The sequence below is a fragment of the Trachinotus anak genome, unplaced genomic scaffold, assembly GCF_046630095.1.
Source record: "Trachinotus anak isolate AG129_WGS33_773 ecotype Australia unplaced genomic scaffold, CSIRO_AGI_Tana_v1 ptg000010l, whole genome shotgun sequence".
NCBI classification, from domain to species: Eukaryota; Metazoa; Chordata; class Actinopteri; order Carangiformes; family Carangidae; genus Trachinotus; species Trachinotus anak.
The window spans coordinates 13,585,899-13,795,739 of NW_027273861.1; the positions used below are offsets into that span (position 1 = coordinate 13,585,899).

The 209,841-nt window shown below is 40.6% G+C and overlaps 12 protein-coding genes and 2 long non-coding RNA genes across 20 annotated transcripts; 7 read left to right on the top strand and 7 right to left on the bottom strand.

Annotated features, from left to right (window-relative positions):
- The first annotated feature begins 12,972 nt into the window (after window positions 1-12,972).
- LOC139626491 (uncharacterized) lies at window positions 12,973-18,285 on the top strand. The gene is made up of 3 exons (XR_011692315.1): window positions 12,973-13,208; window positions 17,115-17,298; window positions 17,584-18,285. It is a non-coding gene; the product is annotated as an uncharacterized lncRNA (long non-coding RNA).
- On the bottom strand, window positions 17,424-46,094 carry LOC139626493 (uncharacterized). Its single transcript, XR_011692316.1, has 3 exons — window positions 46,016-46,094; window positions 44,248-44,361; window positions 17,424-17,696 (listed from the first exon to the last, which is right to left on the bottom strand). It is a non-coding gene; the product is annotated as an uncharacterized lncRNA (long non-coding RNA).
- A 6,801-nt stretch (window positions 46,095-52,895) lies between these two features.
- LOC139627077 (C2 calcium-dependent domain-containing protein 4C) lies at window positions 52,896-56,725 on the bottom strand. The gene is made up of 2 exons (XM_071487728.1): window positions 56,595-56,725; window positions 52,896-55,595 (listed from the first exon to the last, which is right to left on the bottom strand). The coding sequence occupies exon 2, from the start codon at window positions 55,537-55,539 to the stop codon at window positions 54,280-54,282; it is 1,260 nt and encodes a 419-aa protein (XP_071343829.1). The 5' UTR covers window positions 55,540-55,595; window positions 56,595-56,725; the 3' UTR covers window positions 52,896-54,279.
- Window positions 56,726-63,206: 6,481 nt separating this feature from the next.
- Window positions 63,207-77,607, bottom strand: cdc34a (cell division cycle 34 homolog (S. cerevisiae) a). The gene is made up of 5 exons (XM_071487729.1): window positions 77,177-77,607; window positions 68,640-68,726; window positions 68,246-68,343; window positions 66,573-66,707; window positions 63,207-66,412 (listed from the first exon to the last, which is right to left on the bottom strand). Exons 1-5 carry the CDS (start codon window positions 77,357-77,359, stop codon window positions 66,190-66,192), a joined length of 726 nt encoding a protein of 241 aa, XP_071343830.1. The 5' UTR covers window positions 77,360-77,607; the 3' UTR covers window positions 63,207-66,189.
- Window positions 77,608-78,536: 929 nt separating this feature from the next.
- Window positions 78,537-103,503, bottom strand: ap3d1 (adaptor related protein complex 3 subunit delta 1). Of its 5 annotated transcripts, XM_071487722.1 has the most exons (35): window positions 103,174-103,503; window positions 100,369-100,464; window positions 99,429-99,509; window positions 98,982-99,062; window positions 98,785-98,892; window positions 98,524-98,653; window positions 97,813-97,952; window positions 97,349-97,422; window positions 97,176-97,225; window positions 96,718-96,767; window positions 96,263-96,311; window positions 94,218-94,363; window positions 93,646-93,794; window positions 93,290-93,520; window positions 92,363-92,594; window positions 92,101-92,246; window positions 91,787-91,928; window positions 91,280-91,351; window positions 91,004-91,079; window positions 90,513-90,712; window positions 90,034-90,107; window positions 89,619-89,642; window positions 87,771-87,939; window positions 87,379-87,522; window positions 86,945-86,998; window positions 85,320-85,430; window positions 84,888-85,043; window positions 84,318-84,365; window positions 83,716-83,736; window positions 83,121-83,310; window positions 82,834-82,922; window positions 82,311-82,396; window positions 81,956-82,077; window positions 81,640-81,719; window positions 78,537-81,477 (listed from the first exon to the last, which is right to left on the bottom strand). In XM_071487722.1, exons 1-35 carry the CDS (start codon window positions 103,267-103,269, stop codon window positions 81,382-81,384), a joined length of 3,813 nt encoding a protein of 1,270 aa, XP_071343823.1. In that variant the 5' UTR covers window positions 103,270-103,503; the 3' UTR covers window positions 78,537-81,381. The 5 variants fall into 5 exon arrangements, with proteins under 5 accessions (XP_071343823.1, XP_071343824.1, XP_071343825.1 ...); XM_071487723.1 differs by lacking the exon at window positions 83,716-83,736; XM_071487724.1 differs by lacking the exon at window positions 89,619-89,642 and having other exon boundaries at window positions 103,174-103,501.
- A 226-nt stretch (window positions 103,504-103,729) lies between these two features.
- On the bottom strand, window positions 103,730-110,508 carry hdgfl2 (HDGF like 2). Its single transcript, XM_071487727.1, has 16 exons — window positions 110,285-110,508; window positions 109,703-109,779; window positions 108,988-109,129; window positions 108,344-108,523; window positions 107,915-108,037; window positions 107,715-107,783; window positions 107,427-107,607; window positions 107,196-107,280; window positions 106,779-107,076; window positions 106,528-106,661; window positions 106,360-106,427; window positions 106,094-106,164; window positions 105,891-105,992; window positions 105,412-105,568; window positions 105,174-105,291; window positions 103,730-104,863 (listed from the first exon to the last, which is right to left on the bottom strand). Exons 1-16 carry the CDS (start codon window positions 110,354-110,356, stop codon window positions 104,764-104,766), a joined length of 1,977 nt encoding a protein of 658 aa, XP_071343828.1. The 5' UTR covers window positions 110,357-110,508; the 3' UTR covers window positions 103,730-104,763.
- Window positions 110,509-111,504: 996 nt separating this feature from the next.
- Window positions 111,505-113,743, top strand: fh (fumarate hydratase). Its single transcript, XM_071487735.1, has one exon. It carries the CDS (start codon window positions 111,547-111,549, stop codon window positions 113,044-113,046), a length of 1,500 nt encoding a protein of 499 aa, XP_071343836.1. The 5' UTR covers window positions 111,505-111,546; the 3' UTR covers window positions 113,047-113,743.
- Window positions 113,744-113,890: 147 nt separating this feature from the next.
- Window positions 113,891-116,983, bottom strand: fam32a (family with sequence similarity 32 member A). Its single transcript, XM_071487737.1, has 4 exons — window positions 116,828-116,983; window positions 115,346-115,490; window positions 114,377-114,430; window positions 113,891-114,129 (listed from the first exon to the last, which is right to left on the bottom strand). Exons 1-4 carry the CDS (start codon window positions 116,899-116,901, stop codon window positions 114,061-114,063), a joined length of 342 nt encoding a protein of 113 aa, XP_071343838.1. The 5' UTR covers window positions 116,902-116,983; the 3' UTR covers window positions 113,891-114,060.
- An 85-nt stretch (window positions 116,984-117,068) lies between these two features.
- mrpl54 (mitochondrial ribosomal protein L54) lies at window positions 117,069-118,485 on the top strand. Its single transcript, XM_071487736.1, has 3 exons — window positions 117,069-117,302; window positions 117,648-117,804; window positions 118,215-118,485. The coding sequence occupies exons 1-3, from the start codon at window positions 117,176-117,178 to the stop codon at window positions 118,345-118,347; spliced, it is 417 nt and encodes a 138-aa protein (XP_071343837.1). The 5' UTR covers window positions 117,069-117,175; the 3' UTR covers window positions 118,348-118,485.
- A 1,686-nt stretch (window positions 118,486-120,171) lies between these two features.
- Window positions 120,172-127,462, top strand: malt2 (MALT paracaspase 2). 3 transcript variants are annotated; one of them, XM_071487732.1, is made up of 17 exons: window positions 120,172-120,351; window positions 120,816-120,986; window positions 121,171-121,337; window positions 122,031-122,161; window positions 122,398-122,554; window positions 122,652-122,830; window positions 123,141-123,237; window positions 123,438-123,488; window positions 123,841-123,927; window positions 124,066-124,269; window positions 124,703-124,880; window positions 124,979-125,053; window positions 125,216-125,343; window positions 125,809-125,958; window positions 126,102-126,259; window positions 126,469-126,606; window positions 126,813-127,462. In XM_071487732.1, the coding sequence occupies exons 2-17, from the start codon at window positions 120,850-120,852 to the stop codon at window positions 127,206-127,208; spliced, it is 2,433 nt and encodes an 810-aa protein (XP_071343833.1). In that variant the 5' UTR covers window positions 120,172-120,351; window positions 120,816-120,849; the 3' UTR covers window positions 127,209-127,462. The 3 variants fall into 3 exon arrangements, with proteins under 3 accessions (XP_071343833.1, XP_071343834.1, XP_071343835.1); XM_071487733.1 differs by having other exon boundaries at window positions 120,211-120,351; window positions 120,813-120,986; window positions 126,813-127,341; XM_071487734.1 differs by having other exon boundaries at window positions 120,335-120,351; window positions 120,798-120,986; window positions 126,813-127,341.
- A 236-nt stretch (window positions 127,463-127,698) lies between these two features.
- safb (scaffold attachment factor B) lies at window positions 127,699-136,380 on the top strand. The gene is made up of 21 exons (XM_071487731.1): window positions 127,699-127,982; window positions 128,266-128,362; window positions 129,150-129,214; window positions 129,377-129,583; window positions 129,672-129,731; window positions 129,840-129,879; window positions 130,658-131,066; window positions 131,433-131,476; window positions 131,563-131,672; window positions 131,769-131,918; window positions 132,326-132,414; window positions 132,710-132,759; window positions 132,886-132,965; window positions 133,123-133,265; window positions 133,594-133,705; window positions 133,969-134,165; window positions 134,375-134,552; window positions 134,734-134,816; window positions 134,915-134,973; window positions 135,222-135,276; window positions 135,377-136,380. The coding sequence occupies exons 1-21, from the start codon at window positions 127,830-127,832 to the stop codon at window positions 135,492-135,494; spliced, it is 2,499 nt and encodes an 832-aa protein (XP_071343832.1). The 5' UTR covers window positions 127,699-127,829; the 3' UTR covers window positions 135,495-136,380.
- Window positions 136,381-146,454: 10,074 nt separating this feature from the next.
- lpla (lipoprotein lipase a) lies at window positions 146,455-153,643 on the top strand. Its single transcript, XM_071487738.1, has 10 exons — window positions 146,455-146,724; window positions 147,693-147,898; window positions 148,477-148,656; window positions 149,217-149,328; window positions 150,243-150,485; window positions 151,210-151,452; window positions 152,301-152,421; window positions 152,666-152,848; window positions 152,965-153,072; window positions 153,194-153,643. Exons 1-10 carry the CDS (start codon window positions 146,625-146,627, stop codon window positions 153,243-153,245), a joined length of 1,548 nt encoding a protein of 515 aa, XP_071343839.1. The 5' UTR covers window positions 146,455-146,624; the 3' UTR covers window positions 153,246-153,643.
- A 5,979-nt stretch (window positions 153,644-159,622) lies between these two features.
- On the top strand, window positions 159,623-165,266 carry LOC139627088 (lipoprotein lipase). The gene is made up of 10 exons (XM_071487740.1): window positions 159,623-159,877; window positions 160,789-160,985; window positions 161,327-161,506; window positions 161,686-161,797; window positions 161,935-162,168; window positions 162,841-163,083; window positions 163,199-163,319; window positions 163,558-163,776; window positions 163,882-163,989; window positions 164,079-165,266. The coding sequence occupies exons 1-10, from the start codon at window positions 159,778-159,780 to the stop codon at window positions 164,098-164,100; spliced, it is 1,536 nt and encodes a 511-aa protein (XP_071343841.1). The 5' UTR covers window positions 159,623-159,777; the 3' UTR covers window positions 164,101-165,266.
- An 858-nt stretch (window positions 165,267-166,124) lies between these two features.
- Window positions 166,125-197,225, bottom strand: LOC139627087 (disintegrin and metalloproteinase domain-containing protein 10). The gene is made up of 15 exons (XM_071487739.1): window positions 196,946-197,225; window positions 195,615-195,762; window positions 195,269-195,387; window positions 194,693-194,848; window positions 188,470-188,555; window positions 187,445-187,567; window positions 183,714-183,806; window positions 183,155-183,323; window positions 176,680-176,843; window positions 171,708-171,879; window positions 171,336-171,480; window positions 170,818-171,001; window positions 169,270-169,369; window positions 168,610-168,830; window positions 166,125-166,858 (listed from the first exon to the last, which is right to left on the bottom strand). Exons 1-15 carry the CDS (start codon window positions 197,004-197,006, stop codon window positions 166,754-166,756), a joined length of 2,046 nt encoding a protein of 681 aa, XP_071343840.1. The 5' UTR covers window positions 197,007-197,225; the 3' UTR covers window positions 166,125-166,753.
- Between the last annotated feature and the right edge of the window lie 12,616 nt (window positions 197,226-209,841).

Consider the following 209,841-nt stretch of genomic DNA (forward strand, 5'->3'; position numbering starts at 1 on the left):
TGAGGAATTAAATGTGCTAACCAAATGTTAGCATAAAGGCTCAGCCCCCTCACTCTGGATATCAACAAAAGTGGCTTCTGTTTAATATTAAAATATACCAGACATTAGATACAGTATGTGACATGTTAACGCTAAAGCATGACTGCAGTGTATAGCAGTGAAAGGATAAGCAGTATCGCTAATGGATGAGAGGGTTTTTCACCCAAAGCCACCAGTCTACCAGCTGTATCAGCTGTCACAAACTCACACACTGAAAGCCTACACGCAGATCAAACTACCAAAGTACTGATCACAGAGCCTGATGAACTTGTATACTATTAATGAAACAGCCATAAGGACACAATAACCGTGGGAGCTGTAATAACAGACAGTCTCTGTGAAATCCAGCGCCTTATTAAAATCATCTGAAGAGATCAGTCGATGCTCATAGCTAATTATGCTTTCCGAGCTAAACTAGCTTAAGATATTGAATATTTTCAATGCGCTTTGTGATTCATGCAGTTCATGGGATAATCACAACTCCACTGAGACACTCAGTTTTCTCTGATTGAGAGGAACTGTGCAGCAGTTGTGAAGCAGGCACATGAAAGATGAAATCAAGGTTTGTTTTTGGTCTCTTTCGTCGTGCACAATTTCTTATCTTTTGTTCACTTTACTTAGTTTTGTTTCTACCTGGGGGAAACCACTGTGACTCACGGAACGAGCTCCAGTTTGGGACAGACCCAATTTTGCACGGCTGACATTTAAAATGATCGATCCCTCTGAGACTGTGTGTGCGAGTCTCCCAAAAATTGGCTGTGCCAAAGAAGATGAGGGGATATGACAACAGGTGGGAAGCTGGGCCTTGGTACCCTTTGCTGATAATGAGGGACTTGTTTATGTAAATTTCAAATGACATACCCACTTTCGTCTACTCCGTCAGATACCACAGCTGCTGTACTGATCAACCTCCCTGCCCATTGCAGAGCGCATGTGCTCGGCTCACTTGGACGCAGAGCGACGGGTGAAGAGTCCAGCAGCGATCTCCAGAGCAGAGGCAGGTTAGCCGGTGGGCTTTTTAAACCCCATCTTTCTGCCTGCTTTGTTGCTATGGACTGTTGCTGATAAGAGCTGGTCACCAATGTCCCTCATAGCAGATACACACCTGCAGTGCACTTATCAAACATGCGCTCCATATGTACAGATACACACACAGATTTTCGTGCAGCTGCAATCACAGAAATAACCTGGCGGGATTAGTGTGTAAAAATAGAACACAATGAACCTCAACACAAAGCCGTACAGCAAAGCGAAGTTTATAATATACAGAAAGGTGCAGATTTAACTCTGTGGTGATTGTTGAAGCTGTAGTTTGTGATGTTAAATTGGATTACATCACTGCATATTGTAAGATGTTGCCGTTATTTTGCACCCACCCTGTACCCTTTGACTGCGGTGAGGGAGACATGTTTTCAACAAGTCTTTTCAAAGCCACTGCAGCATATGGGCAAAAGGAAAAAAAGGTGGTTATCAGCACAAGAAATGAATCAATTTGCCAGCGTGAATCACCACTCAGTTTCCCAAAACAGCTCCTGCATTTGTAGCGGCAGATGGCCCTTTGTAGCCTGCCTCTCCCTCGCTGTGTGCTGTTTCACACACATGGCTCAACTCAGAGGAGGCAAGAGTCTGTCTGAACACTGTGCACCGAAAAATCCCACAAGATCTTGACGTGGTCTGACAAGGAGTCTCTGAGTGATGGTCAGACCTTAAAACGCCACTAATAATAAAATAGGAATAAAATCACAAGTAGTGCAGCTGCTCGCCTCTGTTCATGTTCTACCATTATTTTGTTACAAGTTAATATTGTTTGATATCTCTTTTGTTGTTGGAGATATCATCACTTCTAATAATGCATCTGTGGAAAACGACATGAGGATAAGAAAAATTAGGGCAATGATGATAATGATGATGAAAAGACTATTACAAATAGATGATAAAGAGAAAGATGAAAACATGGTGTGTCCCCTGCTCAGCAACACCTGGCTTGGACTCTGTCTTGCGCATTAATGAGTTTTTGAGAAACTGCTGTAGGCCTTTGGTTTATTAATGTGGAAGAGCGAGCAACACAAAATGTTCCCAATTAAAACGAAGATGAATTGCAGCAGCGAGTTCCCTATTGTGGCTCTACTTTTGCATGCGTCTCTAAATCTCTGCCATACAGACAGGTCATTAAGGACTAAAGGCTGCTTTGGTCCCGCGGCAGCACAGCCTGAACACATCACATCCCTCGCTGAGAGCTCTGTGTGCCGTACACCCCAGCCACAAAGCTGCACAGGGAGGAGGCTCAGATAGACTGAACTCATCAGGAAGATTTGATGCTCTTTTCTGGAACTGCCTTCTTTTCATTTTGTTTTTCATAAGACCAAATGAGAAGGATTTTTTTTAAACTTACTATTAAATTAGACTGAAATTGAAGTTGAAATTGAAGAACATCAAATCCCCAAAGATCAGGTTTCTGAAGTTTGTAGTGCTGCATAATTTCCTAATAACTTCTAAGAAGTCTGGTGGAATACCCTGTCTAATTTTTGTATTCATTACAAGGAAAATAGAGAGAGTTCTCAGATGTTACACAACTTGATTATGTCCAATTAACTACTAATGTAATTTATAGAGAATCTTTTGACCATTGCCAGCACGTCATCTGAGCATACATAAATATAAAAATGTGTCTACAAGCAAGCGTGCAATTCAACATATATATATATGTTGATTAAAATCATCAATAATATATGAATACTGAACAATTTTCTCCATATTTACTATCAAAATTACGCACAATTATTCTTTGCAGAAATAGAGATGGAGGATTTAAGAGGTGTGAGATCATCTGAGTGGAGGAAAATAACTCATAAATGTATGTTGAAGGGAGACCCTGGAGTGCTTTATAAGTAAGACTTTGAAATCTATTTAATCTCTAAACCAACCCCAAATAATCCAGAGTCTAATTGGTGTTAAATCTTGGTCTAACTGCTTGTGACCCATGTCACTCATTGTCACCAGCTGCAAATGTCTATTAGTTTTGACCAAAAGAGTGTTTTTATTTTCAGCTTTTTAAAGAACTGACAAGGTAAAATTATTGAATTATTCCCAAGGATTAAAGTATAACTTTGCTGGTGCTTCAGTGATTTGTTTGTTGTCGCTAAGTTTCCTAACAGCTCAAACATGTCCCAGATATTTTCATGTAGTGGACAATAATTTTCCTCTCTACTGCAGTGATGTCTTTGTGCATCACAAGAGCCTTTTGTGTCTTCTTCTTTGTCTGTTCTTTGTCACTCTGTACGGTGCCACTCTGATTACTTCATCTAATGGAACACAAATCAAAAGGACCAGATCATCCACTCTCATCTCCCTCGGGGCTTAGTGTCGCTCTCTCTCTCTCTCTCTCACACACACACACACACACACACAGAAAGACACACAATAAGATTAATTCTGTATACACATAAATCCGAAGTCTCCCTCACCTCTTCCTTCTCCTCCCACGCAAATACATAACAGCAAAGTTTCCAAAAAGTTCTTTCTTTCCAGTCGGCCAGACACTCAGAGAACTATACGTTGTTTACCTCATTATCGTCCCTGACCATTGACACCAAATCAAATGAAAAAGTACACACACACACACACACGCACGCACATATATATATTTGTAGCCGGGGGAGACACTGGTAAGATATGAGATCAACATAAGGTCAGCAGCTTGGTGTTTTTCCAAACTGGAGAGGTTTCGTCTCTGTGGTCCACTCCTCTCCCTGAGGGAATACATTGTCTGGTCTGGTCTGGTCCTGAGCAGCAGTTCAGTCCGTAAAATGCTGTAAAAGCTCCTAGTTATAGTAATCTGAGGGGAGTAACCTGGTTTGTCTGGAGTGGTGGTGGAGGACACTGTGTGTACTTGTTTTTGTTTTTTAATTCAAAGGGTACAGAAACTTAATCATTTTGTTCTGAGTGTTTAATCTGTAAATTTACTATAATTTCTAGATGATATATATATATATATATAAAAAAGAAAGCTTCCTAGCTCAAATATCTCACCATGTTTGATTTTCATGGACTCAAAGATCTCCCTTGATCAAACAATCAAACAATTAACCATGCCTCAAGCCTTCCACTGTCTCGCACTGCACATGCAGTTTACAGTGATAACGTGGCAGATTAACCATCGAAATTCTAAGATATTTTTGAAACAACAGGTCCCTGATTTCACATAGAGATAGACAGAAGCTGCCACTTCATTTCTAGCCAGTGACCAAATGAGAACTGTCACAGATTTTATCAGCCATAGCCTGTTAGCAAATAAAGCTAACATTAGCTGACTTGGCCTCCAGCTGACTTTTTACTATGGATGCGTGAGTGAGATCGGCCAATCCACGGTCGATGCCGATCATTTTTTGTGTTTTGTTATAGCAGCTGGTTTAGCAGTTGGTCAGTCTGCTCAGCTTTGAAGTGTACAGGTGGCAGCGTAACTCGATAAAAGGACCACAAAAAGTCATCCTTATTCAGTTAACAACGCTTTTACAGCAATGCTTTTACTTTGTTCAACGGAGCAGTACAAAAAACTCCCAAGGAGCAATGCAACAAGTATCCTCCAGTAAGGACAAATAAATTACACAATAAATAATTCATTCTATGTGTTCATTTATGTGAATTAATAGATCAAACGATTTACTGGTCAATTGAGAAAACAACCTGCAGATTAGTCCATCATTCAAATAATCATTAGTTGCAGCCCTAGAGGTCAGTCTTGGTCATTGTAGGCAGTAAGCTAGGTCGCTGGACATGCTCATGTTCAAGTGCAGAAAAACAGTATTTGTTCTGTTCTTTGTACACAGCATCAACATGTGGAGAAATCCAAAGCTTGACCCGACATGCACAGCTGTGGTGTCTGCGCTGTAATCGGACAACTGCTGTTTGAGGAGAGTTTAGCGAACAGTCAAATGTAATAACTTGCTTATGTAATCTTTGCCTGTGTTCCTCTACAGCGAGCTCAGATTTCAGATGCTGAAGGATACTTGGATCACCAGCTTCAAGCAGCTTCTGCTAATTAACTATCACACCATACTGCCGTGAAGTGAAACCAGCGGCCGCCTGGCACGCTTTGAAACACGAGCAGCAGTGGTGTTGAGTCTCCTCCTGTGTGAGGGAGCTGACAAGAAAGTAACAATAAGACAGGTCGGGATAAACAGTCGCGGCAGTGGACTGACTTGACACTTGCAGAGTAAAAATGAGCCTTCATGCCATCCTGTACAGTACACGTGCACTTATGTTAATGAATTCACGTAATTGCCCATGTGAGGTACGTATGTGATTGAAAGGCAAAGCTGTCAAGGAGAAGTGAAACCTCTTCATGTGTGAGCTCTGCAGAGGCTCCTGTAATGTGATAGAAGTAATTATGGCATTCAGCTGTGCATGTAGAGAATGCAGATAACCCCCGGCTCTCTGAAAGAACTCTTCAACAACGGCTTTGCCTGTCTGTCCTGGACAATTACAGGCTGAGGAGACTGTGACACTTCTTGAGTGAACCACTTTAATGTAAATAACTACTTCTGACACATATTGTACCTTAGCGCTCATACTTCAGTTAGTAAAAAAGAACAGATAATTATTTTAATGAGAAACATGCACACATGGAGTCTTGTGCAATCAGTGAATCCACTTTCTTACTTCCACTGTTATGTTTTACTTTCCATGTTTTCATTACCTAATTACTTCTAAAACCTCAGTCTGTAATTACTTAAAATTCTGCACTCAGACAGTTTGTGTCCTCTTTGTAGACACATGGCATCATACACAATTGTTGTAATAAAAACAATTAAGCCCCTGCCATTAGGCTTTTAGCTGATGTTCGTTTCCTTGATTCCTTGATAGCTGATTATGTTTTTTATGCTTTGTGAGTTTGGCCCAGTGCTCACACAATTCCTGATTAGAAGAATAAAGCCGGTCTTCGCGTCTGCAGTAGATAGCTGTGTCTGATCTTATTATTCTGCGTGTAGTATAATAAATCTGGATTGAATGGTTTTTACTATCACTTGTCCATTCACAACTTCTTAGAACTTAATCTGAGCAATTTTCTTTTTGTATAAGGGAAGTGTTGTAACCACAGGAGGCTTCTTTTCAACAAGGGGAGGAGGTTTGTCCATCTAATGGTGGGTGGACTGGTTATATACTCTTGTATCCTCTGAACACCAACAACAACATCAACAACGACAACAACAACACATTTCTTCTTCTACATACCCACTGGCTACAGTTCCCATGTTACAACAGATCCCTCTGGTGGACTTACATTTACAACACTCGATTCCACATAACCACGGGAAGCATATCACAAATGTACAAAATCTTGCATGTTCAGCAAACCCTCCTCTCACTTCCTCTCTAAAATCTCGTTACATTCAAACTCACAAAGAGATCCTCTATGACAGTAGCCGTACTGTTTATGGTGTTACCAGAGCGAAACTAACAGGTGGAAAGGCTCACATAATATCTCTTTTTACAAGGAGTTATTGTGGGCAGTGACTTCCTGGAGTCTGTGCCTAGCCAAGAAATAGCCAGGCCACTCATACGGTACATGCCGTCATATTTGGTGGAACGAAATCAGAGCGGCTTTGATCATGTCATTCAGCTCTTAACAATAAAGCAAATGAGTGTATTTTCAAAAATGTTGAACTATTTCTTGAAGTATGTATACAGTCCAGGGTGATTTTTGTCTTTGTCTAACAGCTTTTAAACTGTTCTTATCTCACATGCATGGTATTCTTTTTTCTCAGCTGTAAGTCTGACTGGCTATAAGGATCCCAAAATACATTTAAAAATGACACAGGTACCTCAATTTCTCATATTATTATAGGAGAAAATTATATAAATACATCTACAACTGTGTATTTACAACTGTTTTGTGCCTTTTTTCATGTTAGTCACAATGTTAGTCAGTGAATGCTGCGTTTTGACATCAGCACGATTTTCATTTCCAACCAAAATTTAACGTCAGTCCAAAGTTAGAGTGGTTATGAGACCCTTGGTAGTTATGAGCTGGTAATGGCAGGGTATGTCTTTCCCCTCAACTTTTGAAGGGATTGGCTTTTGTAACACTGTTTTATAGCCCATGTCATCTTTCCCTTTTGTCTGTAACTAAAAGAACTAAAGCACATGGACACTGAAGAGTAGAGCTGCTAAGGCTGGACAGCATGTCTAACTCAATACATCTGACTAGTTCATGTACTGTTAATATATGTTGACCTGCCTTTTCAACTATCCAGTCGTCGATGTTACTAATTCGTTGATTTTATGAAGTGTCTATTTTTAAATGGCAACATTTGATGTCATCAGATTTTGACACACTGGGTCAACTTGTATGGTACACTTTGTAGATGTCTATACCCAGACGTATGTTGTTCAAATGTGGATCTGTCCATAATGCCATTTGTAGATTTCCTCAAGGAGTTTTATCCTTTTGTTAACTGCGATATTGTAATGCACCTGATTTGGTAAAACATCAAGTTTACTGAACCTGGTGTTTTTTATTGATACATTTAAAACTTTTATTTTTATCACAACATGGCTGTATGACTCATGAATTAAAAAAAAATTGGTCTTTCTGTCATTATATTGACATCTGGTACCAGGAGGGATGGCCTCCAGACATAAATAAGCTACTGTGTGAAAGCCCCACAGCAGCATGTTCAACTGGTTTTTTCACCTTGTTTCTACACAATAATAAACTTACGTTACGATAAATAAAACATGTTCAGTGTATTCACAGATGGATTCCACAGGCTTATCGCCAGCTTCAGCCAGTCATCTGTAAGACCTGCAGGAATGAGTTTGATACAGATCCTCAGGTATCTGGCAACATGACCAATAGGCCAAACTGTCAAAATGTCAATGCAGACCCTTATAAGAGGACAAAGAGTTGAAACAAGGCAAAGACAAACCAAGAACAATCTCAGTGTATTATTGAGTAAGTCACTTACTCATCCACCGTTGTTTCCGTGAGCCATGTCCCAGTGCGTGACTGGTTATTTAGCCTCCAAACTGCAGGGAGGTTACAGGAGTTCTGCGTTGCCTTGCAGAGGGGAGTAATGAGAATTACAGAGACAGATGGTGTGTATGCAGTGGCCGATGTCTCTAACAGTGTATTCTACCACATGGGAGCCAGAAAGAGCCTGAGTGCCACAAACTTTGGTTCCCTGGGTAACAATCTTCCTGAGCATCACATAATTGCACTGTGCCGAGGTGCAATACTGGTCTCCTCGTGCAGCAGAAATGAAAGAAGAGGATTCAACTCTTCTAAATGTGCAATGTAAGGATAATGAATGCAGAGCTAAAACTTTTGGGGGTTTTAATATTTAATAACTATGAGTTGGCCAAAGTGACTAACATCTTGAGCTACTTTTGATTTTGGCTCCTTTCTGCTTTCATTGCCTCTTCCACTTTAGTGGAAGAGGCAATGAAAGCTATAGTTGTTCCAACGATAAAAAAAATACAGCTGAAATAGTAATTCTCTTTTCACTGTTAATTTAACTGATATTATCAACCATGTTCTTGTTCTTGTCAGGATTGTAGGAAAATTACCATGGTCTGGTGGAGGTGCCGAATCATATATGTCACTTCTTAGGGGGAAAAAACCACTCTCACTTTAATATCTCAAAATATAGTACTGAGATGGCACAACTGAATTCCATATTACAAAGGGGCAAATCATAAAGAATTTAAGATATTGATCAGAGAGTAATTTTCAATAATCACTAATGCATTCATAAGTTAATTAAAAATTTACTAATTTACTGCAAAAGCATAACAGAATTATGAATACTCAACAGACTCTATTTTAGAATAAAGAGATACCAAATAAAAGGCAAAACTTTATATGAAACATTTAACATTTAACAATTTTTGTTATGATGGAGACTGAAGTGAATGAGGTAATTGACAGAGTTATTATCAATGAAGATCCACATATATTTATGTTTGTCATAAATGACATATTAGTCCTGTTAGCTACTCCTACTATGATGAGAAAAATTTAATCCTGAAACAGAGGCAGAATTGTTGCCCTTTGTGAATGGCAAACTGCACTGTAATTTGTGAATATTCTATCCTCTTTTTTAAATTAATCTCACAAGTGAAGAGTATGATATAAATTTGGGGTGGGTAAAAATTCAAAAAGCCAGACTACCCTCCATTGAGCAAAAACAAAAAAGTACACTCTGAACGCTAAATAGTTAGAAAGCGTAAAGCATCAGACTGGATTCCTGGCCTGAACCTGTCTGTTTACAAGTCGACTGCTTCACTCTCTTATATTTCACAGACATTTAAGTCAGGTAAACATCCACAGTGGTGTCTATAGATAGCTACAATGGGCTGTACAAGTGCACAGTCAGAATCCTTCCATAACAACAAAACAGTAGGCTGGTTTTGGCACATGGATGTACAAGGATCAGTTGCTCACATCTTACAAATTAAATGACTGTATTAAACAGGAGGGCAAAGTCGTTTTAGCCATAAATATGTCCCTCCATTCACTATGGTTCAGGAAAGCAGAAGTGAAATTATAAGCACAGTGTCAGGTGGTCTTTCCAGGCCTGAGGGCGGACTCCTAATCTTAGGTGCACGTTGGCCTTCGGAATAATAAATTGCACCCACACACAGCTTTTGTTCTTGTCCTTGTCTGGGTCCACAGCCACAGGAGGAAGTGGGAAAGGCGTTACAGAATAATGAAGCTCTGGACTGGTGTGACTTCACCAGTCAGTGTAGCGCACTAAAGAGTACAGCGCACTAAATGATGCGTCATTATAGCAATTCAGTAATGGTGTTGTAATTGGGCCCAGACAGCGCGGCAGCAGCATTTCATGTCAATCATATCTCTTTCTGGCGTGCTCTTTTTCTCTGGCTCTCCTTCTTGCCCTCCCTCCCGTGGTTTTCCTTTTGCTCTTTCAGCACCTGTTTATCTCCCTCCGAGTTTTCATTCTGTCATCTTTTGGTCTGTCTTCATCTCTGTTTCTGCCTCCATCTTTCTCTCTGTGTCTTTCATTTCATCGGCCTCCTCCACTTTTCTCAGCCTTTCTGCTTTCATGAATGAGGAACAGATAGATGAGAGAGACACAACGAAGAACAAAGTGTTTCTCTGATGAACAGTTGTGCTTGGAACGACAGTATCTGCCCCAGTCGTCCCCTGGCAAAGTAGGGAAAGGGTTAAGAAGGAGGCTGGAATATGTACACAATGACAATTACAAAGCCTTATTCATACTGGCCACCTACACAGTGTGAAGCATACAGGTGAGTCAAAGGCTAGCAAGCAGCGGTGGCTCACACAAATTTGTCAGAGAAGAAAAGAGCATCTCTGGTGTGACTTTTTTTTTAACACAAAATCACATCACAACAACTTGGGCGGGGGTGAGAAATGTTACATGGGAAAAAAAAGTAAAAAGTTAAAAAAAAAAAAAGGGGAAAAATTTCAACAAAAAAAGTTTTAAAAATAACTAAATAAAATGAGCAAGTGAAGTCAAAATAAAAAAAACTGTATACTTCTTTTCACACTTCCCTTTTATTTTATAACAGGAAAGGAAAACAAATTCATGAACCTTGTTCCACGGGGTAACTGAAAACATTTGATTCCCTGATTCAGTGGCTCTCTGCTCAGCGGTACGGTGCAGGGTGTCTGCTAAGGGTATAATTTCAGACACAGATGAATGTAAAGGTCTAATAATTACCTTTAGATGAAGTTCACTGCAATTGAGCCCCACAAAAGTGTGTGTATATGTGGACAAATTAAGGGATTGTGAGAGAGGGGCCACAACCTGTGTGCCTCAGTGTAGGTGCAGAGCTGGGTGGCCTATTTACACATTGTTCACTAATGGATGTTTGATTAGAAGAGGTGGATGAGCCTGACCTTTCCTTTTTGTATGAGAGCTGTGATGAGGCTGCCGCCAAACTGTGGAGAGGATGTGACACACAAATACTTTTAGACATATACACACATTTACATCAGAGTGGCACAAGTACATATTAGCATAAAAGAGAGATGGAAGAGAAGAGCTGAGGGGGGCTGTGGGCCCGCTCAGACCTTGCTTGACACCAGGGGAACATCTTCTGCAGCTGGTGGAGCTAGCAGCTCAGACTCAGTGATGTCATTGCTGCTGGAGCTACTGGCCTCAGAGAGCTGTGAGGCCGGTATTTTGGGTTTAAGTTTCTTTCCTATCTTTAACCAAGAGCGTGGTCTTTCATTTTGAGACCATTATTTCATCATTTAAAGTTAAATACTTAATTGAGGCCCTTGACTTGGGCGATCCATGCCGTGGAGCCCTCTGCTGAACCTGGTTTAACAGTAAACTGGCCAACAGGAAGGGATACTGTAAGAAGTAAAGCACCCGGGATGAGGCAGTGACCATTTCATTGGTCAATCTCATACCTGGCCTTCTATTTGTTGGGAAATTTTGAGAGGGATTTCTTTTGATTCTTGATTTCACAACAATCCAAGAGCAGAAATCTAAGAGTCTGAAATCTGTTTTCAAGCACACAGGAGCAGCGTCAAGTGCAAGGAGAAGGACTCAAACTGAAGCACATGAGATTTGTGCAGCAAGTCAAACTGAGTTCAGACAAACAGCTCTGAGCTGGAGCAGAGCAAATTTATGCTTGAGCAGGGACTATTTAAGAGAGGGCAGAGATTTGAACTTGAATAAAGATAGGAAAGAAACTCAATATGGTGTTTCATTACCAGCCACAACAGCACAGCGGGTATTGTTTGTATATGTGTGTGTGTGTGTGTGTGTGTGTGTGTGTGTGTGTGTGTGTGTGTGTGTGTGTGTGTGTGTGTGTGTGTATCTACTGTCTATCTGTGGACAGATATTGTAACTGCAATAGCGTCACAACTTGCAAGATGCAGTCATGAAACTTTACACGTCTGTAGATCAAAATAAAGGCTGATAAATAAATCTCTTGTCAACAACTCTCAACAAACAGTCCTCAAATAACAGCATATGTCTCAGAACCATTTTTGAATGCTGTGTGAAGAGGCTGAATCGGATAATAAGCTTAAAATATCTTATGGGAGAAAACTTAAAGGATGGTGCTCAATTACTCTATAACACTTAACAATATTTTTGTTGTGCTGCCATTTTTCTTTAGGGTACATGAAACTTAAACTGGGAGGGGCACAAAATACAACTGAGCTGCAACCCACTGTTGTTTGTCACGAAGCAGGAGCACATAACTCCATGTAAAACCATGACTTTTAATGTTTATGTTTCTGTTTGTGTGAAACAACAGACAAAATGTGAAACTAATGTCTGTTAGGATTAGGCCCCCTTGGGTTCTTGTTTTCCTCATGTGCTCCTGTGTTTCCCTCTCCTCTTGTGTTTGTCCCCAGTCTGTCTTTGGGTCTGTTTGTGTGTTGGCCTCCCGGTTTGCTGTTCCTGCCAGTTCTGCCCCCCCACCTGTCTCCAATCTTCCTCATCAGCTTCACCCTCTGCAGTATTTAGGACCGGCTCAGACCTCCACTCTTTGGTAGATTGTACAGTTACCTATATCGGTTTGGTGCTTCTGCTATCCTGCCTGCCTGCCTGCGCAACCAGCTACACGAGTTCATCTGCGTTCTGGAGAATCTAAGGATTCAGATTAGCTACGACCCTCAAATCCCATTTCCGCTTGTCAGCCTGTTCCCCCCTGGAATCCATCTGTAGTCTCCTGATCACCTGGCCTGTTCCTGCACCTGTCCCCCTAGACTTATCCCCCACCTGCCCTGAACTGCTCTTAGTCTGACTAACTTTACAAACTGTGTCGTAAACGTCATACTTCTGTTCTGCTTGTGGGTCCTAAAAGAAAAAAACTTCTAAGCCTTACAATGTCAATGTGAAATAAAGACATGAATAGAAAAAAAAAATGTGTGCAAGAACTGAGGCAGCAACATGTTTACCCAAGTTTAAGAGGGTTTCAAAAACTCAGTCAGTGCGTACTAGCTAACTACAGCCAACTACCGCTAACGAATGTAACATGTGACAGTGGCTGTCATGAGGCGAGGCAAAACCTCACTCAGTATTTTGCTAACTTTGAACAGAGTCACACCAGCTGTTTCTCCCTCCTTCCAGTCTTTAGGCTAAACTAAGCCTCCTCGCTCTATTCTGAATGTACAGGCATGACAGTGGCGCTGATCCTCTCATCTGACTCACAGCAAGAAGGTAAACAAGCAATGTTTCCCAAAATGTCAAACTATACCTTGAAGAAGTAAAACTCAGTTAAAGCAAGTGCTTCTCTACTTGATGGACATGTAAATTCCAGCTAAAACCAGCCAGAGAGAGGCATTAAGAGACACGCTGATAAAGAGAGACAAAGATGGAAAAAGAGGGACTGATGCAGGGAGCAGCACTGTGAGCTTTCAGATTCAGAGTGTGGAGCAGAGGGGAGTTAGTGTGTGTGTGTGTTGGGGGGGGGGGTATTTAAATGCACACTCATCCTTTAAAATCGAGACATTATGGAGCACTCACCCATGCCAAACAACATTGTAATAACATTTTCCAGGCAGCTCTGGGTGTCCTGCAGGGATGTGCCCATTGCCTTGTTGTGCATTTATGTGAGTGAATTTGAGTATAAGGTGTCAGGAACATTCATGCATTTTACAGTATGTCTGTTTCAGTGCATAGTGTTTTAGTGCCATAAAACAAATTATAAATAGCGGCACACAGTCAGCAGAGGCAAAGCAGCAAAATGTTTTGGGCCCCTCAAAAAAAAAAAAATTTGGAAAAAGGGCTCCCGGTTGGATATTTTACAATGACAACTATAAAAGCCCTTAAAGCTTCCATAAAGGCACAGGACAAAGTGCACTGCCACAAAAACTCCCAAAGTGGGGCCCCCTCTAGCTAACGTATAACAGCTACCTGTAGCTGTCATACTTACAACGTTCGGTATAACTATCTGTAAGCTTTCTGGTCATCAAACGAAAGACAATTACAAGAAGAGGAGGAAGAAACAACACCAGGACAGCTGTTAATGTTGCATAGTATTTATCGATTTTATTTGTGCTATGAGTGTTGTAAATACTGAAGAGGGCCCAAACTTCTGATTTCACAGAATCCGGTATCTCTGTGATTTCTTTTCTGTCTGCTATATTCCCACTGTGAGTTTCTTCTTTTTCACTGCAAGTCTACCATCATTCAGTTGATAAGCAGAACCACAATGAGCCATAAAGCAGTGACACCAGGAAGGCCATGTTCAGACCTGGTATTAAAATGCAGCCTGAGAGATCTCAACTATAAGTTTGTCTGTTCACACCAGGCATTAAAATGTGTCTCCACATGCGTCTCCAGTGACCATTTGTGATCCAATATCGCTTCCCCGCTTCATATGCAAATTAACATGTATGTGGTGTTGTTTTTAGCCAATCAAACAGACGGGTCCATTGTCAATACGCCTCTGTATATGTGTGTGTGTGTGAGAGAGAGAGAGAAAGCGAGCGAGAGAGGGCGGTAATGAAAGGTTGAGTGGATCAATGCGTTGCGCACAGCTCTACAGTGAAATAAGGGTCATTAGAAATAGTAAAATAATTTCGGTTCATTATGAAACTGTGACAGGACTAATTAGACTGTGGCAGAGGAGGCGGTCCCTCATCGTGGCCGGGACACATTACGTTCATACTGCTAAAAGAATGTGGACACATGTGGCCCAGACCACCTCCGAATGTGGTCTGAGTGACCTGAACTAGGGTGTCATCCCTTAAGAAAGTTTGCAGTCCACACACACAGTCATAATAATAATCCAAATGTTTTCAGTCCACATGTAAAACAGAGAAACTTAAAACAGCAAGATAAAAGTAATCCAACAACCAGTAGAACATTAGTAGAACATTAGTTCACTGTACAGTGGGGTCCCAATGGGAAAGTGGTCTCAGACATTTGGACCCTGTTGTAAGTACAACATGCAATTATCTCTGTATCTGAAATGTATCTTCTCATTGATGTAAACACATTTTTATTGTTCATCTCATTTTTATGCTCATAAAGCAACTCACAACTGTCTAATCTATCTTGCCATACTTTCTTGGTAACCCATGTCCTTGATTGATAAATTATGACACAGTGGATCCTCTTTAGTCTTGTTTTCGCTTTTGTCATCTCACCTACAGTGCTGAATCCCTCTGCAGCAGAGAGAACCCTAACCCTAACCCAGTCTAATGCACTTTGCAAATGAACAAAGGTATATGGAGCCAGACAGGGGGGAAAAAAAAACAAGTCTGAAAGCTCAAGTGCAGAGACACTTCAGGGTGAAATGTAGTCATTCAAATTAATAAGCCACCATAGAGGTACTTCTGTGTCTCCTACAGAGGCTGCATTAGACTTTCTCATTGTCTGTAATTTTGAGATCTTAATCTATTTTTACTCGAACGCCAGTCCTTCTATAAATAGGGCGTCTTGCTTCATAATATTTGACTATGTGATGATTAATTTTTCATTTTTCATTTTCTTTTTCTGTTTTATTTTGCTTCAGTCACTGTATATGCTGTTTTAGTGGTACTTACTATTGTTTTTGAGCTGTATCATAGGTTTTATGAACTGTTGGGTACTTGTTATTGTTATTATTGATAGTATTTTTACTGTTTGTTGTTTATTGTCATTTTCTTGTTACCTTTGTTATGTATATTGTTTTGAATTATAATGTAATGTTTAATTACATGGACCCCAGGAAGAGTAGTTGCTACTTTGGTGGTGGCTAATAGGGATCCAAATAAATAAATATTTTTACTAGTCATTTTGATTTGAATTTTTAATGAGATATATCCCCTTTAATAGCATTTCATTTTACTTATGCATTTATGAGAGCATGGAAAGAAAATATGGACAGAGACACCAACTGTGCAGTGTCTTTTTTATTTCAACACCACACAAAGCAGGAGTACACATTTCTTTTTCTGCAGTGACAGTGGAGGGATAAAAACACCGTGGTCATATTCATATTTGCCTAAACAGGCAAATATGAACAATACAATTTTAAAGAATTAAAATAATTACAATTAAAACATGAACAAACAAATGACAACAAATTGTATTGACCTCAGTTGATCTGCTGTTGCCCAGCCTTAACTCAAACCTTCCTCCATGGACTTAAAGTGGGTGCACACACAGAGGGAGATTGCTGCAGAGGCGGCTGTCATTAGGGTTTGTGTTTTTGCCTGAGGTATTTGACTTTTCATGGCTGTAAGTTTGCTCTGAAGGCTGAACCCGGAGACTGGAATTATCAGCACCACTTCAGTCACTGTTTCATAAGTCAACAAGACTCTCTGAATGTAGGATTTCCTGATCCTGCAGGCACTTGCTTCACATGGAGCAAATCCCACAGCATGCATTCCTTCTGCACCCCTCTGCGCAGTGGTCACAGACACGCGCCAAGGCCTTTTCTCCCTAATGTGCTGTCAGCACCTGGATACATTGCTCTGGGGAGAGTTTAGTTACCTCCACAATGTAGTCTGTGCACAAAATGGACAAAGGGCTGTGCGTCTGCCTGTGATGCCATATATCCTGTGGTGTATCTGTCCTTATCTGTCGAAATGACGGATGGCCTTCAGATTTTTCCATAATTGTTAAAAAATTTTGGTCAATCACAGAAAATATTCGGTTAACGCAACCCCTGGGCCCGGATATCATCCTAACTTTGCCGTAGGCAGAGGACTTACTGAGTTTACCTGGCAGCAGAGCATCAGATAGGCTCCTCTGTTTCCTGCCCTGCTTCATATCAGCACTGTAACAAACCTCTGTGGGCCAATTAAGGCAGCTATCATGGCTGTGATTGGATCACTGAGCTCTGATGTGACAAGAATAAGCACATCAGGATACACGCTTGGATAAAACACATTTTTCAATATTATATTACTATGACACCAAATCTGTATTGTAACTCTTTATCATAAATGATAAACTCTTATTAATTTAAAAGTATTCATATAGTGTTAGCATTATTAATAATTATTAGTACTGTTATATATAGAGTTAGAGTATACAGCTGTCTGTTTGCAACTGTTTGAATGCTTAAATGTTTTTGTTTTTTTATGATGTGTTGCTCTCTTTTGAAAATCTATTACCTCTCCTCTGCCTCAGGGGCTGAGTTTCTCAGGAAGCCGCTCTCTGTTGATGATACTGGGGAGTTGGCAATTTCAGCAGAACAGCTGAATCCATCACTTGATGAGCCGTACCGTAGTAAAACCGCTGCAATCAGTGCATCTGCTGGGGTCTGAGATGTTGTGGATCAATGAAATCAACAGAGAGAAATTCCCAGACACAAGTAAGCTTTCACTATTTATCTGAGGTCATTATTGTGCTGCATGAATATCATTTGAATTAAGAGTCATTTCTCAGTCCCTACACAAAGGAGACTTTTGGTTTTTTAATTAGAAGGCAAGATGGGAAATTGTTTTGTTAAATCATGGCCTGTTTCATCCTGAAAATATTTTTTATGTGACTTTTATTTTGAAATAACATGCATCAAGTGTTTAGTGTTTAGGCCTGCACGGTTACTGTAAATTCATTTGCATGTTGTCATGAGCTTGGTGACGTACTTGTCATTCAGTGACCACCATTTGCTTCTGCTGCCGGGGTCCTCTGGCCACGATTGGGCAAAAGGCTGGGCCTCAGGATGCAGTGGTCTTCAATAGAGGAAGTGGCAATACCACCAAGTACCTGCTGCATCACGGGAGGAATGGGGTTATTTAGTTTAGATCATTTTGTGTTTTTCCTTAGACTTAAGTTTGGTATTTGGATACTTTTTGCAGAATTAATAGAATCATTATTTCAATTTATAGACTAAATGTCCTGTTTTGTTTCTTTGTTTTTAGTTAAGGTGTATGTTACAGTGTTTATGTACAAAAAGTCTGACCAGCCAGTATATATGTTTCATTCTGTGTCGGTCAGTTAAGTTTTGTTAGGTCAGTTGGTTTGTTAAGTTACTTTCTTATCATAGCCTTAGTTAAGTTGTGTTTATTTGACCTCTTCTGTGGGCCCAGCACTTTATAGCTTTTTTTTGTAAATTTATTTTTCTCATTTTGAGTAAATAAAACCCTTTTTTCAAAATTCACCTGTAACTTCTCATGGCTTCCAGCTAATGAGCATTCATGTGCATAACGGAGACGTGTAAATCATCAGCATGTGATGATTTGAATGAATCTTAACCCATTTTCATTTCACCAAATGATTTGTCAAACATTTTTTTAACACCTCTCTGTTAGGCACTTAATTACATGTATACCATTAAAATAACTTACATTGCACAGTCTTCTTTGAACGAACAGGGTGTTTGCTACGGACATGCACACAATTGCAGCAGAAAAGAAAGATGTGTATGCACTGCGAGCAGTGTTCATATTTATCAGGTATTTTTTACAGTATCTGTCTATTTTTTACAGTATTGGCAGTATCTATAGGTAATTTGGATCATAAAATGGAAAATTGAAAATATGTGGCCTCTCAGCAGGTAACATTAAATATTTTGCACTCAACTATTTGAAAAAGCCCTTTATTGTTATGGTTCAGTTTGCTGTTCTGTCATTATTCTTTTTTAAAAATAATATCACTGTGAACTGACACTTTCCTGGTCTAATCCTCACAGTCCGCTGCTGCAGCTCCAAACCAGAATGACATTACGCTTTTAGCGATAACAAGGTTTCCCCTGCTCTCCTTCATCATCTGAGGTGTAATTAGACAGGTAATGGAGAGAAGAGCAGCTCTGGGCTCATCCCTCTCAATCAAAAGAGTCATAACAATGCAAATACTGACCCATTGTTGACTCAGATGCCTAAAAGACTGATATCATTTTAACTTTTAAAGCAGGAGAGAGACACCAGAGCCCACACAGCCAGTGAATGCAGACGATGACACACTTTTTAATTCACAGTAGGAGGAAAGTTATGAGTCGCCCTGGATGAATAAAATGGATAATAAAATTTGGAATGAGGGAGTGATGAAGCTTTTGGTCCCCTCCTCCTCCCACCCACTGCTGCCCACCTCCCTCAAAGCCCGTCCACCTACTCCTTTCTTCTCTCTCATGAAATGGCACCGTCTGTCTGCCTCGCTCTGTCTAGTCCGGTGTCTCAACTTCTTTCTGCCTTCCTCTCTTTTCACCCTCTCTCTCCCTCTACACTACCTCCCCCCACCTGTCTCTGTCAGTCTCACTCTTTCTCCCTCTTATCAGACAGGCAGTGAAGCATGGGGAAGCTGTCTGCAGTGAAGGCAACAGCAGAGGAGTGCAGGGCCGTGAAATCCAGGGAGCCGAGACTTAAGAGACTACAGAGCTGAGGCTGAGTGACTGAATGAAGGGCTTTAGACTGTAATGAAAGAGAATATTTATACTTAAAGGTCTATGAATGGACATTACAAGCTGAGTATGAGCTGACAGTGCTATTGGAGAGACAGTAAAGCTCCCTGTTTCCATTTCGAGGTTTCAAAAGCTGGTGATGAAAGTAAAACAAGCTACTGTGAAGCCAGTATCAATGAATAAATAAATTCATGTTCCATTGGAAGAAATTCATATCATCATGATGGCGGTATTGAATTAAAACTGGCCTTAATTGGACTAGTAAAAGAACATGATCACCACTGCTGGTGGGTGAAAATAGTCGAGACATGGAGCACTTGCAATTGCATAATTAAACAACAAAGTGTTTGTGTGCAAGAACACATCTAAAAGACATTAATTAAACCTTTACAATCAGTGCAAATGAGCAATCAACACAGTTCATAAACTGTGGCAATCTGGGGCTATCCATTTGGATGAGAGACTATGTGCCACACACCCAGAAGACACCTCTCCACTCTTAAAAATGATCTCATACAAAGGTTCAATAATGATCCCCAGGGCTCTTCCCCCAAATCAAACAAAATACAAAATTAGTTTTACAAAACAGTTCAAAAAACACATCATTTTAAGTTTAAGGTGTTCTTTGACTTAAAAGAATCAGAGTTTTTACAAGTGGTCATGGCAAACTTGCACCATTTATTTCATGGCTAGTACTTTTGTTGTTACACTATTGTTATGTACTGTTTTTACAACTATCACCAATAAAATACAAGTAACTTAGATCCCATTTTTTTCATTTCCTTTCCAAGCTGTGACTGAACTATACAAAGAAGCTATGTTTGCATACACAGAAAGTGCGTGTAAGTATCAGTTTTTCCTCATCTATAGTAAGTATATGGTTTGCAATTAATAAGTCTATGGCAGACTTTGTTTGTCATTAACAGACCACTTTGGTTTCTTGAGTAATTAAAACAATATTTTTTGGAGAACCTGAAGCATAACATGAGACACGACTCTTATTTGAAGTATCCAGTTGCAGGCCATAATGCGTTTCTCTATTAAAATGTAGAGGGAAATTACATCAAATTATCAACATTAATCAGAGGTTTAGACTCTCTCTCATTTATGACATACACACAGTCATCTTTAAATGTGACTAATAAAAATAAGTCACTGAAACTACTCCGAACAAGCTCTGAACTAATCTGTACAAGTATGTTGATCAATCAATCAAACTTAATTTGTACCGCATCTTTCATATGTATTAGTGCAATTCAAAGTGTGAACCACATAAATGCTCATGACAATCTCACCTAATTTTATTTTAGGTGTCTAAGTTTTTGAAAAAAAGGCCTATCTATCTTCTGAATGTACTAAGTGAAGAGAAAAGCAGCTGGAGCACTTGAACTAACACTTCATGGGGCATGAAACTCTCCTGGTTGAAGTCCAAAAGATGAGAATTAAAAATTGCAACTACAGCTCGTAATTTGAAATGAAACGTCCAACCTCAAAGCTTAAAATTCTGATGTGTGTCTAATGGTGAAAGAAAGCTAAAGCTATGCTTTCTGTAAAAAAACAAACAAACGAACAAAAAAACCTATAGGACCGATAATTATCCAGGGAATCTTTTGGATAATGTGTTTTTGGATCAATGCACATTGGGAATGTCATTAAAAGAAAACTGTCAAATGAGAAGTTAGAAAATATTCCTACTTTTCAACTCCATTTACCCATAAATTAGTAAAGCAGAAAAAGGATGGCTGACATTGTTCTAAATTGATGTTACAAAGTAGCAGTTCGATCATGTTTATGTCTATTTAAAGTCCAAAGTACACTAATGCAGCAACTCATAATGAGAGCTGAGTTGTTTCAACATGAGCAGCTGGCGGCCGCAGAGCACTTTGTCTATCCCTGGTAAATTGTGTTGTTGTTATGTTTAGCTATAAGCTTAAATAGAAATCACCATGGCAACAGTCAACAGTGAGCCAATGAGGGGATGACGTCATTTGAACACAATACAGATACCCATGACCCAGTGAGTAGATAGGAGATATCTGTGTGTGTGTGTGTGTGTGTGTGTGTGTGTGTGTGTCAATAGACAGGAGGTGAGATTAAAGAGGGAATTGGGAGGAGATGGAAGGATATAGAGCAAAAAAAAGGAGGGATAAGGTTGAGAAAGCAGAGAGATAATGCTCCCTGTGGGGGAGGAGGTGTGGAGAGGATGACTGAGGCGACCTGGGGAGAGAAGAGTTTTAGATCCTAATGAAAAATCTGCAGGCATGTCATTTCACAAGCAACTGAGGAACACTGATGTATTCGGGGCATTTGTTTCTAACACATAAGCCACCTGTTACTGTTTTAAAGCATTTTGGGCCCCGGTGTGAGGAGAACACAATCTGAGCTGGATCAAGCAGGGCCCCTCTGGCAGTCTTGAAAACTTGGCCTAAGTCTAATGAAGTATTCACATTATATCGGAATACAAAGCATACAGGAACCTTGGAGGGAAGGGGGGGTACCTTAATGTCAAATATTAATTTGTATTGGCCTTATCTAATACTGTGCTAATTGGAGCCTATTTATGTCTATTTAGTTTTAGTCTTTTGATGAAATTGTACATTAGTTTTAGTCAAATTTTACTAATTTTATTTTTTTTTCTTCCTTTGAATATTAATTGGTCAAATGATTGTGGTTCATTCTTAAAAACACTCAAAGTTGTTATAATGTCTTTACATTAGAGATACTCTATTATCTACAAACAAATCTACAAATCCTGTACATGTTTTACCTAAAAACTCATGTTTTATTGTTTTTGTTCATCATGTAGGTAGTGAAAAACATCTGATTTACACACAGTCAGAAAGTAAAAGTTGGCATCTTCAGTTATGAAATCCTACCATGCCGTAGAGTGTCTTCTGCCGGGCAGCTGCCAGCGCTGCCAGCCAGACACCGGAGCTGAAAGTATCACAGCAGTATGAATGCGGGTCACTGAATAAGACTTTGCATTAAAACAGTTATTAGTTAATTTGTCCATTTGTCAGCCGATCACATCAGCGTTGAGCTTTTGTTTGTTGTGACACAGTTTGTCAGAGATCTTGTTTACGTTTGATTTGGTTTTAGTCTTGTTTTTGTTATGAAAACTATGTCGTGAACAAATGTTTCTTGTTGTAATTTTCACTGATAAAATAAACACTGGTGCGATGATGATTTGTAATTGTAGTTATATTCAGTTAACCTCCATCTTTAATCACACAAATAGTAGCCATCAATCATTTGTTTCTTTCACAAAGGTCACTACAGCTCGGGTCAAAGTTTAAATGTTGATTTTTGCTAGAGTGCCAATCCAGGTGACATAAATCAGTACAGGACTGTTGTAAAGGACCAAGTACAATATCATGGAGGAGGCATGCCAAAAACTGTTGTACCACAATGATGATTATTTTTGAGAATCATGATATATAGCAGGGCTACCAAGTTTTAATGAGTATCAGGCAATATCCCACAAGCAAATTCAAATGTTGTTGACCAATAATAAACCACAAGTAGAATGAAAAACAAGACGAGGTCAAAACCAAAGCTGGACTGTGTACGGTCAGTGTACGAAACTGATGACATAAATTAAAACTGTAGTGGAACTGATGTAAACAACTGACATCATAGTGTCAGCCAGTTTCATCCCCTTATCTATTTGCTTCTCTCCTACTCTCTGTTCTCATGTATACAGTGTTTTAATACAGCCCAATTCCCAATAAATCTTTTCTCATTTACATGGTTTTCTGTTCATGTTTTCAGACAACAGAACAAGTTTGAAATAGTGACTTAAATGCAGCCCATTAAGACTACGTGTTAATTCCAAGCTATTTCCTAGCTGCGGCTCAGACCTGTTAAAATCCTGATTTTTATATCGTCTGACATCGTCTGACAAAAACACCAAACACGTAAGTAAAAGACAAACACTGTGCTGTGATTTCAGCTATATTTACTTGTAAAATGGTCACTCAGAGAGAAAGTTAGAAGAAACAGAATATCTTTCTTATTTTGACTCTCACACAGTGGATGTGTCTAGGATCCACAGTAGCTTACAATTACTGTATTTGCTGCAGAAGGAAAAGGCCTTTATTTGAAAGAGGCTTGTATTAGAGGTAGGTCTTTATTTAAAATCCCTTTGTTTGATATGAGGAATTGGTCATAGTGGTATTTAAGTACGGACCCTTGTTTTCATTCCCTCCCATTTGTTACTGCATTACATGTTAATGCAAACTCAACACTTCCTGTAACCATTTTAAATTAAAAGCCTGCTAGCATTCAATGGATACAAACTCTTAATTTCTTAACAGGGCTTTTATTGCTTTGCTACAGTAGGCATATTGTCTCATTATCGGTTGCTGGCATTTCAGTTGCTTACATGCTATTCAGATCTGCTAGTTTCTTCAGCAGTTACCAATGACTTTTCTCTCTCCTGCTCTCTCTGCTCGATGTCTTTAAGTTTAGTTATTCCTCTGCCTCCTTTACTAAAAATGATATATGTAATGAAAGTAGTTGCCGTAATGGAGGCAAAGCTCAGTGAACTGCTCTGCAGCTTCAGAGCAGCCAGGAAACCAGGGTGGCTGGGTGACTGTCTGTAACAAGAGGTGTAGCTCTAAACCCATGGATGGCTCCTATACATGGTCCAGCCCTAAACTAGATTTATACATAGTCTTGTTTGAAAAAAGGTCAAATGAGCTACTTGGCAACACTGCAGGGTGCAACTCCCCCCTAATAGAACCTGTTTGTGCCAAATCATTTTGAAACAGCCGATAGGTAAATTCCAACTCAGGAACATGGCATTTGGAAATATGATGGAATGTGATGTGAAAATATGATCAGTCAGTCAGTCAGTAAGAGACATTCGTGACAATAGGGCCAGCCCACTGCTGCAGTCCAGCCAAAAGATCTCAATGACCTGCTGATGGAGCTGTTTGAGAGTTTAGACATTCAACAGCTGTGAGCAGAGACCGGGTTTTTCCATTCAGTGCACATGTTTGTGTTGTGTGAAGAAGGTTGAAAAGCGCACTTGCCATCATTGTTGTGATGACCAAACCAAATTACTTTTCTCTCGTCCTCAAAATGGTTTTGTTGGGGTCAGTTTGGGTTGTTTAACACCTCCTGACTATAGAGTTGGATTCTATTGTTACAAACCAGCGGCAGCACCAATTCCCATTGGATCCTCAATTCGCAGCTCCATCACTGAGATCATGCTTTGGTTCACTCCCATTTTTTGTCTAAATGACCTGTCATCAAATCCAGTGACAAGAGGGCATGATCTGGATTTCACCCTGAGGCCACATGGGATAAAACAACTGATATACTCAATTCCCGCCCACAAACCCAAAATGCCCTAAAATGAAGAAACAAATGACAGAATAAGATCCTGACACTAGGGAGGAGACCATGAGCTCAGACCAGACAAACATCCTCCAGGCAGCCTGTTCAAAAAGTAACATAGCCCACAGTTATGTTCGGGGAAAAAAAGCAGGATCCAGATGTAAGTGGTGAAGGTGAAATATTGGGAGGAAGAATGACTGATGTACATCTTAGTATTGAGGAATATTCACTCAGTGAGGTTGATCTGTGGAGATTAGAGAGAGACCTACAATGGATTAAGGAAGGTTGATACATCTGTGACTTGGAAGTAAAAGTAATTAAAACTCCTGTCCTCTCGGACAAGACCCTTACTGATGAGTCTTGCTGATATTTTATGTTAAATATATGAGTTCTCAGATCTCTACAATGTCCCATATTTTACTATCATTTACTGTTAGCAGGATGAAAATGATAAATTAATTAATAAAATTACTATGAGAATTATGTTGATAAAATTAAAAATCCTTTATGTACAAAAAGTATAGATTTAGTTAATGTATTGTGAAAAATCTGGTAGGTGTTGCATGGACACAAAAGCAGGGTCCAGAGGCAGAACAGATAAAAGAGGCACTTTTTGGGGGGCTTCAGGTCAAAAAATGAGAAAAAAAATCTCCATTCCTAACCACTTTTTCTTGACCTCAATGGAAAACGTCATGAGGTCATGAATTCATAAGGACTTAAAAAGACACCGCAGTGCAGAGAGAATCTGACTTACACCAGGTTCTTTTTTTATTATTTAACCAATGGATGATAAATACTCCTGAAATAAGTTAACACAAGTAAAATGTTGAAATAAGATAACACAAGTACAGTATACAAGTAGAAAGAGTTGAGCCATTAAAATAAATTACATTTATGTATATGGTATATTGTAATGATGATGAGATTGTTAGCTATAAATTCAGTATGCTTGCTCTTCAAGATGACTTCTCAAAGGATTTGAAAGAGAAGAAATCTATGTTTATGGATTTTGAACTCAGGCAATCATGTAATGATTTCCTAATGTTTTAGACTGTGTCTCAAGTATAAAATAGATGCTCTGTTGTTTCTACATTTATGTGGGTCTGCAATGGCAAAACTACAATTGTGCGTCATTTCAAATGTTGCTACAAGACGGAATTGTATAAAGGAAAGGATTTTTCTCTTTGTCTTTAATAAAGGAAGGTTCAGTGTATCCTATGCTAAAGGAGATGAGATAGGAAGCATTGAAGCTCCTTTCCTTATCATGGTACAGTAAATTTGGCTGATTGGATGAATGAGGAACAGGCATGAAGGCAGGTGAAGTCTTCAGTGATTGGTTGGTGTCTGTGTCAGTGTATGTTAAAACATTTTTTTTTTTAATTGATTAAAATTTAAAACATTAAATCAAATTAGATTAAAGTAAAACTTGAAATTTAATTAAATCACAAATTTAACTGAAAAGGTGGAAAATGAAAATTAATGTTTTAAATTAAATCAAACCATAAACTGAATTAAAATTAAAATTCATAATTAAATTAAAGTATAAATAAAATTAAATATAACTATGAAATTACATTAAATTAAATTTAAAATTGGATTAATTTCAAATAGAAAATGATGATAAACAATTCTTTATCTGATGAAAGCATCTGAAATGTCAAACAACTTAAAAGAGATAAGTTCTGACTTTGTTGCCTGAATACAGATCAATAGTAAAGTAACCTGAGGAAATGCACAAGCTTTATCTTGATATATAGGCACATGTAAGTAATGCTTTGAGCTTAGATATCATCACAATATTAGATTTTTCCTCTGGCATTTCACAAAAAATAAGAGAACAATGGGTGAATACCATGATTTGAAAAAAATCGATCCAAGTTTCATAAAATTTAAGACAGCAGTATAAAGTGCAGACTTGTTGATCCATCTGAAATGCTAAGACACAATTTGGTTTTATACTCTTCATCAATTTTTTAAGACATTAATTAAGCTGTGGAAGGTTGCCACAAAGTGTGACCTTTGAAGAATGGTTATTGCACACCACGAAGCATTCGAAGAGCTGCTTCCAAAAAGGGAAATTAAAAATGAAAAACCAAAATGAAATGCTGCTCATTATCTGCATTATTCAGCTGCTGCAGTCTTGTTGGCTCATCGTTTTAAAGGACGCCAGTAAATTTTGAAAGGCACTGCACATTATTAGCTCGTACATTGTGCATCGCCTTTAAACATTTTAAACAACTCCTACAGTGTGGGATGTATAGTGTGGGTGTGAAAGCAGCGTTAAAGTGACAAAACTGATTTATGAAGCTTGGTTGCAAAGGAAATCTACGCTCCCTTGTCTGTCTGCTTTTTAGGAGCACATGGCCCTCAGCTCTGCAGAGAAAAAGCAAACCAAATCTAAGGCTAATCCTCTCATCGCTCTCCTAAATCTGCAGCCATGTGACCATGTGACCAGACAAGGCTGGAGGGGAGAGGGGGAGCAGAGGAGGACAAAGAAAAGAAGAAAAAAGGAGGAGGTGATTGACTAAGAAGCGGAAAAAGCAGAGATGCAACAGGTGAAGCTATAAAATCACAATGGAAATAATCTTCTGTAAAATTATAAATTTCAAACTGTAAGTTTTAAAGAAATAGTTTGACATTTTGTGAAATACGCTTATTCATTTCCCAATTGAGCTTTGGATGAGAAGATTAACACTGAATCACTGCTCACCTGCTTGCCAGCAGGTATAAGCTTAGCTTAGCATGAAGACTGGAAATCAGGGCAACACTTAGCCCGGCTCTGTCCAAAGGTATCAAAATCCACCAACCAGCACCAAAAGCGAAAGGGTAAAAACTTCATTTTGACATTTTATGGTGGTACATGCCAAATTTCTTTTCTTTATCCAGATTTCAAAACACTCCTGTTTGTCGGGTCAAAAACTAGCTAAATATTCTTCCTACATGTACATGAAAGACAACACGTCATAGAACTTTCCAAAAGTTTGTTCTGTACCAACCAGTGCTCGTTTTCTTTTTGCTTGCTTGTTTTACAGGCACTTGTCGTTTGATGATTGAGGATACCAGCCAAACTCTGAAGTCCTCCTCTCTCATCGGTCACTCCTGCAAAAGACTTGTTTCCAAGCTAAATTGTGATACAGTTCTGTTAAAAAAAAAAGGGGGATTCATAGGAAATAAATGCAAAAGTAACATGGTGGCATACATTGTAAAGCTACAGTAAAGATCAGTTGTCGTACTGTCATATACTGTAATCCAATACACAGTAATATACTGTTAAAATACATTACAGTAAAAGCACCGTTAAATAACAGTAAAATACTGGCATCTCTGCTGTTATTTTACGGTGAAATTTTTTACCATGTATTTCTCTCGTCTCTGAGCTTCCTTTTCTCCTTCAAATTAATTTCATGCTGCCTGGTGTGATGAGGTTTCACGACTCACTAGCTGTAACAGATTACCCAACCATCTCAGAATAAACACTGAAGCCTGGTATGTATGCAAAAGATACATTGATTAAATCGTGCATGAATTAACTGAAACACATTGAACAGACAGTGAGTCCATCACAGAAACAGAAGCAGTGTATAAAAACACCATGAACTGCAGTGTTGGTCTGTTGTAATCAAAAAAGAGAAATTAGACACAGAGACCACTGAGACCATCATCATCATCATCATCAACACCATTACATTCGATCCCCAAATGCAGCTGGAGCTCTGATTCCTTTCTGCCTCAGTTCTGTGATCAATCAATACGTTTAAGTCCCTCTGCCCTCAGCCCGGTGTGAACGAATGAATATACTCAGAGCAAGACACTGCTCATTTTCCTCCTGAAAGTCATGAAATTGGCCCAGCTGGTGGTAGGCAGGTTGGATTTATACAACTCTCTCTGTGTGTCTGCATATGACCACCCAGTACCACAGAGTCTCAGAGCTGGTGTTGAAACTATTAGTCAAGTAAGTGATTTACTTAATCAACAGAGTACACTGTACTGTAGAATAGCTTAGATGCTACTCTAGGGCAGTGGAACAACGGCGTATTATAGCCTCTCATCTTGTAAACACAATGATGGCCTAAGCTCTTGGCAAGACTGGTAAGTAAAACAGCTGTTAATGCTAACGTTGGCTATGTAGCAATAGCAAATCTTACAAATAGCTCCTTTAAAGCTTAGCTTTAACGCAATCCATAAAAGATTTCCACATTACTCAAAGTTATCAGAGAAGCCATGACTTATGAATCTCAATTTTTCAAGTTTCAGTGGCTGCATCACATGAGAGGTCTTCCAGTGAAGAGGGATCAATCTCCACAAATGGACAAATTTCATTATTTCGAGTTTAGTTCCAGAAAGATCATTATTGTTCTCCCCTGCTAAGCCAAAAGCTATTATGGGATCCAGCTGAATTACCATTTTGAAATGTCTGCACAGAAGCAAGACATATCACAAGCCATCGGCAGCAGTAAAAAGGAAAAAAAAAAAGGAGAACGGATTATCCATGTTTGGTTGGGATGTCTTAGCCTGGTAGAAATTCTGTGCCGCTTGTGGGGAGTTCAAAGTGTGCCAAACGCCGTTTAGGTTGAAGGCTAATGCCGCAGGATCGTAGAGGCTTTAGTTGATCTTGGTTTACCGGAGCTCCTCCTTTAGCACGTTGCCTCTCTCTGCCTGCATGTCAAGAGTAGATGAACTGGTGTGCCTTAAAAGGTGAGTGAGCCCTTGCCTTTAGTGAGGCCCACAATTCTCCTTTTTGTGCAAAATAATGTAACCCAATCATAATGGGACTTGGCCAGGCATCTTTCCTGGTTTTGGCACTAGTGATTGATGAACATGGTCAATCACGACCAGAGAGGGAAAATTCTAAGCACCCAGCATATCTGAAGTAAGCTTGGTCATGAATTTAGAGGGAGTGGAGCCCTCTGCTCCCGTCAGGATGCATATGAAAATAATTCAGCTATGATCATAGAAGTGTGTAAAATAAGTGAACAGAAATGGGAGCTATCAGGACGTGCTTTAGAAGCTGGTTTAGCGGTTAGTCAGTCTGCTTAGCTTTGTAGTGTACTGGGACCTCCAACAGGCGGCAGCGCAACCTGATAAAGGACCACAAAGAGTCATCCTTATTCACTCAGCAACATGCTTTTACTTTGTTCAATAGGGTGCTACAAAAAACTCCCAAGGAGCAAACCCATCGTCTGACAGGTGAACCTAATTATTACACCACTGCACGCTTCAAAAAAGACACACATTTTAAATTGCACACCTGCCATCAAAAGCCTGACCTTTCTCACTTTCCTTCATGCAAAATCATCTAACACTGACACTGCGTTATTTGATAGATTCCCCCACTCCCCTGCTTCAGTGGGGAGACCTGTGATCTGACAACCCCCCTCCACATCTCCCACTGTCTCTGAGGGTGAGAGAGGAGATTGTCTCAGCAACAGAAGCCTGCACAAACTAGAAAGGAAGCCTGCTCCGACCAGCACGGCGATATGATGTCATTAAGGCGATGTGCATTGGTGGCCTGTCACTCGCAGGCACAGTGAACAAGGTGGGAGGCAGGACTACACCACACAGCACACAGTGCTTCTCTCACTCGCAGACACCAGAGTATTAACCACAGATCATCGGTTTTAAGGTGATCAGTGACTAGAAGCATTCATTCCAATCTACCGATAACTTATTTTTAATGAAAATTAACTGATAACGATCGACGGCTGATCAATCAGGGCAGCCCTAGTTTCTTTCTATCTATCTATCTATCTATCTATCTTCCATGTTTACTTTCGCTCTGTCGCTCGACTAAAATAAGAGCAACAGCCAGCGGAAACAGTGAGTGTGACTGTCGTCTGTAACTTTGAAAGCAAAGATCAATAAAGTGCAGTCAAACCTAATCTCTCTTCACTCTGATTATTATCAGTTGTAAGAGGGTCAACGAATTGAAGAAAGAAAAAAACATCCTCCAGTCACCATGAAATGCACACTTTAAGAAGACCCACACTGAAGTGGTGATCATAAATGACTCTCGCTGACTGAAACTACAATGAATATGGGGGAGATTTTTTTCCCATCATCTTGACAGGTACCCATTGTGCAACTCCAAAGGAGCTCAGGCTTGAAAACGGCCCTTCACATTCATGTTTTTCTGCAGTCCATAATGTCAGGAGAGAGAGAGGCGCCACAGTGTATAGCTCGTAAACAGGTAGCTCCAGACCACCACATGCAGATACTTTTACCACAGGTGGGTGGTGCAAGAAGGGGGCTTATCCTACTGAGTCTGCCCAATTAGGATATTTAAAAAAAAAAAAAGTGCTCCATTTTTGTATGTTTGTAAAATATTGCTTAACAGGCTTGTTTGGTGAGTACTAACTATCTATGAAGTTACCATGTCACCTACCGCCTCACTGTTGTATGCCTCTGCCACTCAAACTAGTTTCAGATTGCATCCCTGTTTATCCAGGGCCATATAAAATATTAACCATTTGTGTGAAATATTGTCATAACTGCTGTGTGAATTCTGTGAGTAATGGCTAAAAAGTTACATAGCTTACTCTACATGTCACAGATGCATCTTTTCATCTCTCTCTCTCAAAATGGATTCACCCATGTTCTCAGTGTTCAGTTTTCCCAGCCCCTATCCTTGTGTGAACTCTGCAAACATCACTAATCTGCATTGCCACACCCAACCACACACATCAGTGAGAACACACATACTGAGTCAACAGTGTGTTTCCCAGAAATGTATGTGGACTGTGGAGACAACAGTGGAATGAGACAACAGGTTGTGTTTGGCTTCAACCTAAAAATGAAAGTCTTTGTACAACTAACAACAGTGAGGCTGCACTTGCACTGTGGAGCTGGCAGCAAGCGAGATGTGCACTGCCTTCAGAGGGAGATTTGATGAAATTTTTCCTTGGCAGACAGTGCTGTTACTTGCACTTGCAGATTCAACTTGGCAATAAAATTCGACTTTGGGAAAAAGCATTGTTGCTGTCTGGCAGTGAGGACAAATCAGATGCTGAAGAGTCTCGCCTGAGTCTAGCACAGCAGATGCAATGTGTTCGTTGATTTTAACAAAAAGGTTAAGATTAAGGTCTTTTATTTTGACTGCTCTCCTTGAATCATTATTAAACTAAGGTTTAAATGTATAATAATAATAATTAAGTCCACTACCATTTGTATCTAGAGGTACATTCAGATAAACTTTAAGTATAAAACTAAATATATGATTACATTGAATATTTTATATATTTGTTTCCCTCTCATGCATTTTGGATTTCTTGCCGCATCCTCACTGTGATGAAGCTCCACACAAATATAAAAGCATTTGCAAACACTATACAAAGAAACTTTTCAGTTGTGTGAAATGTCAATCTCACACAATGTTCTGTTGAACTCAAAGCCACAGGAATGTGAGATTTCTAGAAAAGCACTTAAGCTTTTAAAAATTCCACATTTGCATACATTTAAAACCCCACCCCTCCATTTTTCCACCATCTAACATTAAAAGATAATGTATTAGAGTAACTCGCGCACAAAATATGGAAAGGGTTTTAAAGAGAAAAAAGTTGCCGTGCATCTTCAGGCACTTTGCTTTGTGTGGAACATAAACATTGTCTGGAGTTGCCCTTTCACACTTGCAGCACACAACAGGCAGATTGTCCGCGTCAGACAGGAAATACTCAGGTGGTTTAGGTCAGGGGTTGCGCCTGGAAAGAGCGAGCGAACGGCTCACTTGCTGTGAATTTTCTGGACAGTGATCGACTCTATTGGTGAAGTTAAGTCCGTTTAATGTCTGGTTCAACTGATTCAGACACAGCTTCTCTGGGTAATGTTTAGATAAGTTCAGGGTTGCAGCGCATGTGTTAAAGTACTATTAATTAGCACCCTCCAGCGTTTCCATGAAACCATCTCTGCAGGAGTTTTCATGTCAATTTAAAAACCCTCCTTCACTTGTTCATTAAAAGAGGTGTCAGGCAGGATAAGGGGCACCAGTCTGACATTTCCTGCAACTCAAGACAAGTAGTTATCAAGGTGATGATGGAAAAATATAAGACAGTTTCACATTCTCATCGACATTAATTTGTTTTAAAGCTCTTCTCTGTTTACAGACAGTAAAAGAAATCTGAATAATAGAGTTTAAGATCATAACTACATCGCAAACATCCACTCATGTGTTGTCACTGTGGACCTCAGGATGACTAACACTCAAACAGAGGATATTAGGTCATATTCTGGCACATTTAACTCGGGGCCAGATCATGAAGGTCTCTAAATGCTAACAATAATAATGATGAATAATTTATCAGGGGAAGATGACACAATAGGCACCTTTGTGTTGTGTGCTGTTTCTGAATCATACTGCATGCACAGGTGACAGTCACAACACACTCTCCAAGCAATCGAGAGCTTTTAAAAGAGTGTTAAAAGAGAGAAATTTGTAAAGCCCCGGGGTCAATGTGAAGAAAATGAATAAATCAGTGATCCCATGACATGAGTTGTAAGAGACAAGAAGAAAAAAAAAAAAAAACTATGAAAGACATTCCACAAAATGACACTGAGCAATCATGTATTAGCAGGGATGAAACTCTGTTTCATCTGAATGAGATGGATATGATTGAGACATTTTCAGGGTTTTAACAGTCATGCCGTTATCTTTCAGCCTGGGTTTCTCAAGGCAAGGAAATGAGGCATTACTAAAGTGCATCATCTTAATCTGAAATCAGCCAAGACTGGGTTCAGGTGGGATATAGAGACAACAAAGAGGACAAACATCATTTTAATAAGGTAGTTATATTTCAGGAGCTGATCTCAAGCAGCAAACTCCAGTGTTTACCTTTCAAACTTCAGTGTCTCAACAAAGACCAATCAAAATCTGTTAGGCTGAGCTGGCCTGTGCAACAATAACAGCAGCATTTACTCGTTCATTCAAGAAAGTAAGAACATAACAAAAGTTAAGAATATAATATTCATCTAATTATGGCTTATTGCTGTTACACCAAACTGTATCATTACACTTTTCTTGCCTAACATCAGGTGGCACATGATAATAACTACTGGAACTGGTGTTTTCTCTTCTTCTACATATGTACAGTATCTTGACCTGTATCAGCTAACTCCTGTGTGAAGGTGAGGCAGACTTGTTTGTTGAATAAATACTCTATCGGGAACAAAATGCAGCTCCAGGGCCTCAATAAATGTTTTATATAGACCATCATGTAGTGAGTAAAGATTTATGAGGGAGAAAAAAAAGGAAAAATACTAAATTATTTGGAAATTTAACACCCTTTTCCTTCAAATTATTGTGGGACTAGTGGCTCAGTATTTATAAAATCCAGTAACAGTCCTTAAGTCTGAATGAATGAATATTGACTGAATATTTGGGGGTCAAGATGGGTGAGCTGTAAGTTGGGGGTGGAGGGGGGGCTGTAATTGATGACACCTTCACTTTTTGTAAAGCTTTTGTAGAGCTGGTGAGTCAACAACAAATTAAAATTTCTTCACAAGTACCTGTGAGAACACAGACATGCTAATGCATTTTCACCAGAAACATGAATAAAGCAGATGTGGGTTAACCCGAAATGAACAGACATTAAAAAAAATAATAAAATCCTGCTTGGGAAGCTGCCAGAACCCTCCATTTTGCAGGCTCTTCATCCTCTCAGTGTGCATAAAATATCCCGACAACCAGATTACATTTAAACTACCCAGAGTTTGTGTAATGTAAAAACCCTTTGCACCCATTCTCTCCATCCCTCTCCTCATCTCCCTTTGGCAGCGTCTCTATCTGACACCTGTTCATTTGAAATCTAATTCTCTTTGATTTTATGGAAGCAGCGTGTTACTAAAGGGTCGGAATAACGCACTGAATCATGTGGCCATCCTGCTCTGTCGCTGCGTCTCAAATTAAGATCCTTTGGATGCAGCACTAATGTTAATTTACAGGTGTCTGCTGCCTGCCAGTCACCATAGCAACCTCAAGGTATGCCATCTCATCTGTAGCACACACATACACACATTGTTACTCCTCCTCTTATCAAGACTGATCAATCTGGACAACAAACTATGCGCGCTGTGGCTTAGGCAACCTGCCGCTGATTTCTCCTGAACAGGAAATTGAGGCTGTCTGGTAAAAGTCAGATCTTAAGTGCATTTTGGACAGTAAACACATCTTGAAGACTTGTTGATGAAAGCGCACTAAAGCCCCTTAGCTGCCTAACTTCCCTGGACGTTTACTCAGGCCGTGAAGCACGGATCACTGTAAATGTGAGCGTTAATGCCCAGTCTCAGGAAAGGCAGCTACAGATTGCCAAAAAAAAAAAAAAAAAAAAAAAAAAAAAAAAAATCGATGAGCTTGCGATCATGGGAATTCAGGGTTGAGTCATTGCATATTTACATCTCAACGCACCATCCCTCATTTCCATCACTCAGAAGTCTTTATTAACCTTTTTACTTCCAGCTCTCTCTGTTCCTGAATCATCTGTAACATCGTTAAGATCTTCAGTCGCACAGTTAAAAACTGGTATTCTAGCTATTGACATTTGCACATTAAAATATTCAGAAGGAAAACGAAAGTGTGTCCCTCTCTTTGTACTGAACATGCTGTAATGATTTGAGAGAGATTTGGTATGAAAGAGCAAGACAAACTATAAATATTCTGCTGTGTACATGATCAAAAAGTGGCACAGCTGTGTCTAAAGAGACAATGTGACATTTCGGGAAACACACTTATTCAAGTTTTGGCAGAGAGTTAAATGACAGCTGGGATGTCTGTCTCTTCAAAGGAATCAAAATCATTCGCTCACTAGTTAGCACCTTATATCTCGTTTGTACAAAAACCAAAGAGTAAAAATGACATGCTGTGAGTTAACGAGATGCTGTGTCCCAGACTATTTCCTTGAGTTTTGTCAGTATGTGAGGTTGCCAAACAAACAGTGGAGGCTCCAGGATATAATCCAGTACGTAACAATGTGTTGTTTTTACCATGAATGTATCAAGAGAGCAAGATAAAGCGCCACCACTCAGTCTTCCTGCTAATTTGTCTCACTGGCCACTTGTGATACTGCAATGAAAAAATCCTCAGTTGCCAAAAAAGACTTTTCATCATAGACCACCGTTACAAAAGGAGTGACTATAAGACTTTTGACAGGACAGCTAGAACTGCAAACCAAGTCGGTTAGTACTCTTTCTTTTGTACATTTTTAATTCATGAAGGTTTTAGATCTGTAACCGTTTCCTATAGCGTACAAAAGCTGTTTTTCTTCCTGTGACACCATCTTAGTGCAAAGTCTATGGGCCGAGTTGGATTGTGAGGGCAGGGCCAGTGGAAGAAAGACTGATGTACATGTGTGGTGCACCTGGAAGCTTGATAACTTTTGTTTTATGGGCCAAACAAGTTATTTTCATGTGTCATCTTTGACTCCAGTTCTAGTAATATGTCCATCGTTATTATCCTTCAGCTTTTTGACTGATCGAACAAAGAACATGTAACGTGTTAATCAGTGAACTTTAGAGGTGCTGGTGGACCTATATTGATGACTTTGGACAGAGGCAGGCTAACTGTTTCTCACTGTTTCCAGTCTTATTGCTAAGCTAACTGTCTCCTGACTATAGCCTCATATTTACCATGTACCAATCTACTCATCAAACTCTCAAAAAAGAAAATGAGCATATTTCCCAAAAGGTCAAAGTACTCTTTTAAGTTAGCTCCCTTTGCCTCAAATGCTTTCAAAAGAAGGCAAAATGGATTATCTAATTAGTATTTATTTGGGTTCTCCAGTATTATTCTGTTTTTTGTTGTGGACATGGAGGCCTGAAAATCTGACAATGAAAATTGCTCAAATTAGTTTTCTTTATTTTTATTTTCTTTTGTAGTTTTGTATTTTTTAAAAAGCAGCACTCTGAATCTGGTTTGATTTCTGACATAGTGCAGTGGTGTCTAAGTATAGTTGTATGAATGACACAATAATAAAATTGTCCTTCATTCATTTAATGAAGTCTATTTAGGACACTGACAATGTCTTGAGGACTCGCTCCCAAAGAGCTGACGTCAGTCGTCTCCGGTTGACTCTGTTAGACAAATTTGAAAAATTACCCTTCATGTTGATTGCACAATTTGGTCTACACAGCACCTTTTGTCTTTGATTGCACAAAATGTCCAATCATATACACAAAAAGAGCCTCTTTCATCTCAGCTCATGGGGAAATGCACACAGCTCGTGGTCAAAGTGTCAACCCCAAAGACTTATGAGATGTTCTTTCTACCTGTGAGGTCGTGACGAGGAGAGAGGCAGGTTTAAAAAGAGGCAGTAAGAGTGTGAGGGCGAGAACAGGAGTTTTACAGTTGAAACAGCACAAGTACATTTGTTGATACAGACGTCATGTCAGGATGTTGTCACTCTGGTGGAAGAGATGACTAATTTGCCTCTGTGAGGGAACAAACAGTACAGCGCTTCCCTTAATATTGTCCTAATATGACAAGAGATTGAGGAAGAAAATAGCCCTCGCCCTGTCTACAGGGTGTTGATGACTAGTTAATGAAACTGCTTTCATTTCCTTTCATCCAGCTTATTGTCTCTGTTGTTATTGTTTTTTCAGTGGAAAAGGGAAGTCGTGGCAAATGTATTTCCATAATAAAAATCAATATGGATGTCACAGAGGTGGGTTTTTTTCCTGTCCTTTATTTCCAGTGATAAATTCATATAATTTTCCACTGCTGCACCTCCTCCATCCATGTAGTGATGTTTGGTAAATAAAAAAGGCTCACTCAGTATTGATTGTTCTGTTTCAGAAAGCAATAGCTTAATACTTAATATTTATCACCCAATATTTCCAGGATGCAACACATGATGCAGTTTTATGAGAAACATCTCAACATGAATAATAACATAATTTTGTCACTTAAACTTCATTTATTCCATCAGTTATTGAGACAGTGGATGCAAACAATTTCTGCAGCTAGTCGATTAATCAATTAGTTGATTGATTAGTTGAACTAACTTTTTAGTTCAATTTTTAATGTAATTAAATATAAAATTCTATCTAATCACTACATTTCAGTGATATTATTCACTCAGCACTCTTACATAGCCTACATGATTCTTGTGAAGGCATACAACCATAGTAACTCACTCATACACCTGCCTGCATGCTCACAACGTGAGAGGAGCATCATGGAAATAAATGACAATAACAGATTTGTGGCTATTTCTCACTTTGCTCTGATGGTCTGAAGAACTCGCTGCTGCTCTGTCGGTCTTATCACACAGTGACCTCAAACTTACCACGGAGCAAAATGATTTTACAGAGTGTTAAATGGTGCCGTTCACGCCATTAGAGACTGTATAAGCTGCTCATATATTATTAGATTTTCTGGGAGATTATAAAAGATGCAAGTTTGATATAATGATATGATATTCAAGGAGACGGAGGTCAACTACTACAGGCTCCGGCCCAATTGAACCCCTGTGAGTCACTGATGGAGTGAGGCAGATACACGAGATGTTCAACTAACGTCAAGGTTAAGAAATGGTACAGTCTACTTTAGGGGTGTCTGAAATCATATTACAAGATTATTCCAGGTATGAATATGGGAAATATACTGTAATATTTACAATTAGAAGGATATATAAATGTTTTATACCCCCGACCTGTTGTTTTGACCTCTTTTGGGGGGGGGGTCCAGGCATTAATCAGGGGGGTCGGACCCCCCCATTCCCCCTCATAACTTGAACACTGTTATCAGAAGAAAATGATAGAAATTCATTGGTTTCAACCTCTCAAATGTGACTTCTTTCTGGTGTTCATGCTCTTCTACGACAGTAAACTGATTATCTTTGGGTTTTGGACAGTTAGGCTGACAAAAAAAAAAAAAAAAGAGTTGTGACCAGCAAGCAACAAGAACTTGTGACAGACATTTTTTACAGTTTGCTAACATTTTACAGATGAAATTAATTTTGGAAACAAAAAATCATTAGTAAGTTCATGAAAATGAAAAGTCAATAACTGAAGCTCTCATCCATTTAGATTTACATTTATAGATATGATACCACGTTGATGAGTTCCTTTTTTCAGCCTTGTTGAGAAACCTGTTTTTAAATGAGCCGACCTCTGCAGCTAATTACACACACTCCCTCCCCGCTTCACCTGACTCCAAATGCTTAGAAAATGTCTTTTCTGCAACACTGACCACCTGATGTTTGTCAGGGTAGGGAAAAAAGAACCCCTCCCCCCCAACTTCTCCAGAGTACCTTAATTTCCCCCTCACCTGTGGCAAATGTCCCCTGGGTTGCTATGGTAACACTAACACCCTAGGTTTGGTTTGACAGCGCGGTTGGCTCCAGTTTTCACAGCTGAAGAGTCTCCTGTGATCACAGCACTGGTGGCTGAGGGTCAGCCATCTCACCGGTTAGGGCCACCGGGAGCGGACGCTGACAGGGTCACTGGAGGCCAGGCCAACAAAGACGCAGCAAGCTCATCATTAATGGTGCCGGCTGCCAGGCGATAAATACAGCACGAATGCTGTTCATAGATACCCTGCCTTTGTCAGGACTCCACACACATGTTTATCCCACAGACTGCATTTATCACCAGAGTCACTCGCACATGTCTGACTGAGCTTGATTTCAAACATTCGACAAAAGCAGGCTTCTGATATTTTCAATCATGCAGTAAGTATCATGAGCAGCACAGTGAATTAAGTCATTAATTAGTAAAGAACAAAAGGCGGAAATCATCCTTTCATCATACACTCTTCTGACTGTTTCTTTATTTGTGATACATTAAACAGAAATATTAAATCCAGCTTGTTAAACTTGGACAGCTTGTGCTTCTGGAAATGAAAGCTAGCTTTGCTACATTTTCATAACCTGCTAATTACAACCTACTACATCCACGGTATCATCTGATACTACTGCGCTGGATGTTGGTCTGACTGCTGCGTCATATTCTCAACATGATGAAACTGTTCATGAAGTCAGTCCAACAGTTGATCATATGCTTATAGTTGACTGATCTATGTAAACTTGCCACTGTTAGAACAGGGGTTACATAACCTTTAAAACGGGCCACAATCGTGCGTTCATAGGTGTACTCTGGTACTTAAACAAATAGCACCACGCCTCCTGCATGTGGGAACAGGACAGAGGCAAAGCCATATGCAAGATGTGCAAGAAGAAGCCATGTGTACCTGTTCGTAAAAAACTGTAGCCAGTACACTGGGGTACATAAGCAATGCACATTACGTACCTGCCTATTATCTTTTAAATATTATTTCTAATATCTTTAATAATGAACCAAGTTAGAGGTACAATTTACAGCATTACTTCTCTGCGATTTCCATTCATATCCAAGCCAAACTGGTATTGTAGTTTAGATGGGGAATCACAAAAAAAATTAGGACATTGTGGATCGGACCTGAATCAATTCAGGAAATCAGTGGGAATACCCTGCCCTGGCCGTTAAGCTATAACAGGTCAAACAATGTTTAGCAAAGGATCATTAAAGAGGACAGACTGACAGACGGACCAGATAACACTGGACATAAAGACACATACACTCACAGTTATATTTATCATACGGAGTTTATACAGGGACAATGACAGAGGTGTGACAGGACCAATGCAAAGGCCATTAACAACTGACAACTTGTCAACCCCTGCTCAGATAAAGGCCAGTCAGGGTGAACTTTCATGGTAAGCACTGCATCAGTCAAAAACGCTATATAGCTGTTTTATTTACACGATTTTTTCCCTTCAAAACTCTAGTTTTGTGTCCCAGTACTGTACCCCATAGGTACCCAGTTTTTACAAATATTTTGAAAATGTAAACTTAGAAAACCCTATTATTATTATTATTAGTAGTAGTAGTATTGTTTATGATCCTGATCCTCTGAGATGCCGATTTGTTACTCCCTTGTTCCATCTGACCTTGTTTTCTTTCACTATACCTACTGTACTTTTAAGTACTAGTAAGAAACGCTAAGTATTCTATTGTGAAATATTGTATTTTATATATAGTTTATATACTTTTTAAACATCTCTAGGCCTACACAGTACCTCTGACCGTGAGCTAAAACACAAAAAAAAAATCTAATTTGTGACTGGACACACACATTGCAAACAATGTGAGGACCACTAATTAAAGATCTCACCAATTTTCATCTTTTGTTTGAGGGTTAACGCTGAAAGGAAAAACACAGTGTGCTACAATTACACAGGATGGCAATTTAAACAGCAATACTCAACCCCCCCACCAGACCCAGACACACACACACACACACACACACACACACACACACACACCTCATTCCTTCAGTCAGAGAGCACTCAGCTCTGTGGTTGCCATAGTGATCCCAAAGCCAATAACAGCCCTAAACCTTCCCTCCCTGAAGTCAAGGAAGCTGGGGATGAAAATTGCCCCAATCAAATTTGCCCTCCAGAATATAGGTATTCATTGCAGCCGCCACGTCATGCCCATCCCCGTCCCTGCACCCATTCCCAGACCCCCAGCCTCCACTGTGTTTCGCACATCCTCCACCCTCTCAGGAGAAGACAGCATTATAAATCAATTTACAAGCTGGGAGAGACATCCAGCGCAAGATGGAAATGAACAATGGCAGATGAAGGATATTGGAAAAGATTTTCTTGCCTGCTACAATGAACAGGGTGTAGGCAGTGGCAACATCTCATGTGCAGCTGGCACAGGAAACCTAATAGTACTTTTGCATGTGCGCGCGCACGTGTGTGTGTGTGTGTGTGTGTGTGTGTGTGTGTGTGTGTGTGGGTGATGAATTAGGGACGGCAGGGATGAGCAGAGAGGAAGAGGATCAGTGTGTGTCTGTTGTTTTTGTGGGATCCTGAATAATAAATAGTGGAAATGTCCAGTCATAGCGGGCGAAATTGTTTGAGGTAACTCAATTGCTGAATGAGGTGGTGGAGTAATGGACAAAAAAGTGCTCCCATTTCTGACACACCATCATTCAGGTCTACCTCAGCTGTCATGAGTGAGTAGGTGGCTGTTACACTGTGGCTCCTGTGGATCTATTGCCCTGACTGACTTGGAGATGATCAACCTCAATTGACTGCATAAAATTCAAAAGCTGAATGCATTCACCAGTGAAGTCTAGGGTTTCAAGCATGTTTCTGTTTCACAGGATCAGACCAGTGAGCTGCCCACGTTCCAACCTGTATATGAGCGTCAGCTGTATTGCCACTGTAAAAGTCCTTTTAATGCTGCACACAGGCAATGTCTGCAGAATGGGAAAACACTGTTGTTCTGACTTGGAAGTGCTCTGGCATTATTCCAAGGTGTTAGCCTTAGTGCTAACCTTATAGTCACATCAGATAAACAGCCTAAATTAGCCACTTTTGTTGTGTTACATAGTTGTGGCAGTTTTTGTAACCAGTTAAAGACAAACAGCGATAGCTCCAAAAAAAAATGACCTGAACTGACTGTATTAGTGTCAATATTGGATTTTATTTTGATGCGACTGCCAGCAGTGCTGCTGCCAATGAGCTCAATGTGGGGAAATGTGACATTGATCAGAATTATGAAGTGGAGCTGCAATAAATAACAATAATCAGTCCAGAACGTCTGTAATGCACAAAAACTAAATTTAAGAGGGAATGAGCAAACAAAAAAGATCAGATATGTGAAGTAACTCTAAGTAAGTTACACAAAACAGAGAGGGTGGGAAGATTATTATAAAAACTGCAGAGGTGAAGATAAAGATTAAGATGAAGTTGAGATTAGCGGAACAATGTAGAGACAGATTGGGACACCTATAACACCAGTAACAAATAAAAATCTGGCATCCTGATGCTCAGGAGACCAAACACGTTTATCTCTAATGGTTCTGGAAATATTAATATACAAGTTTAACAAACACACAATTTGCAGAGTTAACTATAAATGATGACAAATGTCAAACAGGAGTGAGAACACAAATGCACACAGTTAAACAGTAAGAACAACAATGACTTCGTAACATTTCAGGATTGCATGTGAAAGAGGGTGGGGGTCAGATATCTGGAGGAAAGTGTCATAGGGTGGCTGTAAGTGCACGTGTACTAAGGCGCACACAACACTTCTTTTCTTGATTATGTCTCTCAAACAGTGATATGGGACTGGTTTGTTGATTTAATCCCATTTTAGAAAATATTCCATTCTTCTGTCCAGAGGTTAAATAACGGTCAAGGTATGGTAGCAACCCTGCTGCCAAAGGGGCCTGTGGAATCTCCACTGTAGCACTCCAGAGACATTATTTCTTAATTTTGTCTGATATGGTCTATTTTCAAACGTAAACACTGGTCCAAGTTTGGTTTTCTCCTCAGTGCAGCAAATATCTTCACAACGTATTTACTTGGGGGACTAAGCCGAAGTCCTAAAGCTTGAATGAAAATGTGTTGGTTGCCTAGAATGTATCACACCTCAGATGTAACTATCTGGTGTTCTGCTTAGAGATTCCCTGCAATGTTCAGATACTAGAGTCACAAATTCAGAAAGCTGTGAAAACACAAACTTTACCATTTATGTGGTGTATTCCCAGATAACAAAATTATTCTGCCACTTACTTCAGGACTAACATACCCCTGAGTCCTCAGCCCAAGTCTGGCCTATTCTTGGTATCATTGTCAGATGCTAAGGTACTTCCACATCTTGGCCGATTATTGCAGTTATTCACCAGTGTTGGCTGACAGTTTGCAAGAATATCTGTGTGCTGCTCCAGACATGGAAGTGGCCAATCACTCTGTAGGCCAGACTCAGGCCGAAGACTCAGGCATACATTGAGCCCCAAGAAACACAAATATGTGACCCAAATAATTTTGGCTTCTATAGAGCACTGACAAGTCATCTGAAATTATCTGGTCAACACCTCTACTGTCACAGAGCCTGACAGGTCAGAAATCGACACACAGAAATGACTGCTATCAAGATCTGTGACCTCTCTGATCAAAATACTATCATAGTACCATGTTGGGTAACAGCTCAAAATAAAGCATCCAATAAAATAGCTCGGGCCTTTTAGACCAGACCCAACTGAATCTCCCTGATGGAAGGCTTTTATTCTTTTTTAAAGACAAAGTTACATTGATGCTTTGGAAAGGCTTTTTCACATATGAAAATAACTAAAGGACAGTAGACCAGCACGTGAAGTGGCACAGCGGCCAACCAGCACAAGATAAGACTTAGGTTTAGATTCTGCAGTTTAGAGGAAAGTTAAGGGAAACTTCATCTCAACACATAGCTTAAAATATTCTCCGTTTTATTTTTATTACTGTTGTGAAACCGTAGTCAAGCCTCAACACTATTTGAAACCCAGTTTCAAGTCTGTGAAAACAGAATTCTTTTCATGAAAGCAAGAAAGGGAAATCACAGGGTTTTAAAACCTTCCTTCTATTTGTGAAAAATAAAATATGACAAAACACAGAACCAGACATTCAGTGATGTCAGTTGTGTCTCTTAAGTTTAACCTTACCCGGCGATCGAAAGCTATGAATCTGAAGCTACCTTCAGCGTCCAGTTTAGTGGCCATACACACATTGATACCAGCATACAACACCACAGCGCCTGAAAATAATAACTTATCTGCCTTACCAGTTAGTAGATCAACTTGAACTTTTCTCAGCATAGACCATAGTGGTAAACTCAGTCTGTCCCAGCTGAACTTGTGCCAATAGATCCAGAACAGGAGGATCCCGATGCTCGAAGCTGTGGAGGAGGGCTGGAGGTTTTCATCTGTTGTCAACAAGGTAAAAAGATTTGCACAAATATCCTCCCTTGAATCGATGAGGATTTTAGCATTTTCCATACTTGCAAGTTTCTACCTCACTTCGTCCATTACTGACCACTAGCTCACCAGGCTAATGCAACACATCTACAACCGTGTTTTGTGGTTAACACAAGCTCAAGACATTTTCATATTATACTACATAAAATATGTCAGTAAATACCCCAGTCGTGACTTCTTTAAGCTTTTATGTCTCTTTAAAAAGGTCGGTTTTTAACAGGGGGCGAAATGAAACTATTTGGGTTGTCAGGAATGTTAAAGGTCATCACAGTGAACACGGAAACCAGTTTTCTGAACAGTCCTCTGCAGCTTTGTTGTGTTTATATTCACACTTTTGCAAACTATTACTAACTTTGTAGGAGTAAAGGGTTTTGTAGAAGAGGTAAGCATGATTAATCAGACTACAAGTTGAGAATTTAGCAGTGGTGAAGCTGAAGTCATTGACATTGGTGTAGTTCATTTGGGCAATAGCCTAACATTGGCTTTTTACTTCTGGCGATTGTGTTTTGGCTCCAGGAATCATAGAAATGGTGTAAATTCATTATCCTGCTGAACAAAATGCGTATCATGAACTTTTTTCTGTTACAGAGCTTATTTTCTGCAATAAACAAAAGCCAGTGTAAAAATCCCATTGACTACTATTCAGTAGAACAGTAATGTCTAATTGACAGCAGTTATTATAGGTGTTACCCTGGTGTACCAGCTCTTGTCCTCCCACACACTTCCTTTAAAACTAGTGGCTCTAAGGATGACTCCTCCCAGAGGCTGACGGTGTTGGTGCAGTATTACTCTGCCAATTAAAGCCAGCATGTCAGAGTCGAGACGTTTAATGTTGCTGTTTATGTGTGTATGCTGTGAATGTTAATTCAGGGGAGATGAGGGGACAGGAGGCCTAAAATCTCTATTAGACATGGGATTTTACATGGGAGGACATCATTAAGACTAGGGGTTAGTCCAAGGGAGCATGAGTGTCACATTTCCGTGGTGAGTAAAATAATTATAAAGACAGAAAGGATGGAGGCAGAGCAGCCAGAGATGAGGGAAGGCAAGAGAAAGTGATGGTAGTGATGCTCTCCCAACTGAAAATGTTGAGAATGTATTTAAAGTCACAGGCGAGCCTTGGAGGCCATATGAATGTTTTCATCCTTTCAGTCACAAGCACCCATTTGTTTCTTTATGATTGTTCAGATAAAATGTCTGTATGGCTGTTTGTTAAAACAACCTGTAAACAACTATTCAGGCTGTTCTTGAATTAAAGCTTTTACATTGAAAAAGTGTTTTTTTTTTTTTGTGCAAGTTACAAGCACCAGAACAATATTTGGTAAGAACTTGAGTTTCAACATATAAAACAGTTGCAAACTTTAAAAACTTAATAATCAGAAACTAAGAAGACTGAATGTTGCTGTAACCTTAAAGAAGAGGCAAGAGAAGGCAAAATAAAATTACCAGTGGTAACTACAACCTCTTAAATAAGGTATTAAATCAATGGATCAAATTGATTTAAATATTATTTTTTAATAGGTTGTGAGATGGACCACAATTATGGTTGGACGATACAGCAAAAAAATGACTCACAGGCAGGTTTGGCAGGTGTAACAGATGAGGCCTTTAGTCATCCCTCTTCAGGAGCAAGCATCACCCAGCATCAGACCAGCAACACACAAGTTGTTAAAATGGCGCCTTTTTATACTGGGTATTGGCTAATTACCTCGGGAGACTCCACTCACAGGGATCCAGTGCCTGCTCACATATTAACACCCTTTCTTTTCTTACAACCACACACACACGCATACATATCCGCACACCCCCAGACACACATTCACCTCCTCGCTACCAAACAAAACAAAACCCCACATTACATCTACTACAATAAAATACACATCTCTGAACCACCCCACACCAATTTACACTTGGTTTACCCCGGAACTATAAAACATGGGGTCCGTTGTCTGGGGAAGCCTTTTGCCCGAACACCCTACAGACAAAGAGACCGGTGAGTAGTTAACACACTTATGCTCCCTCATTGCACCTTCATACACTTATTGCACATACTACACATTACATCAACCATTACTTTCTTTTGGCTCAACTCTAAGCTCATTGTTTTATTCCTTAAAACATGGCTGCACATTTACTCCCATGTCCCTCTTTTCCAGGTGGAGCTGCGTGGCCTACACAGCACCTGCCATCCAATCCCAATTAAAAAGGACAATAACTATGGAGACAAATATTCCAATCATCAATCGTGCAAAGTCTAGCCATACCAATGTGCAAAATGCAATGTTATCAAATGTACTGTGCAAATCTTCAATAAAGTGCTGTTGCTCCTATTAAAGTGCTTGTGCAATTATTGAGGTGCATATGTTTCCATATCCCTAACAGTCCAAAGTGCATGGTGCCATATTTACAACGTCAGGTGATGAAGCGCTCTTCGTCACATAGGTGTAATAAAATCAATTCATTTGCTCCCCATTCATCAATTTGCACCCCTTGTTGTGATCAGCAACATGGTCCATGTTTTATTGTCTAATTACATTCCTTTTAATTTGGTTTTACTGATCACTATCACTGTTTTTATTGGTAGTGTATATTACTATCAGTGTTTTTCCTGTTTTGATGTGTTGGTTTTTGTTATGCTGAATGCAAGATTTCCCATTTGGTATAATAAAAGACAAAACAGAACAGTCTCTTGTTGAGAAACAAAACAAAAATGAACCTCAAAAGGAGACTAGACAGAGGTAGTATCATACCTCTCTTTTTATATTATTTCTGTGGAAGTGCCCCTTTAAAGATAGTTTGTGGCATTTATACATTGTTATACAGTTTTAAGTGAAAAAGCAGAAAATGTGAGGAAATGAGCTGTACCAAGTAAGTTCCAGAGGATTTGGACTAGAAGTATCGAGGCTATGTGCAAAGTATGGGACCACAATGATAAACAAATAAAGCTGCTATTTTTGACTAATACTGCCTTTTATAATATATTAACCAGTACAGCAGATATGATATGTACAAAGAAACGCCACAGTAGTAAACTGCAGCAATAAAACACTTCTTTTAACCTCCATTTGATCTGAAGTTTTCTTAATTTTAGTGTATATTGTTTTTGCATTGTTATTAGGTGGGATTGCCGCAAACACAATCATGTCAGACAAGAACACAAGGAAACTGGATAAACTAGTTAAAAAGGCTGGGTCTGTGCTTGGCAGGAATCTGGACTCACTGAGGACTTCTTTTGTGGAGAGACACATGCACATCTATCCTTCAGTGTGTTCTTCTCAGGTTCTAAAATTCTTTAGTTTTTTTATTCATATCACACACTTCAACATAGAAACTCCATTCAGTCTTTAAAATGTTCAGCTCAATTAGGACGTTATCAGATGTACTTAGTTTCTTGATATATTTCATACTTTCCAAAATATTCAACACTTTTCTGACATTATTTCCCATTAAGGCAAAATTGTGTTCTTTCACACAGTTTGACTTATAAAGCACTATTACTTACAGAATTTGAATAATGAGCGTCTGAGCGACAGGAGTACCATCCAGCTTCCTCATTGGCTCCAATGTTAACTGATACCAGAAAATACGGAGGAAAACAAGGAGAGGGCCTTTTTAAAATCGCTGCACCTCCCACAAACAAATATTTTACATCACTGCACTCAGCAGAGTCTCCTCTGTCAGAAAATATAAAGGTTTAGGTGATAGGAGTTAATGTTGTTTGACTGACAAGCCAGAGTTTAGAGGTGTGTCTCACCATAATCCCTCTTTTAACCAGGTGTAACTAAGGAGTTACCATCACTATGGCAACACTCACAAGCACACAAACACACAGATACACAGAGATACACAAAGCACACACTCACACAAACGTACAAGCTACCTGGTACCAGCATACCAACAGCCCAGAGCACCAGTCATCCATTAATCATAGTTTAGCTCCAGCTGCTCCTGTAATAGTGCAGTTTGGCTGCCATGGAAGTGACTAAGAGAAAAACTTTCCAACCCATTCTTATTAAAAATTTCATTCAAACTTTAAAGTGGTTACAAACGTATGAATTTCCACACGGTAATTCAGCCTTTTCATAATCTTCATTTATTGTCTTTGATCTCAGGTCAATTGCACTGTAAACGAAAATCAATTTTAAAGTCCATTCAATTCTTCTAGACTGTTAAAATGACATAAAAAGTTAATACTCACTTGACACAAACACCCATCCCTTGTGATCTTGACATATTTGATGTTAATGATTATGATTATGATTTTTGAGTTTAATTTACTTAAATTTATAAAGTTGATATAGCCTAATTAGTGCTGGGCCGATAATAATGAAAAGATTCTTGTTTATTTATTTGTGACAATGCAAAAAGCCAAAAGGATTTTTTTAATGGTTTGTATAGTATATGAAATAGGAGAATTGTCTCAGTCTGTAAAATAACATTTAATCCTTTGGTAGATCTGAAAAAATATAAAGATTTGGGGATTTTCTTTCTAGTGGACAGCAATGTTATTAAAAAAAAAAAAAAATCAAACAAAAACCAATATGGACCAATATATCAGATTTTATATTGGCTGCATAATAACTGTATCAGTTTAGCTCTATTTGTAATCAGCCCAGACCTTCAGGTCTGACCCCCTCAGCCTGTGTACACCATCAGTGGACATGCAGTATTAATGTCTGGTGATTCAAGTTATGTGGCACAAATACCACCAGAGACCCAAAAATAGATGCACTGATTAATTGCAAATCAATAATGACACAAGCTGCGATGCTGTGGAACTTCTCCTTTAATTAAAATATTTCACACACATTAACACAATAAGTAACCACAGAACAGCTGTCAGTGGTTGTAGCATCACAGTATAAAAGTATTACCTGCACAGGCCAGAAACACAAGAACAACAATAGCACATGGAAATCAACCTCCATTATTTATCTAAGTCTGGAGAGAAATGAAAGATTTCATCGTCAAGTAACGGACCGGCACTTTTCAGTTTTGTTTTTCAGAGAGAACCTGTCAAGACAGGAAGACTTGAGAGACACTTCAGTATATATACAGTATATTTAAAAAGCAATACAATATCCAACTGAGCAGCACTCTCTCACACACACAAAGACATTGATGCTTTCTTCAATACTCCTTTTAATGTCATCAATCAAGCCTTGCTGCCCTGTGCGTAATTAAACAGCTATTGAGCGCACGGATATGAGGACTGATTTTCACCACAAGAACAGGCTGGATAATGGAAAAGTTAATTCTACTAATTCCTCTGTGAATCAAATAAAGGTTAGCATCCAAAAGACCAGTGATAAGTGGCATTACTCAGGGATTCAACACTTTGCTCCAGAATGAAATATCTTGACAACTATTAAATGAGCTTTCGTCACATTGGGTACATATATTCATGGTCCTCAGAGGACGAATCCTGATGAATCTGCCAGACATTTTATCAAGCACCACTTCTTTGACACTTTGTTAGTTGCAACGTCAGAACACCTTAAAAAGAACCGTTTAGGTTTTTGGAAATACATTTAGCCCCGACGCTGCTTGCTAATTGTTACACCACACAAAACCACAACTTATTTTTTCCTTTTAGTTAGTGCACAGATTAAATAAACACTATGCAATGTATGAATAAGTCAGCTTTAGAAGTGGCATTAGGTGTATATTTGAAGAGCTAGCTGTTTCCCCCGCTTTTAGCCTTTGTGCTGAGCTACAACTGTACCTCAATATTTAGCATACACACATGGCAGAGGTCTCAATCTTCTCATGTAACTCTTAGCAAGAAAACAATAAAGTGTATTTCCCAAAATAGCAAGCTATTTCTTCCTGTCTAAACATAACATGCTAATGAAAGCAGGAGACAGAACGAAACTGTCCCATCAAAAAAAATTAACAAATAGGTCACTAGCTGGTTGCAACCCAGTTGTGTTTTATTGTCAGGTGACCTCTAGTGGCCGTAGTAATTATTACAGGTGCAAAGGTAGAAGTTAACAGTTAATGGATTAATAGGATGTTGTTTTTTCAGATAGTAAAAAACAATCAGAAAAGGGAAAAACAGGACTTTTTTTAAGTGGGCTAATTAGATCTTATCACATCTAAACATTGTCCAGAATATTTCTGTCGGAGATCAGCTTCCAGCTCAGCTCAAAGTCAACCAGAGCAATAAAAGGCGCACAAATCAATAAAGTCAATAAATCCCCAGCAAAAGGCGATGCAGCTTTGTGCCAATATATATATATATATATATGTCCTCAGTTTCTCCCATTCTCCCAGTGAGAGCACAGAAGTGGAACTTCGTAACAGATATTTTTGTGAGTTTTCAAGCTGAGAGAGAAAAAAAAACAGCATGTTTGTGGCAAAAAAAATTCAAAAGTGAATCTATGGTTTCTTTTATCTCTTCAAGTTGAGAGTAAAAATACAATAAGTGGCATTTTATTTTGACGATTTCTTTCAGCTATGATAGATATTTCTTCAGACATGTTGTTCTGTATAGATGTGTCAGCTCAGCCTGCCCAGGCAGAGGTGTTCAGAAAACTGTTTATTGTTCTCTGCCCTGGATTTCAGTTCTATTAAATGATAACCTACATGAAAACAGTCAAAGCAATTAGCTATAAAAATAGGACTCAGTCAGACACTTTGCAGAACACGTCACCCCTATTTAAGGTGTATTATTATTAACATTAGTGTCAGCAGCATATCCTCATCTAGAATCAGAGCACAAGGCGACCCACCACTGCACAATACGAATCCACTGAAATTTAGCACTGACACTACTGAAGTCATGCTAGAAGAAACCTCAGAAAAGGTTTGATAACAACAGGACTGAGTACGATTTAGGAAGCTTGAGTAGAAAATACAATAACTCTATGAGCAGGCACTGTATGATTGAACACAAGTATGCAACAGGGATTACAACAGATCACCGACTCTCACACAAAGCCAACCAGCAGTGACACTGTATAGAAAGTATATAGAGCATATCAACAGCAGTGCTACAAGTCAGCTACAAACACCAGGTAAAAGTAATCCTCCCAGAATTAAACTGAAGCTTTGGGGCAGTGTGTAAGAAACCTCAGTAATTTGCATCACTCTGATGTCTCTGACTTTGCTCTCCTCCGCCGAGCACTCGAGGCTGCAATCACATGCAATTTCTTCTAATTCCTCAGAAGGACAGCAGAGTACGTGGAGAGAGGAGAAGGCTGCCGTTCATGTCAAAGAACATCATATTGTTTTCTTTGTTGCCTTTTTTTTCTTATTTCATTCTTGACATCTCTGCTAGGTCCCCTGGGCTTCATTAGAGTTGAAACAGACATAATTAAAATGCCTCTTATCAGCATCTCTTACTCGCTGGTGTATAATTGGCACTTCACTGACAATAGTAGAAACTAGTACATATGTAGTTATATAGAGTACAAATCCAACACGTTTACAGTCATTTCAGCCATTCAAAAGCATTTTACAAAATACTACATAGAAAATCAACAACTACTCATGCTACTCAAAACACAATCTCCCTTTTTATCTCTCTCTCTCTCTCTCTCTCTCTCTCTCTCACACACACACACACACACACACACACACACACACACACACACACACACACACACACACACACACATAGTAAGGCTTTGGGGTTTCATTAAGCTTTGAGCACGTCATGCAAACACCAGTGTGTTATTGACATATTCATGCCATGCAACTGGTGACTTTGACTACGGCGCTCTGTTCTTCTCATATGAGACATTTAATACATTTACATGCACACAAGTACTGTATTTGTCCACTGCCAATACTGTGACTAAGGCAACAGCCTGGTTGCATACACTGAGTGCCAAAGACTGTTTACATGACTGATGTATTCAATCTTATTACACGGTAGAAAGTTTGGTAAGTTTTAATAACCTTATTCAACCTCTATCAATCAAAAAGCAGTGAAAACGCTTTGTCATAGCCACAGTCTTATTTCTATTAAAATTATATATATAAATATAAATGTTGGAGACAGGAATTTGACATGTTCAGTTGAAGCATAGTGACTGGACAATTTTAGGTTTATTTTAAGAATTGAGGGAGCAAGTTATCCTGAGGGACCTCAGTGAACCAGAGTGGAAAGAAATTTTAAATATCCCATATCTTTCATGTGGCTGTGTGACCGACTGCAAAATTGAATTCCCCTCTGCTCCTGTATTCCTGGTGAGAGTCAGTGCAGCAACACTGAGGTGATGCCAACTGGCCTGAATGCAGAGTGAAAATGTTGGCGCACCTATCTGCCGAGAACCCGTTGCCTAGTTGCACAAGATTTAATCAAAGTGCCCACACTGGATGAGGCAAGCGTGACAGGCTGCAGCTGGAAAGTCCACACTGGTCCTTCATAAGGCTGAAGAGATTTCTTCAACCAAGTAAATATATATGTAAAATATATGAAGGAACTTTGCTATACACTCTGCAAACATTTTCTCCTCCTTTCTTCACATTTATTAACTCAGTGAGCTGGGTTTCATGCAGTTACAGACATAAGTGGTAGCTATTATAGACATTAAAATCCATGTACCCCACACTGCATAAAACCTCATCTTGTTAAGTCATTTGTGTCTCTTTTTGTAAGCAAAGAACTGTGCAAGTAATGAGTATTTGAATGTTGGACTAGAAATTAAACTTGATTTTTTGCCTTTTGACGTTTTCTGCTTTACTGAAAATACATGGATTTTGGATTTATTTTGGAAACAGGCTCAAGTATTCCTTCTACATCTATAGATATTCAAAATTTGTCTTTATGAAAAAAAATTTTTTTAAAGGTACCCCATGGAGTTTTTGACCACTAGTAGTGCTACGGAGCAATGTTTTTGTTGTATCATGAGGAAGCAAATGATTTCAAGACATTTGTGAGACCTCAAGCATATACACACTGTGTTTTGGTGAAAACATAACTTTTGTTTGTTTAGAAAACTCAACAGAGCACCTTTAATTTAGAGACAAAACCTACTTGAAGTGCGTGCATGTTGATCGACTTCACTTTCTTTCAACAAGAGCATAAGTACAATAACAGAATCAGATTATGGCAATTGTAGGCTTTAGTCTGACTTGCAATTATCAATCACATTATAATTGTATTTTTGATGTGTATGTAAATGTGATTATCGTGACTGCTCTGTTTGTCCTTGCCCTCCCCCCGTAGGAGGTGGGCCATGGCAACTGGGATCAAAGGGTCATTTGCACATCAGGATGTAGTGCCACTTCAAAGCGCGCGCTGATTCACAAAGGCATCTTTGTGTTGAACGCACGGTGTAGCTCATGTAGAATCCCATCCTGTGCTGCTGTGGATTTATGTCACATTGCAAAACCAAGCCAATCATGAAGAACACAGTGCAGGCAAGGACTCCGAGGCAGACTGATGCACAAATGTTGTCCAACCTTTGAACCACACCTGGCTGAGGAAGTTGGCTGGGAGACATGTCCAGAAAAAAAAAACAACAACTTTCATCTATGAAATTCATCTGTTGCTGTTGAGTCCAGCTTGATTTAATGAGCATTCAATATTGGAACCAAGCAAACCTCAACCAACATAAATCCATCATCCAGCCATGCAGATCAAGAGACTCATCTTCTTAAGCTTGGTGTTTTTCAGATTTCAGAATAAAGCCTCTCTTCCCTCTAGGAATCTGTTTCTTCCTAGAAATGCTTAATTTTTCCCCTCCCTTTATGTTTATGTTCAGCAATTTAATCTATCAGAATAAAAACAGCAGGTTGTAGCCTATAGAAACCAGTGCAAACATCTAATTTAAGTTTCAATCAGTATCCTTGGTTTTCGCCTCCTTTAACCTCCAGGTCGTGCGGCTTTAAAGCCCTGAGAGCAGCTTTGCTAGCTGCACCTCTCGCTCTCCCAGCAGAGTGTCCCTCTTAAGGCTGGTGCCTTTGTTCACCACCTTGAACTTCACCGACAGGTTCTTCACTTGAACCGAGCTTATTGAGTCAAAGAAAAAGTCCTCATTGAAGACCGGATTGCGGCTGTTCTTGATGATGTTGCTCCTTTGCTTCTGCAGCTTGCCTGGGTTCAGGTAGACGGACACACAGCAGTTGATGCTCTTGATGTCAAAGTGCTTGTCGTAAAGACTCTCTGCCACCAGGACGCGGATCAGCAGGCGGGAGGTGCTGGAGTCGTAGTTGGCGCTGATCCTCACCGTACCGCCTTTGTGCAGGTTGATGGTGTGCTCTCGATTGAGGCCGTGGTCAGACGCTCCAGCACCACCATGCAAGGAGGGGACGTGGAGCCGTCGCTGGATGTTGGGGCTGGGCTCTGCCGAGCTGCACTCATCGGTGGAGAGGGAGCTGTGGCGAGCGAACGTCCGCTTGGCTTTCACGACTTTGGCCTGTGTCTCATGGGTGAAGATCTTGAGCAGAGATGCAGAGCGGGAGAGCAGAGGAGAGCTGAAGGGAGAGGACTCAGCTGAGGAGCAGGTGTCACTTTCACCACCACTGAAGTATCGATAAGGATTCATGTGAGAGGTGCTGAAGTCAGCTGGATTCAGATGGTTTCCTGCTTCGCTGCTTTTCCCCGGGGTCTTCCTCTGGGTGTTTGGGGAGGTGATGGGACTAGTAAGTTCGCAGTGGAACAGTGACTCTTTTCTGCGAGTGTGGGGGCTTTCCTTTAAGGTCGCAAAACCATAAGATGTTTGAGTCTTGGGAACATAAGGCAGGGACATAGCTGTCTGTGACTGAGGGTCTGCATTTGTGTCTCCAGCCACAACATCATCAGCACTCTCTATCTGTATGATGTGGCGGTTTGCTGCTCTCAGCAAGTTCTTAGTGTCTCCTGCAATCTTTGCCACCAGACGTGGACTTCTTGGGCTGCTGATCTTCTTCCCACTGCTGATAGTTTGCTCTGACGTAGATGGCTGCAGCCCCTCTTTGGGCTTCACGGTGGGAATCTCAGGCTCTGGGGGGCAACTGACCAGCTTTGGAGGAATGAAAAAGTCTGGGATCTTGTCAGGGGTGAGGACATTGCTGTAGGCTGGAGCAACGCCTTTTTTGTCTCCATTCTCTCCCTGTCGCAGCACACCGGTCTCCACCGACCCACGGATCTTATCCAGAACCCACATGGTCCCACCAGACAGTGGGATGTGTGGGAGTGTGGACTAAGCGCAGTCAGGTGTATCTGCGATTAATGACACAAAGGGGTGGAGAGGTAAATGATCAAAGGAGGGAACAGAGATAAAAATAACACATAGGCCTAGCTGGTGTAGCTCTGAACAAACAGTCTATGATTAAACGCCAAGTATTTAAAGACTAAACACTGAATAAACAAGAAATATTACAGTTAGAGCCTAATTTATGGAGCTACTGACAACATGCCATGGAGTAAAAGCTCTCACAAAGATACATACTGCAGCTTTTAAAAGGCTTTCCTTAAAGAACTGCTGTTAATTTACTAGGCTGATAACATCTTAGGAGAGGTTTCAGTAGGCAGCAACTTGAATTCCTTCAACTAACAAACGATACAAAATCTACCAGAATTCACAAGATTCACAACAAATGAAACGGAGTCATAGTAGTTTTAGACTACAAAGAGGCTTCACAGATTGATAATGTAAACGTAGAGTCAAGGTATAGGAAAAGATTAAGAACAACAAAGGGGCTTCTTCACTGTTTTCTTATGATTGTTGATATTTTAAAGTCACAATTTTTTGTTTTAGGCCACTGTTAATCGACATTGTATTAACTTAAAGATGTATGATATATCCTCTCTTGATAGCTATAACTCAGAACTGTTAATGTGCATTTTATTCTTTAAACTACGGTTTCATTCTTGCTTTCAGTTTCTCAAAACACATGGTGTTAAATACAGGGTCACAAAAAAAAAAAAAAAAAAATCATTCGACGGTTGATTTTCTTGTCATCTTAGATAATAGGTTATTCATCTACCATCAGATTATTTTTCTGTTTCTATGCGCTTGGGCCATCGGTTTTCAGCCAAACTATCGAGGGGAAATATTCCGTAAAAGTTACAAACTAAAATTCACTTCAGCAGGTGCGAGAAGGCTTCCCCCCTTTGCGCACCAGTCCGTTTTCCAGACCCACTAAAATGTAATAACGCCTCGAAACCTGGGACAACGCACTGCTCCAATCGACGTAAATTCAGTCTTAACATACTTACATGACTGTGGGAAGCGGCGCACTTCTCTGTCTCCGCTCGCTCCGTCAGTAACAGGTGTTTTCTCCGCGGATAAGCTTGCGCGCTCCGCGACTCTCCTCCGCGCCTTCAGACGGTCTCGGCTCCGGAGCTCCTGTCGTGCGTTTTATAGGCTGCACACGGCTGCGGCTGACCAATAAGATCAAACTGTGCGCTCCTGTGCTTCCCAGCAGAACCAGCTAGAAACACACGGGTTACTTATCAGAGGCAGAGGAATCCTACAGGTGGCTTCATCCCGCGCAGCCACTGCCATCATTTATCTCTACCGAAGAAGTCTGGCGTTTTATATTTGTGTTACATTTGTATTTGTGCTGTTTTTCATCGCAGCTGCAAAGTATTGTGTTGTCATGTTACCTCGGGTGTGAGAATAAATACATCACAGTCACGCTAACTCGTTGTGTCCTCTGTCTTCAAACGCAAATCAAACTTTCAATCAAGGATATGAACATCATTAAAAAAAAAAACAAAAAACGGAGAGATATCTGGTAATTATTGTTCCTCTCCTCGGGCCCTATTCAGACGGCCCGATGTGTTTGTTTTTTTCCTCCAACACACACGGCGCAGAGCTTGTGTATCAGTAAACCATGACATCTAATAAGACTGTGCCTATTTGACCAGGAAAAGCACATGCGTCTGAGCAGACAATGCAGTGTGGAGAACATGCACCTGTGTGCTCTGTGGTCTAATTTAATTTACAACAGCTTTTTTTTTTTTTTTTTTTTAACCCTTCTTCTCTTTTTGTCTGCCTGTTTTTGGGTTTAAAGCGACCCTGGAAACCTTGCTATGGCAACAAATACATTTGTCTTTTTCAAATTAGAGGGGCCCCATGCTCTGACTTCATTGGTCCGCAGGACTGAAACCATTTTTGCTCAGATTGCTTGGTTTTGAGTCAAGTGCCATGTATCTCATGGAGTGAGAGGGGTGCGGCCACTGCCTTATCAGAGATCAGATGCAGAGAGCAGCTGCATTGACTTGACAGGGAGGAATCTTGCAAGATTTGAGCAACTGTGAGAGTCAGTACCTGGCTTTGCAAACAACAGATTAACAGATATTTAGTGCGAACAGACCTGGAAAAGGTGTCAGCTCTGCCTCTCTCTGCTTCATTCAGATGGAAAATGAGATGAGCCTGATTGTTCTAGATTGATTTGCCCTTCTTGTAACAGCTAATTGGGAGCTCGCAGAGCAAAACAACCACAGCTTTATGGTAAATGAGCTGTTGGATCAAACCTCCATTTTAATTTCAGCCACTCCTAAAAAAAATTATTGTATCAAATCTAAAGTATTTCTTGATATGATTAAATAAATGAGCAACGATCAAAGATAATGTTTCGGGGAAAAAAAACCCATTAAGAGTCATGTTCCCAAAGAATCTCCAAAATGAGAACAGAGAATGTCTGTACAAAATTTCCATCAAATAGTTGTTGACATTTTTCAGTCTGGACCAAAGTGGTGGATCCACCAATGTTGATATCTCTGGAGCTATGATGCTACTGTGGCAAAAAATCCTTGTAGGAGCTGAACACCCAGATACTCAGTTCTAAACTCTCACCTGCTTCCTCAGGACTGTGGATGTCATTTGATGAGAAGTGATTGACACTGACCTATTATTCAAACATCCCCACAACCATTATTAGATTTGGATTAAAATATTATTAAATCCTGACTGGTGCACAGAGGTATGTGACATTTGCCTTTCCCACTTCAAACCAGTGCAAAAACCAAGGATAAAAACACAAATACAGAAATCTCTCATGCAAGAAATTTAGTAAAAATATTATTGCGAAAATATATTTTCAGGGCCTCTCAGTCACAAAAAGATCAACCTACATCCAAATGTATAGGATACACTCACACACATAAATCATATGTAACAGTTGGGGTCTATATTTCTATAACCGTAATCCTGACATTCAACAGAGGCTCATAAATATATTCCATTCATAATTCCACATGCAAGCCAGATCCACAGAGGAGGATAAACTTGCTACACAACATTCTTCGGCAGGTGGTGAAAGTGTACCTGGACGTTATGGTTCGACGTAAAGCGACAAGGAGACTCATGAGGACAGCCTCGGCATGGTATGAAAACCATGTGAGCTATTTGAGCTGTGAGTGGAGATAATTACACATTTTGCTTGCTGAGGTCCTCCCAGAGGTCACTGTCTGATGAAAAGAATCACTTACCATATATACTGCAGAGGTGCATTTGAACCCTCACCCACTGCCGTCAGTGCTTCCTTAGCACCCTAGAGACACTCAACCTGTAACACTTGTCCAACAAAACACATTTTAGGTTTAGATTAGTTGACTAGGTGTTGTCCATTTTCTTTGACAAATTGATTAGTTTCTTATCCATAAATTGTCATAAAATAGTGATAAATGCTTATTACAATTTCCCAGAGCCTAATGTGACATCTTCACAATATTGATTTCATGTCCCTTTGCCCCCACCAAACTACATAGAAAAATTAACTAAAAAAAGCAGTCACAAAGAAATTGAAACAAGTGAGAAACAACTTAAATGATTTTCAAAACGGTTGATTACTGTTCTTTTCTTTACCTATTCAATTCATCAACTAATAAATTCAAAACTACAGTTCATAGCTTTTAGTTTTAGTGCAGGAAAAACAATGGAAAGACTGGCTTATACATCCAACAACATGGTTTAAGCTTATTAAAATAAAGGGGAAACAATATCTCCTGGGGAACATTTGAATGTCATTTCAGTCTGTGAACAACTCCAGGTTCACACTGTTAACAGCTTCCTTTACAAAATAATGAGATCGATACACAAGCGTCTGAGAATCTTCAGTGTTGAGACGAGGACAGGCTACAGCCTGAGAAAAGGTTAATGTGTCTGTTCTGCTCTCATTAAGGGGCCGGACCCTACATCTCTGTCTGTCCAAAAAGGTGCAAGGAACACTGGAGCTGTTACAAACTCAAAAGTATAGAAGTGAACTTCGTCAATGAACAACACAAATCTGATTCACTGCGGCTGTGCTTGTTTGTTCTCTCCTGTCATCCAGATAGACAGATGTACCTATAATCAGGCAATTACATAATAAAAAAAAGCAACTGAAGGAGTCAATCCAGAGAGTGTTTCTTTCACCGCTGTGGTGCGACATCTTCCCAGCTGATGTCTGATTGGCTTCCTGGAAGGACAAGAGGGAGGAGTTGGGGCTGGTACACAGAAACGAGGCTGTCAGACTGAACAGGAGCTGCACAAAAGCTCTGCAGGATGTCTAGTGTACTTCCAGGTTTGCTCACTGTTCCTTTTTCAGTGTGTCTGCATTGACTCTTAGCACATATGGTCACTCATTATGGTCAAGCAAGAAAAACAAGGAAGAGTGCACACGTCATAGGGTCCATTTTTACCCCACGGCCTCTTATTGTTGCCATCCATCTTTCTTTCTTCCTGCCAACCCGCTCCCACCTTCCACACATCTTGTTGCCTTGGAGACATCTCATATCCTGACATATGGATCAATCCCCCCACCCTCCCTCACTAACCAACTCTCTACTCTCTCGCATTTCTTCACCTCTCCGGTCTGTTACAGTTCATCCGGTTCGTTCATTCCTCGGGCGGTGCAGCTATCCACAGGTCACCTACAGCTCTGACTCAGTCGGCCTCTACTCACTGGGGGTCTGGAGGAGATCAGTGCCAAACTACTAGCTGACTTAGAGGGACGTAGAAACACTCAGGGTCACAGTGTGAAACCACTGAGAGTGGGTCATAGGTTGTAACACCTGGCTCTAATCCAGCAGTCAGGTTTATAACCTGCAGTTTAAGCAGAGTGTTATCCATTCTGGACAAAAACACAGTGCGAAGTATGAAAGAAACCACCGAGGGAGAGAAGCAATTCTGCAAATGCCAGGACCATTTGAGTGTCTTGATTTTTCTGGTCTGCTGAACTGGCATTTGGATTGGACACACGCAGGGCAAAAGGTCAGACCTGTTGCCACAGGAGACAAATTTGATGGACTCAGCAGCAAAGATGGTATATCTGTGTGTGTGTGTGTGTGGTGGTTGGGGGGGGGGGAGTGACCTAGGAGCTGAGTAGAGTGTGGGTAAAAGGATGCAAGAAAGGAAAATTGATTGGAGAAAGGAGAGATTACACTCACAGCTGGCCTAAACCACCTGCACACAGTATACTGATCTACGTTTTTGTCAGATGAATCTTCCTTTATGCTGTCTGACAGATAACAGGCAGCCATGGGTGGCTCAACTTTAACATTAAGAAATAGGAAGATGGAGATAATAAACCATATAAGTCATGTCTAGGAGCAGCATGTAAGTGTACAGTGTCCACTTACAGTGGGTCACAGTGGGTGATGAGAAAGTGGAAATGACCAGAAGATGCCATAGCACTCTGATATGAGAAGGTGAAATATATATATTTAGTCCATATTACTCTTATTTTTGTATTTATGCGAGGGGATGGCAGCGTGCTCTGATTGGAGCGTGAAATCAGAGAAACATTGCAGAGACAAGCTGTTGCTGCCCCCTAGAGGCATGAAGCAGCCACAGTATGCATTCTCAGAGAAATGTGGTTTGCTGTTCATTTGAAGAGAGCAATTCTCCACCAACCTGATTATAAAGGTGACTGCAGGGTACAGTTAACATCACACATAGTTTGATCACACCAAAACTGTGCAGAAAACCAATTCAGGCTTGTGGAAAATTGTGTTCATCAAAGCTGACACTGAATGTTTGCACAAACCGATAAGTGTTTGAGATAATTACACACCAAAAAGACTAGTGTAGCATCAGTTATCCTACAAAATAAAGCATTTTTATCTATTTGAAGAAAGGGAGAAACACAAAAGCAGACACCTGAAAGCAGTTGGTCTCCACTAAGAAAAGCTTATTGTGCTCTGGTGTTTCTGCATTTATTCAAGCGAGAACAAACATTGTGTCACCTTGTTTTTTCGAGCAGGATCGCATGTTAAACCATCCATAGGAAAATCTGCAGTGCTGTTAGGCTTGTTTCAGATTCATTTCTTTAAAGAAAAGAAGCAGCAGCAAAACTTCACATGCAAGAAGTGAACTGAACGTGAAGACAGGCAGATAGAGGGAGTTACTTCAGGAAAGGTGTAAGAAGTGTTTGAGACTCTCCACAGTATCAGGCACTAAGTGTTATACATTTTCTCACCAGTATGATTTGATTTACTGGCGTGCTGTCAATTCCTATTTTATTATTTTCCCTTTTTATTATTATTTGTCTGTTTTTATTATCTAATAATTATTCTTTAATTTATCTCTTGACTGCTCAAGGCTCACCAAAGCTGCTTTCAGGTTATAGCTAAAACGTAATTTGTAATATAACCTGATTGTTATTGTGACCAATCAATAACATAATTATTGGACTTGTTCAACTCAGAACAACTCATTTTTAAATATTTGACATATCATCATAGTTATGCTTTGTTTTCCAGCAACACATCCTCATTCAGTGTTGTCACTGCAAAGGATTCTGCATTTACAAAGCAGTGGTTTGTGTTTACCATGAGCCTAATGCCACACTTCACATCATGAAGCTCAGGAGTGTCTTTTATTAAACCCTTCCCACCCACTTTCTATACTTAATTAACTACTCCAGTGATTTTTCAGATTCTCCAAAACAATTTTCACAGACTGAGTAACACTCCTGGTGATAAGTACAATCAGTGGAGTGTGCCTTTAGTCTATGCATCTACAGTACGTGAACTATCACTCCACAGAAAGGCAGTGAGAAGAGCTGCGACTACAGATTGATTTAATTACTGATTCATCTCATGATGATTTTTGCAGCTCATCTATTAATTGTCTGGTTACTGGTCTATTAAGATAAATAATTCGATATGCCCATCACAAGTTCCCAGAGCCCAAGGTGATGTTTTTCAGCTGTCAGTCCAAAAATCAAATCTACTTTAAGGTGATAGAAAAATACTGAAGATTGACAAATTGATTAGTTGTTTCAGCATTAGTTGGAAGCTTTGCAAATGTTTATATTTTAGCTCCTTCACTAGCAATTTGATTTGCTTAATCCAAAGCCATGCACAGTAATGCATAAATCAAAAAGGAAATGGCATTTATTTCATGCAAAGCAGGGCTAAATTAACGACAGACCTCACAAAACTCAGAGAAATGTCTTACCTTAGGTTCATCCCGAGACTTCAGATCAGCAACAGTCAAGAAGGGAACAGGAGACAAAGAAATAGAAACCAAGGCCATTTAGAGAGGGCATTTCTTATATTCCTACATTTAGCAGATAAAAAAATAGAAAGCATCAGGAAATCCTTTAAAGTCTCCACCACCCTCTGAGTTTAGCAGGGTGACTACTGGGTACACATCTCATCATGCGCTTTCCTCTCACTTCAGCTCCACTACAAGGTTTACAAAAAACATCAAGTGAAAGAGAAAAGAAAGGACACAGAGGTCTTACCTCTCAGAGCTAGCCCTGAGTTTCATTCACTTACACCATTTCAGTGTCTACAAGAGAACACAGACAAAGGAGAAACCAGTGAGACCATTAAATCTCTAAAACAGAGCCAGTTACCCCCACCTCCTCCCCTTTCAATAAAAATCAGTCAAACTCTAATAAAGATCTTTATTTCAGATTTTAAATAGATTTACAAACCATAAGAAAAAAAGAAAATATAAACAAGAGAAAAAAAAAACATCAAGTGATCGTCAAAATATCCACATGTGCATATCAAGGGATTGTAAACAGTCCTTTGAAGCCATAAAGTGAGACTCCCCGGGGTCAGGTTCACTCAGCTGGATAAGGATTTGTTTTTTTGTTGATTGTTTCTTTTTTTCCTGAGGTTGTTTTCTGTATTTAACTGCTGGGTTTTTTCCCTCAGTGATGCTGCCACCAATCAGAGCTCAGAGGACTTGTGGGGTGGGAGGTAAAAATAACAGTGGTTTGACAAAAAACAAACACAAAAAAAAAAAAAAAAAAATGAAATCCCATTCACCCTAAAACATTGAAACTGAGGGGGGAGAATCATTCATAGGCTGTGTATAGGACATCAGTCAATTATTGAGTATTGATAACTCATTTCTGAGCATTCAGGGCTGAGAAAGGCTGGAAAGAATTAACGTATGGTGCGCTGTGTTGGTTTGGTTTGGTATTACGTATCTGTTGTTTGATTTTCATGTAATCACTTGGTACATTTAGTTACTATTCCATGAACAATCTTGGGTTTCTAACAATCAGGTCAATATTCTTAGCACTTAATACATATCAGAACAGAAAACATTGCAGCTCACACCACAATTTGGAAATAAAAAGATTACATCAAAAACAGTCAAAGAAGCCCCAAATAAACGGACAACCCTCAGCCCATTCCCAATGCAACAGTTTCAGATAAAATTGAGAACCTTTGTCCCTGGACACAATCCCGACCTTTATAGCAGATCTAAAACCACAAACACATCATTAACAGCATGCTAGTGAAGAACCACATTCTCCTGTCCATGCTCAAAGATCAACTCTATCCCCATGCTTTCCCATTTCTGCGCTTCTTCTCCACAACTTCTCGGCACGACTTATGAGCGATCGGTGAATATTCTCTCTCTCTCTCACTCACACACACACACACACACACACACACACACACACACACAACGGAAACATGGTTACAGCGATGTTGAGAATTTCATCGGAAATACTGCTGGATGATGGTAATGTTGTCTTTGAGTGTGCAACAGAGCACTCCTGGCAGTTGAAAAGAGGGTCTCTGACAGTGCAGACTGACAACAAAACCCCATCAGGCCATCATTCTTCTGAATCACTCGCTCTGCAGCCTGATGTGCTCTCAGGTAGCAGGGGTCATTGATTCAGGCGAGTCAAGATGGCTGTGGCCCAGTCGAACATTTCAGAGCAGGAAAAGAAAAAAAAAAACAAAAAAACAAACACACTGCTTGTACACACAGCCACCACTAGGGGGATGTGCTCTGTGAAGGCTAGTGTACAATCTCACTCTTGTTTCTTCTGCTCTGGAGACTTGTGCTACTCTGGTTTAGCTTGACAAACCACTGAGAAACATAAAAACGGACACAACCACACATATCCATCTCTAACCAAGGACACCATCAGTCCAAAGTTCTAACAGGTACGGAGCTGGCTTGTAAAACTCAAGCTTGAGTTCAGGTCAGACTGTTGAGAGGCTCAGCTTCACTGCCACGTTTAAAGCACTGCATAATAAGTGAGTTCAAGCACTGACTGCATAGGTTTTTTTTAAATACAGTACATTGGATTTCATGAGCAGCAGCAGGCTCAGCTAGCTGTTTGTTAATGCATCCAGGCCACTAGTAGCACGTGCTTATGTGATGAAGGCTGCGTGGCAGTTGGTAGAGGACGTCTGTGGGATCCTGATTTACAGTCCACTCTTCAGCTCAGCTGCTGGATCTTACCTTTCTCACTCACAACCCAGAAAAAATATGACAGGTGCTGCTATTAATAACTTGTTCCATCAGGAGGTCGCTGTTTGCACAGTTATCCACCACCAGAGAACTTGTGAGCCTGAATATCTCCCCTGCCACCTTTTGTTTGTCTGGCTGCTTGGGGTTTTTGCTTTGAGCGGTCCGTCCCATGAGTCATTCAGATGTGCGGTATCAAGGAGCGAGGGAAGGCACAAGGGAGTGTGAACAGCTTCCCTGTTTGGAGCAGCACAAGCCCTGCGGCTCTAAAAATGTCAGAGGTGAAGTGTGGCAGGGCTTCAAACAGCCTGGTAACTGGAGGTCACACACATGGCTCAGAGGCAGACGTGACTCAGCTTTTCAACACGCGCACGCGTGCACACACACACTCACACATACATACATACACACACTGTATAATTTTCCTAAATTAGCTTCCTTTGCAAATGCTCTCTACATGTTTTACTCTGATCTGATCTGACCTGTGACATGACATTCCTCCCTGCAGCTGATGATGTTAAGAAAAGGCGTGACCATTCCTCGGCCAAAGTTACAAAAAAAAAAAGAAAAAAATTCCAAAAAACACATCTTGGCTTTGTTCCTATTAAAGCCAGAGGAAGAAATAGGTGCTGGAACTAAAAACACTTTTGTGGAAATTTGAACCAGTTACCAGTGCAGACAAGCAGAAGCAGATAAGGAAGTACTGTTACTATAACTTTTCCTACTGTGTGTGTGCGTATCATGTGTGTAAACCTCTATTCTGACAAAAAAAAAACAAAAAACAAAAAGAACAAAAAAAAACAAAGAAAGAATAAAAGAAAATATGTAAGAAACCAACAAAAACAACTCTGTAGCTTTCTTGTCTTCGATGCATCAGGTTTTAGTGTGCATACAGTGACTGCACAAGAGACAGAAGGTGGACAGGGAGGCCTGTGCTAAGTGAGGATGAAAAGGGGTTGAGGGGAAGAAGAAAGGGGAGGGGGGCGGGAGGGGGCAGGTAATTAAAGTTCAGTCCATGACAGAGGAGGGAGGTGTGTGTGTATGTGTAGGGCCGGGGGCCAGGGGCGAGGCTGGGACCGGTGAGGGGTGAGGAGGAAGGGGGTGGGGTGGGGAGGTGGGGGGGGGGGGGGGCAACATCTCGGGGTGGCAAGGTCAGGAGTCCTCAGTTCCTGAGTCGTCATCGTCATAGCAACAGTCCTCGTTGTCGTCCTCGTCGTCGTCATCCAGCTCCTCGTCGTCGTAGTAGTCGTCGTATAAGAGGTTGGAGCCGTCGTCTGTGGGTGGGACCTGGGTGCGGACACAGTACTCGTCCAGTGTGACGGGAACCTTGACGCCGTCCCGCTCTGCGTCAGCTTTGGTAGCCAGCACCTGCTTCCTGTGAGACAGAAAGATAGAAGAGGGGGAAAAAAACAGTCAGATGAGGCCACAAAGACCTTTATTGCCGATACTCTTTGTACCTGCTACACTGACAAACTCCCTGTGGGAGTGGAAAGTGGGAAGTGGGAAGAGAAGAGTGTCGTGTGTCCTTTATGCACCTGATAATCTCGATGTATTCTCTGTCCTTGCCCTTGCTGTCCCTCCACTTGCGGTACATGACGGACGCGTCCACATTGGCTGGGGAGAAGGTGTTGGGCTCATTCAGCAGAGAGATCACGCTGAGCAGAATGGTCCTGAGAGGAGAGGTCAACAGGAGAGGGAAAAGTGAAGAGAGAGATTAAAATAGAGGAAAGCAATACAGGGGGAGGAAAAGGGCAACAGGAAAGGCGGGGGGGGGGGGTAAGACAAGAAAAGAGAGATTGAGAATGCAGGACGAAGATGTGCACAGAGATGGAAAGACAAAGGGACATATGGACAAAAAGGGGGGGGGGGTGAGACGAGACATGAGACATGAAGGTTAGGGTCAGACAAACAGCCTGTTAAACATCTATTTGGCTCTGCTGTCATCTGTTGATTTGAGCTCTTGCCTCCAAGGGAGACACTAACAGACAATACTACCATACATGATTTATATTTGGGTGAATCAACTAGTTGACCTGGTTGACCCGACTGATCATCATTCATATTGGTGATCTATCTCCCACGGACTCAGTCAACTCATTTTCTCTCTCTTTGGGATGAAATGTGGGATTTTTTTTTTTTGTTTTTGTTGTTTTGATCATCAGCTCGGGGTCTATAAAGGACCCATTATTGTGGTACACAGCTGTGAGAGTTTGTGCAGAAACATAATGCATAGAGAGAGAGAGAGAGAGAGAGAGAGAGAGAGAGAGAGAGAGCTGCAGGGGTTGAAACAATGTCTGTCTAGTAGAAATAAAGGGATATGAATTATACATAATGTTTCTAAGTTTGCTGCATTTACACTGCAGCAAGACGGTTGACGCTTGAGGGAAGATCTTGAATAACAATCTACCTTTGTACGTCCATGAACAGGGGGAGTCCAAACTTGCAGATTATGACCTTATTAGCACTGTAGCTCCTAGATCCTGTGTGGTCTAAGATTGTTATAAATCTGAGTTGGAAATTTTGTGTGAAACTGACAAATTAGTCAGTCCAAAACAATCACAGTAGTAGTCGTAGCAACCATTTAAGTTTACTGGTGAAATCTGTCATCAATCAGCCACTGTACACAGCCACAGGAAAGACATTTTAGAGCAGCTGGTGCTATCAGCTATATTAGCACACAATAATATACTTGACAGCCCAAAAGAAAAGAGTCTTTGGCAGTCTTTGACTATTATATCACAACAAGATGATTCCAGGCATCTCAGGGTTGCCTTGAAGGCAGGAAAAATGCATCAATCAAAATCCTGCTAGGAATGTAGGAAATAAGTCTAAAAAGGGTATGAAAAAAGCTTGGAGGTCCAGTCCAGACTTTATGAAAAGGGTTTTATCTCCCACACACAGTTCTTTCTATATTGATGTAAACCTAGTCTTGGCATTAATGTATTTCAATGTATTTCAAACTGAATGTAGAGAAGCTCAGAGCCTGAACAAATAAAATGTGTAACTGTCCGAATACTTGTGGTCCAGACTGGAAGTCAGGTGATGCTTTCTTCCAGCAATTTGTAAGAATTTACAGATCATTCAAATAAAGACATTTCAGGGGGCAGCTGTGGGACACTTGAGAAAGAGAAATTCTGCTGCTCTTGTTTTGTGTGCTGCTCTGTAATGAAAGAAACGAGGATGGGATAAAGAGAATTATATTGTGTACCTGACGTTCTGTGTGGGGTTCCACCTCTCTGACGGCAGCTCACCGCTCTGTGGGTCGTCCACTGGTGGGTGCAGGATAGAAATACACACATCCCCGTTCTAGGGACGCATGAGAACCAACACCAACACATTGAGGTAATAGTTTAATTATTACTGCTTAGATTAAAAGATTAGGGTTGGAAACTCTTCCACAGTTTGTCTTAAATGCCTTTACATTTAAGAGTCCTTACATGAAAAAAAACAAATAATCAACAAAAGGATCAAAGGTGCTATTTTTAATCTAATACTCTTATAGAGCCTGCTTACTGTATAGAAGCAGTAGTGCACTAGTCTATTATCAAAGGGATGTGGAGCTTCTGTGAGTTTTAACCAGCATTTACACTGGTCCGAGTTACCTCATAAATGTTGGGGTGCCACATTTTGGTGAGGAAGCGGAAAGCAGGTGGAGAGTATGGGTAGTCGACAGGGAACTTGATCCGAGCCTGAGGGTGAAAGAAGACACACAATAGCAATGTGAGAGGCAGCAGTTTATCTACACTTCTCCCTTGCCAACAGACAAGTCATGACTACTTCCCTCGAAACTGTTCTCCACCGATTAGGACAGCAGAGACTTTCTCAAAATATACTAGGAAAGTAAATGGTGATTCCTTTAACCACAGTTAGGCTGCTGCATATAATTTTAGTGCACTTGTGGTGTTGTTTGCTTCAAGAAACCCTGCAGTGTGTATTGGAGCCACACATGAGCACGGTGGACATGGTCTCCCAGGGTTAACTGAATTCAAGTCTGTACAATGCTGCAGAAGCAAAACAAACAAACACAAACACACACACAAACACACACACACACACACACACACACACACACACACACACACACAAAGAAGCTGCTGTGGACGGAGAGAAAACTTAATTCTCAGGGCTTTTCTTTAGAGGCCTATGTTTTACAGCTCTGGTATCAACAAGCAGCGGCTAAATGAACATATCGACAATCACAGATCATGCTGATCAGCTTCAATAGTGACTGAAACCCATATAGTAGCTGTAGAGTCATGGCAAACCCTACTGAGGTGGCTGAGCATGGAGCAACTAATGACAGTGTAATGTAATATGGTGTAGAGAGAGGGAGGGAGGCTCGCAGTGCCTTCAGCTGCTGAGTGAGTGGAGCTTAGAGAAACACCAGTGGGTGGGGTGGGGTTGCTGATTTAAAGACATTGTGGGGGTTTGTCCTCTCCAGCTGTCATTGCAACCCAAGACAATCCACTACTCATACCCGTGTTCTGCTATTATATGCCCTCACACTGAAACCACACCCACACACTGTATCAATCCTACTATGTGTAGAGGACCCCAACTACACAGATTACACACACGCATGTCACTCACAGCATGAAACCTTCTGCTGACCCCCCCCCCCCCCAACACACACACACTTGCTGATTCGGCATGGTCAGCTGGTCCTCGCTACAGTTAACCACTGAGTGGGGGGTGGGATAGGGGTGAGGGGGGTTGCCGGCTGCATGGGAGCAGGGAGGTGGTGGAGTGGCAGCGCAAGGAGGAGGGGGGGGGTCCTCTTGGAATAAAAGGGGTTGTGCTCTATATAATGCTATAAGCTTTTAGCCCTCTTTGACTGCATTATAGTATTTAAACCAGGCTGAGTGCAGCAGAAATGTGATGTATGTATATTAATGCTCAGACCATAAAACTGAAAAAAAAAGTGCGATCTGTTGATATCCACTGTGTCTGTTAGAGCTGTATTTAAGGCTATGTTGTCTTTAAAGTATGTGTCAGTGTGTCCTGATCTACAATGCAAGACAAACATTTGTTGTACTGGATGTGTTCCTCGATACTGATTTGCAACCAAGAAAATAAACCTGTTCTCACCATATCAAATCAGAGTGGAGAGGAAACACTGACTCAGCCCTGAGAGAATGCTGCTTGTAGGGGGGAAAAAAAAAAAAACAACAACACAAAATCCCAGGGTATGACTGACCCTGCCAAAAAACTGGCAGCCCTTCAGAGTGCAAGGTTCAAGCCAACATTGTACACATTACAGGCTGGCAGCAGTGCAACACATAGCAGCCAGCCAGGGGGAGGGGGTCGGGGAGAAGGTCCAGGCTGCAACAGTGAGAGCTTGGTTTTGTCATCCCAAACAATATAAACATCAAGATCATATCTGTCCACTGGCTGAGAACTGGGCAGAAAAAAATTCTTGTATATTTGGGAAAAACTCCCTCTCTTTCACATCATGTCCAGCTTACAATGCAAAGCCTGTTTCCTGTTGACCCCAACAAGATGAGCTGACAGCTACAGCATCTGCCAGTGGTCTTTTAAATAAGCCACAGTAGTTCCCATCGCTAGCCATTCAATTTTACTTTGAGAAACCATTTGGTCCAATTCAAAAGGGGATGGAAATGGTGCAAGAAAAAAAAGAAGAAAGAACTAGAGGGAATTCAGCAGGGCACAAACTTCAACAGTGGCTTACGTTTGTTTGTCTTCCAGGTATGATTTTCCAAACAAACTGTGCATGGATGAAAATCTCTCCAGCGGGTTTGAATCTGAAAGTCTCAAATCTCATTCGTCCACAAGGATTAAAAAAAAAGTGAAAAGGCAAAAAACACCACCAAAATCTAAATCACTCATCGTTTGGCAGAGACTTGTCTGTCTACGCACTTTCTTCCAAAACTGTCTGAGCTATCTTGGAAACAAAAAGATGATCAGACATGGAGAAAAACCTATACTCCATCCAACAGTGGAAAGTAAACCAGAGCCACCCATCTCTGTGATGGTACACACAGAAAAGGTACCACTTCTAATACGTCCAGCCTTTTATTATATAGGAACATCTTATGAAAGTGTATATTTGAATAATAATTAACAAAAAAAGATCCCATTCCTCACTTTGTAGCCTGTTGGTGGGAGATCTGTGCATCAACACTTCCCATAAATAGCTTCATTCATCATGATCCTGCAAGTCTGAATGCAAGTAAAGCACCAAAGTGGGGATTGCATTAACAAAAGCATAAGCATTGATCCCTGTAAGAGGGTAATGCAGCTTACCGGGAGGCTTTAGTACAATTTTCCTAGTGACACAATACCACAAACTGTACAATCAAATTATAACTGACCCTGAGGAGGGCTAGTGAAGAAGGGAAAGAGGCAGGTTACCTGTGCTTTAAACTACAGATCAATTACAACAAACAGAAATAGGTGTAAAGCAATTTGTCGCAAGGTTTGTCAAGGCCATGGGTGTGTTATAAACCTTATTTGAGACCATAAAACGCTAATAATGTGGTGTAAAATTTCACTGAACCGAAGATCGGAGTGCTGTAACTCTTGACCTGCCCACCCAGCGAGCTGACAATAAACCCATGGGGATCGAAGGAGGGAGGAGAGGATGGATAGATGGTTTTAGAGAAGAGTGACAGGGCCGGCCTAAACACAGACAGGCTGCTTGGTTGGCTCATTTGCTCTGCAGCAGTGAGCAGCTTGTCTCCTCTCTCATCAGCACCGAGCAGACAGTAGCGAGGAAACATGAGGAGGAGGAGGAGGAGGAATGAAGGAGAAAGGGGATAATGCAGCGTGGTCTTAGGAGGCCAAAATCAGCTCTCTCTTTTCACTTCCCAGAGATCACACTCTCTCTATGAGTTCTTGTTCTGATATGTACACTTACATCCTAGCGTATTTTGCGCAACACTCACTTTCTCCCCACTCCCACAACCCTTTTGGATCAAGCAGTAATAGGTATCAAAAATTAAGTATTGCTTCACATAGAGCAGCTCAACAAAGATCTCTGCCCGTCACAAAGTGCTAGCCTCGGTACATTTGTTGCAAAATGCCACCACTGCCTTGTCTGTCATGCCTCATAATTGGATTGTGCACAGAGTTAACAGCATCCATGGTCAAAAGGTGATTCGCTCTGAAGAGCTCATTTGAGCAGCAGACATGAAGTGCAGTCAATTTCCTGCCATGCATGCAACAAAAAAGAAAGACACACGGGCTTGTTACCATGAATGTAGAATACAAGATCAGCTTGCTCTTTCTATGAAACTCTTTCTTGGATTGTGACCTAAAAAAAAAGCTGCGTTGAAAAGATAATGGGAATAAGAGTGAATACGCCCACCCTGTGGAAAATGACAGCAGGGCGAAGTAAATCAGGTCAATGCAAAGACCCTGAACAGAAAAAGAAAAAAACCTTTCTGTTCTCCCTGCGCACCTCTTCCACCTTCTCTACAGACGTTCTCCTCTCTCTCTCACTCTCTCACACACACAGAGACACACACACACACACACACACAGCAAATTCTGTAGCACACATATAAAGGTCCCACAGATCATCATGTTTGTACCCAACAGCCCCCAGCCTCATTATCTCAACTCAGAAGGAGCACGTAGAGGAGAAGAACAGGCTCAAAAGATGGTGTTACTTAGACTGTAACACATGGAAAATTAAAACAACTATTTGTAGCTATGTTTGTAAGGTGTGATTACCACACTGGAGGCCAATGTGAGAAGAGAAATAGAACACATGGTCAGGGCTTGAGGGGATGGTTATAACCGTCTGGGGCCTCACACTCACCTCTGCTCAGCAGGCTCTTCTTTCAAAGGGGCAAGGAAGGGCTCTGCCTGCTCTTTATCTGCCTGTTTCTGTATTCCCTCTTTTTTTCCCCTCTACCCTGCTCTTGTTTCTCTGTGACACAGCCAGAGGGGGAAACATGACTCCAACAGCTCAGGCAGGCCCGGCCCAGCCAAGCCCTCTGCAGCCCGGTTGGGTCCTCTTCCCTGTACCCTCCCCTCCTCCGCTACTGCAAGGCTAACATAGAGCCTGTACAAATTATGTAGCATGCACCCGAGGAAGAAGGAAAGCAGGCACAAAACACAGAGTCAGCTGCTCAACGCAACTCTGGTCTGTCAGAGGCTAAAAAAGACAGAGAGGCCCAGGCCAAAACTGAAGGGCAACACCTCCCTCTGTCATGTTTGCTATGAAGTGGTCTGTCAGTCGAGTGAACCACTTGACTGAGATATAAAAGGTTGTGTTTCACAGTACGAGTTGCAGAGGGCCAATTTAGATCGTAGTTACATGCAACAAAAATCATAATTAAAGCCACCAGGTGCTGACACAGCAACACTTCAAACACAGTCACCCGTCCAATTTCACTGGCACCTCCACAGCAGTGCAGTTCAGACCTGTGTCACCCCACACACAGCAGGGTTTCTCCTGAATGTCAGCATGAAAAACTTCTCTGTGGAAATACAAGCAGATGAACTAATGATTGTGGACGTAGAGCATAATTTATCTGCTACTGTGGTGCATGGCACAAAAGGAAGCAAGAGGCGGTGAAATCTGCCATACGTGAACTGACAGTCTGCGGGGTCACAGAAAAAGCAATGCCATAGTTCTCAAGTGGAGTTCATGGACCAGCACTAGAGAGTATGGTTGTAATTATTTTTTATTGACCCAATAAGTTGATCAAAGTGGAGAGCGCAGAACCATAGTGGATTTGGTGGGTTTTGCGCTTATGTTAATAAACCATACAGGTGGTAATGGCAATATAACAAATTCATAAAGAACTACTAAAATACAGAGAAATTGAGATTTCCATCTAATGAGTTCCACCAAAAGTAAAATTTGTATTTTTTTGTCTGTGTGTAGCTGGTGTTTTTACCTTGTATAGATATGAAACTAATACTTGACACAGTAAAGAGCAAAACTGAATCAGAGCTTCAAACCTTGTAATGGAAGTATGTTCCTGTACTTTATGCCATGTAAGGTAAAACCTATTGGTGGAGACTGTTGTTGCAGGACACTGCCTGGGCTCCTTGGAAAGTACAGCGATTACTTTTGGCTTGTTGAGGAGTGACTTGATTTGAACTGGGGTCATACCAGCAGTTCTGGATTACATTATTATGAGCATTAAAACTGCTGTGATTCACTACTTTTCTTCCACTTTGATTCCGCTAATTTAATATGGACATTGGACCAAACTGCAAGCACCCACAAATTGTGACACTGCAGATCCAAAACACAAACAAGGAGCTCAACAGCAAACAACCAAAAAACAATCATCGTAGCAAGGGACCATGCTTTGCATCGTTTTTTTTTCCACATTAAGTATTGAATACATGTTAGTAAGCTGTGTGGGGTTGTGATTTTAACAGGAGTGTGACTGTGTTATTCAATAAATCCTCACATCTTGAGAAATGTTTCTGGGGTCAAGAAAATGTGCAAAGGGGAGACAGGAGTTCAAGAGAAGGAAAAAGGTTCAGAGAGAGAGAATCAACAGTCACGGACCAGAGATCTATTAGAAAAAATGATGAGCAAGACCGAAAATGACTAGCACAGTTTTTATGTTTCAGTCATGCTTATATGACATGGTTGGCATACAGTGGAAGCAGACCATAAAAGTAGACAACCTCCCATTAATTTTAATTGTAGAGTTGCATAAAAAAAAATTGTCATGGCGTCCCCATTTCAGGGTTTTTGTTCTAAGGCTCAGATTAACACTGCATTAGACTAAATAAAGTATACAGCTTAAACCTCATAGGCACTGTATCATTTATACGTTCAAAATTAACGTGTACAGTAACAACACAGTGAGTCACTGTCCTAACACCCCTGCAAGTCTGAACTCTGGGGGTAGGCATCCCAGCTACTCTGCTTCATACATGACCCAGGACCGTGGCTGGCTATGGGACTGAGCGGCCCTGAAACCCTGCAGGCTTACCTCACATGACAAAGCAGAAAGTATAAACACAAAGGATCTTAAGCCTGGAAATGTCTCATAACCAACGCATAAGTGTCAGCATCTGGGCCAACTGTGAGACCTTAAGGTCAATGGTCCATATATCACGATAAGCTAGTGTTTACTTATGTATTGTGTATCCAGGTCAGTTATCTAATGCCGTTTCAATGACATTTCGGTATGTCTCAGTCCACGGTGTGCCTGCAGTTGTGATATATTCATCTTGGGGTGACTCTTTGAGAGCAACACCCTTGTGAAATAAATACCTGACTCAGCCAGGTTTCATGTGACGTCATTACCCACCCTGTTTCTACTGAACAGGCAGCTGCAGCTTGTCATAACTGCTTGTTTGTTTGGTTAACCTGGTCACAGCATTGTGCTTTTTCGTTTTGTTTTTTTTTTTTCTGTTAGAATATGGCAAACTGGTTGGATGGAAACCCAGCACAGAACAATGAGTCACAACCATGCGGTGGATTTCACAGCCAGGCTGTGCATTCCTGGCCCGACAAAGGAATCCTGTACACAGCACCCACACAGATACACTGAACACCGTCTACGGTAGCCTTGCCGGGGCCCTCTGCCTGTGTTCCCAGGCTTGAAAAAGACCAGAGGTGAAATGAAGAGGCTTCTCAAGAACTGGACTCACAAAGCACTGTATAGCTTAAGTGATACAATATGCTGAATAGTCTGAACACAGTGGGAGCCATTACTGATACCTTACAGTTTAGTTGTTGTATGGAAACAACTGTGACTAATGTGGGACTTAGCATAATGAGCCCATGACAAAAAGCCTTTTTTTTTTTTTTTTTTTTTTTTTAAAGCAAAAAAAACTAACAAAAAAAAAAAAACAGTGTACAATTTGAGCATGTTGTTATTTCTGTGGGTGTCTTTTGCAAAAAAAAAAAGAAATCTTTTCCCAAGATTATTATACCACCTTAATAAGAGCCCATTATCAATTACTTGGTGTACAATAAAATAACTATCTAGGGCAAGACTGAAGCAGAATTACCAGGTGTTTTGTTGACTTTGCCAGACAAAGTAATAAATCAAAGTGGATTATTGGATGAATACCCACATTGGTATATGACTTGAAAATTTGGTGAACAACAATCCCCACGGTGTTTTGCAACATGTGATTTTCACACACTCATTTGAGACAAATCAACAGCAGGCTCTCTGCTGTGCCAACAAATGCAAGGCTATTCGATATTTACAATGTAGGTGTGTAGCTTACAGTGGGACTTGAAGCGAATCTGTTTCTGTGGCTCCAACCTTTGAGGCAAAAACAGTATAAACATCTAGTAGTTAAAAAGGTCAAGGGTCACTGCCATGGCTGACATGAAAATAAATGTAGAGCTGATGTTCCTGTCACGCAAAAAAGATATCACAATTATACGTGAAGTACTACAGAAGATCAAAAAATGTAGCCAAGACAATTCAGTAGTTAATAACTTAGTAGAGACTTTGTTAACTGCCAGTCCTCTTGGCCAGTTGCACAAATGCTCTCAAACGGGAACAAGATATCTGTGAAACCAACACATCCTTCACTCTCAAGGGAGGAAGTGAGCCAGAAAACAAATTAAATGACAAATGAGTTTGCCTAAGTTAGATACGCTGAATGTCAACGCGTAATCCACGCTTGGGTTTATTTGATATACAAATAAAAAGCTTGTTCAACCTAGGGCCTCTGATTCGTGCTGTTAAAACACAAAGGAAATGACTGAATTAGTTAGATGATGAGCTTTTCTAATGAGAGCTACGTTGAAGCTAGAGGCGGTTGTGCTAACAAACCTTTTGTTTCATGTTAACACAAAAGTGACTGTCAAACGTGATCATGCGCTGACTGTCACTACATGGGACCCCAGTCGACTTGTATTTTATATAAAAACGAGCCCCAGCCCAAAGTTTTACTGTATACTAGCCCGCACCACTAAAATGTAATCATCCTGATTGAGTAGAGTTGATTTAAAGTTGAACAAAGAGGGGGAGGCTGTTTTATCACAGTAAACAGGAAATAACTGCCAATTAGCCAAGTTAACGTTACTAACTGTTACCTGCCGTTGATGGAGACGGTTACCGAAAGCCTGAGGTTAACCGTCGATCTCTCCTCTGCGAGTAAATAACTTCAATGTGGGCTAAATCAACCAGCTAAAGAACAATAGATCGACTGCTAGCTAACATTAGCTACTCACCTTAAAATAACCACCCTCGTAGTGAGTGTTTGGGGGTCCGAATATCGCTACCTCCCAGTTGTACATGTCCGACTCGTCCACCAAAGTTATTTTGAACCCTTCGACCGGCTCATCTTGGAGACTTTTCATCTCCAGCATTAGTGCTTTTTGGGAACTGGCTACATGATGTCCATGCTGAGCCATATTCCACAACGATTTGTGTAAATATACCAGCAACACCACCAGAGCTGCGACTGCGAAGAAGGACAAAGCTAGCTCGCTATAAACAATAGCCCTCAGTAGAACAACGAAGCCCCGTCGCACAAGAACGCGTTAACGTTGGTTTCCGTTCGTATATTTCCGAGACAGGATCTAAAAATCGCGACTGAGCTTTATTTGGTCAGAGCTGGTGCGCCTTCCTCTGTTGTTGTGAACAATCCCTCGCACCTCCTCTTAATAACAACCATCTAAACCCACTGTTATCAAGGCAGACACTGACACATCTACTCGATTTCCGGCCACAGCTTTCGAAATGTAACCACTGTCTCTCTGTTTGGGGATATACCTTCGTTTCAGAGATATCACCTCACAGCTTAACAGTCTATTTATTTTTGTTTTTGTTGTTATATACACCCAACATTGTTGAAGTATATTTTTCTTTTTGTCAGTTTTGTTTCGAATGAATTGGTACTGTGGTACGTGACTTTCCCGTCAGTTTCCAGTGTATTTACTGTTAGCTAGCTCCAAATGCAACCTTAGGCAAAGATAAACTCAACCATTAACCTGTTTTCAAAATATACGATAAAGCTATATGTTTGCTTTTTAATTTTGGTCGCTCAGCTGGCATACGTTACGGCCTTGTACCCATTTCGCATAACCTTTCTACGTTTAACGCGTTGAGTGGGGATTTTATTTTGAAAGTATACACAGGAAACCCACATTTATCCCGGTTAGCTTGGTGGTGATGCTAACGAAAGCTAGCCCGTCTCCTCTATTGGGTGCGTTGCTATCTTAAGTAAAAATAAATCGGCTGAGCGATCTTTGCTTTCAAACAAAGTAGTTATACATGAAACAACAAAACCAAAACCAGTGGCTCTGTCGGTTCAACTTCATTAAACTCAGCTGCTCGCTGTCAGTCAGTAAGAAGGTCTCGATTTCGTCCGCTGTCAGGCAAGGCTTTCTGGGAACTGAAGTTCAAAGCAATTGATAGGCATCCATGTACCAATTATATTTTCGCTATGTAATGACACTTATATTAGTACTGATAATAATTAGTAAAAACACACCTACACACATTGTTTTTTTTGTTGTTGTCTCCTTACATGTTGGCATATGTGGGTGTTTATTGCTTCACTGCAAGACACGCAAAAAAAGACTACAGCAGCTTCTTACAGCCTTTATTTTTAATCTGGGTGGACTTTGTTTAAAGGGAATGTAGATAATTTATGTTGCCCCCTTTAAAACATATATTACATTATACAGTTGGAGAACTGAGTATGGAGAAATAAAAAGGCCGGACCTTCAAAAACAAGTCATATAGGAGTATATTTCAATGTCACAAGCCAAACTTGGTAAAATCACTACAACTGAACCAATAGAGAATTAAGACAGAGTGGGTTGCCTCTCAGTACACTGCTTAATGTGACCTGTTCTATTCAACATATTATTCGGAGCCCTAAGCCCTGTGTGTCATGACAGCAAATAGAACCCCCTTCCTTCCCCTGTGTTTAATAATTTAAAACATTCAACAACATCACTTTTTTAAATTGTCTGATCTTAGAATAGATAAAAACACAATACCATCAAAAACAGAGAATGGCCAAGTAAACTTTATAAAAAAAAAAAAAAATAAAGACAATAAAGAAAAAGGACAAGATGGAATGACAAGTTTTTGTTTGTGTAAGCATGTCCATGGAACAGAAAAAAAAGGAAAATAAGTGTACATTCCTAATCATGCAATATACAAATTTTAATCAAATATTATGCACAGGAAAAATGATCAGAATCAATCAGGACAATGTATGATTGGGGAAGTTGTTTTTTTCAGTTTCACTGATATCAGTCATTTTCAGGAACAGGAAATACATACATACTCATTTTCTATTGACATTCCTGATAAACAGCTGATCACCTCTGTATTCAGACTACTACTGGACAGAAGATCTCATGGAATGGCTGACCTGATCTTCAGGTCACAGACATCATTTTCATAGTTGTTATCTACAATAGCAGAAAGATGTGAAGGGGTCTTATCAGTATATATGAACAGAGACACTACCAAGTCAGTTTTTATCTTGCTACTACTAGGTTAAGTTGTGCTGGACCAGGAAGTGACATGAATGATGCAAACTAAAACTTCACGTACCTCAGAAACCTAAGAGGAGGCCGTTTCTTTTTATTTTATTTTTTAAAGAAATGGCCTTTCATGTCCATCATAACATATCAATGCACAAAAAAGTGGAAAGGCAGTTTCTGAAGGAAAAATAAACATTAGGGATTTACCTGGATGCACACCAGCTGGGTGTCAGACAGCCTGGATGCAGCTACTCTGATACAAACTTTAAAAGAGGTGCAGAATTTGTTTAACATGATTTCACATGAAAACTGACAAAACTCCATTCTACTGTTGACAGAACATGGAAGCTACGTTGCCAAATACTGATTGAGAGGGAACCTAAAAATCACTGACCACTTCACAGTCTCTGCTCACAGAGAGAACAACTTCAGCAACCTGATATGCAGAACAGCTGGTTTTAAAAACAGAGAAAGGCTGATAGTGTAAATATGTCGTCCTTTAGCTGATCATAGTTTGACGTCTTCAGAGAAAGGAGTCAGGACAATGATGTAACATGAGCAGCTCTCTTCATGCCAGATTATTTTGTCACTAATTTGACCATGTGGTGACACAAATGAGGGCCGTCAGCACCATAGCGGCTTCTTAAGAATGACAGTATGTTTCTGTATAATTACAACAATATAACATCTTCTTTACAACTAACAACTCCAGCCATGAGTTGACAAAGAGGCTGACAAAAGTGACATTGGCCTGACAGCAAAATGTCCTGTTCTCAAACAGAAATCTTACATTACACTTCTACTTTGGTGTAAGACTTTCTTTCAATTACTGTCCCATCTTCAAATTCATCTATGATTGGTGAACGGTATGATATGCTGGAAGTTCTTGTTGGGGGGTGGGGGGTGGGTCAAACAGCAGCTTAGCATAGTTGGATCATGGAGCAAATATACTGGGGAGGGAGGTGGAGCTCTATGAGATGCATGAAGCGTTGGAGTAGGTTAGACTGCATGGCTAAAGGCACAGAGCAAAACCACTGATCTACTGTTTAAATCATCCGTAGTGCACCACAAGGATTCTGTTAAACTAACACCGGCAGATCTGCTCTGAACCTTGCCAAAAGGCAAGTAGGGCAGCAGCTCTACTGCTACTGCTCTACTCTAAGACCCATGCCTTAATATGTAGCTTTGGTTTCATCTCTGCACTATCCTCACTACTGAGTCTCCATTTTTCCAGCTAGGACCAGGCTGAGAAAGAGTCAGTCACATGGTTTTTCCAGGCCTACACAGATGAGCAGCACGCACACAGATGTTAAGTGAGCAGAAAGAAAGGGGCGAGAAAAAGGCGCAGACGGACTTTAGACAAAAAAACTTAGACACATACAAACAAAAACAAACCAAAGACAGGAAAAAGACAAAACTTTAAAACAGTAAAAACACAATTCAACCATCAACAGCAAAAGTCCAGTTGTCAACATTACATAACATTACATGACTGTCATAGACTGAATTGCAGACAGAGTGGAGGGCGGAAAGCTACACGGGAAAGAGCAGAGGATGTTGGGCATCCAGAAACAGAAGCACAGTACAGATTAAGAGTTGGAGTGGAAAAAGGTGGCTGTTAGGGGTCAAAAACCAGGAAGTAAAAATGAAAGTGCACTGCAGAGAAGATGGAGCATGTACACAGTGAGTCTGTAAAACAACATCAAGTGTTTGGAAGTGACCACAGAGCTCAGAGTGCAGAGGAACAACAGAGTGTGGGACACTGAAGTAGAAGGTAAGGGGAAAGAAATCTTGCGAACCTCAGGACTAATAAATAGGGCAATAATTGAAGTGCCAGCCGCAGTGTTTCGTAACATGATTATGTTGTGTTACAGCGAGGGAGGGGTGGTGATGTGGCCTGGTTGGGGGCACCCTGGGGCTGTCAGACACAATCAGCACTGAGAGAAGGTCTGCTTGATCTCATCCAGCACATTCCCAAGCAGCGTCGGCTCGTCACATTTAGCGTCAATGGACACTGTCTGTCCAGACTGAGAGAAAGACAGCGGGAGAAAGAAAGGGTTAAAGTCACTATCAGAAAATTCACAGTTTTTTAAATTTATTTATAAATGATGCAACAACAAAAATTTGGTTACGAATATATCAAGCTATTGTTGACAGAGAATGAAAGGGAACTTCACTGGTTCACTTACAGTTTTGACCAGCACACAGACATGGTGACCCTGGATAGACCTGCTGTACATGGAGGCACAGGAGTCGATCCTCTCCACAACTGATCAAACAAGACACAAAAAACTAAAATGTCAGTAATGCTCAGAAAAATTGCATGTGATTTTAGTCTCAGTTTTTGTTGTCAGCTAGGTTATTCTAGATCAACACAAACACACAGTTCAAGTTAAGGTCACCTCTAAAAACTTTCCTGTGATGATTGTAACCTCCTGACAACACTACTGTTTTATTTTGTATGTGGGACATGCTACCCATCTGGTATGGTATGTGTATTTGTACCAGAGAAGTGGTGATGGAAGCAGATCCTGGCCAGTAGGTGGTGGAAGGGCATGTTAACTCCCTCCAGTCTGACAGAGCTGCCCTTCAGGTCTCCTGATTCCAGCAGCTTTGCAAACGCGTCACTAACCAAACAAAAACAACAGAAACAAATCAGTTTTCATTTTCTTCCTGAAAAGGACCAAGGACCAAGACAACTCAAAAACTAATAGCCAAATTTTAATTAGATTTAATGTTAATATTCAAGGTCCTCAGGGGATAAATCATATGGTTTTTCTGTGTTTATGGTTTTTATGGATCCAGCGACTTTTCCTCTACTGCAAAAAGAAAAACAAAACAAAACACAGTAATCGCCAACCTGTAGCAAGGAGTAGTGATTAGGTAGGAGGTGCAGGTAAAGTGCAGTTTGAAGTCCAGTTTCTCATGAGTGGAGGAGTCCTCGTTCTGTTGGAACACACCATCACAACAAATTAAGACAACCAGTAACAAAGTAACAATGCATGACATGGTGAAGGGTTCGTGACCAAAATTAAACTGGAGCAGGTAAGGATTCTTTGTCTCGCTGAAGCGCACAGCTGCAGCCGCATCCACCCTGCTTCTCCCCAACAAAATGGAACCATTTACATTTACACATCTAAGTCTATAAAGATCAACCATTCTGATTTATGTTTGACACATTGGGATGGGTAGCAGCAAAGTAGATATAAAAAAGTGGATATATGAGAGCAATTAAAAAGACATTATGGAAACTATGACTGGTTTTAAAGATTATACAAAAATACCCCAAAAGAAATGGCCAATAGTATTTGTTTTGGCTGTGGATTCCCCCCCCCCCCCGATCTTTTGAAACCACTCTTCCCGTGTGTATGCATGTGACTAACCTTGACTATGAAGGTGAGTGTTCCCTTCAGTTTCTGTGGCATCACAATGCTCTGCACGGTGAAGACAAATCGCGCCTCATTGGACACCCCTGACCACAAAAGAAAAGCTTACGATTACTTAATCAGACTCAGCAACACTTACCAAACTGAGGTTTGAAATACAAACATTATTACAAATTATTGTCAACACACTGACACTATACAAAGTGCAAAAATCTGTAACTTGTAATTTGGTATTTTTTTTGGAAACCATCTCTTGCATTAATGACGTGCATTCATTCACCAACCTGGTGGAAGTTGGAAAGGGACGGTGAGGCCATCATGTGGACCTGAGCCCTCTGGCCTCTGTAGCTTGGAGTTGAGGGAGTCCAGGACGTTGAACTCCATGGATTTGAGGAAGCTGTCACACTTGTTTTCAAATATAACAGACACCACGACCTGACTGCCATCCTGCAGGTTCCCCTGGATGTCATACACCTTATTTTTTTTTTGGGGGGGGGGGGGGGGGGGGGGATTATTTTTATTAAATAAATTATTTGCAGGTGGAATTACTGTTCAAACTCAGGCTGTGTATTCCTTCCTCTTTGTATTTTTAAAACTGACAATAATTATTTAGAGGACATGCAGAAAACACAGCAAATCCAATTCATTAACCCAACACCAAAGCACACATCACAGTTTCCAAGAAACCAGTCTGGGCACAAGGAGAAAATCAAAGGGACAGATTCATCCTCAGAAACTGATGCAACACTGCTGTGCTGTGGACACATTAACCTTGTCTGCCCCAGAGACCAGTCAGTGAAGAGCAACAATAAAACAGAGAAACACATCTACAGAAGAGTTTTAATAATATTCTGTCACTGACAGAACTTTAACCAATACCTGATCAGCATCTTCCATCATCTTTGAAAAGAGGGAGAGAAATTAGAGATCTGCTACCGTTGCCTTAGATAACGCATATTTGTCTAAGCAGAGTAACAATGTAAAGGTTAGAATTTATTTAAGAAGTATTGTGTGAAAATTCTGATTTTTCAACAACCTGAATCTTATTATGAGTTATAACATTTAACTTATTCATTTTCTTGCAGAAATGGGTGCGGCAACATAGCAATGAAACAAAGCAACAACTGAGGTTAAACATCACATGTGGTCAATCAAATGTTTCTCCTTTTTAGTGACCAGACAAAAATGTGTGTTCTCATGTCGCAAGCAAACCCATTTCTAGTTCAAACCTCTTCATCATCCCTCTATTTTATAAAGTGAATGAAAGGATATACACATCTGTCAGATAAGCAATGTATAGCGAGCTGTTATTAACATGAATTATATTGTTTCTATCTTTAATAATAATAACAATTAAATGTTATGACCAAACTTAGGCAAAATAGTGGCAAAACGGTGAAAATATTCAGTAAAAAAACCCTAAAGTTTCCAAGCCCAGTGGTAAAAGTCTCCTCAGCAACATCCCAATTGCCATCACTCACCATCTTGATGTAGGAGTTCTCAGCCAGCAGGCAGTAATTGGACATGGGCTGAAAGAAGAGACGAGCTCAGGTCAGAGCAGGCATTCTCTGTCAGGCAAATGCTAACTAGGCAATAGGAGCTGCTTCTACCTGGCTGATGCATAACATGAAAGGCAGAGTAAGGGTGTCTGCAGTGGTAAGTACGTTTTAACAGTGGGGGCTAGGAAAATAATGCAGTCTACATGTAGCATTAAGTAAATTGCAGCTTTGAGGTCAGTGACTTGTTTTTTCCCCCATGCAACAATATTAAATAAAGATAAAAAAGAACAGTAGACACAAGTATGCTAGGTGAATAATTTAGAAGTCATTATTTCCTGCAATGATGAACACACTTAAATGTGTCAGACATCAACATGAGGTGGATAGTTAATCTCACTCATCTGATTTGAACAACACTACATTGGGCCAATCATAAACATGTTTCTTTACTTTATTCTCAAAATAAAAACACTCAATTAACACACAATTATACTCAGATTTCAGTCACACTGATGGATGTCAGGCTGTTAAACTCTGATGAAAAACACTGACCGGGAGAGGCTCTTCCTCCTCCACAGTGCCATTCTGCACTGACTCCTCTCCACCTCCATCACTGTGGTGATGATGGTGATGATGCTTCTTCTTCTTTTTCTTCTCCTTCTCCTCCTTCTCCTTTTTCTGCTTCTTCTTCTTGTGTTTGGAGGATTTCTTATCATTGAAAACCCACAAGGAAGACAGAGACAGTTTTGTTTTTTTTAGAAATTCTAGACAATATAAACTGAATCTATAATGAAACCTGGCTACTTGTAGAAATATTGCTCTAGAGACCACATTCAAACTGGCAGCTCTGGTGCATCATTTACACAGACTTGTGAGAAGAACAGGAGCTGCCAATGTGCTGCATCCTGTCAGGTCACTGTGAACTGGGATCACCACAGCCAAGCTTTCTACTTTGTAATTATTGCGTCATCAGTGGTGACTCACAGTTTCCTCTGTTTCGGTGTCTTTAGGTTCATCAGGCTCTGAGTTTGGCGCTGTGCCTGAGGCCAACTTGGGCACTGGGGCTGCTTCTGCTGCTGCTACTGTAGTTGCTTTCTGTTCATACACACACAGACACACACACAGACACATAAAGGCATTAGCAAGAGCAAACACAGCATGTACCACCTACAGCAGTGTGTGCCACTTCTGTGTTGACAGAGGTAAGTTAGTGAGTTCTCCCATTCATAAAAAAAGTAATTCATAATCATCTGCAACCTATTGAGCTCTGTGATACCACACAAACACAAACCTGATTTGCTTAACCCTAAATGTTGCGTGCAGCAATACTAACCAGCCAAATGAGCTAAACCACAAATGAGCCTGCCTGACAAAACCAACAAGTATGTTATGTCCATGATTGACAGAGCTAACCAACCATACAAGCTGCTGCTCACAAATTAAAGAGCCTGAGGATCCTAGTGATAGCCTGAGTACTTTAAGCTCTCTGTATGTAATTCTAATGTTATTCTAGTGTGACAGCCAATACAAAAACAAGTCTTCCACATGTTGAGGCATGTCTTTGAGAGGTTCTGTTTCTAGGTTAGCTGTTACTTTGGGGCCAATAGCTCAAATGATTAAAAAAAGAATTCCTCAAAACCTGAGTTAAAATACCTGACAGACCGGTTTCTCTTTAACTCACCCTATACCTAAAGATGAGACATATGGATGGTGCAAGGCCTGCGCTAACGTCTGTGTTTAATGTCAAAAACAATGCAGTTTGGTTTCCATCCTCCATCCTCAGTAAACATTTGCAAAACCAATTCTTTGATTATTGTCAGTCCTGAATTGTTTACATTGATCTCTACTGACTAGTGGTCTTCTTCCTCACTGTATTTGTTGACGCATTGGTATGTTTCCTGCTGCCTTACTGCAGCCAAATGTTGCGCGTAAGCATTCATCTGCACTCAAATAACATGCAAACTCGCTCATAAAAATACTGCTCCATAGAGCCCTTATCCTTAGGGTACCTTAACTAGACCCTACTTAAAACAATGCAATTAAATTTCTGTATTACATTTCTGTTTTTTGTTTCTATGTGTACAGTTGTGACACAAAAAATGTCAAAGAGCAAAGTTGAGCATGACCCCACTATGGAGGAAGCAGTCAGGGCACACAAGTGGTGACACAGTGGTGACAGTAACAAAAGGAACTGACTCCAGGCCAGATTCCAGGGAACCTCAGATGATCCGCACTTACTTATCACCACCACCAACAAAACAACCACCACTTTGACTTCAAGACCAACACGACATCCAGTGAGCAAACAAAAGCTAAGGAAGAGAAACACTGGCATTGTGAAACAAACACACACATGCTAGAACAAGGGAGGCTGGAGAATGGGAGAGTAAAGTGTTATGTGACCTGTGAAAGAGAGGAAGTTGTATCAAAATGTTGAGGTGTGGAAGATGAGAAAAAAAAAACGTGATCCATACTGAGAGGCGAGGGAGAATGCATGGCCAAAATCAATGTATGAGGCACATCAATAAAACATGGAGTTATGAACGAGGAATGTGGTAACTGAGGAGATGAGGGGAAAAAAAGAGAGAGAGGAGGGGGGGTGACTCAACCTGGGTGTTAGAGGGCACTGGAGCGTTTGAGAGCCAGAAATCCAGATCCGAAACCTAGAGGAGGAAGGGAGGGAAAGGAATGCGAGGAGGTGAGAGGGGTGAGGGCCAAACAGGTTCTGTATCTTACTACTATTCATGAAAATGGATACAGAGATTACACTGTTCTGTTTCATGAATAAATCAAGTATTTGGCAAAAGACTGCACAGTCGACTACAAGGAAACTGATACTTGATCTCTAAAGCTGACTGAAAGAGAGGTTGGGAAGAAGCAATGGAAGTGCTGAGTCAATGAAAATGATCAAAGGTATTTTAAATTATGAATTCTAGATCTGATTATCTAATTTAATCATGTTTTGGCATTAAATAAAATATTAGATACACACTCTGTTGCTAGGTAGAAAACAGCTCTGCTCCACCCTTTTTTAAGTATATACCTCAGCACTGGTGGAAGTGGGTGGCACTGCAACTTCACTTGTTTCTTCTGATTGGACTACAGGCTCGTCTCCCTGGCCCCCAAGAAGATCCTCCTCCTTTTCTTCATGTTTGTGTTTTTTCTTCTTCTTCTCCTCTTTGCTCTTCTGCAAAAACAGGAGATTAAATTCAGCTCTGTGTCACAGTAAGGTTGAGAAACCCAACCGCTGACTCATCATGTCAAATTGGTTGACAGCTCCTTGTTGTTCAACCCTTGCCCAAAGCACTTCATAAATCTGCTTTACTGGTTTTAAGCAGTTTCGTCAGCTAGACAGAATGAGGCGCGTTTGGTTCTCAGCAAGAAAGGAGGATAATCCCTGAGATAAAAAACAAACAAAAAACATTTTAACCTTACCTTCCTATCACTGTCTTTATCCTTCTTCTTCTCCCTCTTTTCTTTGCCGCTCTTCTTCTTGGGTGCCTGTGTGGCAGCACTTTCTGCATCTCCATCTTCTGCCGGGCTTTTTGGAGCCTCTGCTGCACGGTGTGCCCTGACTGGTAGTTTCTCACTGTCTGCAAGAGGCCTGGACAAACAAGAGAGTACAGATACACATTTGAACTTTGCTTGGATGAGGATTTATGAGATGATTATGAAGTTAGTGCTATCATATGAAAAATGTGTTAGTTCTTTTAGTGAGTATTAACTTTTTAGAAAAGATGAGAAATGCTTGTAGGGTACAGCAACCCACTGTATTCAGGCACATATTCTGCAGTGTGCAACAGCCATGTTTCATTCAAAGCGTTGAGTTAAGCCATTCATGTGGCAAACCTGGAAGTCATGGACATTCCCAGACAGCTAGACACTAAACTAATAAATTCCTCCATATTGAACTGATATGAGCTGTCAAGTTAGTTTCCCTAAAGCCTGGCCCTTGAAAGCAGTAACCACATTCACTGCAGCCCCCTGCTGGCTCCTCTCTACAAAGACAAACTACTGCTCTGTCATTAGCCCTGACTGTATACCATGGCAGTACTTAGAATAGTCTTTTTCCCCAGTGTAGCTTTAATGCTCAGAAAATTAAGTTCAAAATGTGTTTTCTTAGAGAGATTGTTGATGTATTATTTATTATACTTGCCCTGCACACATACTGTACTCACACCCAACAGAAAGCAGAACAGGAATTTTCTTAGTTTGTGTGTTTGTCTACATAATAATAATAACAACTCATACAGTCAGCAGTTTCTAGGATTGTTCTCAAAGTAAAGAGACATTCATTCCAGAGAGTGACAGCACAAGTCTACAGTAATACTGACAGGTAAAAGCTTGTGGTCATATAACTGACAAAAAGCCTAAAAAAGATGACAGAGTCATTACTATTGATGCCAATTTTCTGTGAAATAAAGTTATAGATATGGATAAAAATGTACAGCATAAACAAATCTCCTCCAGATGTTTCCAATTACTCCTGCACAGTTGCTACTCTTCTTCTTTGCATAGCCTCCAACTTGGGTTTAATTCAGTACTATTAAAACCATTTTTGATCCTTTACATTACAGCACTGGTCTAAGGGCACATGTGCTTGTCATTTCCGCCAAGGGCAGACAAGGAGGATGTTTGTTTGAGAAAACAGCTGGTGAGAATTTGGAGGCATCACTAGTCTAACAAACCCAACTGAGGAGGATCTGGGAACTTTGAGCAAAGGAATGATAAGACCTAACCCCTGGGATAGGTTTTCTAAAAGCATGTTGATGCAAGTGACCCTTGCCAAGAAAAACAAGTGCCAAAATGCTTTAAGGGGGCCTATTCCAGGAGGACAGGTGGTGAACGATTAAGTCCTGAGAATATCAGCAGCAGCCACTTAAAATTTGTCTTTTTCTATGAAACTGTGTCACTTTTATCAAAGAGATATCTTTTTTGAAGAGAACCCTTTATTTTATGGGCAGAGAAAATATAAAACAGTTTGTTTAGAAACAGCTGCTGATATTGTCAAGCTTATACAAGTTAAAAATAATTGGAAGCAAGGTAAGAGAGAAAGGACACTAAATAGTATACCAGGTCAAAAGCTCAAAAGAAATAATATATATTGAAAATACAAGGAAAAAGAGCAAGAAGAAGCAGGTACTGCAAACTCCAAATGAGTAAAGAAAGGACAGCTATGTTAGCAAGAAGAGCAAGACAGATCTGTAGAGAGAAAGAGAAAAGACAGAGAGGCAGTCCATGTACATGTTGGAGCCCAGGTCCCGTGGCTGGAGTGCTACTCACCTACGCCCAGCCGTTTCCACCAAGCTGCCCACACAGAGAGGCAGTAATGGGTGTGTGTAGGCATAGAAAAGAGGAAGCAGAAAGCAGAACGCCATGAGAAAGAGTCAGAGGAGGGAAAGGGCCAAGTCACACTGGCTGTGACGCTGTGGCCAGGAAGCTGAAGATATAATCAGGAATCAATGCTGAATTACTAAAGATGAGAAAACATCCAATTCATACAAGCTTCAGTGTTATTCAGCTTTTTCAGCTTTGGGCTGAAAATCAAGATTTCAGCGACTGGTTGATTGGATTAGTTAGACATATAAATGATGATAATGTGTTTCTGCAACTTAAACATTATTGACTAAACTTAATTTGAAATCTACACAAAGGTCTGTGCATATGTGGAATTAGTATCTACATAGTGTTGACTCACTTGTCCAAGTCGATGTCCAGGGCTTTGTGAGGGTCATTGGGGTCCTTGTCATCATCATCACTGGGTAAGGCATTCTGAATGAGAGGGTGGAATCAATAAGAGACTTAACATCTTTCTAAAATCATCTATTACCACAACACACACATGCAGATTGTGAGGACATCTGTTGAGATACTGACTTCTAGTCTCAGACCTGAGAAACTAAATGAAGCAATGATTGTATTAATTCTGAGTGAGATACATTTCCACAGTCACAGTTTATCCCAGCTGGCATTATTGTGCTTGAAATGATGATAAGGTCAGAGTGATGTGCAAACAGCATCATAAATTAGAGAGGATTATCAATCCATGTAGGAAAACTGATATGTTGCTCAACGCTTGGATCCATTTTAATGACATGAAACTGTTAAGAACTGTTTGCTGTAACACTTCCACATTTTATCACCTATGTTTCAGGCGATTACACAGCCCCAGCGTACCTCTGGCATCTCCTCGGTAACTATGTCAACCATGTGCGCAGGTGTGATGTCCTCCTCGCTCTCCGGGCCAGAATCATGTTTCTTCCCTCGTCCACTGCGCTTTTCTTTCCTCTTCTTCTTCTCCTTCTTTTTCTTCTCTGCCCTCTCTTTCTGCCGGCGCTCCTCTTCCAGCTTGACGTACTGGTCAGACATAGGCAGACCTGTGGGACACGGGAAAACCACAGGCGTATTTTAAAGAACAGATACTAAAAACATGTAATCTATAATTCATTCTAAGAATTATCCAAGTTTAAAAAGAAACCACAGCAGAGATGCTATGAACAGATAATGACAAAGATTAATAAAAAATATTAATTAACTAACCCTAAAACATAACAGTATTTGCACTTTATTATAGCAAGATTTCTACTACGATGGGAGAAAAGCAAACCATTTCAAAATAACTTTAAGAGTAATAAGTGCGATATTAGTGTTTTGTAGTTGTGTCTCACCTGGGACTTTGAGAGGCACACTGAGGTCAATCTGCACCACTGGAATGTGCTCCACTCCTGGGGTATCCTGGTAAACCTGCACAGAAAAAAAACATTCACTTAAAACATACTGAACACACTGTTTGTTCACACAAAAGTTCAACTACATTTATTCGATATACTGTATATATTTTCATTTATACAAGTGAGGTTTTTAACAGACTGGATGAAACAGAGACATGCACGCTGTACTTAAAAAATAAAAAATAAAAAAATAGTGATGACTGGTAAGCACACCTTCTGGGACGATGGGGAGGCCTTGATGTAGAATGGGTTGTTGGCTTGCTCCTGCTTTCTGGCTTCTCTCCTCTGGGATTAGGACAAAAACAGCAACATGAATTAAATCAATAAAGAAAAGGCTGCCTCAGTTATAGCATGAGAGGGGAACCACACGGTTAACCAGATTTACTGACAATAGAACTCTGAGAAGGTCAATATTGCTCGTATTGTTTGTTTTGGAGATAGAATATGCATGATTACAGCTACATTGATAATCGCATATATCTAATATTTGTATTTTATATGAATGTCAAGATTATTTCCATGTATAAGTGGCATTTGAGTGACATAATAATATTTGCAAATAACATCCAAAAAGCCATTAAGATCAAATATTTCAGTTCAAAAAGAAATAAAAATTTTGAAATTGGCTTTATTTAAGCATACAGTATTCTAACTCTGAACTACTCATGAAACAATAATCCTTGTTGAATTCTGCTAAGCTACAATCATTGACGAGTTTACCCTTGCCAGCTCCTTCTCGTCCACCTCTGTGTGACGGGGGCGGGAGTGTTTGGGCTCCTCCTTGGCAAAAATAGCCTTGGGCTGCTCATCCTCAGACTCGCTCTCAGATGGAGGCTCGTTGATCCAGGCATCCAGGTCCAGACTGGAGAAAAACAGGAATTTATTAATGTTTCAGCAATTTTTGCTGGTACACCACAATGGCAAAAACAAATGCCTTGAATTTTACTGAACAAGCTTTAAAATACAGTCATGTCTAACTGTAATATTAAACTTTTATTATATGTTTGTGCTCCTCATGTACAGAGCTAACGTACCCTTCAGGAACAGGCACTTTCTTCTGTGCCTTGGGGGCTACAGGGTTGAGTTCTCCGGCAAACAGAGCACTGACTTCCTCTGCTACTTCTACATCCTTCTGCTGCAATTTCTGGATGTACTTGACGAGCTGCAGGATGCAAGATGCCTGCAGACATTGACAGTATGTCAGACGTGTAATTTAGCACAGGTATTTATCAGATTTGTATGCATGGGACAAGACGTGACTCAAGTTTCTCCAACATGAGGCCCTTCCTCTCTTACCCTCTCCTGCACCTCCAGGTTGGCGCTCTGGACAAACAGTGGTAACCTGTCTATCATCAGCTGGCTGGTTTCCTGTGCGGCTGTGCTGTCTGTGTTCCCCTCCTGGCTCTTCAGCACGGTGGCAAATAGCTTGGCTGCATTCTGCACATAAACTGCCTGTATGTGGCCTGGTAGGGTGGCCACCTTTGGCCGTAGCATGGCCTCCAGTGTCTGCATTGGGTTCTCCAGGTGCCTGAAAAAAGGAGGAGCATTTCCGTTATTCTTGGTTTATTACTCCCTACACTCAAAATTTACAACCATATACAGTATTAGTTTTAGTAGGACTATACATTTGGGCTTGCTGTAGACCAAAGCTTAACAGTGCAAAACTCATCTAATGCAAGTGCATGAAAAATGTTGGAAAATGGCTCCATCTAAAAATACCATGATATTACAGATTTATATTGATATTTTTTCAACAACTGGAATCCTACTTCCATTTAAAATTTGAGATTTAACTTGTTTGTTTCTTTTAACAGTTAAAAATAGACACAGGTGTCACTGCATCCAATTTAGAGTGAAGGATTAGCTCAGCTGTATGTGTGAAGAAAACTGTCAGTTGGGTTAAGGTGCCAGGGCTGGGTTAGCTTGTACTAGAATGACAACAGAGTAAGGAAACACAAGGTTGGGAAGCACAGTGTCTGAACAAAACTGTCAGTCATTTCCCTATAGATTCATTGTGACAGACAACTGAGGTAATGGGATATCTTATTACTGTCATTTTACACTCATGAAATCTTTATGCAGGTCTGCTGCTTCACTAAGGTGTACTACAGGACAAATTACTATGTGTTAGAAAGTAGTAGTTTTACAGCATTTTTATGCTTACTTATGTCTTGTTATACCAGTGTTAATATAACTGCAACCCAATGAGAGAAATCATCATACTCAGAGAACTCGCCGCAGATCCAGGCTGCAGCGTACAACACTTCACAGATGCCGTTTCGTTGCATGTTGCCAGTCAGCAGGTGGGCGTTGTCCAGCAGAGTGGCCATCTGGGCAACAGCAAAGGCTCGGATGGCTTTAACCCGAATAGCAACATCCAGCATCTGAGAGGCAATGAGATGGCCGTGCCGCGTGCCCTCTAATCGGGTGAGCTCCACCAGGATACTAATGTACCTATTAAGCAGATACGGAGAGGTGCAGTTCAGGGATATGTACTGGAGTGGAAAATAGTATCGGACAAAAATCTGATGTGAAACATAAGACAAAGCTGGTGTGAAGTTACTGGCTCAGAGACTGACCATTCAAAGTTGGTGATGTACTGGTAGTTGCTCTGACTGCAGATGTCGATGATCTTGGTGAGAAGTTCATCTCTGTAGGTGGTTCCTTCCGCTTTGTCCACGTGCAGCATCAGCTTCTTTACAATTTCCATCAAGTTCTTTTTGGACACCTGGGGAGAGGAGACACCAGTTCGACAATAATCAAAGTTAAATGCATAAATGAAAATCTAAATGATTAATGATACATCAAAAAAGCAGACATTTCTAAAAAAAAAAAAACCTTAGAATTAGGAAAGACCAACTGTAATATCTTAAAGCACTGTTTAGTTTCTGTAAATAATAATCACTTTAAATTGTCCATTGGCAGAATTCTCTAACAGCAGCTGGTTGGTTCGTCACTTTGGCTGGCTACTGTGATACTGCCTAGTAAAGCTATTGTATAAATCATGTCCGCTTGTGAAATACAACAAGTAGCAGCAAATGAATCAACAAGATGAATCAAAGATAATCTGGCACCAAATATATTTAACAATACAACTGATTAACTAAAAAATAACTGTAGTGATGTAAATGTCCAAACTTCGGTTCTATACCATGCCATAGAGCAGGTCCAGAGCTCTAAGGCGGATGGACTCATCCTTGTCGTCCAGACACTGGAGGATGAGGTCTTTATGAGACTGCACGGACTTGGGGTGGGTCTTCAGGATCTTTGACATGGCCAGCAGGCCCAGGTACTTCACTACAAGAATATGTACACATACACAGCCTTATCGTATTTAAAAACAGACATATTTGCACCCTTAGTTCTCCACACCCTATCAAGAAAAGGTCTGTTTACTTCTAACTTCAATCACCTGACATTATTCTCTACATTAACAAAAAAGCCTGTTGTCATGATATTTCCTTATTCAAGATTCTATCATTTATAAACTTGACTATCCTTACTTGATTGTAACTGCAGTAATAAAACAAATACAATATCTGGTTGTAAGAAAAATTGTTTTCTTTGAATGTCCATGGTTTCCAGAGGACAAAGAACTCTTTTAGACTGGACTTGTTCAAAGTGTTTCACTTTATACTACATTCCCTACATCTAGTCTCACAATAAGGCCTAGCTGGCTGTATAAAGAGAATAATTACATGTAAATACAACATGAAGTTAACGTTGTGTTATCCTCAATTACAGTAATCTAAAAAAAGAAAAAAAAAATCATATGGAAATGACACAAACTAAATACCAAAAGGAAAGGAACACAGCACACACAGAACAATGGAAAGGACATACAAACACATACACATAGGACAACACACACACTGGACACAGTAGTTCTGTTTTGCTTTATCCTCTCTCATGTCTCTGAGCTTTTCCTACTTACTGAAAAGATGTTTAACATTCAAAAATCTGCTGAATCACAGTACTCTGTTGATCATCTAATGTAGCAGAGACAAATGCCTCTGGGGTTCTTGGATCAATAAATGCATGTATGGTACTGACCTTGGGGTGAAGTGAGGATGGTCACTGCAGTGAATACATTGCAGAAATGACCAAGGACATGGATTCAGTGTATTTGCAGGAGACGATGAATCTATCTCTGCTATGGAAAAGTGACTGGAACAGTTCAGAAAAATGTTCTGGAAGAACTGTGAGCAACTTTGTTTCAGTGACAAAGGCACAATTGCTCAGTGAAAAGTGAGAAGACGCGAGCAAATATTTCAAAATTTTTGAAAATGTTTACTATGTTGCCACTTTCAATTGATTCCTTCCCAGGGTTTTTGCATCTGGTGCTTGGAGGAGCACATACAGCATCCAAAACACGGATGCACATGCCCAATAACGGTAACTGCTTTTCCTGTTTTAGTAGACAATAATACATCTAATGCATTAAGTATGATACTTCAAATATGTCAGCTGACATTCCTTCAGCTGTGTAAATTAAACTTAAATGTATTATATATGCATTTTGCTTGCATAAAATATATTTGAACAATGGTGAACTTTCAACATGGCCTCTTCCTTTTACACAGGGCTTTTTATTGGACACTGACAGCCTTAAGTTTGTTATTTTACCTTGCGGATCAATTCAAGTATCTTCAAAATGCAGGAGGGAAGATCTGCTTTCTCACCCGTTTAACTCCTCAATGTATTGCAAATTGTTTAAGTGGATAAAGAAAACCTTAAACCACAGGTTCACAGTCTGTTCTATTAACACTAGACGTCTATAGTCTACTCCACACACGTTACTATTTATGTATGGGGGATCCAGATAACTCGAATGAATGGATGCAGCAACCCCAGCATGCCAACTAGGAGTGGGCAACGGAATGCATTTAGAAAACCTTATGTTTGATAATAGCAAACTGGCAACTTTTACCACTTTCAGATTGTTATAACAAACTGAGAAAAACAAGCTCCAAGTTGTTCATTTCTCTGCCATACATAGGTTTTGTATAGATGTGATTTAAGTGAAATGGTATTCCAAGCAGGCCATCTAATTGAGAGTGGGAAGGTAAAAAGGTTCGAGTTATCCAGAGTCAGGGAGTCTACATTATTGTCGTCTGAAAGGGTGGACTGTTCCATAGTCAGAAACACGCAGACAATGAGAAAATGACACACTGCAGGCATTGACAGAGGGCTCACAGTTCTGGTCCGAGTCTTCTATCAGGATTCGCAGTTTCTGTACACAGAGCTGAGGGAGAGAGAGAGAGAGCGAGAGAGAGAGAGAGCAGGAGAAAAACACAGGGGGAGAGGTGGAGAGCCATTAACATCACTGTGAACCTTTCCACACCAGTTTCAGTCTCATCATAGGGGCACAATTCAAAGAACATAACTGAGACAAACAAAAGTGGGTGAAATGGTGCCTATATTCTATGGTGCAAAATGGCTTTTATGCATTTCTGAAAATGAAAACAGCTTTGCTTGCCTGTCTGACACTTGCTTTGTACTTAAAACTATGTACAGGCAAACGTGTGAACAGAAAGAAACTGGTGAAAGCATGCATTGTGATTCAACTGGAGTGGAAAGGGTTAAAAAAAATCAACATATAACCACATTAAAGTGCAGATGTAGGTGTGGACCTCAGGCTTCAGGCTTACCTGGATACTAGCACTGTGGTTAGGCATCCCAGAGGACAAGGAAATCAACACTGTAATGCAGTGAAAAGATTAAATTAGATCTGAATGTGAATTAAACATTTTGTGAGAAGAAAAAAATAAGTTTCACAATGGGGATTTGCATATAAACTTCTTAGTAATAAAAGTATCCCACATAATCTGCAGCATAGTTAAAGCTTAATTTTAAGTTAATTGGTAAATTCACATCAGGCAGTGTTTACAAAATGATGTTTTTTGCATTTAGTTGGACTGAAATAGTAAATACATATACTTTTATAAATAAGAGACTGTTGCTATAGAATACTGCATTTTTGTAAATGAGTGAATTTATCCCTGAATAAATAATAAAATACATTTGAAAGAGTAATGTTCATTACTATACTGAACACACACTAAACTGAGTGAGATCACTACAATTCTGACAGAATAACAGCACTGACCTGCAATCACAGTGTTGACACATTCATACAGCAGAGACATGGCAGAGGTACTGTGAGATAGGAGGACCAGGCAAGAAACAGAGAGAGAGTGCAGATTGTTATTGTTGGATTCATCACATCACACAATTTTTACAATCTGTGGAAATGTTTAGAATTGAGGTATTTCATCTCACCTGTGGATTAGGTTTGTCAGTGGTTCAATCAGCTTCTTCCCCAATCGTGGCTCGAGTGGTGTGAGGGCACCAAACTGTAAAAAAAACAAAACAAACAAAAAAAAAAAAAAAACCACAAGAAGTGCTATGACACATTGAAACTAGGTAAACAGAGAAAAAAATAGTTTTCTATGATGAATCTACTGTACATTACAGATGACCTTCATTGCATTAAATGAGTAATTTTGTGAAGGGGCATGAACTTGTTACTTTCAAACAAGGTGGTTCTTTTAACATAAACAAAGATTTCTGTTCGATGCAACCTGTCATACAACTACACAAAAATTAGGTCTGCTGAGGCCAGCACTGATAGAGGAACTAAAGCAATTCCTCTTTTCTGATGGATTTATCCCTGTACAACTGGTGCAATACTGTAAGTGTCCAACACAACTGAGCAACACTTAACCAGTGTCCTGTTGACTAACCAGCTTGATGATCTTAATGAGAACCCAGTTATTAGTAGAAGAGGTCATGAGTTTGAAGAATAGCGGGGCCAGAGACAGGTAGTTCTTGGGATTTCTCCGGGCAAGCTCACAGATAACATTTACTGCTGCTGACTGGACGCCTGAAGAAGAGAAAACACATCACACAAGAACAAGCAACATTAAACACTGATCGATCTGTGTGTTTATTGGGTTATGGTGAATTAAGTATGGCCAAAAAACAATGATGTGCAATACAATGGGAGTAAAACAAAGGTAAAGAAAAAAAAATGTATAAAATATATGCAGATTGATAAATGTAAACAAATCTTTCAAGTAGATCCACGTTTTTCATTACTGTGTGTAGCCATTTTAAAACCAGATAAATGTCCTGTGAGATGTTTTTGTCTGTACAACAAAAATAGTTCTGTGAACCTCTGTATATTCCCAGACAGTGCTGACAGAATCACAAATGAGCCTTCCTTAATCTTATATTCTTGGCTGCTGAATAATTCACAGGGTTCAGGTGACAGAACGCCCGTAACCAGCAGTGCCAGCAGTGTCTAGACTTTAGCTACCTGGAAGGATAAAAGGTTTATTTGGCCCACAACAAGAGGCACACACAAAAACTAACAAATAAATATATTTTTCTTCAGAGCAAACTGTGGGGCAAAAGCTTTAGGACTATGGAGAATATGATGTGTTTCCTGATACCTGGGTCTGGATCCTCCAATTTCTCCTTAAGTCTGGGAAAAGCAGGGCGCAGGGACTCTGGGTACTTGAGAAACACCTTGTACATGATCAATACTGCTTTCTTTCTGATGTAAGGTTTAGTGTGGGACATCTAAGGAGAGAGAACAGCAAAGATAGTGGTAGACATTTTCTTTTCTTTTTTTTTTTTTTTTTTTTTTTTTTTTGGCGGGGGGTGGGTTGAGCCACAGTTAGAATCCTCTTCACTTACTCTCCATGACTTACCAGTGTCATGATGTCATTGGCCAGGTCCCGTGCCAGGTCAGGAGTAACAAAACAGGAGAGGCCGGTGAGGGCAACGCCTGTGTCATACTGGTTGGGACTGCTGAGATCCTGGAAGTCCATAAGACAGAAAAGGTTGGCTGAGGGATGAATAACAGTCAAGATATTCAAAGAGCACATAGACCAAGAGTATAACTGACCTTTCGGATCTGATTGGTTGTCAACATGATGACATCAGTGCTCTCGTGAAAGCACTGTGAAGCCGCCAGGTAGCCTATCCTCTGTAGGACAGACAGCAACCAGAGAGAATTATATACTGTTATGCGTACAGTTAACTGTGTAACTGCATATTATATATTAAAGTGCAATGCAATTATTATAAATATTCATCAACCTGCAGCTGTTCTACAGAGATTTACACAGTAATAAGAATTTGCTGTGACTATTCCTTCTACTTTTTTTGGGAGATTATATATAAAGAGCGCTAACTTGGTTTTATAATCTGTAATTTTCTTTTGCATCTGTGGTTGTCGTTGGCCTTGAATTTCTTCACCAAACATCCCAAGTATCCTGACAAGAGGTTTCGGACACATCTACACTTCAGTGTGTTCTGAGCAAATCCAAGATTCATTATACTGTAGTCGTACCTTGTATGTAAACTTAGAGGAGCTCATGACTTCAACGATGTTGAAAGCGGCCCAGCTGACATCATAGCCCAGCATCTGAAGCTGTAACACAGGAAAGAGAGGAGAGAGTGAGCGATGTGGGTGTAAAAAAGGAGGAGAGGAGCTCTAAGCTGTCCCCTAAATGATTTGAGCTGAAAGCTCTCAAAGAGAGCACTGATGCCAATCGCAAAAAGCCATCTAAACCTAAATGCAGGCCAAGGCTATAAATAGAAAGAGTACTTTCATTTAAACAGAAGTGTACACTATTCACAGAGCTTCTGGCTCTGTAATGACTAATCTTCAGGTATAACAAAAATATTAACTCTGCACAGAATTTCTGAGGTGGTTTCTAACCAGCCACTGCTTTTGCCCCTTCTGAAGGCCTGAGCCAAAATGGGCTTTGATTCAGCACAATGCTGTTTGAATAAAAAAGGAATACCCTCAAAGACTGAAGTCTGCATGTGGTTCCCTCCAACAGTCATCACATTTGACAACATTTTCCATTGTGTGTGTGTCAACACACGATCCCTCACCTGCAGAGTATGGCAATGTTTGAACATATTGTAAGGCATGAAATTCTATGCCTGTTCAACAAAACCATCCCCACCTAACTTAAATGTTTTGAATTGATTGTATTCAAGATAGAAACCACATAATCATTAACGGCATATGAATCAAATGTTTGTTTAGTTTCTTTTGTTGTTAATCTTGGCTGCTGAATATTGAACCTATTACACTGCTAGTGCTATAGGAATTAAGAGACTCTGGCATCATTTAATAACTACTACCTCGAAGAACACAGATGGGGTTACACTGAGAGCCACACACAGACAGTAACTATCTGTCTGAGTTTATCAGTGCCTGTGTGTGAAGCAGAAGTGTGACACAGAAAGAAACAGTCAATCAGTGGAGGGTATCTTACGTAGGTGAGCTTGCACACAGCATTAGCTTTGACAGCGATGTTGTCCTGCTTGAGCTCCTGTTTGATCTCATCGATGCATGTGGAGATGTACTTGGCCTGAGGGTGGACAAAGGAAAGGACAAACAACAGACATCAAATTAGATTAGGTGGAATAATATCAACAGTTGGAGGCTGGTACCAAGCACCAGGGACCAGCTGGAAATTCCTGGTCTGCCTGTTTTTGCTATCTAAGTCACTAGCCAGCAGAGGTGGATCTGAAGTTAAAGTCTTAGTGTAGATTTCATCTCGTAATAAGTTTCTACCATAAGCCGGAATTGTTCATCTCAGGGGTTAAGGAAAACAGCAATTCTTTATGTCATACATCAAACTCAAAAGTCATCAAATACATGACTTGTGCTAAAATACATAATTTTGAAGCCCTGATCCAAGTTGCAGTTGAAATCTGGCATGTGGCTTTGGCTTGTAGACCACAAACACTTCCTCCTCTCATTGCCATTACTGACAAAACAGTAGCACTTATGTATGTGATTGTCATCACACAAGGCCTGATGGCTGGAACATACTTTCAGGAGCCTCACGCCTGAATGAATGAGTGAAAAAAAGCTGCCCTTTTAAACCAGTACTGTAGATTTCCTGAAATACTGAAAGAAGGCACATTTCATCGAAACAGCAGAGGACAAACTAAGATAAGGCAATCAGTCAACCATTGTTGAGGGGAGCACCCATGCAAGACAAACACACACACACACACACACACACACACACACATAGCTGTGAAGACTGTGAAGACTGTGAGAGTGTGCTGGTCATGTGTGTGCAGTCATGAGACAGCACAGTGACAAGAGGGGGGGCTGAGTCCTGTTGCTGCTGCTGCTTGTCCTGGAGGAACTATGGCTAAAAAAGATGGAGGGCAGACAGGGAGGGTTACAACACACTATCACCAGATGCACACAATATTACTTCTCCATCTCATGCTTCTTCAATGACCAATTCGGAACCCATTTAAATAACTGAAATAGTTGTCACACGGCCGACACAGGAACCTTTCCGCCAGTAATGCAAACTGAGCTGAAGATGTACTGGAAGGCCTGTTCTTTCTGACTAAAGACTAAGTAGGCTCAGTGTTAGCTGATGCTAACAATTACAATTACAAGGAGGCCTAAAATTCTAACTGGTAATCTCCTTGAACTACACTTAGGACAAGCCCACACTTTTCTTCAATATGCCCGTTGTTCCAAGGGTGTGGGAGAGACTAAATGAATGAACTGTGCAAAGACTCAGCACATGCATGAAAAACAAATAGAGTATGAGAAACTGTGGGCTGGCCAGGAAAAAGTCAACACACACTCAGGTGTAGACACACACACAGAGCATATGAATATTTCAGCAAACTGTCCACTGTTGACTGGGCAACCACCACCTTATCTAGGCTGCCCAGGTTGAGTTTCCACTGGTGAACTGCTTAGACCATACATGGAATCAAGAGATCAAGCGCTGATGGCCTGGTACAGAATAGCTAATCTAAGTGCTTTTTTTTTTTTTTTTAAACCAAAATCATGAAGACACATCACAGATGACATTTTACCATAGGACAATCCGTATATAACCGATTTGTCCTGCTGGTTTAGCCTTTGCATATGAATTGGTTTCCTGGTGAGATGGGAAGCAGGGCAAATCAGTCACAAGAAAGAAATCACATCCAAATGCTACCCTCAGGTTAGGCACGCCACTTCTACATTTCACCCTTGACCAACAGCTTGAGACAGGTGTGCACAGCTCTGTGCAACAACAGCCCAGGGATCCTGCTTTATGCCCACCTCATGTTACTAGCTGACATGGCATTTTTACAGCAGGAACAGGGTAAGACACAGCCAACTCAGAGCCGTTATGGGGAGGAGGCTGATGTGAGAGATGGAAACGTGGCTGCCCCAAACAGTGCCCTCTAATGGCCCATCTCACCCCACTCCCACTCAGGTCTGGTGCTGTGATGTAGTCAGGAGCCAGTCCTCAGCCACAGGCAGAGCTGTGACAGGGATGACATCACCTTCAATCATTGATGGGGTCTTCAAAACGAGATGCTCGCCGACTCATTTCACGATTTCCGAGTTTATATACGATGCATTTTTACATAAACATCCATAATGGTCATATCTGCATTTTGAAAATGAAAGATCTACAAGTTGAAGGCCTCTTTCACCCACTGTCATCAGAGTATCACCTCAGCCATTCAACGCTCAAGTGACTCTGGTGTCCTCAACTCAAATAAGTGACAAATGTCACTGTCAAAGCAAAGACCATATCCCCAACATGAAACAGTCAATGAAAGCTTAGTAGCAATACCCTCAGGTGTGATGCAGGAGAGTAATCTGGTAAATAGTGACAAACTAGCGAGCTGCTTCCTCTAACTGGCTCTCAGTTAGCTAGGTTAGCTAGCTGTTAGTAACAACCCCAGTTTACATGTTTAAAACAAGACATGCAACATAGCTATAAAGTTAGTAACCGTATGCATGTCCTAACTTGTTATTTGGCAAACGTTAAATTAGCTTCCAGTCGGCAGCACTGGCCGCAGAAAACGACTGTTTTGAGTAGCTGTTAGCTAGCGGGTGAAATGACTGAGCGGACGCTAACGTTAGCTGACCAGTCAGCCCACCTAACGTTAATATACCTACCGAGCGTTAGCCATTAACGTTAGCTAGCTGGTCAACGATAACGGTAACGGCAATGTGCGCTGTGACTTAAAAGACATTTATGAATGTGAAGTTAAACATTTTCCCGGTGACAGCGATAGGTGCTCGGTTATTTTACCTCATCTTCCTTGTGATTCCTAATGCCACGTACTAAATCCTGAAGATTTTTATCGAACATCCGATCGATGCTCCCTTTGACAATCTTCAAAGCCATGTCTGTCTGTGACTTGTACCGCTCCCGTGTATCCTGCGGGGCAAAGCGCCTTGCAGAGGTCTAGTGGGTGCCGACCGACCCGCTAGACTGTCTCTCATCCACCCGGGTACCGTCTGTGCAGGGTCCGCTGCTGTTTACCAAGCCCGGCCGATGAAGCTGAGGCCAGACGGGGAGTCCCGTGCAGTGCAGAGACGCTGGCAATGGATCAGTGTAGGAAATGGCTGACAAAATGGCGTCCAAAGTCAGCTGACTTCAGTATTATCATGCGAGATTCTCATATGGGAATCAGCGGAATTAAAGGTCTAGTCCCTCCTGCTCAAACCGGTAAACTGTTGTATCTCACTGTTAATTTTAGAGGGGTAACATAATAGAAAACCTTGCTTGCAGTCTGGTACGCAACTACATTGAATGAGACCCAAAAGCACTTTTTACACACACCAAGAAATGAGATAAAAACAAATCCATGCTGAGATTTTTATTCAAGTCTCAACTAAGTGATAGAAATGCTTTACCAATTTACAGAGCACTAAAAACACCTGTTGTATGCATATGACGGGAAAATGTCAAAATAGGCTGCAGCTACATGAGATCTCAATTGCTTGTGAGGGCAGTTTTAGATCTGTACATTTATTCCATTTATTATGCAATACTGAATGCAGACACTACAGGGAGACGAGAGTGCAGGGTGTGTAACTCCACAGCAATTATTATTTTAGACAAAACCGTAGATGCAAATATCTGAAAACGAGGCTATAAAAAAGTAGGTGGACCTCAGTTGGAAAACAGTTTTAAGTGACTCAACTCATTGTTTTACATGTCAGACTGTATTAAGTGGATCAAAACCAGATAATTAAAAAAATACTAAACATAAAAGACTCACAAATAGTACTTCACCACTCTCACAATGCCATACACACAGACAAGAGGCCTTTGTGATGTTTTGTAGTTTATAAAAAAAAAAATGAAGCCAACAGATGTAAGGGCTGCACAAAATCTTCAAAGCAAACAGCATGGCTCCATTTCCACCCAATTTCCCCAAAAGAATCATTAAAGTTTGATCTCATACTACCCCAGCCTAAACTCCAGTTAGAAGTGCTAAAAATGTAATCATTCAATATACATATGGTGTGACAGACCAAAGTAAGAGTTCATAGGTAGAAAGAACAAGTTGCCAGGAGCAGAGGTTTGGGTTGAGCATCCAGGACGGGCCGAGTGTCGTATAAAAGGAAAAGTACATTTCAGAAACAAAAGGGTTTGCGCAGCGCCACAAACTATCACACTGATAAGCTTTCCTTTTTGCTGGGATAAATAATGGACCAAAGGGTGTGAGCAATGGGGCCTTCTGGCTTGATATCATTTTGTACAAAATGTCCAAAACATCAACAGATACTGTAGGAAATGCCAGGTGTGTCGCAACGTTGTTGGGCAAGGAGTCAAACAAAGAGGCCTCCATCTTTTAGTACTTGGTCCACTGCATTGGTGGTTAAGGGTCTTTCAGCTTTCAACAGCAGGTGGTTCCACTTCCGCAGAGATGGAGTTGTCTGCTTCTTCATAGGTGTGTGTCTGTTCTTCAGCAGGGCTGTCTGGGCTCCGTCTAAAGAGAAAGTGCACAGTCAGTCACAAGTACTTCTGTGCTTAAATCACAATTACAAGTATATTAAACAGGGAAGATGTTCACCTAAGCTTTATCATTGTTAACAAATAAGTCGCATTCCAACATACTGAATATACTAAGTGAAGTTTACAATGGTTCAACTTAAGCCTAAGTAGGACACTTCTCCAAGGAGATTCCTGTCTTTTTATTGGCCATAAGATACCTGCTAGAATATCCTTTCAGCTGCATATGCCATGACAACTGAAAGCAGAGCAAAAATAATGTATATAGCTTCAAATGGGATCTTCACCTGCTTGGACTTGAAGGGGTATCGTCATTATTCTCCTCCTGGGCAGGTGATTTTGGTTTTTCCTCTGTCTCCATATCATCTTTTTTCTGCTCTGATTCCCCGTTCACTGGAGTGGAGTCTAGAAAAGCAGAATTTACATTAACATAGGCATACAAGGCAAACCAAACCAAGCCTGATGAAAAAAATCCACATAATGTAGAATCCAGATCACCACTACATCCAAAATGAGGCTTTTTACCTGTGCCTTGTGTCTCTTTTTCATTATCTTCTGGTTCCTTGTTCTCTGTATGAGGTTTAGCTGCCACCTCTGGCTTGCCCACAAAGCGAAGTTTTAACTTGTTGTAAACGTCACTTGCTTTTTCCATGACTGCATTGCTGGCCTTATACCGCCGAATCTAAATTGTAACAAAAAACGCATAGAGGTTACAATGGAGAAGACAATTCAAATAGGAAGCATGCTGCTTTTTTTTTTTTTTTCAATATTTGCAATTCATTTGTGTATTTGGTTGTGATGTGTGTATCTGCAGTGCATATGTGGTCAAAGTGATGAAGATGTTTTCTAAATTTGTTCTCTCTATTTGCATGTGTTTTCTTAAGTCCACTGTAATTAGCACTCTGGGAAGCAACTGGTAACATATTGTGGCCACTACAGGGCATGGATTACCCTGTCTTAATGCTAGACGAGTTTGCAAACATACAAGTAATGTCCAAATGCACCTTCTTTAATGTGGCAATAACTTCAGCATTCTTATGGAGGATCTGACTGGTGACGGGCACAGCCTCAAGCTCTGCCAGGGCCTGTAGACACCGCTCTATGTCCTAGAAAACACACAAATACATCAAAATTTAGTTTTTAAAGCTGACATAAAAAACAGAAAGAAGAAAAACTGTATGAAACCAAAACCATAGATGTCACTTACGGGGTTGTCCACTTTGAGTGCAAACTTTATATCTGTGTGGAGTTTCTGTAGCCGTTCTTCTGGTGATGGCTCTGCATGCAAACACACAAAGTAATTGTCAATGCACTGTACTATTTTACTGCCTCCCTCTCAATGAAACAATAAACATAACTTAGCATTTAGGGAAGTGTTGCACGGTTTCAATCTATGCAAAAAGGTTTTCCAGGCACTAACTGCTAGTCAGCTGTAGAAAACAAGAGCAGTGCATGTGAAACTGAGTAACTTACCCTTTTTCTTTTCCACTTTCTTCTCTGGCGGCCTCTCTGGTTTGCGTTTGGGTTTTTCAGGCTTAGACCTAAGAAAGACGGGTATTCTGTGATCTGCGTACATTAAGGTTAATGGTGTTATCCTAATGAGGTTTGCATACTGTAGCCTGTTCCTCATTGTGCACTGACCTTGCTCTGGACTTTTCCTCTAACCGCCTGGCTTTCTTCTCTTTTAGCTCTTTCTCCTTTCTTTCTTTTCTCTCCTTTTCTTTTTTTATTCTTGCCTTTTTCTGGTTGTCTGGCTTTTTGGATGGTTTCTTCACCTTTAGATAAGAAAAGCACAAGAAGCTACATATGTTAATAGCACCAAAAAGCAAAATATAAACATCATTTAGATAATTAACGTGTTTGCTTTTTTAATTTCCAGCAAGCCACTTTACCTCAGCTGGTGGTGGAGAATCAGAGTCAGAGGGTGCAGGGATCGGAGGTGGGGGGGGTTTCTTGGACTTCTTCAGTGGGTGATCATCTACGCCTTCGTCTGAGCTACTGCTGCTGTCACTATCGCTCCCTTTTTTACCCTTATCTTTCTCTTTTTTCTTTTTCTCCTCTTCCTCTTTCTCTCTCTCACGTAGCCGGCGGAGCTCCTCTGCCTCCTCCTTTTTCCGGCGCTCCTCCAGCTCTCGCCTTCGTTCCTCATCTCGTTTCTTCCATTCACTGATGCGGTCAGGTTCACTGTCACTGTGACAAAACAGGGCAACGTTTATGGTACCTTTTACACCAAGCTAAAATTCACATTACAGTTCATATTAGTAACAATCTGTGGTGCATGAACGGATAAAAAGAAGGCTTAGCCTGACCTGTCGCTGTCGGAGGATGATGAAGGTGCTCGTTTTGCTGGGGTGGGTTTGGGTTTCCGTGCACGAGGCTTTGGTGCAGGCTTTTCTGTGGAAAAGAAAAAACAAGCATTGGGCATATTTACATGAGCAAAAAGAAAGGCATGAAACCATCCCTCCAATACCACAAAACATACATGTCTACGATTCTGCATGAAGCTCTAATTAATTCATAAACCAAACTGCAGGCTGCACCTTTCTTGCGTGCTTGTGGGCCCTTCCGAGGTGGCGGCTCTGAGTCTGATTCAGACTTTGAGCCAGACTGGGATTCTGAGCCAGACAGAGCGGGTCGAGGTTTCTCATCCTCTGAGTCGCTGTCCACTACTTTCTTCTCTGACCCTGATCCTGACTCTGAATCTGAGTCAGATGAAGCCTTCTACAACATAACAGAGAAAAGGGGATATAGGAGCAAATGGGGCAAAAAAACAGCCATCACATAAGATATTCAAAATACTTTTATTGTATAAGGGGATAATGGTTCACCTTCTTCTTCCCCCTGCCTCCTGTTTTCTTTCCGCCTCTTCCACCAGTTTTCTTCTCTGGAGTAAAGTCCTAATGGAAGAATAAATGTGTAATTTTTAAAGATTGTTTAGTTTCAGAGCAAATCATACTCTGTTTTGTGCATGTGTGTGCATGTGTGTGTGCGCGTGTGTGTGTGTGTGTGTGTGTGTGTGTGTAATTACCTGATCACTGTTCTTTCCAGAGTCAGATTCTGAAGGTGTGGGTTCTGATTCAGAAGGGGATCCACTTTCCTCTTCATCTCGGTCACTAGACGAGCCTCGAGCCTTTTTTGGAGGAGGAGGCCGCTAAAATAGAAAACAAATAAAAAAATATTTTAAATCATTTTTAATTATTTGTGATTGCAGTCAGTTAAGCCAAACAATCTGACCTGTCACTTACTCACATGGTTTGAGTGCAACTTACATTCAAACCATGCAGACAAGTTCCAACTACTCATGGCTCATTACGCTTTTGTCATTGCTAATTAGCAGATAATTATTGGTCGTTTTCTGTTCTATCATTTGTTTTCATTCTTACTTAAGCTGGTAACAAGTATCCAAGTATTGTGATCACAGGAATTAATCATAAATAAAACTGAATGTCTGAATTACTTTGGGAGCTGGTGGCTTTCGCTTCACTCCACCTCCCCTTCCACGGTCTTCACTCCCAGAATCTGAGTCAACCTCACTTCCCGAGTCGGCTTTCCGAGGAACTGCAACCTCTTCGTCATCCTCATCCTCATCACTTCCACCTCCAGCATTGTTGCCTTCACTGTCAGATGAACTTGCTGGCTGCAGATGAACCATGATAAGATTAACACAAATGGAAAATTTGTGAAATGAAATGCAGTCTACAAAGCCAGTCAAAAAAATCCAGTCTCTTTGTTGCAACTTCAGCATTTTAAAGAATATTTTTGACATGTTGCCTTTCCATGACAATTTGCATTAGAACTGGGTGAAGTTACGGTTACACAACATCTTAAACAGTTGTGCACCAGTATACACATAACTTTAATTGAAAGAAACTCATAAGTTACTGATGAGCAGATGTGACACCAAATTCTAAAACAATGGACATAATGGTTTCTAAAATTCATTCATAATCAGGATCACAAACTACAAATGAATCTGAGTCAAAACTAAAACAAGTAGGTGACACAGTATGACACCTGAAGTTAAGTCAACATCTGTACCATCTTTTTGCACATTTGATAATGGCGTATGGGATAAGTGCCTCAGGGTACAGGGTGACTTACTACAGGTGGGGCACTGTAGGAGGCATGTGGATTGTTCTGGATCTCCCATAAACCTTCATTGAATCCTTTTCTTTTGTTGGGCTTTCCATAGCGTTCTCTGTATTTTTCATAGGCAAAAAGGTCCTTTGCTGCAAGGAATGCTCTGTAAAACAGAAAGATAAAGAAAATGTGAACAATTTACCTTCTTAAACTTATCTACTTCACTACAACCAAGTTTCATTCTGACTTGAGACTTTAGAACAGTAGAATGTGCCACCTAGTGACAGATTGATATACCGCAGGTGCCATCTTGTCAAACAGATTCATGCAGGATCAAACATGTCAACACATCTGTCCAAAACACACTGCCCACTCAATCTGACAAAAGTCAAAGGTCCTTTGGACTGTTAACTCCTGAAAGGAGAGTAATATGCAATGGTGTGAGACAAAAGTAATGATTTTTGTTTATGTCACACACCATTGCTCTCACAAAGGGAATATCAGATTAAAAATAGACGAGTCAGGGCCTAAATTTAAAATTGGTACCACCAATTCAACCATGCATGATAAAAAAAAAGAGAATATAATAATATATAATTGGATTTCAGCCAATAATGTGATTCAATTCCCTCCCTTTCAAACTGATAAAAATCAATTTTAGTTACCTAACTTTTAACAGTTGTGAAAATGCAATTAACTTTAACCTCTAAGTGACTGTTGATAGTGTTCTACTCACGTTTCATGTGTCCCAAAGAAAAATATTGGGATTTTATTAGGAGGTGGCTTCACTGCCCCATCAGCCACATCTTCAATCTGTAAACAACAAAAAAATAAACAAGTGTCAAATAGAAAATATCACACACGATTTCTGTAGACCTGGGACTCAACCATGATGGTAGCACGCACTGATGTTGATTACCTCCATAAAACAAAATATCATTGATTAATTTTAACTTATTTAAATTGTTTGACAATGCAACTCACAATAAGCGAGTTTTTACATGGAGAAGATGCCTACTTTCCTAGAAAAAATACGCGCTTATCTCAAACGTCATTTCCAAAATATTAACGTTAGCTTTGCTGCTGTACGTTTCCATATAGATGAGGCCGACAGCATCTCATGCAAATTATGCTGCTGCTGCACTGGCTGTGGGGCCTCTAACGCAGCCTCTCAGCCGACTAAAGATTAAGTTATGTATCGGTGTGATAGGTATCCATGTCAGACAGAGCCGAAGATACAGAGAACCTTCTCCAGCGTCCCATGCAGAGCAGCCCACCCCCTCCACCCCTCCGGCTGCTGTTAACGTTACTTGCTTACCCTGGCTGGCCAGTGGGGGTATCCCTTCATTTTAGCGAAGACCAGGTCTCCGGGCTGAAAGTTGTGTGGCATTGTCCTGCTCCTTAGTGCAGCTTGGGTTTAAAGAATATTAAGCTGCGTAGCCTTTCTGTGTCTCTCTTCGTTTGCTGTTTTCAGGTCGACACGAAACCTGGAAACGATGGGGTTAGCTAGCAAGCTAACAGTGTACCAACGTTACCGCGAGAAGAGACAGCGGAGGGAAGATAGCAACAACGCACTACGCACTTCCGGCGAAGGCTTGTTCTCATGCTTCAAAATAAAGGTCCGTCTACGTTGACCCGTAATATTTAAATGAAAAAATGAAAATGATCCATCTATATATATATATATCGTGGGTGCATTTGGCGTAAACAACAAAAATACATTTTGTTTTAATTGCCAGATAGATAATAAAATTGGTAAACTTTTCTTAGATGGGTCCATGTTTGGTACAGGTGTAACATGAAATTATATTTATTGAGTTGCCAGTCTCATCGCTGTCAAAGCGTCAGCCTCCATATATTTTAGTGTCACTATACAGCTGCGGATTTATTATTATTGTTTATGTATATTCAATATAATAATAATATCACGTTTATTTGGTTCGTACAAAATTCTGTAAAAATATGAAGAATTAATATGAAAAATATAAATAAACAAGAGCACACATATAAAAACTAAAAAAAGAAACCAAATTTTGTTTTGTTTTTAAATGCTCTGCTTAAGGTGTATGTTGGGTTTCTTTGTGACCCTTTACATTTATGAATATAAAAACTTGGCACTGAAACAAACATTTTCAGTAAATTAATCTTAGTCCCACACATACACATTGATTAATACATTGATTGATTGGTGGTACACTGATGTTTCTGTGCCATGTCAGAAAATCAACGTATTAGAAATGTCATATCTATGTTTATTTAAAAGGTTGTTTGTTGGATAAATCAAAAGTATGCATTAAAAACAAATACTAAATTATGTAACGTTTCCGACTTTTATCCTACAAAGCAAATTGAGCTTGTTTGTCACAGCGGATATAATGTCGTGCAATATTATAAGAGGCTTCACTGATCCGGATGTAGCAGCCTGATCGTTTCCACTCGATACGACAACCCGAGCGGAAATCCCACCTTTCGTACTTCGCTATTGGCTGACTTACGATCAGTTTCCTATTCATCCAATGACATATTACAATGTGGAAGGATGCACTGACCTCCCCCCGGATTCACCTCTAATGAGAAGCCATGTTTCGGTCTCTGAGACGCGTCCAGCAGTTTAACTGCAACCTCCTGACTTTGCAAAGACACACCGTCAACTCTAAACTCCTCATTTGCACGTCCAGAATGGCCAGTTCAGAGTACAGGCTTGAGCGGGACACGTTTGGTGAGCTCAAGGTCCCAGCTGACAAGTACTACGGTGCCCAGACCGTCAGATCCACCATGAACTTCAAGATAGGGGGACCGAGTGAGAGAATGCCAATCCAAGTGATCAAGGCCTTTGGTATCCTGAAGAGAGCGGCTGCTGAGGTGAACAAGGAGTACGGCCTAAACCCAAAGATAGCAGATGCAATCATCCAGGCTGCAGATGAGGTTTCAGCTGGTAAACTGGACGATCATTTCCCTCTGGTGGTGTGGCAGACTGGATCTGGAACTCAGTCCAACATGAACGTCAATGAGGTGATCAGCAACAGAGCTATTGAGATCCTGGGAGGGAAACTAGGCTCCAAAGATCCTGTCCACCCTAATGACCATGTCAACAAGAGTCAGAGCTCCAATGACACCTTCCCCACCGCCATGCACATTGCTGCGGCCACAGAGGTCCATCAGGTCCTGCTGCCAGGCCTGCAGACTCTGCATGATGCTCTGGCTGCTAAAGCGGAAGAGTTCAAAGACATCATCAAGATTGGGCGCACGCACACTCAGGATGCTGTGCCGCTCTCCCTGGGACAGGAGTTCAGTGGTTACGTCCAGCAGGTGAAGTACAGCATTGAGAGAGTGAAGTCTGCCATGCCCAGGGTGTATGAACTGGCAGCAGGAGGCACAGCAGTAGGAACAGGACTCAACACCCGCATTGGCTTTGCTGAGAAAGTAGCTTCCACCGTCTCCTCTCTCACGGGCCTGCCATTTGTGACAGCTGCCAACAAGTTCGAAGCTCTAGCAGCCCACGATGCCCTGGTGGAGCTGAGCGGAGCACTGAACACAGTGGCTGTCAGCATGATGAAGATTGCCAACGACATTCGCTTCTTGGGATCAGGACCCCGCTCTGGCCTGGGGGAGCTCATCTTACCAGAGAATGAGCCAGGAAGCAGCATCATGCCAGGCAAGGTGAACCCCACCCAGTGTGAGGCCATGACCATGGTCGCAGCCCAGGTGATGGGAAACCACGTGGCAGTCACCATCGGAGGCAGCAACGGACACTTTGAACTCAACGTCTTCAAACCTATGATGATCAAGAACGTCCTGAACTCTGCTCAGCTACTGGGCGATGCGTCCGTCTCCTTCACCAACAACTGTGTGGTGGGCATCCAGGCCAACACAGAGAGAATCAACAAGCTCATGAATGAGTCTCTCATGTTGGTCACTGCACTCAACCCACACATCGGTTATGACAAGGCAGCCACCATCGCCAAGACCGCTCATAAGAAAGGCTCTACGCTGAAGGCCGTGGCTGTGGAGCTGGGCTACCTGACCGAGGAGCAGTTTGACCAGTGGGTGAAACCAAGTGAAATGCTGGGGCCTAAGTGAACTCTGACAACACAACACTTAAAAGAAAATACATTCTCTACTGTGAGAAATGAGTATTTCCGTTCAACCAAATAAGAACTGTATGAACAAAACTTGCTCTGAATCCTGAACATCTCTTACCTCTTAATAAAAAGTTTGAGAATCATTTGCTGTTGTTTGATGCAGCCTCTTACTGGTGTTATTCAACTTAATCCAGTTGAATATGGTGGAAAAAAGTTTTCTCATGTTAGACCTGGGCCAAATGATATTTAAATTTTATCATTTTATTCAGCTGACTAAACATTTGTAACACATGATGGAAAGATTGTGAAAATGTTGAAAATCAATACAACAGTAAATCCCACATATTTGTGAATGTTACTTAACCCAGGTTAGTCACACATACACCTTCATGTCTTAAATATGTATTATCAGGCAATGTAGTGTTTTTAGTAGATACACCTGTTGCTTAACATCAATAGGAAGTTTCACCATCTATACTTTTTCTGTGTGAATTTGTATACACAACTGTTGGTTTTGGTAGTCAAAGTCTTATGAAATACTTTGTTGTTCAGGTGGTTCACATGTTCACCCTGTGCCATCCCAAATAATTCAACATGGACTACTGTTCCTTGCGTGTTCTGGTTTACAGCATGTGTGCCATTTGTGCAGCCTTCCAGTTCAATGAAATATATATTAATTAAAAAGCAAATATATATTCTGGTTTCCTGACGTATTGTTTACACACACATACTTTTTAAGTCTTATTTTTATATTTATGAAACATCAACCAACATGATCAGTTGTCAAATTACATCAAAGAGATACAGCATATAAGATGAAGAAAACAAAGACAAATCATACGTTCACTCAAATTCTTTATTGTATACACCAGGAATTACAACAAAAGAATAAATGAATGCCAGCTGAACCAAATTTAATTGTGTATATCTATATATATATAAAAACATTTCAAAAAAACATAATGTGCGAGATTTTTGTCGAAGCGGTAAACAAAACAAGAAACATTTTCTTCTATTTGGTCCAGCTGACCTTCGGAATATCATAATGCTCTGTCAGTGTGTCCAGGTGGCGATTGAAATCCTGCAAAACAATAGAAGATACATTCATTTTTGCTAATATATTTTTCTGTTCATAAATATGAGAGCATTTCTGGTGCAACTTAGAACATATAAAAGACACAAACAAATGTGTATAAATGTATAAAAACAAACATTTAGATTTATGTCAATTGTCCAATTCAATTTACTTAATTGACTGTGCTGTTTTATAAGTTTGAATTAACAAGCTAAATTGAAAGGTGCTCTGCAAGGTCTGATACACAACTTACCTCGACTCTGTGTTTGTGTGTCTTTGAAGCTTTGTTCAATATCCTCTCCATTTGCTGTATGAAAAAAGAGACAGGGGCAAAATGAATGTCTTGAAAAATGCACATTATCACTGTCAGTTTAGGCACAATATAAACACCTTCACAAACACATCACTACCAGTATACTACTGAACAACACCAACAAGAAAACATGGGTACTGAACTTGACACTATCACCTGTTTGCAATAAGTCACATGTAGGCTATGTATGCCTAGGCTTCACAACACATCATGCTGCAACACTTACACTCGAGCAATGAACTTCGATCCTTCAATAGAAAAAGGGCTGACAAACGTTATCATGATGCTCAGACTAATAAAGTGAGGCTGTGAAACATCATTCACTATGCTGCTGAGCTAATAGTTATTTTTAAGCCGTTTCAGTTTGGGATCACTCTGCTGAGGTAAGATTTTGATTTAACACAGTTGACTTCGGTATTTTCAATATAACTGGCACTTCACTAGCAACAGGAAAGTTCAAAACAGCACGTAAGTTAATAATCTACTGCCCCCATATGGATAATTTGGTTGTTGGTTGTGAAGCTAAGTGTGCAATTCGCATTTACCATATAATTGGAAAGTATCATATCCAAAGGGTAATTGAATTTTGGGATTCCTGTTTGTGTACTATTTTACACTAGTGTTTGTTCTTACATAAACTCTTCTGTGTACCTCTGTCAATCAGTGCAAAATGGTGTGCTTATTGTTGGATTGTGTCAAAGTATGGCCCATCTTACCCTTCATATTAATATGGCATTGATAAATCAAACAAAACAGCCATAGCTTTTTGCCTTCTTTACCCAAAATTTCACATCTGCTAAAATTACATCCACTCATTTGGCAGAGTAAAATGATTTTATAAACAATGCCTCTGACCAAATCCTTGATCAGTCATTGGGCACTCTTTAATGTTGAAAAACGATAACTTACCCTCTTCTCTTGCATCTTGTCAAAGGCTATTTGGGCTGGTGTCCTTTTGTCAAGATATACTTTCTTGGTTTTCACCTCCTCCTCTTTTTGACTTGACACGACCTGCTCCAAGCGATGCTTACTCTCTTTATCCTTCTTCTTCTTCCTAAAAAAAAAAGGTAAAAACAGTTGGTTGATAAGTGGCTAGTTAGAGGCCTGTACTATGAAGCAGGATTTGGAGTTAGGTAACATCAAGTTTAATCCTGGGTTCACTTTTTACTGGGGTAAATTACCAGGGTAACTCCTAACCTGCTCCAGAGCAGGTCAACTTCATAGGATCACATCTAAACCTGTCAACAACCCAATTACTGACCAATCAGATTACTTGAAAAACAGAGTCATATCATTCCAACACAATCCCGACAGGAACAAAAGAGTTTACAATAAAGTGACAAATAATGACAAGCAGTAGCCGTTTTTATAGAACAGTTCGAAGTTTTTGCTGTTTAAGGCTTTCCATGTGCTCACTTTCATTTTAAAACAGAACTTCTAACAAGCAGGGAGAGTTATCACACTAAATAACTACATAATAACAATTATTGCTTCATTTGAACTGAACAGAGACTTTTTTTTAATTCCTGACAGTGTTAATGCTTTTTACTCTCTTCTTCCATCACTAGAATAACATGAGGAGACGATGGCAATAACTGAAAATAAAAACTAATCCCTCTGATGACTTTTAATTAGGGCTGAATGATATACAATTGTGATTATGTCGGCAGACATTGTAAGTGAGATATGAGTTTGGATTTCAGTCAGAATGGTCATTTTTGCGTTACATTTTCACTGAAAAGAATAGAGCCAGTCAATAATCAGCTTCATGGTGCGTGTTATACGGGACAGCCAGTGTTAGGTTCAGTTAAGACAGGCAACGAAAAGATATCCTGGGTATGTTGGACTTGCTTCGAAGCACAGGCCTCAGGTTATACACAAACAAACACGTCCACACACGACGATGGGAACAGTCTTTGTCCTAATGAGTATATCCTGTGTATATCCTATGTTTTTTTTTTAAAAAAGACTTATTTGTCAATGTTCATATTATATATCAATGGTAGTTTGACACGATGAGGTAGAGTTAATCTCATCAGTCCTCTGTGGTTTGTTGTTGTTTTGTTTTTTTTGATGAAGCTAATGCTAAATAGCTCATATTTTCAAAGCACTTCATAATGTTATGGCAAGCAGTGCTGAGATTACAAAGAGGACCGGTGATTTCCGATTGTAAAGCGGTATTTTCACAGTGAATTTTCCTCCAAAAAAATCTTAATCGTATTCAGAGAATCCTAGTAAACGTTACTGTGGCACTGGCACTGTTTTTCTATTAGCAAACAGGCTAACATTAGCCTCGCCTGAATACCAGGGGTTTATATCAGTCGCGACTGGGTATTTAAGTAAATTTTTTCTTACTTATTATAATGTGTTGCCAAATGTCACAATACTTACTTTTTCCCAGCCGAAACGTTTCCCACACCCTTTAATTTCAGGGCACTCTTCTGGGCTGTAGCGTACTCCGACATTTTCGAGAAGCTCGTTCTTTTTCTTCTTCTACTGTTTTATTTGTACAGCACCAGGCGATGGTTCACCGGCTGCCACCTGTCGGACAAAAAGGGAAATGACCCAAGTCGGCCACCTTATATCCGCCGTCCTGTAGTGTGTCTTCCCGTCCAGACAGTAGCAGTAGTTTATTCTAACAGAAAGGCGAAAGACAAAGCGGAAAGCGGAAGTCAAAGGGAGCCATGAATGTCACACCATAGTATGGTGGACAGCGATTTTAAGTAACCTTAAATAAAAATGTGGGCGCAGAGTTTATTCAGGATAACACCTTTAACGAAATGCATCACAGCCATCAGCACGACTGCGCTCTGCAGGACGAACATGTTAAACAAAATACAGATATGTGGATATGCGAAGAAAGTTGGTGAGTAAAGATGACATGTTTGCTCAGCATCTTACAACAAAACTTAATGTTCTTCAGTGCCAGTTTTAAATTGGCTCTGGTGATGAAATGCGTCAAATTTAGTTGACACATGTAGTCTATTTACACTACTGCGTGTGCCATTAAAGATCAAAAAAGACTTGGCAGCACAAGTGTACCCGTGTCTGGTAGTATAATAATACATATTCAATTTTGTTAATATATTCCTTCCCAGTTATATTTAACAAAGCACTCATAGGTTTGCTTGCAGTCAATCCAGAGCCAATCTCAATGAACACATATTGATGTCAACATGATGTTAAATTGATTCTTTCCCCTGACCTCCAGCCACCAAAGGAAAAGGTAAAGGCATGGTGAAGGAAGAGCTGAAGGGTCCAGAAGTGTGTAAAGACCCCGTCAGACTTACTTCTTATGCAGTAGGGGTCAACATCTTCAAGCAAGGAGAAGACCCCAAACTGAAGCCTCATGAGGAATATCCAGAGTGGTGAGAGCACGTTCCTGTTTGACTGATTTCATTTCCTCGTTTTTAGAGAACTTTGTTGAGGAAACTGTTTTTAGCTGGTTGAAAATAAACAATGAAATCATTATGAATGTTTCCTTCTGTGTTGATGAGATATAGGCTACATGTATTTTCCCCATTTTACACATAATATGCCCCATTTATTTACTTATATCCACAAATTTTCAAACATCATATGTTCCCTCTTACAATTAACGTTACTCTCGCCACCTACACATAGTATATATCATTCAAGCTTGTTGTTTCAGCAAATGATATCCATTCCTTGAAATCACACATACAGGAAATTACAAACAGAAACAGTCTGAGGAGGGAGGTGGCAGAAAAGCAGCTCTACTCGAGTGATGATGATGATTCCTTTATCATTTGCTCAGGTTGTTCCAGTTGAACCTGGGAATGCCTAAAAAGCTTCATGAGCTGAAGCCAGACAGCTGGGAATACTGGGAGCGTCTGAGGAAGGAAAACATATGGCGCTCCAACAGACTACATAAAGGGAAGAAGTTTTAAGCCATCACTGGACTGACAGTGGGCAGCCCCAGTCCTGTGCAGCGATGTTCTTCAGACTCTGAACTGAATTACGATGACATTGACATGTTCAGATCCCACGTCAAGTTCCTGAATGAAATGTCATTAGACCAACTCTTTACCACTTGTCATTCATGTTGTAGTTTATCTGAAATCATGCAGCATATTCAGTGGTTTCTCTGCATAGGCCCCCGGTAACAGTATTTGAAAGCTGAAAGAAATATTGTAACTGTTACTGATGTAGGCTTTTGAGTACAGTGTATGACTTCAGGAAGTTCATCACCGGTAATGTTGAATACATGGAGGAAAAAAAATAAGACCTGAGACGAACAATGCCGTGGAATCCAGTACATCAACACGGTCAACTCAACAAAACATGAACATTATTAGCAGAAAGGAAGAGATTGAAAGTGCATTCTGACCTTCTCAGCAAAGCTCGTGTGATATAGCTGAAAGCTCTTAGATCAGCTACTAAATGGACCTCGTGTTGAGAGTTCAAAAGTGTAGTGTTTACTGTATTTGATGCAGGGCTATTGTACTGGCATTTGTACAGTGGTAATGACTTGATGATATTTCCTCAAATCACTTTCACCCTTTGTTTGCAGACTTATAAATAAATATGAATAAATACCCAACAAATGATGCCTTCTATTCTTGCAGAACAACCTATAGTTTTAATCCATGTTACTGGAATTAAACTGGAATTAATGCCTCTGTTAATGGTTAGTACATCATTTGTTAGTGTTTAGTTTAGAGACCAGTTCTCAATTCCAGAACAACGTTTGGGTTACTGGGTGTGGAGATGGAGGACCTTGGTCACATGACTTAAGTCAGAAGTTTGGCGACTTGACACTTGCTTGACCAACACTAATAAAAGACTTGACTTGACTAGGTATTCATGACCTGAGACGAGACTAAGACTTGAGAGAGATGACTCGAAAAGACTCTATTTTTCTATTTGGGTTTTTTGACAAGTTACATTTTGCTTGTGAAACATGATTGGATGATCTCTAGTGTGATGCCTGCCAACCAGCTATTTGGACTGCAAGAGGAACATCGCACAATGCAAGTTCCACATAGCCATGTATTGTAATAGAGATAGAATGGCAAACAGTAGAGAGCATACCTTTGCCAAGGCTAAACAATCGATCAACAACTGAGGGGAGAGATTAAAAAAAATCCTCCTTTAACTAGGATCCAGAGCAAAATTTAATGGATTCTCCGCCGGCCCATGCTGAATTCCTCCAGCAAGTTCGGGGCAAATCAGGATCAAACTATCAAATCAAAGTAGTTTTTGCTGACATTTAAACAGACAGGGACGAAAACACAATCTCCTTGGTGGAGGTAATAATAGGTAATGAGACTAATAAAAATGATCAGAGCAGTGGGTGGCTTGTAGTCACAGATCCAGACTTAACAATGCCACAAAATGTCAAACCAGTAAGATTTCTAAGGCGTAGGCAGGCTGCTGCTGCTGAAAGTACAGTGAAACTCATCGTGGACACTGTCTTTTGAATAATTTAAATGTGGAAACTGGGGTTAATCATTAGAATTTCTTCTATAACTTCTTAAATGCCTATATTGTCTTGATTCACCTAAAGCAGAGATTTCACTTGCGGGAGTCTCACCACAGTAACTTGAGACTTGCAGGTTAACACTTGAGACTTTCACATGTGTGACTTACTCCCACTTCTGCCAGGTTGCATCCTAACTTTGATTTGTTTTTGCACCGGTAGGTTGGTTTCGATACATGGCACAGCTCTGACAACGCTTCATGCAAATGACCGAGCTTGCCGGGGATGGCAGAAATGAGGAACCGAAATGAGAAGCGAATAATCTGGGGAACAAAATCATGCAAGGCTGGAAGAGTAATGGGGTGTAACATGCGTCATACATCTCCTTTTATTTGAGAGTCTCTCTTCCCTCTCTCTCTCTCTCTCTCTCTGCTTCTGCATTTGACCACCGGCCTGACCTCTGACAAAGTCGGTAAGTCCATAGTTTTCTCTGTTATCCTGATAAAAGTTTCAGTGTATTAATGGCGGAAGCGCAGTTATCAATCGACTTCGCGGTGTTTAGTTTGGTCTGAATACAACCCCGTAGTTTCATTTTCAAGCTGTTGCGCGGCTTGTTTCCTCCATAGGATTAAATATCCTGTACCGTGTGTGTGTGTGTGTGTGTGTGTGTGCGTGTGTGTGCAGTGAACTACAGGCGGATTTTCCTCTTCATGAAGCTGACCACGGGAAAAACCCGAGGCTCTGTTTACAACCTGTTAGTTTTGTTGCGTACCAGCCGTGTAGGCGACCGAGAGGGAGCTCCGTCCACCGGTGAAGCTCCGTGTGGTCGGTCCTCACACACAGAGGCACCTTCTCATGGACTCAGTCCACCGAGGGCAGATATAGCGCGTCAAAGAAACATATAATAAAAATCTTCAGTCCCTGTTTGTCCAGCAGATCTCTGGGTTTGTGAGGGGTGACACTGGAGGAGATGGAGGTGTGGAAAGTGAGTATTGCCGCTCTGAGTGAAGAAGTCCTGGCCAGGCTGTCAAAGATGTTGGACAACTCCACCTGCGGGTGGAGGCAGCTGGCCAGCGCAGTGTCCGAGGAACCGAAACTCCGCTGCAGGTGAGGCAATGAAGGCATCACACAAACCGGGGGGGGGGCAGCTATTCCCACACTCTTTAGTATTTTGACTTTAACAATTATCCTATATTGCAAGGATTCTCTTACATGTGTGTCTCCTCTGAATATTACTGTACATTCCTGTCCCCACCTCGACTAACTCTGCCCCCTGACTCTGTCCCTGCAGTGAAGGAGAGCTGACCAGCTGCTCCCTCCAGGTGCTGAGCGCTGCTGGCAGCCCGGGGCGCACCCTCCTGGCTCGGCTGGCTGATCGCTCCTGCTCCCTGGACTTCCTGCTCCAGTGCCTGAGGAAGGTGGACCACCAGGAGGCCGTGCGGTACCTCACCACCACAGGTAAAATAGTGAAGTGAAAGTGGTCTCATGCATATGCAAATGATTATCAGGAAATGTTTATGAGGAAATACGCATAGGTTTCTTTGGACCGCCCTTGATCTCATTCATAAACTCTGCTCTCTTTAGTCCGTCTGTAGAGTACAGGTTGTGGCTTTAAATTTGATGATGATGCCAGAGGTGGAAAGAGGCCAGTACTTTAATGAGAGTACAGTGGTACTCATCTCTCATCATGGACATTCCCACTTCTCATAGCAGTAAAAGCACAGGGGTAACTAAAAACAAATGAATAATGCCTCTGCCACATTTACGTGTAGTAGTAAGTCATAAAGATAAGCCACACAACCAATAGCAAGACCTGGAAAACTGGTTGTGTCATTTTTTCTCAGCCGTCACTGGGGCTATGATGCCAAAGAAGGAAGTTTAACTTAATTTGAAAATTATTTTATACAGCTTCCAGTTTTTTTTTATTTAGAGCAGTAAAAATACTCAAATCTCTGTCAACCATAAAGCTTTCAAAGCAGAAGAAATATTATTAGGCACTAGTTTATTTTCCCAATCTTTTCACAAATGAATGGCTACTAAAACTATGGCGCAACCTCAGAAGCTACAGAAGAACTGAGTGAGTGTTTCATCTTATCTCTGCTTTTGACTCTTTATTGTCTGTTTGTATGCTTGTTTGTGCGTGTCTGGTAGTGGCAGAGACGATTCGGATCATGGTGCATCCGCAGTCCCAGCAGGCCACAGTGGGGGGCAGGGTGGTACTGACCTGCGGAGCCGCTGGTCCCCCTGGGCTCAGCTATCAGTGGTTCAGAGGCAAGGAGGAGGTCAGTTCAAGATCTTCTAATTAATTGATTATAAAAAGTAAAGTAAGATTTCAGGCCAAACCCTGGGTTATTTGGAATATTCTGTATTTATGTTACTTTTTGGCTAAATCTGCCACCTTTACACCATATTGGTATCATTGTGCTGTTGGTAATGAGACAAATAAATAGTTCTCTTGATGGTTATTATCAAATTGTCATGCAGACTATGGGATATACTCATTACTTTTTTGTGTTAGATTTTGGACGAGACAGGTTGTACGCCAGAGCTGGTTCTGTGTCCTCTATCCCCGGTCCACCAGGGTCACTACATTTGTAGGGTCAACCATGGAGAAAACTTCATCTTCTCTCAGTGGGCTCAAGTTCGCTTGGTTCACTCTGCAGGGTCTAGTCCAGGTACCTCTCCTCTCTACTTTCTCTTCTCCTTGTTTCCCTTGTTTTATTCCATGTCATGGCATGTGATGTAACGTCCTGGTAAATCTTGTCATCTCAGGCAGTCTGTTTCCAGGGTCAGCGAGCGGGCTGCGTATCATCCACCAGCCTCAGTCCCGGGCAGTGTCAGAGGGGGACTCTCTGTTCCTGGAGTGCAAAGCAGAGGCCAACCCTCCTGCCCAGTATGAGTGGTACCACAACACGGTGCCCATGCCACAACACAAGACACGTTCACTCAAAGTAAGTGGACTGCTTACATACTGCCTATAAAAGTCATCATTTCAGAAAACTTCAAATAAAAGTCAATAAAGCTTTACAACCAAGACAAGAGATATAAAGCCACAGAATTATAGTCATGAAAGGTGTGTAAGAAATAAAAAAAGGTCTATTTTACATAAAAATAGGACATGGTGAGTCCACTGGGTGAAGTGGACCAAAACCTTTGAATGTTATAATTAACTATTTGTACACAGTCATATGATGTACTGTATTCTGCATCAGTAAAACGTGTGTAGCTGATTTTGTGTATTTTTGTATTTTTTTCCTGTAGATCCCATGTGTTACCACAGCACACAGAGGACAGTACAAATGTAAGGTGTTCAATTTTTATCATGAGGTGTGGAGCGACACAGCAACAGTCATCATTGGTGAGACCCTAAGGCATAATTTCAATTTTTCTATATATTTTCTATATTTTCTAACCATCAAGTAAATGCCTATGAATTTGTGAACATGCATAGACCAACAGTACAGGAAGTTTGAAACTGCACATTTGTGGGTCCAGTGTCACACCAGAGCTAAACTGCAGGACTGTGAAGTGAATAACTTGTTTTTCTCTTTTATGCAGGCCCCAGTTCCATTACTGATGCATCCTGGGTAGAAGTTGATCGTGGTCTAGGTATTGCTTATTTTATAATTGAATAATTAGAAGGAAAAAAAGGAACTGTTTTGGTTCCTCTGTTATTTTCTGTAACATTTCATTGCACTTTGATTCCTGTTTTTTGTTTGCACCTCTGTGAGAAACAAAGAGTATCATGTAGCCTTTGTGTGTGTGTGTGTGTGTGTGTCAAAGCAATTAAGCTAGTAGCGGGCAGTGTGTGTGTGTTGGATCTGTGTGGTTCACATTAGTTTTTACAATCCGATCAAAAGAAATCAATATGTATGTGAGATGAGACATTTAACACTCTGATGTGATATCAAACAGCACGGGACATTTTTAATTTTCTTCCTTTTCATATCGGTGTTGCCAGACTCACAGGAAGTCCACAGGTCAACTTTTGGACCAGGAATAAATCCGTTACAAAAGATGGCCAATCAGCCCCCATTAGCCAAGCATGGTGTGTTTTATTCAAAAAATACTGTAGTTATAAATAAAGTATTAGTAGACAAAAATATACACTGTTAATAAGTACAGTACATTACTACATTTCTTGGGTTAGTGGGTCTTTTATGATGCCCTATCTTCCCCTCCACAGCAACAGACAAAGTTGCTCTGCTGATTGGCAACATGAACTACCTCTACCACACTCAGCTAAGTGCTCCCATTGCTGATGTCCATGAGTTGACCAATCTCCTCAGACAAATGGACTTCAAGGTGGTTTCCCTGCTCGACCTCAACTGGCAGGAGATGCACAGCGCCGTTACAGAGTTCCTTATGCTGCTTGACAAGGGAGTCTACGGTTTGTCTTGTCCCTTGAGAAAATCCATCTCAAAACTTGTTTTGTCTCTGTGTGTGTACTGTTTAAAGAGCGCACAGACTATAAACTGCTCTGACCCAAGTGGATGTAACATTTTAGTTTAGAGTATAATTTGCAGGATATGGTTGAGATGGTTTAATGGTATCTGTGCTGCATGCAGTATTATTAGTGTAATGGTTTTTTCAACACTTTGCTAAATATAATCTCACTTTTTTGAATGAAATATATAAAAACAACTTTGCCTATTTATAATACAGTATAAAAATGTACCTACCTTCAAAACAGACCAAAAAAACAAAACAAATGAGACTAAGAATCTTACCAATAACGTGCCAGCTTTTAAAGTTTTTGATTCTCTGTGACATCGACAGAGTTCATCAAATTTTATAACACTTCTTTGTCCCTCCTTCTGCAGGCTTGCTATACTTTGCTGGTCATGGTTATGAGAATTACGGCAACAGTTTCATGGTTCCCATCGATGCACCAGCCTCCTACACATCAGAGCATTGTTTGTGTGTACAGAATATACTCACAAGGATGCAGGAGAAAAAGACCGGACTCAACGTATTCCTGCTGGACATGTGTCGTAAAAGGTATCAGTTTTTATTTGAGAGAATGAATCATGTTTTTGTCATGCTGAGATTAGACCATCTGCTGTGCATATTCGGGGTTCACATGTTTTATTTTTTAGAAACCCAAATGATGACGTCATTGTACAACCAGGACTGCTGAAGGTCACAGCAAATATAGTGTTTGGTTACGCCACGTAAGTTTCACATCTTCCTCAGTAATTTGCAAACTATATTGGTGCCTATTGTCGTTGAATGAGTCCAGTGTTTAAGGGAAGAGATGTGTATTAAATACATGTATTGATTATGTAATAGTCTTCCTGTTTTAGATTCACTCATGTGTACCTGGGTGTGTTTAGATGTGTAGATGCAGAAGCATATGAAGTAAAGAGAGAAGATGTGTCCAATGGCATCTTCATAAACTTCCTCAAACAGCGGGTTTGTGAAGATGAGAAGGTGACGGTCATGCTAGACAGAGTGGCTGAAGGTAGGTAGAGCCCCCATGTGATCTTTGATTTCATCCTGCAACAGATTTGCACCGATTACTTTGCATCAACATGTGGCCTGAAAGCGTCACACATGCAAGTGTATGCAAATATGATATATCTCCATTATATCTTGTACTGTATCTGATAATGAAGTGAGCTGTCGTCGTTCGTGCAGTCAAACCTCTCACATAATTAATAATCTTTAATTTAACTAATCACTGTGGTTGTTTTATTCTTTATAGTTTGCAGCTCTGTGTTTGCTCTGGTGTATGAATATAGTAAAAACATTTCCTTCAACAAGAGAGGTGCTTCAAACTATTCTAAAATGTTTTCACCCTGAATGCACCTCTAAAGTTGCTGTTTCTGGGTGGCGAGATGTTTCTGCCTGATAATTTAATGTTGAATTACTCTTTAACATCTCTAATAAGTGTACACTGTACATTGAAAGTTCTTTACTCTACCAGACATGGGTCGTTGTGTAATCACACGAGGGAGGCAGGCTCTGGAGCTCCGCAGTAATCTGTCTGAACGACGCTCCCTCACCGACAAGATACAGACCGCTGAATGCTCGGCATCCTATTCAGCTCGCAATCTGCAGTGGGCCGTCGCTCATGGTACTCTTTACACAAAAATCAACTTCAGTGCTTAAATATAGCAAGTGTTATTGCCGTATCTGTACATTACTTTATTTAATGTTGGTATGAAATGCAAACATTTTTGAATGAAGCACACCTAATTCATGCGCCTGTCTTCATAGTCCTGCCTACGAGCCATCACCTGCAGTTTGACTGTGGCGTGACAGTTCAGCTTGGGTTTGCTGCAGAGTTCTCCAACGTCATGGTCATCTACACTCGGATACTTGAGAAGCCCAAAGAAATTGTTTCCTGTTCCGCTCAGCTTACTGACTTCCCCCAGGTTTGTTCTTCTTATGTAGATGTGAGATTTTAATAGACGCACAAAGTTCTGGCTTAAGATGGCACAGCATGCTTGTGGCCTGGAATCAGTCAGGGTTTCACAGTACACTATTTTAAGCAGGAAATAATTTGTTATTCTGGGTGCTTGAAACGCACAAAAAATATCTAACTTTAATGACCTTTACACTGTGCTCTATGTTTCTTTGGCAGGATGTGGACATTGATCTGAAGAAGAGTAACCAGGAAACTCTGCTTGAAGCCGGTAGTTTATTATTGATCAAAGAAAATCTTCCTTCACCAGAAGTCCCCAGTCTTTACACCCGCATCCGCAGCCTGCAGAGACTCAGGGTCAGACACCAGTTGTTGTTTTCATAATTACTTCTCTTATTTCTGTACTAGGAAAAACCTGTTAAATGTTTATTTGTCCCCATAAATAATTTACTTTTCTGTTACATCGATTTATTGTTCTGATTGAGAGATACTTCATTCTCAAACCTTTTTATATTTTTTCTCAAAAGCTAAAAAACATGTTCTGCTTTTCACTGTTTTAATAGAAGGAGCTCACATTCACTGTCTGTCTTCATTACACCTACTCCAACATGGATGAAGAAGTACAGGAAAGGCAACCAGTAACGGTTGGCAAACCACTGGTCTCCAAACTTAACCTCCATGAACCACGACCACCTCGCGCCTGCTCTGCATCCTCGTCCTTCGAGGGCTTCACCTCTGTTGGGTCATCCTCAAACACATCCTTATATGATGCACAACCTGGCAGAGAGTCTTTCATTACTCTGACTTCATCCAGGACTGCCAATATTCCAGAGGAGACTGACAGTTCTGAAATATTTGAAACCCCTAAACCTCTTGTTGCCAGCAAAAGCTTGCCCCACAGCCAAGTTGATGACACAAACTACAAGTTTAGTGACATGTACAATTTTCACTCTTACTAGACATTTTAAACCCTGATTTGACCATTACATACTGATAAATCAGAGTACACAAAAAAAAAAATTACAAAAGATGGGGAAAAAAACCCTATGACGTTGTCACTGTATGTGGTCATTGTATGTGCATTAAGTTTTTATTTTTTATAAACATTCATATACACATCATATACACATTATAACACATTACACTGCAGATCAAGTTGGATATGTGTTCTGTTTTTAAGAGGTAATAAATAAAACATTGGCTAACCCTTGTAGACGAATTGTATCAACTTATTATCTCAAGTGTATTTTGTGCAAATGTAAAAAAAAAAAAACAGTTGACTGAATGTATGATTCTTGTTTTTCCTGCTGAATGTGTTTGTCATTCATTAGTTCTAACCATGGATGTATTATAAGAAGTTCTTCTTCATCCATGCTTCTCACTAAATGCAGTTTCCCCGTCTGCTCGTCTCTGCGCTAAAACTGTACTGCGCCTGCGCCCTGACGTCACTGGCTCGCCGCTGCCTCCATTTTGCAGTAGTTCTGCAAGCCAGCTGTCCGCAACCGCAGCGTAGCAGTAATAAATAAAGTGGATAAAAGCGTTATTTTCAAGCGGAGGATTAGTTTTTACCAAGTAAAGGGATGGCGGACCCATCAGCGGACGTGGAGGTTCCGGAAGTCGCGGAGGTTCGCAAACTCTCGGAGCTGAGAGTTATTGACCTGAAGGCCGAGCTGAAGAAACGAAATTTGGACACCACAGGCGTCAAAAGCGTGCTGTCGGAGCGTCTAAAAAAGGTCTTCTGGCTGTTTTCCTGTAATAATGCTAGGAACATAAACACCACACAAGCATGCATTTACTGGCTTTGTGAATGTACCATGTCTAACCGTTATAAACGTAGAGCTACGTTAGCTTACGAGCCCCATTGACCTGAATGCTAATCTTTAGCTAATGTCTGCGCCGAACAGCTGACAGCTAAACGCGTTTTATTCGTGGCTTCGTACAAATTGGACGCCGCTGTTGTACTTGTACAGTCTGCTCAAATTATTAAGTCACTGTGGGTTTACTTTCCGTAAACAGGCCATCGAGGAGGAGGGTGGAAATCCTGATGAGATTGTTGTGGCTACGGAGTCAGCGCCAAAGAAAGTCAACGTTACACCTAAACGAGCTGCCAGAGGTAAAGTCTGCACAACACACGCCTCAGCCTCAACTTAAAATGTCCGTAGAAATGTGACTCATGGTCTTGTCTGGTTAGCTTCAGTCTGAAGGAAACACCAGTCGAGAGTCGCCTGGGCACGTTGTGTGAAGAAGTAACTAAATAGAAACTACAGGCCCCTAATTGACCACTATGAATCTCCAAAACTGTTAAAAGAAAAACTGCACATTATAACCCCCTGATCAAAGTAGGATTTATTGCAGGGCTGTTGTGTTTGACTTCAGTATTATGGATGAAGAGCTGAGCTTTGATTGTAGGTGAAATTGATTGATTATACAGTCAAATAATCAGAGTGATATGTTTCACTGTTCAGTTTCTATTTGCATATAAATAAAACAAACAGAAAATAATGAACAGTGTAAATTTCTCAGGGCATTTCAGAGCAAGGAGGATTAGTAGTGGCAATAAAACCTTTAAAGGGTGACGTTCCTTGCTTCCGAGCCTTTTGTCCGTGTCAAGAGTAGCAGTCAAATTCCTATATGCGTCAAGATTTGATTTTGGGACAGTATCTGTTGCTTGACATGTGTGTCCATTGCACACAGCAGGTGGTAGAATGGGCGTCTATTGCGTGCCGTGCGTCAAGCCATAGCCCTGCTACTAATTCTACCTTTATGAGTTTGAAAATGTAATATTTTGTTTGGTCTATAAATGCAAAGGTAATTTTGGAGGTTGTAGTATGTACAGTTTTCTTTGGTAGCTATAAGACACCTGATAAAGACTTGGTTTAAAATGAAAATATTTTCTGTAGATACCAGGCAAGAGAATGATGAACCAGAGGACGGCACTATTGAGGAGGACTCCCATGATGGCCATGTAAGTTTCTTGAAAAATTCATTTATTTTCACACGTATAGTCCTGTATGATGTTTTTGCACAATTGGTAGCTCTCCTTAGTAACTACAGAGTTGTTAAGCTCTGGATCATACGGTTGTATTGTTGTTAGTGTTTTTAACTAATTTCCCCTTTTCTTTGTCAGGAGGATCTGCAGGATGATCACGAAAACATGCAGGAAATGGACATCCTCGACATGAACGTGCTGGATGAGACGGAGAATGACAACGGAATACCAGCCGAGGATTATGACGATGAAACAGAGAATTTCCACGGAGAAGACGACGCAGAGATGAATGAAGAAGATGACGACAGGGCTTTCGAGTCAGACGATGAAGCAAGACGCCCAGAGGTGAGACGGGACTGAAAACTCGTCCTTTTATTTTTATCTTTTAACTTGGCAAGGTTTAATGTTGCTGTACTTGTTTGTATTTTAACAGATGGATGAGTCTGAGATGGCAGATAAAGATGAATATATGACATGCTCATCAATCAATACGGTAAGCTCCCTCGCAAATATTTTTCCTGTATGTAAAGCTTGTGATGCTGTGGTAAAAATAAGTGTCACAAACAGTCAGTTTTATAAAGGCATCCTTTTTTTGTTTTAGACACAGGATCCAGATGCAGACGACATGAAAGAAGAAACAGGTACTGTAGAAAATGGTTTATAAAGAGGTGGCGACATCTTTTTACAGTGTTGAGCTTGGAATGCAAACACTTTGTTTAGGAAGAGAGACTGGAAACCCAAAGGAAATTGCTGGATTTGTGCTGAAATTTGGTTATCCATATTTATTAATTGAACCTTCAAATATTGGTCACGTTACCAATGATGTTACTCGAGTTGTACAGTGACAGTGGTTAACATTTTGATGCACACTGACAGCAATTAAATGTCATGGTCAGGGAGGTTTGAGCTGTTGCAGGTGATTGCAGTGTTTCTAGGTTTGCTACATGAAGACCAAGAAGATCCATCAAGACTCATCAGCTTTTACATCTTTTTAAAGACACTGACTCAGAAATCAGCTGGATATGAATATGCTGGACTTTGTCAATACAAATGGACACTTGGAAAGTCTGAAAGAAGATGGACTACAGTGAGCCTCTACTGCTGCACTGCTGATCTTGGTGGCTCTCTTCAGCACTGAAGTCTTTGTCTGCTTTGGATCAGGTGAACAGAGTGAAGTGGTTCAACTTGAGAATTGAGCCAGTGTGTTAGTCGCACTAGTTGCTTGGTTGTCCTCCAGCCTTTGGGGTCTCTTCCAGTCTCTCCGTTAGGGACTACTTCATCGTTTTATTACATAGTAGTAAGAGCACAGGCCAGTGGTCATGACGTTCCTAATCCAGGCCTTGCCAGTTCCTCGTTAACCATTGCTGTGTTTCAGAAGTGATTAAACTCTGTGCCATTCTATTCCTGTTAAATCCGTAGAAAATGACAAAGTAGCCGGGTCTTGTTTATCTGAGCCGCTTAACGAAGATCATCACCTGAGCCACGAGACGAGCCCTGAAGAAGAGCAAGCTGCCACCGCCGGAGGGGAAGACAGTGTGTCTGACAAAGCCGCCTCTGGAGATGTGGAGAGCGACAGGGATGTTGTGGAGACTGACACCAAAGAGGTTGGGGACACACAGAACGTCCCAGAAGAGACATTTGACGCTGAAAACAAAAGCTCGCAGGCTGTTAGTGTAAGCGAACAGGGCGCTGTGGGTGAAACTGTTGATTCAGAAATTGGGTCTAAGAAGGGTGAGGAGGATGAGAAGACAGAAGAGAAAGCTGCTGCGGATTCAGCCTCGACAGTGAAAGAGTCCTCTTCTGTAGAGGGCGATGATCTGAAAAAGAGGTTTGTTGCTTTCTGTCTACTAGAACCCAAAATGGCTATCTCTGTTGCATTGGCTCCTTTGTGCTAGAAAAATTTGGATGCTCTTATGGAGGTAAAAACGTTCTGTGCATTTGTCTGTTTTCATTTGTCCTTCCTTACACTCACCTATTACCTCGTTCTTACCCATTAATGGGTAATGTATTGTGATTTTCATAGGGTATAGTTCCATTTTTTCACTGTTTAAGCACGGCACTATGGTACATGATGGGCTGATCACTGTCAACTTTTTTATTAAAACCATCAAACACATAAATAAATACATTTAGGCGAGGAGATCCCTGGTGTCCACATTGCTGTATGTTTATGGCTTTTTTTCTTTGTCTTTAGCTCTGAGGAAAAAGATGGCAAGACAGAGTCAAAAGATGAAAAGGGTGAGTGAATGAAGCGGGTTCTTTGCTATTCTGGTCTTCCACATTCAATGGAAATATGCTTATTGATTTATTTCGTATATGTGTAGCCGCTGGAAGTGGTGCTGCAGCAAACAGTGGCAGGAATCTGTGGGTCAGCGGTCTCTCTTCCACTACCAGAGCGACTGATCTGAAGACCCTCTTCAGCAAATATGGCAAGGTTAGTCTACGCAAACTAACTCTCACCGTTGTCCTCATGCCTACAAACCATTTACGTTTAATCTAAGACTGATCATTTCAATTTCATTTCCTGCAGGTTGTTGGTGCTAAGGTGGTGACCAATGCCAAGAGCCCCGGGGCTCGCTGCTATGGTTTTGTCACCATGTCCTCCACAGAGGAGGCCACCAAGTGTATCAGCCACCTTCACAGGACTGAGTTGCATGGCAGGATGATCTCTGTGGAGCGGGTGAGTGTTGAGGGAAGACTGTTTCTTTCACTACTTTTATTGGCTTTCCAATAACTAATGTCCCACCCAGAATGAGCATATTCTTCGCATTTGTAGGCACAACATAGTCTCCTTTTTTAATTTAATCTGTATTGTCTTAATCAAAACACTTAGATTTTTAAGATAAAGATTTGAGGATGAACGGAGAATAAATCTTTTTAAGTTTATTTAAATTATAGTTGTTACAAGTTTTATTATGTGGCTCAAAGCTTTTATCACACATATTGTTAAATTCAGTATACACCAATTCAATTGAATAATGTCTTTTTATTAAGATTAAAATATAACTTTTCGTATGATCACTATGTTAAACCGAATCTGTTCATTCAGCTCTTATGAAGAAACATGTTCTTGTTTTAACATTGTAGGCTAAAAATGAGCCAGCAGGAAAGAAGCCAGCAGACAAGACTGACACCAAGAAGTCTGGCAGCGACAGGAGACACTCCACAGACTCCAAGTAAGATCACTTACAAGCTGCCTTGTGTTTGAGTAATGTCTGTTACTATAACTGGCCTTAGCGGCCTGGTGTTTTGATACAGTGTGCCTTAAATATCATGGGTGCGTACAATTTTAGCACGGCATGACCCAGTGGTAACCTGTAACCTCAGCAGTTGAGAGTTCCTAAGTTTTACAACTAAAGAGAAGATAAGCTGTCAACTCTAAGGAGAACAGGAAACCAGTCACTGAATTGTTGTTTAAAATGTTTGTAAATATAACTCTGATAGAGCTCACACTGTTGATGTTTTTTGTAGGTCTGATGGAAAGGATGAGAAATCTGAGGGAGAAGGAAAAGATGGTAAAGGTGAGAAAATCCAAATAATTCCCAGCTTCTGTGTATCAAGTTAATGCTGAAAAAAGGCGTCTCTTGAAAGCATTTACATATAATTTGATCATTTTTGACAATACTGACTATATTTGTTTTTCACAGCGCGAAATGAGAGGACTGTAGTCATGGACAAGTCCAAGGGAGAGCCTGTTATCAGTGTCAAAACCAAAAGCAAGGAGCGAGTAAGTAAACATACACTCCTATAACTGTTAAACTTGAGTTACTGCAGTAGGCATGTGTAGAGGACTTCTAATATACATTATGTTAGAATGTATTTTTGTAATCGGCCTTTAACGTAATCCTCTTTCTGTCTTCTCTTTTGCGTTCTCGTTTCTCCAGAGCACAAAGAGTCGGGACCGCAAGTCATCTAGTAAGGAGAAGAAAGACATCCTGTCATTCGACCAGATCAAGGAGCAGAGAGAGAGAGAGCGGCAGAGACAACGAGAGAGGGAGATCAGAGAGGTCGAAAGACGCAGATACACGTAAGGATCATGGAAGGGGCCCAGAAACAATAATCTTAACCTTCTCTAATAAGGTTTAATACAACATAATCAAAATGAAATATAATGAAAATCTTGTACTTCTTTAGCTTGTCATCTTGTGGAGGTCTGACTGAAAAAGCTTTTTTAAAACAGTGCTTCTGTTTCTGTAGATACTTTACTGGATCTTTGTTGGAGAACAGAAGAAGTCATTGTGGTTATGTTTGATCACTATGATCCTAGACTGAACACTATTAAATTATATTTTTCCACCTGCCATTGATGCTCCTCACTCACCGAACAGAGATTGATCTTTGCTCTTTTCTTTCAGTGACCGTGACCGTGATCGTGACAACCGCCCAGATCGTGAGCGCGAGCGAATCCGTCTGTTCAGGGAGAGAGAAGAGAGGAAACACTTGCTCCGGAAGAGACACTGGCTGGAGGTACTGTCAAACTACTGTTATGTATTTCTTGGAGTGGTGTCCTCTTTCTCTCTATGCATTGCTTTCTGTGTTCTTCCCCAGATTTCATGCATCATACTCTCACTGGTGTAAATCTAACTACAAAAATATTGATAGAAATATCTTTTGCTCCCATTGCACCCATGTAGTCATTTGTCCAATATCTCATTGTCCCAGATGTACTTTCTTTTTATATAAAAATTGCAATATCTTTTGAGAGACATGATATATGGCTTCATTTTCAGGCTGAGAAGCAGCGCCTCGATGCAGACCGTATGGAGCGTCAGTTCCTGGAGCGTGAAAGGCTACGTATAGAGTATGAGAGGCGGCGCGAGCAGGAAAGGATCCTCAGGGAGCGTGAGGAACTGAGACGGCAGCAGGAGCAGTTACGCTATGAACAGGAGCGACGCCCAATTAAAAGGCCTTATGACATGGATGGCAGGTAAATAATAATTGGCATGGTGTAGTGATGCTGAACAGGATGACTGGTGATTGGATTTATTGCTTAATCAGAGGCTCATTCCTGGTAGCTTCTCGATCAGCATTGAAATATCACCAATAAGAGTGCAAGCTTGAGTCCTTCTTTATGTGCTGTGAATCAGCCAAATAGAGATAGACTCAAGTGAAATTCATTGTGTTTTTTATTTTTAGGAAAGATGACTGGCCTGATAAGCGCATGGCCATGGACGACCGTTATGGTCGTTCAGACTTCGGTCGACAGGAACGTTATCAGGACTTTGACCACAGAGACCGGGGCCGTTACCAAGACGACATGATGATGGACAGGCGGGACAACGCTCGTGGCATGGGTGCAGACAGAGATGGTCAGGTAAGAGACATGGATCTTCCTCCCACATGGTCCGTAGCTTGGTGTGTGGCCGACACAAAGATCATTAGATACCAACTGTGCTAAAGAACAGTAACACATAAATCTTTGAAACCTAAGATTTGTAGCAACCACACAGGAGCAGGATGTGAGAGAGTTCTGACTGTCTCGTCTCCTCTTACAGCACTTCTCAGACAGGTCTGACAGGCATGGCAGAGAGGGCCGAGAGCCCTGGGGTGGAGGCTATGACAAGCGCATGAACCCAAGGTGAGCATCACTCTAAGCTTCCTCAGTTACAGTTACAATTACATTTTTCTTGAGGGAGGTAAAAAAGGTAAAAAATTATTATTGTCGTTATTTTTTAGGGAAGGAGGTCGAGACTGGGACTCCGGAAGGAAGATGGAAGGAGACAGAACATGGCAAAGTATGAATACTTGTGCAGTATTCTCTGTGTAATGACGTGCTGATTATGTTGACGGCTTTCGTGATGCCATGATTTACATTTTAAAGAACAGTAGTTCTGCCCTCTGAGGACTGAAGTGGAAGGATGGCACAAATATAGTAGCAGGCTGAAGGGAAATGGTGTATAGTTGGTACCCTGCTTAATGGCAGTCTAGAGCTTTAACTGCTGTAGTCGGTCTGTGTATCTGATGTTTTGCTTTTCAACTTCAGGTAGAGATGGTGCTATCCCAGGCCAGAGCCACATGGCACGTGGAGGAATGGCAGGGTATGTAGTGAATGTATTGATGTTCTCCCTTTTAAGGCTAACATGAGCTTACAGGAGCAGCCAATCATTGTTTTGTTTTGTTTTTTTTTTTTGTCAACAGCCGTGGAGGCTACATGAACACAGGAACATCGCAGTCCCTGTCTGGAGCTCTCAACAGACAGAACCAGTTGATGCAGGGCGGCGGACTTCAGGGTGGAGCTTTTGGTCGGCGCTACTGATGTCCGTCTATCTGAAGACAATAGTGGGACTGTTTCAGGAGGTCATATCAGGGAAGATGTGGCCATCTTGTTTTGTACATTTTTTAAAATCAAGAATTCTTTTTTGACACAATTCCAGTCCATTCTTGATGGAAACCTATTTTTCTTGTTACTTTTGTGATGTTGTGGTCACTTGCCTTGTATTTATCATTCAGTCAAACCTCCCTTGTTTACCACGACTGTCTGCTTACAGGAAGGTGTGGTATATGTGGGTTGGCCTGTTTGTGGAGAGTCACGTCTGAGCTCTGTGTCGTAAATTCAGTTGTTTTATTGACGCCTCTGTTGATGGACCTAACCTCACCAGTCTCCTCTCTGTATCCCAGTTTGTCTGAAACATTTAGGAAGTTTTCCATCCTCGTTAAATGAGCTTTTGTTACAATTAACTTGTTCAAACCTTGAGGCTCCTCTTTGACGTAATCCTTTTAAAACACATGATCGGTAAAATTTCCCTGAAAATAAAGGTTTTTAAATTAAATGTCACACTCTGATTATCAAAGCTTGGTAGACTTTTTATATTTCAATTAATGCTTTTTTTGTATATAATATTGATTTGTGTGATTGTTGGGTTATGGCAGTAAATGCCCTTGGAGCGTTTGTGCACAGATTAGTGATAAAATCTAAAATGTAATGTATGATTTTTCTGTAACTCAGATGTGTTTTTAGGTTGTTTTTTTTTTTTTGTTTTTGTTTTTTTTTTTGCATAAAAATGTTTTGTTTTCTTGTCCTTCTGTTGACAGTGTTATTTGGTTTATTTTGATGCCATGCTCGGCTGAGTGGTCTAGTGGAGCTCAGATGTAAAATTCACAAGGTGAAATTGCCTACAAGAATAAAAGATTTTTCATCTTTATGCAGTGGTGCTACTGAAACAAATGCTCCCTGAGTCATCTTGCCAGAACACTTTTTCACAAATTGATTTTAGAGGCTCCTGTTACGAACAAAAAAAGAATGTGAAGCTGATATGATGCACTGAAGCAACTATTTGAATTTCAACTCCTCTATTAGGGCTTCCTATTGTGTTGTGGGGTTGAGCACTAAATATTCTTGGGTCATACACTAAACGACACCCCTTTTGACCCAACGTTACATTACTAGCCACAGCAACTTCTAGTATCATTAACTGTATCCATGTGCAATCAGACTGCTACTGTGTTGCCTTGAGACCTTTCCAAATGGCAGAGGGACAGCTAATGAGTCTCCAATGAAATGGATTTCTTACACATAGCTTGTAGACCTCCAACCTAGACTGAAGAAATGAGGTGAGAAGCTAATGGCTGCAATAGTAAACCCACTGGGTCCAGCCATGGCATTTCTACACAGAGAGCCTCAGTAAATTTCAGTATTTGTAATAGGCTACTTATTGCAGAATAACACCATCCAGCTCATCTGTGTTTATGTATGTATATTTATATGCAAGAGGAAATGATTTTGACTGTAGGATGCAGTTTTGACCTCTGTACATCACACTCATAGATTATGAGTACACCTACAGCCTGTGACGGATTAGAGCTGAGCTCCAGATATAGCTCCTTCTACTTTTAAGAAAAGAAAGGAACCCTGACTTCAATGAATCTACTGGCTCCAAGTTCCTTTTGTAGAAGTGAAGTTCCTCTCTTTCAAAAGACACTTTCCTCCTCCACGACTCTTCAGATCATGCGGGACTAAGTGTTATGATGACACATACTGTGTATTTTTGTCGAAGTGCCCAATGTCAGGCTGTGTATGGTTACTCAAGCGCAATAATGTTCTCAAAGTGAAAGCATTTTGTTCATAAATGAAAAGGGAATGATCCAAGATATTTATTCTGTAACTTGTTCCTATTGTGTGATTCTGGATGCATTTGTTTCTGAACTTTGTCAAATATATAGAATAAATACATCTATATTTCTAATGTTTTATATATACACACATATATATATTTCTCATCTTGCATCCAATGGTGTGAACAAACTTAAAGGGTAACCACAGGGTACAATCTTTTTTTTTTTTTTTTTTGGCACTACAGCTGACGCTGGTGATCATATCAAACCCGCTACATGGTAATGCAGCATGCATCAGTTTGCAACATTGCTAATGTCTTCCCCACATATCTGTCCACCCTATCCTGCTGTTTTACATGGAAGTACTTAAATCAGACAGGGTTATTATAATCTTAATCCTCATTTCAGCTGTTATTTCCTTTTAGTCCACTAGATGGCGTCATATAATCATGAATACATGCTGAAACCAGTCCTTTTATTTATTTGTTAGACATGGAGTTGATGCTATCATGAGGATTAATTGTATGTGAGTGCAAGTGTAAAATCAGCTTAAAAAGCAGTTTCAGTATTACAAGCAACTGTCACTGCGTCCGTACTCTAGATGTGACAAAAATTCTTCAAATCTCTGGGGAAACAAATAACAGAACACTGAAGATGAAAAATGGCGTCTAGGGCATGACTTGTGGGTGAGAGGATGTTGGGGGGATAAAATCAGGACATGTACGAGGGTCCCTGCGGCTGCTTCACCTCTTTCCTCCTCTTGCCCCGACTGACCATTTCTCAACTACAAATAACCCACCAGATGTAGAGTTAACAGCTTAAATCAACATGACGAGGACCAGCAGGGAGATGAGCACACAGTGTCTGAGGTGGAGAGGGTCGCAGACATCTCGCCTAACACACACACACACATACACATACACACGCTTACACTTAAAGGCAGGAAAATGTGTATGAAAACACAGGTTCACATGCTCACACAGAGGTCAATGTAAAAGGAGTGCACTCACTCACACAGACACACACACACACACACACACACACACACACACACCACTGATCCTCCGTGTCAGACCCCTCGCTGTGAAACATTATTTACCCAGATTCCTGGACTCTGGAAAATGACATGCATTTATTTTCTCTGATGTCTGTCCTGAGGAGTCGCCTAACTGAAGTGTCCTTCGTGTCTTTGTGTCTGCTGTGTCTGTTGTGTCTCTATCCTCTTTCTTTGTATATATCTACATCTATATCTATTACATGGAAAAACAAGCTCATTGCCTGCAGCTGCAAATACAGATGGATGACAAATTTAAGGAAAAACCAACATAAAGTGTCTTAGTAAGGTGATGGGTCACTGTGTGCTGCCAGATCTAGTGACTGTAAAGGCCAGAGCATGTGATTCATATCATTTTCATACTCATAAAGCCATTCAGTGACCTCTCGTGCGCTATGGATGGAGGCATTGTCATCCACTCATTTTCAGGTTTTTCCTTTAATTTGTCACCCATCTGTATGTAGCACACAAGTTGTAGTGAATCAATAGGAGAAGTAATCTCAGGTTTAACTTTCAGTAAATGTAATGTAGCTGCGTGCTGCCACTGATCTGTTTTAATTGTTGCACAAAATCTTTTCTGTTTGGAAATTGTAGCTTGTTGATTAAGGCTGATTGGGGATATTTAGTGGCTTCACTGTTGCCCATCAGTCTACACTCCATAACCCAAACTGAGAAAGTGAAAACATGTTTTTAAAAAGTTTGGGAAATTTATTAAAGATCAAAAACCTGAAATCTCTTCACAAGAGTATTCAGACTCTTAATCAACTACTTTGTAGAAGCCCCTTGGGCAGCAATTGCAGCTTTAAGTCATCTTGGGCAAGCCACTACAAGCTTTGCATACCTGGATTTGGGCAGTTTATCCCATTGCTCCTGGCAGATTCTCTCACGCTCCCTCATATTGGATGGGAAGCATCTGAACTACTTCAGGTCTTTCCACAGCTGTTCTATGGGGTGTAAGTCTGGACTGACTGGGCCACTCAAGGCCCGTCAGAGACCAGAGTCCTGAAGCCACTCAGCATCGTCCTGGCTGTGTGCTTCAGGTCATGGTCATGCCAAAAGGTTGTGCTCCAGTTTCAGGTCACGTGCACTCTGGTTTTCTGCAAGGACGCCTCCGTAATGGGCTGTAAAGCAAGGAAGATGCACCTGACCACGATTTGGAGTGCCACAACGAAAGGTCTGAATACTTGTAAATGAGAGCGTTCAGTTTTTGATTTTTAATACATTTGCAAAGAAATTTAATGGCATGTTTTTGAGTGTAGATTCATGGGCAAAAATGGAAATTTGTCTATTTAAAACTAAACGTACAACACAATAAAATGTGCAAAAAGGGTTTAAGCAGCCATGCAAGCCTCTACATCACAAAAAAGGTTCTTCAGTTAGGACAGTGTGTTAATATCAGACTGAATCAACATCTTCATAGGGGTTTGTAAGCCTTTGAGCAGTGAGTTTTAAGTTTGCGGTTTTGTTTTTTACAAACAAGGTTCTCTCTCGTTTCACAATCATATGTGAACATACAGCAGGTAATTTGATGTCTGCAGCAGGGGCCAGAGCCACACCTCTGTCCTGCACATGAGAAACAGACAAACACAGTGGAATTCACATCATATCACACAGCGGCTTGTCAAGATCTTCTACCACGTTTCATCACTTTGTTTGGTTCACATCTCTGAATCCGTGGCAGTGCATGTGAATGTGGGAGCTGAGGCAGGGTTGTATGTTTGCATTTGATGGTATGTTCATGTGCATAAGCTCTTCAATATGTTGGTCTGCAAGCCACCAGACCTGAGACCACCACAGGTGGATCCACCAGGAGCTTCCTCGGACAGCTGAGAGAAAACAAAGCTGAGACAACATCCTCTTTTATCTTTCAACAGAAGTGAGGCTCAGAGCAGCAGCTTGACCTGCAGGGGAGAGAAGGGGGTCTGAAGAGAGTCAGAGTTGTGATTCATAGAAAAACACAGAAAAAGAGGCAGATAGGGACATAAGTGTAAAGAGTCTGCCATGTTCCTGACCACAAATGTGTTTTTACAAGTCTTAGTCAAATGGCTCTCCACGGGATCATGTGTCATGATTTGAGAAATGGATGGAAAAATAAAAATACCCGGTCTTTTTCTTCAAAGAACACTCCACTGATTCAGCACAGAAGTCCTACAACACTGTCAGACTCAAGGTGAACAAGTTTTAAAACAGAATCCAATTCTATCCAGCAGAACTGGAGTTTTTTTTCCCCTTATCAAAACCTGTCACCTACCATAATGCAACTTGACAGCTGCGGTTGTGTTATGCTAGTACAGGCTAAAGCCTAGCCACAAGAAGGATGAGCAGCAGGCAGATGTCTGGTAAGCTCGCTTCTTTCTAACTCAGAACAAGATTTGTTTTTCATTTTCAAACTTGGAATTTGACTCAAGTCAGACGCAGTCGTAATCCCCAAGACCTTTAAACAGACTGTGATGTGTAAAAGTGGCAGAGTTCCCCTTTAAATCTACATCCACTTTTACATCAGAGACACTTCTGTCAAAATACTTATACAGTTATGGAGAAGGTGAGTATTTGAAATGTTGGGTCTTTCATGAATTTATGAGTATGCTATTGTAATCCTTAAATGAGATTTGTTTTCAGGATTTTAAGGGATTTGGGCAGAACCACAGACCCAACCAGTGTTGAAACAATAGGCCTCCCACAGTCATATGTGCAGAACACCCAGACCTCATGCCAGGCTGAGGCTGAGACGCATTGAGCTGAGACTGATGAAAAGAGAGCAAAGAAGAAACCTGAGCCGAGCTGGGTTATCGCCTCATCCAGGAGAGAAACAAGTGCTTCTGTCATCCAGGGCTATAAATGGGATCTAAAACATTGTAAACAAAACCTGTCGCACTTGATAGATATTATAGATGATATGTATTTTCTGAGAACAAAACAACTTAATGGCCTACTTCATAAATCCATTTACTCATTAGCCAATCCTATGTAACAATAACGACTACAGTTCAATGCTAACTACCCAATATGATGCACACTAATAAATGTATGTGTGTATTTTGCAGTGTATTCTCAGATTAGATCAGTATGCAGAACAATTCCTAGAATTTAAATAGGAAATTAACACTGTAAGAAGTACATGCTACATGGCAGCTACACGTGTGCAACCCCCTCTCTCTGCTGCCATCCAGACACTGGCATCTCCTGGAGCAATATAATAGTTATGAAACCTGTTCTTTCTCCTGAATTGGGACATCAGTGAGTTGAGAATGTCCGATCAGGCCAGACTGGTGCTGACTGCTGCACACACAGCGACTCAAGTCTCCCGTTAGCACCGCTTGCATGACCAGCTGCTGTCATGGACCGAACATTGGACTCATTCAGGCCTCTGGTCTCCTGAATTCCACTCATAGCATAGAGACAAACCACTGACACACATGTGCAAAATTACTTATGTAATGTTAACGCAAGAAATTGTGGCTTTCAGCGAGAACACTAAAACCGGCACTAAACTGCACTGAGCAGACACAGCTACTGGAGTGTGTGTGTGTCTTTATGTGTGTACATCTACACACAAGGATATATGCATGCTTGTTTTATGTTCAAATATGTGTCGGCATGTGTGTACAGGACAAAAGGTGTAAAGTGAACAGTGGCTTACAGAGGACACACAGCAACAGATGCACAGCTTCCAACACCATTTGTTCCTGTGTGTGTGTGTGTGTGTGTGTGTGTGTGTGTGTGTGTGTCTATGTATGTCTTTCTATTGTTGCAAGGACAAATTTTGGTCTGAAACCATCATTGTGAGGACATTTTTGCCGGTCCTCACAGCTTCAAACGCCTTTTTGATGGTTAAGACTTTGTTTTTAGGGTTAGGGTTGGAATCAGGTTTAGATTCAGGTTAGGGTAAATGTTAGGGTTAAGCATGCACTTGTCATGGTTAAGGTTAAGGTAAGGGACTAGGGAATGCATTATGTCACAGCAAATGGGAGATAACTGTTAGTTTGCAATCTGATGGAGGAACATATAGTTGCTGTTCATGTTCATTTCTCTGCACACAGCCACATGCATGATGTACACAGTGTAGATGTATTTACATGCACATACCTACTTGATTGGCAGACCAAAATGTCCTAATGAGCTATGTAAGAGTGCCACTTTAGAGTCTGGTAGCTAGCTAGTTCACGGGTAGAGGGGAAAAAAGGCTCTGCAAAAGCACAACGACCCACAGTGAAGCCCCACAAGTGATTTTATCAGCTTTTTAACGTGAAAAACTATTCAAGGCTCATGCATGTGCAGTAACACAAAAAATAAAGTAATGGTTTGTTTTGAAACAAAATGTATTAGCGCCTTCATTCAACAGAGGTAAATTTTAGACACAACATTTTATTCCCGGGAATTGTAGATTATATGGTGGTTCACTTACTGGAAAGTGAGGTCTAAAATGTTCATGAAACGGGCTCACACAGTTTACAGTGTGCACAGTGGATACAAACAAGACTCATGAGCCGTGTAAATTGTGTGTACTTGCACACAATTCGTGCATCAATTAGTTTCCTCGTTAAACTGCCACCACAAGTGTATAACACAACCTCTTCATGTCACCCTTGAATAGAGGAATAAAATACTGCCTTCCTCACACACACACACACACACACATGAATCTCCTCCTCCGTCGTTCTGCAGCCCTTTCATGACCCCACTGCGTCTTTAGTAAGAGACTCATAAAAGCCTAGCTCCTGCAGAGGTTCCTTTCTTTCTCTCTTCCCTGCAAATCTTTTTCCTTCAAGGGATTTCTGAATGGGTAATTACAGCTAAGATCAAGTGTTAGTCTAGTGTTGGATATAGCTTCCACACTATGACTGGGTGAAACCATGATTCATGAGATTTTTCTTTGACATTATTTACACCAGCTGCCTTCAAGGTTCCAGCAGAATTTCCTGAAGGTCTTTAGATCTCCTGTCGTGTTTGGACGGAGATGGCAATGGGAGAAGGTGGAAACATTCAGATAAAGGAGAACACAACGTGACTCATGGCAGTGAAGTGACGAAAAACAACGAGAGGATGGCCTTGCACAAGCAACAACGTGCAGGGAATCCAGTTTAAGAAGCAAAGAAGGCCGAGTGATGTTATAGATTTAGAAGTTACCAGAAAACAGTCAGTAAACATGAGAATGAACCATCACATCTCCTGTCTGCTGGTTGTGGATGAACGCCCGCTTTAGTGCGCAAGCTACATACTGTATACACATGGTTAAACACAGGGGGCCCCTAAAAATTTGCTTGCCAAGAATATTTATGCTGCATCGTTCTGTGAAACCAAATCCCTGCTCTGGTTTTCCTAGAATCAGGCCTCTCAGTGAGTCATCAGAGCGACCATTTATACTGAGGATTTCACCATTTCTTCGGGTTCGTGAGTTTATGTTTGCATGGCTGCTTAAACACGTGTTCATGAGGTTTGTGTATTACTTTCCCAGATTTGTGTGTGCACGACTGACTGTATGTTGACTGAGGGTTTAAGTCATACCTGCAGTCACACCTGCAGAGTGTGAGTGTTTGCTTCAGTGGTCTGCTCTTTTAAACCCTCTAAACACAAGTAAACTTTGGAGACAGGAAGTAAGGCAGATAAAGGAACAATAGTGGTGTGTTTATTGCTAATTTAAATATTTGCAATTAGTTCTGAAACACCACGTGGACTGAAAACATCCAGTAGATTCGCTCAACACTTCTCTGCACAGGCTACGAGATGATCTGGCAGAAATGCAAACAGGGAAATGTAAAACAAATGTCCCGCCTTTTAGGTTTGCAACGCACCAGAAGAAAAAGCAGCAACAGGAAAGTGAAGGAATTCCTCCCCAGCAGGAAATCTATGCTCTCTCCGCGGTGATCTTTTAATTTCCTCAGCAGGTCTCAGAGTCAAAAGCCAAACTAACTGGAAAATGTCAGATCTGTATTCAGACCAAAAACACCACTGGCAGTCCGTCTTATTCTGAAGAAAAAAACAAACAAACAAAAAAAGCTCATCTTCCACAAGGCTAAACATCATTTCGATGATGTTGCCGGGGTGTGTCTCATTCAGGCTATTTAACAGCCGTGCTCAAACATCTCTGCCCTGTCGTTTATCACTGTGCGTCTCCCTTGGGGTCAAGCACAGTAACCACAGTGAATGCAGAGATTAAGACAGATCACAGGCTGAGGGATGGGCGTTGTCCTTCTGTCTAATCACTGGGTTGGATCTGCTGGTCAGACTATAAGCGTCGTTTTCCTAGCAATCATTGGTACACACATGTGCATATAAATAAGTATACATACTGCATATACAAACATGTAAGATGTTAGAGAAGGTAAATATAGAAAAGCAGTTGATTGCTGAGGAAAAGGGTTCAATCATGCAGAAAATGTCAGTCTGTCATGAAGAAAAGTGGCCCAGTTACAGGTTTTTTTTTTTTTTTTTTGTCCAATCTTTGCATTAAACTTCATGTTTTGTCTGGTGCCCAGGAGACAATGGGCCCTCTTAAACAGCTCAAAAATCATAATTAAGATTGTAATACTTTATGACTTGACCTAATTTTATAAGAATTGCTTATAAACATTAGTTTGAAGAGACGCATGTTTCAGAAATCCTCTGTTAAAACGTTGTATTACAGCTGATAAGTATGATGAAATAGATTTGTAACTGGTGTTGCTGGTACTTCTTACGCAGCACGACTCCTCCCAAATTCCAAATACATCTATTTGGATCTGCAACAGTTTGTTTATAAAAGTTAGACAGTTATCCAGTTCGACCCCAGAGATGTCTAACTGGCCCCTAAGAAAAGTAACGTAATGATGTGGGATTTTTGGCAAACAAAGGAAATGTGCTGTATATTCATTCATTCTATTCACTCTGGTTCGTGGCAGAGGGATGAAGAACATAAATCTCAGGGTGATTTCTCTCATGTCTGCTCTTATCCTCCACATGTCCGGAGTTTAGAGTTTTCTAGCTTCTTCAGTGTCCCCACCAATACTGTAGCTTTAACTGCCACCATAAAGTTCTCAAGTTTTTATGTCCTTATATGATTTGAGGGCATGGGGAAAAGACATTGTGGTCATTGTCATCTTTTCATGCTTTGTCATGGTTTGTGAGATATAGACAGCTCAACCACAGACTGTATATAAACAGTGCTCCACCAATGGAATAGGAGTCTCTGTAACACACCCTCACTGCTCAGAAGATCCGTCTGAGATATCCTGGATATCACGCATACCACAAGCAACAGCTGCCTCTGTCAGGGCTTTTCATGCCACACCCTCAATAAAAACTCAGATCATGAATTATACAAATTTAATTTATGAATAATGACTCAGTCTCTTGCTTTTATTTGCATTTCCTGTTTTGATTCCTTCATTTCACTTCCTCGTGACGCACTTTGTAACTGTGTTAAGCACTAGGCTACACATAGAAAGTGTATTATTACTTTTATATTAAAAAAAAAAAAAAAAACTGACTCTGGGAAGACAAAGATGGCTAAAGGATAAAAGGCTGGTCATTAAAAGTCTGCAGGTCTGCATCCCATTTCGTAGGATTGCGCCCCATCTGAGCAAGAAGAAAAGCCGCTGCTATAGGAGCCTCTTGTCTGAAGAAAGACAAGAGGAAAAGGGAAAGCACCAGAAATGGTATATTTTTAAACCTAAATAAAATCACATTATTCTCAATGCTACATTATAAAATACATCCGTTTTAATGTTTGACTAGAGAAAACATAACCTCCTTTTAATAGCATTTCTCCACTTAAATAAATTCCATATAATTTCTTTGTTCTTTATACCAAGGTAACATAAGTCATAAAAAAAAAAGTGAATTATATTAATTCTGAGTCTAAAGCAGTCTGATGCAACTTTTCAGTATAGTCCTGTATAAATCTAACAACTTAATTGATAGCTGATAATGAAGACTAATAATAGTGCTGGCCTTAGACTGCGGGCAGAGCGCTGGGGGCCGCGGTGCATCAGCCCCCCAGTGATTGTGAATGATTTCTCTTCAGTGATTCAGAGCAGGGACAAAGGTTAAACTCCGCCCTCTAAACTGCAGCCAATCGTGTCTGAATATTCAAATGAGCCACCCATAAAGATGACTTGGAGCGGCAACTGTGACAGACCTCAAGAAGAAACTTCACTCCTTAACCACAACCGCATGCGACGTTGACCGGTGCGCTGTGTGTTAAAATAACGGCTGGATATAAAATCACCCGACCAACATCCACAGAACTTTTTATTCAGGATATTTTTAAGAGAGAGAGAGAGAAAAAAAAGTCTCAATAATATGGGAGAAGAAAATATCAGTTTTTTGACTGTTTGGATAATTTTGGGAAACATTTTTACAACTTTTTCTTCTGTCCCTGAAGCTACCACCACTGTGTTTGGTAAGACCGACCTAACGTTGCATTTTTTTAATTAATTTATTATTTTTTTTGCCAGGATATTATTTTCATGAGTTATCTGCAGCTCCAATGAAGTCAGCATATGCGGGAAGCAGGTTAATAAATGCGTGCCTTTGACCGGGAATAACCCCGTAAAAAGTTTCTGGTCTGCAGGTCTGCATCACATTTTATAGCATTCAGCCTCATGCCAGCAGGAAGAAAAGTCGCTGCTGGGGGCCTTTTGTCTGAGGATAGAGAAGAGGGAAAAAAAGAAAACATCAACAGTGAAAAACTGATTATTTTAAATCAAGATCAATCATTTTTTTTATGCTACAGTATCAAAGTACATCGATGTTAGCGATGAATTAGAAAAACGTTACAGTCTTCAATTAAAATCATTCAGACTTATTCTATTTTTTTTTTTTTTTTTTTTTTACATTTCAAAACAAGAGTAGACTCCATGAAAGTAGGAATGAGATTGGCTTAGAGTTGAATTTGCTCCATTTTTCATATATGCATCTCAACTTCGGCAAACCCAGACATTAATGGTGTTCTCGGTTATAAACACGAGCTGGTAGAAATGCAGGCAAAAGGGGGCGACACCGCCACGTCCTATGTCTACGTTTTGTTGCTGCTCGACTGAGTCACGCTGGCGAGATTAGTGCTCAGTTAGTATAATTGACAAGAGCAAGTCTTTAACAAGCTGGTTGTTTGTTGAAGAGGGTTTAGTTATTTTTTTCTTCTGCAAGCATCAGTGTTTCAAACAGCTGTATCATTATTTCATGAATGCATATGTTTAAATTGTGTGAGAAAAATGTTATAAAATTGACCTCTTCCCTGGTCAGAATCCCATCTGAAAACAGTCACATGCATTTCTGTCATGCCACAACAATTTAATAATCTACTGCATAATGTCTCTCTCTCTCTCTCTCTCTCTCTCTCTCTCTCTGTGTGTGTTTTGGTTGCAACAGTAAACACCACAGTCTCCACTTCTCCCCTGCCGACCACTGCTGAATGGATCACAGAATACACTGACATTGTGTCCAAGTTCTCCCTGCGCACGGCAGACATCCCTGATGATGACATGTGCTACATCGTGGCTGGCAGGCCTGAAACCATCAAAGAGTGTGAATTCAACGCAGAAACGCAGACCTTCATTGTGATACATGGCTGGACGGTATGTTACTCAGCATACATTATATATACAGGTGGCCTTTCATTAGTCTTTCCTATGGGTGTTTCATGACTAAAGTATCTGTTTCTGTAATGATGAAGTTGTCAAAAAACTAATAACAGATTAAAAAAACAGTATGTTGCATAAACATAAAATAAACAAGGTGGGTGAGTTCTGTCAGTGCAATGTTTAAACAACCAACTGACTGATCATAAACACTGAACCAAGTCCAAACCGATAGAGCCTGACAATCAGAGTGTATTGACAGTTTTGAATCAGGCTATCTGGTGAACATCCATTCAGTAAACTGAGATAAATGTAACAGTCAACATCCTCAGAAAACTCTTCCTGAGAAAACAGTCTGAAAGTGATGAGTAAACAGAGCAAACCGTCCATGCATCTCCTCCTATAATGTGATTTAGAGCCAGTCAAGCAACACGATGTGAACTTGATGATACCCTGGCTGCTCTCCAACCATAGGTCACAGGATGAGGGCTAAGGACAGCATAAATCACGCCATACTACAGCTGACCTTAGAAATGAGTGTGACCGTGTGTGTGTGTGTGTGTGTTTTACTAAAGGTGACGGGGATGTTTGAGAGCTGGGTGCCCAAGCTGGTGTCTGCACTGTACGAGCGTGAGCCCACTGCCAATGTGATTGTGGTGGACTGGCTGACCCGTGCCAACCAGCACTACCCGACCTCTGCAGCCTACACCAAACTAGTGGGCCGCGATGTGGCCAAGTTTGTCATCTGGATACAAGTGAGTGTTTTCGCGGAACAACATCCAACCTAGTTTACAGCTAGATTACAGCTGGAATCGCACTTCCCACATCCTCTTTGTTGACAAGTGCTGTTGACCTACTGCTTGATCTGCCAGCAAAGAAACTAGAGCAGCTGGTGAATCTGTAGTTGATGATGTAATGATTTTGTCCCCAGCGGATATGTTTTCCCACTGGTTATGATTTTAAAAGCTCCATAAAGGCATTTTACGGCCATGTCTGTGGCTCACAGCAGCCCCTCATTACAAGGCTCAGTATTTGGTGGAGCACAGCCTTTATGTAAACAACTTGAAGGCGTATTGGCATCCTCTGTTTACATTACTTCCAAGTTTAAAGCTTGCAAAGTTTTGGCAAAGCATAAAATAACACGAATTAATCCTCGTCTTGGATAATGTCCCAGACTCTATTAAGACTTGGACTGAGTGCCGCAGAGCTTATCCAGGTTCAGCCTCCAGCAAGTCTGCCGGATTCACTTTAAACCATTTTTAAGGTCAAGCATGTCAGGCTTTCTGACACATCTCATCCATCTCTCCCCTTTCAGAAAGAGCTACAGTTGCCCTGGGAGAGGATTCACCTGCTGGGTTACAGTCTGGGAGCACATGTGGCTGGAATCGCCGGAGACCTCACTGACCATAAAATCAGCAGGATCACAGGTGCGAACCTTAACTTAACCAATGAATCAACATCTGCATACATTACATTACATCCAGATAAACGTATGCATGCATAGATACATACTGTAGGTACTCTCAATTGCAATTACTTCATTGTATATCGATAAACCTGCACCAATTCACATAATAGCACTTGATTTAAGCTTGAATTTATGAACAGAGAATTGTCGAAGCGCAACATTATGTTATGATTAGTTTATTATAAGTTCTAAATAGAAGATTCATTAAAGGTAAACTGTGCCTTGAATCGCGCAGTGTGTTACCTCCGCTTTACAAATGAATCAGTCCAATTATGACCATGTGTATTGTGTTTAAAACAATATTTGGCCAATTTGATAGAGACTTTAAATGTCTAAATTTACTGTCAAAGCTATACATGCAAACATGCTGTACTGTACCGTAACATATAAGCGCTTTTCTTTCCAGCCCAGCTCATGAAAACAGCACAGCACACCAGTGAAATATAATCTGTTGCCCGTTACATTCCAGGCCTGTATTGTATGTGTGCATATAGCCAGTTAGTAGGTCCAATCCCCCGATTTGTCTCTATGAAGTTTGTCCAGCTTTGAAGTCTCTCTGACCTGCTTAGAATAATGGTGTGTTTTTTTCTGTGGGAGCAGCAGCCCATTAAGAGCCCTCAGTCTCTGTTTCACATTGTTCTGAGCTGCAGTGACTCTGCAGAGCTGCACATGGCAGAAAGAAGCCAAATGAAACACATGCTCAAATGTTTTCATGCACAATTTTTAATAGACAGATCAGTCTGTGGAAGTGATCAGATCAGTCTGTGGAACTGATCTTCTTTCTCAGCTTTTGCGTTCTCATCCACACCCTCTATCTTCAGTGCGGCCACAATGAGTTAAAAACAGCTTCTGCTTTCTCCTCTTTCTACCCAGGTCTGGATCCGGCTGGTCCCACCTTTGAGCACGCAGATGACCAGAACACCCTGTCCCGAGATGATGCCCAGTTTGTGGACGTCCTGCACACCAACACCAGGGGCTCCCCGGACCGCAGCATTGGCATCCAGAGGCCTGTGGGCCACATTGACATTTACCCCAACGGAGGGACCTTCCAGCCGGGCTGCGACATCCAGAATACTTTGCTGGGGATTGCATTGGAAGGAATCAAGGGACTTCAAAGTATGTGCCACAAACCCTCCCTGCTGTTTGTAATTAGTTTTAGCCGCTTTCCTAAGGTTTTAATTTATACAGTGCAAATGCTGTGGTTTGTTAGCACTCAGTCACTTTGGCAGTGGGGTAATACAGCCAGTGTGAAGTCCACACAATCCACCTCCATGTTGGCAAGCCTCTACAATTATTATTAAAGTGTCACCATGTTACAGGAGTTAAATTTAGGGAGACCCTGTTACTCCAGTTGCTCAAACCTGCTGGTACCAATCTTTTCCACCTCCTCCGTGTGACACACTGCACCATAAATACACAAGTCTGCTCACATTAAAGTGAACTATTTGCAATAACCTTGTTGTGAATCATCAAGACAGGTTCATGTAAGTTTACAGACACCTTGACTCTATAAAAGCTTTCAGGGGCTACAATTGCAATTTGCTTGCCTCCAGTCATAACAGCTACAGATTCTCACAGTATGTCACAGACATGTTCTTTTATATGCAGAGATAAAAGCCTTGTGTGCTGTTTTGATGGTTCACTGTCTTAGCTGTTGCTAAGTGCTTTACCTGAGCAAGGCAGTACTAAGTGAAAGATGCCATATGGATCAGCGTTTAGTCTACGCTGACACGCGAAGCATCATAAAAAGCCGCACATAAGGAAGATGTTTTCTCTGCACAGCATCATCTAGGAATAGATGGAGAGCTTTCATAGTTTCTTTGCTCTGTGTGTGTTGCAGACATGGACCAGCTCGTCAAATGCTCCCACGAGCGCTCAATCCACCTTTTTATCGACTCTCTGCTGAACACCCAGCAGCAGAGCATGGCGTACCGCTGCAACTCCAAAGAGGCCTTTAACAAGGGACTGTGCCTCAACTGCAGGAAGAACCGCTGCAACATGCTCGGCTACAACATCAACAAGGTCCGCACGGCCCGCAGCACGAAGATGTACCTCAAGACTCGTGACATGATGCCATACAAAGGTAAATACCAAGAAAAAAAGACATGCGCTTAAAAGGAATATGGTATTTGTCAATTATATTTATGTAAAGGGGAATTTGTAGGTTCTGTGTTCTCTGCAATACAAACAGAGTGAAGAAATACATTTAATTACAGTAGAAAAACCTGACTGGATTTATGTACTTTACTGAGGATTAGTGAAAGTTGAGTTAAGTGATTCACATACATTAACTGGAGTAATTTCCAGTATGTAAGCTACTGTTGCTGAATGTACTCAGTCTGGATGTGGCTACTTGGAGATGGAATTAATATTAGCACAGTTAGTGTTGTTACAAATAGACCACACACGATTTGTGGACAGGGAAACTCTAACACATGTGTACAACAAGTAACAAGCACTCCTGAGGTCACATGAACAGGAGGTCATGGGTTATTTTTAATGGCTGGGGGTGTGCTAAGGTAATGTGACACTGCTACATGTGATACACTATCAATGGGAAAGTTTATTTAATGTTTTGGCACAAGTCAGCAGTATTATTGTTGTACAGCGAAATGAAACACATTTTAGAGATGCATATGCTTGTTGAAAGCTTCGTATGTTTAGTACACACTTATGTAGTAATATATGAGGGTGTGTCAATTAAAGGTTTTTGCACAAAGTCCTGGTTGTGTTAAAATGTAGCACTGTGAGTGTCACATGTGGACAGAGAAAGATCAAGGTTACATAAGAGCTTTTCTAGTATTAAAATAACCTTAAGTCGTGTTATGAGGCACATGGACCAGTTGCTGGGAACTCGTCACACTGTGAGAGAGTGTGTCTTAAGTGTAAAACTGAGCCTCAGTGAACTGTATGTTTCCTCCCCTCTCACAGTTTTCCATTACCAAGTGAAGGTGCATTTCTTCAGTAAGGACCGACTGAGCTTCACAGAGCAGCCAGTGAAGATTTCTCTGTATGGAACCCATGGAGAGAAGGAGGGCATTTCTTCTGTCCTGTACGTACATCCAACAGTTTTAACATCTACCCCATGAACACCAACACCAAACATGCATGTGCAAATTTCAAGAAAAAGGAAAGAGATAGTCAACATGGTGTTTCCAACTGTCCTGACTCTAAACAAACCGTAAAGCCTCTCAAGCTGCATTCGTCATAAACATACATGCTGACACGCACATGCCAAGAGTGCCTTTGATATGAGAAGATGACCTTTGAACGTCTCATTTCCTTTCACCCCGAAGGCCAGTCCTGAATGGTAACACCACTTTGTCCTTCCTCGTCACCACCGATGTCGACATCGGGGACTTGATGATTGTGAAGCTGCGCTGGGAGAAGGACGCGATCATCAGCTGGTCCGACTGGTGGGGCAGCAGCAAGTTCCACATCCGGAAACTGCGCATCAAGGCTGGGGAGACCCAGTCTAAGTAAGCTGCCAGCAACACCTAAACACAGAATGACAGAATAGACCTGGTGATATTTATATATTTCTAGTGATTTTTAATATGACATTTAAAACAATTGTTTTTCTGCATAATTCCAGGGTGATCTTCAGTCCAAAGGAAGGAGAGTTTGCCTACCTTGTCAGGGGTGGAGAGGATGCTGTCTTTGTCAAGTCAAAAGAAGACAACAGGACCCGTAAAGAGAAATTGTAAGTTAAGAAATAGCTTCCTTTAGATGGAGCCCTGATGGGCCACCTAAACAATGAGCCTTGTTATGTATCATCAGAAGGTGGAGTTCTCCTGTTCACTGCTGTCTTTTGTTCTTTCCAGGATGCACAAGCTGAAAATGCAGGGCAGTCTTTTTGGGCAGAACGACGCTTGAAGTTGCACTTGACCACACACCCACATCATGCACATTATCCATCTTGCCATACATACCCAAAGATGAACAGCACACAGCAACACTGGGAAAGCCTTTGCAAGTAACTGGACATATATAGTGACTGCTGCGTTTTTCTGATTCTTCCTGTTTTTTTCAACTCCCAGTGCAACCAACACAACCTCAATGACAGTGCTGGAAATCAGTCTGTTCATAAGCTCTCTCCTCTCTCTGAACGCTCTCTCAGCTGCTGAAAAATGTTTCAGGTTTCTTTGTGATAATGTGCTCACAGTTTTACAAATTCACAGTAACTTTTGCTGCATATCTTTGTAATCATTTGTTTATGCTTTTGTAGCTGACATGTATTGTGTATATTGATTTTAATGTAATTTGAAATCCTGGACTGGTGTGTTTTCTTTACTTATGTGAACTTGAATTATTGTTCATGCAAAATGATTCAGAGTGACAGGCATAGTTTAGGCACATCCTTTTGTTTTGGTTTTTTTTTTTCGTTTTTTAAATAATCACTTTGTCCCTAATGTTTGTCTTTACCTAGCCACTAATTGCCAACAATCAACAGGGACCAAAGAAATATTTACTATCTACTGAACGGAGTATCACAGTGGTCATTGTACATACCTTTTTTAATCAATATTATATATATATATATATATATATATATATATATATATATATATTTTTTTTTTTTAAATATGAGTTATGTGTTCATATCTGGTCTCTTGAGCCTTGCTTGTTCTTTGATTGTGTTTTGGTTATTGTGTCACTGGTCACTTTAAAAAGCCCTTTGTCCCCTGCAGCCATATTAGATGTTAAGGTCATTGAGGTAGCAGTCAGCAGGGACATGCATTCTTTAGGTTTGGTCATTGTTTTCATGATCCAATGATGGCTAAGTGTGCCTGAAAACTTAACGAATGGGTCAATAGTCTCTCACCTGAAACAGTTTACCTCTTTGACTTAGCTCAGTCTACAACATGCCCTTATTTTGAAAGGTCAAAAAATTGCTTAAAATTTAAAAATGCAAACCTTTGAAATTTGTGATGAACTGGCCTACATGATAGCCATAATACATCTCAAGAATACTTCATCTTGTATTTATTGAATGTACATTTATATATTTGTATATTAAGCTGTAATATATTTTGCCAGGCTTCCATTGTCATCTGTATTTTTATAAATGAAGCGTTTTATGATTTTATGCGAAAGGCTTTGGAACGATTGATGAAATTGGACTCCATGCCAGCTGTTGAGTGCATTTGTATGTATAAAGAAAAAGCCCAGGACGGTTTAATAAAGACATAAACAACACATTTAAATCGTTCAGACTGCTCAAGTTGCTTTGAGATAATAATTAAATAGATAACTTGTCAAAAGATTGTGGACCTGTGTTGGAGTTAAAGTTGTCATTCATGATCTCATGGATGAGGAACACTGTCTTTGCTTATCTGTTACATGTCAATGTAATCAGAGTAAAAAAAAACAAAAAACTTCTAATGGTAGCAGCTCATTGATTTGGGTGAAACTTGGTGAAAATATATTAAAATGTTAGTGATGACAGATGATCCTTTTGAATTACATATCTGCTGTCAGGACCCAGAGGTTAACAGCTCCTGAAACTCAAACTAACAAGTGGTAAATCTAACAAAAGGAAAATATGAAAAAGAAAACGAACAAAAAAAAAAAAAATCAACACTGAAAGTCATCTTAACTCACTCCACTTCAGTCAGTAGCATTTCCCATATTTGATAATGATTAAATCAAAGTTAAAGAGAAAAAAGGCATGAATGCAGCTCCAGAGTATTTTATAAAGTCCTCTTCTGAAATGGGACATGCAGTATTTCTATTTAAAAAAAGAAAAAATCACATATAAAATCACATAACACACATTTAATCCATACAACTGTCCACACAGGCTGTGTAACAGCTTGTGTTTTTTGTATTTGCTGGAAGTCTATTTTCTTTTGTTTTACACAAATAACAACTGTGTATTGGGATTGGGTTCTGAGCACAAACATGGGTGACCTTCACTTTGTACTGCACCTAAACACACACTAAACACCTGTTTCGACACTGATGGAAAACTGTGTATAGCTACAACAGTTGTTATACGCTGCTGCTGCTGCTGATGGTGCTTTCACTCCACAGCCTGTGACAATGAACTGATCTGTACAAACAAAACAGGGAAAACACTCATAAAAACATTGCTCTGCAGTGCCACTCGTAGTCAAATGCCCCACAGTGTGTCTTTAAGTAGGTTGTTATTGATGGTGTATGGCTCAGCTACCTCTTTCCCCTGGCTTTACAACTGTGTTAATAGATCATTGTAGATCAGCCAACATCCGAAGCCACTTAGAGCTAACATCAACAACAACATGTTTTAGTAGTACTGGATTATAGCTGGTTGTTGTCGCTAAGCCAGCTTTGCTAAAAATTCTAAACATATTACATAACACCGAACCAATGCAAAGTATGACTGAGAAAAAAAAAAAACATGTAGCTCTGATTCCTTGAGTTTGCAGTTCCTCTGAAAGAGATTCTTGCTCGAATGAAAAGGGAGGAAAGGCAGTTGTGAGCTAAACAAAGTTAATGAAGTGAAAAATGTATGATGAGTAACTCACGCTTCAGTTCCTTTTACTTTGGATTATTCTAGTTAGTTGACACTTGAGAGGCCAATCTGCCCCTCAGCTGACAGCTGTTTTAATATGAATTTATCAAATCAAATGATTAAATCTTGAATTTATCTGTAACTGTTGCATCCAGAATTGGGATATTGTAAAAAATAATGATGCATAATCACATTTTTCCACTTACTGTTTCTTCTAACCATCAAGGAAGCAAAAAATTGCATTGCATTGACAATGCATTTGACAATGTTTAACCCTTGACACTGAAACATCCCATTACTGTATTTCTGCTGTTTATAATCTCTACAAATCAGCATTTTATGATCTTCACACTATTGGTGGGAAATACCATTGGCTGACAGGATGGTACCTTTCTCTGACACCTCCACTGGCTTTTCTGGTATTGAATGGCACATTTAAACAAACAATATTCTTCATTGGATATAAGTTGTTTCTGAAAAGATCTAGGTCCAAAACTCAGTATTTGATCCCTGAGGTTATACAATACATACCTTATATCCTTACACTTCTAGAACAACAACACCTGATAAGAATGAATGCAAGCATCTGTATCATTGTGCCATGAAAGCAATTGCATATAGGAGAGGTGTGGAAAAAGTAAGTTGGTTTCTGGTTGCATAATAGTAAAGTAAAACATCACGTGAACATCCATATATCGCTCACTGTGGTCACTGTGGAAACATTCCCTCACGGCATACCATCAGTCTGCAGCCTGGCTCTATGCCGATTCACAAAAATGAATCAAAGGAGAAGAAATCTGCTCCCCGGCATGTTAAAGAAAATCAAAAGAGCTACAAATGTTGTATGTATTTAGCTCTATAGAATTGTTTCTTTTCCTGGAAATGATTTAAAAACCTAGATCCCCTATAAGACTCCCTACTGGCAATACAATATATTGGTCTTTTGCATCAAAGTGAATTCTCTGACTTGTATTTGTGAATCTGAACATGTGCAACATCATGTGGGATTCCTAGAAATAATGTTGGAAAATAAGTCTTGGAAGTACAGAAAATTTAGGACATTTTGTTGTTTCCAGAACTTTGTGGAGGAGGTACTGACACTTGCAAATCTCTGCTGTGGAGACCTGACTCTCTCTGCTCTTTATTAGCTCCTCGTCGCCACAGCAGAGTCTTTCCCCAGCAAAGACAATCAGAACTGCAGCGGCATTAGTGGGAAAACAAATGTAGTCACTGCTTTTCAAGGAAAGTGTTGTCACGTTCATAGAAGAGTAAAAGCTCATGAAGCCAGATGGCCTGCTGTGGGAGCAATGTCTGGTGTGTGTGTGAGTGTGTGTAGAGGAGGAGATGGAAGAGAAAGAGCAACACTGAGTTAAACAGCCTGTATTATGCAGCTTTCCTGGTGTTGTTTGCAGATAAGCAAAGGCTTGTGCCTCCTAGGCCTCTTATATAGTTACAGGTTAGTTTTTGGATGAATGTGAAGACTTGTCCTCACAGGTAGACAGCTGGGCTGTCATTGGCTGACATGGCAGTTCATCTTATTCAAATCAGAAGAGGCTTCAGATGCTGCAAACCTGCCTGACTGGATGGAAGTGTGTGTCCACAGAGGACCTGTGTTTTACGTCAGTCCCCATCTCCCCTCTCCCTTCATTTTCTGTCGCCAGTCCACTGTTGGCTATCTAATGAAAATAATAATAAAAAAGGAGGTTATGAACAAAGCCAGAGGTCATTCATTTAACAAGAAAGGATGTATTTTTGAAAATGCAATGACTAACCTACACCAACATGTCATCCCCAGTCCAGCGCAAACCATGCACCTCCATATGTCATGGTTTTGCTTTGTTTTTTTTTAGATAAACCAAAGGATTACATTTCTTTATGGGTTGAGAAAATGATCTGCTTTCAAAGCAAGCTAAAGCGTTCAAAAACCCACTGAACAATCTGAAGGCTCCATCATCATCAGCAGCAGCAGCTCATGAAAAGCTATTCATACACAGCAGAAGAATAAGCTTAATTTCTGCAGAAGGGCTTTTTTTTGGAGTGCTTCTCTATAAGCAGGCTATATTCTTCATGCAGAGTTCATGCTACGTTATCAAGTAATCTGTAGCTGTTATTACTCTGGAATCCACAAACTAACTGGTAATTTGTTACAATGTCAAGGGTTTGCTGTAACACGTGTCAACGTGCCTGTGAACATCACTGTTTGATTGACCCCCAGAGCAACAAGCTTGAAACTCTTCAACCATTTGCTCATCAGGCTCCAGTTAATCTGGGCATTTAAGATACAGTTTTGGGCAAGAATTCAACCAGAGGAAGCCAACTACTCTTGCCTGAATATTAACACATGCTCACCAGCTGTTATGTAATAGCATTTTTACAACATTTTTAAAGCATTTGATGAGTTAAATGCTCTATGCAATATAGGTCATAGGTCAAAGTGTGAAAGTAATGGAAATGAAGAACTTGCTATAAAGCAATCTGTGATTTCCAGTGACATTGCAGGCAAGCTATGAACTTGACTGTTACACACTGTCCAAATGTTGCTGATGCTTAGGACCAGGTTTGCTGGTGAGCACTGCCAGGAGTCTGAGCACAGGAACTTGATCCCAGTAGGTAATTTTACTTGAATACATTATAAATACAACAATGCAGTTTTCCAAAATAAGATATTTATTAAGATATTCTGTATATGTAGATTTTAGTTTTTTTAATATAGTATATGATGCAATGCTCTTTAAAAAGAAGAAAACGTACGTAAAACAACAATCACATTATTTTTATATAAAAGAGGCCGATACTTGCAAGCCTTCAGCATGCTAAGAATTGCTTGATGCAGGTTTGTGTCTGCTCTCTGATGCCATGACAACATCAGATCAGTGAAAAGGGGCCCCAAAGCATCCTCAAGACGCCCCTTTATGTCCAGCCTATGGTTGCCTGCTTCTGGGAATGTCAGGCAGAGCCAGCCATGTAGGTGACCGGTGACACATACTGTACACTGTCTGTCTGTCTGTCTGCTACTGTGCACAACAGCTGCAGCTCCTGTTGGAAGCCACTCATGACCTGCTCACCCAGCCTACATCAAGCAAACTGACTGTAAATACTGACAACCCACTGAACCAGAGGCGTAATAGTTCAACAGTGATTATAGTCTAAATACAATCTTCTTTACAGGAAAATAAAGGAAAAGAGAACTAGAAGCTCGTCTTTTCAAACTTGATTTTGTGAAGCTTTCGTTATATTTTACTGTATTTAAAAGAATAATTTGTTGACTCGTTGCTGTCGTTTTTTGTATTTTGCATATTTTGTGACGCCCATTGTATCTTTCAGTCTGGTATTTGCTGTGCAAGTTAGGTTTTATTATTTCTATCGTGATTTTTTCTTTGGAACACTTGTGGAAAACATGTTTGTATTGAGCTATTTGGTTCATAATGAAATGACAACGAATCAGATGTTGCTCACTTCAGTTGCTGTACATTTAGGCCTACTCTAGCCTAGGAGGCGGCAGTGAAAAAATGCTCAACATGCGGCGGTAATGCATTCCTTATGTTGGCTTTATTATGTGGTCGAAACATACATTTAATAAAGTGAAAAACGTGAATAATGCATTCTACTGGCTTTAATGAGAAGCTATGCTGGCAACCAGTGCAGTTAGCTCGTCTCATAAAGCAGTCTAATGATTGACTTTACACATATTTTTCCATTCCCCGCCCGGGGGTCAGCAGCCAATGGCTTGTCAGAGGTACTATTTAAGACGCGGCATGTTTAAGGTGGTTCAGATATCAGCGCTCTGCGCGCAACAGGACGCACAGGATTATTCTGAGAGGAAATATATCATACACTCTTCTCCTGCGGCATCTTATTGATTTAATTCGCCGTTACAGGTATTTTGTCCAAGAGGAATAAGCTGTAAGAGAAATGAAAGCGTGGCGAGTTCGGTTTCTGTACTTTCTGGTGTTGAATGCAGCTGTGCAGTATGTGACGTCCCTGGAAGAGGAGCTCTCCGATTCTATTTTTGGTGAGTTGCCAGTTTAACCTCATGCACACTTACATCAACAGACTTTTCCACAGGACCACAGGGTTTGTGCTTCTGTGTCGATCGCCGTGAAAAAGTGGAGCGCAGAGCCTTTATATGAGCAGGGTGTGTAGTGTAAACTGAAGATAACATAAACTGTTTACTATCTATGAGATACTATGAATCACGTGTCTGTGACTAAACTTGTCTTTGTGCTTTTTGGCACAAAGACTGAGCTTCCACTAGCCACTAATGTCTATGAGAGAAAAGATCAAAGTGTTCGTTTCCCCAAGAGCCAGCAGTTTACATAAGAAGAACAATGTGTTGAAAACATTCAGGCAACTAAATGATTTGACAGGAACTGCGTTATCCAAGTGCTATCATGATCATATATGTTTACAATATGGCCCCTAAACCGCCTCAAGTCTTTGGCAGTGTAAGCCTTGTAAATGTGTCCGTGGTTCCAACATCCACCACCCCACCCCCCACTCTGAAATCCAACACAACCCCCAGTTGAGTTGAGTCAGCTGACTGTGTCAGGACCACTGAAACTTGCACAGATTATAGTCGGTGAGGTGGCAGGAACAAAGCTGGGAAAAAACTCTTGGTAGTTTGTATGGAGCTCAGCCTGACCAAGTGAACCCCTGTAACCCCTGAGGACTGAATTTGTCTAAGGTGGAAGCTCATTTACTGAGGGGCCCTGAGGGGCCGGGCTTATTGGAGCCACTCACTCAGTTATCTAGTCAGGCGTCTCGGACCTCCCACCCAGAACATTAGATCAGATTTACACATCTGACAAAAACACCAGTTAGACAGAGGAACTTCCTCTTCTCTTGTCTTCTCTTTTATTTTTATTTTTAAATCTTTGTACAAGTAAAAATGTCCTCAAAAACCACAACTTTCTTGTCTTTCAGGTAACTTCCTCGAACCTCTGAATGACTTGTTTGACCACAAAGAGGATGGCAATCAAACTGTTGCTAAATTCTCCCTCCGCAAACCATCCCACCCTGATGATGACCTTTGCTACATCATTCCTGGAAAACCTGACTCCCTGGCAGCGTGCACCTTCAACAGCACCTCCAAAACCTTCCTAGTAATCCACGGCTGGACGGTGAGCAGAGATGCTTCAGCCTGTTGTGACCTGCCCCGGTCTTAAAACCCCCAAGGGGCTTTGTTCCCTTGACTCTGCCGTGGTTTAGAAAAAAACTTTGACTGGTGGTGTTTTATTAACTCACCAAATTCTGGTGCCACAATGTCATGCAACAACAAGTTGTAGTTAATACCAAATAACATGCTATAAAGATTGTCTGGAAGTGGCTTAGATTTGATAATATGGACATTATGAGGGCTAGTTCTCCCAGAACTTCCAGGAATTTTAATGTTATCAGCACCAGTGACCTTATTGCAATGCTTTGTCACATAGTAAGTTTACTTTTTTATCTGTCCTTTCAGTTGAGTGGTATGTTCGAAAGCTGGGTGGCAAAGCTGGTGTCAGCGCTGTATGAGAGAGAACAGACGGCCAACGTAATCGTGGTGGACTGGCTCACCTCGGCCCAGAACCACTATGTGATTGCAGCTCAGAAAACCAAAGCAGTGGGGCAGGAAATCGCTCGCTTCATCGACTGGATTGAGGTCAGTTGGAGCGTTTCAAGGTTTCAAGGTTTCATTCACCTATGACACCTGTCAAAATCCCTTTTGAGGAGTAGATGGACTTGTAGACTTGTACTCATTAATTGCTTTTTTCAAACGATCTCTTTGACACAAGATGACACTTACTAATGACTAACTGTAAAATGTTTTTTTTTTTTAAGGAAACCACCAACATGCCTCTTGAGAACATCCACCTTATTGGCTACAGCCTCGGGGCTCACGTGGCAGGATTTGCTGGCAGCCATGCAACCAATAAAGTTGGAAGGATAACTGGTAAACAAAACAGAACATTCTGACACATAATGTTCAATTGCACATCTTGTGATCTTGTAATTTAATCTGGTCAGAGAACAGTTAATTGTGAGTGGAGTGGTTAATTCATTGTTGTTTCTCCCTGTTTCTGTCTGCAGGTCTGGACCCAGCTGGCCCAGACTTTGAGGGGGAACACGCCCACAGGCGCCTCTCTCCAGACGATGCTTACTTTGTGGACGTCCTCCACACCTTCACACGGGGCTCCCTGGGTCTCAGCATTGGTATCCAGCAGCCTGTCGGCCATGTGGACATTTACCCCAATGGAGGCAGCTTCCAGCCGGGCTGCAACCTCAGGGGGGCTCTGGAGAAGATTGCTAACTTTGGGATATTTGGTGAGGATAACTTCAAATTCATCTGTAAAATGCAAACATTTCAAGTGTAACTAAGCCTAAATGATATTACCTGTAGCCAGAACAGGACTTTTTCAATGACTTTTCTGGTAATGTTTCACCCAGATACAACAGTTGTTATGACCATGATTGTTATTCCTACATAATTTTTAAACATACAAATTGCCCCAGAGTCTGTTTTGGCTCAACATAATAATGCATTATTCAATATTTCTTCTAAGTAATGAAAACCCTCACTTCAGCCAGTATAACCTGCCATTAAACAATGATGCATCTGTTACAAACAGCTTGTAATGCACATTTTTGAGATTATTAGTCCACGCACAGTCCAGGAGCTTCAGTAACACTGCAGCTACTTGCTGCTTGTTATTAATCTGTCTTAGCAGTGAACATTGTTGCTGTCAGTTGCACAATGACTCCATTCATACTGGGCTGAAAATAAACAGAGGGCCCAAAACATGGCAGAGGAAAGGTCAGACACAATATCAGTCATCCTGGCTGAATAGGTTTTTTAGGTAAAGTAAGATAAGGTTTATCTGGCTGCGTGTGGTCAGCAAAGAAATAGAATTGTGAAGAACCTGACATATTATAATGAATTCCTCAGTGTTCTTTAAAAAGCATGTGTTTACGTATACTCCGCTCTTTCCTCCGCAGCTATCACTGATGCAATCAAGTGTGAACATGAGCGCTCGATCCACCTCTTCATCGACTCTCTGCTGAACGAACAGGAGGCGGCCAAGGCCTACAGGTGCGGCAGTAACGACATGTTCAACCGTGGCATGTGCCTCAGCTGCCGCAAAAGCCGCTGCAACATGGTGGGCTACGACATCAGCAAGGTCCGCAAGGCGCGCAATGTTCAGATGTACACAAAAACCCGGGCCTCGATGCCTTTCAGAGGTTAGTGGACTTTAACAATGCTTAGTTTTGCTAAACCAACTACATAGGAGCCGCTTACAGCTACAGTAGCCCACATGCATGTTTAAAGTTTTGCAAATGTTCTCTTACTCTGCAGTTTACCACTATCAGCTGAAGATGCATCTCTCCAGTAAGGTGAACCGTTCAGAGATGGAGCCCTCCATCACTGTGTCGCTGTACGGGACAAAAGGAGAGGCTGAAAACCTGGAGCTTAAACTGTGAGTGGGCCCTTTAAAAACCATTATAAAAGAGAATTACAGCTCCGTGACTTGCATCTTGCAACTTATATGAATTGTAGCATTTGCACAGTAGCCTAAGAAAACAGCCTGAGGCAGAAACCATAAACAGTGATTTAATGGTTATATCACCGTTTACGGTGCAGAGGTTACAAGACCAAGGTAAATATCACTAGCTGGGATTAAAGCACTGACATTTCTCTCCATTTGTGTCTGGTAGAAAGGAGAAAATAGCCACAAATAGGACACATTCATTCTTGCTGGTGACAGAGGAGGATATCGGTGACCTGTTGATGTTGACGTTTAAATGGGAGGAGTCAAACGGCTGGTCTGCCTCCAACATGCTGAAGATGGTTTCCTCCTGGTGGTCCGGTGACTCAGACAGCGCTAACATGGCGATTCACAAAATCCGCATCCGAGCTGGCGAGACCCAGCAAAAGTGAGTATGTTATACAGGGACAAATACCTCTAAGGAAATACCTCTAATGGAATGGATGAAATGCTCATATAGATCATCATTATGTTTTATGAATTTCCTTTTCAGGATGGTACTCTGTGTAAAAGACCCTGATGCTCACAGCTTAAAACATGAGGTCACGTTTGTTAAATGTAAGGACGCATGGAGGACAAACCGGAAACAAACTCAGAAAAGGTGGGTTAGACTCTGTTCACTCTACCTTATTACTTTTAACATTACTGTTAATTCTGATAAATAACAGTAACCTTTGTCTTTGTCTGTAGAGTGACTCTGAAGAACCACTGACTTGGAAGAAAAGACCCAACTGTTGAAAGCCCTCCAGTCCATTTCAGCACTTAGTAAATAATTTATACACCTGTAACTTATTTTATCTCTCAAATTATAAAAAAACCCCTCATTGCTTTGTACATATCCACAGACAACTGTTTATTTAAAACAATATGTATGTAAATTACTGTGTAATATTTTGTAAAAAAAAAAAAGTTTTTTATGACACATAACTGTAACATCGTTGTTGTACAAAAGTAAATGGTGATGTCTTGGGTAGAGATGGATACTATTCACTCACATGCACATTTCATATTTAAAGCACTGTGAAGAATAATGTCCTGCAGACTGTTGCCACCTTTTTAAGGTGATTTATGCAATAGGGTACACTTTTATTGTCTTTATATATTATCCAACTAATGCATAACCTAATAGAGCATTCACCACTGTGGCTCTCAGCACAATACGTGACTGTGGATCCTGTATCAGTGTGCCTTACTTTAAGCGGTCAATAGAAGTAAGCTGTTGCAAAATGAAATTGTCTTAATTTAGCGCTTTGTTGCTGTTTTTTTTTTCATCTGAATTTGTCATTATTCTTTGAACTTTTTTGACTTTTACTGAACCACCTAAACATTCAAAAGATGGTGTTTCGAACACTTTCACAACATATTTACTGGTGCACATGTTACTCTAAAGCTGTTACCGCAAAGAAATGCCTGACATTTTGTCTACTATTTTTCTAGTAATGTGTAAACTTTATGAGGTATGTGGTGATCAGTGTGAGGTAGAAGGCACAGTTAATCTCAGTGTTGTCACTTTGTTGTCTTTGTTTCTTCTGTGCTCATTAAACATTTCCAGTTCTATCTAAACCTCAGCTCTTTAGAGATCGGTACTGTAATCATTGTGACTTCATTTCCACCTACTTTAAAAAAGAGGAAATGTTTCACCTTTGCACTGAAAACATGGGACGACATTGCTAAACCAAGGTACTTGTAACAGTAGATTTAATGTAAATACCATAATACTGATGATAGGTTTTGTTGTATGGAACACTGTTAGTGATATATTTTTACCTCTGGACGAACTTAACCTGTAAAGTATGGCTTTCTATAATCTATTGTAAATATTTGTAAATATTCACTGTGCTGTATAAATTCTTTAATAAATCAAAACTGCCATTCTGAGTCCGACATTTAATTTTGGGCTGTGACAGTGAATTGACAATAAACTTTGTCTTATCCTGACCTTAATCATCAGACGGCTGATTGTTATTACTTTGGAATGTATTATCAAAGAAAAATGTGTGTTTTATGCAAACATTTTGACAGTTGAAAATCTCTCTCATCTGCTTTTGATATAAAAAATCAAGGAATTGTTAAATTACCCAAAATAAACTCTGCAGTTTCTTCATGCCCTTGCAGTTGTGATGCCAGTGTGTTTGACATTCTCAAGGTGACCCAGCTGACTTGTTGAATCAGGATACTTGTGAAAAATGCCAGCTTTAGATTGATCTCCTTTTGCATTTAAATCAGTGGTGGATGGAATATTAATATCCTTTAATTAAGTAAAAGTACAAATACAACAATGTAAGAATAGTCCTTTACTGGTATGTTCTGCAATCAAAATTCTACCAAAGTAAAAGCACAGCAGTACTAACAGTAAAATGTATTTGAGCTATCAAAATAGTATCAAATCCTCCTTTTATACAGTTAGATAGTTCAGTCCAGTGAAATAAGAAAAAAAGGTTTTGCTACACAAAATTTGATTTTTTTTCATACTTTTCTGTAATCTCAGAAGTTTAGAGATGAAAACAATTACCTAAGCTGCAAACTACTTATGTTTGCAGTTTATGAAAAGTAATTTTTAATTATAGCTGTCAAATAAAAATTGTGGTGTAATAAGTACAAAGGTTCCCTCTAAAGTGAAGTGAAGTACAGGTACTCGATAACTGCACAAAAGTACAGAACCTGAGTAAATGTACTGAGGTGAATTACATCACTTTAAATCATAAATGGCAAACAATTACTCACTGAGATAATAAACATGTTTCCTGTTACTTTATTAACTTAAACATCAGCATCTTTTTCAAACATGCAAGGCAAATGACAGCATTTAGACCAAAGGCCCTGTCAACCACCAGTTTCCACTTCGTAGCTCACCCTCCTGTGACAATATTAAAATTGATAGTGTGACTGTGATGGACAGCTGGATGTTCATCTAGGCTGAAATTAGCGCTCAAGTTCAAACACAACAGCAAGGACACTGCAGGCTAAACTCCCACCAGTCTTTGTAGGGACAGATGGCTTTAAATCACTGTAGGTGTGTGTGGCCCCTCTGAAGGGAGTGACTGACACACAGCAGCAGCGACGTTTTCCATAACACATGCATCATGTTGCAGAACACTCTTGCCACTTGCACACAAGATAAGAAACGACAGATGCATGACGTAGAAAAATATCAGTAACGAAAAACTGTGAGCGGCATTGAGCAGGTGTGTCCTCACAAGTCACCTCTGAACCACTTACTGTTTGAGATGTGGAACAAAGTTGACAAAAGGAATCGCCTCAATGTGGCCTTCACACTTCAAAACCCCTGATAAATTAACCTGAATGAATTTGTGTGTCGTCGTGAGGGTAGTTTCCAGAAGGTGACAGGGATCAAGACTCAGAGCTTAGTCCAAGTCAGCAGGATTGAGAGTGCGGCTGCAGAGGCAGATGGTGCAGCCCATCACTCCAGACAGAGTCAGGATAGCCAGCAGGATGGCCCACCAATGTGCCTGCAGAGATAGAACAATGAAAAAAGTATTGCACAAATGTTGTTTTGTCAATATGATTTCCTATGTTATGCTAGTTTGGATTAATGTTGACTGCATTTCTTAGTCAGATGTTTGTCAAGTTCCTTAGAAAGGTTTTCCCCCACTGAGCTAGGATCAGCGCTTTGATTGGAGCTGCAGCTGGGATTATTAACAAATGCAACCAATGACCTTTAGTTCATCACTTCAGCTCTAAACAGCTGTTTCCAATGAGTAATGTTGTAATGGTAACAACCTACACTACCTGCACAATGTTAATTAAGTATAATATTAAACTAAATATTGCATTAAATGTCAAGACTTAAACACTGTTTGCATGCACAGTCATTTCTAGTGACACAGGTATGGTGATAAAACACAAAGGGTCATTTCTGAACACCAGTGAAGCGAATGGCTGATCCTTGCTTAAATCCAAATGGGCATTCCTGATTATCCATGCTGTCATGAAAAACTGAACCTCAAAGGCATCTACAACTTAAACACTTAAGACAGCTGAAGATCATGACAGGCAGTTTCACAAACACGGTGAGTTGAGCCGAAGATGTGACCTCGGGCAAACATCTGCTGTTTCCTTACAAAGATGATTTCCTCAGCTATAGCAGAGGTGAGGGATCTTTTTTTAACTGCATAATAGAAATGCTGAGACCTCTGCTCTGACCTGATAAAAGCTGCTGATCAGTTCATTTGAATCAGTGAAGCAGCTCAAGGTCCAAATCTATAAAGTTAATGACTAGAGACCTGATTGAAAATACAAACACTACACCATAGGATTATCACACTAAAGCAGGAAACAGCCATCTTGTAGCAAAACCACAAATTGCACGGTAACTCTTCTTTTGAAAAAGTAAGGACACCGTGCAGCTTCTTTTGTTAACCAACAGATTTGCTTACATTCATAGTGTGTATCCTTATTATCACCGGCAGCTGTTGTTGCCGTCTGCAGCCAGCACAAGATTTAAACAGTACAGGAAGCCAATCGTCAAAACATTGCTCTACATCAAAATCATTGACAATAACTTGATTATATCAAATATTAGTTTTAGCTAAAGTAGGCAAGAGTCACTGAGCCAGTGACACAATTTCAGTTACACAGCAATATCTGTATTATATGTAAGGTTTGCTAACATTAGCTTGCAGTAGCCACCATGAGCTACTGGTCATACCAGACTAATTCAACTTTTCATTCATCGTTTATTCACCCCAAACAGCTCATCTACCAACTGTACATTAGCAGACTAAATAACAATGGGCACATGATACAGACAGTCTTCAGCTCAGACGATTCCTCAACTCAGAACTCACCGGACACTCAGATTGTTATTTCCCTCTCTTTCCTGTCTGTCATCTCTCTGCGTTTATGAAGCAGATTCATTGGTCACAGCCGAATTTTCATGGTGTGAGTGAGGAACTTAAACACTCATCAGAGTTTGAGTCAGTCACTAGAGCTAGATGAAATAAGCTGTACACAAACTCAACACCTTTACTACAATGAATCCTGCTGTCATACCCTCTGAACCTCCTTTTTGGGTATGTGTTTTATGTGATTGTGCTTTTTATACCGAATTATAGGAGACATGTCTGACAGTTTCCCTGTTGTTCCACTTGTGTTAAGAAATCTATATGAGATGTTTTTCCACTTTCACTGTTGCATATCCTCCATGACTTCATGTCTGAATGCTGAATATGTTATCAGATTAACCATAGGAAACCTTCACCTTCATCCACTCTGCAACATCATTGAAGTCATCAAAATTGAGAAAGGAGTTCTTCAGTCTTGCGATGGGGCCGTCTGCATCCAGCAGGCGACACACGTGGAATTTATCACAGTAACCTCGGTTTCCAGAGCATGGAGCACCGCCAACCAGCGGCATTGCTTTTTTCTGAAAGTGACGAGACAACACGGAGGAGGTGGTGCTGGCACATGTCTCAGGCTTATCTGCCATAAACAGAGAGAAAAAATAATTAAAACACAAAAGAATCAATATTTGTGTTGAATTTGAAGTTTTCTATCATTAATGCCCCCTAATGGTAAATGGTAATTTTTGTTTAATTTTCTTCTACAAAACTAACACACTTAGAATTATCTGAAAGGTGTATTTAACCTCTTTGAAGTACTGATAATGGACTTCTGAAAAAAAAACTTTGCACGCTCCATTTCTTGGAAAATGTGATGCACCTTCACAAAACACTTCATGTTATTCCATATACAGGACCATCATGTCAGATGGCTTCTCTTGTAGTGCTTACCACGTTGTCTAATGGAAAACAATAACGTATGTGGGTAACCTCAGTACAAATTGACACAGACTGATTTGTTGGGCTGCGAAGTGTAAACACATTCCTCAGTATTGGAGTACACATGGGCCTGTGGTTACCGGGCTGCTGGCAGCACATGTGGCATTTCTCCTTCATGGAGTCTCCTGGACAGTCACACTGCTGCAGGTGGTGCTTCACACACACAGACTCAGCACAGACCTGCAGAGAGAACCAGACACACCGATGACTGCAGAAGAAAAGAGATGGACTTTCTGTAAATCACGCTGGTGGATTACACAAACTCAGATAAGTTTCAGGAAAATCAATAAAAAACAAATCAATAAGGAATATTAGAAGTATGTATGTACGTACAGACATATGGCATGCATGTAAAAATGTTAAACAAAAAAACTATACAAGAGTTGCTGTCGCGCAACTAAACCCCAGGTGAAAATCTTTTGTTGCTGAGCTCCAGTGCTGGTCTGATGTAGAGGTGTACTTCAGGGTGTGTCAGTACGCTGTGACATCACTGTTGGGTGTGGTTACAGGTGCAATGACACTGTACCCTGGTCAAACAGACTTAAAACTCTGCACCGGAGACAGCAGCAAAATGCTTCTTGGCCTGAGAATGTCTCACAAATATGTTACAAGCAAACATGTTTTTATTGTTATATGTGTGTTTGTTTATGTTCATTCCGCGGACATGTTGCACAACACATTTGGCAAAGATAAATGAGATCTCTGTTTTGCAGAGATAAATTGGGACAAATTTATTTACCCAGACCTTTGGCAAACACTTTATAACATGGACATGCTGCATCACTTATGTGGTTTTAGAAATTGTATTTACTTGAAGTCTATTTTCCTGTTTTCTGGTCGTTTGATTCTCAGACAGTAAACATTCAGCAAAGGAAACAATATGAGTATTGGTCATCTGAAGTAATTTAGCATTAATTTGGATATTATAAACAAAACAACACCATCATTTGAGGATCAGTTTTCTTGGATTATTAAATTCACACATCCCCACAAAAGCCTTTTCCAGTTATCATGTTTCATGTTCACGGATCAGGTTGTGAGGAGTCAGCACACATAGCACCCCTGGAGAGTAATTTGTGATGAAGAAACGTTTACAGCTGGAGTGAATTCCCCCTCAGAGGACAGTTTATTATCTGTAGTTAACGATGATGGACATTTGGTCAAATGAAACTTATGGAGTCACAGACTGTTGTCTTGTGGTAACACGGATCACATATTTTCTCAGTAATTTCACTCACAGTGACACAGAATTATTTTTGCAGAATAATAATAATAAGAAACCAGTCTGGAAATAGTAACATAAAATACCAGTAGCATGACCTTAAAAATGAGCTTATACATGTAAAACTATTGCTATGCTCCTTTAAAGCTTTAATTCCCTTTAAGACTTCATGTGAGATGTGGATATAACCAAAAGCTCTAGAACAGCATCTGAATGGATCTTACTGCGTGACTGTTGTGTCATCTGCTGTTTCCAAATTCAAGAATGAACTCTGAGACACAAAATTGCTAATATTTTTTTCTACCAAGAGCAGCTTTGCAACACAGCTGCGCACTTTGCCTTGTTGTTGGGTAATGGAGTTGAACCTTATGGTTACACTGTGCCGTGGTAGATGCGACTGCCTCACCCCGTTCAGGCAGATGCGTGTGCCTTGACTGCAGACGGTGAAGTTTTCCTTGGCGCTTGGCACGGGACAGAATGGGGAGAGGCCTGAACACACACTCTCTCTCTGACAGTCGGTCTCCTCATCACAGGTCTGACTGGCCGGCTTAAACCCACAGTCCTGACTGCAGCACAGGCCCTGACTTGGACTGATGGATGGATAAGTGAAAGGACATTGTATACAGTACATACAGTCAGGGTGACAGATACGCATGAAAGCCACATTTAAACAATACAGAGACACACCTGTGGGATAGGATGCCAACAAAATAGTTCAGATGAAAGGTTGTTAACAATCTGGAGATTCATCGGATTGTTAATAACAATCTGATGAAAGACAGATGTGCTACCTTTCAAACTGAAAACAATGCTAATGTAAATGTTAAAACAAGTCTGAACGCAGATGTAGCATCTTATCATAGTCGCTTTTGGTGAGACTTTATGCTAACTTTGATGGTGTGTATATGTTTATGTGTACAGTACCTGCAGACTTTACCAGGCTTGAGGCGACACTGGACTCCTACAGCCTCTTTAGCGCTGTAGCAGCAGGGGTCTGTGTCGTTGTGACCGACATCACACTCCTCATCTTTCTCCACAATCTGGTTTCCACAGATGGGCTGATTGCTGACTGGCCAAAAAAAGAGCACACAAGCAAATAAACACACACAAGCAAAGACACACACACACACACACACACACACACAAACACATACACACATACACACAGCCCCCCCAAAGTTGAGACAAATTATAATTATTTTCGGTGACTAATGCACAGTGTAAATATTTGGCCCAGCTCTGCACAGCTCAGCAGGCAACATGCAGGTTCATGTTGTTGGATCTTTTCCTGCTCACCCACAAAACAGTCATCCTTCTTCAACTTAAGGAGCTCGCTGATGTGCTTGATGCTGCAGGGGGAGAATTTGTCGTTGTTTTCACGCACCTCGTCTGTGGCATGAGGGAACATAAGGTACCGTCCTTTACCACCAGAGGAACCAAGATCACCGCAGTTAAAGCCCTCGTCATGCTGAAACACAGACAAAAATCTCAGAAATTAACATTTAAAGTTTATGTTTTTAACTCCATTCATTGCTGATTTCAGTAGTCTGTTTTAGGTAACTGCAGACAGAAAAAATGTTTTCAGTAATGTCCATGGACAAAGGACTGTGGTGCCTGTAACAGCAGTTATATTACAGACCCTTTCTGACTTTTATCTTTGTTATATTTTCAAATCCAAAATGTAGCCTTTAGACAGCCAAAAGATTCCTCTGAAATCTGATGGCCCTGAAACAACAGAGGAATGTTGTGTTCCACATGTGGAGCATCAGGGACAGAACAAAGCTCCTCCAGCTTTACTCCAAAATACATTTGTTGAACATTTCTTTGAACGCCTCCTTTCTGTATGTCAGCACATATATGATAGAGTGATGGTTTTATCAGTGGATCTCCTGGATATCAAACTCACTGGTGAATTAAGATACCAATGTGTAGAAGTGAAGTTAATATGGACACATGCAGAGAAAACATGCTTGGATGTGGGTGTTCCTGCATCTGACCTCGGTTAGTTTGATGGACACAATGAGTGCAAATTTTATAGTGTTCACAATGTTTGTCAAAATCTGTGGTACTGGATTTGGCAGAACACTTCACCACAGCTGTGCAGATGGTGGTACAGTTTCCTAAGAATAGTAAATCTATTTTTATTTCTTTATGTCATTTGCTAAATTTTCAGCTGCATCTTATAAAGCCACTTAATCTTGAATGAGGTTTCAACTGTAATGTCCCGCTCGGCCATGTTGTGGTAATGCAGCTAAAAACTCTGCAGACTTTAACCTAAAATTAATGAGCTGCACTGTTCACCAACATTGCACCTCCTTTACTGTGACAGTCAGACTGTGGTGGGAAGCGCTAAGAAAAGGAACAAGAGCAAGGGATGGATAAATGTCGGAACTTTACTCTGTCAATTTTCAGATTTCCTGCCCCTTCTGTTTACTTCTTGATCACCCGTAGCAGTTTTACAGAAGCTGTCACCACAGACAACCTCAATGCATTTTTAATTTCAAGTTTTCCCTATATCTTATGCTGTGGCTTGTATTGGGTGTGCCGGGTTTTGTGTTGTGCATTTGTCGTAGTATTGTAGCATTGAAACACTTAGTTGAAAAATTGATGAGTCCACTGACAAAAAAATAATTGGCAACTATTTTGATTATCAATTAACTGCAGAGGTGGAGCAAGCGATTCTAATCCAATGTACTTTTTGCCAGATTCAGTGGATATCTCCTCTTGAACCATTCGCTGTTTGTTCTGAGTGTGTGCTGAAAAAAAAACATCCAGTGTTGCACCACAGCCCTGGCTCTATAAATGGTAAATAAATAAAGTGGCCCAGACCAAGTCACACAACACTGTTCCAGCCAATCAGCAACAGGGGGCACTTGTGCTCGTGCATAGGACAAATGAAAGAAGAAAAGAAGACAGGAGATGGAGGTAAAGGGGGCAGTGGGAGTAAGATACGGTAGAAATGTTACATGCTAACAGATAGTGCCAATTTAAGGATTACCAGGGAAAGGATACTGGCTACCCTTCCGTTACCGCCAGATTGCGTGGTGTTTTGTGGTGCAAAACCACGGTTTGTGAGGTCACCACGACCTTGACCTTGGACTACCAAAATTTTACCAGTTATCAGTCATTCTTGAGTCCTAGTGAATGTTTGTGCCAAATCTGAAGAAGTTCTGTCAAGGTGTTACTGAGATATTGTGTCCACGAGAATGAGGCATAAAAAAGTGATATGATCAAGCGAGGGCGAAGAGCCGCATTAACATCAGTGAGGCTTTCTAACGATGGACACTGCAAGGGTGGACTGGGAAAGGACCAATCTGCCGGGAATGGCCTGTACCCTGAATGACAAGCACACAGGGAGGGCCGGTAAAGAGACTAACAGCGGCAGTAAAAACTTTAAAACTTTATGGATGTTTTGATGGTCAACTGGCCCATCGGGATTTCTCCCAGTTGTTGCGATGGCCGGACGACTATGGTGGGGAGATCTCAAGAGTTGAAAGGCATGAGGACAGATGCAGAGGTTCCTCAGTTTCTGCTTGACAGGTGGGTAACATTAGTTTTGCTAAGTTTCACAGAGCCACTAGGTCGCTATTGTTTTGTCCTGTTTTCTCATTTTTTGATAGCTATCACAAAGAAACTAAACAACTAATTCTTGCTAGTTTTCACTCAGTTTTTTGTGTGCATGTCATTTGCTGTTGAGTTCAAATATCAACAATCTTTCTCCAGAATTGCTTGGTCCACCGTTATTTGGCAGTTTTATTATTTAACTGTTTATTCATTAATTAATTGTTGTTCTGATGCTTCTATTTGTCATATACGATCATAAACTGATCGTTGGGTTGTGGACTGTTGGTCAACAACAGAAGCCTGCCACCATACCCACCACATATCTCAGGTGAAGCCCACTCTCATATCTCTTCCTTTGCTTTTTTCAACCTGTCTGGCCTGAAAACAAGGAGACATGCCTTTCACAGGCGCCTGGACACCAGGCCAGAGCAGGAGAACTCATGGTAGTTTAACTTATAAAAAGCCTGCGGGGTCTGACATAGCAGAACTAATCTGCTCAGGAACGCCTCAGAGGACTCTTTGGTCTGTGCGAGTGTGAATAACAGAAGGCAGGGCGAAAAGAGATGGAGGAGCACGGCTGGCATTTTGTGCAGTGGGACAAAGGTTGCAGGTGTTTGTAGCTGTCCCACATGGAGAGAGGTGCATGCATTTTGTGTGTATACATGTGTTTTGATATGGTGTAAGTGGAGGAGTTTGTATGGGCTTCCTTGTGAGAATATATCAGCGAATATCTGTGTTGAGAGAGATAAATAGGAGATCCTCCTCCTGTTCCCTTATTTCAGATTGAGCCAGGGGTCCATATAAAACAAACCAATCATTAAAGGCCAAGGGCTCTAATGTCCACATAAGTGAATCATTCACAGACACTTTGTTCAGTGCCAACAGCCATGTTTGTGAGAATATTTGAAGTAATTCTAACATCTGAATCACAGAGATCCCTCATGGTGAATTATCATTCAGTACACAACCCACACAGTCTCATGTAGGACTAACATGTTTGAACTCCTGGTCACTGAGGCCCTAAAGGGGATTTGCTTTAACTGAACAGATATCTGAAATACTACACTGAGCTGAACAAATGTGCAAATCAGGTAGCAGATATTTTGCAATGTTGTCATTAACTTTTTCTCTTTTATTATTTTTATTTATTATTGGATTTTTTAGTAACTAGCCCTGCACTGTTTGTCTGCTGTATAACATTAAAATGTCCACATTGAAAAAGACCTCCAGCTGCACCTATAACATCCACGCGTATGTTACATCCTATAACATACGCTATTATAATACTAGTGCTATGTCAAAAAACAGTTGTTAATGCACAATATCCATCCTAAAACTGTTGTTTCAGTGATTTTGAACTGTGAAATAACTACAGCTGTCCCCTGAACTCTGAGCCTCAGAGTTTGTTTACTAGAATTTTTGTTATATTACATCCAAATCATATGAATGTAGGGCACAAAATGTGGTCATATCCCAGTGAAGTCACCATGGTTGCTGTTATGTTGTCCCAGAGTTGTTCCATTACTCACTGTCTTAGAAACAGTGCCAGGATTTGTCTTTAGATGGCCTCATTATTAAAGACACATTCATATATTCATAGATTAAAGTTTGGGTTATTTGACATGGGGTTGTGTGAGGTACTCACCCATAGTCAGTGTGTTACCTGCAGTAGATTTGGATTGTTGTGCTCCCATTTAGGAAAAGCAGCCATGAGCATCGGCACAGAAGCTGAGCAATGGACTGCTGTGGACAGGGCCAGCTGCAAAAACGTATTTTATCCCCTTTCAAAAAATGGCCACCAAATAAAGGTAACATCAGTTTAAGTGTATGCTATATTTTGAATATTTTCACTGCTTTATCTTGCCGTCAAACAGACCTCTTTTTTGGCAGCACATTTTTTCTCAACCATTAAACTTCTGTATTCCTACACACAAGCGCGCCTGTGCCATGTACTGTATTATAGTGCGGATCAGCTCTTTGAGTCAAGTGGAACTAAATTTCCCTTTTGTGAAGATTTCAAAGATTGGTGCATGATTGTATTCAGTATTCATTCAGCATTCAATAAAGTCATCCTCTTGTCTCCACATTGAACATAATTTTAGCATTTTATTTGTCGTCTCTTCCACAAACTGCTCAAACAGCTGAATTGTGGCCTTATACAGTCCACAGCATAAGTGCACTTGTGTGTAGGAATACAGTAGTTCAATGGTTCACAAACAGTAGTGCCAAAGGAGAGGCCTGTTTGACAACAAGATAAAATGGTGAAAATATACAAAATATAGACACTTACATACACTTCAACTGACACTGGCTTTTTTCTGTGGGCATTTTTTTTTGGCCCCATACACAGAAGAACATCACATCTGTGCCAGTACTCCGCCAGTCCAATCTCCTGCACGTATTACACTGACTACGTATAGGTATCTCACCCAACCCCATGTCAAATAACCCAAACTTTCCATTTGAAACCAAGGTTTACAAATCTGAAAGAATATAATATATATGTGGTGTAATGTGTTGAATCCTCTTCACATCATCATTTAGTTGCTTGTATCCTTAAAAATTCCATTATCAGGCACATGTCAGGGAGACACTGTGAGCAGTGCAGTGTTTGCTTTGCTTTGTCAAAAAGTGGACTGCGTGGATTTCTGAGTATCAGGCAGATGAAGGTGAAAAGGGTGTGGGGTAAAGGATGGTGACTGACCGGAGATCCCAGGCTGTGGCCGAGTTCGTGAGCAAAAGTTAGCTGGATGAATCGAGTGGGAAGGAACTGTCCGAAGTTCTGAATTGTGACCAGACCAGTGTTCAGGGTGGCAGTCAGGCCATTACGCAAGGTGGTGGGTTGTGAACATATTCCTCCCCAGTTACCTGAATAACACAGAAATTAGATGATAAACATGGAGCTGGCAGGTTGGATGCTGCATATCATAAAAGATTTCCTGTGAGGTCTTATATAATAAACGACAAGTGAAGTAAATAAATGGCCCGAAAATGATAAAAGGTGTATCAAGGTAAGTAAAAGTTCTGAAAAGGGGCTGGAAGCACATCTACTCTTACTTCCTCATGGAGAAATTCTGGATCAAGCCTCAGTCAGACACAGATCCGGACGACGAGTCTGTTGTGCACCAAAATCAACGACTAGCAGACGTATCAGAAGTAAGTTAGGTTAGCATCTTTTATTTATTTGTTTTTTTGTTAGCTTGATAGCTTGTAACTGGCAGTGGCTGATACAGTGTTAGTGGCTGTACCAATGCAAACTCTTGCTCTATATATATATATATATATATATATATATATATATATATATATATGTATAAACATCATATGGACATGTTAACAAGGTTAAAAATGTGATTTTCCTGGGAGGCGGTCTTTAATGACAGTTTATGGTTCTATGATTTTCAGGTAAATCACTTAGCAACATAGTCATACTTTTAATTATTAACTGACTAAATTAAATACTGTGTATGTTAAAATTACTACTGTCGTTGCAATTTGTTTCTCATATGTTGTGACTTTGTGTTGCTTTTGTTAACGTTACTGTGTATAGGAAACCAATACAGTTTTCCAATTATCTGGTCTGCATCTAATTATGTAAAAAGCTAAGTTTAAGTATCCTTTACTCTACAATTTGTGGTTTATGTATTTTACTGTCTATAGTTCACAGCAGGTATTGGACAGCAAGTTGGTGGAAAGAATAGATCTTTTGACTCTGCAGGCAAAGTTGACAGCTCATATATGTATGATGGTTGCACATAATTCCTACTGCAACACAAGTGTTGAAATACAGACTCAGCACGCCCAACAGAAAAGGGAGCTGCAGACCTAATGTAGACATACCTACTTGTCACTTTGCAGGACAGTATGGTTGCATAACTGACTGTGTGCTACTGGAAAGACCTTAAACCAACAATGTTTTGCTACTGAAGTGTTATCAACCTCTGAGGCCCCCAGGACGGGGAGGTGCAGACAGACACACCAGCAGACCTGCCGAGCTCCTCCAGTTTCACATCAAAGCCTGTAGAGCTATTTGGCCCCCAATGGCCCCCATTGCCTTTGGGTTTATGTAATATTCCTAAAAGCCATTCCCACAGTTACAAACAGCTGGCCACATTCACATGGGATGAATGGCTGGACTATGACATCATCTTTCAGCAGACCAGCCAGAGGCCTAGTTCTACAGAAACCAGTCCTATTGGTCAAATTGAGCACCTATGATATGGCTCTTTAGACTACTCATAGATAAGAGTAACATAGATGAGCTCTTGCCCTGAGACTTCACTTCAGATAGTTTAACAAAACTTAACTTCTTAATTAATAATTTCTTAACTTTGTGACATTTCTTGCTGCCATAAACAGGGTCAGTCCTTGTTGCAAAGCAGATGCAGACCAAAAACAGCTAAATACTGAACCTAGAAGAATGCAATCCCAATAAATGTTACAACGCTCCTTTGTATCGATTATAATTTTCTCAGCACTTATTGCTAAGACCATTTCAATTCAATGAGCTACTGTGGGAGTAATTTTCATACTTCCATCCTGTCTCTTCATTGGCTCCCTCCATTTGTGCCCGTGTGTGTTTCAGGTTGGAGGTCTCAGCAGTTCCCATGCAGTCACGTGAATTTTATGTAACACCTCTTATACAATGTGGTCAGCAGCACCAACATTTTGGTGTATAAGGCTTGTGAGGTGCACATCTGTTACATATATTCAGCACCGTTTCAGAGAAATCTGAGTTCACTAGATGTCACTGAGGACTGTGGGAACCAGTCGTGGGCATGTGGATCTTTCATTGGCATGTTTGTTGTTACACAGTGAGCGTAAGTGTGACGTCCAGGAGCGCTGTGGGGAAGTTAGAGGTCAAAAAACAAAAACAATAGTGCCCCCTATCTCTGCTGTTGTAGAAACAATGAGGGTACAGTGAGGGTTTGGAGCAAAGATAAGATGGTCACACTACCATCATGTCAGGTGACGGAGGCTGGGAGAGAAATACAGTAACCTGAGACTATTTTATCCCTTTATATTTGATCTTACAAGATGGCTTGTGCCAGAATTGGGAAAACACACCAACATTTTTAAGCTTCAGAGTAAAAGTTAGACGAAAATAAAAGGCATTGTCATTATTAATTGTACTCCTCACTGCTAAAAGCCAAAAGGGAGTCATTTAATATCCACAAACTGCCAAACAAGACTCCCCCAGCCATGTTAATCAAGAATTCTGGACGCATTTCCCCAGCATTCCCCGCTTTTGACCTAAAATAGCCCCCCTGATGGGCTATTCAAGGAGCTGGGTTTCCTAGAAAGAGCATTACTTTGGAGGCCCGTGCTGTGTTTGGCAGCATGAGCAGAGAGGGGCTGCGACTTTGACCCCTCCTCCTTCTCGTCTTCGCCACAGAAAGGAGCTGTAATGAAAGACTCCTATTATTGGCTCACTGGATAAACGCGGTCCGGAGAAACAAACAATCCTGTGGATCACTTGCACCTAATGCGCACACACGAAGACACACATAAACAGGCACAAGAAACACACACACAGTAACACTCACTTAAATATACACGTGGCCATATATATATAGCCTATGAATTAACATTGTAGACGAACATATAGAGGTACACACTCAAACACACTAAAGCACACATACACACACACACACACACACACACACACACACACACACACACACACACACACAAGCAAAGATTCATTCACATGGTTTATAAACAATCAAACAATAGTAAAGGGGCAGTCTTTCCTTTGATAAACACACAAGGGGAGTCTGAGTGTCCTAATATCACATTTAACAACAAAAACAGACACCGGTCAGAGTTCTCAGAAAACTACAGTAACACTCTGGAAATCAGCCAGAAGTACTGTAAATAATGTAACTGCATCCGGTGACTTCCCATCACTGCTCGCTTTGTCTCCAGAGTGTCCAGTGTGAGGGTCACTGACCTTCACATTGCAAATTTGAACAGTATTTTCTTCACTGTATTGTGAGATTAATTCGACCTTTTCTTTGCTGAAAACAAAAGACTTAACGTGTCTGGAATGCAGCACTGGTCTTATTCAACCTGGGTCTTACTCTTAGTGAGTTTCTGCTCTTATTGATAACAGCAGTGAATAATTCAAAGCCCTGATTACATTGGTAAGATTTGGCGATGACTTCACAACCAACAACAATTGTAAGTTGATCAGAGAGATGACGAATGATTCCCTAACTTTATGGTAATATTGAAACCACTAATTTAAAAATGAAAAACAAGTATGTGAATCATAGGCTAATCATTGTTGATGAAGGAAGTACTATTGTAAAATGTAATTTACGACAGATTTGTAAATCATTTACAAGATAGAGTTTACAACAATTACGAGAGACAGCTTGGGAAATAGCAGCTTGGTTCATCCTTGTTTTCACTTTCAAACACTGTTTGAATTGTCTGAAATATGTCTGAATGTGCTGCTTGATCTAACACACGTTATTGTAAGACAGTTGCTTCCAAGAAAATACCTTGTGAGTTCAATACTATCAGAAGTGATGGATTAAACTATAATGAGCAGAATTATGAGGACAGAACAGGAAAGATTGTCACTGAAATCTTGACAATAAAGCATGTTCTGGACCCAGGCTTCATTCCTGATATTTTTCAGCCTTTACTCAGTTTCTCCAGAATTAAATTACATAAATATTATATTTGGATAATAAGGCTGAGAAGGTCTGACAGGTTCAGCTGTGTTACCAGCAGGAGAAGAGAAACTCTGGCCAATGAATCCAACATCCAGCTCTCCACACTCACTGTGGACAGCCCTCCTCACCCAAGGAGTGTATCAACTATGTGTGTGTGTGTGTGTGTGTGTGTGTGTGTGTGTGTGTCTGTGTGTGTTTGTTGTGTTTTTGAACAGACAATAACACACTAGAGGACAAACATGTTATATTTAGATAGATCAAACTACATTTCTCCAGATTCCAGTGATAAAAATCAAATGTGTTTGATAGAGTTATGCTATTAGCGTAGGGGTGGTCTGCCAAACTTAAAATAAATGTACTATTTTTGATCCCTAGACTCTTGCTGTGGATCTCTTACATTGTTGAACTTTCAGACTGCTTTGAAGGCAGGTATGGTTTCTGTTGTATACTCTGCATTCTCCATTTGCAGTGCTGTGGTGTCAAGCAGACACAACACTGGTGTTACGGTTATCTTAAATCGGCATTTTGAGGACATATGAGTACATACTCAGCCAGCAGTCTAAAAGCCCCTCGACAGCTCAAAACAAACTGTGTGGAAAATTACTATCTGTTCCTCAGTTAGTCTCAGGAGAAGAGGGAATTTTACCGGTGAAAAAGCTTGAGAAGTTTGGGCCCCAACCCCCCATCCCTCTACTGACGTATGAACACACAACTTGGAGAGGTTAGAGGAGGAGTCTGGTGTGATTGATGGGGGTTGTGTGTGTTTCTACATATGTGTGTGCGGTACACCCAGCTATAGCTGCAGGGGCATCGGGGTCTTTGAGTTTATGGTCCTGTGATAAAAGGCTTTCTGTTACCCAAGACTGCTGATAAACTGGTGGAAGTGGGTGATGGAGACGCTGAGGTTGAGCATATCTGTTTCTGGTGGTCAAACATTATCCATGTTTAATGCTCTGCGCTTTCTCTGGGGCGATCACATGAGACCGAGAAGTCACAACAATGTCACTTCCACTATGAAAACACAATGTGTGTATGTGTATGTGTGTGTGTGTGCGTGTGTGTGTGTGTGTGAGTACGCGCCTCACGTGAGCTGTCACCATGGCGATCATGCTGTGGAATGCAGTCACCAACCCTACTAAGACGTCTGGGAGTGGAGTGAGTGTGTGTGTGTGTGTGTGTGTGTGTGTGTGTGTGTGTGTGAGCGTCAAAGGTTCATTGCTTCCTAATCACATATCATTGTGGTGGTCTGCTCTCACACCCCTCAGTTTAGCCAATCAAAAGCTGCATATGAGACAATGTCATAGAAACAAGAAGCAGGATCCTCCTACCTTGACGATTCCCACATATGTGTCCAACTTCCTCCAGCACAACAATAACACTACACACATACATACAGTGAGTCACCAGACCTGCCTGTCATTTGGAAAAATCTGATTATTTCATGTTTGTTCTCTTATAATTATATTGATTGAAATGTGTGAATTTAGTTCATCAAACAATATGACATTAAAATTAGATGTAAGTTGACTGAAAGGTTGTGACTTTACAAAGTTCTTACTCAACATTTCAAACATCAGATTTTGTATAATATCATTAAAAGTTGATAACAAATTCAGTAACATTATATTGTCATTTTTTGTAATAGTGTATGTTCCTTTTTCCTATAGGGAAATATTTTATATTTTCATATTTATGCAGGAATGAAACATGAACTGTAGTGTTTATGGGCGAGTTCTTAGGGGCAAAATGCAAATTATTATTTTTAAGAAGAAAAAAAAAGAAAAAAGAGGAAAAGGAAAGAGGAAATATAATGTTGTCCTTTAACGAGATTTCCTAAAAATTTGAGCACAACAACAGAGGGTAAGGCTGAATAAAGGGCCAGATTTATATGCAAATCACTCAGAATTGTTCATTGAGGAGTTCAGTCACGTTTTGCTTTTGGTCTCTCAAACCAAAACACTGCTTGTATAAGAGGACTGAAATGGAACCTATATAATTCCTGCAGCTCTGTGCGCTATCAACTGATCCAGGAAAACAAAGGTTGGCTTACATGCATTTGCACAGCAGTTTCAACATGTTGCTGCATCTCCTTGCAAGATGGCACTCATGAACTAGGGACTTTTTTTTATCGTCAATGCATTTGAATTCAGTTCAGTTCTGCACAATGCATCACCCTGGATTCACCTCCTTCATGGGCCAAATAATTCATACTGATCTGGGAACTATGACTGTGAGTATGAATGTTTAATGTAGACACTTGTGTCACGGATAAAGGCCAGGACGTCTTGGGAGCCAGAGAAGGACCTGCTCTTTGACAGCTGTGATTCACACAGAGATTAATACTGAGCGACAAAGTTTCTAAGTCTCATACTTTTTGACAAGGACAGACTCATACCTGTGTTTACAGTGTGGGGAAAAATCAAAATCTAGGGTTCTGCAAGGCACATGTGCAACCCACAAACCTACACATGTGACGTATTGAGAGTGACTCACCAGCCTTGCCCTCCCAGGCGAGTCCCAGCACTCCGCTGTAGTCCCTGTTAGTGAGCAGGTAGGACAGACAGAAGTTGCCCCAGTTGTTCTCAGAGTGCAGACTCAACAGTTTCTCAGGCCCAATATACAGAGGATACAGAGGACTGCTTTTATCCTCCTCAGTCATCACCTGGAGAAGGAAATTGAGGCACACTGTTAAATCAAATATCTGTGAGGGAGCTCACCTGACACACAAGGATACCAACAATTACACACCCCTCCACAGCGCTGAGAAAGTAAGACTTCTATTTCAGTCATTTGGGTGCTGAGAGTCAGTCCTAGTTTGATTCTCACTGGTAGACGCAGACATTTGGGCACCACCTGAGACTGATGGACTAATAATCATCTTCATGTCTCCTTCCAAAACCCTCCATTCCTTTTAACAAAGAGGTCATTACATGTTTGGGAATTAAGATGTGAATAAGTGACAGCCAGGATTAGTGGTTGTATGGAGCTATCAGTGACCTGCATCTGAAGTTTGGGACAATGGCGTCATTGTCTGGGTGCAGAAGGATCTTACACTGAGGGATTTGACTCTGAAGTTGATCAACTTGATTCCATCAAAGTCCACCTTGTCGTAGATGTCATTCACAGCTTGTATGTAGGAGGACACCTGAGAAAGATAGGGGTTTACATGAGAAAACAATCTGATATATCGTCAGTAACATCTCCTGCTTCTGATCTTTTAGGTGCTGGGTGGGTGAGATTGGCAACACAGAGCATCTTATACTTTTGAGAATATACCTGACTCCTGTTGAACTGCTAATCCTGTAGAGCCCAAACATACATCTTTGACCATGTTCTGCTCATTATTCATAACAGGACCATGTCAGGTAATCTGTAAAGCAACATTATCCATAGTGGGTGGCACCGCCCGATACATATCAAGAGAGGCACGTGCAAAACAGTCACATGTGAAGGCCTGAGAGCAGTGAACATACAGGAGAGCCTCCTGGAAAATTTCCACAGATGTAAAAATATATACTTTGGACTTATGAGACCCTGAAACCAGGTCAGCAGTGACTGACACCAGCATTTTGTCTATTTACACTCAAAGAGCACATCACGGCATCACTTACACCATATTTTCTCACCCGGTGCAACAAAGACCTGGCACTGAACCAGGGACAACAGCAAGTGTGTGTGTGTTTGTGGTGGAAAGAATCTGAGGAGGGTGAGAGGAGGTGATGAGAGGACGGACAGCAGGAGGAAAGCTGGAGAAAATAACAGTGTGGCCACAGAAAGAAACTAAGGACAGACTTACTCACTCATTAACTGACCTTGCTTTGACCACTAAGAAAGGTAATTAAAAAAACACAGATGCGAAACAGATTTTTACAACAGAAAAAACAAACCTAAGTGTAGCTTGTCCTAAAGTGAACCTGGCTTAGATCGTGAGAGCATGAATCTGAAATAATTAGATAAGATCAAACATCTGTGCGCTTATAATTTCCTATCAGATATGGAATGCAATAACAAACAGTCTCTTGGTTTTAATTCAGAGGATGTTAAAAACTTAATTATGTTAATGTTGCTTCACTGGATTCTGATATCAGTATGTGACCTCTTGGCCGAATTACAAAAGCTCTGTTCAGACAGAGAAACCTCAACACAGACAGACACTTAAATCAATGATTTGTTGCTTATTGCACTGAGGCAATACAAGCGCACCAGCAGGCAGGCACCTTTTAACACAGCATGTCGCTCGCATGTGAGGTCACCGCAGGTCAGCTGACACTAAAACCAAGATTGATCTAAGCCACACACTGCTCAAAAGTGAATGGTTTTTCATCAGATTTGATTTTTTATATTCACTTAAACTGTGAAAGAACATTCCTCTGAAAATTGCTTTGGTAGGTTTTAATGCATTGGCTCCTCCTCAGTGAAGCTCAGAGACTCCTGCAGTAATTTTGCTGCTCTTATAAGGTCAAAGGTCAAGAGCGCAGGACAAAGCATTTAAAATGTTTGACATGTTGAATGTCATAAGTCACCTCAGAGTTCACGGAGTGTATTAAATACCAGAGGGAGTTCACTAAATCTTCAAAACAAGTTGTGTTTTTTTCAGTTTAGTCCAAAACTTGTCCCATCTCTGCATCAGTCGATAAGCTCCAGCTTGGCCTTAGCATGATAGTTTTATAGCTGTTGCTTCATACTGGCAAGAGGAGAAGAACAGGAGCTGCCGGTGGCTCTGTGCCAGGCCTGTATACCTGGCACAGAGCCTTATTTGGCCAAATCTCTGCATTCCATGTGCCACCATGCTCTAAGAGACAGAGTAGGTTCTCAACCTTGTCTCTGCTCCTGCCGTGTGCAATGCCATGACAGCTGTGTGCGTCTGTACAGGGCATTTGGCCACGTATTCAGTCTTGCAGCAGTTACAGCTAGTCCTTTAAATAGTGCAAATTTCTTGATGGTAAATAATATAGAGATGCAAAACAATCCATCTTCCTCTGGTGAGTCATTAGATATTGGTCATTATAGGAAAACCGGAGCAAAGTTTCAGTCATGACTAAAATACCCACCATGGAAATCTTCCTTTAAGCGGAGATTAACATTGAAACCATGGAATATTTCACAGGGATATTTAATCACAGACTCTTTCTGAGATCACAGAGTGGTCTTACTGGGCCAGTACAGTTAAATAAAGGGAAACTTAGCATTAAACAAACTTTAATTCAGAATTCAAGGCTATTTCTCCTTTGCTCTGGTCAGCATTTTGAAACAGGACAAAATAAGAAAGAACACTGATCTAGTGCCAAACAACATTTATGTTTTGAAATGCTTTTGATTTTTTTGGGAGAAAAATGAATTAATCTAACACTACTGGCATTTAGTCTTGCTTGTTTTGCTGAGACAAGATTTTACTTGTAGTGCTAAAAAAACACATGGGTGTAGGTTTGTGGTAGGGACAATTCTGTCCTCCCAAAAATATTGATAGGGCTGAATCTCTGCACTCCATGTGCTGCCATGTACTTGGAGAATGAGAAGATTCACTCAAATGTTAACTCAATATATTAAGAGGGACATGTCCCTGCCAGTATTTCAGTGAACGCGCTCGCTTGTTTTGAGTGAAGTCATTAGATAATTCTGATGTGCTACATCTCCAAGATGACCAATTTGATTGGTTGAAAGGATCTGGGGCTCATGTCATGTACAAATATTGCACTTACTGCCAGACATGGAGTAGGTGAGAGCGGATCAGTGTGCTGGCAATGGTAAGTTATCAGTGTTGTCAGTCCATACCTCAAGCATGGATGAAAATTTAGTAATTCAGGTGACTCCATTTCCTATATTGCCTGAACTGCTCAGAACACAAATGACTCACTTTTGTAGTTATTATGCCACCAGAAAAGAGGCATCAGGAGATTTTTCACCACCCAGAGCACAAGTAATAAGTAGTAAACTAACTAGCCAGTGGTCACATTGATTTAAAATGGAAAACTTGTTAGCTACCTAACGTCACAAGCCTTGCATTATTAGATACCGATGCATCACTGGATTAGCAGCATTTTACTGTTGTAGCTGGTCAAGGTGCTAGTTTAGCTAGGAGCTAGTTTTAAATGTGGAAAAAGTGGAAAAGGGGACCTGCAACACTTTTATGCATAATGGATATAAAAATGTTTATGTTAGATGAAGTTAAATTTTAGTCTTTCATCTGTGTCTTACTGTGTACAGTTTTTTTTGTTTTGTTTTGTTAATAAACCATTCAGTTGACAGCATTAAAAGTCCTTTTTTTTTGAAGGGGCGGCAGTGTTGTTGTGCCCAATGTTGAGACCAAACCTTGGAATTACATAAAGCGACCATTGATTGCAGCGCCATGTACCCTGAATCCAGGACACTAGATTCAGGGACAGGTTCACAAACAAAGCATGTACTGCTCAGTAGGAGAGGAAATCCTGTTGTGTTATGATGCTCCTGCTGGATTTTCCATTTCACTAGAGGTGCTCTGGTGTACCCTGTGTTCTTTGAGGCCTTGATGCCAGCTCAGGTATCAGCAGCATCTAAATGCCTCACTCTGGAGGGGGTGACACACATGCTTGAGCTTTTTTTTTTTGAGAATGTGAACTTTAAAGCTCAGTGAGCTTATGTTTTCAATTAAAACACACATATGTATTTAGGGTTTTTGGGTTTTATTTTTTTCACTACTTGCTGTAGCATCAATCCTGAAATTAAAGGTTTAAGTGTGCATCACATATGAAATAACCTGTCTTGTCAAAGTGAAACTGAGATAGATGAGGTTTGAAAACTAATCACCTGAGCCACAACAGCCTCCACAGACTTGAACCTCTCGAAGTAGCGGTGGTCAGCGTGGAGGTGGAGCAGGCAGCTAGTCTTTAACTCATCGACTGTCCTCCTGGACCGGAGCGCTGTTGCCTCCTGTGGATGGAAATTGCAGGAGCATGAAGAGGGAGGACAGAAGGGAGATAGTCTGATGGGAGGTCGATTTATGATAAACCCTAACCCACATCACCACAAAGTACTTCAATCTCTCCTCAGAATTAGGTATTAATTTGTCCTTATTTTGCTGGTGGGAAGTCATGAAGCCCATCAGGTCAAAACATTACAACACATTAAAAAAAGAGTTAGTATGAGGACCTATGTTGACAGTGCTGATACAAGTGTCCCAGCAGGAGAGGAGGGATTGTAGTGACAGGAACATAACTTGGATGCTCCACTGGGAACAACATCTGTTCAGCCCATTTTATGACCCAACAGTGGAAATGATCTCCACTGGCAGGTATGTTGTTAAAAATGGACACATACCAATGTCCAGACATCCATGTTTGACAACAATGGACATTGAGACCACCACCTAGTTGGTCAAAAGTTAAAAACAAATAGGGCACCCAAGGGAGAGATTAGCTAAATAGATTTGGCAGATGTTTATTCCATAATACCTGGTTTTATTATTTCCTTATAATACACTCAAGGTTGTCGCAAACATAGGTTAGGCCTGTAAAGAAGCAGTTCAACTTTCTTAAGTCACCCTGCTGGTTCTTTGTGTCTTACACATTATTCTGTTGGTGTCTTCACATCCATGTAATTTGCTGTCGATGACTCAACAGGCCAAATGGTGATGGCCCTAATGAATTAAGTCACTCACAGCAGATGAATCAGACACACTGGTGAATTTCCTCCAAGAGGACAGAGGGCCAATTAACTTCCTGTTTTGGAGTTAATTGGCTGTAAATGGTATTACAGAGGAGGAAATTTTGAATCCAAGGAAATAAAAATAAAAAGTATGTCTGTTCACTGAGGTGATGTCTGGACTCTCCTACCTCTTTGGGTCTGAGGCTTTGGGCAAGGGCGTTTAGATGTTCTGCACCACAGAATCCATCATGGCCAGGTCTCAGGGGTGGCAGGACTACATAAAAACAAACAGACACTTACTCACACACATGTACAGTCAAAATAAATTTATTCAGTTTTATGTGTCTCTTATGGAGTCAAACGCTCACAGAGATGCAGAATGAAACACACACATAGCCAAGTAAACAATACCATAATGACTCATCTACGTGTGGGCGTATGTGTCCCAGATAAAACAGTGAATAAATAATTGAACAAAGATCAAACATGAGGTATGGTTCAACCCACTACTGTTCCTTTTTTTTTGAAGCACACAGGATATTGTGCAAGATAAGCTCACAAATAAATAAACCTGTAATGTGGACCAGGGCCACAGTCTGATCTTTGGAAAATTACTTGTTTGTTTGTGCTAAAAAGATTATTGTAAATGCGTTGTACTGTGTGTTTTACACATACTGAACATACTGAATGATTCAAGAGCTGGACAGGAGACCTGAAATGCACCAGGAACAATAGATATCCTCACTATCAAGGTCCTGATGAAGCAGCTCCTTGGGACCTAGAATTTGAAGAAGCACCTTTGTGCTTTGGTAAAATGTGTTAAAACATGTTTGGCAAACAGAGTCATTGTCAGAGAGGAGACTATTTGTGCAATGGTTGTGCACTTCATCATGGTGTTTGTATTTTATTCTGATGTTTTCTGATATCTTACCTGACATTTCCATGTATAAATCTCCAAGTTTGAAACAAAGTAATAACTATGATCCTATTAGAAAAGACTATAGATTTCTTGGAGGCTAAGTTTACTCTTTTCAAGATGTTAAATGCAAAAGTTCGTGGTACCTCTTTTATACCTCCTCATTCTATACTATACATTCTTTTTTAAGAATGAAAGAATCCAATTAGTCTTCACGCGGCCAAAATGAAATATACATGAAATGTATCTGGTTAAGGCATTTTGCACTACGGCAGATTGTGGAGGTGAAGGCATCAAACAGAAAAGTTAAGTTAAATATAGTATTTTATGTGCAAAGTTTTAAGTTTGTCGGTCTTTTTCCTGCAGTTTCAGAGACAAGCTTGTCTCACATTAAAAAGTACACTTTACATTTGACCCATTTCTTACACGGAGAAATATAAAACAATAAGTGCAAAAGTAATTTGAAGTTGGCTCCTTAGTGACCAGCATGTCGAGCTACTAGCATGGGCCGAAGCACACACATTCTCAGACACTTTATAAATAGAGGACCTACATTTTGAAATTAGCGCAGTGGTCTGGGGTGGGAGCCATGGGGCAGCCTGTGGAAAATGCTGTGATAGCTGGTGGTTTGATTTCACTAAAACAACATCATCATCCGTGATTTCCAACACCTCTGGGACAACTGCCTCATTCAGACTAATGCAATAATAATAGGATTGCAGTCATGGGAGGTATTGCATTAGCATAAACTGGCCCATTATGTTGCACTGAAAGAGCCAGAGAATTCCACTAAAATACAAGAAGCCAGAGGACTTCATTGCAAAAGAGTGTATCAGGTTTATGGTGAGGAACTGTGAGAGAATCTGCATGCAAGTATGGGGTAAATAATGTAAATGTAATGTAAAGTACACTGCTGGAAATGTTTCATAACCACGCGAAAATATTCAAAACAATAGGTTCCACTGGGAGCATGTGCAAAGCCTGTGGTTATAAGACCAATGTAAAGAAAACAAACTACTCCATTAATGTAGAGAAAAATGGCTTTAAATTCCACAGTTACAGTTCATTCACATGACATAATAATCACTTTCACATGGTGTTTGCAGTAATGAGAGAGTGACAGAATCAGGCAATGTTTTGCCAGTTAACTGGTGACCCATAAGAACTTCAAGGGGTAACGCAAAGTGTGTGTGTATGCATGTGTGTGTGTAACACTGTCACCAGTACAACATCTTCCTGCATCAGACATGAGCCTACGGAGAGACAGAGATAACACACGATTGGATCACACCATGCTCTGAAAGTCCTCCAGCCAATCACAAACCTGCAATTCGTTCTATACATGGCATGGGGCTGTGGGGGTGGGCTGTGCGGGGGTGGAGGTGGATGTGAAGGCCTAAATGCCGGGTGTCGACCTGCTGACGGAATTTTTTCCAGACCTCTCTGCCTGCCCATGTCTGCTCTCTCTTTCTCTCTCTCTCTCTCTCTCAGCTTTCCAAAGAGTCTCACTGTCTGTTGATCCTACGGTAGGAGACAAATGTTTCTGGCCTGTGTTACCAAAGTTGCCGACAGAAATGATCATTTATTCAGTCTTCTCCCAGTTGAATAAGAGAAAAAAATCTCAGTAAGTGAACTGAATCCCGTCTACGTATCAAGATCCTTGAAGAAAATAAAAAGGCTTTTCCCAAATGAAAAATCTGTGTCCCATTTCAGTCAAGTCTCACATTCCCAGCTGTTGAAATACTACTTTTACTGCCAAGAGTAATGTAGAAAATGTTAGTCTCAAGTCTCATTCAGCACAGAGCTTTGAGTATATATCAGTTATGACTAGGCACCACACTAACATAAAATCAGAATCTGGCCCCACACTCACACAATAACCCTACATTTTCAACCTCATGCTGTTGCACATAATTTCTTTCTTTTTTTTTCTTGCACATAATTTATATTGTTTATAGTTGGAAATTTTGGTGTCTCAACAGGGGCAGGCTCAACACTGGCTAAAAAAAAGCATTGAGTGCCCATTTTTAAACCAGGATGGTTGCTATAATGGGACAACTTTTTTGGCCTTGAAGTTGTTGCTTAAGCGCTCCTCGAATGACCCTCTGGTCAGGCCAAGTGTTCTACAAGCACCCTTGTAGTTGGTCCAGGTGCTGCTGTGGATGGTCTAAGTGCCCTCAAGTGCCTCGTTGTTTTGTTCAAGTGCAAATTAACCTTAAACCTAAACTTTAAAGAAAACTCTCTGTGCCAGCACACTAATACCCATGAATACATGGAAATTGCTCTGATGGAATCTCTGATCTACCGGTAGGTCAATGGTCTTTCTATCCACAGAGCCGCACAGTTGGTAAAAACAACACCATTCACACATGTGGTGGGGGATTTTGTGTCCCCTGTGGTTCAAATATCCCCTATCAAACTGCATCCTCCCCATGTACGCAATTTATGAAACCTCCATCGTGCTCACTTGACACTGATATACTGATACTGTCAAAAGTGTTTGTCTGGAATGAAACATGGAGATCCTGCTGTCTTGCAATATATTGAAAATACATGATTCTCTTTATGTAAATGTCAAGAAGTGTAACAGCTGTTTCTTCAGCACTAATGCTAAAAAACTGATAACCTTAAGACATTGCTGCAATACTGAGAGTTCAGCCAGTGTTCACCCGAGATATTTCTCAAATCCCCCTTGCTTGTATAATGTAATTTGGCAACAAATATCATGAAGAAATAGGTGTTTGAATAATATTTTACATGATTGTAGCTTGAAGTGTGAAATGTACATGAAAGCTCCAGGGAATGTTTTAGAGACAGACTGTACAAATGCAGAAGGAAAATATTAAGGGATCAACACAACCTTACTGATTGTAGGTCACTTTCATTTTGAGAAAGCGATTCTTAACCCCTACAGTTAACCATAAAGAGATTCCTAGTGATATTTAACATACACGTATTACTGTTTATCTCAAGGAAATGTGAAGTTAATAGTTAGCCTTTTATAGACATGTAAAGCTTAAAAGGAAGGGTCACATGAACTAGGGTGTAACTATGCTGTAGGCATACACACACACACACACGCTTGCACTTCTATCTTTGTGAGGACACTCATTGACATAATGCATTCCCTAGCCCCTTACCCTAACCTTAACCATCACAACTGGGTGCCTAACCCTAACCCTGACCCAAACCTTAACCTAAACCTAATTCTAACCATAACTCTAAAACCAAGTCTTAACCCTCAAAATGTGATTTGAAGGTGTCTCAAAAAGTGAGGACCAGCCAAAATGTCCTCACTCTGTGCGTAAAATACTTTTTTTGGTCCTTACTACGTTGCAAGTACAAGTTGACACACACACGTACCTTTTAACAGGGAGTACTGAGACTCAGAACATACAGATAAATCAGTTTTGGACTCAGATCAGTTAAAATGGGTATGGGAATGGTTTACAGTAATGATATGATCATAATGAACTGACCATGAAAATATCTGAAGGTTACATGATGACTGACCGTCAGTGATGCTCTAGAAACACGTTACATAATACACAGAAAACAAAGAGACTGTTGGGATAATCATGACGAAGGTTGGAGCACACTAGATGTTCAAAACATTAGCAAATGCAGCAATAATAAATTACATTTAACAGTTTTTCCACTATTATGCTTAAACAAGTCAGCAATTTTAGTTTTACATGTGTATATTTTGAGTGTTATTTTTACATACTGTTGCTTCACTGTTCGTGACACAGCCAGTCATAAATTGTGTCACGATAGTTATTGTTAACCCAGATGTTTTTTATCTGCTTTGTGGTTGACATTCATGCACTGCCTAATAGTGTGTTAATTTATCATTAAATTGTTTTGTTTACCTTTTACCTATACTCTGAATATGATTTAAATTAACTGACTAGTTTTCAACATAGTCATCTGTTGGTGATGGAAAAGCTAATTGCTGTTCCCTTTAAATGAGTTTATGGATAACGGATTCTTTGCAATTGGAACGTCACTTGTGTCAGTCTTTTGTGTCCAAATGTTTACTACACTACACTACACTTCTTTTCACTATGTGTAATATTTTCTATCAACATGTGCTGTGATTTTAAAGAATAACAAGCAGGCAGTGTTTGTGACCAGGTGTCATTCCTCTATATTTGTTCCAAAATGGCACGAGAGGCCGTGCCTTGTGTCCCAGATCTGATAGACCCCTTGACATCCTCCATTCCAGGGAACAGAGGGTTCCTCATTCAACTTTAGTAGCATTGAGACGACAACCACAGGAAGTGGAAATAGAGACAGAAGTGGACGCATTATGTCAGCCCCTCGTGTCCTAATTTACCACTTTGTACGGAGGCATTGATTGTTTATCGAAATATCACCCGCCAGATCTTTCACAGTTTCCTGCAGATATGCTGGCCTGTGAAAGAAAGAACAGGATGTTGTCAGCTGCAGCGTTGCTAGAGTTGTGAAAGGGGTTGAAGGAATGGCGGGAGGCGTGGGGAGGAAGGCAGCCAAGGGAGGAAGGGGGGGCGTCTGGCACGATCAGTGCTATATTTCCAAGAAAAACTTTCTTGGAAATACTCTTATACTAATGCATGTGTGCCTGCAGAGCCAAGGAAAAGAAACACAGCCACACATACACAGTGACATGCATACAAAACATTTTGACAGATCTAAGTGATGACCAAATATTAAACTGACATAATTCAAAACCAACTTGGAGTTCATTTTAATCTGTTGTCATAGAAACCGCCTCCATGGCCTTGAAACCAAGTAAGGTCCAATACATGGTCCTGTGCTCTTTTTAACTTTTCTTCTCTCCTTTCCCTTTAGCAACTCATATCCTTGTACTGTTCTTCTTCTTCCTTCTCCTCCTCTTTCATCTTCATACCTTCCTCCTTACTTTAGCCCCCCCTCCCCCTCATTTCTCCTCCTCCTCCTCTTTCAAAAGTCACCCCATCTTCAGCCTATCTTTTCTTTGGCTGGTGCTCAGGGTGGGTCCCAACACCCCCTTAGAGCTGTAAATAGGCTCTGCTGTTACATTATAACTGCACTCTTACTACAAGTTAAGGGCATGGCAGGTTCATTGACCCCTAGTGACCTTAGTTTGTGCTACAGATGGAAGCTGCAGATACTGTAGTGTATGAGAATCCAATGAGGATTAGTAATTGGGGAGAAATGAATTTTGCTGTAGTTATTTGTCTCTCTGCCAAGAGGGCCTTGAATAAGACCTTTAAGAGAGATCTACTGTTGCATGGCATTTCTTTTTGTGCTCTTGCCATCATCACCAAATGGCCAGGAAAAGCAGATGAGGTTATAGGGTTTCGTTTGGAGAATTTCAGACAACAGATGCACAAAATTCAGAGTTTTCATCCTGGACACTGGGGGGCAGTTTGAAGTTACTGCAGAGCTAAAAGAAGCTTGAACATTTGTGCTGAGACAACATTTTCTAAAAACTTTTTTGTCATGCAGTGGAAAAATGGAGGAAGTCTTACCCATGTCGTCTTCATGGTAAATTATGGAGTGGTGGTCTGTTTGGCTGCTAGCGTATCTATGAACCGGCTCTATGTGATAAGTCCCGTTGTCTGTGTGGATGGTTCCCTCAAACTGACCCTGTAACACAGAGCCGTGGCAGGCTGAACCATGTTCACCTGCAATAACAGGTCAAGAGAGATGTCATGGTCAGAGAGGGGGAAAATGAGCAGAGACAGGAGATTACAGAGAAGGAGAGACAGACAGACAGAGTAAATAGATAAGATAGTGAGAGAAATGTGAAGATGAGAGGCAGCGCTCAGACATCACAGAGATATAAGAGGTTAGATATGAGGCAAGAGAAGCAAAGCAATGAACTCTCTCTCATTTAGTCCACTCAGTTCATTAAGTTTTGCTTTGCTTCTCAGATTTAAAGAAATCTGGGATGTTCTTCCTCAAACAGATGTTTATCCAAATGTTTTATCCAAACCATGACACCATGTGATTAATCACTTCACTTCCAGTAAAATCATTTAGATTTTCCTTTGAATTTTACTAAAAGCAGGTTATCTGTTCCTAGGATTCCCTGTCATACCCACCTTCTAATATTCCTGAATATATGTGGGAGAGGTCAGCTGATGTGGGACCATTTTCAGTAACCACCATGAAATTTGGGGAAAATGCTGCCGCATTTCGTTTCATACGCAGACGGAAAGTTCTGAAGGGAAACAAAAACACAAACAGCTGTGGCCAAAGCTTTGTACTGTTGCAAAAGGTATGTAGATCTATCAACAGCAGGTACATATGTGGATTAATCTCTAACTAATGGTTGACATGTGTTACTGGGTTAGGAACAGATACAAACAGTTTGCTCCAACAGTTCACCGTGCTTTTGAATGCAATGCTTTTGAAGCAGCTTCCCAAGTTAGAGAGCTGTGGCGTTACCTGTGAAAAGCAGTAAAATCCAACTGCACCGTATGTTCCTCAGGTTGCGTGGCTCTTTTGGCTCTCAGGTGCATCTTGTGAAGATCCTCCCTGTCATATGACAAACCCTCATAATGCTTTATATAAGGACTGATGTCACTCACAGCACCTGGTAAAAAGAGAAACAAACATGTCACGACAAAGGCTACATTTTTAAACAGTATTATTGTCTTTATTATTATTATTACTCGATGGAACTTCACACTTCACAGGGACACCAGACAAGAGTGCCCCCTCTCACCCTTTATGTTTATTTTCTTCAGTGCAGCATTTGCTTCAGCACCTCACATCATAAAATTAGTCTATGCAGATAACATATTGTTGTGCTTACAAGATCCTTACTTGTCATTGCAAGATACATTCTCTTGCAATACATAGCTCCTTTGACCAATCCCTTCTTTACTTAGTTTTTCAAATTTTATTCTCCTGTAAAAATGCATTTGTATGTGGGGGTTTGAAGTATGATGGGGCTCGGTTGTTCTTTTTGTTGTGTTGATTTTTTCCTTTGTAACATCCATGGTGATTCATCATCTACCCTATGATAAAAAGAACATGTTGCAGTGGGAGACAAATACCCAATTAATCCATGTGATTATTGCTAAAGACTATTTCTTCTTTGTCTCATTCCCTCCCTAATTTCCCACATCCAAACAAGTTATTTTTGTTGCTTCTGCAAATTTGAAACAAATTATTCACTGTGTTGCAGAGTTACTCATAGAGTAGATGTTTCATAGAACAAATGTAAAACCTTTGCTGACAATATTATTTTCTTTACTTTGACCAAATCTTGAAAACAAATGGTCAGATTGATATAATCAGGTGAGCAAACCAGGTGAAAACATTTCTTACTCTACATGGAAAGCTTTGGGAAAGGAAATGCACTCTCCTGTTCAAGGTGTTATTACTCCCTCACTGTTGCCCCTCCTGAATGAATCACACATACTCAAACGCTTAATAAACACGTGTACCCCATTACTCACAACTAAGTAAGCCAAACACTCAGTCTACATCACTAGCAGGTTTTGCATGAGGGCTCCTGTTTGCACCATTGCTGAGAGGACAGGTTGAGACATGCCCAGCGGAGAGGAGGCCAGTCCACCACAGCAGCTGAAAACTGCATATATGTACATACACATCGACATGATGTGACCCAGACAGAGAGAGTGACACATACACACACATGCTATACAACCACAAACAACACCACCTAGTTACTGAGGGTGCAGTGTGAGGAAGGACCTGTCTTTGAGCTACACACATACACTGATCTGCACATTCCTCCACCACGCTACCTGTAATCCATTCACGGCAGTCGACCAACACCAACAGCAGCCAGTAGTGTTGAACCCCCATGATCTCCTCATTGGTCGGTTTTTGTTTTCCTTCGCAGTTTTCTCTTTCTCCTCCTTCACTCACTTATGTCTCTCTTTTTCATTCCTTTTCTCTTTACCTCTCCTTCAATAGCCTCGTATCTGTCGTCCCACACTGGAATGTCACTAATTAGGAAGTTCAAGCCAGAACTCGGCATGAAGATACGAACACTGACACGGTGGAGAGGCATATTCAGACTTGTTTGCTAGCAAGTTATGAGTTAGCCTATTTGCACAGATAAAGGAGGGGTTTGAGAAAGAGTTTGTAGAAAGAGTTGTAGGAAGATTACTTAATGAAATATTAAGATTGGTGGCGTGTTTAAAGATTAAAAATGATAGAAACATGTTTAGCTCTCATTTAAACTCAGCTGAGAGTGTGAAGAGGTTTTAATATAAGAGTCTAAGTCTAAGTATTAAACCCCCATGTGCACAGTGGACAATAGTAGAGGACAGTAGACTTTTAGCTAAATACTATTATCGGCATGCTAACGTGTTCACAATGGCAATGCTAACATGCTGATGTTTAGCTGATATCCATCTTAGGTCAGTACGTTAGCATGCAAACATTTAGATCAAACTGCATTTGATGTATGTCATCAGTTTCGCTAGTATTTAAATTATCGTGTGAGTTGGTTTTAAGTGGTTTCATGTAAAAAGGATGAGGGAAGGGAAAGCCGGTCGCAGGCATGGGCTGAGACTGGCTGAGGGGGGACGCAGGGAATGCTTGAATGAAGACCGGGAGGTTTGGCACTGGCAGGTGAACACAGGCTCAGAGGTGGGCACTGAACCACTTAGCAAAGGAGAACACTGGTTAGCAAACAAGCCTGAAGAAAACAAGTCAGCACTGGAGATTTACTCAGAGCAGAAAGTGGCTGAGAGCATATCCAGACTCAACAATCTGACGACGAGCGGAGACAACTGAGAGCTCGATGAGATGATGGACTGCAGGTGTGGAGTGGAGACTGGAGCCAGGAGAGTGAGGCCACGCCCACACTCATTCACACACAACAGGGGAGGAGGAGACACAGGAAAACAGGGAAAAGCACAGAAACATCAGAGAGAGAGAAAAAACAACAACTAGTGTACCAGCAGAGCTGTTACATACTGAACAAAAGAAAATGACGGCGAGAGTCTGCACAAACTTTTGTGCCAGTCCCTCCTGTGGACACTGAGATATTTCATTAGCTAAGTGAAAATTTTGACCTGCTGGGGGCAGTAAATGAAAAGTCAACAGGTCACCCAAATCTTAACCCTTTGGTGATCACAAATGTCTGTACAAAGTTTTATGGCAATTATTCCAATAGTTGAAACATTACCGTCTTGACCAGAGTGGTGGACGAACAGACCAACATACTGTATCTTGCCTTCTCTTGAGTCAAGCAGCAGGCTAGCTAAAAAACAAATTCTGCATTAGGATGTCAGAGGTAATAAATCCCGATCTGTGAACTCTAATGAACTTTCTCTGTATTCTGACAAAGGAAAAGACCCCCCGCATGTCTTATTATAGGCCCTTGTGTTGTAGAGAAAGTACCAAAATGGTTCCAAATAGGAGAAGGAAACTATCATCTATATGAGTCACACTGTGTCAGAGGTATTTCTGAACAAAGTGTGACAGTTTTAGATCATTTTAAGGAACAATAACATATGAAGAAAGAACGTGACACCATTTGACCTGGAAATGAGGTAAATTAAAACAAAGGTCTTGCTACTGAAAATAAAACTATCATCATCTGTGTAAGTACTTCTGCATGGATAAAAAGTACCAAGTTAGAGACACTTTGATGAACATGAAATTATTCTGAGAATATTACATAAATTCTCTTTATCTGCATAACTGTGTTTCCATTTCTCTTTTAAATAACCTCTGCTGTTACATAAGAAATACATAAGGAACAGCAGGATGTAGTTCCTTCACAGGATAATGTGTTACAGCAGGTCAGTGGCCCCATGATATATTTTTCAGATAGTTGCAGTCATGCTATATGGCAGAGGAAAAGTTGAAGCCATGCCAATAGTATCGCCAAAGCAAATTGTTGCTGTCACAGGAGCTCGACTATTCACACAACTGCACCAAATCACTGCAGCTTCTCCATCAAAATCATAAGTGATTGACTAAATTACTTAATTGCCTAAAAAACATTATTTAAGTCAAAATAAAGATGAATAGCCTTGCCAAAGTCTAAGAATCGGGGGCATAATGTGTGTTAACGAACTTATCTTTCTTACCATTTAGACAGAGTCTCCTGGAAGCTGGTGCTACTAGTTTAGGGCTCACAGACTGATACTATACAATTATTACGAAATCATTATGAAGCATCTATACAACTAAGCTGAGGCCTTGTAAATTCACCACAACACCACTGACATATTCTTTATTCTTTATTTGTATTCTTATTAGCTTCCACAAAAAAGCTGCTAGTCTTCCTTGGGTCCATAGCATGAAACATACTAGCTTGAAGATGTGAAAAAATCTGCTTTGATTTATGTAGTTGACTCAGTGACTTCTGTTTTATGTCTTGCAGTTTTACGACCATGTCCAATGCACTCTGATCCTATCTGGTTTGAAGAGATTTGGCCTCTCGCCTCTGATGCATATGACCTGACTGTTGTTAAGATGATGACATAACATCCCATAACATCTATTTCAGCTCTAATCATGTCTTAGCTAAGTCACGTCCAGCTGTATAAACCTAATAGGTGTCACACTTTGGGAACTGGAGACAGGTTCCTGGCCGCTACACTGCTAACTTACTCCCACAGGTCAGTGTTTCACAGCCTGGTTTAGAGCTTAACCTCCCCCATCCTTCAATCATCCACCGACCACCTCCTCCAGAAACCTCCTGCTTCACACCGATTGGCCAAGACGGGATCACCCGGATCCGGGCCATGACATCACAGACTCAGACACGCCCATGAGTACAGGCTCTCACAAATATGCACACACACATATATTCCCACTCTTAATAAAATGAAATGTAACTTAACACCATTGCCATTTTAAGATGTTTTGCATGTGAACCCATCTACAAAATACATAAAAATAGATTGGAAATTAAAACCTTAAAGTAGCAAAATTAACGTACACTGAACACCTGCACAACTTTTACGGGGACAAAAGATCTTTTGTGGAACCTTTACTTTCCCTTTAGTTACCCTTTTTTTCCCCAAGTGTGGAGAGGTTACTCTAGGACGTTGACTTGAAACATTGAGGTGACTGAAACATAAGTCGTTTCTGGTGAAATGTGATTTGATCGTAGCATTTAAATTCAGGCTCAGATGCTACATTACTTGTGCACATTTTAAATAGCTGCAGTACCAGAGACACAGGAAGCATTTATATGTGAAATCTATGCTCCTTTCCCAACACATGCTTGGATCTCAGTTCTTGTTACATGAACCGCAAACTATGTATGTATGCTAGCAAAGAAAAATAAATCATTTTCAGGCCACAATACTGTAACTGATCCTGTCAGTTCTGGGATAACATCCACATTTAGACTCTCTGCCTCTGTATTCAATATTCATTTTTATTACAGGTTTTACAGGATGAGAAGTTCTCATGAGGTTTTCTCACTGTTTGACTGAAATGTTTTGATGGGGGGGGGGGGGGGGGGGGGGTTCTGGTTGCCTTTGAGGCTAATTCAAAACAACACTACACATGACATCCAATCTGACCCTACAAATGTCTGGTATTTAGTGCCAGACAAAGGATCATGGGATAATTAGTGCGACTGCAGACCCTAAGCAGGTTTCTTTGGTTCTCTGAGGGTTCATAGGCTATGGGAATTATCAAATCACATCTTTCTGCTGACATAGCCAACTGTGAACCACTTCACAGACCTGACCCACTTCACAAAGGGCCAGAGCTTACTCTTTCTTCATGCCTGGGCACCACACAATATCCAGTCTGTATCACACTCCATAATGAGCGCATTGTATTCAAGGCGTTGACATAGATCTGAGCTGAGCAAACAGGCAAGCAGCCATCCATCTCTATTTATTGATGCATCTGATGTCTTTGCCTCAACTGAGACATTCAGCACTTGGAGGACTAACTGTATCTTTTTCCATCATGCTTATCAATTTGTTCTAAATACATGACAGTGCACAATGGCCACTTGCACACCTATTGGGGTTAACATACAAGAATACAATTTTTGCAAAGCACACTGTTGTAATAATTCAACATGGCTTCACACTGTAGTTCCAATGTAATCACGCCTTATACATCAATTTATGTTTACAATTATGTTATTATAAACAAGGTTCTTGAAAGATATAGTCTTGTGTATGTTAAATAAATAGGTTAATTCTTAAAGATTTTATGTACAAAGTTAATTTGCTTGTTTTTAGCAAAAAGACCTGGAAGTCATTTGTAGACAAGTTTATAATATTTAAGTAAAACTGTTTCAGTTCAGAAGAAAACTGCAGGAGAGCTGAAGCGTCAAACTTACTACAGAAGTCAAACCACTTGCAATGCAATGCCTCCCCCTACAGGAATGCTCCTGAAAATTAAGCTTAATGACCATGGAGCTGTATGGATTGTGTTCTTTTTTCACATGTAAGTTGTGTTTATTTTCCTGCAGTCTGTTCTTTCTTTTTTTTAGATTTTTTCTTTTAGATATTTATTATAGCTATTTGTGAAATTGTGATGGCTGCGTTCCATTTAAAAATCTTCCTACTTTGATTTTCACTAATATTAACCTGTTACTTCCTGCTATATTTTGCAGCTGCAATCACCCAATGTCCCAACATAAGTTAATCACAATGACACAATTGGATGATGTCAGGATGAAATTGAGAAACAGTGACGAGTGATGTCTAATATCTATAGTCTTATAACTATAGATGTCAAATTTCTATAAGTTATGTTTGTCTACTGATATTTAGTAACATCACCCCAGTATATTAAATATCTCAATATCTAACTAGACTAAGAAGAGTCACAGTAGATTTTAAAGGCCTAGCTTACAGCCCCACCTTGTAAATCTCCCTTTTTGTGATCTAAGACCCAAGGTCATGACGTTAAGCTACCCAAAACAAGAAGTCAAACAAGGTCTCTTGGACAGTAGATTACAGAACAACTACAAGGACTATCAGCAAAGATAGGAACAGTCTCTGCCCACTGAACTAACATCAGGATAAACTGTATTTAATATGGCTCTGAAGTGAAACAAAATACTGATACAAAGACACATCCATTAACCTTGACACATAGGGAATGCAGTAAAGTTGGTGTCATGTTGAAATAGTTGACTTTATGATACAGTTTCAAAAAGCAGGAGATCCTGTTTCCAACCATGGATTGTTCTAAGTATTTCAGGAAATTTTGTGTCACACAAAGAACAGTAAATAGCAGTAGTAATCGTATTGATATATGTGTACTTCAGTTATTTACCAAAGAGAAAACTTAGTTTGACATTATGCAACACTTCATCCGCCTACATGATCTGGAGCAAGTGGCTGCTCAGTGTCAATGATACTTTGATCAGTAGACTGCGTCAGTAAAGTTTTCTCTTGACTGATCTGAGCCAGTTGGAGAGAGGATTTCTTTACTGTGTACTGGCACACAGAATGAACCATAATATCTTGCCCTTGTGATAAAATAATAACTGAATTAGGTTTTCAACAACAAATTTATGCAATCAGAACAGTTGCAAAGATGCCTTGATCACTACAAATCCCACACATTGCAGCTTCAAACTCTGGTCAAAGCAGCAGTTGGCACAACAAGTGAGAGAATGAGTGGTGAAATAGACAAAACAGACCTTGACAAACAGCGTGTTGTTTTGAAAGTGTTGTAGTGTAATCTTATAAACACTGAAAGGAAAAATGAAACAAAAGTTTGTTTATGATTCTAACTGTCCCAGTTTTTGGTGCCACCTACAGGAGAATATTACCAAAATTCAAGCATATGATGGGAGTAATCTGTCAAATATATATATATATATATATATATATATATATATATATATATATATACATAACTTTCATGTTTTCAGTGTGTAAATGATAAATAAATTGGAAATATCATATTAATTTGCAACTTTATTTCATTTTTTGAGCTTGAGCTTAACCTTGGTAAATGTGATCACCTTAGTCAAATGAAGTGTTACGTATTTCTAATTAGTGAGTCTTCACTTACTTTTTAAAAGGCATTACACATATTTAACAGTGTGTAGGGATATGATGTTAACTTGGGCTGTTAGAGGTGTGGGATTCAAATCCCAGACATGCCCCCAGTTTGTCCTTACTGGACTGACTGTGGAAAATAAAAGAAGAGACACCAAAAATGGACTTGAATTAAATTATATATTTGCATAAATTAAATACAACCAAACAGCACTGTCACAAACTGAAACACTGTGAGTATAAATAAGTGTGTTTAATATTAGACCATTTAATGACAGAAATGCCTAATACAAAAAAGACATCTAAAATCTATGGTTTTCAAGTCAACTAATTTTGAATATACTGTATCATACAAGGCATCTGTGTTCCTACTTGAATTCCAGTTGCAAGAAAAAGATGCAGGAGGAATCAGGCCAGTCTTGGTGCAACCCCACTTGATAATTGTGATATTCTGCAGGCCCAGAAGAGGGAGCTGCTCACAATCTTAATAAAAGTGATTGCACTTTCTTTGCATCGAAGCAGTGAGAGAGGAAAGGGACACCCCTACAAATGGAAGCCAGCAAAACTTCCTCCCAGGGACAGAGGGAGAATGGGTGCGACACAGCAGACGTAGAAATAGAAATGGTGGTTTCTTCGATTGGTGGCTCTGTTGCTGCAATGAAAAGATCCAGAACTGACAAAATAAGGTACATTGGTGCTAAAATGGCAACTGGGAAAATTGAGGTTACATTGTAACAGACAATACATATGCATCTCATAAAGGAATGCATGTGTGCATGTATGTGTGTGTGTGTGTGTGTGTGTGTGTGTGTGTGTGTGAGCGTCTCCTCATTTGTTTATACTGCTGATGACAAATGACCTCCTTCCATCGGTCTCTAAATGAAAACATATGTTCAACAGTATGTGGGCGAGGCAAAAGGATACAGACCTGTTCTCCGCCAACCACCACACACACACACACACACACACACACACACACAGACAGACAGACAGACAGACAGACAGACAGACACACACACTATAATCAACAATACCACCAACATGTAATTCATATGCAAGCATAATATGTATTTCATTTAAAAATTTGGGCTGATGTTTCAAGTTGTTCTAAAGGATGTAGAACTACAGTGGTGAGACATAAGACTGTTCAATGTCACATTGGTGCTAAATAAAAAAATTATGATAATTAGTGAAGTGCTGGGTCTCCTTTACAGGGAGATAATGGAGCAGTAGAGAAACATATGAGCTCCAAGTTTAGGAAAGACGTTAGGGAGTTACTCTTCTGGCCTGACGTGGGTGGGAAGTTCAATCCCACATTGGGAGAGTCAGAGGGAAGACATTTCAGGCGAGGCTGGGTGGAGTGATGTCCAGGTTGCCGCAGGACAGGAAGGGGCAGCCAGGAGTCACAAATCGAGCCCATACAGTGCTGGAGAGGAAGGCTGGTTGTGGTCTGCACGTGTGGGGGAGTCCATTGCACCAGTATCAGGATTGTAGACTTTAATGTGAGCAGCCACTGGAGGGAGCACAGGAGGGGGGTGAGAAGAGAGAATTTGGGGAGGTTTAAGTCGCGGCGGGCTGCAGTGTTAAAGGATGAGTTGCCAGGGTTGGAAAGAGTGAAGTTCAGCCAAGAGGGAGTTACAGTAAAGACTTGAGTCTGGATAAGAAGCTTCAGACTGGATTTAGTTCAGTTCATGTGAGATTTAGCAGCAGCAAATCATTCTCACCCAGTGTCCATGTGCCCTCCCCATGTTCTTGTCTTGTTATTGTTTCATTTCTAATCCAGGAAAGGTGCTCATCTTTCATACAGTGACCTTTGACCTCTAATGACTATGTTGGCAGCAGCAGCGCATCTTGGTTCACTCAGCTGGGCTATGCTGGAAGCTATCAGCAGCATATCAGCAGAATGGCTGTGGGATAACGTCATGCATTCTTCCTGCATGGGTGCTTGGGTGAAGCACCTAGATAACCTCAGCCATACAGCTCTGTTTAAATGGTAACAACTTTGCCCTTGGATAGTTTACCATCTAGAGAGGCATGAGGTCTATTTTAATAGTGTGTATTTAAAAAAGAAAAAATGAAAGTACATTTCAGAAGCATATTTATATATATATATATCTTTAAGTGTTTGCAGCATGTAATTTACTTTTAAAGCAGCACTAATCTATGTTTTTATATGAACAATGGGTCCAATGTCTGTGTGTGATGTGACAGGGGTTGCTTGCAGTGACAAACCCACAGAGAATTATTACCCAGCTCTGCAGCTTCCCTCAGCTCTACAGCGCTTTATAGCCTGTTTTAGCTAATTGTTTTGGTTTTATGGCCCACAGCTTTAAAGCTTTGCTTCAGCCTCATTGACCTTGTTTCCAGCAGCAGCAGGCAGCTGTTTTCAGCAAAAAGTTCTGATAAAAACCACACTTCCCCATTACCAACCAGGAGGCAGATAAAGTTAGTGATTCGCTTGCAAAGAAAGTGGAGAAATAGAAAGCTAGAGATGCAAATATCTTTCTCAGGATTTGGTTGAAGCCAAAACAGAGCTAAAAAGATACAGAATACTGGATTTACATTTATCAGGTGACCAGAAACATGACTCCAAATGAATGCTAATTTGCTCCTTGTCTGCTGGATGTGTAAATAATGTGCAATAGTGCTCTAACATATTCGCCATATCAACTTTACGACATGAAGCGGCAGCATGCAGATGTTTATGTTTGATCAAACCAGCTGACTTTCTATGAGAATTAGTACCGTTCCTCAGAATAAATTCATGGATTCCAGTGTTTTTGTGGGTATATTAATGGATAAAGTAGCTGTGAGTAAACATTAGTCAGATGTCGATGCAGTGAGCGTTTTCTAATCATATGGAGTCGTGATGTCCTGATCATTTCTTCATGGTGAGCAACATAACACATTAATTCATACTGTAAATCATTATTATTCATTCATTAGTTTTACATCACTTGTGTTTTGTTCCCTTATTATGAAGTGTTACCAAAAAACTAGTTATTGCAGCATTAAACGAGCAAAGTGAACAGAAAGTGAAGCTGCAGAGAAACATAAAGCTTTGCAAATATTTATGTACTGAGCTATGATGAGATGTGAAGTATTTCCTGTTCAGAATACACTTATCATTTCAAAATGAATCATTTTCCTGTCCATCATAGCATGTCCCAGGTTCAGAGATCCCTCTCCTCTGTCACCACAAAAGGCCTACTGTGTATTTCCCCTCCTCTCTTTCTTCTCACCCTGTCAGCCTCTCGCTCATGAATGACTGTGATGAGGTGATAAACGGTCTGTATAACTGGTGGAAGTCATGCTCTCATTACAGCCATTCAACCAATGGGATCTTTATTTATACATCGTCTGTGAGCAATGTCAAAGAGGCAAATGTTAGGCCAGATAACAGAGGGCATGATGAGGCAGCACCAAAGCAGACACACACACACACACACACACACACACACACACACACACACACATACAGACACAAAAGGCAATGGTAAAGGCAATAAAGGGAACCAAGGGTTGAGTTAACATGTTGTCATGGACTCATTGGGGCAGTGCCAGGAGCTGGCAAGACACACACACACACACACACACACACACACAGTTATTAGTTATTATTAATTTTTGACACCTAAAGGAAACAGCACATTTACCATTTTTTTGTGGTAAACCTACAAACTGATATTTGATAATTCAGTCAACAATGCATGTCATGTCATATACACACACAAACCTAATACTCTCATCAAAGTGATATAAAGTGAAATGTAATTCCCCAAAAGAGTCAACAACCTACAGTAAAGTTAGGAACTTGTGTAATCCTCTTGGCAATACACAAGAATTTCCCATAATGACTTGGTCTGCAGATGCATCTTTTGTTTACATTTGCTTTAGATAATTTTCCCATGTGGAAGAGATGCATGGGGTCTACTTCCCACACTGCTCTTCTCTTAATATGACTCAGACAGCAGACAGACAACGTGAATGTTTCTCATCTCTGTGCAGCAGGTCACGGGGTGTGCTATAAAGATGCAGTCATGACCAGGACTAATGTGTGCCTTTACAAATGCTCTGATAGTGAAATGTTATGAAAATGTGAGTTATAACTAACCAGGTCACATGAAAATGGCTGCACTCTTAATGCATAATTGATTTACAAAAAGAAGGGAACGCTCAAGAAGACTTTCCTCTTTCTAAGTTTTGTCTCTGATTAAAAGTATGTTTGAATTTAGCTCTTGTTCACTTTTATAAAGTCTTTTCACACTCACAGGCTTCCACCCTGCTTTTCCCTGTCTCTGTCTGTAGCTTTAAATGTGACTATATCTTGTGTGTATTCCCTAGTGAGAAGAGTTTTGGGGAGTTTTTTACCTTAAAAGGCCATGTGGAGTGGAGAGCTGGTTTCCTGTGGGAGGGCTTTCCTCTCTCTGACTCTGGAGCTGGAGGCCGGGCCCATCCTCATCCTCTCTCACCCTCACTGCTTTGGTCACTCCCACCTACACACACATACACGCCTTCCTTTTTCCACTCCCAGAAAAGTGGTGAAATCCAACCCCAGCCAGATGTGTGCGCGCACGAGTGTGTGCTCATGCATGTTTGTGAGCGATTGTCGCTGACCTCCTTACTTAACAGGAGGTGAACACACGGTCGCACAGGAAAACAGGGTAATGGGAGAGACATAAAGTAAAGACAGTGGGCGAGAGAAGGAAGTGGGAAAGAAAGGAAAAGGGTGTCAGGAATTAAAGTGTGGGAGAGGACAGGAAGAAAATGAGAGGCATTAGGAGCAGGGAAGATGTGTGGAGTGGTGATAATGAACACAACTTTACGGGATCATTTGTGGCTTAAGTCACAGAAAGGCCTCAGCTCCCAGCATCCTGTCTGTCAACAGTTAGCTTGTCAGTTAGCCTGTCAGTCAGTCAGATAGTAACTGAGCCAGAGAGATGTTGTCCTTATAAGGTCTGTGCTGAGGAGCAGGCAGCACTGATGAACTGTGGGCCAGACCTACAGCTGCTGGTGTGTCACCACCACATCGGAGTGAAGTCATGACTATCCCATACTGTACCAGTCGGATGTTCTCTATCTCCTCTCCTTTGTCTTTGTATAAACCCAGCCTCTCTTTCATAAGCATCAGTGTGCTATCATTATGCCTGTGTTTCTGTCAGTCTGTCCCAATTTCACGCAACTCAGTTCAGTTTAGGGCAAGTTTAAAAGTTTTAGTGTTGACTATGGCCATTTTATATTTTTTCACCACCTGTTTTTTGTCCCTGTGTGGCTGCTGTATGTGACATGAGATTTTTGTTTGTTTTGATGTGAGCTCATAAACCAAATATATATAAATCATGAGGAGAAGAGGTAAAAAATAAAGATAAAAAAGGTAAAAATACTTTATTAATCCCAAGGGCCTTTAAAAAAAAGGTAATATTTGTGGGTTAGATGATATGAACATTAGGTCACATTGTACAATTACACACTTATCAGCCTGCTCATGTTGTTAAGCCTGATGCTCAAATTCTCTGATGTAATGGTCACACAAAGTCAGCAGCAAAGGTTTTAAAGAGACTTCTGGAAATCCCTGTAGCAAAAGTAAAACAAAACAGATTTGATTGTTTTATTGCTTTATTGCTTGTTTTTACCTAGACTTCCTGGAAAGCAGTTTTGCCACTGAGTGGATTATGCAGGTGAAATAAACAGAAAATGAAAAAAAAGAACCTGATTAATGTGTGAGGAACAAATTACGAATGAAAATTACAAACCAGTTTCCTCATCTGTCTTTGTGTCATATGTCTGTCTCTGTCTTTGTTTGTTCTGATCTTCCACCAGAACTATTTGATGTGTCATTCATACATTAGTCAGGGAAGTTCTCACTTGTCTTACACGGAAGAAGCTGTTGCATAATGAAAGATTCACCCACAGTGGGTCATACTTGCAAAAACACATTAATGATAATAGTTCATGAAAATCAGTGAATTAGTAGACACACTAAACAAGATTCCTGTTTGTGCACACTGATTTAATTCTCTCTATCTGAACCTGACCTACAGGTTTAAGTGTCCAGGTGGCCCGACAACAATTCTTCGTCAGCACACTGACTTATTGTACTGTGATTACAGACTCAATGAGCTGCATAAGTATTTTTGCAAAGGTCACAGAAATAATTAAGACCAACCAAAAACCGGCTAGACTTGTCCCTTTGACTGAGCTTCATTACATTTAAAGAACACATTCATGGGCTGTGGTTCGCCATATGTGTACATTTTTGATGTGCATTTGATTTTATGAAGGAGGTGAAATTGTGAAACAAATGTGCGTCTTGTGACATCACATCTTGTAGTTGTGTGTGCATGTTTGTGATTTCACCTTCATCAGGATTACCAACAGTGACGTTCTTTACTTGCCTGAGAGCTAAGCGAAGTTCAGACATGCAAACTCACTGCTGATTGGTTAGCTGTGATCCAAACATCTGTAAAATGCCTGTGGAGGAGGTGTGTGTGTGTGTGTGTGCGTGTGCATGCGGGTATGTGGGGGAACGTCGGGTGGGGGGTCATGACGTCACCTCAGGCAGCACAGAAGCTCGTAGTCATACAGGAAACATGTGCTTCTGCTTGTACAGACAAAATGTTACAGCGGAGATGCGCTGTGCGTATGTGTGTCACCAAAGTCCAGGTGGTGTCCTGTCTAAGTGAGTC

What these genes read in the sequence shown, in the direction of transcription:
- fh (XM_071487735.1), top strand. Translation starts at nt 111,547, where the DNA reads ATGTTTCGGTCTCTGAGACGCGTCCAGCAGTTTAACTGCAACCTCCTG.
- LOC139627077 (XM_071487728.1), bottom strand. Translation starts at nt 55,539, where the DNA reads ATGTGGGTTCTGGATAAGATCCGTGGGTCGGTGGAGACCGGTGTGCTG.
- lpla (XM_071487738.1), top strand. Translation starts at nt 146,625, where the DNA reads ATGGGAGAAGAAAATATCAGTTTTTTGACTGTTTGGATAATTTTGGGA. An exon ending in TGACATGATGCCATACAAAG is followed by an intron (nt 151,453 to 152,300) that starts GTAAATACCAAG and finishes CCCCTCTCACAG; the next exon opens with TTTTCCATTACCAAGTGAAG. An exon ending in AGGACCCGTAAAGAGAAATT is followed by an intron (nt 153,073 to 153,193) that starts GTAAGTTAAGAA and finishes TGTTCTTTCCAG; the next exon opens with GATGCACAAGCTGAAAATGC.
- LOC139627087 (XM_071487739.1), bottom strand. Translation starts at nt 197,006, where the DNA reads ATGGGGGTTCAACACTACTGGCTGCTGTTGGTGTTGGTCGACTGCCGT. An exon ending in TCAGAGTCAAATCCCTCAGT is followed by an intron (nt 183,324 to 183,713) that starts GTAAGATCCTTC and finishes TTCCTTCTCCAG; the next exon opens with GTGATGACTGAGGAGGATAA. An exon ending in GCCACAGCCTGGGATCTCCG is followed by an intron (nt 171,880 to 176,679) that starts GTCAGTCACCAT and finishes TCTGTGTTTCAG; the next exon opens with CATGACGAGGGCTTTAACTG.
- hdgfl2 (XM_071487727.1), bottom strand. Translation starts at nt 110,356, where the DNA reads ATGCCACACAACTTTCAGCCCGGAGACCTGGTCTTCGCTAAAATGAAG. An exon ending in GAGGAAAAGTCCAGAGCAAG is followed by an intron (nt 106,428 to 106,527) that starts GTCAGTGCACAA and finishes CGTCTTTCTTAG; the next exon opens with GTCTAAGCCTGAAAAACCCA. An exon ending in GAAAGTGGAAAAGAAAAAGG is followed by an intron (nt 106,165 to 106,359) that starts GTAAGTTACTCA and finishes GTTTGCATGCAG; the next exon opens with AGCCATCACCAGAAGAACGG.
- cdc34a (XM_071487729.1), bottom strand. Translation starts at nt 77,359, where the DNA reads ATGGCTCAGCATGGACATCATGTAGCCAGTTCCCAAAAAGCACTAATG. An exon ending in GGCACCCCAACATTTATGAG is followed by an intron (nt 68,344 to 68,639) that starts GTAACTCGGACC and finishes ATGCGTCCCTAG; the next exon opens with AACGGGGATGTGTGTATTTC. An exon ending in AACCCCACACAGAACGTCAG is followed by an intron (nt 66,708 to 68,245) that starts GTACACAATATA and finishes CTCTCCTCTCAG; the next exon opens with GACCATTCTGCTCAGCGTGA.
- fam32a (XM_071487737.1), bottom strand. Translation starts at nt 116,901, where the DNA reads ATGTCGGAGTACGCTACAGCCCAGAAGAGTGCCCTGAAATTAAAGGGT. An exon ending in AACGTTTCGGCTGGGAAAAA is followed by an intron (nt 115,491 to 116,827) that starts GTAAGTATTGTG and finishes TTTTTTTTTTAG; the next exon opens with GAAGAAGAAGAAGGATAAAG. An exon ending in CACACAAACACAGAGTCGAG is followed by an intron (nt 114,130 to 114,376) that starts GTAAGTTGTGTA and finishes ATTGTTTTGCAG; the next exon opens with GATTTCAATCGCCACCTGGA.
- safb (XM_071487731.1), top strand. Translation starts at nt 127,830, where the DNA reads ATGGCGGACCCATCAGCGGACGTGGAGGTTCCGGAAGTCGCGGAGGTT. An exon ending in GTCGAAAGACGCAGATACAC is followed by an intron (nt 133,266 to 133,593) that starts GTAAGGATCATG and finishes CTTTTCTTTCAG; the next exon opens with TGACCGTGACCGTGATCGTG. An exon ending in GCACGTGGAGGAATGGCAGG is followed by an intron (nt 135,277 to 135,376) that starts GTATGTAGTGAA and finishes TTTTGTCAACAG; the next exon opens with CCGTGGAGGCTACATGAACA.
- ap3d1 (XM_071487722.1), bottom strand. Translation starts at nt 103,269, where the DNA reads ATGGCTTTGAAGATTGTCAAAGGGAGCATCGATCGGATGTTCGATAAA. An exon ending in CTGGACATCGACTTGGACAA is followed by an intron (nt 89,643 to 90,033) that starts GTGAGTCAACAC and finishes CTGTGTGGGCAG; the next exon opens with CTTGGTGGAAACGGCTGGGC. An exon ending in CTTCCATCACCACTTCTCTG is followed by an intron (nt 81,720 to 81,955) that starts GTACAAATACAC and finishes TTGTTTGATCAG; the next exon opens with TTGTGGAGAGGATCGACTCC.
- LOC139627088 (XM_071487740.1), top strand. Translation starts at nt 159,778, where the DNA reads ATGAAAGCGTGGCGAGTTCGGTTTCTGTACTTTCTGGTGTTGAATGCA. An exon ending in TAGTAATCCACGGCTGGACG is followed by an intron (nt 160,986 to 161,326) that starts GTGAGCAGAGAT and finishes CTGTCCTTTCAG; the next exon opens with TTGAGTGGTATGTTCGAAAG. An exon ending in GCTGGCGAGACCCAGCAAAA is followed by an intron (nt 163,777 to 163,881) that starts GTGAGTATGTTA and finishes TTTCCTTTTCAG; the next exon opens with GATGGTACTCTGTGTAAAAG.
- malt2 (XM_071487732.1), top strand. Translation starts at nt 120,850, where the DNA reads ATGGAGGTGTGGAAAGTGAGTATTGCCGCTCTGAGTGAAGAAGTCCTG. An exon ending in AGAAGTTGATCGTGGTCTAG is followed by an intron (nt 123,489 to 123,840) that starts GTATTGCTTATT and finishes CGGTGTTGCCAG; the next exon opens with ACTCACAGGAAGTCCACAGG. An exon ending in AGCTTACTGACTTCCCCCAG is followed by an intron (nt 126,260 to 126,468) that starts GTTTGTTCTTCT and finishes TTTCTTTGGCAG; the next exon opens with GATGTGGACATTGATCTGAA.
- mrpl54 (XM_071487736.1), top strand. Translation starts at nt 117,176, where the DNA reads ATGTGGGCGCAGAGTTTATTCAGGATAACACCTTTAACGAAATGCATC. An exon ending in TGGATATGCGAAGAAAGTTG is followed by an intron (nt 117,303 to 117,647) that starts GTGAGTAAAGAT and finishes CCTGACCTCCAG; the next exon opens with CCACCAAAGGAAAAGGTAAA. An exon ending in CATGAGGAATATCCAGAGTG is followed by an intron (nt 117,805 to 118,214) that starts GTGAGAGCACGT and finishes TCATTTGCTCAG; the next exon opens with GTTGTTCCAGTTGAACCTGG.